The sequence below is a fragment of the Miniopterus natalensis genome, chromosome 2 (assembly GCF_054644295.1).
Source record: "Miniopterus natalensis isolate mMinNat1 chromosome 2, mMinNat1.hap1, whole genome shotgun sequence".
Taxonomy (NCBI): Eukaryota; Metazoa; Chordata; class Mammalia; order Chiroptera; family Miniopteridae; genus Miniopterus; species Miniopterus natalensis.
In genome coordinates, this window is record NC_142082.1 from 186,880,020 (window position 1) to 187,107,291 (window position 227,272).

General features: G+C 57.0%; 11 protein-coding genes across 26 annotated transcripts; 4 read left to right on the forward strand and 7 right to left on the reverse strand.

Moving 5' to 3' along the window:
- The first annotated feature begins 3,778 nt into the window (after positions 1–3,778).
- SELENOO (selenoprotein O) lies at positions 3,779–18,765 on the forward strand. Its single transcript, XM_087814992.1, has 9 exons — positions 3,779–4,347; positions 10,858–11,061; positions 12,230–12,410; positions 13,271–13,401; positions 13,845–14,125; positions 16,603–16,753; positions 17,610–17,795; positions 17,902–18,058; positions 18,144–18,765. The coding sequence occupies exons 1-9, from the start codon at positions 3,779–3,781 to the stop codon at positions 18,315–18,317; spliced, it is 2,034 nt and encodes a 677-aa protein (XP_087671118.1). The 3' UTR covers positions 18,318–18,765.
- On the reverse strand, positions 5,506–38,591 carry TUBGCP6 (tubulin gamma complex component 6). The gene is made up of 26 exons (XM_016211695.2): positions 37,781–38,591; positions 36,486–36,649; positions 33,347–33,557; positions 28,390–28,563; positions 27,775–27,896; positions 26,968–27,031; positions 26,746–26,855; positions 26,430–26,521; positions 26,192–26,331; positions 24,977–25,126; positions 24,429–24,510; positions 24,252–24,340; positions 24,047–24,162; positions 22,945–23,083; positions 22,562–22,633; positions 20,997–22,368; positions 20,779–20,837; positions 20,482–20,632; positions 20,222–20,402; positions 20,005–20,146; positions 19,729–19,923; positions 19,516–19,648; positions 19,228–19,441; positions 18,944–19,143; positions 14,340–18,853; positions 5,506–6,141 (listed from the first exon to the last, which is right to left on the reverse strand). The coding sequence occupies exons 1-25, from the start codon at positions 38,519–38,521 to the stop codon at positions 18,762–18,764; spliced, it is 5,205 nt and encodes a 1,734-aa protein (XP_016067181.2). The 5' UTR covers positions 38,522–38,591; the 3' UTR covers positions 5,506–6,141; positions 14,340–18,761.
- A 321-nt stretch (positions 38,592–38,912) lies between these two features.
- On the reverse strand, positions 38,913–44,353 carry HDAC10 (histone deacetylase 10). Of its 3 annotated transcripts, XM_016211668.2 has the most exons (19): positions 44,237–44,353; positions 44,034–44,168; positions 43,709–43,805; positions 43,366–43,463; positions 43,176–43,280; positions 42,943–43,011; positions 42,637–42,763; positions 42,400–42,465; positions 42,208–42,267; positions 42,042–42,131; positions 41,834–41,940; positions 41,694–41,761; positions 41,351–41,615; positions 41,146–41,230; positions 40,665–40,756; positions 40,467–40,523; positions 40,157–40,235; positions 39,768–39,950; positions 38,913–39,682 (listed from the first exon to the last, which is right to left on the reverse strand). In XM_016211668.2, the coding sequence occupies exons 1-19, from the start codon at positions 44,293–44,295 to the stop codon at positions 39,296–39,298; spliced, it is 2,229 nt and encodes a 742-aa protein (XP_016067154.2). In that variant the 5' UTR covers positions 44,296–44,353; the 3' UTR covers positions 38,913–39,295. The 3 variants fall into 3 exon arrangements, with proteins under 3 accessions (XP_016067154.2, XP_087671119.1, XP_016067153.2); XM_087814993.1 differs by lacking the exons at positions 38,913–39,682; positions 40,157–40,235 and having other exon boundaries at positions 39,848–39,950; XM_016211667.2 differs by lacking the exons at positions 38,913–39,682; positions 39,768–39,950 and having other exon boundaries at positions 39,959–40,523; positions 41,182–41,230.
- Positions 44,354–47,056: 2,703 nt separating this feature from the next.
- MAPK12 (mitogen-activated protein kinase 12) lies at positions 47,057–55,387 on the reverse strand. The gene is made up of 12 exons (XM_087814994.1): positions 55,263–55,387; positions 55,059–55,188; positions 52,203–52,261; positions 51,331–51,442; positions 51,210–51,239; positions 50,912–50,959; positions 50,237–50,351; positions 49,949–50,020; positions 49,764–49,843; positions 49,603–49,681; positions 49,332–49,505; positions 47,057–47,212 (listed from the first exon to the last, which is right to left on the reverse strand). The coding sequence occupies exons 1-12, from the start codon at positions 55,385–55,387 to the stop codon at positions 47,133–47,135; spliced, it is 1,104 nt and encodes a 367-aa protein (XP_087671120.1). The 3' UTR covers positions 47,057–47,132.
- Positions 55,388–57,430: 2,043 nt separating this feature from the next.
- On the reverse strand, positions 57,431–64,394 carry MAPK11 (mitogen-activated protein kinase 11). Of its 6 annotated transcripts, none has more exons than XM_087814996.1 (12): positions 64,279–64,394; positions 61,597–61,726; positions 61,461–61,519; positions 61,283–61,394; positions 61,180–61,209; positions 60,697–60,744; positions 60,490–60,604; positions 60,102–60,173; positions 59,781–59,860; positions 59,314–59,392; positions 59,076–59,218; positions 57,431–58,679 (listed from the first exon to the last, which is right to left on the reverse strand). In XM_087814996.1, exons 1-12 carry the CDS (start codon positions 64,392–64,394, stop codon positions 58,509–58,511), a joined length of 1,155 nt encoding a protein of 384 aa, XP_087671122.1. In that variant the 3' UTR covers positions 57,431–58,508. The 6 variants fall into 6 exon arrangements, with proteins under 6 accessions (XP_087671122.1, XP_087671121.1, XP_087671123.1 ...); XM_087814995.1 differs by having other exon boundaries at positions 60,102–60,176; XM_087814999.1 differs by having other exon boundaries at positions 58,511–58,679; positions 59,045–59,218.
- A 3,875-nt stretch (positions 64,395–68,269) lies between these two features.
- PLXNB2 (plexin B2) lies at positions 68,270–98,477 on the reverse strand. 2 transcript variants are annotated; one of them, XM_087815001.1, is made up of 37 exons: positions 98,378–98,477; positions 86,408–86,458; positions 81,908–82,994; positions 81,370–81,552; positions 81,157–81,285; positions 80,370–80,470; positions 80,153–80,279; positions 79,688–79,841; positions 78,730–78,844; positions 78,532–78,640; positions 78,350–78,451; positions 77,726–77,818; positions 77,410–77,491; positions 77,164–77,324; positions 76,900–77,048; positions 76,605–76,713; positions 76,312–76,448; positions 75,927–76,097; positions 75,301–75,433; positions 74,964–75,191; positions 74,657–74,833; positions 74,396–74,535; positions 74,205–74,305; positions 73,877–74,106; positions 73,610–73,791; positions 73,191–73,257; positions 72,930–73,076; positions 71,715–71,871; positions 71,488–71,588; positions 71,320–71,404; positions 70,856–71,010; positions 70,614–70,774; positions 70,380–70,527; positions 69,830–69,894; positions 69,650–69,725; positions 69,220–69,294; positions 68,270–69,135 (listed from the first exon to the last, which is right to left on the reverse strand). In XM_087815001.1, the coding sequence occupies exons 3-37, from the start codon at positions 82,979–82,981 to the stop codon at positions 69,031–69,033; spliced, it is 5,529 nt and encodes a 1,842-aa protein (XP_087671127.1). In that variant the 5' UTR covers positions 82,982–82,994; positions 86,408–86,458; positions 98,378–98,477; the 3' UTR covers positions 68,270–69,030. The 2 variants fall into 2 exon arrangements, with proteins under 2 accessions (XP_087671127.1, XP_087671128.1); XM_087815002.1 differs by lacking the exon at positions 86,408–86,458 and having other exon boundaries at positions 98,378–98,475.
- Positions 98,478–101,607: 3,130 nt separating this feature from the next.
- Positions 101,608–110,204, reverse strand: DENND6B (DENN domain containing 6B). The gene is made up of 19 exons (XM_087815003.1): positions 109,995–110,204; positions 107,205–107,243; positions 107,077–107,119; positions 106,417–106,529; positions 105,921–106,001; positions 105,227–105,332; positions 105,032–105,111; positions 104,883–104,945; positions 104,527–104,582; positions 103,865–103,987; positions 103,673–103,768; positions 103,215–103,378; positions 103,088–103,153; positions 102,835–102,986; positions 102,712–102,765; positions 102,276–102,385; positions 102,056–102,158; positions 101,898–101,972; positions 101,608–101,817 (listed from the first exon to the last, which is right to left on the reverse strand). The coding sequence occupies exons 1-19, from the start codon at positions 110,154–110,156 to the stop codon at positions 101,695–101,697; spliced, it is 1,809 nt and encodes a 602-aa protein (XP_087671129.1). The 5' UTR covers positions 110,157–110,204; the 3' UTR covers positions 101,608–101,694.
- Positions 110,205–119,277: 9,073 nt separating this feature from the next.
- Positions 119,278–179,144, forward strand: PPP6R2 (protein phosphatase 6 regulatory subunit 2). 6 transcript variants are annotated; one of them, XM_087815008.1, is made up of 25 exons: positions 119,278–119,424; positions 139,213–139,339; positions 145,231–145,320; positions 151,216–151,458; positions 155,489–155,675; positions 158,282–158,419; positions 159,974–160,039; positions 161,603–161,715; positions 162,076–162,189; positions 163,959–164,085; positions 165,023–165,175; positions 169,218–169,421; positions 169,838–169,902; positions 171,479–171,594; positions 172,819–172,922; positions 173,211–173,291; positions 173,609–173,706; positions 174,256–174,313; positions 174,484–174,605; positions 174,722–174,876; positions 175,234–175,396; positions 175,491–175,579; positions 176,007–176,169; positions 178,006–178,257; positions 178,346–179,144. In XM_087815008.1, the coding sequence occupies exons 4-25, from the start codon at positions 151,232–151,234 to the stop codon at positions 178,392–178,394; spliced, it is 2,844 nt and encodes a 947-aa protein (XP_087671134.1). In that variant the 5' UTR covers positions 119,278–119,424; positions 139,213–139,339; positions 145,231–145,320; positions 151,216–151,231; the 3' UTR covers positions 178,395–179,144. The 6 variants fall into 6 exon arrangements, with proteins under 6 accessions (XP_087671134.1, XP_087671133.1, XP_087671135.1 ...); XM_087815007.1 differs by lacking the exon at positions 145,231–145,320; XM_087815009.1 differs by lacking the exon at positions 145,231–145,320 and having other exon boundaries at positions 172,837–172,922.
- A 1,224-nt stretch (positions 179,145–180,368) lies between these two features.
- SBF1 (SET binding factor 1) lies at positions 180,369–206,002 on the reverse strand. 3 transcript variants are annotated; one of them, XM_087815004.1, is made up of 41 exons: positions 205,900–206,002; positions 199,809–199,894; positions 199,249–199,386; positions 198,865–199,023; positions 198,676–198,786; positions 197,979–198,084; positions 197,718–197,850; positions 197,523–197,631; positions 197,321–197,434; positions 197,152–197,229; positions 196,703–196,816; positions 196,499–196,627; positions 196,321–196,419; positions 196,003–196,207; positions 195,811–195,923; positions 194,701–194,850; positions 194,376–194,444; positions 194,140–194,298; positions 193,806–194,068; positions 193,551–193,723; positions 193,400–193,473; positions 193,128–193,323; positions 192,782–192,909; positions 192,129–192,307; positions 191,893–192,029; positions 191,582–191,789; positions 191,247–191,443; positions 191,029–191,166; positions 188,302–188,379; positions 187,811–187,992; positions 187,558–187,737; positions 186,985–187,086; positions 186,726–186,911; positions 186,519–186,645; positions 186,315–186,445; positions 186,011–186,241; positions 182,176–182,283; positions 181,869–182,080; positions 181,088–181,175; positions 180,883–181,014; positions 180,369–180,800 (listed from the first exon to the last, which is right to left on the reverse strand). In XM_087815004.1, the coding sequence occupies exons 1-41, from the start codon at positions 205,952–205,954 to the stop codon at positions 180,702–180,704; spliced, it is 5,676 nt and encodes a 1,891-aa protein (XP_087671130.1). In that variant the 5' UTR covers positions 205,955–206,002; the 3' UTR covers positions 180,369–180,701. The 3 variants fall into 3 exon arrangements, with proteins under 3 accessions (XP_087671130.1, XP_087671131.1, XP_087671132.1); XM_087815005.1 differs by lacking the exon at positions 188,302–188,379; XM_087815006.1 differs by lacking the exon at positions 205,900–206,002 and having other exon boundaries at positions 198,676–198,781; positions 199,249–199,899.
- Positions 206,003–209,842: 3,840 nt separating this feature from the next.
- Positions 209,843–210,812, forward strand: ADM2 (adrenomedullin 2). Its single transcript, XM_016211674.2, has 2 exons — positions 209,843–209,952; positions 210,494–210,812. Exons 1-2 carry the CDS (start codon positions 209,843–209,845, stop codon positions 210,810–210,812), a joined length of 429 nt encoding a protein of 142 aa, XP_016067160.2.
- A 10,479-nt stretch (positions 210,813–221,291) lies between these two features.
- MIOX (myo-inositol oxygenase) lies at positions 221,292–223,506 on the forward strand. Its single transcript, XM_016211670.2, has 10 exons — positions 221,292–221,306; positions 221,724–221,804; positions 222,031–222,111; positions 222,240–222,402; positions 222,556–222,623; positions 222,735–222,844; positions 222,921–222,988; positions 223,069–223,118; positions 223,200–223,312; positions 223,398–223,506. The coding sequence occupies exons 1-10, from the start codon at positions 221,292–221,294 to the stop codon at positions 223,504–223,506; spliced, it is 858 nt and encodes a 285-aa protein (XP_016067156.1).
- Positions 223,507–227,272: the final 3,766 nt, after the last annotated feature.

The following is a 227,272-nucleotide window of genomic DNA, read 5'->3' on the forward strand; positions in this document are numbered from 1 at the left end:
CCAGCCAAGGGGAAGTGTGTTTGGAGAACACTCACCCCTGGTCTATGTCCTTGGCTCCTCCACCCTGCTCAGTGCCCCCACCCTGGCTCTGGGGAGGGGAGGAGGTGGGTGAGCCCAGCGCCCAGAACAAAAGGCTCGTAGGGGCCCAGCAGCTCAGATCTGCTTAGAAAGACCACAGTGAGCACTGAGGGTGGCTCGGCTGTCCACGGGCAGGCATGGAGGGAGCTGGGGGCATAGAGAGGGTGGCTGGTGGGGATGTGGGGGAGGCTCTCCCCCCATGATATCTGTTCCCCAGGAAGCATGGCTGTGGGTCTTGGGCTGGGTCTTGCTGCTCACCTCTGCCTCTGCCCTGGGCCAGCTCCCTGGTGCAACACCACAGGCCGGGAAGAGGGGCCCACGGGCCCATGGGCCTCACGGGCCTCACTAACCTAGATAGGCTGGGAGTCCTCTCCACAGGTTCACGTGGTATGGCTGGAACCCTGAGCTCTGGTGGGCAGAGTGATGCATGCTGGGCAGCCTCTGACCCATCACCCGGGGGCTGCACCCTGTAGGCCTCTCAGCTCCCACAAGGACCTGCCTGGGGGAAGGGCAGACAAGGACAAGGTCCTGCTGCATCTGTGTTAGGAGGGGCCGGCTGGGCTTGGGGCAGCACCTACTGCCAGGCCAGGAGGAGGAAGGCAGGGAGACAAAGGCTGACCCTCCTAGGGCAGCGGGGGGGGGGGGGGGGGGGGGGGGGGGGCGGTCCACAATGGACACACTGGGGGAGGTGGTGTCTAAGGACAGTGGGAGGCACTGAGAGTCTGGCGGAGGGCCAGGGGCTAGCAAACCCATGGATCCTAAGGGACAGCCGCTTCCAAGAGAGAAGGTGCCTGAGGCAGGTGTCCCGAGCTGAGGGGACAGTGGCTACCCATCTGCCAGAAGCAAGGTTATGTCATCTGTTGTATCATCGTGGGGGCTCTGGTCCAGTCACCCAGAGAGCACCGCCCCTTCTCAGACCCTGGCCCCTCCTGACCCTTATCTCCCATGGCAAAGAACCGTTCTCAGAGCCGGGTGAACCGTGGGCTCTAGGCAGAGGAGCCGGCGCCCCCTTCCGGGTGAGCAGCCTGTGGCATAGGGGGCAAGGAGGTACTGAGAATGCATCATTTGTAAAAGCAAGAGTGGTTTCTGGGCAAGGTGGGCAGGGAAGGGCCGAGCCCAGCAGCTTGCCTTCTGAGGTCCATCTCAGACCTCACACCCAGGCACAGGCAATCGCTGAGCGTTGCTCATGGTCAGGAAAGGCTGGGAGAGACCTAAACATCCACCTCTGAGAGAATGAACGAAGACAGACACCTGGGATGCAACGTTAGTGAACAAAGGACGCCGCAAAGGGGGGTGTAAAATAACACACCTTGTGGGCACCGGCTGTGAATTTTCACTCTCTTTCTGAGCATTTGAAATCGTTACAATGCATGTTTGTGGTACATTTAGGAGACAAACAGTAAGATTTCACTTTTTCCAATGAAGAGAAAGTGCTTAGGGGAGCGTGACATCCTCTCGGGCAGGAGGGCAGGCCTGCGTGGTCCGTCCCGGCACAGTGGGCCTGCCTGCCTGTGCTCCCAGGTCCTCTGCGACGTGCGTGCAGATGGGGGCGGGGAGAGGCCTCTGGACCCGGAGAGCTGCTGGCAAGAGTACAAACAGGGCTTGCCAGACGCAGGAGGTAGGAGGGCGGTGCTGCCCATGGGCACAGGGGTGTTGCCAGTTGCCTCAGGTACTTGTCCCTGAGATCACAGCTTTGTTTTGTTTTTTTTAATTTATTTTTTTAAATCCTCACCCGAGGATATTGACTTCAGAGAGAGTGGGAGAGACAGAGAAACATCGATTGGTTGCCTCCCACACACCCCCCGACCCAGGCTGGGGATCAGGCCTGCAACAGAGGTACGTGCCCTTGACCTCCGGGAATGGAACCCGTGACCCTTCGGTCCGACCCTCTAACTACTGAGCCAAACCAGCCAGAGCCCTGAGGCCACAGCTTTGATGCCCACCAGGAACACAGGGCGGACGCTGGGGCTGGGGGTGGCTGCCGGCTGGCAGCTGCCATCACTCCAGCCCTGGCTGGTGGTACAGTGACTGCGTCCAGGCTGCTCTCAACAGGCCACGGGCGGTGGCTGGAGTACACAGGGGCCTTAGGCGTGCCCTGGTTTGGGGGTAACTACACGGGGGCCCTGCACTCCAGCATGTCCCGCAAGGCCTAGGCCCGCACCACGTGGCAGGGAGCCTCATTAAGTGTTCAACCCGCTGTCCCCATCCTTGCATTTCCTCCTTGTGGGTAAGGACGGGGGGGACCCGGTCAGCTCCTGCCAGCAGCACCTGCCCAGAAGGACAAACCTGGGGGAGCCCAGGAGGCCGTGTAGCCCAACAGTGAGGCCAGAGGCAATGATGAGAGCTGGGAGGCCTGTGCTGACCTGCTGGAACCCTTGGCACCCACCAGGTGTGCCCTGCCACTGTGAGCTTGGTGAGGGCAGCCGGTGGGGCACAGAGCCTGGCACTGGCCCTCAGTAACCCGTCCCTCCAGATTCAGAGCCTGGGTAAGACAGTGGGGTGAGGGAGAGGAGGTAAGTCAGGAGGGCGGGGCCTGGGGTTCAGGCCGGGTCTCCGGGCAGTGAGGGAAGAGGCTGGGAACAGGGCACCCTGCCTGCAGGCAGGTGGAAGGGAAGCTGGGCTGCAGGGCGCCAAACACCTACAGGGACCTCACCACGTGGTCCCCCTCATCTGGGTGACCCCCCCACCCCACACAGAAGGTAGTGTCACTGACCATCTCGTGGAGAACCCTGAGATGGTGAGGGGTTCCCCGAGGTCACGCAGCCTGCAGGGCGGAGCCGGTGCACAGAGGTCAGGGGGCGCACGCTGGGGCCCCGGGGCGGCCCCTTGGAGCTCAGCGCAGGATCCTGCCAGGCGGGACTTGGGAGTTTGCGGGGAGTCTCCGGCCCAGCTCCTGGTCTCGGGTTTTACTTTGGAGCCGGAGCGGGGGGTGGGGGGAGTGGGGGGCATGACTAGGAAACCCCTCCAAGGACCAGGCGCGCTCCCCGCCCACAAATAAGCGGGGTCAGCTCATTGGGGCTCCTCTGGCCCTAACCCCCGAGTGATTCTGCCGCCTGACCCCCCTCCTTACCTGGGGGCGGGCTTGGAGACCAGGCGTGGCCGGCGTGCCCCCCCCCGCATCCGCGGGGGGCTCTCTGGGCCGCGAGCTGCCCCCGCACCTCGAGACACAGGCAACCGGGGGCGCTCGTCCCACGGAGCAGCGCGGTGCGCGGAGACTCGGGGTGACTCGGGGCGCGACAGGCGGGCGCACGCACGTGGGGCGCCCCGCTCCGCGCGGAGGGGGAGCGCGAGCCAAGCCCCGCTCCCGGGGGCCCCGCCCTGGGGCTGCCCCCGGCCCGGCCCGCCCACCGCCCTCGGCCGGAGCTGCGGAGACGCCGTCCGTCCGTCCCCGCTGCCCGCGCAGCAGCCGACAGCCGGGGCCGCCGGGGTCTCCGGGCGGGGCCTCCGGGGCCTGCGGCCGAGGCGCGGGCGGCGCCCTCCGCTCCGGGAGACCCGACGCGCCCCGAGCCCCGGGGCAGCGCCGCGGAGCAGACCCGCCGGGCGGACGGACGGCCGGCAGAGCCAATCAGGATCAAGCTCCCGTGGGCGCGGCCCGCGCAGGCGCAGCGGCGGGCACCGCCTCCCCGGAGATTGGTTGGCGAGCGCGCGGGGCGGGGCTTCCTGTCGGGGCGGAGGCGCTTCCGCCGCCGCGGCGCCGCTTATGGCCTCGCTCAGAGCCGTGCTCGGGGCCTCGCTGCCCGCGGCCCGCGCCCTGTCGCCGCCGCTCGCGTGCCTCCCGCCGCCCGCGCCCTGCTCGGCCTCGGCCGCCGCCATGGACCCGGCGCCCCGCTGGCTGGCGGGGCTGCGCTTCGACAACCGCGCCCTGCGCGCGCTGCCCGTGGAGACGCCGCCGCCCGAGCCCGAGGGCGCCGCGCCCGCCCCCCGGCTGGTGCCCGGGGCCTGCTTCAGCCGCGTGCGGCCCGCGCCCCTGCGGCAGCCGCGCCTCGTGGCGCTGTCGGAGCCCGCGCTGGCGCTGCTGGGCCTGGGCGCGCCGCCCGCCGACCCCGCCGCCCGCGAGGCGCGCGCCGCCGAGGCCGCGCTGTTCTTCAGCGGCAACGCGCTGCTGCCGGGCGCCGAGCCGGCCGCGCACTGCTACTGCGGCCACCAGTTCGGCCAGTTCGCGGGGCAGCTGGGCGACGGCGCCGCCATGTACCTGGGCGAGGTGTGCACGGCGGCCGGCGAGCGCTGGGAGCTGCAGCTCAAGGGCTCCGGCCCCACGCCCTTCTCCAGGTGGGCGCCCCCTCCAGGTGTACGCGGGGCGCGGGTGGGGGTGGGGGGGACTCCGACCCACGGGGCCCCCCTCCTTGGGGAGAGATGTCACTCCAGAAAGTTCGAGCTGGGGTGGAGGGCCTGTGGGTAAAGGTGTCCCGGAGGAGGGAACAGCTCGTGGGGGGGCCCTGGAGCCAGGAAGGAGGTGCTGGGGCGCGGCCTCCTGCCCTGCAGCTTGCCCAGTGCCCCTGACCCCGCAGCACTGGCAGCTGCCCATGCTCTGTCCTCACCAGCCGTCCAAGGACTTTGTGCGCGGGGCACCCTGTTTACCGCGTGCCCGGGGGCATCTGGATGACGACAGATAAACCCACAACACAGGCTTCCTCTAAAGGCTGGCGGTGCCGTCCGCTTCCCTCCGCCGCGCTGAGCTCCTGCCTGTGTGCTCACAAGTGCCTGCTGTGCCCCTGCCATAGGGACAAGGCGTCTCATGTCGGCCCTCCCAGGGCACAGTCTCCCAGGCACAGGCGAAAGCACAGCGGGCCGGCCCTGTTCCGACCCGCGGCGAGGGGGGCAGTCAGGTCCCCGCAGCCCGACGGCAGGGGGCTCTGCCCATCGCTGTCTTGCCCCTTCATGTACGCAGGGCTGAGTCTGTAGACAGTTCATGTATTTAGCGCACGTTCATGAAATACTTACTGAGTGGCTAAGAAAATTATACTTAAGTTGGCATTTTATGTTCAAAGAAAAACTAGGGCGTGTGTTTCTTCTGGCCGCTCTGCTCTCCCTCCGAACATGTCACTCACCCCACCCCCACCAGCTTTATCTCAGATCCTCAAAATAGCTGGTTCTTCCTCACTCAGCCTCCAAACCGACTGTCTCTGAAGTTTCTTGTGTTCGCTGGCACCCTCCTGCCTTGGCCACACTGCTCAGAGCTGTCTGCACCAGTGGCTGAAAGAATTGTTTTTGCCTTTAAAGGATATGTAAATGCTTCTCACCCTAGGGCCTGCTCCTCTGTGTGCATCTTTAAACTTTGTACTTTTTTTTTTTTTTTAAATATGTTTTTATTGATTTCAGGGAGAGGGAGAGGGAGAGAGAGATAGAAACATCAGTGATGAGTCATTGATCACTGCCTCCTGCACACCCCCTACTGGGGATCAACCGCACAACCCGGGCATGTGCCCTGGCTGGGAATCGAACCATGACCTGGTTCATAGGTCGACACAACCACTGAGCAACACCGGCCGGGCTGTGTGTACTTTTTAATAATTTAATTTACCAGGTATAAAGACAAACCCTTGTGTGAGAGTAATCAGCTGTTGGAAGTCATTTTTTATACTTGAACACTTGAGTGTTAAGTCAGTGTTTGCAGACCTGAGGTCCTGCTGGAATACTTTTTCCTTTAAAAGAAAGGGGTCGTTTGACCCTTACTTAGGTTTGCACCCACCACCCCGACATGTCCTAGGGTCCCCAGCCTCAATAACACTTGAGGCTAAAGTCCAGAGTGGCTGTGGATGGCTTAAGGCCAGCTGCTTTGGGAGTCCTCGGGTGTGGGTTTTGGGAGGTGGCCAGGTAGCGTATTGCTTCTGCCTCCTGCTTGCTGTGGGGGTCAGGATTTCTAGACCAGCCTCTCCTGGCAGGTGCAGGGTTTGTCCTCAGCTGGGTCCATCCCAGCAGCTAAGCTGAGCACAGACATGGGCATGCAGGATAAGAGACTTTTCATGTGTCCTGTCAGCTGTGTGGGGCAGGGTGGGTGCCCTCTGAGGCTCTTCACCCTGCTGTGTGACGATCACTCAGTTCTGGTGTCTGCCTTGAGAACTTCTACCTGGGCAAGAAGACAGGCTTGTTTTCAGATTATTTGTACCAGATTTGAGATGAGCATGGGGCTGTGCCGGCTCCTTTGGGATAACGTGAGATCTAGCTGGGCTGAGAGGTAATTCCCAGGTCAGGGAGGGGGTGCAGTGACATTTGAGGATGGATTACCCTGGCACAGTTCCTTGCACAGACCAGAAGGTGAATGGAGTACAGCTGTGGACAGAGGGTCATGCAGGCCAGGGACAGGCACAGCCACCCTACAGAGAGCCCTAGGGTGACTGCCAGGCCTGGTTTCCGGAGGTGTCACTCACACCTGGGATGAGCCACACTCAGGCTCCCAGGGGAATACAAGGCAGGAGGTATAGGTGTATCCCAGTACCATGGAAGCCTCCAGGGCCCTTAGCGCTGATCTGGGCCTAACATCTACTTACCCTTGGCCTCCCTGGCCCCACTCTGCAGGCCTGGGTCCCAGCACCCCCAGCGTCATGCTGGGCCCAGGTCTGGCCCCTTCCCAGCAGAGGATATGGGCAGCAGGTCCACCCCAGGAGCCTTCACTCAGCCTTGGTGTTCTGCCAGGTGAGATGGAAGGTGTGCTTATCTTCCCACATATATTTGTTCTTTCTTAGAGAAATTTCTAAGTCATTGCAGGTGTCTTTCCTGCCTGGGAGTGTCCTCGGCCAGGTCTGACTCCCAAGTACAAAGATCCAAACTCACTTTGTTAGTGTGTTCACTGGATGGGGGCTCTGGGAAGTCAGTGTCCAGCCCCTTCATCCTACAAGGAGGGCTGAGGACGTAGCTGTTGGTCAGCCTCCACTTTCCTTCTTTAATTTTAAGAAATGATAGTTTCCCGTCCAGCACGTAAGAAGCCTAGAAGTTGCCAGTTTGTTCTAACAAAAGCTAAACAAATAGAAAAATCAACAACTCTTAGCTCCACAAGAGAAGAGGGATCACGGGGTGCACTGCCGAGACCCCAGATTGGAGAGGCTGACGGGCAGGCAGAGAATCACAGCTCGCAGAGCAGGAACCTCCACAGGACCCTTGCTCTGTAAGTGACGGAGCTCAGTGTAGACAGCTCATTTAAAAACTCCAGGGAGGCCCAGTCCTAAAGGGGCCCCACACTTCTTTGAGTTTTATTTCCTGTTGTCCTGTTAGGTTCTTACAGTAAATTTCAGAGAACAATCCCCGGTGGTGGGTGCGAGGAACCATTTGAAACAGCAGCACTGTGTTCAACTGGATGCTTATACTTACAAGTACTTACGTAGAAGTGAAACTAATGATATAAAGGATGGGAGGGAGGCATTGGGATTATTTTGTTATAAGGCACTCACACTACCCTAGTGTTATTCAAAAGTGAACTTGCATTAGTTGTAAATGTATATTACAAAACCTAGGCAACCACTTAAACCAAGTAAACTTAAACCAGTATAACTGATACGCTAGGAGAAACTGATGAAAAGAGAAAAATTGAGTCACAAAATGCTCGTTGAGACCACAGAAGGCAGAAAAGGAATGGGAGACAAAAATAGAACACAAAAAGCAATGAAGAGAAAATAGTCACAAATATGGTGGAATTTAATGCTACTATGTCAGTATCAACTTGAATGTCAGTGGTCTAAATGCAGTAATTAAAACACGAGATTGTAAGAGTGGATCAAAAAATATGACCCAACTATATGTTGTCTATGAGAAACCCACTTTATATATAAAGACATGTAAGGATTAAAAGTAAATGGATGGCCTGGCTGGCGTGGCTCAGTGGTTGAGCATCGACCTAGGATCCAGGAGATTGCGGTTTGATTCCCAGTCAGGGCACATGCCCAGGTTGTAGGCTCTGTCCCCAGTAGGGGGTGTGCAGGAGGCAGCCGATCAATGACTTTCTCATCATTGATGTTTCTACCTCTTCCTCTCTCTGAAATCAATTTTTTTTTTTAAATTTTCTTCTATAAGTAAATGGATGGAGGAAAATACACCATGCTGACACTAATCAGGAGAAAGCGGAAGTAGCTAAGTTAATTCCAGACAGAGAAGACTTCAGAGCCAGGAGAGTTACCAGTGATAAAGGGGCATTGCATGAAGATAAAGGGGTCAGTACTCCAAGAAGACATAAGGATCCTTAGTGTATATGCACCTAACCAAAGAGCGTCAAAAGGTAACATGCGATAAAAACAATAATGGCAAGAAGAAATAGATGAATCTAATATTATTTTGAGACTTCAAAACCTGTCTATCAGAAACGATCAGATCCAGCAGCCAGAAAGTCAGTGGAAACATAACCAAACTCCACAGCACCATCGATTGGCTGGGTGGAATGGACATCTACAGACTCCACCCAACAACAGCGGGACCACATCCTTCTCATGTAAAGGGACAGAACTCATACAGTGTTTGCTCTCAGACAACAATGGAATTAAACTAGAAATCCATAAGAGAAAGAAGGTGGAAAATCCCCAAATATTTGGAGATTAAAATACATCTAAATAAAACATGGGTCAAAGGAGAAATATCAAGAGAAATTTTAAAATCTTTTGAACTAAGTGAAAATGAAAATGCAACTTAAAATTTGTCGGATGCAGCAAAAGCAGTGCTTTGAGGGGAATATGTAGCATTGAATGCAAATGTTAGTAAGAAAGATCTAAAACCAGTCATCTAAGCTTCCACCTTAGGTGAATAAAAAAAGCAAAGCAAATCCAAAGTAAGCAGAAGAAAAAGAAAGAAGAAAAACTAAAGCAGAAATCAATACAGTTGAAATAGGAAAGAGAGAAAAGTCAATTAAACCAAAAGCTGATCCCTTGAAAAGATCAGTAAAATCAATAATCCTCTAGCCAGGTTACCTAAGAAAAAAGAAAGGACACAGATGACTAGCATCAGGGATGGAAGAGGGGACATCACTCCGGACCCTATGGACACTAACCGGAAAATAAGGGAATATTATGAACACCTCTGTGCCCACAAATTTGATGACCAAGGCGAAATGAACTGAATCCTTGAAAGACGCAATTTGCCCAAACTCAAAATGAAATCGACAAAGCGACTAGGCCTGTATCTATTAAACTGAATCAACAGTGAATAACCTTCCAAAGCAGAAAGGACCAGGCCCATGTGGGTTCCCTGGTGAATTCTACCAAATATTTTAGGAGAAATGTGCCAGTTCTCTTCAATCTCCTTCAGAAGGTAGAAGCAAAGGGAACACTTCCTAACTTACCCTGTGAGGCCAGCATCACCCAGATACCAGAACCAGACAATACAAGAGAAGAAAACTACACACCAATATTTTTGTGAACGTTGATGCAAAAATTTTCAACGAAATAAGTCAAGTCAGACAACATATGGAAAGAATTACACACCGTGACCAAGTGGGATTTGTCTCAGGCATGCAAGGCTGGTTCAACCTTCCAAAGTCAATAATGTAATGATAATGTCATCCGTCACACCGACAGGGCACAGAAGAAAGACCACATGATCGTCTCAGTAGAGGCAGGGAAAGCATTTGACAAAATCCAACTCTAGGACGAGAGGGCACATCCTCAGCTTGGTAAAGAACATCTATAAAAACCTACAGCTCACGTCACACTCAGGCCTGAGACACTTGATTTCTCTTTGATATCAGGATGTCTGTCACCCCTGCTCTCCAGCACTGTACTGGAAGGCCTAGTTAAAACAATAAAAAAAAGGAAACCAAAGGTATACAGACTGACATGGAAGAAATAAAACTGTCTTTGCAGATGATTATCTTTGTAGAAAATCTCAAAGAGCTGACCAAAAAAATGAGCTGGTCAGCAATTAGAGTGAGGTTAAGGAGAGAGTTACTATACAAAAGCCAATTACTATTTACCAGCTTCAACAATTGAAACTGGAAATAAAAATACTAACACAAGAACCTGCACGTCAATGTTTACAGCAGCTTAACTGCCAAATCTTGGAAGCAATAAGACATCCTTCAGCGGATGACGGGTAACGAAACTGGTCCATCTGGACAGTGGAATATTATTCAGCACTAAAAAGAAATGAGCTGTGAAGCCATGAGAAGACGTGTAGGAATCTTAAGCGCCTATGACTGAGTGAAGGAAGCCATCTGAACAGTCCACACACTTTGATTCCAACTCTGACGTTCTGGAGAAGAAACTGGAGGCCCTAGAAAGACCGGGCCCCCGGGGAGGGATGAGCAGGGGGCGCACAGGGGCGTCAGGGCAGCGAAGCTCCCCCGTGCGACACTGTGATGATGGACACGTGTCGTTTTACGTTCGTCCAAACCCACAGATTGTAGGAACCGATGTAAGCTCTGGGCTCGGGGCGGACGGCCTGCCCGTGTAGGTTCACCGACGGCAACAAACGTCTCAGCTGGTGGGGAGACTGTGCGTGGGGGCGCAGGGGGTGTAGGGGCACCTGCAGCTTCCACTCAGTTTTGCTGTAACCCTAAAACTGCTCTGAAAAGTAGTCTGTTAACAACAGAGGCGGCCGAGGCATCCTGAGCCCCCCCCCCGAACAGCGCTGCCGGGTGCGTGGTAAATGCGCCTGCAGAATACACGGGAACGGACCCGCAGGCCCACGCGTGAGCGTGAGCATGAGCGTGAGCGCGCACGACGCGCGGGCCGGGCCCGAGCGCCTTCACGGCCTCCCTGCGGCGTCGGGGCTGCCCGGGCACTGCCCGTGCCCCTGTCCCGCTGCCGTGGCCCCGAGCCCGGGCGCGCCCGGCCCGCGCGGTGACCGCTGCGTCCCTCGCAGGCAGGCGGACGGCCGCAAGGTGCTGCGCTCCAGCATCCGCGAGTTCCTGTGCAGCGAGGCCATGTTCCACCTGGGCGTGCCCACCACGCGCGCCGGCGCCTGCGTCACGTCGCAGTCCACGGTCGTGCGCGACGTGTTCTACGACGGCAACCCCAAGCACGAGCCGTGCGCCGTGGTGCTGCGCATCGCGTCCACCTTCCTCAGGTAGGGCGGCCCGCGGGCCTCGCGCGGTGACGGTCCCGGGGCGGTGACGTGTCCAGAGCCCGGCCCCCGCACAGGAGCGGCCTGTCCTGGAGACTCTGACCCAGGAGGGCCTCGCGGTCGGAGGGCACTGGGCGTTTCCTGGGTCAGGAGCCCCATCCTGTGCGTGGACAGTGCCCAGCCTGCCCACGCGCCCTTGTCCGGGCCCTTGTCGCTGATAGCAGAGATGGGGTGACAGCCCGGCAGCGAGTACACCCCGAGGCACCAGTGTGGGTGCAGGGCCCCAGGGGAGGGGCTGTTCACGCTGGTCTGGGAAAGCGCAGGGACAGAGCTGCGTTAAACCATGACAGTGGCCCCACTCGGTGTCATTGTGAATAAGGGGCTGTGACCCGCCCAACGTGCCTGTGACCCTCACACCCGCTCATTAACCAGTCTCCCCTCTGGTTCCATCTCCTATGTGAGCCTGTTTGTCTGGATGTCACCAAGCTGCCTGGCATCAAACCCAGGAGATGGCTGTGGGGTCAAGCTACCCTGTGCATGTATGTCTGGTCACCCAAGGTGGCTCAGCTGTCACCAGGCCAGTCCCCAGTGTTCCCTTTTGTCCTCTGGGGATGGCAGGAGACAGGCAGGGGTCAGCCTCATCCTGGGAGACCCAGGGTTTCTCCCTACAGTGACATCACTGGCATTTCGACCCATTGCTTTGCTGTGGCGCTGTCCTGAGCCTTGTGGGGTGCTGGGCAGCAGCTCTGGCTTCCACCCATTAGTTGTGGGTGGTAACCTGTCACAACAAACAAAAATGTCTCCAGGCATCGCTCATGTCCCCCAGGGGACACAGTGACTCCGGTGGAGAACCCACCGCAGGACGCTGGTGACCAATATGTCCCTGGGTGTGGGTAGATGGGCACAGAGCCTATCTTGTGCTAGTGGAGTCGGGAGCAGAGTCGGCCGTGGCATTCTTGGGCCTCCCCCACGCGCACCCAGGCCGTGTGAAACGACCAGACATGAACGTGTTGTATTCATGTCCCTGATGGTTCTCTGGTGGTTGGTTTTGTTTGGATCAAGGTCTTGCTCCCACCATCGGCCACAGGTCCAGTGGCCAGACTTCTCCCTCCCTTTTTCCCCAGGGGCAGGGGTCACAGTAAACCTGTTGAAAGCCCAGGTCTCCCTGCAGGTTCGGGTCCTTTGAGATCTTTAAGCCTGAGGATGAGCACACGGGCCGTGCAGGCCCCAGCGTGGGGAGAAATGACATCCGAGTACAAATGCTGGACTATGTGATCAGCACCTTCTACCCTGAAATCCAAGCCTCTCACGCCAGCGACACTGTGCAGAGGAATGCCGCCTTCTTCCGCGAGGTGGGTCCCACAGAGTGCCAGGTCTGCCTGCCTGGGGCTGGGTCAGCGCTCTTTCCACCTGAAGTCAGCACTGGCCAAGCAGGTGTTTGGGAGCCCACCTGCACTGGTCACTCCCGAGCCCACCTGCTGCTGTGCTCTGTTCCTTCCCATCTTTGCCCAGGGTGAGCTCAGGCCACACCTGCCATGGGTGGTCTGGGCAGGTCACTCTGCCTTCCTGAGTGTCTAGCTCTCTGTCAGTGAAGCGGAGGATAGTGCTGCCCAGTGGCTGGACTGCCCTCAGACTCACACAAGGCATGGCACGTGCCTCCCAGTGTTTGGACGCTGGGCAGTGGAGATTGTCTTGTGGGGCCCCTGCTCTCCCTGCTGGCACGTCCTCGCAGCTGCATGGGGCACTGGGCAGTGTGCCCCGGGAGATGAGCAGCAGGGCTGGAGGCAGGACCCTGGCCAGGCCGGGTGGGCCATTTGAACTTCCTTCCCGGACAGCCCGTGGGGCAAGGCAGAACCTGGCACAGGGGCCTGCATCCAGCACAGGTTTTGCCTGGCGATGTGGTAACTTCCTTGTTTGCATGTGGTTGTCCCACTGGGCCTGAGTCATGGGAATATCAGGTTCCATGATTTTTCTGGTAGAAGTCCAAGTCAGCGAGTACATGAAGGAGGTGGATGGTGTGGGGTTCAGAGCCCTCCCGTGTCAACTCCTCCAGATACTTCCTCAAGTATCCCAGCCGTCTCCTGCAGGGCCGCGCGCTGGTCGGGATGGCAGGACCTGGGACAGGCCCCTTAAAGAAGCACAGCTCACCCAGGGAGGGGAAGACAGGTGGGGAGGGGAGCTGGAGGCAGCAACCAGGCCCGTCCTGCCTCAGGTGACACGTCGCACGGCCCGGATGGTGGCTGAGTGGCAGTGTGTCGGCTTCTGCCACGGCGTGCTCAACACGGACAACATGAGCATTGTGGGGCTCACCATCGACTACGGGCCCTTTGGCTTCCTGGACAGGTGGGCACCCCCCACACACATAGCGCCCATGTTGCTGGGCGGGGGCGGGGCCTGCAGGCACGTGCTGGTTGGTGTTTTCAGCAGTGGAGTCCCCTAGAGGGTTCCGAACAGGGAAGCACTTTGAAAGGGTGCTCCACTTGGGGTTAGAAATGGACTGAAGGGGCAGGGACAGGAGCAGGTGGTAAACAGGAAGAAGGCAGTGCCTGCCAGGGGCAGGGCACCCAGGGCACCCCAAGGACATCTGCTTCCCTGCTCCTGAGGTGGACCTGGCAGGGCTGGTGGCTGGCTGAGGGGGCAGGAGAGAGTCAACAGCTGTAGGGCCAGAACCCCTGGGGGACAAGGCAGGAGAGCAGCACCCACATGGGCACTTGGAGCACCCCCCGGGGGCCCAAACAGTCCCCTCAGCAGGTCCCCTTGGCAGCACCTTCTCCCCTGTGTGGCAGGTACGACCCCGACCACGTGTGCAATGCCTCTGACAACGCCGGGCGCTACTCGTTCAGCAAGCAGCCTGAGGTATGCAAGTGGAACCTGCAGAAGCTGGCCGAGGCCCTGGTGCCCGAGCTGCCCCTCGAGCTGGGCGAGGCCATCCTGGCCGAGGAGTACGACGCCGAGTTCCACAGGCACTACCTGCACAAGATGCGCAGGAAGCTGGGGCTTGTGCAGGCCGAGCGGGAGGGCGACGCAGCACTGGTAGCCAAGCTCCTAGAGACCATGCAGCTGACCGGTGAGTGTGGGCAGGCGCACTCGCCACAGTGGGGCTCTGTGTGCCCTGGTAAGTTACCCACAAGGTGAAACTTACCTTTTCACCGTGTCTCAGTGTACGTTCCACAGCACTGGGTGCATTCACACTGAAGTGCAGCCATCCCCACCACCCACGTCCAGAACTTTCCACCCTTCCCACTGAGTCCATCCCCATTAAACACATAACCCGCCAGCACCTACCTTCCTACTTGCTGTCCCTGTGAATCTGACTCCTCGGGCCCTTGTAGACATGAAATCCCGCAGCAGTTGTCCCTTTGTGTCTAGCTGATGTCACTGAGCATCAGGTCCTCCAGGCCACTGTTTTAAGGCTGAGAACTGCTGCGTTGTGTGAACAGACCTGCTGTGCTCGGCCACCGCCCATGGAGGCCGTGGGGCTCACCTCTCCCTTAGCTGCTGTTAACAGACAAATACCAAGTGCACTTCATCCCCCTGCATCCTGCACTTAGCAGTGGGGCCCTGGGCGTGCTGACCGGCCTGGAGCTGTGGCTGTAACAGGAAGGGAGTATCCTGTCCTGCACTGCAGAGCACAGTGTTACTGTGGGGCTCTCACAGGTGACTCTCATCAGGTTTCTAGTGTGAGTGTTTTTACCATTTTGCATCAAGTCAACATGACCACGTGGTTTTACTCCGTTCATATCCTTAGTCCGTTTAAGCTGCTATAATTAATTGCCACAGGCGCAGCCTCAAACACTAGACCTTACCTCTCCATTCTGGAGGCTGAAGTCCAAGATCAAGGTGCCAGTGTGCCGGGTTACTGGTGAGGCCTCCTCACTGACCGATGGCTGTCTCCCCGCTAGGTCCTCCCTGGGCCGTGTAGGGAGGAGCAGATCTCTGTGTCTTCTCACAAGGACACGAGTCCCATCGGGAGGCCCCACCCTCACAACCTGACTGCCCCCCACAGACCAGCCTCCTCACATTGTCACACTGGAGGTGGAGGTTTCGTGTGTGTTTGGGAAACACAAACATCCAGTCCCGGGACAGACCCTGCCTGGTGGTGGTGTCGGTCCTTTCCGTAGACTGACTTGACTAGCATCCTGCTGAGGATTTTTGCATCTCTGTTCACCGGGCATGTTGGCCGGTAGTTTTCTTTCCTGTAGCGTCTGTGGCTTTGGCAGTGCCCGTCTCAGAATAAACTAGGAAGTGTTCCATTTTTCAGAAGAGGTTGAGCAGGATCAGTGGTAATTCTTTAGGTGTTTGATTGAATTCACCAGCGAAGCTGTCAGGTCTGGGCCTTTCTTTTTTAGGAGGTTTTGGATCAGGAACTTGGCATTCTTAGTACAGAACTGAGTAGATCTTCTGTTTCTTCTCAAGTCAGTTTGGTAATCTGCATGTTTCTGGGCATTTGCCCATCTCACCTAAGTTATCTAATTCATTGGCACGTAGCTGTTCACTGTAGTCTCATAGTCTTTTATTTCTGTATGACCAGTAATGACGTCCCCACTTGGGTTTCTATTTTAGGGGTTTGTCAGTGTAGCTGTTTGTCAATTTTGTTGATTTTTGTCAACGAACCATTTGTTGCATTGATTTTTCTGGTTTTCTGTTTCACTTGTCTCTGCTGTAATCTTGTATTTTCTTCCCTTCTGCTGACGTTGGTCTTGTTTTTTTTTCTGTAATTGACTTGAGATCTTTTCTTAATCGACATGATAACGTATATTCACTTCAGGTGTACAGCACGATGACTTGGTATTTGTGTGCGCTGCCAAGTGATCACCATGGTAACGCGAGTAAACCGCCACGCAGTTGCAGACCACTTTGACGAGAGACCAGCTTTTCTAGGTTATTTGCACAGGACATATTTTCCATCCTTTCGCTCAACTTGAGTCTGACATGAGTCTGAGACTGTGTAGTTAGATCTCTTTTTAAATCCATTCTGCTGATCTCTTTGGAGTGTAATTCCCTTCCTTTTTAAGTGATTACTGAAGAAGAAACACTTCTGCCATTTTACTGTTTTCTGAGTCTTACACCATTTGCCTCTCATTTTCTCCATTACTGCTTCATATTCAGTTGATTTTTGGTGGCACACGGTATTGATTCCCTTCTCGTCTCCTTTGTTAGGGGTTATGGTGACAGTGTGTTCTGACAGGTCAGGCTGAGGACTCGCAGCGTCTGTCGTGCAGAGCCCTCTGCTGGATGTTTCAGTGGCTTATGGACATTGCAGCTCCTGAGGGCTAGGTGCCAACCCCAGTGCATTTGCTGTTGTACCCATTTTACAGATGAAGAAACGGGCTGGAGGCTTTGAGGACTTGCCAGGTCCAGCATGGTGGCTGAGCTGGGTGGCAGATGGGTAGGGGCTAAGGAGACCCTGGACCTAAGCCAAAGTGGGGCTCCCACCCAACAGGTAGACAAGTGTGGGTCAGTTTGTGAGTAGATAGTGCTGCAGGAGGGACGTGCAGGGCCTGGCCTCCACCTCCCAGCACCCTGAGCAGCTGCACATTCCAGGTGCCGACTTCACAAACACCTTCTACCTGCTGAGCTCCTTCCCAGTGGAGCCGGAGTCTCCGGGCCTGGCCGAGTTCCTGACCGCACTGACTGAACAGTGTGCCTCCCTGGAGGAGCTGAGGCTTGCCTTCCGACCCCAGATGGATCCCCGGTGCGTATTTCCTTGGAATTCATTTCCACAAAGGGAAAAATATTTAGAACACGGGGGTGCACATCGGGGGTGCTGGACACATGGGGGCCCAGGCGGCTGCTCCACTCCCAGGAATGAGGGTCAGAGGGACAGTGATGCTGACACTGGTATGGGGCGGCCAAGTGGTAGAGGCTGGGGGATGGTGGTCTCTGCTCCAGGGAGGTTTCCCAGACCAGTTCTCTGGTCCGCCCAGGAAGAGCCTGTGGGCCCTTAGGTTTCCACTGGGACATGCTTTCTGCACCGTCTCCCATCGGGAAAAGCACACATGTCCCCAGGGTGCAGCCCACTCAGGACAGGATGCAGGAGGTATGGTTGTGGGTTTTGTCAAACAAGCCAACAGACTGTGGACAGAGAGGGATTTAATGCAGCACTGTGGGGTGTGGGCTGAGGGCTTGTCCAACAGCAGTGACCTCCCAGGGGAAGTCAGTGCTGGGTTGGGACAGAGATGGGTGCCAAGCAACAGAGAGATGGTGCCCTACCCCTGGTCTTTCTGGGACCCGGGTGGTCCCACACCCTCCCTGCCTACCCCAGGGGTCCGCCTGAGTCAGTCTGTGGCATCTGCTCCTCGGGTGCAGCTGAGTCTCGTCACGTGGAGGGGCTGCTAGACAAGGGTGGATAGCTGGTAGGTGCCCCTGCCCCTGCCTCCTCTGTCAGGCCTGGGGTCCCCTTCCAGTCGGGCTGTAGGTGGGGGTGCAGCTGAGGCCATTTCCTCCTCCTCTAGGACAGTTGTCATCAAGGTGTCCAGGGGTCCCAGACTGCAGCCATAACCAGTGGTGGGAACACTGCAGCCTCTGGACACCCTGTGCCACCCTCACAGGCAGCTCTCCATGATGCTGGTGCTGGCACAGTCAAACCCACAGCTCTTCGCACTCATTGGCACCCGGGCGAGCATCACAAAGGAGCTGGAGCGCGTGGAGCAGCAGTCGCGGCTGGAGCAGCTGAGCCCGGCCGAGCTGCTAAGCAGGAACAGGGGTCACTGGACAGACTGGCTCCAGGAGTACAGGTGAGGCCAACCCTGCCGTCCAGGGCCAGTGAGGTGCTGCCTGCCTGTGGCACCATCTCCCTGGGAGCTGCAGCTGCTGCAAAGGTGGGCTTGGCTGTGATTCTAGGACCAGGCTGGAGGAGGACAGGAAGGGTGCCGCTGACGACAGCGCCTGGCAGGCTGAGCGCACACGGGTCATGCAGGCCAACAACCCTAAATATGTCCTGCGGAACTACATCGCACAGAACGCCATTGAGGCTGCTGAGAATGGAGACTTCTCAGAGGCAAGGGCTTGCCTGTCCCTCCTCTATCCCTGGGTCCCGCAGCAGGGAGGGACATCCCCAACAACCTCCCCTTGCTCCTCTCCAGGTGCAGCGCGTGCTGAAGCTGCTGGAGGCTCCATACCACAGGGAAGGGGAGGCCACCGAGGTCCCGGAGGCCACTGAGCCTGAGGGGGCCAGCAGGGCAGCAGACAGGCGACACTCCTACAGCAGCAAGCCCCCGCTCTGGGCAGCGGAACTGTGTGTGACGTGATCCTCGTAACCGCCTTGGAGGCTTCCACACTGGGAGGCCCCCAAGGCTCCAAGTCATGCTGAGTCCACGAGGCGGTGCCCAGCCAGCAAGCAACCCCATCACCGTCTCTCCATGACGGCAGGGACGTCCAGTCAGGACCTGACCCGTCTCTGTCTGACACTGACTCAGCAGCCCAGCAGTCCCACAACCAACATGCACCCCATAAAAAGCGGCCTCATGCAAGGACAGCTCAGCAGAGGGGACCAGGCCCAGGGCAAAGGAGCCACAGACCACCGTGGCAGCCTGGGAGGGGCAGCACTGCATGGCTCCTGCTTGTAGGGAGCCAGCCCCTAAATAAACCAGCAGCTTCTAAGGTCCATCTCTGTGTGATCATTCTGCCCCCAGCCTGGGCCAGGGACCCAACCAAGGGAGGCATCCCTAAGTGGCATGCCCCTGGGTGCCACAGAGCAGGCCTCAGGCATCCTGGTAGTAGTTGTTGAAGTTAATGCGCAGCAGGAAGTCCTCCAGGTGGGGCTGGTAGCCTCGGTTCACTAGCTTGGTCACCACTGTGGAAGGGGCAGTGAATAGATGGGTGGGGTCCAGGGAGGGCCCCACCCTTCTGCCAGGAAGCCCACTGGCCAGTGGGGGTGGCTCACCTTTGAAAAGGAAGTGGGAGTAGTACTTGAAGGTGTTGTAGGACTGCTGCATGAGGGCAAAGTTGGGGTGCTCGGCGCCACGGGGGCCACCGGCTGGGCCCCAGGGCTGGGAGATAAGCTGGCTGCGGAACTTGAGGACCAAGCTGAAGACACTGTGGATGATGTTCATGACCGGCGCTGCCTTCTCGGTCAGCAGGCCCCTGGGGAGCAAGGGCCAACACTGCTGGTGGGTGGCTGGCCTCAGGGCAACCCACGCCCTCGCCGCCCCTGCCCCCGAGCCTCACCTGAAGACGGCCTTGTGCAGGTACTCAGCGTGGGCGCGCTGGATCTCCTCGAGGTCGCCCACAGTGGCCAGCCTGGCCCGGAACTCACACCAGGTGACGTGCAGGATCTGGTTGGCGATGTAGCCCTGGATGACCTTCACGAAGTGCTGCATCTCATGCTTGAACAGCTGCAGCTGGCGGAACTGCACAGAGCCCGCGGCTGGGCTCACCAGGGCTGCACAGAAAGGGGATGAGCAACTGCCACCATGGCCACCAGAAAATGAGGGGCCGGCCTTGGGCAGGCCTCACCTGTGCGCTTGAGGTGGAAACAGACGTCCTTGAGCGTCCACATCATGAGCTTCAGCTGCAGCAGGAAGGAGAAGATGCCGCTGTACCTGCTCAGGCAGCTCTCAGTGATGACGATGTTGAGGGGCCAGTCAACCTGCGGGGAGTGGTTCAGCGCACCTGGCCCCACGGCCCTGACCACCAGCCCGCCCCGCCCACACCGCAGGCTCTGCTGACCTTGTACCTGAGCTCCAGGCAGCTCAGCACATCCGGGGCGTTGGGGACGAAGGCCTCCGGCAGGAACTTGAGGGCGAAGGAGAGGTTGGCAGCAAGCGGGGAGTCGCCGTGCAGGCTGAACTGCAGCGCCTTGCGCAGCACCGCGTTGAGCACCAGTGGGTTGAGGAGCTCCCCGGGCGTCTGCCCCGCGCCCAGCTGCGGGAGAGGACGCAGGGTCCAGGGCAGTCCCGCAGCCGCCCCTGCCCCCCGCCCCACACGCCGGCGCCCCGGGCTCACCTTCTCAAAGAGCAGGTCGCTCAGGGACTGCGCAAACTCGCCGTCCTCCATCAGCAGGAAGTGCCGCAGGGCCTCGAAGTGCGCCTGCAGCTGCAGCTCCACGAAGAAGTAGTCCACGGCGGCCCTGTTCACCAGGGAGACGCTGCGGGGGGCGGGGGTCAGCGTGGCCGAGGCTGGGGGCGGGGCCCAGCAGAGGGGGCGGGGCGGGGGCACTCACTGGGCGGCCAGCGGCGCGGTGACCGAGTGCTTCATGAGCACCGGCAGCGGCAGCAGCTCGCTCAGCTGCACTGCGGTCTCGTCCATGGTCTCATCTGTGTCCGACGGGCCCTGGGTGTCCTCGGGGAGGGCGAAGGCCCGAGGAAGCCCGTGGTGTAGGAGGCGTGCGACAGGAGGCTCTGCTGCAGGGGCGACACAGCCTGATGTCCACCCCTGAGCGTACCCCGGGTGCCCGCCGCCCGCCCCAGCCTGCCCACTCACACATGGCCTCGTAGCTGTCGGGGTACTGCTCCAGGCGGTACTGCTCCGCCAGGCCTGCCAGGTAAGCCTGCTCCCTGCCCTGGTTCCTGGCCACTGCCCCGTCGTCCACCTGCTCCCCGAGGCCTGGGCTGCTCTGGGCGGCTGCACCTTCCTAAGACAACCCAGCATCAAGGCACCTGCCCTGTCCCTTGTCCGAAAGAGGAAGGGCAGGTGGCCCACAGCCCATGCAAGGCCAGGCAGGGGGTGGCCAGCGGAGTGTGCTCCCCCACCCGACCCCCCAACCTCATCTGCCCTGACCTGTGAGCTTGAAGGCCGGCTTGGAGAGCAGTCCTCGATGTCCCCACTCTTCCCTGGGCCTGAGTGGCATAAATGGGTCGGCAGGGGGTATAAGGGACGAGTGCCTGCTGTGGGGCAGTACCTCCTAAGTCCCCAGGACAGCAGATTTCTCACCCTTCCTCCCGCTCCCTCCTGGACCCAGACACCAGCAGTGACAGGATAGCTGAGGTCCCACTGACCTGGCTCCTCAGAAATGCTGTCTCCCAGAGCACTGGGCTCAGCCTCAGCAGATGGCATGGCCTGGAGGCCACCTTCCCCAGAGCCAGAGCCAGCCACCCGAGTGCAGGAGCTGTCTGGGGCTGGGGCTGCCAGCACCTGTGAATCATGTTCCCTAGGAGGGCTCTGTGCTTCCAGGCTGAGGCCTGACTGGGACACGTGGTCAGGGGGACTCTGAAGGGGTCTGGGCGTATCAGGCTGGGCTTCCTCTGGGAGCACCCCCAGCATCACCTGGGACTGAGACACATGTCCATGGATGTTCCACCGTGGCCGGGAGGATGCCACATCCCACACATTCTCTCCCACCTTGATGCTGGCATCAGATACGTGTCCGTGGACGTTCCACCGTGGCCGGGAGGATGCCACGTCCCACACATTCTCCCCCACCTTGATGCTGGCATCAGACACGTGTCCGTGGACGTTCCACCGTGGCCGGGAGGATGCCACGTCCCACACATTCTCCCCCACCTTGATGCTGGCATCAGACACATGTCCATGGACATTCCACCGTGGCCGGGAGGATGCCACATCCCACACATTCTCTCCCACCTTGATGCTGGCATCAGACACATGTCCGTGGACATTCCACCGTGGCCGGGAGGGTGCCACATCCCACACATTCTCTCCCACCTTGATGCTGGCATCAGACACATGTCCATGGACGTTCCACCGTGGCCGGGAGGGGGCCGTTCCGGAAGCATAACCCCCTGTGAGAATACCATCCTCTGACACATGCCCAGGGGGCTGCCCCATGGCCTGGCTACTCCTCTCCTGGGGGAAGTTGTTCCTGGGCGGGTGTGGGTAAGGCAGAGTCACCTGTCCATCCGGAACACACGTGTCGAGCTGCACGTGACTGTCCCCCCACAGCTGCAGCCCCTCAAAGCCCAAGCTACCTCCTACAGTCTGGAGAGACCCTGGGGCCATGACTACAGCTGGCCTCAGGACGGTTCTGAAATCGTACTCCTGTGGCCCAGAGCACCCTGTGCCTGCTGTTGCTGATGAAGCCGAGGGGGGAAGGTCTGAGCCAATGGTCTGCAGTGCTTCCTCCAAGACAGGGGCCACATCAGTGTCCACAAGCTGCTCAGCACCCTGGCCCATGGGCAGGAAATCTTGGATGCTCAGGCCTGCAGAGAATGGTCCCAGCACCTCTGCCTGCTCTGGCTGTGGGCCTGCTCCCAGCTCTGAGCCGCCGCAGGCCGTTGCTAGAGGCTCAAGGGGCTGTGGCGTCAGCTCACTTGGTCTGCTTGGGCCATCCCAGGCAGTCATGTGCTGCTCTGCACACCCAGAATCACAGCTGCCACCTCCATCGGGGTGCTCAGGGCATGGAGACAAGGCCTAAAACACAAGAGCACATTGGTCCCTCTAGTTGTCTGGCTCTATCACCAAATTCAGTCCTGTAACCAGCACCAAAACCCATCAAATAGGGGGCTGGGGACACATGACAGGCACCCACTGTGCTCCCTAGGCAGCACAGGCCTGGGCACCCAGAGTCCCCACTACACACTCTGGGTCCTGCCCAGCCCCTCACCTGGGAGCATGCACTCAGGAGGACAGTCGGCGGCTCTGGGGGTTTCCCCTTGGACGCATCTTTCAGCATGGCCTGAAATTCAGTTAGCAAGATATGAGGCAGCAGCTGCTCAAAGTGGAGCAGACCTGACACTCAGGCCTGAACCACCTGGCCCAGAGCCTCCATGCCCACCGGTCACAACTGCAGTGGCACTGAGACAAGGCAAGGCCTGTGCAGCACCCTGCTCCCAGCCTGAAGGCAGCACTCACAGCCTCTTCCCAACCACATCTCCAAACAACTGAAGAATCACCAACCCTCCCCTAAAAGGGTGCACAGGTGTGCATGGAGTTTCAGGGGCTTCTGAGTCCCCCAGACCCCGGGGAAGAGCTGCCCCTAACACACACCTGAATATGTTCCTGGTCTTCTAAGAGAAAGCGAGCCCGTACACCCGCCAGTCTGTGCCTCTGGATTTTCCACAGTGCCTTCTGCTCTCGACGAGCTGCCTCTGCAGACAACTTGCTATAATGGTCAACCAGCGCCTGCCTGAAGCCACATCCAGAGAGGACTGGTCACCAGTCACCCCACACTGTCCAGCTGGCTCCCCACGCGGGTGGTTCTCTATGACAGAGGCCCTGGTGTGTGGTCCGCACAGCCTGGCACTTTCCCCAGACCACCAGCTGGTTCCTCTGCACCCCCACAGCTCCTGCAAGGGCCTCATCAGGCTGGTCATCCCACCCACCAGGGGCCAGCACCCAGCCAGGGCTTGGCAGACATCTGCTGAATGAGCACCAGCATGAGCCCCTACACAGCCTGGGGGCAGCCTCCCTTCCTCAGCTGCACAGAAGGAAAGAGAATCACATCTACCCACAAGTGCGCACACACACATGCACACACGCGTGCATATACTCACAGACGTGCACGTACATACACATGCAAATATGTTCACACAGACACAGACATATGTGTACATAACTCTGGCTCCAGGTCACTGCTCTACAAACAGCATCTGAGCTCGGGACCACCAAGGCCAAGAGCAGGAAGGGACAGCCCCCCAAACAAAGGCACCCCGGAGAGGCCAGCACTGCTCCCAGCTTAGGGGAAACACAGGGGAGGGTGGGACAAGCCTGACACCATAAGAGACGGACTGTCTGATGCTGTGCTGGACAGATGCCCCTCTCTGCCAGGCTGATAACAGGTTAAAGTTAAATGAACAGGAGTTATTTACCATAAACAGAGACAAGGAGCAGGGACATGCCTGGACTCCACCCACACAAACCAACCAAGAGAGACATTCGGAGGGCAGCTCAGGATACCTAAGCATGCCAACGCCCACGTCCAGGAGTACTGAGGCCAAGTGGATGCCCAGAGTTGAGGTAACTACTTGAAAATTTTCCAAATAAAAAGTAAAACGACCATCACTAAGATCAAACCAGTTATGGGGGCCCTGCGTGCCCTTACCCGAGGAGGGTCAGCCCGGAGTGACCGCTCTGCCCTCGGCCACCCTACCTCGCCTTCCTCTCCAGCTGCTCCTCCAGGGCCTTCAGCCTCCTCTCCCGGTCCCGGAGTTCACGGGCGTAGCTGAAGTCGTCGTCCAGCTCCTCCTGCCTGGCTGCCCGGCGTCGCTGCACAACACGTACACATGTAGCCTCACTGGTTAAACCGGACCCTACGAGCTGACCCCACCCCCACCCAGGACCCTCAACCCACCCACCTCCTGGTCCTTCACAAACTGCTCTTTCAGCCTCTGAAACTGCTCTCGCTTCCGGGCATCCAAGGCCATCCGTTCGGACATCTGCCGATCTGCATGGAGACAGAGAAAGCACCGTTGTGAGGAGCCCCCAGCTGGTGGCCCCCAGAATTACAGAGGGGGGACCCAAGCCACACGTACCGCTCAGTGCACTAAGGACCCTGGACGCTGCTTCTCGGGCTTGGACGATTAACTCTTGTTTAGCAATTTCCATTCGTAACTCCTGGAAAAGACCATGAGTGAATACATCCCACTGTCTGCCCTTCCCCTGGGCTGGATGGTGGCAATGGGGCTGCTCAAATCCCAGGCAGACCACCCCCCCAGGGACAAGGCCAAGCTGTAAGGGCAAGGACGAGGTGCCCCATCCCAAACAGTGACAAGCTGGCTCCCAGGCTGCTGGCAGGGTCTTGCACGGCAACGGGAGGCTGAGACCCCAGGCCTGAGTGTGCTCCCACTGGAGGGGGCCAAGGAGCTCAGGAGTGACTTCCCTGTGGGGATGAAGGGCTAGCTCCCTCTCTAGCGCCCGCCAGCTCCAGGAGAAAAGGGGACAGAGCCTCTGCCTGGGCATTCCCCACCCAGACACACCCCCAGGACAGAGAACGCCAGGGGCAGCACCGTCTTACAGGCCCCACACCAGCACCCCTTGGAGGGAGGGTGTGAGGGAAGCCCCAGGGCTGCGGTCATCGCACCTTCTCCTCCTTGCTGATGGAGCTGTGGCGGGCCACCCTCTCCATCCGCCCCACGTAGATGGCACAGTCCTTCTCAATCTCCTTCAGCTCCTCAGGGGAGAAAATCACAGAGATCCGGGGGACAGGGACGTCGGACCAGCAGAGATAATGCTGCCACGGAGGGAGACCCACTGTGAGCCCAGTGACGTGGCCCCACACCCAGATGTTTCTCTGCTTTGGTCCCCCAAATGGGACAGTTCATTCCTCAACTAAGGGGAACAACACCCTCCACAGCCCCGAGCACACCAGACATGCTGCTTGGGACCTCCACCCAGGCCCAGGCTCCCTGCAGCAGAGGCAGGTCTGACCCCACAGATGACCTTCAGAAGCAGCTGTGGGGACCTGGAGGTCCTGAGCCTCCTGACCAGAGAGCCAGGCACTGAGGTCAGCCCACACAGGACAGACTGGGCCCTGCTCCACACCAGCCCTGGAGCCCCACCCTCCCCCAGCCAATCTCCAGGCAGCTCCTGGGAGCTCCCCACTCCTAGCTCACCTGAACAGCCTCTGCACCTGTCCTGGCTGTTCTAGTCAGTTCTCAGCCCAGAAGGGACCCATTAAACAAAGGCTGAACCTGGCCTCTCGTCTGCTCTGCCCCTGCCCAGCCCGGCACTGGCCCCCTGGTCCAGCCTCCACCCTCTCTGTTCTGCTGCTTGGAAGCCCCAAGTCCACATGGCCAGCTTGCCTGCCTCTCTGCTCAGACATCAGACAGCACCTCTCAAAGGATGTCATCCATCCACACCCACCACCGGCCCCCTGGGCCTTGGCCTCATGGATGCTGGCACAGGCCTCTGTCCAAGCCTCTGCTCCAGACACAACTCCCTGAACCTGCCTGGTGCCTCTTCCTGCAGCCGCAGCCCATTCCTACCCAATGGGCCTTCTCCCACGTGGAGGTTGGAGGGAGGGAAGGGGCCCACTGCTCCTGGCCTCAGAAATGCCTGAGCTTTTTTCCCATCTCTGAGCACGTGCCCAGAGACAGGAGCCATTCGTGGAACTCAGGGGACCCCAAGGGGACCACAGTGCCAGCTCCAAAGCGCTGATCCAGAGATGAGAACAGACAGCCAGGTCTCGGGGGACAGGGACTGACGGATCAGAATCTCAGCTACCAGGGGCTAGAGGGACAAGGGGCAGGGTGAGGGGAGAGCTCGAGCGGGGCGTGGGGGGACCATCCTCACTCACCCGGGGGCAGCAGAGCTTCAGCAAGTTGATGGTCTTCCCGCAGACATACACGTCGTGAGCAATGTGCTTCAAGAACGCAGGCACACAGTCCTCCGCCTCCTTGGAGATGAGCACATAGCCGTGGGTCCAGTAGGACTTATCTGAATGCGGGACAGAACACATGGCTGTCCTGTATCCAGGACCACTATGGCCCACCTGACAGCGTGGAGGCCCAGCCCAGTAGCCAGCCACCACCTACCTCTGAAGCCCAGGTACTCATGGTTCACCTGGATCATGAACTCGCCATAAACATCTCTGAAGACCCCACTGTACACCCAGTCATAGATGAACCTGCCAGGGTGGGTGGGCCAGCAGTGAGGTGGGCGTGGGGGGCACCAGGGTGGGCATGGCAACCATGGGGTGTAGTAATCTTCCCAGGGAGCCCTATCCAAGCTCCCCCACTCTACCCTCCCAATCTACATCCCTATAATCAGCAGGTATCTGACAAGGGAATGCAGCTCAAATATCTGCTAAGACAGAATGTGGCCCTGCCCTGCCCCGGCCCCACCTCCCACCGAGTATAGGGCTCGCAGCTGGTCTTGAGAAGGGACAGCAACACCGGGTAGTGCTCGTTGCTGCAGTTATCCAGGGCCTCCTGGTAGAGGTAGGAGAGCAGCTTCACCCCCTGCAGACAGCAAGGAAAGGGGGCTCAACACATGCACACGGCAGAGGAGACCCTGCAACTCTACCCAGGTGGTCACAGCCACACCCCCTTTCCTGGAGCAGGCAGAACTCACAGTGGGGAAAGAAGCCCTGGACTCTCCTCCGCAGGTACCTACACCACAGAGCTCAGCCAAGTACCTAGACAGAGAGGCCAGGTGAGAGCAGGTGAGCAGAATGTGTCCAGGCCCTTCTCTACCCATCTTCATGCTCTGGCTTTAAAACCAGCTGCACCTCAAGGATCTCAGATTTCAGCTTCCTACTGGATCCCTCCATGGGCACCCCATGCATCTCCACCTCCTTCCCAGCTTGGCCAGGGCTCCAATTTCTCTTGAATACTGACCCCTCCCCTGCACCTGGGCTCTACCCTGAGCCCCCACCTGTACCCCCACCACCTCACCCAGGTTGCCACCTCCTCTGGCCTAGATGACTGCTAAACCCTCTCTCAGGCCCTCACCCTCTCCACCCACTATAGTCCACACAGCAGCACAGCACCCCCCTAGGCCCCCACTTCCCTTACTATACCCATATCTAGCCCTTGGGGCTCCCATACTCCTCCCCTCTGCCTAGAAGGCCTCCTCTCCCACTGAACTCACCTCCCCCGAGCCCCCAGCCCCTCGCTCTCTCTTCTCCAGACAGCACCTGCTGACAGACACTCGCCTGGGTTAACTAACTGGTTCCTGAGTGCCAGGGGCCAGGTCTGTGGGGACCCTGTGTGCCCTTCAGGTGGGAGCCCCCACCATAGTAGACCACCAACAGATACATGCCCAGCATCCAGCACCTGATAAACTCAGCTGGGGCAAGGGCTGTCCACACAGCTAGCAGGAGGGCTGTCCTCCAGGCTCCCACCCGCCCCCCATGCTCGGCACTGTGCTGTGGCTCACCTGAGCTGCCGGCCCAGCTTCTTGAAGAGAAAGCGAATGGTAAGGAGGCTCAGGGTGGGCGGGGTGGCAAGGACACAAGCCCGGTAATACTGCAGGTACCTCCTCAGGCCGCTGGTGAAGGCCTATTGGGCAAGGAGACTGAGAGGAGAGCACTGGACACACAAACACCCCTATTGAGCTCAAAGCTTGAAAGGGTACACTGGTGCTGGGGAGAGGGCTTGGCTGCCATCCCCTAACTCTGGGCTTCATTTCCCTAGGAATGGGCATCTGTGGTTCAGCACCAGCTCCTGGAACTCAACTCGCCAAATAAGGAAGCTCTACTGTCAGTCTCATGCAACGCACTGGGGATCCAGTGGGGTAGAGCATACCACCTGGTCTTTGCCCCAGGTTCCCCAAATGTGGGCCACACCTGCCTCCCACTATCCCAGGTTTCTAGTGAAGCGGCGACGGTGAGACATCCTGTTCCTGAAGGGTAACCATTAGGCTTCAGGCATTACCAGGAAACAGGCTTCAGTGGTGCTAGGTGAGACCCCTGAGGCTCTTCCCGAACCTCATTGTGCAGTGTGCACAGTGCTCGGGAAGGGCTGTAACAGCCCCCATGAGGCCAGGGCCTACCTGGAACACGAGGCCCTTGCTGCACGAGGCGTCCAGCACAGGCTGCAGAGAGAAGTGGCTCAGGCGTGCATAGTGGGTCCCGCACTCAGCCACCTCTGAGAGGAGGCTGCTGATGCTCTCAGGGGACGTTCCCGACACGTGGATCCCCCGCTTCACCATGAAGGCCTGAGTTGGCTGGAGAGGGCAGAGGAGAGGTCCCTAGGGCCATATGTCCAAGACCCCTTCCACCCATGTACCAACCACAGCTCTGCCCAGAGAGCCCAAGACTAAGAGTCCTACCCAAGACACATGAACAGGAAGTTCCAAAGGCAAAGAGCAGATGGCCACAGAGCATACCCAGCTGTCCCACCCCAGTAATGAAACACACAGAAACAGGGTGTCATTTCCACTGACCACACTGAAGACACATTTAAATGCCAAGCTGTCCGTGGAAAGGGTGCAGGGAGACAGGGTGCCCTCCACACTACACAAAAAGACCACATGGAACAACCTTCTTGGGGGCGGGAGCTTTAGAAAATGGCCATTGGAGCTGATAACCTGGCTCCTGGGGACATGTCAGAGGAAGCAATGGACAACACACACAGTATCTGCCACAGCACATTCCCACTCCACTGCCTGCCCCTGAGAACAGACAGCCTGAGGGATGGCCAACACAGCACAAGGGGATCCAATGACAGCGGTGTAAAAGGAAAATGCATAGCCCATGTGCCTATGTTAGAAGGAAGAAAGGTCTCAGGTCAGCAGCTGCACTGCACACTTTAAGGAACTAAAAAAGCAGCAAACTAAACCCAAAGCAGAAAGAGGGAAATAACAAAGATGAGACCAGAGGTACGTAAAATAGACTAGAAACAGTAAAAAGAATCATGAAACCAAACGTTGGTTCTTTGAAAAGATCAACAAAATTGACAAACCTTTAGCAGGACTGACTAAGAAAAAAGATGACAGAGAAAAGGAGAGGAGACGAAAGTGCCAGAATCAGAAGTGACAGTGGGACATCACCACCGGTCCTTCAGAAATACAAAGGGCAGTAAGATAACACCACCAAATCAGATGACCCAGGTGAAACGGACAATCTCCCAGGAACATACAAAATTGCAAAACTGATGCAAGAAGAAATGGAAACTCTACACAGACCTCTAACGAAGACACAGATTCCTAGCCAAAGCCTCCTGTATGTGAGGGCCTGACCCCCGTCTTGAGCACCCATTCACCCTGCAGACGCAGCTGCCAGTGAAGCATGAGAATGGGACAGGCAGCCCCACCGGCGAAGTTCCCCTTTTAGAAACTCCAGGCGGCCTAGATAACTGACCACGTGAGTGACCACAATTCTCGCTCCCTGCACCCTAATTCCCACCCTTGTGTTGTAAATTCACCAATAAAGAGTAAACCTACAAAACCCTACGCAACCCCACCCTTCACCCCAATGGAGGCAGAGCCCCAGATCCCCTCCCTCCTCTCTCTCTCCCTAAGACCTCGCTGTGTGGTCCCGTAGGTGCTGTGCACCCTCCGAGACCTGTGAGGAGTAAATTTTATTCTTCAGAGTTCCCTAATGGTTTCTTGCTGAGGTGCATCCTGAAATCCAAGGTATCACAAGGGCCGGTCCATCCACAACACAGCCGGGTGCGGGGGGAATGTATGTGGGGGCTGCCACACATCAGTGCAGGCGGAGTGAGTGTCTCAGGCATCCTAAACAAGGTCATTATCCACAGGCTAAGACCAACACACCTCCCAACACTAAAATGATAAATGTTATGTGTATTTTGCTGTACTTTAATGGCTTCACTGGTGACTTCTACCAAACAAAGAACTATGCCCTGGCTGTTCTGGCTCAGTGGTTAGAGCATCAGCCCACAGACTGAAGGGTCCTGGGTTCGATCCCAGCCAAGGGCACGTACTTGGTTGCAGGCTCCATCCCCCACTTGGTTGGGGCGAGTGTAGGAGGCAACCAATCATTGTGTCTCTCTCACACTGATCTCTCTCTCTCTCTCCCTCCCACCCTTTCTGAAAAAGCAATGGAAAAATAACCTCAGGTGAGGGTGAAAAAGAGCTACCACCACCGACCAGCGTGGCTGCGGCTGAGCAGCGACCTGTGATCCCGATCACGGTGTGATTCCTAGTCGGGGCACATGCCCGGGATGCGGGCTCGATCCCTGTAGGAGGCATGCAGGAGGCAGCCGATCAATGACTCTCATCATTGATGTTTCTCTCTCTCACTCTCTCCCTCCTTCTGACATCAATAAAAATATTAAAAAAAAAAAAAAAAAAAAAGAACACACACCAATTGTTCTCAAACTCTTCCAAAACTTGAAGAAGAGGGAGTGGTCCCTAATGCTATGAGGTCAGTATTGTCCCAAATCAAAGCTGGATAAATACGTCACAAGGAAGGAAACTATGGACCAATATCCCTGTGAACACGGATGCAAAATCCCCAGTCAAGTCCTACAGTCCGAATCCCACACACAGCCACGACGGGGTGGTTTCATCTCAGGAACGCAAGGGCAGTTCCCTCCAAGATCAATCACTGTGATACAGGTCACAGAACCTCAACTGACGCCCCAAACACGCATGTGACAAAATCCAACACACTTTCATGACAAAACACTCGCTAAGTTAGGAAGAGAGCGTCCTCACTATGATAAAGGCATGTACACAACACCCAGAACCGACGTCACAGGCAGTGGTGGAGACGGAAAGCTTTCCCCTGGGATCGGAAACAAGACCAGGACGCCTGCTTCTACTTTTGTCCAAATGGTGCCAAAAGTCCCAGCCAGAGCCATCAGGCAAGAAACAATAAATAAAAGGTATCCAAATTGGAAAAGACGTGAAATGATCTATTAGTAGATGACTTGATCATACGTATAGAAAACCCTAAAGAAGCCACACAAAGACTACCAGAATAAGCAAATTCTGCAAAGGTGCAGCTACAAAATCAACACACAAAAATCAGTTGTACTTTTATATACAGGCACTAAGAAAGCTGACAGGGAAATTAAGAAAACAATTATGTTTACAATAGCAATATGAGAATAAAGTTACTTAAGAGATAAATTTAACCAGGAGGCAAAAGGCTTGCATAAAGCGTTGCTGAAACAAATCAAAACCTAAGTAAATGGAAAGACAACCCATGGTCATGGACTGGAATATTTAATACTGTTAAGATGACAGTACTGCCCAGCCGGGCATGGCTCAGCGGTTGAGCATCGACCTAGGATCCAGGCAATCAGGGTTCGATTCCCAGTCAGGGCACATGCCCCAGTTGAGGGCTCGATCAATGACTCTCTCATCATTGATGTTTCTATCTCTCTCTCTCCCTCTCCTTTCCTCTCTCTGAAATCAATAAAGATATATTAAAAAAAAAAAGATGACAGTACTATCCAAAGCCATCTATAAGTTCAATGCAATCCCCATCAATATCCCAATGGTGTTTTTGCAGAAGCAGAAACAGAAAAGCCTTTTCTAAAATGTATGTGGAACTGCAAGGGGCCCTTAATAACCAAAGCAATTTTGAAAAAGAAAAGAGTTCGAGGACTCACACTTCCCAAGTTCAAAACTTACCACAAAGCTACAGTAATCAAACACCGTGGTCCTGGCATGAGGACAGAAAGACAGACTGATGGAACAAAACAGAGAGCCCAGACATAAACCCTCACATACATAGTCAGTTAATTTTCAACAAGGGCACAAAACCATTCAATGGGAGAATAGTCTTTTCAACGCATGGTGCTGGGAACACGGGACGTCCACATATACACAAAGGATGTGAAAGCAGGACCCACACGGAGATCTGCACACCCATGCTCACAGCAGCCAAGAGGTGAAAGGAGCCCAAGTGTCCATCGACAGGTGAAGGATAAGCATGGTCCACACATACATGGAATGTTGCTCAGCCTTAAAAAGGAAGGAAATTCCGACACATGCAACCACACAGGTGAAGCCTGAGGACACCGCACTCAGTGACATAAGCCAGACACAGAAGGACACACACTGTAGAGTCCACTGACATGAGGCACCTGGAGTCACATTCATAGAGATAGGAAGTAGATGGAGGTTGCCAGGGGCTGGGGAAAGGAGAGGGGATTAGTGTTTAATGGGGACAGAGTTTCTGTTGGGAAGATGGAAAGTTCTGGGGATCGATGGGGGGAAAAGGGACATCTGTAATACTTTCAACAATAAAGACAAAATTTGAAGAAAAAAAAGAAAGTTCTGGAGAGGATGGTGATGGCTGCACAACACTGTGAATGTACCTAATGCCACTGAGCTGTGCACTTAAGTGGTGAAGATGGTACATTTTAAGTTATGTGACAAAACACTATGAGGTCATGAAAATGGGGTGCTAGAACCGTGTCCAGAGGGAAGCCCTCAGCAGCAGCAGCACCACCCAAATGTGCCCATGCAGCCGCTGTGATTGAGCATGTGAGACATGGAAAGGCCAGGAACTTCCGTGACAGGAGGCGGCACTGGGAGAACCTGTACAAAAGGCTTCATTTTCATCAATACATTCACATATGAGGCCCAACAAGAGCAAGGGCTGGGTAAACTGCAGTCCTGGTCAGGAGAAGCAAGGCCCCAGCCAAGTAAGTGGCCAGAAGAGATGTCCATGAAGTGAGAAAAGCCAGAGACAGTTGCCTTTCTGCGTGGCCCTTCCTGAAGGCCGCCTGTGCTGTGTGCAGGACGCTCGAAGGGCAAGGGCAAGGAAACAGCAGATCCATTTCTCCTGTTTCACTGATAGCGATGAATATCTCACTCTTGTTCAGTTTGTAAAAAGGTGCTAATAAATGAATAGTTTTTAGAACTGAAATGAGAAGCTTGTTGCTGCAGTCGTCACTGAGCAGCTTGCAGGTCCACCCAGCCCATCTACTTGCCGCACTGGCCTCCTCCTGCTCTCTGGCGTGCTCCGACAGTGCCGGCCACAAACCCTGCACCCGTGTAGTGACCACATGCTGTCGGCACCCCTTACCTGGCAGAGGGGAAATGTGGTAGACACAACCCCAATCAAGACGTTCAGCACATCCTTCACCAGCTCGCACTCCTGCACCAACACGGGCTGCGTTGCCTGCAGGAGGCTCCCGCCCAGCACCTGCAGCTCCCCTTGGCACAGCCTGCAGAAACTGTCGAAGGCATCCCTTCCCGCCTCTGTGAGGTAGGGCTCCTCTCTGTGGCCAGGGGGGCTGTGGAGACAAAGCCACAGGCACCTCAACTAGATAAACACAAGGCAGGAGAAAATGACTGAAAATGTATAGGAAATACGGAGCAGGTATGTATCTAACCAGCCACCAGACTCTCAGTCATCTCTGTGGGTTTACTGCCAGCTGCGCTGGATCCTAACCAGGCAATTCACACAGAGTCCCACCCGCCAGCACCCACAGAGCACACGCTGTGGTCCTCAGGATGACCCCTCACTCACAATGTATCTTTAGGTTAAAAACAAGCATAAGGTTTGCACACCCACGTGCACAGCAGCATATTCACAACAGTCCAAAGGTAGAAGCAGGCCGAGTGTCCAGCGACGGATACATGGATTAAAAAAAATGTGATCCAGCCCTGCCTGGTGTGGCTCAGTTGGTTGGGTGTTGACCCATGCACCAGAAGGTCACTGGTTCGATTCCCATTCAGGACATAAGCCCAGGCTGTGGGCTCGATCTCCAATAGGTGCTGTGTAGGAAGCAGCCAATAGACGCTTCTCTCTCACTTCGATGTTTCTCTCTGTCTCTCTTCTCTTACCCTCTCCCTTCCTCTTTCTCTAAAATCAATAGAACAATATTTTTTTAAACATTTTTTAATTTTAAAAATTAAATTTTTTTTAAAAAACATGATCCATCCACACAAAGGAATATGATTCAGCCTTCAAAAAGAGGGACATTCTGGCACCTGCTACAACAGAGATGAAGCTTGAGGACATTATGCTCAGTGAAATAACCCAGACACAGAAGGACGAATACTGTAGATTCCACTTATAGGAGGTCCCTGCGATAGGCAGATTCAGAAAGTAGGATGGTGGTGCCAGGGGCTGCGGGGAGGATGGGGAGTTAGTGTTTAACGAGGACAGAGTTTCATTTGGGAAGATGGAAAGCTGTGGAGATGATAGTGACAGCTGCACAGCACTGTGAATGTAGTTAATGCCACTGAGCTGTGCACTTAAAAATGGTTAGTGTTCAATTTTGTGTTATGTGTACATTATACAAAGGATGGACAGAGCAAAGTCTCATGAATGTTCTTCTTTTTGTTTGTTTTTTTATTGATTTCAGAGAGTGGAAGGGAGAGGGAGGGAGAGAAACACCAATGATGAGTCATTGATTGGCAGCCTCCTGAGTGCCCCCTACTGGGGATCGAGCTTGCAACCCAGACATGTGGCCTGACGAGGAATCAAACCCTGACCTCCAAGCTCATAAGTCGATGCTCAACCACTGAGCCACACTGGCTGGGCTCATGAATGTTTTAGCACAAAGCAGGCACACTGGGCCTTGTGAGTGCGGTTCTGGACACAGGGCACCTCTACTGAAAAGTATGAAAAAACTGTCTTTCAAAAATCCACTGGAAAAGTAATTTCTCAATAAACAGAGCATGGGAACACAGGCCTTTCTGAAACTTTTCTTCTTGTTTTCAACACCTGACCAGCTCTCTTCTCCTCCTCCCAAAAACCCTTGATTTTAGGTCTAGCAAATCAAAAAATATCGTTTATTTTATTTTATTTTAAACATATCTTTATTGATTTCAGAGAGAGGAAAGGAGAGGGAGAGAGAGAGCTAGAAACATCAATGATGAGAGAGTCATTGATCGGCTGCAGCCCGCAACCCGGGCATGTGCCCTGACCGGGAATCGAACCGTGATCGCCTGGATCCTAGGTCGACGCTTAACCGCTGAGCCACACCCGGCCGGGCTTGTTTATTTTTTCAAAGACAAAAGTCATTTTCCGAGGAGTGGGTAACGGGCTCCAAGCTGCAAGGACATCCTAACATGGACAGGTGTCAGACCCCCAGCATGTCTCACCTCCATGTCAGGATGGTACACAAGGTGCAAGGACAATATATCTCAGAACCCGTTAAAGTCATGGTGCTTTTTAACTGAAAATGCACCACACTGCGCTCTTCCCTCACTCACAACTATCTGAATGCAGGAGGAGCACACAGCTCCTGCCCTATTCCTGCAGGGTCACCCCAGCACCACCATGCCTCCCAGGACTCAGAGCCAAGGGAGAAAAGCCCATGAAGGAAACCAGCAATTCCCACTCATCTCCACAGAGAGCTCAGCCCCTGACAGAAGGAAACGGCTTCCCCAGAATGGGTGGCATCCTGTAGACCAACCGGCTCTCAGAGTGAGCCTTGGGGAAGGAGGGGTCCTCCAGAGGACTGAGGTAGGGACAGAGCTCACAGTCTTGGGGCTGTGCATGGACATGGCGCTCTGCTTCTGGCAAGAACACAGCTTTTTTAACTGCCCACGGCAGGAACCAAGCAAGTGGCTGGGGTCTAAATGGAAACAGGTTCTAAAGAGAGGCCTGCATCCCCCCCCATTCCAGGAGATTTCAAGACACAAGCATGTCGTGGACTCAGAGAACCCCAGACTCGGATGAGCAGCAATCAACGAAACACTGCTACAACCACAATGACCAGCGGGAGAGCAGCACTCTCATCCTTCTAGATGTGGACAACAGTGGGCACGAAGAAAGTTCCCTCATCAGCACCCCGGCCCGGGAGCATTTCTTCCCAGCCCTGACCACACTGTCTGCCAGGCCTCACTCAGACACCTCAGATTGGAACCCTTGTGGTGGTAAGGATGTTAACTCAAATGCAAGTGGCTGTTCCACTAAGAAGTGTGATCTGTGGAGCTGCTGGCACAGTGGGAACTTCTGTAAAGCCTGAAGGCCTTCCCCCCCAGCATTTCTCTAAACTCCCAGAACAAAGACAGTTTTGTGCACCAGCCTGACTGAAACTTCCTGGTCCCCAATCTTGTCATAGCAGCTTCTACCAGAGCCACCTGGGCTCTCTAGGTAAAGGCACGATCAGATGCCAGAGGAGATCATTGTCTGCTGGGCTCTCTGGGTAAAGGTGTGAGCAGGTGCCAGAGGAGGTCAGTGTCTGTAAAGGCAAAGGTGCACGTACCAGCCGATTTGTTCCCAACACCTCCGCTTGCTGGCCTCATAGGTGAGCACGGCATCCCAGGGGTCGATCTCTGGGGTTGTGCCCTGCTCAGACTGGGAGTCGGGAGTCAAGTTGGATGCTGACTGGAACCCTTCATCTTCGGATGGGTCCACACTCTGAGGCACCTGGAAACAAGGGGGAAGGAGGAAACACCACGTCTGCCTTTGGGTCTGAGTTTCACTGTGTGATGGAAATTCTGGAACTTCTCCACACATTTACTCACACAGTAAAGACCTGGCAGAATGTTTCCTGTTTCTCTTGAGCACATATGTACCACACAGTGTTTTGCCTCCATTAAATCACTTAAGGAACTAAGTTAATTTACTAAAGTTACCAACTTCCAATTTCACACAACACATAAGTCTCAATATAACTCACAATGAAATGCATCCAGTCTGGAAATTCCATTTTGGGGAACCCAGCATAAAAGTCACACTAGATAACGAAAAATTTATGTAGACCAAGATGTTTGTGCCAGCATTGTTTGCTTGCAAATAACTTGAATGTCTCATAGTGAGGGAATGAGTGAGCAACGACAGTGCATCCTTTCGGCAACATTCATAAAACCACAAAATACAAAGTCCAATGATGACTGACTTAATAATGTAGGAAAAATCCCACCTTACAGGTGGGAAAAAAATATGTATTAAAACTTCATGTAGGGTATAAACAAACATTTTTTGCCACATGTGGTTACTGAGCCCTTGAAATGTGGCTTATATGACTGAGGAACTGAACTTTTTTTTATTGTGGTTAAGTTTTACCACTTTTTTTTTTTTTTGATATGTTTTTATTGATTTTAGAGAGGGAGAGGGAGAGCTAGAAACATCAGTAAGAGAAACATCAATTGGCTGCCTCCTGCACGCCCCCTACTGGGGATCAAGCCCACAACTCCAGCATGTGCCCACCGGGAATAGAACTGGTGACCTCTTGGTTCAGGGGTCAACGCTGGCAGGGTGGAACTGAACTTTTTATTTTAATTAACTTCAGTTTAAGTAGCACCTCTAGAGGCAGAATAAGTGACTTAACAACACGCCCTGTTGGGTAAACAAGAGAAGCAGCATGTTGCTTGGGCCTACAGGTGGGCAGCAGTGTGCTATCCCAGGAAGGTGGGGAGCGGAAGCCTGGGCTCACCACAGCTCAGCCACCAAGTGGCCTGGACTCTAGCGCTGTCCTACCATTCCCGTGACAAAAGGAAGGTCAAAGGAGACATTTCCAGAGGCCCCAGGAGCCGGAGGCAAGAAAGCAGCACTTACCTTGATGGCCAGTCCAAAGAGGTCCGCGCTGTCAGGCACCGGGGGCAAGTCCAGCCGGACATCCATGTCGTAGGTGCGACTGTGCACAAGGGCTCCGAAGAGCGAGACCCGGGTGTCTCTCTCAAACCTGTCACCGTAAGGGTCACCGTAAGAGAAGAGCCGGGCAGTGGGCAGGCCAGTGCCCGGCGTCGCCTCCATCACCTGAAGCGCTTTCTGGATCATGTCCTGACATAAATACTCCTCTCTGGAGATCAGAGACTGAACATCCATCTCAAACACACTCAGGTCGTAGCAGTCGTAGCCGCTGTAGGGCACGTTTCTCCCGACATGCTTGTTGTTTAAGAAGTAGTCCCGTTTTCGGGGCAGAACTTGAGGGGGCCCAGTGCCCGCCAGCTGAACCAGCAGGTCCAGAGCCGACCCCACCTCCACCAGCGGACAGCAAGGGGCTGCTTCGAGTTGCCCCACAAGCTCCTCCAGACGGTCAGCCTCGGGGCCCAGGCCCCCCACTCTCAAGTCAAAGGACAGCATGAGGATCTTGTTTTTCACCGGGAGTCTTGAGAGGTCAGGCTGCAGCTTGGGAGTCTCGTCTTGGAAAAGGTTTGTGAAGAGGGCATTGTAGGCCACCCTCTTGAGGCTCTGCTTCGCCCGCCTGCGGCTCAGGCTGCGCTGGCCCAGGAGAGCCTTGGCAGGGGGCAGGAGGGCCTCGCACAGGTCGTCGAACAGCTGGGTGATGCTGGCCATGCCCGCGCCGCTCGGCTCCCTCGGGCCCGACGGCCGGGGGCGGGTCCCACGGGGCTGACGGGCAGGCGGCCTCCTTCACTCCGGCCGGAGCCCGCGGCTTTAACTGCACCGGCGTCTGCGGCGGCCCTGCCCCCCCCCGGCCGGCCTGCAGCGGCCTGCGGGGCGCCAGCGCAGCACCGGTCAGCCCGCAGCCCGCAGCCCGCAGGGCCGTGACGACCGAAGGAGACGCGAGCGGGCAGCGCACCGCGGACGCGCCGGCCTCGCACGCTCCCTCGGGGCCCAAGAAGGGGCGGCCGGGGGAGGCGCCGCCCGCGGAGGGGCGTGGGGCCGGGAGCGCCGCCCGTCCGCCGAGCCTGAGGCGGGAAAGAGCGCGCCCGGCAGCTCCCGCCGCCTCGCGTCACTGCCGCGCGACCCGCAAACCCGCGGGCGCCGGCGCGCCGGAAGTGCGTCACAGGGAGCCCGGGGGCGGGCCCTGGTGGCCGCGGGCCGAAGCGCACTTCCGGCTTGCAGCCGCGGTCCGGCGGGTGGGGAAGGAGACGCGACGGAGCGGGCGCAAGGACGGAGGCGGAGTCAGACTTTCGCTAAACCGTTTACTGACGGGAGCGGCGGGAGCCTGGGCGGGGCCTTCCTTGCGGACGCGGGTGCCGAGGGCGTTCCAGGTCCGGGCAGTGGGCACAGTGCCCGAGCCAGTGCCCCAGGCGCCCCGTGGCCGGGACATCACTCAGGACGGAGGCCGCAGGCAGCGGTGTGCTCTTGGGGGGCTGGTTTGTAGTGTCATTTCTGGGGTGTAAATACTCCCACCCTGGCCGATTTCAAGCCACCGGGTCCTGGCAGTGAAGTGGGAGCTGGGAAGAAGCGCACAATCCGCGTGGCTCGGCTGTGCACTGGTTCAGGGCAGCACCCCAGTCCCAAGACGTGAGCCCCTCTCCCCTCGGAGCTCTGAAGCAGGGCTGTCCCCCAGGGCCCCAAGCAGTCAGCCGGAGCCTTGTTCCCAGTCTCACCGGCCACCTGCAGTAGCTTCCACTGTGGCTCTAGCTGCCCTCGAAGGTGCATCAAGGCCTGCATGTCCTCTGGGGAGGCCACGCAGAAGGGGCCCAGGCAGGGGGGTGCCTCTCCATGCAGCACCTGGGCCAGGACTCCTGCAAGCTGGGGTGTGGATTCCTGGGCCAGGGCAGAGATGAAAGCAGTGAGTCACTGGTCTCTCCCCACCTGCCATCCCACAGCATACCTGTTCTGCTCAACTCACTTCATCCACAAGAGCCAAGACTCGGCACCCTGCAGGTGCCCGCAACAGTGCAGCCAGGAGTGCAGCTTGGGGGTCCCGTAGGCCATGGGCAGGCCCCAGTGCCAACAGCACCAGGTCAGGCTGGAAGCCATAGGCCAGGGGCAGCACCAGGGCTAGGAGGTAGTTCAGGAACCCGCCAGTAGTCTGCAGAGGGACAGCAGCATAGCCCCATCCCCTCACCCAGGGGACACTCCTGCCAGCTCAGCCCGCCCCACTTCCAAGTATGGGGTGGGCAGCCACACCAAAAGTCCCATCAGGAAGCCAGGAAGGGTGGGTGAAGGCCAGGGGCCTGGCCCTTATGGTGATGCCAGTGAGCAGCCACTGCCTGGTCCTGTGACACCACCACTCACCCCTGGCAATGGCATGGAGATGTGGAACATGGATAGGGCAGCAGCTTCCTTGCCCCTGATGTTCAGCCACAGAGTCCTCCTTTTAAGGGAGAGTGGGCCCATGGAAACGTGCGTGTGAGTGACAGCCCACTCACCCTCCAGAGTTGGGAGGTGCGGGAGAGTTTGGGGGTAGGGGTGCTGGAAGTGCTGACCCTCTGTGCTGGAGACCCTCCTGGCATTGTTCCCTGGGCCCCTCTGGCCCACCCAGCCATTTCTCCTAGGGACCCACAGTGATGCAGGACTGGATGGACACATGACGCAAGGGGCATACCCATCATCAGTAAGGTCCGGTGGCCGATCCAGCTGTCCCACGGCCACACAGAGAAGCCTAGAAGAAGAGTTGGTCCCAGGACAGGCTCTACTCATCCCACTAGGAGTCCATTCCCAAAGCCCTCCCCCTGTGGTAGCCAGGGCAGAGTTGCCCATGAGCCATGCCCTCAGAGACTCAGGCCAGCCTGCTGATGCTCACCTCTGGGCTCCCCGGGAAAGGCTGCACCGAATGGCCATGTCCAGGGTGGCAGCTGCAGCAGGGGCCCGGGTGGCTGCGACACTGCTGCTCTCCTGTGGGGTAAATAACAGCAGTGGAGGGCAACCTCAAAACCAGGAAAACAGACCCATCAGTCCCTTCTCTTGGTCCCTGTCTCCGTGGATGTCATCTATACACGCTGAGGCCAAACTGCTGCACTTCTGAAAATAAGATGCTTAAAACTACACTTGAAATCACCATCTTCCCCCTCTGCCAAAGAGCATTTAGTTGAGGGGACTGAGGGAGTGCTTGTGAACCTGTCCCTAGGGGCTCTTCTGGGAAGGGTCCTGGGCACAAGGCCACACTCATGTCCACATGGTTCTGCACCCCCACAGCCCTCCCCCGACAGGCTACCCATCATGGGCAGGTCCTGGGCCCTGCCCCCAGCTCCACAGCCACCCCTAGCCCCTCCAGGTGCCCCCACCTGCCCATCCAAGATCCTATCCAAAAGGTACAGGACCTTCCCAAGTGCACTGACAGGCTCGTCCTTGGCCAGGGCCTCATGTAGCCTGTGGTGGGAAAACCAGAGGAACACACAGACATGGGGTGACATACAGATCACAGGTGAGTCACACAAGGGCGCTTGGCTGGCACAGCCCCACCCCTCTGCCCAGGCCCACTCTGCCCACCTGGCCCAGGCTTGTGTCTCCTCCTTCAGGGCTGACCCCTCCTGATGGAGGATGTCAGAGGGCAGGGCCAGAGCAGCATCCAGCCCAGTCAGAGAAACAGCTGTGCGGACAGGGGGTGTGCGGCGGAGGTGCATCTGGTCCAGAAGGGCGCTCAGTGCTGCTGTGGCCTGGGCGGCTGCAACCTTGAATTCGGGTCCCCCAGACAGCAGAGGCGAGGGCCTCCCCTCTGGGGTGCAGGTGCTGGGACTCAGGACAGGGGTCAAGTCTAGAGGGTGGTTCAGAGTCACAGCCACTTCGTGGAAACCCCAGGCCCAGTCCCACTACCTGGCCAGGCCACACTGACCTTGTTGCTGGAGGCTTGTCCAGTGAGGGACCTGGGCTGCCCGAACACTCTGGATGGACTCCAGGGCGCTGCAGGGAGAGACAAGAGTGGTGAGACCTGGCTTTGTAGCCCCAGCCTTCCCAGCTGCCTACCCCTCGTACCTGCAATGTGGTACCATGGGCCCTGACAGGGGTGGGGCAGGGTCACCCAGTAAGGCCTGCACTGTCATGCACACAGACTCAGAGAGCGACTCCAGGTTGTAGCCACCCTGGGAGGAGAGAGGAGGGCAGAGGTGTCACTGGGGCAGAAGGCCCCTTTGGTTGCACCTCAGCCTCTGGCCCCTGGACCCTCCCAGCTCCCCATAATCACCTCCAGCATGGCACAGACCCGGCCGCTGGCTAGCACCTGCAGCAGCTGTGTGAGGTGGGCAAAGCACTCTGGCGTAGCCTGCATCTGCCCCTGGAACCAGAGCCAGATATGATGGGGGCCTGGCCACTAGACCCTAGAATTCCTCCAGGTCAGGCCAGGCCCTCACCTCGGGATCCCCGATCGCTGAGTCAAATCCTGCTGAGACCAGCACCAGCTCAGGATCAAACTGCAGATGGGACCAGGTGGGGAGGGAGAGACAGTAGGCCCATCAGAGACCCTCCTCCCCCAGGACTTGTTCTCCTCTGGGCATTGAGTCCCCCACCGCTCCTGCCATCGAGATGGCCCCCCACGCAGTCACCTCAAAAGCCAGGGGGAGCAACACGTGCAGGAAGGCGGCCATGTAGTCAGCATTTCCCATCCCGACCTGCAGCGATGGGCATCAGTGTTGGGCCCGGCCAGGGTGGGCTTTGGGGTCTTCACCCCTCGGGCATGGGCTCTGGGGGTAACCCTGAAAGGACGCCCTGAACTATACTTAGGAGGCCCGGAGCTGTAGGATGGGAGACCTGGGCTAGGGGCCAAGGGTGAAGGGTGGCACCTGGTTCCAGGGCAGGTTGACAGTGAAGCCTCGGCCCTGCCCCTGCCCAACAGCTACTGCATCGGATTCTTGCAGGTAGGGCCAGAAGCGCCCATGCTCGTAACGGTGCCAAGAGAAGTAAAGGACACTGCAGATAACCGGCCAGGGTCAAAGGTCAGAGGACCCAGCCCCAGAGCTCTTCACAGAACTCTGACCCTTGAGCACACAGCTATGTCATCAGGCTAGGACTTTCCCAGGCCAGGCTGTGTGCCCCACCTCCGAAGAGTGGGGTCGTGAGAAAGGGTTGCATCCCCACCCCCAGCTCACCTGGGGTCATCTTCAAAGATATACTGGGTGCCCTGGCCATGGTGAATATCCCAGTCAACGATGAGGATCCTGGGGACAGACAGCACTGGGCTCACTGGGAGGCAGGGCCTCCCATCTCCAGGCCAGGAGCCCAGCCCAGGATGGGAAGGGGCTGGGTGAGGGTCTCTCAGTAGCCTACTCCACTCCATCCTTCCGTTTGGCCCGGCCCCAGCTACAGCCAGCCCAGCACACACCTGTGCAGCCCGTGTTTCTGCTGGGCATGTTTGGCCGCTATGGCCACATTATTGAACACGCAGAATCCATTGGCGGCAGCCCTCTGGCTGTGGTGCCCAGGAGGCCTGAGGGTGACAGTGGGGCGTGGGGCATGTCAGAGTCATCCTCTGCCCACATGTGGGGCAGCCAGGGGAGAGGGACAGCTCTCACCTCACCAGGGCAAGCCCATTGTGCACAGCTCCAGTCAGCACTGCATCTACCAGCTGCAGCCCAGCCCCCACAGCCAGCCGTGCAGAGTGGAAGGTACTCTGTGGGGGCAGGGGTGCAGATGAGCCCCCCACCGGCAACCCCTCACAGACTCTGCCCACGTCTGTGCCAGGCTGCAGTGCACCAAGTACTGAATGGAATGTGCCAGGACAGTCCCAGGTGCCAGCAGCAGCAGGTATGCAAGGCATGGGCACGTCCACGAACACAGGGACACTGGCCACGTTGGCAACCTTGGCCATGAACAGGCACGGGGATGGGTGGGTGGGTGGGTACCCAGGGCACGCACCGGATGGAAATAGACGGCATCATACTGTCCAGACAGTGCCTGGAGCTCTTCCGTGCCCAGGGCCTGAGTCCCCCGCAGCAGGGCCACGTACTCTGGGCTGCAGAGGGGCAGGCAGGCAAGGCAGTCACCAGGAGGAACGGGGAGGGGAGGAGAGAAAGGGGCTGGGCCCCAGTGGGACTGCCCAGCTCATGCTCCCTCACCCGCCCACCCAGTGGTGAAACTGAGGCACATGGGGGAGAGGTACTGTTTGTGAGGTACCGGCCACCAGGTGTGGGCTGGGGTCCTAGGCTTCATCCTGGAGGATGCATGGCAGCAGGGGTCTCACCTGTGCACCAGGCCCAGCTCTGCCTCCGAGGCCTCTCGGGCTGCCAACCGTAGGCACCTCTGCTCCAGGCCACGCTGCTGCAGGAGTCCCATGGCGGTGGTCAGGCGCTCCGGACACTCGATCTCACACTCGGGGCTGAGTGGACAGAGGGCTCAGACTCCAGAGTCTCCTCCCCACCCCCTACCTCCGCCGGGCACACTTACTCCTCCCAGAGCAGCCTGGGGGCAGTCATGTCCTCGTGGTACACCAGCGCGGTCCTCATGGCCCCGAGCTGGGCGGGGGACCCGGCGCCCCGCTCGCAGTGACTGCACTGCCGCCCCCTCCTGGCAGCCCCGGAGCAGCGCAGCGCCTGGGGCCGGCGGGCAGCGGCCTGGGCGGGAGGGGGCCCGCGGGGCGGCACCGGGGCCCGGCTTCCGGCTTCCTCCGCTCGGCGGGCACCGTCCCGCCCCCTCGCGGCTGCAGCCCCGCTCCCGCTCCTCCTCCCGAGCCGGTCGCCAGCCTCCGTCCCCTCTGGAGACGGGAGGGGGCGCGCGAGAGGGCCGAGGGCCAGGGTGGCCGACCCCGCGGGTGTCTCGGGGACCCCACCACCACCAAGCCCACCCTCTCCCCGCAGCCCGGGCTCCGGGAGGGGCGCGAGGGAAGGAGGGCGGAGCCAGGGGCTTCGGGAGCCAGGCCCGGGCAGGAGAGCGCCCCGTCGGGTCGGGGGTCGGGGGTCGGGGGTCGGGGGTCGGGGGTCGGGGGTCGGGGGTCGGGGGTCGGGGCTGGGCACGGCCTAGGCTGCCCCGTTGCCCAGCGCTGCCCGGGGTTTAAAAAGGGAGAGACAGCCCCGCGGGCGTGGCTCGGCGGTTGAGCATCCACCCGCGAAGGGATCACGGTTCGATTCCCGGTCAGGGCACGTGCCCGGGTTGCGGGTTTGATCCCCAGTCGGGGTGCGTGCGGGAGGCAACCGCTCTGTTTCTCTCTGCTCCTCTCCCTTCCTCTCTCTCTCTCTAAAATCACTTAAAACGTTTCTTTTTAAAGAAGGGAAAGACAGGGTCAAATTTAAGCTCCAGGAAGGTCCCTGGCCAGAGAGCGGACCAGTGGGAGGTCAGGGTGGTGGCAGGAAAGCTGGGAGGAGCCGCCGCAGCGTGGGGCCGGGGAAGGGCGGAGGGAGGCAGGGCCTGGGCCAGGGGCGACCGACGGAGTGACGAGCGCGGGCAGCAGAAGACCCGGCGCGGGCACAGGGCAGAGCCAGCTGCCCAGAGCGCGCCCACCCCGAGCCCCGGCCCGAAACCCACGGGCTCTGGGGCTGGGCCCTGGGGGCGGGTCTCTGGGCGGGGTGTGGGCGGGGCCTGGATGGGCCCTGGGGGCGGGTCTCTAGGGTGCACGGGGGGCCGGGGGGGGCCTGGGGGCGGGTCTCTAGGCGGGGCCTGGATGGGCCCTGGGGGCAGGGCTGGGGCGGGGCTGGGAGCGGGTCTCTAGGCGGGTGTGGGCGTGGGCCTAGGCCGGGACCTGGGAGGCTGGACCCTGTGCGGGATTGCCCCTGGTCCTGCTTCTTGGTCACCCTGGCTTTGCAAGGGCTCTGGGGAGACTCCAATTGGGTCTTTGGGGGTCAGCCAATTGCGGTGGCCAGGGAATGGCGTGCTCTGATTGGCCATCCCAGGGCACGCGGCCACGAAGGGCAGGGCCGGCGGTGGAGGACCCCGTTTAGATTCCGGGGAGCGGAGGGTCCCGGCCGGAGTCGGTCCCAAAGGCACAGAAGACCTCTGGTCAGAGAAGGACGGTGTCCACTGTGGCAACTCGTCCGACCGTATTTGGCCCAGCCCAACCCCAGGCGGGGAGAACGGCCCGGCCCCGCTTTGGGGGCACCTAGTACTGGGGGGACAGGTGGGAGGAGCCAGGCCCGGGAGCGGCTCTCGCGGCCAGCGCGCCTAGACGTCGAGTGGCCAGCAGGGGGCGCCACGGGCTCGCGGACGGCGCTGGGACGTGGCCGGGGGAGGGGCAGGCGGGGGCGGGAGAGAAGAGCCCACCTCTCCTGAGACCCCGGGGCGGAGGCCTGAGCGGTGCCCGCGGAGCCTAGCGCGCCCCCTCCTGCCCGGGCCCGGGGGAGCGCAGGGAGCTCAGGCAGTGGGACTGAGTCCCAGCGGGACCCTAACCACAGCCCCCGCCCCCGTCAGGCCCTGCCCCAAGGTCGGGCTCCAGAGCCCCAGCCGTTAGAGAAAGGTCACCCCAAAAGGAGAAACAAACCCGTTGCGGCTCAGTGGTTAGAGCGTGCGCCCGCCCGCGCACCGGGGAGTCGGGAGTTCCATCCCCCACCCCACGCCCCCACCCCGTTGGGATCATGGATGTGTCTCTTCCATCTATGTCTCTCCTTCCCTTCCTAAAAAAAAAGGGGGGGGAACAAGCCCTAATGGGGGGGCTCCGGGCTCCGGGCTCACTGGCACAGAACAGGGGAAGTGGGCGCGGCTCTTCGTGCCCTGGGAAGGAGGGGCTGAGCTCCCCCCCCCCCCCCCCCCCCCCCCCCCCCCCCGGCTGGCCTCCTTCCTCTGTGCAGGGCTGCGGCGCAGAGGCCCAGAGGTGGAGTCCAGCCAGAGAATCGGGAAGTGAAGCCAGAGTGGGAGCTCTACAAAAGGGTTTATTTCCTCCCAGCCCTGTGGGCACACCACAAGGGCAAGTTGCATTCCAGGCTGGGGTGCCAGGAGTCGTCCCTGAGTCAGCGCCTGCGCCCTTCCTGTCCTTCCTTCTCAGCCATGAGCTGGGCTTCAGCGCGGTCCCAGCAGGCAGGCCCGGGAGCCAGGCCTCCATCCCGGGCCCCAGCCCATCCCGCCCGAAGGCCTTGACGCTTCTCGCTGCACCCCGCTCAGGGGACCACAGCTCAAGAGGCCAGCCCCAGGCCGGGTGGGTGTCCTGTCCAGAAAGTCCAAAGGCTCCTCCAAGGTTAGGCTGAGGTGGAGGCCTGAGAGCAGGGCCACAGGCTTGGGGGATGGTGTCCATGGAATGAGGAGTCTCCTGGGATGCAAGCCCCAGCTGAGGTCACAGGAACAATCCCCCCCTTCTAGGTGGAAGTGCCAGCCAGGGTCCCCAAGGCCTCCCCACCACCCCCTCAGGGCCCAGGGGTCTTCACAGGGATGTCTCCTTGGAGGCCTTGGCCCCCAGCTGCCGGGGAGGCCTGAAGCTGAGCACCTCTTTATATGTGTCACCTGGAGTGGGGTGAGAGAGATGGAGAGTCATGGGAGAAGGGGTCCAATTGCCCATCAGAATCAACAACCCCCCCAAGAAAAATAATAAATAAAAATAACCCCTAAAGTTCACACCTCTTCAGACACCAATGACCTGAGATAAGCGCTGCACCCAGCTTACCAGTGCTCACTGACCAGTAATAAGTCCCATGAGAGTCCAGTGAGGGTGGGGGTGGGGAGAGCTCCTAGGCCCAGACCACTGACCTAGGGGCCCACCACCCCCAAAACATCAGGGTCAGAGGCAATTGCTGGGGTGTAGGCATCAGGTGGGTTTCTTTGTCCCATACGTGTGACTTCGTCCCAGGCCACAGTGACTGTCAGCCCACCCACATTTGTCCAGTGACTGTCCACCCTGAAAGGGCTCCTGGAACTCAAAACCACTGTCCCTGAAGCAGCCGGCAGGCCTTGGCCCGCACAGCCTGCCCTTGTGAGCAAAGGTGTCCTAGGGATGTAAACCAATGTGCTCACTCAAGTAGCGGCTCAGAGTCCCGCCAAGGCACACCCCAGTCTCTGGATCCAGAATATCTACTTACAATTAATGAGAGGGATTCCCACCCACCTTCCTCACCAGGTGGTCATGTTCCCTGAACTATGTGCCTGGAGTGAGCCAACCAAAGGTGGGCCCAGGGGCCTGCTCTACTCCCCTCTGACCAGTCTGCAAATGGACTGGTTCTGCTCAGCCAACCCAGCCTTTCACGCTCACCTGGCTGGTGAGGTGCCAGCTTGGGGGAACACAGGTACTCCACAGGCCCAGCTCAGGACACACTGTGACCTTAGAGCAGGTGGTCTGAGAGTGTATCCCCTCTAATCCTAAGGCAGGGGCCATCCACACAGGGAAGGTTTGTGTGAAGAGGCCACTGCTGCAGAGCTGGCTTTTTTCCCAGGGAGACAGGAGGTGATGAGTGTTTGCACCCTAACCCGGAGCTCAGTCACAAAAAGGCCACGTGTCCACCATGGTCTGTAGTCAAAGCAAAGCTCTCAGCATGGTTTGTGTGGGCGGGGACCACAGAGAGGATCCTGTGGGCCATGTGGTTTTCATGAGATCTTTTTTTAGCAACAAAAAACTTCCATCAAACCAATCTTAAAAGCACAAAACACAGCACAGATAAGGACTGAGCCCTGCTGGAGGCACCAAGGAACCCAGAGGATCTAAGGAACACAGTTTGGGACCCACAACCCAGCCAGCCCCACCCCTGCCCCCTTGTGCAGGACTAAGGCCCTAGGTCTGAGGCAGAGCCAGGATGGGGCCTAGCACACAGTGGCAGCCATGTACCATGGTGCCGGCGGTGCTCACTGCTGCTCTCAGGCATGTCTGCACCCCCAGGCTGGTCCTGCAGCCACCAAAAGACCAAACCCAGCCCTCATGGCCAGCCATTCTGGAATGCAGATGGACAAGGCCAGTTCCAGCATAGGGGCGTTAGGGCCACAGCAGAGGGAGGCCTGGGGACTGACCAGGCAGGCATCCTTGAACCCAGCTTGAAGCTGAGCAGGTGTAGTTTGACCCTCAGAAATGAGGAGAGGGGCCCGGTGTTAGGGCATGGCCAGTGCAAAGTCTGAAGGTACAGAGCAGCTATAGGGGGGTCTGAACTGCTTACAGAGGCTATAGGGGACAGGGCTGGGGACTGGCTGGGGTGGCCCTCATCCGCTAGCAGGAAGTGAAGGGTATGTAGTTGTTCAGGTGCAAAGGTCATGAAAGGGGCAAGGAGAGACAAGGGCAAGTGTAGGCGGTGTGAGCAGAGGCCTGGGGACAAGCCGGCCGGGTCTGTGGCCTGGACAGGAAGAGGTAGGCACTGGAGAGGGGAAGTGCTCACAACTGCCCTGAGCTTGGAGCTGCCCCCTGTGATTTCCAGAACTCATCCTGTGCTCCTGTGTGTGCCGAGCCCCTGCAGGCGTCCACACTCTCATCTTTCAGCTTCAGCCAGAGGTCACCTTGGCCAGGACGCACTGCTGTCAGAGGTCACACTGCCCTCTGACCTCCTGTTGCATCCCTTACCTGGCGAACCCAGGACTCTGAGCCCTGGCAACCTGCGTGGGGTTCACGGGGTCCAGCCAAAGGCCCCTCCCAGAGACCCCCACTTACGCTTCCACTCTTCCAATGTGCGGTCCACATCATCAAAGGATTCGTCATACTTCTGGGCCTTGGGCTCATCCTCTGTGTCCTGCAGTGACTCGAAGTACGGGTGGGTCAGAGCCTCGGCGGCTGTCACCCGCCGCTCCGCATCCAGCACCAGCATTTTCTCCAGGAGGTTCACAGCTGTGGGGAGGGCAGGTCAGGCTGGGCAGCCCAGAGGGCCCCGCACCCGCCCTAGCACCTGGTCACTGACCCTACACTCCCCCAAGTCCAGCCCTACCCAGGGGGCTTGCATTGGTCAGGATGGAGGCAAAATCCTTCTTTTCCAACTCGGGGAGGCCCTTCATGTAGTCCTTAGCCTGTGCGGGAAGAAAGGGTGAGGGGCCAGCTCCCAGGCCGGCCCAGGCCCCCCCCCCCGCCCCCACCCAGCTCCCCACTGACATCTGCACTCTTCAGCCTCTGTACAAATTCATCGGGAGGTGTGCCTGTCACCTTCAAGATCTCCTTCAGCTGGTCCAGGTCTCGGCCGAGCTCAGGAGCACAGGGTGGGCCAGAGAGCAGGGTTCACCCACCCACCCAGCCTGGACAGTGTGTCCCGCCCACCTGACCCCACAGGTGTAGGATACGGTCGTTGCCCTTGAACAGCGTCTTCCCTGTGATCATCTCAGCCATGATGCAGCCCGCAGACCAGATGTCCACTGAGACAGAAGGCCCTTCATCAGGGCTCTGTGGGCCGAGGGTGGGGGAGGGACGCACAGGGGGGACATGGACACAGGGGCCATCTGGTCTGCCACACCTTCCTGGCTCCAACCCAGCTCAGCAGCCTCCAGAGGAGCAGCCATGGGTGTGGGGAGGGAGGGTCCAGCCTGGGAGGCTCAGGCAGGTGGTGGCCCCATCTCTGGGCAGTCTCTCACCTGTCTGTGTGTAGTGCATCCAATTCAAGATGACCTCAGGTGCCCGGTACCACCGAGTCACCACATATCCAGTCATCTCGCTGTCTGCCTGCCTGGCCAGGCCAAAGTCCAGGATCTGCAGCCAGAATCAGGAAGGTGGGGCAGAGGGGCTCCGGGGGAATGAGTGGGCCAGCCTGCGGCCCAGGGAGCCCCAAGGGGACTGGGTACACTGGGTCTCCTGCCAACCCTCCAGGGCCTGAGGTCACAGCCATGGACCCTCAAGCCCTCCCATGGGTTCCTCCCCATGGCCACTGCACCTAGCCCAACAGAACTTGCCTCCGCCCACCCTTAGGACCAGGCACCCAAGGGGTCTCCTCTCCCTGTTTCTCCGCTCCACGTCCCCTAGGTCCTGACAGGCACCTCTGGGGAGGCCTTTTGGGTCCTGCCCTGGCTCAGGCATGAGGCACTGGGGGACGCCTCCCACCCCTCACCTCAAGCAGGGATGGGAGTGTGCCCGATGCCACCCCCCATCAAGTGCCTCCCCAGGGTGCACCTGGCCATCAGCTGCTCAGCCAGTGCCTCACCGCTGGCCCTTCTGCCTGGGCCTAGGCCAGCCCTCCTGCAGGTCTGAAGACAGGGCTTGGCAGGCAGATGGCCAGGTGGGGAGGGAGCCCAAGTCCCCCACCCAACACACACCTTCAGCTCACAGTCCTCATTCACTGCCAGGTTACCGGGCTTCAGGTCCTAGGGGCAGAGGAGAGGTGGCTGTGTAGCCTGGCAGCAGGGGTGCAAGTGCGGGCACCGGGGCGGCAGCTGAGCCTGGGAGCACACAGGCTGGGCAGGGTGGAGGCGCCTGGGCCCCAGGTGTGTGAGGCACTGTGTGACACCCCACTGGACCCCACTGTGCCCTTACAGGTGAGAAACGGAGGCCCCTAGGAGCTGAGCCCCTCAGACGCCCACACAGCCAGAAGCTCCCACCAGCACCAGGACTCACCCTGTGAATGATGCCAGCAGCGTGGATATACTGTGGGGACAGAGAAAGGGTCAGCCGTGTCATCGCACTGGGACCTCACAGCCACGGCTCAGCAGGGGGCCGCCCCTCCTTCAGGCCTCACCTTCAGTCCTTTCAGCATCTGGTAGACGAGGAACTGGATTCGGTCCTCACTCAGCTTCTCATGCTTCATGAGCTTGCCCAGGTCGGTGCCCATGAACGGCATGACCAGGTAACTGCGGGGGGGGGGGGAGGCTCAGGCCCAGGAAGACCCCCAGTCCTCCACCTCCCAAGAACATGCCCCACCCCAGAATGCCAGGTGGGCAGGGACTGTGCCAGGCAAGGGGCTGGGAAAGAAGTGCCTATGGGCAAGGTGGGATAACAGGGCGCTGGGGTCTGAGGGGCAGGCTGGGTGGGTGGAGGGAGATGAAGCGAGAGACATTCAGCACCTGGCCAGGACACTGAGGCCAGCATGGGTCCTTGACCTCTGCAAGGTCAAGCAGTGGGGGACCGGTCCTCCCAGCCCGTCCCAGGCCAGGTCCCTGGCTCTTGGCCAACAGCAGTGTGAGCCGAAGGGTTGCTGCCCAGGCAGCCACAGGGCCGGCACCATGCCTCTCCTCCCCACCCCTCCTGCAAAGGTCAGCAGCTCCAGTTATGGCCACACACTTATTGCCAGGGCCCACAGCCCAGGACGTGCCAGTTCACAAATGCTTGGGTCCAAGGCTCGCACCTCCAGCACTGGAGACAGCCTGGTGCCAAGCGTGACGGGAAGAGGAGGCCCAGGTTCCACCTGTCTGTGCCAGTGCTGTGGGTCCCAGGGGCACGTGGCAGGGAGGTGGACTGTGGTGTGACGATGGGTGGGCAGTGTGCATCCCGACCCCCAGGGAGAAGCCTACCTTCAGCAGGCCCCCATGCCAACCCAGAACCCAAGGTTGGCACCCAGGAGTGACCCAACACGCCTCCACCTTGCCCGGCCAGCCCCAAACCAGTACTCACAAGTCTGTGAAATCATCCAGGGTCTCATCCGGAGTGAACACGTCCAGCAGCCCGATCACCTGGGGAGGAGGCAGGAGCACCAGGTGGGACGGAGGCACACCCCCCAGGCTGGCACTGGGCTCCAGGCAGGAAAGGCTCCTGCAGCTGTCCCCATCTCCCCCCGCTGTCTACAGGGCCAGCTCTGCCCACTGGCAGCACCACCCAGCCCTGGCACACCTGCCCACAGACGCGGGCTATTTTTGGAGGGTGACAGCTGGGATCCTCTGGGGGAGGGGCAGCTCCGAGTCTGGATCAGCTCCCAGCCATCCAAGGAGCTCTAGTTCCTTAGCCCTTCCTCCCCCTTCCTGTCCCCATTGAAAACCTGGGAACAGGATGGGGACAGCCACCCAGGGGAGAACCGACATCCGGCAGGTACTTTCCAGAGCTGGGCTTCTGCTAGAGAGGCCCAAATAGGCAGCGGTGTGACCAAACCAACAGTCAGACCTGGCCCTGCAGACCCCCGATCAGGGGTGATGGATAGCAGACAGGTAATGGGACAACTGGCACCCAGGGCTGAGGGTGACAGGGTCTCCAGGGACCCAGGGAAGCCTGCACGTTGGAGCAGCAGAGGAGCAGGCGGATGTGCCTGGGGGAGAGGAGACACCTGGCAGAGGACATGCGAAGGGTGGTGGAGGCAGAAGAGAGAACGCCACTTCGAGCACTTGAGGAACATGGGGAGGGAGGCCAGGTGGCCGAGGCCCAGGCCAGGGAGTAGCCAGGCAGAGGCCGGAGGGAGCCTGAGCAGGCCCTCGTGTGCCAGGTGAAGGTCTGGCTCTGATGCAGAGCCGACAAGGAAGGGTTTAAGCAGGCGTGACACCGAATGCGGGGACAGACCGGAGGGAGGCGAGAAGGACACGAGGTGAAGGGGCAGCTAAATGGCCACTGCAGCCACCAGGACCAGAGTCAGGGGCGGGGGGAGGCACCAGCGGGATGTCCAGAGAGGGGCTGGAGGCAGGTGAGGCCCGGGGGAGTCTGAGCAGGAAGAGGGCAGCCGGAGACTGGAGGCCCATCAGGACGAAGGAGACCTGTGCCTCTGAGGTGCAGAAGCCCAGTTGGGGGCAGGACAGGGGGAGACTGAAGTGGGGGCCTAGGGGCAGAGCGGGGTATAGGGCAGCTCCTCCACCTGCTGCTGGACGTGGCCTCTCAGAGCTGGTTTCCTCCCAGGAAAGAGGCTCCACAATAGGCCAAGTCTACTGCGTGCAAGGTGCCCTGCCGGTGGGTCAGCTCGAGGGGCAATGGTAGGACCCGCTGACACTGTGGGGAGGCCCCGGCACAGGCCCAGGGGGAGCAGACCTGAGGAGGGGAGCCTGGCAGGGCAGGGGTGGGACGGGCAGGATGGGGGTGGAGGGGGAGGGTGAGGGAGGGGGCAGGTGAAACCTTGGGTAGAAGAGTCTGCCCTCCCGGGACAAGGCCCGGGCGTGACCAGGCGTGATGGGGAGACAGCGAGGCCCAGGCTGGGCTGGTGGCCGCCACGAATGGATTTCACCAGGGACGAGGGGACTACGTTCCTGGGGGACTCCTTTTCCTGAGGGGAGGCTGGTGACTCCGATGACCCAGGAGGGGCCAGACCATGTGTCAGGAACACGATTAGCCAGTGTCTGGGTGCCCAGACCACAAACCCTCGGACTGGACCCAGATGGGGGTGAGGCCGGAGCGGCTGAGGACTGAGGGTTGGGGAGGGGCAGAGTTCTTGGCGGCAGGGGATCTGCGTGGAGAAGCTCCCCTGGCTGAGCAGCTAGCAATGGCCACCTGAGGGGCCCACGGCAGCCACCTGTGGTGTTCCGTGGGCAGGTCTGACAACAAGGGAGGCCTTTCCCCGGTGGGAGCCCAGGTCCTCCACTCCCCCACTGTCCACGAGCCCCGGCCGGAGACGTGAAGGAAGCCTCCGTGTGTTGGCCACTGTGCCCAGCGCCCTCCACACACCAGCTCCCCAAACCCTTCCATCACTGGAGACCCTCAGTCTCTGAGGTGACAGGGCCGGGATGTGAACTCCCACTCCATGCCTAGCTCTGCGTTCCCAGGGCTCCCAGGCCCAGGCCACTCAGGAGGTGGAATGGAGCGGAGCGGGCTCAAGAAGGGGGCCGGGTGGGCTGGAGAGGGCGCCTGGGCTGGGGCTGGGAGACACGCCTGGAAACGAGGAAGGGGCTAAGTGTGCCTTCCAGGAAAAGAGCTCCACAGAGTTTCAGGTGAGACCTGGACCAGCCTCACCTCCGCCAGGGCAAGTGGCCATCCCCTGACCAGAGCCGGGGCTGCAGGGCCAGATGTGGCCCAGGAAGAAGCCACCGTGAGCTACGTCCTGTCCAGGCACTGGCCTGGGAGGAGAGGACTCCAGCCAGGGAAGCAGTCTGTCTGTCTCTCTGGCCCTCCACCTCCGCCCACCACCTGGGGGACGCCTAAGCGGCGGGGCTGGAGGGACTGGTCCTCTGGGGCGGGATCTGGATGTGAGCGCCTGGCGGGCGCTGTTGGGGCGCTGTCGGGGAGGCGGGACACTGTCGGGGAGCTGTCGGGGCGCTGTCGGGGCGGCGGGGCGCTGTCGGGGCGCGGTCGGGGCGCGGTCGGGGCGCTGTCGGGGCGGCGGGGCGCTGTCGGGGAGGCGGGGCGCTGTCGGGGCGCTGTCGGGGCGGCGGGGCGCTGTCGGGGCGCTGTCGGGGCGCGGTCGGGGCGCTGTCGGGGCGCGGTCGGGGCGCTGTCGGGGCGGCGGGGCGCTGTCGGGGCGCTGTCGGGGCGCGGTCGGGGCGCTGTCGGGGCGCTGTCGGGGCGCGGTCGGGGCGCTGTCGGGGCGGCCGGGCGCTGTGGGGCGGCGCGCGGCGCACTCACGTTCTCGTGGCGCATGTGTTTCAGGAGGCGCAGCTCCCGGTAGGCGCGCTTGGCGTACAGCTCCGACTGGAAGGGCCGGTACAGCTTCTTGATGGCCACTTTGGCGCCTGTGCGGCTGTCCACGGCCGAGCTGCGGGGCGCGCGGCTTAGCGGGCGGATGGGACCCCGGCCCGCCCCCCCCGGACCCGCCCGGCCTGCGCTCACCACACCGCGCCATAGGCGCCCGAGCCCACGGGCTGCAGGTCCTGGTACACGGCGCGCACCTCCCAGGTCGTCTTGGTCACCTCCTGGCGGTAGAAGCCCCTGCGGGCGGGCGGCGGCGAGCTCATGGGTCGGCGGGACTCCCGGGGCCCCCGCGTGGAACTCGGCTCCCGGCTCTCCCCTGCGGTTCTCGGGAGCCGCCGACCCGACGCCGGCCCGTGTGGCGCGCGCGGCCCCTCCCCGGTCGGCGGACCAACGGGCCCCCGGGCCGCGCGCACGTGACGCCCCCGCCCGCCCGCCGGCCCCTCCGGAAACCCGAGGCGGCGGCCGCGGGGGCAGGACCGAGGCGGAGCGGCGCCCGCGGGGGAGGGGAGCCGCCGCAGCCGCGCGCGGCCTGGAACCGACGCGGCGCGGACCCCGCGCGTCCCCCGCTCGGGCTGAGCGCGGCCCCGGCCCGGGCCCGGGGGTGTCTGAGCCGGGAACCCGCGGGGCGCCTGGCTCCTCCTTACTAACCGCGCCCCCAGGGCGCGGGCCCGGCCCCTAGCCTCGGGTCACTGTCCGCCGGCTCCGCCAACGTCCACGCCCCCCGCCGGGTCCCCCACCCGAGGCCCCCGAGCTGAGCAGAGTTCCAACGCCCTTCGTTCAACTCCCCACCCACCCACCCAGCATGCCCCTGCCCCTGGGGCTGAGCCGTCCATCCACCTGCTGTGTGGCTCCCCAGCGCCTGCCCTGCCTGCACCCCCTTTTCCAGATGGGGAGGCGGTGCTGCCTCCCAGACAGGCTGCATCCCCAACACCCCCCCCTAGGACCCCTGACCCCAGGCCTCCCAAGCCCAGGAGCCAGAGAGGTGGTCCTGAAGGTCCCCTTGGTCCCTGTGCACCACCAGCTCCCTCCCCCCGCACTTGGGGAGCCTGCTCCAAGCATCTGCAAGTCCTGCCTGTCCACCCGGCCAGCTTACTCCCTCCGGTTTGCCTTTCGAAGCCCTGCCTGAGCCTCTCCGCCCTCTCCAGGGCGGTGTTCCTGACCCCAGGGGTGACGGAGGGCCCTGCCCTACTCCAGCTTCAGTGCCCCCTTGCTTCTAAGTGGGGGGATCATCCTTTCACCAGTCAGACCCCATGCTGGACCAGACAGGTTTTGAAGGGCAGAGCCCCGGGCCCCTCGCACAGGCTCCCCCTGCCCGGCGACCAGGCCTGAGAGGGAGTGGGGTAACAGGATCCAGGGCCCCTGCCCCGCCTGCGCTGTGCCCTGCCACCATGAATCAGCAGCTCGGGCCCAGCCAGAGCAGCTTTACACCTGGGCTGCCTGCTGGTGATGCTGAGCTCTCGGGAGCTGGAGACTAGTCGGTGGGGCGGCCGGGGGTTGCTGGAGCCAGCACCACCTGTACCCCATGCCCTTCATGTCCTGGGCTGCCTGTGGCACTCCACCTGTCTCCTCCAGGAAGCCCCTAGCTGGCCCCCTTACTCCCTGCAGTGGGGCCCAGGGGTCCAGCAGGGTTCCCATTCCAACCAGACCCCCAGGTGGGGCATGCCCCATTTCCACTACCATCCCCCCCCCCCCACACACACACAGAGGACCTGGTGCAGCTTGGTCTCCAGGGGTTCCCTAGGACTAGAAGCCCAGTAGCCACACTGCCCAGACCCCTGGAGGTCCAACTCCCAGATGGTCTCCACCCCCAAGGCCCGGGGCAAGGGCGCAGAATGTCCCTGTCCTGGAGACACCCTGCCTGACCCCCGTTGGGGACCAGCTCCCCCCCCCCACCAGAGCTGCAGTAGCTCAGTGTGTCCAGAGAGCTGAAGTAGCCCTTTTCCCTTATCCAGGAAGGAAAGCTATTTCTCCCACCCCACCCAGCCCCAGGCAAGGACAGGCCTTTGCTCCCAGAGACCCCTCAACTATCCCCCAGCAGCCTCCTTGACCACTGAGTGAAGGGGCAGGTCTGGATCTGGACCAGATGCAGGGTTAATTTGTGGGAGGCAATCATGCCCCCCCCCCCCCAGACCTCCTGATCCCATTGGCCTGGGTGGAGCAAGGAGGGTGCTGAAGACGGCTGCTTGTCTGACTGGGGACCCAAGGGATCTGGTCAGTGCAGTGGTCTGGTGCAGCCAGGCCAGCTGGGGGTGTGATGCAGGGAGACAGAGCAGCAGGACAGAGGGACAGCACCTGAGGCCTGGGACTCGAGATGAGCAAGAGGAAACCTCTTTTATTGAGACACCCTGGTGCAGGCACATGACACTTAGACCTCCCTGGGTCCTGCAAGGTAGGAGGTCACCAGCTGACACCTGCCACCACCATGGGACAGAGAAGACTCACACCTCCAACACATGTGGAGCAGGGGCCTGTTCCAGAGGCTACTGGCCAGCTCCGTTCTGGAAGGAGGGAGAACCAGGGCCGACTCACAGACCAGAGCACCCCGGCTCTCAGCCACAGGTCCAGGGTCCAAGTCCAAGTCCTCCTCGATGTGTGCCAGCCCCCCTGGCGTCCCCCCACTCCCATGCTCGCCAGCTCCCAGCTGGCACTGTGCCCTCATGCTTTGGAAACCCAAGGAGAATGCCCTGGCTTTTGCTCACATGGTTGTCCCTTGCCCACCTGAGCCCCCTGCATGCTGCACAGCACGATCTCAGCTATGCCCCCATGACATCAGACACTGGGGGAAGAGAGGCAAGTATGGCCACCCCAACTTGGGCCTCTTGCTGGTCAGAGCCACTGGCCCTTGGGTGTCCAGAGATTCACACGTGCTTTCACATGTAAATACCAGGAACACACATCTGGGCACACATGCCACATAACACAGGAACACATGGCTCTAGGAAGAGTCTGATGTGGCACTCCGTGGCTGTCCCTGCTCTGGCTTCCCCTAGGGAAGACCCTGCCCATCTCTCAGGCCTTTGGGTCTCAGCATTTCTCAGGGTAGCCCCCTACTTCCAGGCTGAGCAGCTTAGACCACTGAGACCCCTCCCTTTGAATCTTCAGGGGGCCCTGGCCCCAGTGCACCACCCCCAAGAGACAGCCCACTGGGACTGAGATCTGGAGACAGACACGCTCCCCAGGGGACCTCCTAGGCATCCGTGTCCCCCACAGTGAGATCCCAAGGGAGACCCTGGTTGTTGGGATGTGGTAGAAGGACCAAGGAAGTCCAGGACACTCTGTCCAGACTCCTACACCCACGGCTTGCACAGGTGCACACAATCATGCATTCATACGTGTGCTCAGACTCCCACAGGGGGCAGCATGCCAGGGGTCCCAGGCGAGGGGTCAAGTGGTGGGAGGCGACCCTCGTGGGAATTGGGCAGGCCGAGGAACCGGGGTGGGCGGGCTCAGGCCCCTCCTTGAGTTCCAGCGTGGCTCACTGCTCAATGTCCAGGCTGCCTGGAGGCTGAGGTGGCTCTGGGGGCTTGAAGCTGAGGACTTCCTGGTAGGTGAGTTCTGGGGGGTGAGGGGAAAGGTGAGCTTGTGCTGCCACCAGCCCAGTGCTCCCCGCATGCTTGTCTGGCGCTGGCCACCCAGCCCAGGCCCACCACCATCTGAGGGCAGCCACAGCCCTTGGTCCTTCCAGAGCCTGCCCTGGGTTGCCCCCATGCTCTGCTGGACATACCAACCCTATCTCTGCTTGGCCCACCCTGGAGTTGGCAGGAGGTGGTGGTGTAAGTTGTCCCCCTCCCACACCACCCTGAGGATGAGCCGAGGCACTTCCTACAACAAACAGGCAGTGCCCGGCCTCCATGGGAAGGCAGCCCTCAGGCCCCTGGGCTCCACCTCCCACCATTTCCTTCCGGCCTCCCCAGGCCCACCCTTCCACTCCTCCAGAGTGCGTTCCTTTGCCTCAACGCTTTCGTCATAAGGCTCGGCCTCGGGCTCATCGTCGGGGTCGTGGTACTGGCTGAAGTAGGCATGAGCCAGGGCTTCAGCTGCACTGACCCTCTGGTCACTGTCCAGCACCAACATCCTTCCCAGGAGGTCCACAGCTGCAGAGTGGCCAGGAAAGAAGGGGGGAGTGGAGGTCAGCTCTGCATCCAGGGCCAGGCATGGAGCCCAGCAGAGACCCAGGGCCCCTCCTCACCCAGGGGGTTGGCTCCACGGAAGATGCTCCTGAGATCCTTCTGGGGCATGGGGGGCAGGGACTGGATGTATGTCCGAGCCTGGGGGCACAAGGGGAGGGCCTGAGGGGGCTGCTCACCCCCTACCTCCCCTGGCCCTAAGGCAAGCAGGGGCTTACCAAGAGAAGCCCCCACACTCATTCACTCCAACAGGCCTGGGCAAGGGGATGCGCAGACCAGACCTGGACCTGGTGCTGCCCTTCTGTCCTTGGCCAGGGCACTGTTGCAGGTGCTGTGATTTTACCCTCACTGTCCCTCATGACAGGAATGTCTTCCCCTGTTCGCCTGCTTCCCACTGAAGGGGCCAGGCACCTGCCTTGGGCTCTTTTCCACTGTGGTCTGTGCTACGCCTCGTCCAGTCCCACACTGCCCTTCCTCCAGAGGGCCAGGGAGCCTGGTCAGCCGAGGAAGCTGGTGGCCGGTGACTCACGTGTTCCGAGGATATCTTTTCCAGAACCTCAGGGCTGGGTGTGCCCACCACCTCCATGATGCGCTTCAGCTGGTCGATGTCTGCCTGGCTCAGGAAATGCCCACTGGCCAGGCATGAACCCTTCTCAGTCCCCCGGACCCCAGATCTTGGGGCGCTGCCCAGAACCTGCTCTCCGACAGCTGGGGACAGTAAGCCCAGGTGGCACGGCATGGGGGGTAGAGGAGGCAAGACTGGTCAGAAAGGGCGAATACCACCCCTCGACCCCCATCAGAAGGAAGGGGCCCTGGCTCAACCCTCCTCCCCAATCTGGGCCAAGGATACAGTCACTGCCCGGGAAGAGGGCCTTTCCTTGGAGCAGCTCAGCCATGATGCAGCCCACGGACCAGATGTCCACTGCTGGGGGAGGAGTCTCCGTCAGTCTGTCCACCCCAAGTCCCTCCTCAGAGAACTGGGGGGCTGCCTGCACTGTGCCAGCCCAGTGTCCCCAGCTGTACCCAGGTCCCCTCCTCCTCTAGACACAACCCTGGGCAGGAGGAGGGGTGAGCCCAAGACCCATCATGCTCTACCCTTCTGAAGGTCTATTTCCCAACGCTGGCCCCAGGCCTTGGGTCCCTCAAGACTGGAACTCCCCAGGTCCTTGGCTTTGCTCTCCACTGGCCCTGGCGTGAACTCTGCCTGGCCACTCTGGCCCCGCAGGGGCTGACATCACCTGTCTGGTTGTAGTGCATCCAGTTGAGCATGATCTCAGGGGCCCGGTACCAGCGCGTGGCCACGTAGCCCGTCATCTCCTCGTCTGCCTGGCGTGCCAGTCCAAAGTCCAGGATCTAGAGCAGGCACCCAGGTGGTCAGTGCCCCCCCAGAAAGGCCTGCTCAGTGCCCTGCCACCCCCCACCCCACCCCCACCCCCAGCACTCACCCTGAGCTCACAGTCCTCATTCACAGCCACGTTGCTGGGCTTCAGGTCCTGCATGCAGGATCAGGGTCAGGGTCAGGGTCATGGTCAGGGTCAGGGTCAGGGTTAGGGTCAGAGTCAGGGTCAGGGTCAGGGTTAGAGTCAGGGTTGGGGTCGGGGTCGGGGTTGGGGTCAGGGTCAGGATTAGGGTCAGGGTCAAGGTCGGGGTCAGGATCAGGATTAGGGTCAGGGTCGGGGTTGGGGTTGGGGTCAGGGTCAGGATTAGGGTCAGGGTCAGGGCCGGGGTCGGGGTCAGGGTTGCGGTAGGGGTCAGGGTCAGGGTCAGGGTCAGGGTTGGGGTCAGGGTCAGGATTAGGGTCAGGGTCAGGATTAGGGTCAGGGTCGGGGTCAGGGTTGGGGTCAGGGTCAGGATTAGGGTCAGGGTCACGGTCAGGGTCAGAGTTAGCCGGCCCCCCAGCGCCAAGCCTCACCCTCAACCGCACCTACCCGGTGGATGATCCCCGCCGAGTGGATGTACTGCGAGGGGAACACGGAGGTCAGGTGCCCGCCCCCAGCACCGGGCGCCCGCCCAGCCGCCCGCGGCGCCCACCTTCAGCCCGCGCAGCAGCTGGTACACGAGGAACTGAACGTGCTCGTCGCTCAGCGCCTGGCACTTGACAATGTTGTTCAGGTCGGCGCCCATCAGGGTGGTCACCAGGTACCTGGGCGGGGGCACCATCAGGACCGAGCCCTGCCGGGCCCTCCCCGCCGCGCCCGGCGACACTCACACTTGGCTGAAGTCCTCGATGGAGGTGGCCGGGGTGAAGACGTCCAGCAGCCCGATGACCTGGCGGGAGGGTCAGGATGGCGGCCCGCTGCCCGCCCCGCAGGGAGCCCCGCAGCCCCGCAGGGAGCCCCGCTCACGTTCTCGTGCTTCAGGTGCTGCAGCAGCCGCAGCTCCCGGTAGGTCCGTCGCGCGTGGATCACCGACTGGAAGGGGCGCGACAGCTTCTTCACCGCCACCTTCTGGCGGAGCCGCGCGTCGTAGGCCGAGCTGCAAGGCGCGGGGGGCGGGGACGCGCTGGGCCGGGGTCTGCGCCGACGCCTGGGGACCGGCGCCTTCCGCCGCCCTGCGCGCCCACCCAGGGGCGCTGGCTCCGGCGAACCCCGTGGGCGCGGGGCCGCAGGGCCCCAGTGACGAGAACGCGACCCGCGCGTCCTCTCTGCCCGTCCGCGTCCTGCTCCGTCCTGGCCCTCGAGGGGCAGCGCGCCCTCCACCCCACCCCCTCCAACAACACACAGGCTCCCCAGGGCGCCCCAGGGCGGAGCCTGGACCTTTTGTTCCCTCACCCCAAAGACTCTCACCCTCCACCCAGAGCCAGGCTGGGGAGAGTCTCCACCGGCCAGGATGGAAATAACACCAGGTAAAGAGCACAGGCTGTTCACGCTGCAAAGGGTCCCCCCACCCCCAGAGCCGCCTTCAAAGCCTCTGGGTATGGCAGGAAAAACTGGCATCATTATTTGTAACAGTGCGACAGGAGCCCACAGGAACCGTGCGGGGGTGGGGGTGGTGGGGTGGGTGGGTTCTGCATCCACACATCTCCCCTGGCCCAACCCCAACCTGCAGAGGTCCAGGCCCTCCACCCACCCCACACCCCACGCTTCACAGGGGGCTGGACAGTCACTAGCATCATCCTCAAAGGCACATGGTCCAGTCACCCCCCTCCCCACCCTCCGCAGGTCCCACTGCACTCAGGATGGGGCCCTGCTGGACCCACCCCCTTTGTTCAGGCTGCTGCTCTGCTCCCGGCCCTCCCCTCCACCTCGCCTCCCCTCTCTGGGACCTTGCCTTCCCCAAGAGTGAGCCGAGTCCACACGGTGCAAGGCCAGGGGTGCTCATGCGCCCAGGTGGTGGCAGAGAAAAGCCAAGTAGGTGCCTGGGGCGTCTGTGCCCCTTCCCCCAGCCTATCACCTGCTGGGGAAGGTCCCAGTCGCTCCTTCAGGTCCCCAAGTAGGGGAGTGGCCCCTCAGCTGGGACAGCAGGGTTTTTTTGACTAATTGTGTCTATGCAGCCAAGTGACAGGGATCTGGCCCTGAGCCGACAGCTTCATTAGAAGAACATGGGAGCCCTGGCCAGTTTGGCTCAGTGGTCAGAGCATGGGCCTGCAGACTGAAGGGTCCCAGATTCGATTCCAAGGACATGGATCTCGGTTGCAGGCTCAATCCCCGGCCCCAGTTGGGGCTTATGCGGGAGGCAACCCATCGATGTCTCTCTCTCTCTCTCTCTCTCTCTCCCTCCCCCCCCCTGAGAAGCAATGGAAAAAATATCCTCCTGTGAGAATTAAAAAACAAACAAAATGGGAGCCCAGGAGGGGGCCATCACCTGCACTGGGCCACAGCAAGCTAAGCACAGTGGAGAGAGACCTGGGCCGCCCCTGGAACTCCCAGAAGGCAATTCTGAGCCAGATGCAGTTCCAGCAAGGGCTCTATCAGATCCCCCCGGAGCCACTCACAGGCGGCCCTGACCCTCTTCTTGCCCTTGGTGTCTTAGAGATGGAGATAGAGGCCTGTGGCTGGCTGGAATGCCTGAGATGGCCAGCCTGAGGTTCCTGACTGCCCGCCAGGGACAGGGTGAGATCAGAGGCCACAGGGACCTCAACCCCTGCTCCAGGCTCCAACGCTGGGTCTCAGGGCTGGCTCAGGGAAGTCCCGTTGGTAACCTTCTGACAGAGCCTGGAGCAGTGTCATCCCCCCCCCCAGGGCCGCTGCAGTGGACAGCAGCCACCTGGCACTGGCCTTGGGAGGAACCCACTGGGTGCTGCGGGGGGGGGGGGGGCACCTATTAACATCCACACCCACAATCAGCCTCACTGTCAGTATTGCAGCGGACCCCAGGCCTTCCTGCAGCCACCTCGCCCTCAGCCCCTCCAGCTTCCACACCCTCAGGGTAACAGGCCTCAGCCAAACCTTCCAGACTCTGTCTTCTGCCTGGGTCCCAGGGCCTGACTGCAGGACTGTGGTCTGAGCTCTCTTGTTTGGTGCAAAAATGGGGTGGGGGTAGAACCCCCTAAGGATTGCAGGGGATGGCAGGCGTCTTTGCTTAGGTCCAAGCCCCATCAGAAGTCAGACCCCTTGCACAACGGGAGGAGGGGGCAGGGCCCCCGGGAAGCCGGAGGCATCCTACGGGGAGGGCCTCGCCCCTGCCCAGCTGGCTTTTCCTTTTCAAACCAAAGTACCCACCCTGGGGCTGGGCCCTCCGCCCGACCTGGGGGCTGCCTGACCCTAGACCAGGCGCACCCCAAATGCATGCTCGGACATTTTGGGGCCCGGGAGACCCGCCCTTTTTGCCGGCTGTGACGCCACCGGATCCGGGCCTGGTGGGGGACAGTCCGGGTCGACGAGGCCGGAAGACGACCCTTGTCCCCGCCCGGGGCAGCGGCGGGCAGGAAAGTTTCCTTCACGCCCCCCAACCCGCCCGCATCCCACCGCATCCCACCGCCCCGCGCAGGGCCGGGGGCGGTTCAGGGCGAGGCCCCACCCCGCGCCCGGGACCCGCGCGGGGGCGGGGGCGCGCGTCCGGTCCCGCCCCGCCCCCCGCGCCCCTACCAGACGGAGCCGTAGGCGCCCGAGCCCACCGGGCGCAGCCCCTGCAGCCGCTGCGGCACCTCCCACACCGTCTTGTTCAGCTCCTGCCGGTAGAAGCCGGCGCGCGGCCCGGACATGTCCACCCGCGCCCCCCGCCGCGCCCGAGCGCCAGCCGGGCGCACGGAGGGCGGCGCGCGGGGCGGGGCGGGGCTCCGGGGCGGGGCCGAGGCCAGGCCCGGCGCCCAGCCCCTCCCGCTTCTACCTCCGGGGCCCACGCACCTCCCCAAACACCCCCCGCGCGCCGTCCCTGCCCGGGCGCCGCGGGTCCAGGGCGCCGCCGCCTCCCCCGGGACCCGGCCCCGCACCCTTCCCGCCGGCGCCTCCCCTCGCCCCGCCTCCCGCCCGCCCGCCGCACCCCTCCCCCAGCGGCTCGCTCAGAGTCAGACGCCAGGCGAGCCGTCGTCGGCCCAGGAAAAGTCACCTAAGGCGACGGGACGCCGCGTCGGGTAGGGCCCCGCGGCGCGCAGATGGCGCCCTGGGTCCTGGCCAGCAGTCCCCCCGGAGGCCTCCTGGCGGACCCCCGCCGCCCAGCGCCTCTCGGGGGAGCTGACCTCCCGGCCGGGCCTTGGGACCCGCCCTGTCAGGACCAGGGACAGCGGCGGCACCAGGGGGCCTTTGGTATGTTGAACCCATTAGGAAACTTCCCCCAAACGAGTCGTCTTCCGCGCCTGGTACCGTTCCTCCTTCCGCAACAAGTGCCCCTCCGCCGCCACCTCTTCCAGGAAGCCCGCCCTGCCTTGCGCAGGTGCCCGGGCTGCTCCCGAGCCGCACTTCGCCCTCGCGGCCGAGTTCCCACGGGTGCTCCGCCAGGCGTTCCCCGCACCTGCCCGGCGCCCGCGCCCCCGCACCCAGGTCCGCAGCGGCGAGGGAGGCGCCTCGGACAGCGGCTGGGCTGCCCTCCCGGGGGCGCGAAGCCGGGCTCTTGGGTCGCCCAACGCTCTGTTTTTCTCGAAACAAACGAACGCCGGAGTTTTTACGGAAATCGCCTGATTTTTAAATATTGGCAATAAAACACGTGAACGCGATGCCGGGCAAACGGACACACCTGCCCGGACGGCCCGGGCCCGGGGCAGCGGGCTCTGCGTCCCGGCCGCCCCGGCCACCCGCGCACGACCGAGGCCGAGGCCGGGCCCCGAGCCGCAGCCCCCCGCCCGCTCTGGGCCCCCCGAGGGCCCCCCGGGGCGCCTTCCTCGAGCAGCCGAGGTTTTGTGCGGAGTTAACGAGGCTGCGGGGCGCGCCGGGGGCCCGGGAGGCCGGCTTTGTCCGCACCGGCCCGCGGGCCGAGCGCGTTCCCCTGGCGACCGGCCCCGCCCCGGCGCGGGGGTCGGGCCACCGGGCGCTCCCCCCGGGGGTGGGGTCGCCCAACCAACGGAGCCCTCTCGGGCCTCCCCTGGGCATCTCTCTGCTGAGTGGCCGGAGCTGACCAGAGTGGAGTAGCCTTCAGGCCGGACGGCGCGAGTGGACACCCTCCCCATTGAGACCTGCCCCGGACACCCGGACACCCAGACACACCGCCCGGCCCGGCCCGCTGGCCCCAGGCGGCCAGGCGCCCACGCTGCCTTCTGGGGAGGGCCCCGCGTGTAACAGCGCAGGGGAGCGGCCGGGGAGTTTCGGCAGGGGTGGGGCAGAGCCCCCTGGAGAGGTGACGCCAGGCAGTCCTGCCCCTGGAGGACCGAGCTTGACAAGGAACAGAAAGGAGGGTGGTGGCCACGGCGGGGGGCTGGGGCAGGTGGGGGGGCGCATGGTCAGATTTCAGACTTTTGCTCTTGGGGAGCTCTGCTGGACATTGTCAGTGTCCTCCAGGCCACCAGGTCAAGGTTGCCATGTCCGGGTGGGTCGACTGAGCCTGGAGGGGTGGGCGCTGTGGGCGGGGGCAGCAGCCAGGACTGGTAGGAGTGGGGCTGACAGAAGAGCCCCCCACCCAGGCCTGAGCCCTGGTCTCCCTCCACCCTCTACTGTGACTCACTGTCACCCCTGAATGTCCAGAGCCCAGCCCTTCTCTCCAGATCCACTGCCCCCTCCACTGGTCTGGGTCACACCCTTTCAGCCCCGGGCCAGTCTGTTGGCACTTCTCGCTGAGGTCACCATGAACTTCTAAAATGCTCTTCAGGCTGTGTGCAGGGTGGGGTTCATGCTTTGAATCAGCAAGCAGAGCGTGGCCTGCAACTTGGAAAGGTTGAGGTTGCAGGTGGACCCCACCTGGAAAACATCCTGACCACCAAGGCCGGCCTGCCCATCCTGTGCACCCCAACATCTGCACGGTGTCTTTACCCTTCACTGGCCCCCTGAAAGGGCAGCCCCTGGATTCCATCACACTCCTCCCTCCAGGAGGCCCCACCTGCTGGACCTGCAGCCCTTCCCCCACCTCCAACCTTCAGAGTAGAAGGGCAGGTTCTCACTCACTTCCCCATCTGCCCAGGGGGCAGGGGGCAACGTGGCCTGTAGGGGTCCAATCTGCAAGCCAGGCCTCCAGTCCCTGCTTCAGGCTAAACACTCCCAGACAGCCCTGCTTCCGCTTAGCGGGATCTTTCAGATTCCCTGACTAGCTGGGTCTCTGGGAAGGGGGGGAACTTGTGTGAACCACAGCACTGTCATGTCAGGGGTCCCTAGGCAAGGATGTCAGTTGTTTACCTAGTAGCCCTTCCTTGTGGGAGACACCCACCCTTGTTCCAAGTGGGTTGAGTGGGGCTGCCCTCAGGGAGAGCAGCTTATGACCAAGGCCTCACCATCAGAGACTCCCCAGCCACAGGGATGTGCCCCATGTGGAGGAGACACAGGCTGGGGCTGCCTGCCACTAGCATCCCTGCTGCTGGAGGAAAAACCAGCATGTATTGGAAGTTCAGACGGGGGGGATCCAGACATGTGAACACCTGGATCCAGCCACATCTGAAGCTGGATCACCTCTACTTCCTTGTCATGGAGCCACCAAATCCCTTTTCTGCTTGGGTGGTACCCTTGGAGCACAGGGGCTCCCCCAGAGCAGGCCCTGTCTGTCTTGCTCACTGCCGAGCCCCTAGTGCCCAGCACAGTGCGTATGGAACAAGGGGCCCAACACACTGATGCTGTGTGCGCACACACGTGCGCCTGATGGGTGCAGGGTGACACGTCTCAGCTCCTGCGCTGCGCAGGACACAGGGACTGGGAAGAACCCCCCTTCCCCCATCACCAGATTCCCAGACAATCCCCTCCCTCCAGCATTAGCAAAGGTGCCACTTGCTCCCAGGTACAGGGCCCTTGAGCCCTACTTATCTCCTGAGTCATCCTGGGGCGGTTCATGGAACAGAGGAGCCCACGCAATGGCCCCACAGCCCTGAGCAGGACGCAGGGCCCTCTATGCCAGAGCCACCCCAGTGCCCAGTGGGGTCTGCATACAGTAGGGGCCTACTAAATGTGCACTGGGTGGGCCCTGCCTGGGAGGTACCCCCACCTCAGAAAGGAGGAAACAGGTCCCTGCGAGCTCAGGGTCCAGACAGCAGGCTGCCCACACCCACCCCCTGCTCCCATGGCTCCCGGCAGCTCAGCCCAAGATGGGGTTCAGGGGGATGTCATGGCCACCAGGGGCTGCCCCACTTCCCCACATGTGAGGCTGCCTCCGTGCACCCCTATGGACCCATAATCCACTCCAGGATCACTTTTAGGCCTGAGCTGCCCCAGCCCCGCTGCATGCCTGAGGCCTCACCTCCCAGCCCCTGACCATCCTATTCGGGGGGTGGACTCAGCTCAGCCAATGGCTGTGGGTGAGCTGTAGCCTCTACACAGGACACCGCAGGCCTGGCCCAGAGGAACCAGGGAGGTGGGGCACCTGAGGCCACCCAAGGCTCTCCTGAGGGTGAGATCCTAGGGCCAGTGTCTGGGGAGGTAGGCGGTGAGCAGGACCAGGACAGGCCCTGGGACAGGGGCAAGTGAGCAGGGACAGGAGACCTGCAGCCCTGTTAGGAACCCAGCCAGCCAGCAGAGTGAAAAAGACACTTGTATTTGATTTACAATAAACAAGATTTACAAAAGGGGTGGGGGTGTCCTGGCCGAGCTCCTCCTGGCCCCCCAGACCGGACAGAGCCTCCAGGACAGCCTGTCTGACAGGCCGAGGCCAGGACCCCCGGTCTGCTGGGTCTCCTCTGGCCTCCTGGGCCTCGACGTCTGACATCCAGCGTGACCTTTGAGGTGAGGCCCGGAGCGCAGTCTGCCCAATGTGCTGGTGCCCCGCGGAGCGGGCCAGGTGAGGTCAGGAAGGCATCGTACCACTATTCTCCTCTGTCAGGCAGGCAGTCTGGGCCCGAGGCCCTGGGGGCTGCAGGCACTCAGACCCCACCCAAAGAGGCCAAACCCACACCGGGCGGCTGCTGGTGCTCAGGAAGGGGGGGCTGAGGCCCGACTGCCCCTAGCGACACCGGGTGGCGCCGGGGGCGAAAGGCACGTTTACAAATAGCTCAGGGGACTCCACTCGGAGACAATGCCCGATGCTGGTTCTTCAGGAGGGGCTGGTGCTGGAGGGCGCCAGGCACTATTGCTCAGGAGAAAGACACTATGTGGCTACCAACACTGAGGTGGGGTCCCCGCTGCACCCACACTCGCACTCCCCGGAGGGCTCTTCCTCTGCCGGCGGGAGAGAAGGGCTGTGCCCACCACCTCGGACTCCTTACCCAGGGGCTGCCCAATGCCGGCACTGGGCGTCACACACCTGTGCCACCAGACTATGGTGGCGGAGACCGGAGGTCAGAGGTCTGTGACCTTGTTCTCGAGTGCAGCGGCAATCTGCTGTAGGCGGAAAGCCAGCTGCATCTTCTGGGCAGCAGGGTCCTCCTCCAGGGCGTTGATGATCTGAGTGGGGGCGGGTCACGTCAGACCACAGGCGAGGAGGGGGCTGCCCAGGCGCTGCCACCCCGGGAGGGCGGGGCCTCCTACCTCGTCATAGTATTTCTGTGTGTACTGGTAGAGCTGGTGCAGGGCCACAAGGGTGTTCAGGGAGTCCGTGTGCGCCTGGGGAAGGAGGGCTGTGTGACCCAGGGCAGGGGAGGGCAGGAAGCTGTCCCCCCGCGGAGCAGGCAGTGGACTGTGACGTGGGCACAGGCAGACACTAAGGGTCACAGCCTCACAGCCCTCAGGTACACGGGGCAGCCACCAACAGGCTCCCCCGTCCATGCAGACGTGGCAGACGTGGCGGGCTCAGAGCTGACACAACCCCCAGCGCACGCGTGGATGGTCGCACACAGGAGCCAAACCAACTGGCCTCACCCTCGGCCTCTGTCCTGGGTGCGCAACACACCTCACCCTGCACTGCAGTCTGCAGCCCCAGGGAGGAAGGGTCCTTGGGTGCATGTCTGAGACCCCTTACCCGGGAAATCTCTGCCAAGTGTGTGTTCATGTCCTGGTCGCTGACTTGCACCATCTGTCTGATCCCCTTATAGTAACTGTGGGAAAGGGAGGGGCGCAGTCAGTGGATCCCGAAGCTGCCCACCAGGGTGCTCCTTCCAAGGGCCCCGCCGGGTAGGGGTGGAGGGTGGGGGTCACTCACTCCTCCACCATCTTCTTGTAGGTAGAGATCTCCTTGGCATAGAGCAGCTTGTTGCTGGGAGAGTCCTGTGGGGTCAGAGCAAAGTGATGCCCAGGCCAAGGTGGGCTGGCCGGTGTCCCCGCCCGCAGGCCCCGAGGCAGCCAGGCTCCGTCTGCTCAGGAAAAGGAGGGGCAGTACCCCTGCCCAGCTAGACCTGACCGTGCTGACATCGGTTTGTAATTTGTAGTAAAACTTACTTTCCCTGCCCGCGTAAGGAAAGGGTCCCCGGGGGGAGGGGAGGACAGGGGTGCCAGGCCGTCACGAAAGACGTCACCCGGGGACCTTCCAGGCTCTGCCCCCCACACCCCGTTACCCTGCACCAGTCTTCTCCTGAGCTCCAAGTTCCAAATGTGCAAATCCGCACCCCAGACGGACCCCCTGGCAGGTCCTGCCACGGCCACGGCCACGGCCACGGCTTCCCCGTGGACACCGCCCTGTCCGGGACCTTCAGGCCTCCCGGGTGAGGCCCCGACTCCCCTGCCCCCGCCAGAGCCGCCGCGGGGCCACTCACGCGGCTCAGCTTGTGCTCCGTGCGCGTGCAGGCATCCATGAAGGTCTGCGCGATGACCGACAGCGAGGCGTCCACCACCTCGTGGACGTGCACGTCGAAGATGAAGTGAGGGTTCTTGAGGATGTTCACCCAGAACCGGAGGGGTAAGCTGAGGCAGAGTGACGGGGGTGAGGGGCCGCGGGGATGTGCGGGGCGCGGGGGACGCGGGGGGCGCGGGCGGGCGGGGAGCCCCACCTGTTGGTCTTCCAGATGTGGATGGTGTCTTCGTCTTTGATGTCGTGCTTCTCCGCCTGCTCATCCAGGAAGTCGAAGAAGTACTTGACGGCCGGGGGCACGGAAAGGCCGGGCGCCAGCACGCTCTGGAAGAAGTTGTCCACGAACTGCTGCAGCGTGCCCTGCGGGGCGAGGGGGGCTCAGCGCTCCGCCCGCCGCCCGCCGCCCGGCCCGCGCCCGCCGCCCGCCCGCCCGGCGCCCACCTTGACGGACAGCAGGCGGGTCAGGTAGATCTCGGTGATGGCCTTGGTGCGCTCCTTCTCCTTCACGCTGCCCCGCTTGGACTTGCCCTCCTCCACCTCGTCCGCCGGCCGCACCAGGTGCCACACGCGGTTCTCATCCTCCAGGAGGGCATGGCCTGGGGGGCGGGCGCACAGAGGGGTGACGCCGGAGCACGGGGCCAGGTATCCCTCTGGGCTCGGCAGCCCCCGATGCCGCCACGGAGTGGACACGGGTCCACGCTGACCTCCAGGGGCCAGAACGGGGCAGGCAAGCGGGCCCAGCCGGTGTGGCTCGGCGGCGGAGCACCGGCCCGTGAACCAGGAGGTCGTGGTGTGATTCCCGGTCAGGGCACACGGCCCAGGTTCCAGGCTCGATCCCCAGTTAAAACAAAAACCACAAAACAAGACCAAAAAAACAAACAAACAGGCCAGGGGAAGGAACTCACGCTCCCCGGGCAGGTCCTGCTGGCTGTCCTCGGGCTGCTGGGAGACGCCCACCTTGGACAGGATGAGAGTGGCTCCGTCCCGGACCTGGGGAAGGTGGTCGTGAGGAGAGGCCTCTCTCGCTGAGCCCCCCGCCTGCGGGAAGGTGACCCCGAGCCGCCCGCACTCACGTTGTAGTGCATGAGGGTGTTGATGCGTTTCCACCGGCCCTCCCGCTGGGACGTCAGGTCCAGGTCCGACAGGATCTGGGCTGTGGACCCCGGACGCCACTCTGGGGGACGACACAGCCCGGCTCCTGAGACCCAGACGTGGGCCACCCCGCAGGGCTCCCTCTGCTGCCCCCCCACCCGCCTGTCCAACCGGGGCCGGAGAGCGGGCACACGGGGCCCACACTCACCGAGGACCACGCTGTCCACCTTGGGCCAGCGGGAGCAAGGCTGTGTGCGGTACACCTGGTCGATGATCTTTTCCTTGACCTGGGAGATCGTGTCACAGTTGAGGACCTTGACGGGGACAGCGTCAATCCCTTCGTCCTGGACGATCACGCTCACTGTCTGCGGGGGGGACGGGGGGGACACGGACACATGAGATGAAGGGCCAGTGAGCCGGTCTGCAGCCCCGGCCACACCCAGGCCCGGCCTCGCCTCCCCTGGCTCAGCAGGACAGAGCAGAGGAGCAGAGGGAGCCCACGCCCCGCGGGCACAGTGGGAGTGCACACAAGCTTGCCACCAGAGACTCGGGGTGCTCAGGCCCCATACACGCTGACAGCAGGCCTGGGGTCACTGCTCTTAGAGCGTCTCTCCAGCCCTGGCCGGTGTTGCTCGGTGGTTAGAGCGTCGGCCCTCGCACCGAAAGGCCATGGGTTTGATTCCCAGTCAAGGGCACGTGCCTGTGCTGTAGGTTTGATCCCCAGCCCTGGTTGGGCACGTGGGGGAGACACCCCATCAATGTCTCTCTCTCACATCATCTGTGCTTCCTCCCTCCCTCCCTTCCACATTTCCATTCTCTCTAAAAATCAGTGTGGACGCCCGGCCGGGCGTGGCTCAGCAGTTGAGCGTCGACCTAGGATCCAGGAGACTGGGGATCGATTCCCGGTCAGGGCACAGGCCCGGGTTGCGGGCTAGGCAGCCGATCAGTGACTCTCATCACTGATGTTTCTCTCTCTCTCTCTCCTTTCCTCTCTCTGAAATCAATAAAGATATATTTAAAAAAAAAATGAAATAAATAAATATAAATAAATAAAAATCAGTGTGGAAGAGAGGAAAGGATTACAAAACCAAAAGAAAACAACAACAACAAAAAAAATCATGTCTCTACAGCACAGGGAGGAGAACAGCTCCCAGCACCCAGCTCCCAGCACCTAGCACCCAGCTCCCAGCACCCAGCACCCAGCACCCAGCTCCCAGCACCCAGCACCCAGCTCCCAGCACCTAGCACCTAGCTCCCAGCACCCAGCTCCCAGCACCCAGCACCCAGCTCCCAGCACCCAGCACCCAGCTCCCAGCACCCAGCTCCCAGCACCCAGCTCCCAGCACCCAGCTCCCAGCTCCCAGCTGCGGTCCTGGGACCGGCCCGGGGCCCCTCCCCCAGCACGAAGCAGGCCAGGGCTCACCAGGGGCGCGTATTCCACGTCGTCCCCCAGCAGCCCCGTGTCGTTGAGGGTGTACTTGGCCTTCTTCTGCACGGCGTCCACCGGGCCCTTCTCCACTTGGTGCTTGATGGCCTTGAAGAGCTTGTAGAGCGGCTCGCCGGCGCTGTCCTGCAGGGGCCAGGGCAGGCTCAGCCTTGGCTCGGGAGGGCTGCCGCCGGGGCAGGCGCGTGTTTGGGGCCCAGCCCCACCTCGCCCCACCCCCGGCCGCCGCGTGCAGCCCACCTTCAGGTACTGGTACAGGCAGATAGACATCCAGTTGGACAGCATCCTCTCCACCACCGTCTCGGACCTGGGGGTGCAGGCAGGCCTTGTACCAAGGGACCCCAAGGTGGCCCCACACCCAGCTGGCTCTCCAGGTACCCAGGACGGCCTCCCCAGCCATCCCCGTCAGGATGCCCATGTCCAGCCTGCAGCGAGCAAGTGTCCGGCCCCCTCGAGGGTGGATGGATAACCCCATCCTACGGAGGACCGACGCTGGGGGGAGCAGCGAGGTGACCAGCAGGCACCAATGCTGCCAGGGATGCCACCCCACCGTCCCTCCTCCCTACTCCTGCGGCTGCTCCTGCCGGCCAACCAAGTGCCTGGGTGACCCCGCGAGGCCAGCACCTCTGCCCCCATGCCCCGCCCCGGCCCCCACACACCTGCGCAGCATCAGCTTGGGGTTCTTGGCTACCACGTACTGCTCCATGAGCTCCAGGAAGAGCGTGCGCATGATGTCGGTGTAATATTCCAGCTTCCCGTGCAGGGCCACCGTCAGCAGAGACGCGAAGTAGACCTTGGCGCGGGCCGAGAACTCCCGCTGGTTCTCCAGGGTGTGGATGAACTGTGGGGGCGGCCGGTCAGAGCCTGCCGGCCGGCCCCCCGCGCCCAGCGCCCCCGCCCGCGGCCCTGCCCGCCCGCCGGCTCACGTTGATGAGGAAGGACTTGCTGTTGAGCAGGTTGGAGAACTGGTAGAGCGCCTGCTCCACCACGGGCCGCCGGGACTCGGGGATGTCCAGCTTGCCCGTGATCATCACGTCCTTGTCGCCGTCCTTGGAGGGCAGGAAGAAGACGCGGTCGGTGTACGTCTTGTAGTCCAGCACGGGGATGCCGGTCTCGTTCACATCGTTCGTCTGGTCCTCCATCTCGATCATCAGGTCTGGGGGGACAGCACCGCTGGCACCCGCCCTCTCCCGCCGCGTGCAAGGCCCTCCCTCGGCCGCCCCCCTCCCCGCGGGACCCCCAGCCGCCGCGCACCCGTGAACTCCTTCTTGCACCGGTCACGCACGCTCTCCTCCAGGCCCTCCAGCTGCAGCTTGATCTTCTCATACTCGCGCTCGGCCTGCTGGCTCTTCTTCCTGCGCACGGAGAGGCTGCTGGGTGCCGGCCTGCGCGCCCGCTGCAGGCCGCCCAGCGGGCGTGGAATGGGCTGCGGGCGGGGGGCTCACCAGTAGCAGTAGACGGACAGGGCGATGGCGCCCACCATGGGCAGGATGACCAGCGGGAGGATGAGGCTGAGCGGCACCTCGCTCGCTCGGCTATCGTACTCCACACGGCCCAGCACCCACTCCCGGGAGCCGAACTTCACCTGTGCGGGGGGCAGGGCACAGCGGGGACCAGCCGGGCTAAGAGGGGTGCCCGGGTCACACGGCGCGGCTTGGAGCTCCGCCCCGCCGCCCGGCCCTGCCCCGCACGCCCGAGGAACTCACAATGAACTCGGGCAGGTTGAGGGTGGTGTCTCGCTTCTGCCGCCGCTTGGGGGGCGGCTGCACCTCCGGGGGCTCGCAGTACAGGTCAGTCTCGGTCAGCGTCTTCATGACGCAGCGCTCGGCGCCCACGAAGGCCTCAGCCTCGTGCAGTGTCATCGCCTTGTTCAGGTTGGTGCCCTGGGGGGGGGGCGGGGTGGCCGTGACCAGGGAGGAGGCAGGGACGCCTGGAGCAGCTCCCCCCGGGCCTGGAGCGGCCTGCCGCCCACACCCCCCGGTCAGGGCCCCGGCCCCCCACGGACGTCCTCACCTGGGCGTGAATAAGTTTGTTGACCTGCTTCCTGACGCCCCCTGTGAAGTTCTCGAAGGTGGGATCGGCCACATACTCGAAGGCCCCAGCCTCGGTCCTGAGCAGGGCCCGATGCCCATCCATCTGAATGAGCGCCGTGAGGTTGTAGGCCTCGGGCTCCTCGGGGACAGCCGGGGACAAGAACACGATCCTGGAGTCGTTGTAGCGCACGTACTCCGTGCCCACGACCTGCGGGGCGAGGCCAGGCCGTCAGGCCCCTCGGCACAGGCCCCGTCCTTCCCCGCCTGGTCTCCAGCGGCCGGGGCTGGATCTGGGCCCGGCGGGTGGCAGGACTGACCGTCTGGGCCTGCAGGGGTCCAGCCTCCCGCCGCCGGCGCTGCCAGGACTGTAGGGGCTCGGCGATGACCACCATGGAGAAGTTCTGGATCATGCTGAAGCCCTGCCCGGTCACGTTGATGCTGCGGCCGCCACTGGGGGTGGGGGGTGCCTGAGTGGGCACAACTGGGCAAGGGAGGTACCCAGCCAGCTCCAGAGCAGGTGCCCTGCGGAGCTGGATCCCCCGCCCCCGTGCTGGCCACGTGGTGGGCTTGGGGAGGGCGGGGTGGAAGTCCCTGACCAAGCTGGTTTTGGGTGCACACACAGGTCTCTGTGAGCACCTGCCTGCCGTAGGGGGGGGCATGCTCAAAGCACGTGTGGCACTGAGCACTGCCATCCTGGAGGGTCACTGGGCTAGGGGGCCGTGGGGCTGGCCTGTCAGGCTTTCTAGGGGGAAGCTGATCTGGGGGTACAGTGGGGTTTAACAGAAGCTTCCTCCTGCCACCCAAACCAGCCCTGCCACATCCTCACCAACCAGTGGACATGGGGTGCTTGGGAAGTAGCTAGGGGTGGGGGTGGCATGGGGTGCCTGGGTGGGCAGTGGGTGGGGCAGGTGGGGCACCAACCAGGAAGGCAGAGAGGCCACACCTGGCAAAGCTCCGCAGGGGCTCGAAGGACCGCAGCACTGGATTCTCACAATAAGTGAAGGTGATTCCGGGGCTGGACACTCGGGAGCCCCCATAGTAGATCTCCAAGGGCAGCTCCCCCACAGACTCCTGGGGGCCAGTGACACACTGGAGCTGCGCTCCAAACTGCGTCCTGGATGTGAGGGTTGCCGGTCAGTGTCCATCCCAGCCCTGGGACCGACCTCTGCCCTGGGCTACGGGTCAGTGGGTCAGGTTGATGGCACTGCTCCCTCCAGGACACACTCAGGGTCAGGGCCGGAACACCCCCACCCCCACCCCCACCCCCACCCAGCCGTTTCAAGGACCAGGGCAGACCAGAGCTTCAGTGGCCTGCAGGTGACACCCACACATTGCAAGGGACGCCATTGATGGTCACACGCACGTCTTCCTTAGAACCCGTGTCCAGGTGGGTGCCATTGATGGTCAGCGTGGTGCCACCTGCCTGTGGCCCCTGCCTCGGCTCTACACTGAGGGGCTGGGGCTCCTAGGGGAGAGATGGGTGCATTCGGGCCAAGGCTGCCACCCCCAAACCTTGACTATTATCAGAAGGCAAAAGGGGCTGAGCCCCCAACAGTCCAGGCCCACCCATGTCCATCTCTACTTGCAAGCCCCACCTGGTCCTGGAGAGGCAGGTGCTCACCTGGTAGGTGAACTGGACATCGGGTGGGGAATGGCCAAGCTTCCCATTGATGTCCACTTCCACACCCCCCGTGAAGGGTGCCTCAGAGGCCTCAATGGCACACACGATCCTGGGTGGGCAACAGGCAGGGCGGGGACACTCTCAGGCCCACCCTAGGCCCCACCCGACTGGCTCGCCCATGGGGAGTCTGGGCACTCACGCCCCCACATCCTTCCTCTCCATCTGGCCCATCACCCGGCCCCCAGGGTAGGGACTGACCCACCAGTGGAGCCCAGGCCATGGGCTGTCCACTCACCGGGTGGACACGGAGTACTGCTCTGGATCGAAGGCACAGTTCTGGCCGGCTACAGTGATGCTCCTGACGTCGTCCGCTCTGATCCCCAAATTTGACCCGAGGATGGTGACTCGGATGCCCCCACCCAGGGGACCTGTCTCCGGCTGGATCTGAAATCGGCGGAGCCCGGCTGACCCGGCAGCTTGGGCAGGCCGGGGTCTGGGGCGGGCCGGCTGCGGGCCGGCACCCCTCCCCTTCCCACTGAGGAGGCCCCGGGAGACTCACCTTGGTGATGATGGGCGGCGGGCACTCGGCGGTGACGTTGCTGCACAGGGCCGCGTACACGCACCTGCTCTGCCCGCCGCACCACACGCACCCGTAGGCGGGGTCGGCGGCCAGGCACAGGCTGCAGTCGCTGCGGCCGAAGGAGCAGTTGTAGAGGGTCACTGCAGAGGGCGAGGCCAGCGGTCAGCAGGGCCAGCCTGCCCCCCACCCGGCACCCCCGCCCGCCCGCCCGCCGCCCCCACCCACCTTGGAGCTTGCTGTCGATGTTCTTGCCGTAGGACTTGACGTACAGGTGCAGGGGCAACGTCTCGTTCTCGTCGTGGGACAGCTGGGGGGGGACACACAGGGACACACTGCACTCTGCCCCCCCCGGCCCTAGAGAGGGCCCGCTGTGCCCACAAAGGCCTACGCGGCCTCCCCGCGGCAGAGCGGCTGGACTCTCAGAGCCACTGCTGATCACTCCGCCTGGCCCACCGCCCCTGCTTCATCGGGGGGACCAGGCTGCCCCTGGGGCCTGCCCTCGAGGCCCGGCCACCCCACCTGCCCATCCCGGGAGCTATACCTTCGGGGTCCGAAAGAAGAAGGTTCCTGGCTCCCGCATGCTCACTGGCACTTCAAACTTGGGCAGGTCACTGCCCACGTGCAAAGAGGAGCCCTGCAAGACCGTGCAGTCAGGATGTCAGGACACCTGGACAGGTCGGTCCTTCCCACCCCGCCGCCCCGAACCCCACTGCTCCCAGCGCTGGTAGCCCTGTCCGTGTGCCCTACACCCCCCAGGGCCAGCTTAGGCACGCCCATCCCAACAGACCATTCGGACACTCCTGGACACACCCCCACCGGGGTCCAAGCCCGAGCAAATGACCCCACTCCCTCGCTAAGGGGCGCCCCACTGCCCAGCCCCTCAACAATCCTCCTGCCTCCTTTTCTCTGCCCCAGCTGTCAAGGCCTGTCAGAAAGCCCCTCACACACACCCCACCTTTGTCTCCTTCTGTCCCCAACACTGTGTTTATTGAGCCTCACGATCTCCTGTACTGAGCCCTGTGCCCAAGAGGCCTGCAGGAGGCCCAGGCACTCCAACTTGCAGTCTGCAGGGTGGCTCTGGACAAGCCCCATGGACACTGCCAGCCACCAGGCCTCTCTGCACTAGTCTGCCCAGTCCCCAGGGCAGCCCTTCATAAGCCCTCACCTTCACTGTGTCCAGATTCTCGCCCTGGAAGGTCACGTCCGTCTCGTAGTTCATGGGGATGACTAGCGGGCTGGGGTTCAGGAACTGGGGGCAGCTGTCCTCCTGCAGAGTAAGGCCGGTCAGGTGCCGCCTGGCTGTGGCCGAGCAGCCACACCCCCTTGGGGCCCCCAACAGCCCCTCACCATGTGGGCGGGGACAATGCCATCCTCGGGGTTGGGCGAGGCCTCCCGGCACTCGTGGTAGCGCAGGTCCCACTGGCAGGTCCAGCGGTTGCTGGCACAGGAGATGCACCTGGAGGAGAGGGTGGCGAGGCATGTGGGGACAGGGGCATGCAGGGGCAGGGCGGGAGGGGCCGGGGGCCGGGCAGGCGTGACACTCACGGCAGGTTCTTCTCCAGCCTCATGGCCTCCCGGCAGTCGTAGAAGGGGTACTGGTGGGACACGAGGAAGACATCGCTGTGTCTGAATTTGAGCTGGATCTCCACGGCCACGTGGTCTGCAGATGGCAGACGGGGATGATGTCAGGTGGGGGCCTCAGGGCACAGGGCATCGCTGGCGTGGCAGAGGCGGGGGACAGGAAGGCCTGACACCAGGACTCTGCCAGCCCCACGTCCTTGCCCCATCACGGCTCCCAGCAGACCGTCAAGCACAGGCTCCGAGCCTGAACCTGAGAGCCCTAGCTTGGGTAGGGCCCGGCAGGGGCGCCCCCTGATGTGCACTCAGGCTCAGCAGGCCTGCCACCCGCCATCAGATCTCGGCTCGGGTGTCAGCCCCCAGGGCTCTGTGCCGCCAGGCTCTCTGTCCCCACAGGGTTCCTTGGTGTCTGGGGCAGAGCGCCTGCCAGGTCCCTGCACGTCACTATGTGGTCCCGCCTGCACCAGCGAGCTGCCCTCCACTGGCCCTGAACACTCAGGGGACAAAGGCTTGGCACCTGCCCCGGCCCACTTTCAGAGCCCGGCCACTGGGGACAGCTCCACCAGTCACAAGCTGGATGGGGCGGGGGGGCTGTGGGGTTCTGCACAGACACCAGAACCCAGGGCCTGAACCCAGGGCCTGGCACCCAGGTGGTGCTGAGATGTCACAAAGCAGCACATGGAAGGGCTCAGGAGTCCCTCTCGCTCGCTCACGGCCATGGGGTGGGGCGGGTGCTGACGGTGCACAGCCTGCATGGCTCTGGGCGCCCAGAACCCCAGCCACCCGTGGGCCTCGGCCATGCTCCACCCTGGCAGGTGCCATCTGTCCCCTCCTTTCAGCCCACACCCCTGGGACTGGGTCATAGGAGGGGCTCCGGGTAGGGCAAGGGACCCCACGGTGTGGAGGAGGGAGGGCGGGGCCTCACCCTGGCCAGATGGCGTGCTGGGAATGCTGCTCGGGGAGTTGCAGACGACGATGTCGCCCTCCACGCGGGCCGGGTGTGCCGGGGAGTCGCCGAAGAGGCACAGCAGCTCGTCCTCCTCGCCCAGGGCCGGGAGGGGACTGATGGTCAGCTGTACCTGGGGGAGGCCACACAGCTCACACCGGACCCCTCTGCCCAGCCTTGAGGGGCGGGGGACCCGTGCTGGGCTGTCAATGAGGAGAACCGCCCCCCGGAACCAGAGCACCTGTTGTGTGATTCCCTCTCCATTGGGCCCCCACTTGTGTGCAGACTGGCCCCCTGGACCCTAGAACTTGACTCCATCACCCCCACCATCCTGGGACGGCTCTGCCCTGGATACACGGGAGCCCACCCTGTCACAGGGGCCGGGAACGACAGGCTGTGAGGGTCTCCTGCTCGGCCCTGCGTCCGTCCTTCCGGGCTACGCACCTCCCCCTGGGCCCGCCGGCTCATGTTCTGTGGTTCGGCCCCTGTGATGGTCACGCAGGACTCCTCGAGGCTCCACAGCCAGTGTCCGCTCTCCTCGGCTCGTGGGCACTCGGCCCTCCTGGTGCATCTGCAGAGATGGGGGGCAGCCTCAGCCCTGGCACTTGTCAGCCCCAGGACCCCCAGGGTGAGCCGAGACACCCAGGCCCCAGGCGCTCACCGGCCCTTGACGATGCACCAGCCGCAGTAGGGGTCCCGGGAGCCGAGGCACTGGGTGCAGTTTAGGTAGGTCGGACACTCCTGCACGGGAAGCCGGAATGCCTGGGGGCAGCAGGGAGGTGAGCAGGACTGCGGCCACCAGGGGGGACAGGCCAACAGACACAAGGACCACCCTGCTCGGGCCCCAGAGTTTCCTGGGGCCACCAGCTTGACCCCACCTGTATCTGAGCCTTACTAGCCTCAGATGCCAATTCAAGGCATGCAACAAAGGCTCCAGGCAGCCGCGGCACATGGGGCTCCCTATGGCCCTGGCCCTGTGGCTATACCTGCCCAGGTACAAGGTCCCAGGAACCATGGTGTCCGGGGTTCTGCCTCCCCTATGCCAGTCCAGGCCCTCTGACCCCACTCCCTGGGAGAGGCCCTTGGATGCTCCAGTGCTCGAGGCCAGCATGAGGGGCTCCTACACTCACCCCCTGATAAGTCAGGGGGTCCATCCTGTGCCCCCACTGTCCAAGCTCACAGAGGCTGCACAGGGTCCCTTGCTGCCCTGTCCACCCTTGGGGGAAGCCCACTCAGAGCACTGCCCTGTCCCTCCCATCAGGATGGATCTGAAACGGGACCAGACACACAGGACAGACAGGAGCAGAGCTGCCGAGATGGGGGAGGTGCTAGAGACCGGGATGGAGATGCTGCCAGGGACACAAGGAGAGGGTTGCCCTCCTGGTCCTTGTCTGCACCCCTCTAGGCCTGTCACAGTGCCCGGGCGCGAGGCCCCACCCCAGGCCTACCTTGTCCTGGGTCATGGCGTACACACTGGCCCCATCTGCAGACAGCACCAGGTCCCGCTTGACCCTCTTGTTGATCTCCACGAGGATGGAACCATACTCCACAGAGCTGCCGTTGGGAGCCAGGTACACCTTGGGGACGAAGGCAGGTGTGTGAGAGGGGTGTTCTTGTGGAGACGCCCTCCTGCCCTGCCCTGCCCCTGCCTGAGGCTTCACCTTGAGGACCTGGCCATCTGAGGTGCCCAGGAAGGCGATGGTGTGATTGTTCTCGGTGGTCACGGTCACGGCCGTCAGGTTCAGGCCTCCACGCTGCAGCACAGCCGTGGCTCTGAGTCCGTCCCGGCTGCCCAGGGGGTAGGGCAGGTGCTCCGAGCCACACAGAAAGCTCTCGCCAGCACCCTGTGGACCAGGTTGTCAAAAGTGGGCACAGACACCCCCGGCCTGCCAAGGAGGCCCCTCCCTGCTAGGGCTCCCAGCGCTGTAACCCCCACACACGTCCCCAAGAACAAGAGCCATGCAGGCAGGGACCCTGCCTGTGTGCTCATTGCTGTATGGAGCACAGGCCTGGCCCCGAAGGCCCCACCCCACATGTGGCGGCACACCTGCCGGCCCTGCCAGAGACACCACACACATGCACACTCTCACGGGGTCCTCACAAGCAGGCGAGGACACGCCAGCAAGCAGCAGCAACCCGCAAGGCCCACGCGGACGCGCATGGTCCAAGCCCGTGGGGGAACCTGCTGAGGCCACGTACCACACCGTGGCCGCCACACTGGATCTCGCCATGGAAGGGCTTGTAGAAGTTATCGGGGTCGCCGGTCCAGGTGCCCATGTAGCAAGTACTGCGGATGTTCTGCATTTTCTCGTGGATCTGGTCCAGCGGGAAGAGGCAGAGGCCTGCACGGGGCCCCCCGCCTTTCCGGTCGTCCCTGGTGAAGACCGCGTAGAGCACCTTGCCGGCGTCAGATGTGGCCATGAAGGCGGCTAAGCAGGTGCTAAAGGGGGGGGTCTGAGGGTCCTCAGGGTCCAGGCACCGCAGATCCATCTCCAGGTAGGAGTAATAGAAGGGGTCATGCTTGCACATCCGACCCAGCAGCGTGCGGTTCTGGGGTGGGAGCTTGTCCTGCTGGTTGAAGACGAAGAAGACGTAGAGGCTGTCCTCGAAGGCAGCCACGAACTCCTGTGTGTTGGTGGAGAGGTACCCGGCCTTGTAGGTGGCATGGTCCGTGCAGGCCTCGAAGGCCTCCCTGCCCTCGACCCGGTCCAGCAGGCGGGTGCTCACGATGACGCCGTTGTCATATGGCCCGTTGCCTTTGCCCACGAACAGCATACGCTCGCCGCCGGGCTGGGTGGCGCTCACCAGCCCCACTGTGGCCACGCTCTCATCATTGCTGGCCACGAAGGACCGCTCCCCGCTGCTGTCCTCGTAGTAAAGGCGCGTGGAGATGTTGCTGAGGGCACGCAGGGCACAGATGCCCTTAAAGAGGCTGCCACACTCGACGAGGCGCTTCCCCGGCGGGTCCAGCAGCAGCAGCTGGTTGACATTGTTGGTCAGCACTGCCTCGTGGCACTGGCTGATCTCGATGGGCGGTGTGCACTTCTTGTGGTCCAGGGCTGGGCCCGTGGACACCTGCTGCTCCAGCTGCAGGTCGGCGCTCAGCTGGTAGAGCGCGTTCACTGCGCCCAGGTACACCATGCCAGACGCCTCATCCACGACCAGGTGGTTCAGCTCAGTCTTGCTGTGGAAGAAGTCTAGCTTCCGGGGCCGCAGGCCTGCACTTGTGCCCACCAGGCCCAGGAGGGTCAGGGCCCAGAGCTGCAGTGCCATCACCCCCGGCACCCTGTGAGAAGAGGGGAGGGTCAGGGCGGCCCCAGCCTAGAATATCCACCCATACACAGGAAGCCCCCTCCATCAAAGGTCAATCCAGACCCCCTCCATTCTGGACCCTACCTGAAAGGACCACACCACAGTCCAGGGAGGGGCACGGCTACCCAGTGTGCTCTGGGTGCCCTGCCCCTGCCCTACCTTGCCCTGTGAGGCCAGGCACACCCACTCTCATCTCCAAGGAGACCATTGCTCAGCTCTTCAGGAGGTGTTCATTTGGTAGTCTAACCTATGGCCAGGGCCTGGTCACCACAGTGGCATGCTACAGGCATGGGCGTGGCTGCCCCAGAGGACTCCACCTGGGCCTCCACCTCCAGGTTCTCAAAGGACCTGCAGGCCCACCTCCAAAGGAAACAGAGCACCTCCTCCAGACGTCTCCTAGGCACTCAAGCGTGTGCCCACCCCGTGCCCTGTGACCCCAAGAGCTCTAGGTGATCTGAGGGGCACTGTCCCTAGAGCATAAGCCCTATCAGAGGGCCAGGCTGACCAACAGCCCTGGACATGAAAACAGGTGAACCACACACCTGTCCCACACCTGACTCTCAGCACACAGTGCAATCTCACAGGAAACACAGAGGAAACCAAAACTGTAGTTAAAAGGAAGCTGGGCTCACGCTGTTTTATGGGCCCACCAGAGCTGTTCGACCTGCAGCCTGGCCCTGCCTGCCTGACCGCCTCCAGACACCCTCCCCCTGGAGAACCAGCAGAGGAGCCAGCAAGAGTCCACGGGGCGCTGCCCAAATCTACCAGGTCTGAGGCGGGAGACCCCAGGGTCTGTGGCGGGGCCGCCACCTGCAGGGCTGGGGCAGGTTGCCTGTGTGTGCAGGCGCCCACATGTGCTCACGTCCCTGAGTGTACTCAGGTCCACACATGTGTCCGTGTGCATGTGGGATGAACTGCTGAGGCCGCAGCTGGGCTAAGGGTGTCCAAATTAGAGGATGGGTCCCAGGCCCCTCAAGTGGCCCAAAAACATAAATGGTTCTCTCCCCAACTCAGGCAGGGCCATCCTGCCTCCAGGCCTCTCCCACCTTGGGGTAGTCCCATGCCCCCTCACCCTTGGGACCCCACTCTGTCCTGGTCAGAACCCACTGCCACCCCCACAGGCTACCCTCTCCTGATGTGTGCATGAGCCCCCTCCCTGGACTGGCTATAATCTTCCCCGAGGGCACCTGTGCCAGGCCGGACATCTAGGGCAGCCCTGCCCACACCACACGCCTGAGTGGGGCTAGACCCCCACAGATGGTCATGAGGGCCCCGGGCCCCGGTCTCTCAGGCTCCCAGCACGGCCCACCCTGTACCTCCAGAGCAGCCAGGGCACCCTTTGCGGCCACCTCAGACATCACCTCCCTGAATGCTCGCTTATTCCCTTGAGAAATGACTTTTCTCCTCCCCCTTGCCCGCCGTCCTGCACCCATCTCCTCCAGGAAGGGGTCTGCTCTGCTCCATGGTCAGGGGAGAGGCTTCTCTGGGGCACTGGCTTTGGGCAAAGCTGTGTGTACTGGGACGGGCTGGCTCTTTCTCGCGGACCCTGCGATGCTCACATGAAGCCAGCTTCCTTCTTTGCTCAGACCACTAGGAAGCCCCCTCAGCTGGGCAGCTCCTGCCTCTGCACAGAACCCCCACTGTGCACTGGAGAGCTCAGTTCTTGCCCAGCCACTGGGAGAGGAGATGCACCCAGGCTAGCGGGAGAGTGTCCAGGAGGGGACAGAGCAGGGAGAGGTGAAAGGGGGCCAAAGGAGGGCCGTTAGGGGAGGAGCCCAGGTGGGGAGAACATGCTGGCTTTGATCAGAGTCAGGAAGATTTCACAAGCCCCTCGGGACTGTAGCAGGATGGCCAGTCCTGGGGGGGGGTCCCTACCACCCCAGACTGCTCTCTGGGCTTGGCTGCCTGTCCAGGAGAGAGGGTGCAGCTGGGGAGACGCCTAGACTTGGAGCAGGGATGCCCATGGCTCCAACTCTGCGCAGAAGTGGGCACACCAGGAGTGGCCCTGGACCCTGGGGCACCAGCTGGTAGCCACTCCCGTGGGCCCTGCAGGGAAGGAAAGGGCCTGGGCAGGAGGGAGCACAAGGCCCTGCCTCCCCCCCCCCCAGTCCAAAGTCCACTCTGTGTGCCATCCCAGCCCCTTGGCCTTAAGACTAGGCTGGCCCTCCCTGCCCAGCCAGGCCCCACTCACCCGAGTGCCTCAGTCCCTGCCTGCTTGGCTGCTGGCTGGGCCGGGAATGAATGGAATGTAACCCAGCCTGGGAGGGAACTCAGGCCAGGGGCGGGGCAGGGGCGGAGCCAGAGTGGCTGAAACCCAGGCCACCCGGAGCAGTCCGGATAAACCCAAGCCCGGGCCCTTCTGTTGGTCTGAAGCCCCCGTCAGGATCTGAACCCAGAGCCAACCAAGTGGGTAAATGCCTGGGGCACCCCCCCCCCCTTCTGAAACAGCTCTCAGCTCTGACCTTGGCACTCCCTCAACCATGCTAGCTCAGGTCTTTTCGGTCACAGCGCATGAAAAGGATGCTGTGGGCTTTCTCTGGTTAATGTCCACTTGACTGAGTCCCCTAGGGCTCAGCTAGGGTGGGAGCCCAGCCTGGTCCTCTACCGCAGGGCCCCCAGGCTGGCTAAGCCTAAGTGCTCAATGAATACCTTGTAAGCGGTCAAGTTGCTGGCTCAGACACCAAAGTCACTGCCCAGCCCACCCTGGGAGAGCAGGCCAGGGCCAAACCCGGGCTCCCTGGCCCAGATCCCTTCTGGGTTCCAGGCAGGAAGGCAGAGTGAGGCTCAGCGGCTCCACCCCCCACCCCCTCCGCTGAGCCCAGGCCGGTCAGGCTGGCAGGAGGGACTGGGGTGTCATGCTCCACAAGCAGCAGCTCCCCTTCACTTCCTGAACAAACAAAGCCTCAGGTGACCTGCCTGGCCAAGCTTCCTGCCTCGGGAGTTCCTGGAATGGGCGCTTCCTATTTTGAAGGTGGCACAGACCCTTGCTTACCGGGAAGCAGTCAGTGGGGATTTCCTCAGGGGCATCAGATGGCCTTGCTGGCTGAGGTCCGGAGGTGCACTTCCAAGAAGTTACACAAACTCCAGCCTGCTGCTGGCCCGGAAAGCGTCAGGCAGGCGCCCCTTCCCACCAAGCCCAAACCCAGGGCTCCAGTGCCCAAGACACTGCCCAGTCTCACTGCAAATCCCCACCCCCAAGAAAAACCTGGCTCAGGGAAGTGGGGACCTGGCAGCAGCCCCCACGGGAAAGGCAGTTGAGTTTGAGCAGGCATGTACACACAGGCCCCAGCACGACCAGCGCCTCACCACAGGGCAAAGCACCCCCAGCCTCCCTGCTCCGCTGTAGCCCCCACTGCCTTCCCCAAGTGGGGCTCAGCCCCCACTCACCGAGGCTCCAGTGGTCCAGCTCAGTCTCTGCTCCCGGCTGGCATCAAAATCCTCTAGGAAGCAAAGGAGAGACAGTGGTCTCACCACAAGCCTGGCCTGCTTCCACCTGTCTCTTCTGCTCCATGTCTGGGGGTGGGGAGCAGTCTAGGGGACCCCATTGGCCTCTGCCACCCTGGAGCAGGAGACCCCCACCTCCTCTACCTCCTCCATGCCCTTAGCCCAGCACCCCACTGGGGTGCACACACACCCACTTGGTCCTTCCAGAATACAAGCCCGACACTCCCCTCTCTCCTCTGCTCAAAAAAGGCAGAAGAAAAAAGGGGAAGGAACCGCTTGGGATCATGACAAGGCTATCAGCACTGTCCGCCTTTCAAAACTAGGTACATGTATCACTGTGATTAAAATAAAAACTGTGCCCTGGCGGGTGGCGCAGTTGGTTGGAGCTTCGTCCTGTACACTGAGAGGCTGCAGGTTCCATTACCCGTCAGGGCACATGCCTCGGTGGCGGTTTCGATCCCCGGTCTGGGTGTGTACCGGGAGGCAATCAATGTTTCTCTTTCCCTCCCTTTCTCTCTCCCTTCCTTTCTTTAAAAAAGAAAAAAGAAAAATATCCTCAGATGAAGATTAAAATAAATAATTTTTTTTTAAATGTGCATACCCATGACCCCTGCAATTCTACTTACTAGCTGTGTGACCTCGAGCAAATTATTTAACTTCTCTGTGCCTCATTTCCCCATCTGTGAAATGGAGACAGTCATAGTGAGCTCCCCCAGGGGTTTTAAGGATTAAAGGATTCATTCAGGAAAAGCCTCAGGAGAGCTTGTTACACTGTAGCACTGGGCAATGCTTGCTATTGTATCCTCTCGGATAAACACCCAAGTGTACCCACAGGGAGGACCTGTCCAAGGATACTTCTCAGCATGGTTTATTATAGTGAAAATCTGGCAACCACCCGGCATCCAACCACAGAACCGACGCAGGTGGGTGGCTGTGGCTCAGGATTCTAGGTATCTCCACCGGTGTCTATGTGGGCACACAAGGCTTTAATTGCTGAGCCGGTTGGTCTAGAAGCCTTCCACCAAATTGAAAACAGTGGTGAAGCCATGGGGCAGGGAGGCGGGGACTGGGACAGCGAGTAACTTCATTTGCCACTTTGTGAAAATTTTTATAATATATTCTGCCCTGGCGGGGTGGCTCAGTTGGTTGGAGCGTTGTCCCATGCACCAAAAGGTCACAGGTTGGATGCCCAGTCGGGGCATACAGGGGGCAATCAACCAATGTTTCCCTCCCTCCCTCTAAAAGTCAATAAAAACATATCCTCAGGTGAGAATTTAAAAAAAAAAGAATATATTCACGGATTACTTGACTAAAGAGGTACACAGTAATAATGATTGCACTCCCCCATCCCCTCCAGCTCCACTCAGCCTCAGCAATTCCACCTTCCAGGCCCTCAGGACTCCCCCTCCCCAATGTCTCCTGGCCTATCCCAGCCCCCCACATCCAGGCTCAGCCACTGCACCTAGCATGGTGCCTCCAACAAGTCCTCCATGGTCACCCTCCATGCACATTCTGGAGAGCAGGACCCAGGGCTGGACCTATGGCAGTCCAAGGGGGACCAGAGGGGCAAGGCGGGCAGGGGGCAGGCACTTGTGCCCAGGGACAGCAGCATTTCCCTTCGGTGTTCTCAGCCCCTGGCTGAGCAGGAAAGGGTTAACCTGGAAGGAGGGACCACAGGAGTGGGGGCCCTAGAGGTGTCCTACTCAAGGGAGCCTTTGTGAAAGGAGCAAAGGCCCTCAGGGGCCAAACCACAGGGTGTCAGGACAGGTAGCCTCATGAGAAAGCTAGGACCAGCCCAGCCTCAAAGCTGCTGCAGGTACAGGTGCAGGTGCAGGTGCAGGTGCAGGCTACACTCGGGTCCACAGCACACACATGGCACAGGGGATGCACACCTGCCGCCTCAAAGGGTCAGTCATGCCGGCCTCCGCCTCCCTGTGCCCCATGCCTGCTCCCAAGACCTCAGCCCCCCACAAGCCCATGCCCCTGTGGTGTGTCTGCTGCAGGCAAGGCCAAGGGAGGCTGGCTTCTTCCAAAGGACATCTTCCTGAGCCCCCACGTGCCCACCAGTCCATCCCCCACAACCACCCCTACCAGGGGCCCCACATGCCCACCAGTCCATCCCCCACAACCACCCCTACCAGGGTCCTGACCAGGCTGAGCCCCCATTTCAGACCCTCCCAGAAGCAGCCCATGGATTTCTCCTCCCAACACTTCCTACAGAATGAAACCAGGGCCTTTCCTAATTTAAGGGTGCCTCTGCTCTCAGTCACCCAGTCCTGGCCCCCAGCTTCTCTCACCTTCTCCAGCCCACCTCCAATAGCTAGCCTCTGTGTCCAGCTCTCAGAAGGGTCACTCTCAGTATCCTCAGAAGACTGCTCTCATGAGTGCCCACTAGCCCCTGAGGCCACAGCTGGCCCCTTAATACCCAGCCACATACATACCTGCTGCAGCTGCACAGAGGGGCCTCAAAGAGCAGAACTCTGGAGCCAGTCTATTGGGTTCAAACCCCAGCTCTGTCATTTTCTACCTGGGTTCATGGGCTATTTAGGAAGCTACACTGTGCCTCAGTTTCCCCACATATAACATGGGGGTAGTAACACCGTGGACCCCAGTGAGCTGCCATGCAGTGTGTGGAAATCCTTATGGCTGTGCCTGCAGTGAAGGAGGTACTCAGGATGTCACCATGTCTCTGTACCTCCCCTAGAAAACTCCTATCCATCCCTCAGAGCCCTGAGACACTCATCCTGCCTGGCCCTGCAGATCAGCACTTATCCTCTATGGTCTATAACCTTCACAGATGGACCCTCCGTGAGCAAGGTGTAAACACAAGATCTGGCAGGGTGGACAGTTGTGGGTCTGAGCCCAATGAACCAGGCAGGGGGTAATGCCCAGTGGAGGGAGCCAAAAGCACATGTATCCCCTACAGCTGGTCCCCAAACCTCACACACACAGTAGTGTCTCCTCTCCCAGCCAGAGCACTAGAGGGACAGGGACTGCCCAGGGAGTCAAGGCCTCTCCTCCACACACAGACTGCTGGGAAGCCGCTTGCCAATCGGGTCCCTGGGGCACCCTCCCCAGGGTCCAACTTCCTCTAACCAGCAGCTGCCAGGCCCCTTGTACAGGTGGGATCCGCCCCCACCCCAACAGGCAAAGGTAAACAGGGGGTGCCTAAGGAGGAAGGGCAGAGTCCTCCTCACTCCGGACCAGACCCAGGGCTGGGGGCTGCATGCGGCCCTTCCCCGGGTCTCCGTCCCACCTGCAGGAGGGCTCTGAGGTGTGGGCCACAGTCGGGGGTTCTTCCCACTATTTCAGGCAAACACAGATGGAGCAATTTCTTACGATTAAAAGCGAAACGCTGGAAAGCAGCAGGCCAGAGAGCAGAGGTCCAGCAAAGGCACCTGATGGGGACTCGGGCATGAGCAGGCGGGTGAAGGCTCGGCCAGGTAGGGACAGGCCCAGGTGAGGACAGCTGCAGCCCAGACCCTAGGCACGTGGGGGGCCTAACACTGTGGAGGGCACCGGGGACCCCAAAGTGGGGGGGCGGGGCTGAGCGAGCCAGCCCGACAGCGAGGCTGGGGCCAGGCCTGGCCGAGGGGCTCGCAGGGCGAGGGGCTGGCGCGCCCCCAGCCGCCGGGCGCGCCGCAGGGGGGCCGCCCCTCCCCCGCCGGCAGCTGGCAGCCCGGGCCCGGGGCCTCCGCGCTCCGCTCGGGCGACGAAAATGCAAATCGGCAATTAGCCGGGAGCGCCGAACAAATCGGAGGAGACAAAACCGCGCGGCAGCCGGCGGCCCGCACCCCGGGCCTCGGCCGTTTTCCAGACGCGCGCGAGGGAGGGGTGCGAGGGGGTGTCTGCCGGGCGGGGTCAAAGTTCGGCGCCGGGAGCCGCTCCCCACCCCAAACGGCTCACCCGGGGCGGCGCGGCGGGTGCTGCGCGTCCCTCCGGGCAGGCCCAGGGCCGGGCAGGGCGCTGCGGGCGCCGGCGCCACCAGACTCCCCGGGGAGCCACCGTGGGGCGCGGCCCCCGCCGCAGCCGCACACTCGGAGGGGAGCACGCGGGCCCCACGCGAGCCCCCCCGCGCCCCGGGCCGCGCCGGGCCGCCAGTTACGACGGCGGCGGCCACGTGGGCACCGGGCACCGTCCCCGCGGAGCGCGCACCTGCAGCCGGGCACTGCCAGGCTCCCCTCCAGCCATTACCTGCCTTAGGCCTCTTGGCTCCGTCCCCGGCCCCAGGGTCGGCCCCAGGGTCGGCCCCCCTCCGCTGCCGGCCAATCCGGCACTTCAGCCCCAGCAGCCGCCCGCCGGACCCGGGAGCCGGGCAGGGCCTGCGCGCCCAGACTCACCCCGCAGGAAGGCCAAGGTCTCCCGCGCAACCACCTGGGAGCCGGGTGGGGCTGGGCGGGGCCCTGGGGACACTCTGACGTGGTGGCCGAGTCTTGCGTCAGCGCCACCAGAGCCTCCCACAGGACCCCTCCCAGGTATAGGGTGTCACCACCCCCTCCCACGGCCTTGGCTTCTGGGGCCGGTTCCTCCCTCCGGCAGCCTGGACCCTGGGCCAGGTTGTCCAACCCCGGCCTGAGCTGGAGAGGGCTAGTCAGTCTCCCCTGCAGTCTGGGCTCTGGGTCCCAGTATGAAGTCACTCCAGGTGGATGGCAGTGAGGGGGTCACAGGCCCAAGACCCAAGGCCAAGGGGAGCGTGCCCAGAGATCCGGGATCCCATCCCCAGTTCAGCCTGGGCCACCTCTCCAGCTTCCGATGCCGAGGCCGCTTCCTGGAGTGTATCCAGGCCCCTCTCAGCCCCTCTGGGGCCTGAAGTCACTGTCACCAGGATATCAGCATCTAGCTCCTGTCCTCAGGTGTCTCAAGAGCTCCTTGGCAAAGCCCCTGCCCCTCCCTCCATAACGACGGCAGCCGTGTAATTGTGGGTGCAGGCCCAGCCTGGGACCCCATGCTGCTGGTCATCAGGCCACTTTCCTGTCTCCATTGCTCCATCACTGCCTAACAGTGTCAATGTGGCTTAGAAAAACCTGAGAACAGTGTCAGTAAATTATTCTGTTACTCAAATAACCACCTGAGCCGGGCCCACAGCCCTCTCCTCCTCAGGACAGGGCGGATTCAACAGGTTCTGATGCCATGCCCCCTAGAGATCCACCCCTCCCCTAACTGCCCCTTGGGAGTCCCAGCCACCACTGTGTTCCAGTTGGAAACTGTGTGGGCCCCCTCCTTGGTCTCCCCACTCCAGCCTCCTGCGGATGCCCCCCGATCCCATCAGAACATTTTTCAGCTCAGTGTCCTCCATTGACTTCCCCATGCTTATGGGGGACACCCAGACTGGGGCCTGGTGACCTGTGCCATCTGCTCAGCCCAAAGCTCCTGAGAACTTCCTGGGTGCCACTAAAGGTGCTGTGTGCTGCACATGGAAACGAGTCCCCAGCCTCCAGTGTCCAGGAGCCCCTGTGGGGCCCCCAGCAGCTCAAGCCGCCCTGGCACACAGCAACCTCAGTCCGCACTTGAAGAATATACAGAAAAGAAGGGGCTGGGACTCAGGCAGGTGTGGACACTCTCCAGAGATAACCTCACCAGTGATTGGCCGTTGTCAGATTGAGAGGGACAGGAAGAGGGGTGAGAGGTAGAAGGGGCCAGATTTGGGCTGGGCGGGGCAGGCACTGGAGGGTGCCCTCTGGCCACCATGGGGAAGAAGCAGTCCAGACAGCTACCCAACCGCAGAAGGGGCTCCTGGGTGCCCAGCTGAGCGCCCTACCCCACATCCAAGCAAGGAGAGGCGGGGGGCAGTCCTGTGGATATTCAGGGCTCAATGACAAGCACTGGGGTCTGACTCCCTGCCTACCAGCACCCACCCCACCTCTGAGCTGCCCACACTCATCTCTTTTGCAGGCTCACCTCCCACAGCTGGCTGGATGTTGTTGGCCATGGCAGCCTCAGGCTTTGGGTGGCTGCAGCTGACCCAGGACCACCTCCACCCAAAGCCCCCTTTCTGGGCCTTGTGTAAGAGGTGGGGTTGGGGAGTGGGGTGGGCGTGAGGGGCTGACGGGTAAGGGCGAAAGCAAGTGAGGAGTAAGCGAGGCCTATAATCTCCCCGTCAGTCTGTCAGTGCCTCGGCGGTCACCCTAGCCCTGCCTCCTCCATCACAAGCGGAACCCCACAATTAGCCTGGGGCACTGTGCCAAACAGGCATGCCAGCCCCCACTCATATCCATGTGACCACACATGGGCAGGCACACATGTCTGTGATGGCAATGGGGGCCCTGTCAACAGGGGTCCTACCTACCACCACCACCGAGAGGGACCCCAGGACAGAGAGCCCAAGAGAGGTACCCCAGACCCGGACACTTGGGCTGTGAGAGGCTGTGGGTGGGAAGAGTCTGTCCAGTCCCAGCACTGGGTCAGCCCAGAATGCCCAGAGGGGCAGAGAGGCCTGGCAAAGCTGGTCAGGCCTAGAGCTGGCCTGGATGGAGGGACCATGTAGAGCTGGCCTGGAGGGAGGGAGGGACCACATTGGGAAAAGCACAGGGAACAAACAGTGCAAATATCCTGTCCACATGAGGCTGGGGGCCTGGTGAGGTGTACAGTGCTCGGGGTGCTGGACAGGGTCTGGAGGCCAGGCCAGTAGGACAGTGGGCAGGAACACACACAACAAACACTAGGGGCTTTGGGAGGTCAGACTGGGAGTTCCAAGTGAGGAAATGCCCCGGCCTCCCTGGGATGCACCCAGGAGGAGCCCCAGCTCCCTGGGATCAGGCCCACTTCCTTCCACATCAGTGGGTTACTCAGTTGAGCAAGGAGCTGCCACACACAGGGATGGAGCCAGAGGCCATCCCCAGGAAGCACAGCTGGGCCTGGGGGACAGACCTATGTGGGCCTTCCCCTTCCCCTCCTTCTCCTTGGGTTTCCATTCTCCATCCTGACATCTTTTCCTAGGGCCTGAGGTACCCGAGGGTAGCCCCCTAAATCAGGCTGGGGTTGGGTCCCCTGGCTAGTCTGAGGAGCCTCTGCAAGGCTGGAAGGGAGCAAGGAGACCAAGCTGGAGCCCTCCTCCCACAGCCTGGCCCCACCCCTGCCCCCACCCCTACCCTCACTCCTGCCAAATCTCAGGCTGGACTGAAAATGGCCCTGTTCCCCTTCCCTGCAGAGGCCACTAGCCTCCCCTCGGCAGTGTCCTGGGCCCTGGTACTCCTCCAAAGCAGGCCCCCAATTATTTTTTTAAAAATATATCTTTATTGATTTCAGAGAGAGGAAGAGAGAGGGAGAGAGAGAGAGAAATATCAATGATGAGAGAGTCATTGATCGACTGCCTCCTGCACGCCCCGACCTGGGATCGAGCCCGCAACCTGGGCATGTGCCCTGACAGGGAATCGAACCCTCAATCTCTTGGATTCAGGTCGATGCTCAACCACTGAGCCATGCCTGTCCGGGCAAGGCCCCCAATTCTGAAAACACCCTTGGGTGGAGGTGGGGAACTAGAATTCACAAAGGCCCAGAACCCCACCTCTAACGGGATCTCAAACCCTCACTTCTCCATAGCTGGGCCTCCACATTGTCCAGGTCACCCCACAGCCTCTGCACCACACACGCCACAGGCCCCCTTGCACCCCAAGACAGAACCACCCTCCCTGGCCTCTCAGGGCTGTTCCCAGCCTCTGCCCAGCACCCCTCCCCCAGCACTCAAAGACCCAGGTGAGGACAGCACCAGCCCCCAGTGGGCACCAAGCCAATCATCTCTTCCCACTGTTACCCAAGCTGCCCAAAGCACTCCTGCTGTGGCCTCTGGAACAGCCTCAGCCTTCAGTAGCCAAGCAGGGTGCCTGGAGGGAAGCCAATGGCGTCCCCCAGCAAGGCCCCGATCCAACCCGAAGCCCACACCCTGCACAGGTGGTGTGCTGGCTCAGTGGCCTCAGACCAGAGCCGAGAGCCAGCTTAGAGAGCCCAGGCCCTACACAGGACCAGTGGCCGGAACTGTCCCCGCCTGGGGCGCAGACGCCCCTGCCTGGCTTCCATGTTGACACAGGTGCCTCCTGTAAGGCTGACACGAAACCCTTTTCCTTTCTTGTCTTCCTGAGAAGGGAGCCCAGCTGCGGCCCAGAGATCTGAGCTCACCACCTCACCTCTCAGCCCAGAGCCCAAGTGGGAACTGCGGACCACACTGGGGGGGGGGGCACCCCAGGAATCCGGTCTCCACACCCAGAAGTGAAATGCCCAGGGCAGGGCTGATGGCAGAGTTGGGGTCAGGACCCAGGCTGCACCCAAAAGGCCTCCCTCCCTGTCCCCTCTCCAAGGCCCTTGCCCCCACCAAGCCAGGACTCATCTGGCACCCAGATGGGGAACTGCCAGATTTCAGAAGTCACACAACCCCAGGGTATGAGGAGAGGTGTGGGCACTGAGCTGGGCCCTGCTGCCCCTGGTCCCAGCCCAGCGCCACAGGATACCAGGCACTGAGGCGGGTGGTAGTCATGTGGGGGGAAGTGGGGTGAAGACCCTCTCTGTGTGGAAAGAGTGGCTGAGAGGGCGACAAGGTGGGGAAACAGAAACCCCAGCTCCAGGTCCAGGCCAGCCCAGGCTTCTCCCTTTATACAGACATTGAGGTGGGGTTGCACTGGGTGGGGCAGGGCAGACTTGCAGGTGTCCCCATGAGCAGTGTGGCCGCCATCCCTGGCCACCTGGGCTGGTGAACAGCAGAGCAGAGTAATGCAGACGACTGAATTTGGTTGGGCCCTGGGGTGGGCCCTGGGGAAGAGCCTCAGAGCCCTTCAGGTACCACTGTGGTGTGCAGAGGTGTGGGAGAGCCAGAGGGCAGCTGCACCTGTAGGGGGAACCTAGACAGGGATGGGTTCTTGCCTCATGCCCTGGGTCAGACAGAAGCGGGAGCCAGCAAGGGGATGTGAAACCACTGAGGGGAAGAACTGGAGAGAACAGGGAAGAGGAGGTGCCAGTGCCCCCTGTGCCCCTCACCCACCAATGACAGGCCAGGCCAAAGGCATTTAGCTGGAGGCCCCACCCCAAACACAAATAGTCATTAGCTTCAGGGAAAGGGACTTGGCCCAGCCCCCCAACACCAACCAGTGACTTGAGGAGCCTACTGTACCTGCCCCCAGGCCCTGAATCTGCCTCTGCCTTACCAAGGGAGTTGAGGGTGGGGGAACGCCCCCCCTTTTGATGGAACAGGCCTAGGACAGCTCCCCTCCCCCATCACTGGCACCCAGTTTTCCTGGCACTAGTCCAAGGCAGCTCCTCAACAGGGTAGAAAGGCTCATTCCCCACCCAGAAGACCAGGGACCTGTTGCTGCAGCAAGAAAAACTGAGGCAGGACATGAGTAAGGACTTCCTGCTCCCAAGGAGACAGCCTTGGTGGCAGAGGGCCTTGGCACCACCTACCACACCCACAACCCTGGCCCGGGCCCCAGGATGGGGCAGGGAACAGAATACCATGATGTCTTCAGAATGGCCTAGGTCCATGGGATGGCTCCTGGGGGGAGAGGGGCCAATGGCATATGGACCCTCCCCAGGCTGCCAGCCCACCCCTGTGCCTTCCAATCCCATCTCTTCTGCTCCACTTGCCTGGGCTGGGGCCAGGCCCCTGGCCTTCCTGTACTTTCCCCAGCTGCTGGCTCTCCTCTTCAGTGAGGTCCCTACAAGGGCTGCCGAGAACATGGCTTCAGGCACACACAGCACGAACCCAGACCCATCAATGGCCTCAGTCTCCTCACCTGTGGGGCCCCTCACCTGTGGGATGGGCTGATAGGCACCACATCCAAGTGGGGCCATACATGGAGGGTGAGAACTCGGCTTTCGGAGGGGCTTGGAGGGAGGCTGTGCAGGTCAGCTGCTCCTCAATGGGTTAGTCAGGGGGTAGTGGGTGGCCTGAGCTTCAGCCCACGGGAGATCCCAGTGCCCCACCCTAAGCAGTCTCAGTCACACCCATACCTGCTCCCAGTCATCTCTGGGAAGCACAGGGTGTGAATAACCCACCCAAGGTGTGTCCCTGAGCCTAGCTCAAGGCCAAATGCATGGCTCAAGGGCCTCTGGAGATGAAGGGGGTCCTCCAGCTGAGCCCCTTGGACAGGGCTCAGGGCTCCTCCTGCCCCACAGACTCCCCAAGGCTGGCGGGGCAGGGCCTGCTGGGGCCAACCCTGGGCGTTCTCCAACCAAGGGTGACGCATCCCCTCCCACCCCTCCCATCCCGAGGACCGACGACCGGTCTGAGCGGCCTCTGAACAGCCTGGGGGGGGGGGATGGGGGAACTGCCCAGACTCGCCCATGGATTCTTCCTCCTGGGGCTCTCAACCCACAGCCCCGGAAGTGGATCCCTCTTCCAGGCTGCAGCCTCCCCCCTTGGGTGGCTGGACATGGCTGGATAATCCAAAATAATTCCTTCTTGGCAGGCGGCCGGCGGGGGAGGGGGACTCGAATTCCAAACCCAGCTTTTCTCAGCAACTTCCCTCCCCTCCTGGGGTGAGGAACTCCTGGCCAGACCTCAGGCTTCCTGCCACCCTCAGACTGGGCCCCCACTAGGTATGGTGGGAGGAGGTGGGGGGCTTAGATCTGCTGAGCCCACCTGCTCCTGCTCAGTCTTCTCTGGGAATTCCAAAAAGCTGTCACACCACAAAAATACCCAGCAGGCTGGGCCCAGCCCCTGCTGGTCCTACCCTCCTGGGGACCCTCAGGGCAGAAAAGGCAAAGCCCCTCCCGCCCTCTGTCCACCTCTCAGGCCCTCCAATGGCTCTCCTCTCCAAGCTAGGGTAACATCAGAGCATGGGGTGGGCTGAGAACCCCCCCACCTCTTGGCTGCGGAGCTCTCCCACTCTCCACAGGACATAGCTCTGGGAGGGGGGGTGGAGCCCAGAGGCTGAAGTTAGACATGAAAGGGGAGCTCCCTAGAGAGCCCCTCAAGCCCCAGAACATTCCACCAGCTTTGAGGCCCAGCCTCACCACCCAGTCCTGACCCCCACCACAAGCCACGGTGGACACAGGGACCCCTTCACTCCTTTTCCAAGTTGCTGGGAAGAGAAGCCTGTGAGATGGCAGGAAGCTCTGGGGCTCTTGAGCTCAGGGGCCCCTCAAGTCGGCCAAGCAGCCTGAGCACAGAGCGGTGGGAAAGGCCTATCCGAGACGGCTTCCTGAAGGAGGAAGCATATAGAGGTGAAGGGCCAGAGGGTGAGGGCCCAAGCGCTGAGCACACCCCCACCCCTGCCCAGCTCCGAGACTTCCTGGGCCCCTGGGTGTCCACCCAAGCGCCACACCAACAAACCACAACAGGAACTGTCCAACCAGGCCCAGGGCCACCAGGACTTCCAGATGCCAGGCTGGACCGCCCCCGGCCCAACTCAGGACCCCCGCACCGCCTTCCAGCCTGGTCAGGCCTAGCCCAGACCCTCCTGGCACAGAGCCCCAGGAAGTGTGTGGGGGACGGGGGGCCAAGGCCTGAAGACAGGTCCAGCCCCGTGGGAAAAGCCCGGCTTGGCCACCCTAAAACCATGGCTGGGTGGGTGGGCCCGGGAGCTCTGGCACAACTCGGGCGATCTCTGCCCTGGGCACGAACCTCAGTGGCTGAAGAGACGGGGGCACGGGCGGGGAGAGGCTCGGGAAGCAGAGCCCGAGCGAGAGGCTCCCGGGGACGGGCGGCGGGAGGGGCCGCGGAGCCCCGCTGGGGACCTCGGCTGAGCCAGGCCCGCGCCCCCGCGCCGCGACCCCTCCCGCCCCCGAGACCCTGGGTCGGGAGCGGCCCGTCCCAGCCGGCTGGACACACGGACGGCGGCCAAGGCCCGAGGCGCCCTGCACGGAGCGCGGCCGCCCGGTCCCCTCGCCCCGCGCGCCGCAGGCCGGGGCGCAGCAGCGCTAATGGCGAAGCGCCCCCCCCGACCAGCGCGGTCGCCCGCGGGCCCTGTACCCCGATCTCAGTACCTGCACGTCCGCCGCCAAGACTCGATGGCGCCCGGGCCGCGATCGGCGGTGCGCTCCGGCCCGCGCCGCTGCCATGGAGACGGGCCTTTGTGTGGCCGAGGAGGGGCCGGAGCGCGGGAGCCGCGGCCCCGCCCCCGGCAGGGGAGGGGAGGGGAGGGGAGGGGGAGGGGAGGGGAGGGGGAGGAGGGGAGGGGAGGGGAGGGGGAGGAGGGGAGGGGAGGGGAGGGGGAGGAGGGGAGGGGAGGGGAGGGGGAGGAGGGGAGGGGAGGGGAGGGGGAGGGAGGGGAGGGGGAAGGGGAGGGGGAGGGAGGGGCTGGAGGAGGGCGGGGGAGGGGAGAGGGAAGGGAGAGGGAAGGGAGGGGGAGGCGGGGGAGGCGGGGGGAAGGGGAGGGGAGGGAGGGGGGCGGGGGGGGCGGGGAGAGGTCCCGGGGGGGAGGGGCGGCCGCGCTGCGCCCCCGCGCCCCTAGCGCCCCGTGCGTCCGGGCGTGGGGCAGGGCCGGCCCTTCCTGGCCCGGTTCTCCTCGGGCAGCGAGCGCCCCGCGGCCTGGCCACCGCCCCGGGAGCGCGGGTCCCACGGGAGCCCCGGCCCCGGCACTAAGGGAGCGCGCCCGGCCAGAGGGAGGACCCCGGTGCCCTCGCGGTTCTCTCGAGCACCCCGAGCCCTAGACTGGGGACAGGCCGGCCATACCCCTGCCTTTTCCAGGGGTGGAGGCTGCTGGTCCCTAACCCGGTCCTAGGAGCCTCTGCACCCCTCGACCTCGTAGGGAAAAAGGCCCTGGGGGTCACCTTACAAACTAATCTGTGGCTCCCAGCTGCCCTCCCCCACCCCAGGCGGGGCCCCTGGGGACGGGACCCAGGACCCACCAGCGGGTCTTTCAGTGCTTGGAGGTGGGTGGTGAGCCAGAGCCTTTCCCGGGCTCCCAGCTCTGTGCTTGAGCTTGCCCCACTTATGGCCTGGGGCCTTCTGGATTCCAGAGGTGGGGACCCTGTGTGCTCCTGCCGGCCCCTCCTGGGCCGTCTGCAGGACGGGACAGGGGGTGGTGAGCAGCTGTTGGGGACCCAGGGAAGATTAGCACCAAACCTAACCCACACCCTCACACTGGGATGTCCCCTCCTTGCAGTCAGTCTGCTTCCTTCTGTGGCCTCCCCACCCTCAGGCATCTCCTCCCATGCTCCCCACCCCTGGGACCTGACCCCCAGATGAAGCATTTAGGATAGGAGGGTGTCACTCCTTTCAGCATCTCAGCTGCCCTCCCACCCCAACCAGCCAGGCCAGACTTTCACCCTTTCAGCCCTGAAGCACATCTATACCATGCCCACCCAGCCCCCACCACAGGGGACCCCAAAATTACCAGTGTCTGACAGAGATGCCGATTTTTTATCAAAAAGGGAAGTTAAAACGCACAGTGTGGTCACAGGACATTTTAATACCATAAACATGGGAAGGCCACTATGCCAAGACTAAAGGAATCTTTAAATAGAGTGCAGGAAGCTCGGGGGTGAAGTGTCCTTCCTGTCCTGGAGCAGCCGCTGCATCTCTGCCCCACTGCACCCAGGCCACTACCCCAGGCCCTCCAACCGCAAGACGCTGAATAAGCCAAGCACAGCACCCTCTCCCACGCAGTGGCCCCTGCTTATCCAGGCCTTTCTGCCCTCAGGGCTCTGCTGGGGCACAGGACACAGGACGTCTGCTTTTGACCCATCTACCCCTTCCTCCCCCCTCAGTATCCCCCCATTGGGTTATAGTGAGGGGCCCCAGGCCTGGCACTGTCTCCTGACAGTGGAGTTAGGGGTTAGGGGTTAGAGGTTAGGATTAGGCTTGCAAGAGGACCGAGCGAGGGCAGCTGATGGTAGGGCCTTTCTTGGAGAGGCCAGAGAGCCAGCCAGTCACAAGGAAGGTACTAGTGCCCTTGCAGACCCCCTTGGAGACTAGGCCCTTAGTGGGAAGGCCACCCCTCCAGACCAGACAGCCAGGAGCAGGCTGCTAAGAGTGGCGTTTGGGGCCGATGCAGAACCTTTCTCACTCCAGGGCCTCCAGCTTGTTCCTTCTGAAAAAATGGATTTACTGCCTCTGCCTGCCTCTGCTGTGTTCTGGTCTCAACTGTCCTGTAGACTGGGGACAATGACAGGGTGTCCTGGGCTGTGGTCAGGGCCAGACAAGCTGACACAAGAAGCTCTGAGACTAGCACGGCTGCCACCAGGCCCCAGTGGGGGCTCCATCCAGGGGCACAGACTGAGTGGGGGCTTCAGGAGGGACAGAAACCTCCACCCCACCTGTGCCCACTCATTCTGCCAGGACTGGCTCAAGGAGATGGCAGAGCCCTGTGCAGGCCTGGCCCAGCCCCTCAGGTGAGGGGTCTGAGGGTGGGAGGTGGGGAGACTTACCCGCAGGTTCACAGCTCTGGGTCCATGCCTCACACCCACCCTTCCACTGGCTTACACTGCTGTCACCCTGTGCTGAGTTGTGACAGCGCTGGAAGCAGCGCTGGGCCTGGCTGGGGAGTGCACCACCTCTGAGAGCTTGGTGCCCAGAGGTTGCTGTGGCTGCAGAGGGCTCTGGCTGGGGTGAGCAAGTCCAGCTGAGTCCAGAGCCACTCAGGCTACACACGGAGGTGGACGGACACAGGGTAACTCAAGTGCCTGTCAGTGGAGTAATCTCATGGGGCAGAGGGAAGAGACGTTCCTGGGATGGAACCTGGGACAATGTCCTGGAGGGTGGGGGCCAATGACTAGGCCCCACACTTCCCCCTAGTGGCCTCCCAAGGAACAAAGAACCAGGCAGCCAAGCTCCTCACCCCTCCCAAGCCCCTAGCCCCAGGCAAGATGGTGGGTGGGCTGTGTCAGGAGGGGTTCTGCTTGTCAGCTGCCTTTTTCTGTCCTTCAGTCCCGGGCTGGGCAGCCTGGTGAGGCTAGACACATCAAATGCAATGCCTGGGACCCCACAGGACTCAGGCAGATGGGTACCTGGAGGGGGCAGTGGCCCCAGGCCCAGAGCAGCAAGGCTCACAGCAAGCTCCCCACCCCCCCCCAGCTTGTAGCCCTGCAGAGGGCAGGTGGGGCCCAGGGGGAGGTGAGGCTCTGGCCAACACATGATCCATCAACAGTCGGGGCCTAGGCTGAGGTTCCAAATGCCACCTTTACTGCTGCGACAATAATGGTGCTGGGCAGGGGCAGGAGCCAAGGCCAGGGAACAGCAGGAAGCCTGGGTTGGAGCTCATGCTTGGCTGGGGCTGCCCCTCACTGGAGAGAAGGAAGCTTGGCCACATCCAGGCCCTCAGGAGTACTAAGGCCCCTGGACCATACCCTGTAGCCCTGTCCTAAAGAGGGCACAGGATCGCCTGCAGGTCCTTTGGCAGGGAGCCCATGATGGTCTCGATATACAGCCGGGCCTGCTGCAGTGTCGCCTCCTTCACAGGGAGCTGGTGGCCCTGTGCCCGCACCTGCAGGGACAATGCTGGTCAGGGGCAAGCAGCTTCCCTGTTGAGCTGGACCAGGCTGGGCAGGGCAGGAGGCATCTCACCAGCTTCTCCTGAAGTTTCAGGACCAGGTCCACGACCTCTACCTCGGACTTGCCCTTCATCCAGGTCTCGATGTTCTGCCATGAAAGCATGGGGCACCCATCACCAAGGCCCTCCTCCAACCCCAGCCCTCCCCACCCCAGCCCCAGCCCCCCCTTACAGCCTCACAAATGGCCTCCAGGTGCAGGGCCTCCAGTTTATGGGCCATCTCTTTGCGCCGCTGCCGGTACCAGCCATCAAAGTGGGGGGACTTGAAAAACCGCCTGTGGGTAATGAAAGGCAGTGGCTGTGGGGCTGGCCCTGTGTGCCATGGGTTGGGCACAGGCACCCTGTACCCACCAGTAGCAGGAGACTCAGGTTCCCCATTGGCATCTACCCACCTATAGAGGCCCAACCAGTCGCCCTTGAGGATGCAGGTGAGCTGGGGCGCAGCATGTTCCAGGCTGCACAGGAAGTCATCCTGGTGGAAGGGACGGATCTGGGGAGGGGTCTGAGACAGGGGCCAGGAGAGCCTTGGTGCCTGAGCAGGGACAGCCCCACAGGCCCTCCTCCTGGACACATCCCAGGCACATTCCTGGGTCCCCATCCTGCCTGGGACAGATCCCAGATAGGAGGGTCTTGAGCCCCTCTGTGTGGCCCCATTTCTCTGTCCTATAAGGGGCATCTGGTAGATGTGGGGGTGGCCTGCAGCCCCGGGGACTCCAGCACACCCACCTCCTCCCCACCTCCGTTCCCAGACCTTCCCCCCTCCAGAGCCAGGGCAGGAGCGCGCCCCCCCCCGCCCCTCCCGGGACTGCGGCGGGGCCCGACCCCCACCTTCCAGGGCGTGATGCTCTTCCGCAGGGGCATGAGGCTGGCCATGTAGCGCTCCTGCGGGGCAGCGGAGTGAGCCCGGGCGCAGCCCGCCCCTCCCCGCCCCGCCCCCGCCCCGGGCCTCACCAGCGGCAGGAGGAAGCCCTGCGTGAGCTCCAGCAGGTGCCGCCGCAGCAGCGCCGCCAGCGCCCCCGGCCGCCGCCTCTGCAGGCCCCGGAGCAGCCGCCGGAGCAGCGCCTTGTCGCGGCGGAGGTGCGCCCTGTACGCCGTGTAGAGGCCTGGCGGGAGCGGGGCGTCCGGGCCTGTCCCGAGCCCCCCCCCAGGGCGCAGAGCCCGGCGCGGGCGGGGCGGGCGGGGCGGGGCTCCCGGGGTCACACACCTGGTTTGGTGTCCAGGGTCTTCAGCCTCGAGGGCTTTTTCAGCTTGACCTGCTTGGGGAGGCCCCCTAGGGAACAGCGGACACTGGCGGCGGGCCTCGCGCCCCGGGCTCGGACCCAGGCTCAGACCCGGCCCGCTGGGCGCCGCTGGGCCCCCGCCCCGCCCCCAGCCCCCGGCGCGGGCCAGGCCGGCTTCACCTGGCGTCTTGGGCTCCCCCACGCGGAGGATGTGGGGCCAGTGCTGGAGGGTTTTGATGAAGAAAGGGTTCGTGACTCCCAGGACCACGTTAGGGCTAGAGGAGAGGGGAGAGGCGGCGGGCGGTGGGCGCGGGGCGGAGGGGAGGGGAGGGGGAAGGGGAGGGGAGGGGAGGGGGGACGGGGGAGGGGAGGGGAGGGGAGGGGAGAGAGGGGAGGAAGGGGGAGGGGAGGGGAGGGGGGACGGGGGAGGGGAGGGGGGACGGGGGAGGGGAGGGGCGGGGAAGGGGAGGGGAGGGGCGGGGAAGGGGAGGGGCGGGGAAGGGGAGGGGGAGGGGGAAGGGAGGGGAGGGGTGGGGAAGGGAAGGGGAGGGGAGAGGAGGGGCGCTTACGGGGCCTGCGTGCGGGTGGTGAACTCCTTGAACTCGCTGTCGTGGACGGTGAAGTAGGGGCGATAGTCGCAGCAGAACTTGAGGGGCTGCAGGCAGCTGGGGGTGGGGGGTGGGGGGTGGAGTGGGCAGCAGGCCCATGAGCGCAGCAGGGCAGGCCCAGGGCCCCGACGCCCGCGCACTGCTCCGGCCTACCTGGTCAAGGCCAGCACCATCTCCGAGGACACGGTGGGCGAGGGCGCCAGCACCACCAGGGGCTCCCCCAGGAGCATGAGCTCCCACAGTGTCTGCACGTGGGTCAGCACGGGCTGCAAGCAGCTGGGCAGGAGAGGTCAGGGAGGTCGGGGAGGCTGCGCAAAGCCCGAGGCTCCCCCCAGGGCCCAGGAGGGCTCTCTGGGTGAATGCACCTCTCCCCAGTGGTAAGATGGTTTGGAGATGCCGAGGGTATGCAAGGCCTACCGATGCTCTGACGGTCCACCCACGTTGTCCTGGTCCTGCACCCCCATGCCTGAGCTGGCAGCCCTAGATCCTTCAGGGCCCAGCCAGGGCAGGACGATCTCCAAAGCCTGGCTCGCTCAAAGACTCGCCCAGAGAGAGGCAGCCTCAGGCAGCCACTGCCTCCCAACACAGCCCTCCCTCCTTGCACCTGCCTTCTGGAACCTTCCTGCCCACTGTGACCATTTCCTCTTGGGTGCAGACAGCAGGCACTGGGTTCCTCTTCTGTACAATTTTCCCTCACAGAACTGGCCAAGGGTTCATTCCAGCAGCCCCAACGGCCCCCACCCTGCCCAGGCCTGAGCTTTGTGGGCTCGCTCATGGTCTACCCAGGCAGTGAGCAGCTGGCCTACAGGGCTCACCTGAACAGGTCCAGCTCATGGACACTACTGAGGACCATCGGGGCTGGCAGCAGGTTCTGAAAGGAGAAGTGTGTGGCATCAGGCTGAGGGCGAGACCACCACCCTATGAGCCCCAAGCAGCACCTCTTACCCCAGGAGAGCCCTGGGGACTGCAGCCCTGGCCCACACACCTCCCCATCCTCACCCCCCACAGCACAGAAGGGGGGCGTACCCAGCCCTGCACCTAGACGCAAGTCCTTGGCTTTGCCTGGTGTCTGGCCACCCCACAGGGCTCCCAGCATTTGGGGTGGGGAGGCCCAGGCAGGTGGGAGGGTTGATGCAGGTACAGTGCCCCTAGCCCAGGAGGGGACTCCCACCTCTTGGTCGCACTGCTTCAGAGGACTGGATTCAGGCTTGTCTGCCCTGGATGGGACGTGCACCTGGGGGATGGAAGGAGCAGCTGCCAGCCAGCAGTGGGTACCTCCATGCACTTGTTGCGTTCCCGCCCCAGCCAGCCAACCCTCACCTGGAGGACGACTCCCACGACAGGCAGGTTCAGGGTCTGCCCAGGCACCGGGGCTGGCCACTGGTCAATCTCATTGCACACTGTGGACATATGGGGTCTGTCAGGAGCCTGCCCCACGTGGAAGCTGCCTGCCAAAGCCACTGGGTGTTACAGCTGGACAGCGAGACCTCTCTGGCTGGCCTAATGGCCGCTCACCTGCTTCTAGGCAGGGTGCTAGCTTGTCAAAGTACTCGGGGGCGATCAGGCTCAGCAGGGTTTGGAACAGCCGGATGAAGGGCAGGCGGGACACCAGCACCAGAGACTGCAGGGCCCGTGGGGTCGGTGAGATGTCATCCGGCCACTCAAGAGTCTGCAGGGACCCCTGAGGCCTGGCTCATCCAGAGTGTACCCAGGGCCATGCGCTCCACCAACTCCACAAGACAGCTGTCCCCAGGATGGCCCAGCTCAGACCTCAGGGCTATTAGATGAGAAAACTAAAGCCTTCCCCAGACAGGGAGGGAAACCCTAATGACATTGGGACGGGGCTGGGCCCCAGGCCTTCAGAAGGAAATGCATGTGGCCAAGGTTTCTCTAGGTGTCTGCGTTCAAGGCTGAAGTTGTCCTAATCCTGGAAGTGTGACCAGCCCCCACTCTAGCCAGCAGCAAGAAGCAGGGGTGTCTGAGGCCCAGGGTGCTCTGCTGGGCAAGGAAGGGGCAGCAGGACCTGCTCCCCGGAGGGGCTGCAGCAAGAGCTGGGCACTCCCACCCCCTGCCTGCTGCCCAGGTGCCAAGTAGCTGCAGAAGGGGCACTCCTGGAAGCTCAGGACCCCTGGCCCCGCAGCCCCTCCCATGGCCACTGGCCCCTGCCTCTCAGCAGTGCCACCTCAGAGAGGCCGCGTGGGTGGCTCACCTTCTGGAAATAGCCCCTCTTCACGGAGCTGTCCTTCACCTGCCTGAAGTACACATAGCCAAAGTAGTGTGCCGACTCCCTCTGGAAGAAGCAGTCAGCCAGGCTGCACCCACTCACCATGCTCCTTCTAACCACCCAGGCCACCCTGCAGAGGCTGCTCCATGCTCTGCTCTCCCCAGTCCTGGGGTCAGGGCTGGGCAGCCTCAACTCAGAAGGTGGGCAACACCTCTAGAGGGAGCATCTCCGCAGACACAGTGGGGAGCAGCCCAGGAGCCTCTGCACACCAAGCCACTCCCTGCTGTACCTATGGTGGACAGGAAGAGCTCCAGGGACCCTGGGAAGTCCCCAGAAGAGCTGGCCCACCCCTATCAAGGCTGGGGCTGGCCAGGCCTCTCCTGCCTCACAGGCCCAGGCACTTGAAGGGACTGACATACCAGCTTGACCCTGGCCTGTGGGCCAAGGAGGCCGGAGCAGGCTGGAGAGAAGCCTTACTCACCTGCAGTGACAGGGGGGCCTCGCTGTTGTAGTGCCTGTCATCAGAGGGCCAGGGGCTCCTCTGCCCTCCACACTGACGAATACGGAAGCTGAACTGCGTGTCCCCAAGGCAGCCTGGGGAAGGAGGCAGCCCCCACCACTTCATGTCAGGACTGGAGCCGCTCCTGCCACCATGTGTGGGGTGGGGACAGCCAGGATGGCATGGGGGTTGACTTCTGATGGGCTATGAAGGCCCCAGAGAGAAAACCCCATTTGCTGGGCCTGGTTCTCCCAACAGAAGCTCCTGTGTCCTAACTCCTGCACCTGAGAGTTTCAGAGTCAAGTCTGAACACAGACGCATCGGTAGCACCCACTGTCCAAACATGGGGCAGGGTGGGGGGCAGTCTGGAGGCCGCAGTGTGAGGGCTCAGCCTGCCTAGCACCTGAGAGCCAGGGAGGAGCAGAGCCAGATCCTGATGGTCATCCTTCCACACAAATAAGGGGAGCCTGGCTGCCTCTGCTGCATCGTGGGGCTCTGGGTGTCTCCACAGAGCAAGGAGGGGGCTGGCAGTTACAGGCAGTGACATGGCTGACCTGGGCCACGGGGGCTCCTAGACAGCCTCAGCTCCCCATCTTCTTCTCACCCCCCAGCCCCAGAGCCAGGAGAGTTGGAGTCACCTACCTGAGTGGGAGTCAGGAAAGGACAGGTAGCAGATGCTGCTTTTCTGAAACACATGAAACCCAGTGAGGGCTGGCTTGCTCCTGGGCTACGGCTGCTCCCCCCGGGGGGGGGGGGGGGGCTGGACCCACCTCCTTGTCCGTGAGCCGGAAGTCACTGGGATACACCAGCTGCGGGGTGTGGGGGGGAGACAGGACACAGAACACTCAATGAGGGCTGGGCAGGTGGGGTGCTGGCTGCAGGCGTGCCCCTTTCCGCCCCTCCCAGAGCACATCTTCACTGGCTCAGACCCTCCTGCCCTCTTCTACCTCTGGCTCCCCCAGGCTCTCCCAGGCTCTCCCAACCTCCCCGGTTCCTCTTAGCAGGAGAACACTCCGGACTCCCCTTGCCTTGGCCAGCGCATACCTGCGTGACTTCCCAGACTCTCTTTCTGCACTCCTGCCCTTGAGGCCACTCACCCAGATTGTGAGTGGGTCTCCCTGTCTCCACCATCCTGAGGCCTGCCCGTGGCCTCCTCTCTCACCTGGAGTGGTTACAGGGCCCTGGGTGCTGGCCCTGACTTCCCTGCCCTTCCCATCTCCTGAGCCCCATGCTACTCAGCCAGAAGGTCTTGGGCTGTGCCATTCCCCCAGGATGCTCTCTCAGATTGGGCCAGCCAGTCCCCTCATCTTGTCTTTGTGCAGATGTCACCTGACACAGTGGCATCACTGCCTCTCCACAACACCTGAGTGTCTTTACCCCAACCCCCACTAGTCAGGGGTCTGGGAACTTCTGGCCTGTGTCCCACCCAGAGTGTGAGCTCCAGGAGCATGCCCTGGGCTCCACAGTGTCTAGTGAATTTGACCAGCTAGACAAACCACACACCCCTTGGGAGTGAACAGTCAGTGAAAACCCAGACACTAAGTGACCGGCTCTGAGTGACTTAGGAGACAGGCTGCACCCTGGGGGAGGCAGCACTGCCCAATGGATCCATGGCAGGGTCGCTGCACAGACCTGATGATTCCCAGGGGCCCTGTGTTCCCAGCACCCCCTCCCTGAGCTGTGCAGCTGCATCAACCATTCAGAAGCTCAAGTGCACAGAGCTGTTAAGACCACTTGCTTAGAATTAGCTTTCCAAATGGTGGCATTCTAGAGAATTATACATGAGAATGCCTTAAGGAAAAAAAAGAATCTCTTCTCGTGATTTAAAAAAAAATTTATTGATTTTAGGGAGAGAAGAAGGGAGAGAGAAAAAATATGGATTTGTTGCTCCACTTATTAATGCTTTGTTGGTGGATTCTCATGTGTGCCCTGACCAGGGGTGGAACCTGCAACCACGGTGTATCTGGGCGATACTCTAACCAACTGAGCTACCCGGCCACGGCTGTTCTTGTGATTTTTTCCCGTATTTTCTTTTGTTATATATCTTTATTAATTTCACAGAGAGGAAGAGAGAGGGAGAGAGAGAGAGAGAAACATCAATGATGAGAGTCATTGATTGGCTGCCTCCTGCATGCCCCCGACTGGGGATGGAGCCCACAACCGGGGCCTGTGCCCTGACCGGGAATCGAACCACTACCTCCTGGATCCTAGGTCGATGCTCAACTGCTGAGCCATGCTGGCCAGGCATCTTGAGATTTTATTATTATTTTTTTAATCCTTACCTGAGGACATGCTTTTATTGATTTTATAAAGAAAGGAAAGGAGAGGGATGGGGAGAGAGAGAGAGAGAAACATCGATGTGAGAGTGAAACCTCTATTGGTTGCCTCCCACACTATTGAACCCACAAGCTGGGTATGTGCCCTGACCCGAGATCGAACCTGCAACCTTGGTGTATCTGGACAACACTCTAACCAACTGAGCTACCTGGCCAGGGCTTCTCTTGTGATTTTATGGGGAACAATTTGGGCAACAGTAAGAATGTGGGCTCTGTGGAACTGGGCACATCACCTCACCTCTCGGTGCTCAGGCCCCTCCATCAGTGGGGCTGCCACAATAATGCACGCCTGGTGGGGATGGGCGTGGTGGCCACAGAGCTGGGCACAGTGCCAGGACCCAAGAGTCCTCACTAAGAGCCAGTCCTTTCCGCCTCAAAGATTCAGGCTTTCCACAGCCTTGCAGAGCTCAACAAGGCCTCAAATCAAAACATTCCTCACCCTCATGGGCTTCCCAGGATGGCTGTGCAGCCTCATCTTGGCCAACTGCAGTCTCAGGGTGCACTGCCTGCCTGCTCCCAGGAAGTCCTGACAGTGTGGCTAAGTCTACGTCCAGCCTCCCCCGCATGGGTCAGCCGCCTGGCCTCCTGGGTCGTGGCCTTTAGGGTGCAGAGACCATCCTGTCAGCCCTGTGGAAAGCCTGCCACGTTTTCATCTACACCTGGAGGAAGAGAAGCTGCTGGTGGGGGTAGGCAGGAGCGCTGCAGACACTGGGACACCCCAGCCCCGAGCTGGTGCAGCTGGAGAGGAGAAAGATGGCCAGTGCGGCTGAAGTGGGGCCCGTGGGGTCTGGATCTGATTCTAAGTGAAGGAAGAGGTCCTGAACGATTTAGGCCGAACAGCCACCAAGGAGGCAATGATCTGAGATCCTCGCTGCCGCCGGTGGGATGTGGAGTAGGGGTATGGGAGGAGCCCAGGGTGACCCCTGGGATTCTGGCTGGAGTCACGGAGGGGACAAGGTGCGGCAGCTAGTGTGGGGAAGGGGGAAAACGAGACAGATTTTGCTTGAGGAAAAGTCACGGGTATCGCTTAGGTGATCCAAAGTGCAGGGCCCCTATCTCCTCTGTCCCAGGGGGAAGTCTGCCTTTCGTTCCTTTGCTGGCGAGCGCCCCTGAGAGGAGGTGACCGGCACAGAGTTTCGGAGGTCGGACAGGCCACCCGACGGCACCCCACGCGCAGAGGGCACCCCGCGCGACGACCCCGCCCCGCCCCCACTCCTCGCTCACCTCCAGGGCCTGGCCCAGCTCCAGGTCGAAGGTGACCACGCACACGCACTCCAGCCAGGCCGAGAAGCGCGCCCAGGGCGTCGCCGGAGCCTGCACCCCGGAGGACGGCTCATCGACGCGGTCGTGAGCCCGGCGGGACCCAGCACGGGACCGCGCATCCATAGCGGAGGCTGCGGCTGCCGGCCGCGCGTTGCCGGGGGAACGGCCTGGAGGCGTTGCCGGGGGAACGGCCCGGAGGCTGCGGCCTCGGCGTACGACGGGACCACGCCCCAGAGCAGTCGAGCAGCCGTCGCGGACCACAGCGGCTCTTCCATGGCCCTTGCTGTCCCCTGGCTGCCGGAGGAGCGCAGTGCAGTGGAGAGACGCCGAGCCCACCAACGAGATGGGTCCGCGCGGGCCAGAGCGGCCCGAAGCTCGAAGGCGGGACTTCCGGGGGGGCTGGCGGGACTTCCGAGGAGTCGGGTCAGGTGGGCGTAGGAAGGCTGCCGGTGGTCCTCGAATGCGGAGCTTGCCCGGCCGCTTTCACGTCTTTCCTGACCCCGTCTTTCCACACACGAAGCCTGCGCTTTCAGGTCTCCGCCGCGTTTGCTCCCTGGGGTCGCCCAGAGGCGTGGGTCCTGCAGAGCCCACCAGGCCTGGGTCCGCGCCTGCCCGGGCCGCCTTCTCCCTCTGCCGGGTCCTCGGTGCCTGCGACCCCGCCCACGCCCACACCCACGCCCAGGGCTGTCCTCTGGCCTCCTGCTCCGCGCCCCCGAGGATTCGTGGGTCGCGGCGGGCTGCCCGGCTCGCGGTCCCAGGCGCACGGCCGAAACCAGCCGGGACGCGTCCCGCAGACACGCTGCACACAGCCAGGCGAAGGAGGGCGAGTTTGAAGCTGAGACAATGACGTAACTGACAGGCAATGCATTTTAGTTTTTAGGTTTTGGGAGGTTTTTAAAATGTGTTTTTATTGATTTCAAAGCGAGGAAGGGAGAGGGAGAGAGAAACAGCAATGATGAGTCATCGACGGGCTGCCTCCTGCGCGCCCCCTGCTGGGGATGAGCCCGCACCCCGGGCGTGCGCCCTGGGCAGGAGTCGACCTGGGGGCCTCGTGGGTCATAGATCCAGCTCAACCACGGAGTCACGACGGAGGGGCGGGGTTGTTTTTTTTAAATGAGACCCCCCTCCCTCCCCAAGGTTAGTTAGCGGTCTTCATGGCTATTGGGGAGCCAGGTGTCCCTGCTGCCTTAGCACAGCGCCCCCGCCGTCACCCGCCCTGGGAAAGATCAATGAGGCTCCTAGCTGTTAACTGCCTTGGCCTACAGGTGACGTCTCCGTCACGTCTGCTTACAGGCCGTGGGCCAAAGCTGGTCACGTGGTCCCGACCTAACTGCAAGGGAGCCTGGGAAATGAGGGACATGGATAGTTGGAGCGCCCTGAAATTATTACCCTTTATAATGACCCTACGTCATTTAACGTATGATGATACCATTATTTTATACGTCACCAGGTAGAGAAACTGCTACCAATTACACAGTGATGAACATCCAAACGTTTTTAAAGATTCTATTATGAGAGGTTTGAACATTCAGAAAAGATGAATGAACTGCACAATGACCATCCACTTACCTACTAGAATCCACATCAACAATTAGTATTTTGTTAAATCTATTTTATCCCTTATCTCTACATCTGTCTTTTTTCTATCCATTCACCAATTCGTCTGATTTTTTAATTAACTTCAAAGACAGTTGCAGATATCAATGCTCTCAAATACTTCAGTATGGATACCATTAACTGGTACTTTTTTTTTCCTTTTTTGGGGGATAGAACTTACATATAATGAAATGCATGAAATTTTTTAAAAACTGATTTTATTCATTTTATTTATTTATTTTTAAATATATCTTTATTGATTTCAGAGAAAGGAAAGGAGAGGGAGAGAGAGAGACAGAAACATCAATGATGAGAGAGTCATTGATCAAGCCCGCAACCCAGGCATGTGCCGTGACCGGGAATCGAACCCTGATCTCCTGGATCCCAGGTCGACGCTCAGCTGCTGAGCCACGCCCGGCTGGGCTCTGATTTTACTGATTTTAGAGAGAGGGGAAGAGAGAGAGAAACATTAGTTGGCTGCCTCCCTCCCCCAGGGATGGAGCCCTGACTGTACTTGAACCTGCAAAGTCTTGGTCCAGGGGAGGGTGTTCAACCAACTGAGCCACACTAGCGTGGGCAAAGTACATGCATCTTAAATGGACACGATTGTCAACCCAAAGCACCATCACCCCCCCCCCAGAGAGTTCCCTTGTGCCTTCGTCCAGTCACTCTCCACACCCACACCCCACTATTCTGATTCTTGGCACCACAGATTACCCGTTTTAAAGAAACTGCCAGACTTTCTTAAAGCAACCATTCAGTTTTTTATCCCCATCAACAGCAATGTATTTGTTTGCTTCACATCCCTGCCAACATTTGGTGCTGTCAACCTTCTTAATTTTAGCCAGTCCAGTGGGTAGGTAGTGATACCTAGTTGTGGTTTTCATTTAAATCTCCCAGATAATGATGTTGAGCATATTTTCATGAGCATGTTGCATACCATCAATTGTAACATGTATTCTGACTTCAGGAGTTAAATCGTCGGAAAAGTGTGCATCTTAAAATCAGTGAATTATAGTACCTTCCCCCACCCCCCAGTTCCTCTGTGCTGCTTTACAGTCAGTCCCTGCTCACACGGGCAGTCCTGGCATCTACTGACCTACAATCTGTTCCTAGTTTGCCTCTTCTCAGAATGTCTATATAATTGAAATGTACAATGTAGTAGGCTGAACAATTACCCCCAAAGAAGTTCACATCCTAAACCCTAGAACCCATGAATATATGTTACCTTACATGAGGTAAAAGGGACTTTGCACATATGATTAAGGACCTAGCAATAGGGAGATTATCCTGGTTTATCCCAGTGGGCCCAATATAAGAGACCTTTCAAGAGCAAGGCAGAGAAAGACATGGGATGATAGTATCACAGAGAAATTGGAAGATGCCACACTGCTGGCTTTGAAGGTAGAGGCAGGGGTCATGAGCCAAGGAATGCAGGAGCCTCCAGAGCTGAACCCCACACACACAAAAAAACAGATTGTCCCCAGGAGCCTCCAGAGGAAACAGCTCTCCTAACACCTTGACTTTAGCCACCTAAGACTCATTACAGGTCTCTGACTTCTACAAGTGTAAGAGAATAAATGTGTGTTGTTTTAAGCCACTAAGTTTGTGGTAATTTGTTACAGTAACAGTAGGTAATGAATACAATGTGTCTTTTTTCTTGCACTTAGCATAATATTGTTGAGGTATATCCATGTTGCTGCCTGTATCAGTAATTGGTTCCTTTTTATGGATAGTAGTCCATTGTCTGGATATCTGACGTTTTCTCGATCCATCCACCAATTGATAGACGTTTGGATTGCTCCTATTTTTTGCCTATTATGAATAATGCTGCTACATACATTTGTATGCAAGCCTTTATACGGACACATTTCTTGGGTATTCTCTTGGGTAAATACCTAAGAATGAAAGTGTAGGCGTATGTTTAACTTTTTAAGAAACTGTTGAACTGTTTTCCATAATGACTATACCATTTTACATTGCCACCAGCATAATGAAGTTTCCAGTTTCTCCACATCCTCACCAGAACTTGGTGGTGTCCGTCCTTTTAATTTTAGGGGTGTATAGTGGTATCTCCTGTGGGTTAATTTAGCGTTTCCCTAATGATTAGTGTTGGTGACGATCTTTCATGTGCTCATAAGTCATTTGTAGTATCTTTTTTTTTTTTTTTAAATATATCTTTATTGATTTCAGAGAGAGGAAAGGAGAGGGAGAGAGAGAGAGAGAGAGAAACATCAATGATGAGAGAGTCATTGATCGAGCCCACAACCCGGGCATGTGCCCTGACCAAGAATCGAACCCCGATCGCCTGGATCCTAGGTCGATGCTCAACTGCTGAGCCACGCCTGGCCGGGCTGTAGTATCTTCTTTGGTGAAATGTTTAAGTAACTCTTTTGCCTATTTTAATTGGATTGTTTGTCTTTTTTATCACAGAGTTGTAAGAGTTTTAAAAAATATATTTTCCAGCCCTGTCCAGGTGTAGCTCTGTCGGCTGAGCATTGTCCCATGCACAGAAAGGTCACCAGTTCGATTCTTGGTCAGGGCACATACCCAGATTTCGGATCCGATCCCAGGTCGGGGTGCATACAGGAGGCAACTGATCAATGTTTCTCTGTCCCTCTCCCTCTCTCTCTAGAAAACAATTAATAAAAACATTTTATGTATGTATTTTTTCCTAAAATCAACTCCTTTATTATATATATGATTTGAAATTATTTTTCTAGCCTGTGGCTTGTCTTTTTTTTCTTAATGGCATCCTTTGAAGAGCAAAAGTTTTTAATATTGATGAAGTCTAACTTGTCAATTTTTTTTCTTGTGCTTAGCATAAGTAGAATGCTTTTGGTGGCATATATAGGATACCTTTTTTTAACCCAAGGTCCTAACCCAAATAATTTCTGCTATATGTCTTCTAGGAGTGTTTCAGCTCTCATATGTAAGTCTATTCATTTTGAATTCATTTTTGTGTGTGGTATGAAGTAAAGGTTTAAATTATTTTGTTTTGCATACAGATAACTAATTTTTCCAAGTATCATTTGTTAAAAACATATTGATTCCCTATTGAATTGACTTAGCACCTTAATAAAAAATCAATTGATCATATTTGCGAGGGTTTGTTTTCTCAGTTCTGTTCCATTGGCCTTTATGCCTGACTTTATGCGATTTCTATACTGTCTTGATTGTTTTAGCTTTGTAGAAATCAAGTGTAAGTCCTCCAACTTTGTTCTTTTTAAAATTGTTTTGGCTGCCTTGCTCCTTTGCATTTCTGTATAAATTTTAGTATTAGTTTGTCAATTTCTACCCAAACAAGACCACCTGCTGAAATTTTCCCAGGTATTGCATTCAGTGTATTTGAGGGAGAATTGTCATCTTAACAATTCTGAGTCTTCTAATTCATAACCATGGCATGTTTCTCCATTTATTTAAGTTTTCTCTAATTTTCCTTAGCAATGTCTTGTAGTTTTTACTGGATGGAAATTGCAAGACCATCCCCAAGTTTGCTAGGAGGGCGTAGGAGGAGGCAGATAGTCATTCCCATGGCCATGATTTATTACAATAAAAGGCTACAAAGTAAAATCAACAAAGGGAAAAAGCTCATGGGGCAGAGTTTGGGGGAGACCAGGCATCACCTTCCAGGATCCCCTCTCAGTGGAGTCACACAGGAGCCGCTTAATTGTCCTAGGGAGTTGTGACAAGGATGTGAAATGTTGCCAAACAGGAAAGTTCACTGGAGGCTCAGCACCCGGCTTTTATCGGGAGCTTATGTTTCTTTCCTAAGGCCGCTGTAACAAACTGATACAAAGTAGGTGGCTTAGAACAACAGACATTTATTCTCTCACAGTTCAGGAGCCAGAAGACCGAAATCACAGTGTCAACAGGTTCCTTCCCAGGGCTCCGAGGGAGGCTCCTTTGCAGGCCTCTCCGCTAACTTGCGGTTGTGCCCACCGGCGTGAGCAGTCCGTGGCTGGTGACTGCACCACTCCAATCTCTGCCTCTGTCTTCACATCACCTCCTCCTGTGCGTCTTCTTTTCTTAGAAGGGCACTCGTCATTGGATTTAGGACCCCCCCTGACCCAGCACATTCTATCTCAAGGTCCTTAATTTAATACACCTGCAAAGACCTGTTTCCCAAAGAACACGTTCCCAGGTTTTGGGTAGATGTATATTTTGAGGGAACTGCCATTCAACCCCTTACAGTGCCGGTCAGATAGTCTGCCTGGTGCCTGCCAAAATTCCAGACACCCAGAGAGAAAGCAGATGTAGAGTGTAAGTCATACTGTTTGTGCAAATAATGTGGACATAAAGCTCCACTTTGGTCCCTCCTGGTACCGGTGGCAACTGCCCTGACATCAGGTCCCCAGATGCCAGCCAAGGCAATTGATGCAATTGTAAATGGAATTTTTTTTCTTAATTCCATTTTCAGATTGTTTGTTTTTTGTATATACAAATATAACTGTTTGTATATTAATATTATATCCTGTGACCTTATTAAAACTAGCTCATTCTTTCTAGTTTTTTTTGTTTGTTTTTTTTGTGTGAATTTCATAGTATTTTCTAAATAATCATGTCATTTGTGAACAAAGACAATTTTGCTTCTTTCTAATCTGTGTGACTTTATTTTCGTGCCTCATCGCACAGGCTAGAACCTTCATTCAGTACTATGTAGAGTCATTTCAAACATTTCTTGCCCCTGCAGATGTGGCTCAGTTGGTTGAGTGTGACCTCGTGCACTGAAAGGTCGCCGGTTTGGTTCCATCCCTGGTCGAGGTACACGCAGGAGGCAGCCGATAGGTGTTTCTCTCTCTCCCTCTCCCTCTCCCTTTCTCTCTCTCTCTCTCTCTCTCCCTCTCTCTCTCTCTCAGAATATATATTAAGATGCACAGCATTCCTTCTGTTTATCTTTCTTCTCTCTGTTTTTCCCCCCCAATATTTGCTCTCCTTTGCTTTTTTTTTTTTTAAACTCTCACCCTTGGATATTTTTTCCATTGCTTTTCAGAGAGAGTGGGAGGGAGAAAGAGACACATCAATGTGAGAGAGACACATTGATTGGTTGCCTCCAGCACCCACCCTGACTGGGCTGGGGATGGAGCCTGCAGCCGAGGTACGAGCCCTTGGTGGGGAACTGAACCCACGACAGATCTTCCTTTTACTTCAGCACTTTACATTATGCCATTTTACTGTCTTATGGCCTCAGTTGTCTCTGGCAAGAAGTCAGCTATTGGTTGTATCACCATCGTTCCCCTTCATGCGATGGCTCATGTTTCTCTGGCTGCTTTCATGGTTTTCTTTCCAAAGAACACAGGCGTGGCTCGCCCTGTGTTTGCCACACTGGGGTTTACGGAGCAGAGAGGTCTTCCGGTGCACTGGCCTGCATCCTGCTGCACTGTGGGGGCTATAGAGAGAAGAACAGTTCCCTCTGCCCTGATGGCACTCCAGAGGCAGTCCTCATTTTACCTCGGGTTTACTTTTTCCAATTTATTGGTGCATAATTTTACATTTGGTTTTCTTAGCAGTAGCATTAATTTCATTTGGTCTCCTGTATCAGAAATCCTGAATTTGGCTTGGCTTTGTTTTAGCTGTTCTGTTGTTGGCTGAAAAATAATATTGACTAGGTGTTTCATCACCAAAAAGAATTTATTTGGGAAAAAGAAAGGGTTGCAACCCAGTGCATATAGACATTGCAAGCCACGTGCACACCCTGGCCTGTGAGCCAGGATGGAGGTGTGTTTACAGAAGGGAAAAGGAAGTTAAGGGGAGGGGAATTTAGAACCATGGAGCTTTATTATAAACACAGAATTCTTCCTCGAGGGTTCTCACCATTACGCTTAGAGAGTAAGAACTTCCATGAGCCCTAGCTCCTCCTACAGATCCTCCCGGCTGATTGTTTGTTTCAGGTTGCAGGTAGTCTTTATCAGTGTACACTACAAGGTAATTTAGAAGGGAAATCTGTTAAAGAGCCCCTATCTTGTCACCAGTTACAGAAACAAGCTTTGTAGCAGCTTTGCATGTAATAATGTGTTTATTTGTACATAGTAACCATTTTCTTCTCTAAAATATGCAAGTTGTCAGAAGTTAACTTTACTCTTTACTTTTAACAGAAGAACACGAGAATATTCAGTGAGACAGTGACAGAATTTGAGGAGTAATTAATGTACCAGTGATAGATACTATGACTGTTGGGACTGTGCATATGCTCATTTGGGGAAAGAGTGGAACTTTCTTCCATTGCAATAAGGGCGGCTGTATCTTGTTAAGTGAAAATATAAGTTGTTTGGAAGTTAAAGTGTTTCAAAGGACGCATACCCACTTCGACTATCCAGAGGGCTGGACTCCGCCCCTTGTGCACTTACTGCCTCAGCCCCAAATCCATTTCTTTTTGCCTGCCCTGCGATAACGGAGCCGGAGCGTTTCTCTTTCGCAGGTGGCACGATGCTAAGCTTTGTCGGTACAGAGTGCTGGGGGGTCACTGCCAGAGGAAGGCACCTCCTGGCCCCGAGCCCCCGTTCTGCAGCTGAACCCACAGCACCCCCAGCTTCTGCAGGGGTTTCTCTTTGTCAGTTGTAAAGCTGATGACTTTTTTACCCCCGCTTCCTGGAAGTTCACCCCAAGGAACTTGCCGGAGATCTGCCCCGCAGGACACTGGGGAAAGGAATTCAGGGGTAGACGCTCTGCTATCAAGCCGCCCGAGGGGTGCCAGGGAGCGCGGGCTGCAGGCCCCGGAAGCTGGGAAGTCAGGCCACCCGAGCCGGCGCCTGCAGGCCGCGGAGCCAGGCCCGGAGCAAGCCCTCTCGCGCCCCCTGGCGACCAAGCTCCGCAGAGGCGAGTGCAGGTCGGCCGCCGCTGGGAGGGCCGCGGCGGAGCGGGGCCGGGCGCTGCCGGGAGCGGTCTGTGCCGTAGGTGTTTAGTTTCATTTCCCCACCATTTTCCCACGGCTCGCGCGGTCTCGAAATAATCATTCTAATTTTGGAGATTAGTTTAATTGAATGACACAGTTCCAGCAAATGTTAAATGGGCACCTATTTTAATGTGCAAAACCACCTGTGGGGCCCCTGGAAAGAACAGAAGTCTGGGCGGCTGCTCAGGCGCGCCCAGTCCAGTGAGAAGCACGGGCAGGCCGGGCCTCCGCACGGCACACGCGGGCGGCGCGCTCGCTCCTGCTCTGGCCAAGTCCAGGCTACGTTACCGCGCAGTTCAGAGGACACCCCAGCCGGAGCGGAAGGCCCCCCAGAGAACAGGGAGACAGCAGCCCCAGACGTGTGACCCGCTCTCTGGAGGGGTCCTGTTGCTGACTCTGCATTAGAAAACTTATTACCGCCAGCGCGTTGTCCCGTAACTACGCTTGGATAGAAATTCAGCAGCACCGCAGAGATAAAAAGAGGAGAAAGCTGCGCCCCCGCCCGGCACCAGGGCCGTCCGCACGCTCGCGCTGCAGCCTCTGGTCTCAGAGCAGGGACGTCGCCGACACGAGCCACGTGAGCGAGCGGCCCCGCCCACCCAGCGGGCCCGCCCCGCCCCCAGCGCGAGCGTGCGCGCCCGCGAGGCCCCGCCCCCGGCGTGCGCGCGCCCGGCCCGCAGCCGCCATTTTGGAGTGACCCGAGCGCCGCCCGCGGCCCCAGCCGGTCCCGAGCCGCCCGCCGGCCCGCGCAGTGTCCGTGGGCGCCGAGTCCGTAGGCGCCGCGCCGGGCCGGGCCCATGTGCGTGCGGCCCGCCCCAGGTCGCCCGGGCTTCGCCTCCGCCAACGCCCTGGCCTCCACCCGGGCCTCCGAGGAGCCGCCGCGACGCCCGGCCCGCGGGGCAGGTGAGTGCGGCCGCCCGCAGGTTCCTCAGCGCCCGCGGCCGTCGGTGCCCCGGGCGTGTCCACCTGTGCCAGTGCCCCGGTGCCAGTGCCCCTCCCCCGCCAGTGACCTCCCTGCAGTGACCTGCCCTGTGTGTCCCCCCCGTTATGTCCGCCCGTCAGTGCCCCCCTCCTCCCTTCACCTCAGTGTCCGCAGGTCCGCGCCCGCCCTGCCTGTCTGCGGGGACACCCGCCCCGGTGCCCACTGTCCTCAGCCCCGTACCCGCTCAGCGACCCCGCGTCCGCCCGCGTGCGGCCCCGGTGTCCCCAGGCACCTGCCCGCGCCCCGTCACCCCCTTGCCCTCGCCGCCACCCCGCCGTCTCCTCTTCACACCGGCGCCTTCCCCCGTGCGCCCGCCGGCCCCTGGAGTGCCCCGTCCGTCCCGCTGGGTCTCCGCTCTCCGCGCCCGCCCCTTGGCGTCCTAGCTTCCTGACCGCCCGCCCTCCGGCTCCCGAGCCTCCCGGTTGGCTCCCGGCGCCCGTCCCAGCAGCGGCCCAGCCGCCGGCCTCGTCTCCCCCGGCCGTGCCCGCCGTCGCCGCGCCTCCCCCACGTCGGACCGGCCCGCGCGTCCCGCCCGCGGCTTCTCCAGCTGCCCCCCCCCCGTCACCTCCCCCACGGCCTCTTCTGCCATGCCCTTGGCCTCCAGCTCCCGGGCCTTCGCCGCCTCGCTCAGCTGTTCCCGTCCTCACGCCCCTTCCCTTTCTTTCCCCGTTCGGCGTCCCTGACTCACCTGAGCCAAGTCTGGAAGGTGAGAAGCAGCTAGCGGAGCGGGGCACGGCGGGGACCCCGAGGTGCCCCCTCCAGGACCCGGCTAGGACGCGTGTGGCCAGGAGCCCGGGTCAGAGCCCTGGCCTGCTCGCCACGCTGCTCCCTGCACGTCCTGCTCCCGAGTCCTGCGGGGACCTGGCCACAGATGGAGCAGGGAGGTGGGACATGGGACGTGCGGAAGACCAGAGGGAGCGGTGCTGGGAGTGGGCGTGGTGAGGCTCAGACCTGGGTGGTGGGCGTGGGGAGGTTTTGCAGGTAGAGCTGTTGGGACTTGCCCATCCGAGGGACAGAGGGCTCAGGGTGATGGAACAGGTGGGTGGACGCGGCCGCTGCTCACGGTGGGTGGTGGCCCTCGTGGGGAGTTACTGTAGGTTGGCCGACAGTAATGGGTGTCTCCCAGAAGACCTGGAGCCAGAGGGACGCCAGGCTGCGGGGGAACCCCAGCAGGGGGTGGTTAAAGCCTTGGGAATGGCCACCTATTCACACACACGGAGCACAGGAGTTGGCGTTCATTGTGTGCGGCTGTGACCCATTTCATTTAGTCCTCAAGACCCCTGGGGCATAGGAACCTTACCCCTGTGAAGAAACTGAGCGGTACAGCAAGTAGGACTTGTGCCCTGGCAGGCTGACTAAAGCCTTCCCTCTCCCCCCCTTATTTTGGTTAAGGAAGAGGTTAACTTTAAAAATACTGTTTTAAATTTTTAAATGATGATAGGTGATTATATACCAACCACTTTTGTGTGTGCCTGTGCGTGTGTGTTCTTGTTTAGAAAAACAAGCCCAGGTGCTTTTTATTTTATTTTTTGTTAATCCTCACCCGAGGATGTTTTCTCTATTGATTTTTAGAGAGTGGAAGGGATGTGAGAAAGAGACATGGATTGGTTGCCTCCCACATGCATCCCAACCAGGGCCAGGGATCGAATCTGCAACTCAGGTACGCGTCCTTGACCAAGAATTATACAGACCAGTGCTCTAACCACTGAACCACCTGCCAGGGCAAGCCCAGGTACTTTTTAAAGTGTATTACCTATACCATCTTATTTAATTCTTCTTCTTTTTCTTTTTTTTTTTTTTTTCAAATAAAGTGCTTTACCTTTTATTATTCTTGTATCCTTGTGAGATATAACATTTTGACATAAAGTGAGTATGTGACTTGCACAGAATTTACTGTACACCAAAGTGAAAACCAGGGCTAAATTCTACATTTTTAACCTGGGAACTGTTTAATTCTGAAAACAACCTAATGATGTAGTTACTCTTAATATTCCTGTTAATACTCATAAGAACACCGAGGCACAAAACAATTAGGTGACATACCCAAGGACACAGCAAGCAAACGAGTGGGTTGTGCCCATGGTGGTCTGAGTGCAGAATGCAATTCAAAGGATCCAGAGACAGTCACATTCTCACCCTGCCCCCAGCCATCTGGGAATTCGTGTCATGTCCATGTAGAGCAGCCAGCCCTCTTCTTTTTAGCATCAAATAGGCAATTGTACAATCTTATAGTTCTCTAAAAAATTCCACCGTTTAAAAATTATTGAAAATTTTACATCCATTGTAATGTACAGATCTTAAATATATAAAGTTGATGAATTTTAACAAATGTATACACCATTGTGTCCATCACTCATGCAAAGATCTAGAACATTTCTGTCACTTCTAAAAGTTTGTGTCTCTTTACAGTTATTAGCTCTCAAAATCCCAAGGCAACCATGTTTCTAATTTCTATCATTATAGATTAATTTTGCAGGTTCATGAACTTCATGTAAATGGAGTCATAAAGCATGTGGTCTTTTATTTCTGTCTTCTTTTGCTCAGTGTAATGATTTTGTGATTTATTGATTTTGATGCCTGTATCTGTAGTTTGTCTCTTTATTTGAGTAATATTCATTTTTATGAAGGTATCATCATTTGTTTATCTCTTTTCCTATTGGTGGTCATTTGGGTTGCTTTTATTTTTTGACTATTATGACTAAAGTCATTGAAGATTCTTATTCATGGCTTTTGTTGACATATATTATTTTGGGGGGAGGGGATTGATGGGTCATAGTACTGAGTTGTGTTTAACTTTTTTGGAAACTGCCAAACAGTTTTCCAAACTGGTACCAAACGGGAATTGAACCCCTGACCCTTCTGTGCTCTGGCTGGTGCTCTAACACCTGAGCCACACCAGCCAGGGCCCTACTTGTTTCTTAATGGTGTCTTGTGATGAACAGAAAATTTTAGTTTGGATGAAGTAAAAATATGTCAATATTTTTCTTTTTTTTTTTTTTTACTCCCGTCAGTAATACATGAGAGTCCCAGTTTCTCCACATCCATGTCAGCACTTGGTATTGCCAGTCTTTAATGTTAGCCATTCAGGTGGTAGTGGTATCTCACTGTGGTTTTAATTCGTATTTCTCTGATGAATAACAATGGCAAGCAGCTTAACATGTGCTTATTGGCTACCTGTATATCTCTTGTGAAGTTTCAGGCCTTTTGCCCACTTTTTACTAGATTGTTTGTCTTTTATTTATTTTTAGGAGTTTAAAAAAATAAATTCTGGCCCTGGCCTCTGTGGCTTAGTTGGCTGGGCATTGTCCCGTGCACCAAAAGTTTGCTGGTTCGATTCCTGGTCAGGGCACATGCCTGGGTTTGGGGCTCTATCCCTGATGGGGGGTATGCAGGAGGCAGCAGATCAGTGTTTCATTTTCGCATTGATGTTTCTTTCTCTCTTCCTCTCCCTCTTCTCTCTCTCTAAAAACCAATAAAAATATCTTTAAAAAATATGTTCTGGTTATGAGTCCTTTATGATGTGTGTATGGACATACAATATAGTGAGGGAGCGGGAGGAGGAGAGGAAGTGAGGAGTGAATATTTTTTCCTATTTATGGTTTGCCTATTTGTTTCTTTTTTTTTTTTCTTTTTCTTTTTTATCCTCGTCTGAGGATATTTTTTCCATTGCTTTTCAGAGAGAGTGGAAGGGAGGGAGGGGGAGAAAGAGAAATATCAGTGTGAGAGAGAGACATGGACTGGTTGCCTCCCACACATTCCCCTGACTGGGGGTGGAGAATGAACCCGCAGCCCAGGTATGTGCCCTTGACTGGGAATCGAACCCCTGACCCTTCTGTGCTCTGGATGGTGCTCTAACAACTTAGCCACACCAGCCAGCACCCTATTTGTTTCTTAATGGTGTCTTGTGATGAACAGAAAATTTTAGTTCGGATGAATTAAAACTATGTCAATATTTTTCTTTTTTTTGGTGGAAACTTTATAGCGGTGACATTTGTATTTAGGTTTATGATTCATCTTTTTCTTTTTAACAGCTTTGTTGAAATTTTGGTACATGTGTACACATGTAAAGTCATCACAGTCAAAATAGTGTACATATCCATCACCCCCAAGTTTCATCATGCCCCTTTGTGATCCCTCACTCCCACCCTTCCCTGCCCCTCCATCTCCAAGCAAATATTGATCTACTTTCTTTTTTTTCCCTTTTTTTTTTCCAATTCTCATCCGAGGATATGTTAATTGATTTTAGAGAAAGGAAGGGAGGGGGAGAGAGAGAGAGAGAAGCATTGATTGTTCGCCTCTCATATGCACCTCAACCGGGGACCGAACCGACCACCTCGGTATGTGCTCTGACCGGGAATCAAACCCTGGACCTTTTGGTGTATTGGACGACACTTCAACCAACTGAGCCTCACTGGCCAGGGCTGATCTACATTCTGACCGACCCATCTTGCATTATTTTTTGGGTGAGGTGGAATCAGGAAACTTTTTTTTTCCATGTGGGTTATATAATCATTTTAGCATAATTCATTGAAAAGACTATCTTTTTGCATTAAATTGCATTGGAGCCTCTTGTTATAAATTACTTGAAGGTGTATGTGTAGGCTTATTTCTGGGCTTTCTGTTACGGTCCATTGGTCAATTTTTCTATCCTGTGCCCAACACCACACTGTCTGAATTACTGTCACTTAATGATAAGTCTTGAAATCAGGTAGTGTAACCTTCACTTTTACTTCTCTACAAAATTTTCTGCCAGTTTTAGAATATGCTTTTCAGTTTGTACAAAAAGTTTTGCTGGGAGTTTGTTTGGAATTACATTGAATCCATAGATTAATTTTAGAATTGAATTAACGTTGAATCTTCTGATCTGTGCACATGGTGCCTCTTTCCATTTATTTAAATCTTTAATTTTTCTCAGCAGTTTTTTGTAGTTTTCAGTATGGTGGTACACTTTTACATTCAATCCATTTGTAGATATATGATACTTTCGATGTTATTTAAAATATTTTTATAGTTTTTCAATTATTTGTTAATGTACAAAAACATAATTGGTATGTACTGATCGTGTATCCTGCAACTTTGCTCAATTCCCTTAGTTCTTAAAGTGTTTGTGTATTCCTTTGACTTTCTAGCTACATAATCATTATCTACAAATAAAGACAGTTTTACTTTTCCCAATTGTTATGCCTCTTATTTCTTTTTTTTTGCACCGTTGTACTGGCTGCTGCCTCTAATCCAGTGTTGAATAGGAATGGAGATAGTAGGCCTTCAGTTGTTGAGGAAGTTGTGTTCTAGTCCTATTGTGTGGAATGTTTTTACCATGAAAGGTGTTGGATTTTGTCCGTTGCTTCTTATGCATCTTTTGAGATGATCATTTGTTTTTGTTTTGTTTCTTTAAATATATCTTTATTGATTTCAAAGAGGGGGAGAGAGAGAGAGAGAGAGTAACATCAATATGAGAGAGTCGTCATTGATCGGCTGCCTTCTGCACGCCCCTGACTGGGGATCGAGCCCCCAACCTGGGCATGTGCCCTGACCAGGAATTGAACCCCAATCTCCTGGATCATAGGTTGATGTTCAACAACTGAGCCACACTCGGCTGGGCAATCATATGGTTTCTGCCCTTTATGCTCTCAATACATGGTGTGTTGAATTTATTGATTTTCAGATGTTAAAGCAACCTTGCATTCTTAGGATAAATCCCCTTGATGTAGTGTATAACCCTTTTTATGTGTGTCTGGACTTGGTTTGCTCATGTTTTGTTGAGGATTTCTGCATCTGTGTTCATAAGAGATATTTGCTTGCATATTTTATTTTCAGGTGATATCATTGATTTTGGTATCAGGGGTAACTGGCCTTTATAATGAGTTGGGAAGTTCTTGTTTTTGCAGATCACATTTCTAGATGGGATCATTGTCCTCAGCCTGAGCTCTTCCTTCAGTATTTCTTATATTGTGGGTGTGCCAGGGACAGATTCCCTCAGCTGTTGTTTGTCCGAAAAGGTCTCTGTTTACCCTTCAGTGTTGAAAGATTTTTTTGCTGGTTATAGAATTCTAGGTTGACAGGTTTTTCTTTCAGCCCTTTAAAGAAGTTACTCCATTATCTTTCAGAGTCTGATGTTTCTGGTGAAAAGTCAGTTGTCATTCTCATTTTCACCTGATGTCTTTGCTGTGTTCTAAGATATTTTATTTGTTTATTTATTATTTATTTATTTTTGGATACTGTGCTTTTTATATTTATTTATTTACTTATTTATTTATTTATTTATCTTTATTGTTGAGAGCATTACAGGTGTCCCATTTCCCCCCCCCCAATTGACCCCCTCCACTTTGCTCCCACCCCCTCCCCAGGCCTTTACCCCATTATTGACTGTGTCCATGGGTTATGCACATATGCATATCACTTTGGTTAATCTCTTCCCCCCTCCACCCCCCTTCCCTCTTTCCTCTGAAATATGATCATCTGTTGCATGCGTCAATGTCTCTGGATATATTTAGTTCATCAGATTCTTTTGTTCATTAGCTTCTTCGTAAAGAAGACCCTTCAACTTTTCCTGTAGTGCTGGTCTGGTGGTGATGAACTCCTTTTGCTTTTTCTTATCTGTGAAGCTCTTTATCTGACCTTCAATTCTAAATGATAGCTTTGCTGGGTAGAACAGTCTTGGTTGTCTTTCCATGTTTTTCATCACTTTGAATATTTCTTGCCACTCCCTTCTAGCCTGCAAGGTTTCTGTTTAGAAATCAGCTGACAGTCGTATGGGTGCTCCCTTGTAGGTAACTAATTGCTTTTCTCTTGCTGCTTTTAAGATTCTCTCTTTGTCTTTAACCTTTGGCATTTTAATTATGATGTGCCTTGCTGTGGACCTGTTTGGGTTCCTCTTGTTTGGGACCCTCTGTGCTTCCTGGACTTGTAAGTCTATTTCTTTCCTCAGGTAGGGGAAGTTTTCTGTAATTATTTTTTCAAATAGGTTTTCAATTTCTTGCTCTCTTTCTTCCCCTTCTGGCATCCCAATAATATGAATATTGGGCCTCTTGAAGTTGTCCCAGAGACTGCTTATACTATCTTCATATTTCTGGATTCTTTTTTCATTTTTAAATATATCTTTATTGATTTCAGAGAGAGGAAAGGAGAGGAAGGGAGGGATAGAAACATCAATGATGAGAGAGTCATTGATCGGCTGCCTCTGGCATGCCCCTGACTAAGGATCGAGCCTGCAACCTGGGCATGTGCCCTGACCGGGAATCGAACCCCAATCGCCTGGATCCTAGGTCAATGCTCAATCGCTGAGCCACGCCTGGCTGGGCTGGATTTTTTTTTCTTTTTTCTCTTCTGGTTGGGTGTTTTTGTTTCCTCATGTTCCAAATTGCTGATTTGATTCTCAGTGTCCTCTACTCTGCTCTTGATTCCCTGTAAATTATTCTTCACTTCAGTTCTTGTAGCCTTCATTTCAAATTGGTACTTTATTATGTTATCAATTTTCTCAGTTATTTCTCTAATAATATGCTTAAACAACTTTATAAATAAAGTTCTGAATTCTGTATCTGTTAGCTTGCTTGGATCTATTTCATTTTGTTCCTCTTCTAGAGATTTCTCCTGTTCTTTCCTTTGTGGCATGTTTCTTTGCCTCCACATTTTTGCTGCTTCCAGGTGTTTGTTTCTAAGTATTAGGTAGAGCTGCTATGTCTCCTGGAATTTGTAGAGTGGCTTTGTGTAGTCAGTGTCCTGTAGGGTCCAGTGGCTCAGCCTCTCCAGTCACCTGAGCTGGGTCTTCTAGGTGCTCCCCTGTGTGGGCTGTGTGCACTGTCCTGTTGTAGTTGAGCCTTGGTTGCTGTTGGCGTCACTGGGAGGAATTGACCCCCGGCCAGTCAGCTGTGAGGACCAGCTGCAACTACAGCCAAAGAGCTGCTGTGCTGGGGACACCCCTGTGGATCAGGATTTACTTCAGTGGGGCTTTGGTGTTCACCAAGTGTGCCCCTTGAGTGTGTCACTTGTGGATGTGGTAGGGTTGTAATCCAGCGTGGTCGAGTCTGACCACCAGGTGCACTGTCTCTGGGATCTCCTGGGAGGTGCAAAGTCAGCCTGTGCCAGTGCCTTGCCCAGGGCCACCCAGCATGGGCTACACTGCAAACCGTAGTTGGCTGCTACTTGTGCTCGGCTTGGAGGTGTCCAGGAGAGGCCAAGCTATGAACCAATGCAGGCTGCCGTTAGTGCCAGGCCTGGAACCACTTATCAAGCCGTATGGGACACGCTGCTGCTTGTTTGAGAGATTTTAGGAAAGTCCTAAGCATGAGGCTTGAGAGGCCACTTGCACAGAAAAGCCCCTGGAAATGGCCTGGATGAGCTTGCAGGTAGGGAGGAGCGGGGCCAAGGGTGTGAGTGAGGTGCTGGTGATTCAAATATGGTGCCTGCCTACTGACTGTGTGCGGGAGGGCTTGCCAAAGGAGCAGTGGCCTCTGCCAGCCCTTCTGCCTGGGAGAAAGCTGCCCCTCCACCTCTCGCCCGGATTTCAGGCAGGTTAGTTTCTCCCCAAATGTCCCAGGTTCCTTTCAAGCTGCTGCCCGGCACTGGGGCTCAGAGGGAGCATGTCTGAGTCCCTGCGTGGGCCCTTTAAGAGGAGGGCCCCTCACCCTCCGTGACCCTCAGCCTGGGACTCCCACACCCTCTGTGACCCTCAGCCACAGTCCCCGCTGGTTTTCACAGCCCCAAGTTGTGGGAACTTTTCTTCCCGGCCCTGGAGCCCTGGGCTGGGGCCCTGCTGTGAGGCTGGGACTCCTCCCCTCTCCGGGAAACCTCCTCCGCTGAGATGTCCCTCCCTGGTTTAAACCACAGCACCAGGTGTGGGCCCCCTGCCGCATCTCCCCGATTCAGCCCCCATCTGCCCGTGCCTCCACCTCTCCAGCGGTCTCAATGCTGCTTTAGTTCCCTGGTTGCAGGGCTTCTGCTCAGCCAGATTTCAGGAGGTTCTGAGCGATGGTGGTTCTGTATTTTAGTTGTAATTTTGATGTGGTTGCGGGTGCAGCTGTTACCTACACCGCCATCTTGTTTCTCTCCTTTTTATTTATTTTTATTAAATAAATAAGTACTCTATTTCTATTACATTTTTTCTCATTCAGTTTGATGGTAATTTTCTGAGTTTGGTGTTTTTATATTTATCCTTCCTGGATTTTCTTCAACCCGTGGCTTTCTGGGTTGACATATTTAATTAACTTAGGAAACCTTTTCGCTCTTGTTTCATTCTCCTTTCCTCTTGGCACTCCAGTAACATCTATTTTAGATTGTTTGATATTATCCCACAGTTGCTGAGCTTGGCTCTATTTTATTTATTTTTTTAAATATATCTTTATTGATTTCAGAGAGAGGAAAGGAGAGGGAGAGAGAGAGAAACGTCAATGATGAGAGAGTCATTGATCAGCTGCCTCCTGCTCGCCCCCAACTGGGGACCGAGCCCGCAACCCGGGCATGTGCCCTGACCGGGAATTGAACCCTGATCGCTTGGATCCTAGGTCGATGCTCAACCGCTGAGCCACGCCCAGCTGGGCTGGCTGTATTTTAAAAATTATTTTCTCTCATTGTTTACATGAGTATATTTTGTAAATCCATTGCTTTTCCTTGTTCACTCTATTCAATCATTTTTATCCAGTGACATTTAATTCCAGGTACTGGAATTCCAGGTATTTTTAATTTTATGATTTCCTTTTGGTTCTTCTTTCAAGTTTGCAAGTCTCTGCTAATTTCCCACCTGTTCATCCCTTCTGCCCTCTTTTCCCAAAATCTTGTAACATATTTATAATTGCTGTTTTGAAGTTCTCGTCTGCCAGCTGCAACATATGGTCATTTGTGGGTTCTGCAGATGGTTTTTTCTCTTGATCAGGGGTTACATTTTTCTGCTTTGCATGTCTAGTAACTGTTGTATAATGGACACTGTGGACAGTACATTCTAGAGACTGTTTTAGGTTATCTTCCCTTAAAGAGTGTTAAGTTTTGTTAGGGCTAGCTATTAAATTACTGGGAGATCATCTTGATCCTGTAGAAGCTTTTCAAGGGTGGATCTGTTTTGTTTTTGTCCTAAGTTTTAGGGCACAGCCCTTAGTTCAGCATGTTTTTTACTCTTAAGATATGGCCCGTCTGGAGTTTTAATGGAAAACCCTTCTAATTTGGCAGAACGAACACTCCAAATTGTATCTTCCAGTGTTAGACAACTGTTGAAATCTTTGCTTATCTCTTTCACCTCACAATAGCTGCTTTCTGCTTGGTCGGTTGCTATGTCTGTCTCTGTCTCTCTGTCTCTCTCTGAGCTTTATTGCGGTATAAATCACCTATAAAATGGTAAGGTATTTAAAGTACATGATAATTTTACATATGTGTATATACCTTGTGTGACAGGGTTCTTCCCATCTAGTTAATTAGCATATCCATCACCTCCCATATATATATGTGTATGTGTGTGTGTGAGAGAGAGAGAGAACATTTAACTTGTGCCCCCTTAGCAAATTTCAATTTTACAACATGGTGCCGTCAGCTACAGTCCCCACGTTTCACATTTGGTCCTCCGACCACATTCATCTCATAGCTGAGTGTTTGCACCTTTTACCAGCTTCTTCTACCCCTTCCCCCCACCCTGGCAGTCACTTCCTACTCTGTTTCTATGAGTTTGACTTTTTTTCGTGTTTGGTTTCTTGGCATCTATCTCATCCCACTGTGTGCAGCTCAGGAGTGAGCCAAGGATTTGGGAGGAATTTTAATGCAGATTTTTGAGGATTTTCCCTTCTTTGTTGGATTTCCCCTTCAGTTTTCATCTTTTCAGCTTTTCTGTAGCCCTGATCTCTGACCTCTGAACTCTTTTTTCCTCCAGTAGTATGACTCTGTAAGCACTATCTGACCTACGCACTGCTGTTCAGCTCTCTGAGCATTGGGGGTACCCTCAGTGTTGAGCTCCAATTTCTGTTCTCTTCTTTTTTAAAATTTATTTTATTTATTTTTAAATATGTCTTTATTGATTTCAGAGGAAAGGGGGGAGAGAGAGAAACATCAGTGATGAGAGTCATTGATTGGCTGCCTTTTGTGTGCCCCCCACTGGGGATCAAGCCCGAAACCTCGGCATGTGCTCTGACCGAGAATCTAACTGTGATCTCCTGGATCCTAGGTCAATGCTTAACCACTGAGCCACAAGGGCTGGGCCCCTTCTTTTTTTTTAAAAAAAGTATATCTTTATTGATTTCAGAGAGAGGAATGGAGAGGGAGAGAGAGAGAAACATCAATGATGAGAGAGTTGGCATTGATCAGCTGCCTCCTGCACGCCCCCAACTGGGGATTGAGCCTGTAACCTGGGCATGTGCCCTGACCGGGAGTCAAACCGGATCTCCTGGATCCCAAGTTGATGCTCAAGTGCTGAGCCACGCCCAGCCAGGCTTCTGTTCTCTTCTTCCCACGATTCTGTTTCCTCCAATTTCTGCATGCCTTCAGTTGGTCTCCAGCACCTTCAAATAGCTGTTTTAATATTTTGTCTAGAGTTTGTAATTATTATCATCAAGCTGCTTCACCACTTCTGGAACCAGAACTCTCAGGCTGGACTTTTAAGTCCTGCATTATATGTGCCAAAGGGAGGGAAGAGAGACCAGGACTAGATGTTGGGGCACTCTTGCTTGTAGAGGAAGTGGAAGCTGACAAGGGGTAGCTACAGGAGTGAGGAAATTAGGAGGGTGTGGTGCCAAGGAGCCTACAAGAGGCTGCTCCTTCCACGTCAGACCATGAGGTGTTGAATGAGGTGTTGAATGAACGGAGGGGTAGTTCTTGGTCGTCACTGGCTTCCTAGACAGAAACAGTCTGGTGGTACGATGGGTAGCGAGGCCTGATAGGAGGAGAGGGATGGGGGCAGAAAGAGCAGACAGTTCCTTGAGGAAGCTTTGCTGTGAACAGGGATTGGAGAAATGTCTGGGGCAGGGTGTTTGCCGGTGCACATGTTGTGCAGGCATGTGCACACAGACCAGAAGGCACTGGAGATTCCAGAGGGAGATGCACAGAGGAGCAGCTTTGGGAAAGTGTGAGGGGTGCGGACTAGAAAATGGGGGAGGGCTGGCCTTTGGGAGCAAGGACCCATTTCCATCATAGCAGGAGGAAGGCAGGGAATGGGAGAGGTCCCAGGTGAGACCTTTTGCTTTTTCTGTGAATTCAGGGCATATGGGTGCTGGAGGGTGGAGGAAAGAATAGAAGGAATAAAAAGTATTAGTTATCTGTTGCATCCGACCATCCCAGTAATGTGTGGATTAAAACAAACATCTTTGTTTCTGGTCAGGAGTCTGTGGGTTCAGCCCAGTTTGGGTTGAGTTCAGCCGGATGGCTCCTCTCCACTTCTGTATATAACTGGGGCCTTGGCTCAATGCTCAGGCCTCATCACCCTAGGGAGGCCTAATGGGTCCTTACACACTGGTCACAGGATTCCAAGAGGCTGAGGGTAGAAGCTGTAAAGCCTCTTGAAGCTGAGGCTCCGAGCTGCACCTGTTCCTCTCCCCATCGTGCCACCTTCTGCAGCAGGTTACAGGAGTCACGGGATGGCAGGTAGACTTCACTTCTTGATATAAGGAGCTACACAGAATTTGTGCTCATCTGAAATTTGTCACAGTTGTCTTAAGAGAGGGAAACTAGCTCCCACTTGAGATTTGTGGCCATGAATTTAAAATGAGTGAAACTTGCCTGGCGGACATGGCTTGGTGGTTGAGCATTGACCTATGATCCAGGAGATCAAGGTTCAGTTCTGGTTGGGGCACTTGCTGGGGTTGTGGGCTTGATCCCCAGTAGGGGGCGTGCAGGAGGCAGCTGATCAGTGATTCTCTCTCATCATTGATGTTTCTATCTCTCCCTCTCCCTTCCTCTCTCTCTGAAATCAATAAAAAAAACCACATAAAAATAAATAAAAATGTAAAAAAATAAAATGAATGAAACTCAGGCCAGGGAGGTCTTCTCTGACCAACAGCCTCTTGCTCCTGAATGATAACAGTTGTTTATACTTACTGGACGCTTACTGTTTGCCAGGCATGTGTTGGGCATTTTATATAGATTATCTTGTTTCATTTTCGCATTGACCCTTTGAGGTATATACTAACATCATCTATGTTTTACAGTTGGGGAGACTGAGATGCCGAGAGTTTAAGAAACTTAGGTCAGTAAGTGGTGGGGCTGAGCTTCTGGCTAGGCAGTTGCATCTGAAGTTGAGGTTCAGCCACCAGGCATACCACCTTTGTGGAAGACACGTCTTCCACTCCATGAACACTGTGAGAGCTAATTACACCAGGCACTCCCGGGGCAGGCCTGGCTCCAAGCACTGGACTTGCCCCAGCCAGCCCTTATACCCACTCTAGGAGGTCAGTGTTTCTATCCCAGTCTACAGGGATGCCCCAAGGCACAGGAAACTGGGTGGTTCTGTCCTCAAGGCTGGAAGATAGGATGCTCTGGGCCTGTGCCTGCCTGGCCATCTCCCTCACAGTAGGCCCTGCCAGAGTCCTTTGGGACCTGTCTTCTCTGCTAGAGCTCAGGCTCTTTGGGGTGGAGTTCTCTTTGTCTCATTCTCTCTCTTTGTGCCTGGTCCCCTCTGTCTGGGCTGCTGTTGGCAGTCAAACCTTTGGAGCTTCTCGTCAGGAATTTGACTGCCACCTGTCAGCCTGCTGATGTTTCACTTTCTCATTTAGGTATAATTCACATACCCTGAAATCCACCGTCTTAAAGTGTACAATTCAGTGACTTTTAGTATATTTACAAGTTTGTGCAGCCATCACGACTAACTCCAGAGCGTTTTGTCACCCCATAAAGAAACCATTGCTCCATTTTAAAGACCTGCACCTCTCTCTCCCCAGGATCTCATTTCCCCTTGAGACTATGAGACCTAGCTCTGTCCCTTTCTTGGCTCTGCCCATGGCCCTCCCTGGACCATGCAGCCCTGGGTAGTACCTTCATGTTATCTCTCTCCACCTTCATCACTCCTCCTTCACCTGTTTGGATACCTTTTCTCTTCATCGACTGGGCCAGAATCTGGTGTCATGTGGAGACGGAGAATGTGGACTTTTCTGTTAGCCAGCTGGGTTCAAGTTCTGGAACTGACATTTATTAACCTTGTGGCCTGGGCCTGTTCTGGGACTTTGCCCTGTGAACTGGGGCTGTGGTGAGCTGCCTGCACATTGAGCTGATTGGGCAGTGCACGGATGTAGTAGAGCTCTGGAGGCAGTTGACTGTGTCTGCTAAACCGAGAGGTGTTTGTCTTGTGGCCTAGCAGTTCCATGTCCAAGATAATAGAAGCTGGGAAATACTCACTGCACAAGAGGGTGCGTGTCCAGAATGTCCAGGCACCTCGTTTGTGGTAGTGATAAATCAGGAACAGCCTGGGAATGCTTCAATAGGGATCTGACAAAAACTCCTTTTTATATAGAGGAATAGTGCCTACCATATTCAAAGTGAAAGAATTAGAACTACCTGTAGCAGTATAGATACTTTTCTGAAATACAAAGTTGGTCTTAAAACAATTGGAGAGCCCCGCCCGCATGGCTGAGTGGTTGAGCATCGACCTATGATCCAGGAGATCCCAGTTTGATACCCAGTCAGGGCACATGCCTAGGTTGTGGGCTGGATCCCCAGTGGGGGGCGCGTGTTGGAGGCAGCCGATCAATAACTCTCTCATTATTGATGTTTCTATCTCTCTCTCCTTCTCCCTTCCTCTCTCTGAAATCAATAAATATATATTTTTAAAAAACCAAAACCAATTGGAGAGCCCTGGCTGGTTTGACTCAGTGGTTAGGGTGTCAGCCCGCGGACTGAAGGGTCCCAGGTTCGATTTTGATCAAGGGCATGTACCTCGGTTGCAAGCTTGATCCCTAGCCCTGGTCAGGGTGCATGCTGGAAGAAACCAATTGATGTGCTTCTCTCACATCAATGTTTCTCTCTCTCTCTCTCTCTTTCTCTCCCTCCCTCCCTTCCACTTTCTCTGAAAAGCAATGGAAAAATATCCTTAGGTGAGGATTTAAAAAAACCCACAAACAATTGGAGAGCACATGTGTATGTTATAAAGTATTTCAGTATATTCTTAAAATAGTGCATTACTCATAGACACATGAACAGTGAAAGAATGCAGTTATGATGCTGCAAGTTAACGATTATCTTTCAGGAGGAAGGGAGTGGAACGGGTTGTGGGTTCCTCGATGTATTAGAAAGTGTGGTTTTTTTAAGTAGCAGGCATATGTGAACAGTTCTTAACATTTATTAAATCTCAGTATATGGGTATTTGTCATGCTCTTCTGTGGACCTTTTTATATTTTGAAATATTTTCATAATTTAAAATAAATAAAAATACTTAAAATCAGATGGTTATAATGTGATACTGTAAAAGAGGTGTAAACAGACTCCCATGTGAATTCTGAGGAAGGGCTCGGGAAAGCTTGATGTGAGGTGCTGGGGATGAACTTTGGATTGAAGAGCAGGCAGGACTTTGCCAAGTAGGGAGGGAGGGCGGGAGGAGGTGGGGCCCTGTGCAGAGTGTTGGTTGTGAGAGACCCTCTGCCTGTTTAGGAAGTGGTGAGTATTGGTTAGGGAGTGGGGGGGGTGGGGGGGTGGAGGAAGCAGAACCCCAGCTGTGGTTCCACCTAAGGTACCCTCCGGTAGAGGCTAACAGGAAAAGTACAGTGTGTGCTTTGTTCTCTTTTCCTCTTCTGCCTTTTTTTGGATTGAGTATTTTTATGATTCTATTTGGGTCTTTGTGTGTCTTTCATGTCTCCATTTAACATGTCTAGTTTTTCCTCTGGGTTTTTGAAGACTGGGACTGCAGTTGTAACAGTGTGCAAATGTCTGTCTGCTGACTCTGTCACCTGTCATTTCAGGTTGGTTCTAATTGATTTTTCTCCTCATTACAGTTTGTGTTTTCTTGCTTCCTTGCATGCCTGGTAATTTCTGATTGGATGCCAAGACACTGAATTTTTCTTATTGGATGCTGGATATTTTTGTATTTCTATAAATATTCTTGACCTTTTTTCTGGGATGTGGTTAAGTTACTTAGAAACAGTTTGATTCTGGTGGGTCTTTCTTTTAAGTTTTGTTGGTGGGGCCAGAGGAATGTTTAGACTAGGGCTGATTTTGCCCCAGACTGAGGCAAAAGTCTCCTGAGTACTTTGTCCAGTGCCCTGAGAATTAGGAAGTTTTCCACTGTGACTGGGAGGAGGAGTGACTGTCCCCGGTTCCCTGTGAACTCGAGGGTTGCTCCTGTTAACCCTTTATAGAGTGCTGCTTTGCCTGGCGTGGATGTCTGCCTGCACATCTCTGTGCCACTCTGTCCCCTCCAGGGGTCTGTCTGTGCATGCCAGTGCCTTGGCCTCAGGAGTTGCTGGACTCCACCTGGCTCCTCTGCTGTGGCCCAGAACTATGTGCTTTCCAGACAGAAAGCTGGGCCGTGAAAGGGCTCCTCTCATTTCCCTTCTGTTGGGGACCACTGTTCTTCATTGCCTGGTGGCCGTTGTCTTGAAAACCTTTCCACATATTTTACCCTTTAATTTTTTTTAGTTGTTCCAGGTGGGAAGGTAAATTTCCCTGTAGCAAAAGCATCAAGAACAGAGGTTTTAGAATGAAGGTACAAGGTGGCCTTTAAAATAGCCATGGGACCTAGGAGAATGTTGACCCCCTTTCTGGTTGGGATGCCTGGGAAAGAGGGCAGAGGTGGCCTTTTCTTGGGTGGTAATCAAGGGAATTCATGGGTTTAAGGAAGGAGATGGGGGAGGGGAGGGCTTGGGAGAAGGGTTCCATAGGAAAACCCAGGGCTATAGAATGAGATCCTGAGGGCATGGTAAGAAGACAGACCCACCATGATGATAGAGTCTGGGCTGGAGGACACAGGTGACAGAAGGCTTGTGCTCTGCAGTGGGAGGGTGTGGGAGAGCGTGATGACCCTCAGGATATGTGCCTGTTATGGAGAAGGTGCACACGTTCCCTGGCTGTATGTCCCTCCTGGTGTCCCAGCTGTTTGGGGCTACAGGTGCCCATTCTTCCAGCTCCTGTTACGTAGAATCTACCAAGAAGATGTATGTGTAGCCCTGGCTGGTGTGCTCAGTGGTGAGAGTCTTGGCCCACACACGAAGGGTCACAAGCGGGTTCGAGTCCCAGTCAAGGGCACATACCTGGGTTGCAGGTTTAATCCCTGGCCCCAGTTGGGGTGTGTGTGGGGGGCAACCAATCAATGTGTCTCTTTCACATCGATGTTTCTCTCTCCCCCCTTTCTCCCCCCCTTCCACTCTCTCTAAAATTCGATGGAAAAAATATCCTTAGGTGAGGATTAACCAAAAAAGATGTATGTGTAAAAGCATTGGTTCCAAGGTAGACAAAACAGGCCTAAGGTCAGCCTTATAGAAATAATTCATTATTTTGAAAGTCAATGTTGTTGAATTATGTAGCTTAATAATTTGAATTATGAAATGTTAGATGTAAGAAGATTTATCTGTTTCAGAAGATGATAGTGTGGACTTATTCCTGGCTTACTAGCACAGCTTTGACTGTCTTTTTTAGTTTAATTTTTTTTTTTTAATATATCTTTATTGATTTCAGAGAGAGGAAAGGAGAGGGAGAGAGAAAGATAGAAACATCAGTGATGAGAGAATCATTGATCGACTGCAGCCCGCAACCCGGGCATGTGCCCTGACTGGGAATCGAACCCTGATCAGCTGGATCCTAGGTCGACGCTCAAACACTGAGCCACGCCCAGCCGGGCTTTCGTTTGATTTTTATATGACATTTAAAAACACACAGATACACACCTGAAACCTAATAATTTTGTTAACCAATGTCACCCCAATAAATTCAATAAAATTGAAACAAAACAAAAGCAGAAAACACAAATGTAGAGAACACGCAGTGAACCTGTGTACTCATGGCCCACGTCAGCAGTGATCAACATTTCGCCAGCTCTTTTTTCATCTGTCCCTTTTTCTCTTACATTTCCTTTTTTTTTGTTAATCCTCACTTGAGGATGTTTTTTCCCATTGATTTTTAGAGAGTTCCGGGTGCGGGGGACACCAATGTGAGAGAGACACACTGATTGGTTGCTTTCCGAGTGCACCCTGACCTGGGCAGGAGTGGGGGGGGGTGTCGAACCTGCAACCCAGGTATGTGTCCCTGACCAGGAATCAAACCTTCGATCCTTCTGCAGGCAGGCTGGCATTCTAACCACTGAGCCACACCAGCCAGGGCAGTTCCTGATTTTTTGCAGAATATTTTAAAAGCAAATCCGAGAAATAATATCAATTCACCCTGAGTACTTCACTTTTTCTAGTAAGGGAACTTTTTATTTTTAAAAACATAGCTACATGTCATTATTACAACTAAGGGAATTGACGGTAGTTCCTTAATATCTAATGCCAGTCTGTACTCAGATTTCCCTAATAGCTTCAAAAATATCTGTTTCCACTTGATTTGTTCTAATTGGATCCAAAAAAGGTCTAAATATTACTTTGATAATTGTCTTATATTCTAGATTAGTACCCCTCTCTGTTGATAAAATCTGGTTTTCAAAAGGTAAAATCGTGACTTTATTTTTTAATATATATCTTTATTGATTTCAGAGAGAGGAAGGGAGAGGGGGAGAGAGAGATAGAAACATCAGTGATGAGAGAGTCATTGATCGGCTGCCTAGCCCGCAACCCGGGCATGTGCCCTGACCAGGAATCGAACCCCGATCGCCTGGATCCTAGGTCTATGCTCAACTGTTGAGCCATGTCCGGCCGGGCTAAAATCATGACTTTAAAGCAAATACAAAGTGAGTAGCCTCAGGCTCCATGTGTCCATGCTTTTGCTGTAGACTTGGAGTCAGTCATTTCACCAGGCAGTGGTGGTCACCTGACTTGGAAATGGTATTTAGAGTCACTGTTGGAGCACTCTTAGGTGCTTTTCTTTTAGACACTGTAATGGATTATCAGTCACCTTGTGACCAGGAATATGCTTTTTTTTTTTTGAGACAGAGAGAGAGGAAGGGAGAGAGAGAGAAACAGATTTGTCCTTCCACTTATTTTATGCATTCATTGGTTAATTCTTGTACGTGTCCTGATTGGGGATTGAACCTTCCACCTTGGTGTATTGGGATGATGGTCTGACCATCTGAGTACCCAGCCAGGGCAGGAACATGCATTTCTTTTCTTTTTTAATCCTCACCTGAGGATATTTTTTTCCATTGCTTTTCAGAGAGAGTGGAAGGGAGAGAGAGAGAAAAAAACATTGATGTGAGAGAGACACGTCAGTTGGTTGCCTTCTGCAAGTGCCCCAGCTGGGGCCTGGGATCCAGCCTGCAACCGAGGTATGTGCCCTTGACCAGAATCGAACTGGAGATCCTTCAGTCCGCAGCCCACACTCTAACAACACTGCCAAACTGGCTAGGGCAGGAACATGCATTTCTTGAGGTGATAGTGTAAAGTTATGAAACGGGACAACTCCATAAAGATCCTTCCCACATCCTTGAAGTCTGTGTGTGACATTCCAACCACTGGGCTTGTTAACCAGACACGGGGTTGCGCATATGGCATCAGTACCAAGCTCTCTAAAACGATACAAGGGAGGCGTTAGTCCCTTCATCGTGAAATGTCCTGATGAGTGAATGCTAAGTAAAAATGCTGATATTTGCTTGCCTTCTCCTTACCACTTTGGTAATTTATTTTATAAAAGCAGAACTTAAAATACGTTTTTTCCTTTTTATTTTTCAGGTGAAGTGATTATAAATCTTCTACTGAATGAAAGAAATTTTCTTAAAGTTGCATATACTCCAAGAAAAACCCCCAAATGTTTTTATATTTTGCTTGAATACAAAATTTAAACAAGTTTCCAGAGAAGGTAAGATGGTTTTCCTCTTGTATTCTGCTTCACTGTGATTTGTGCAAATATACTGTATGCGTATGGATGACAGCAGAGTTTAGTTTTGAAGGATGTGAGGTCTGTGGTCTTTCGGTTGTGTCTTGACCCTCCTGAGTCTGGTTTTGAGAAGCTGTGTTGTGGAAAAGTTACTTGTTCTCTCCAGATAAAATGGGGGCAGCCATGCATGTGTAGTGAGGTGCACGTGAGCTAGAGCCTTTACACTGTCATGGGTGCCACCCGGAACACACTGCCCACCTCGGGGATGGAAGAGGGAGGGAGGGACATGTGTGTAGCAGGGTTGGAGCTCCTGAAAGCTCTTGCATTGCACCCCAGTTAGGTGCCCTGAAGCCACAGATATTGAATAGTCAGATGCAGTGTGTATGTAATTATGAAATATTTGAAGAAATACATATAGAATAAAAATTAGTAATCAAAGCAAAGTACCAAAATGATCCAGGTAGGACTTTCAGAAATGAAAAAAGAGGTTGAAATTAAAAACTCAATATATGTAGATTAGACAGATTAAATGGCTGAAGGCAGAACTGTGAACTGGAATATATATCTGAAGAAGTCACACAGGGTGCGGCCCTGAGAGGTGGGAGATGGAAAGTGCGATTAAGAACATGGAGGACAGAATAAAAATGCGCAAAAAATGTATGGTTGGAGCCCTGGAGTAGCAGCGCACTGTCCCAAGCAGCATAAATGAAAGAAACATGTACCGTACGTTGGAACCATGTTAGCACGAAAGACGAAAGGATCTCTGCTAGCAGTGAGAGGTAACTGCCTGCAGCCTACGGTCGTTAGGTTGTCAGCACATCTCCTGAGCATGCGTAGCAGCCAACTGAAAGTGGAATAATTCTCCAAAGTGACGAGAGTATAAATTTCAGTATATAGAATTGTGTATCAGGTACATTTTGCAAGAAAAATAGCAACATCTTATGTTTTTGATAAATGTTAGGCTGGGTTATTTGGACTGCCCTCTATCCTTCAGCCCTACCCTAGAAAAGCAGCTGAAATTGTTGGATTCCCAAAAGAAAAAGAAATCAAAGAACTAGCAATATAGGAAGGAAGTTCTAGACCTAAGTATAATGAAAGAATCCAGAAATGTAATTTAAGCACAATGGGATGGAATCTGCCTTTGCTCTGAGGGCATTTGACCATCTGAACAAAGTGGTACTGTCTTTAGTGTTTTTGTAAGGGATGGACAGTAGTTAAGATCTACAGTCCTCTCAAGGTGAGAGCCTGAAGGAAACTATTCCCATACTGAACAGTATACAACTTCCAGAGTAGTGAGAAAAGCAGTGGAACTTTCTTTATTCGGATGGACAAAAGAAACATTTAGCAACCCTTCTGCTTGGTGATATATTGAAAGCTTTCCCTGTGAGAGTGCGAGGAAGACAGGGCTGTTTGCTCCAACCGCTCCTGCTGAGGACCACCATGGGGGTTTAGCCAGACCAGTAAATCAGAAAAATAGGGAAAAAGATGAAACAATTTGAATGGAAGAAACAAAATTGTTGTTCTTCATGGATAATTTGATTGTATATGTAAAAAGCCCCAAATAATCTACAGATAACTTATTCAAATCAATCACTTAGGAAGTTGCTGGATACAAAATCAGCTTATAAAAATAGTCATCTGTACCATCAGTGAACACATTGCAGTTAAAAAGTCATGTATATCGTAGCAGTGCAAATAAAATACCTAAGAATAAACCTAATGAAAGATGTGGACTTCTGTGGAAAACACTGTAAGTTTTTAGAGAAATTAAAGAAGACGTGAGTAAATGGACAGATATGCCTTGGTTTTGGATTGGAAAACTCAACATTGTAAATGTGCCAGTTCTCCCAAAACTGGTCTAGAAGTTCATAATAATTTCAGTCAAAAAACCCCAGAGGTGTGTGTGGGGCGGGGCTTGGGAGAGTGGACTTTACAAGCTGACTTTAAAATATGTGAAAATGAAGGGGCCATAAAAGCTCAAGAAATTTTTTAAAAAAATAAAAAGTTTTTTATTGATTTCAGAGAGAGGAAGGGAGAGGGGGAGAGAGCGAGAGACAGAGAGAAGCATCGATGATGAGAGAGAATCATTGATTGGCTGCCTCCTGCCCACCCCCTACTGGGGATTGGGCCCACAACCTGGGCATGTGCTCCAACCATGACCTCCAGGTTCATGGGTGAACACTCAGCCACTGAGCCATACTGGCTGGGCTCAAGACATTTTTGAAAAATTCTAATTCATTCTGTGGGTAAAAGATCTTGTTGAGACACTGTGGGAAAGCCTGGAATGCTGGTGGTCTTGGTTTTGGTGAGGTGCCCATCAGTCCTGGTTTGCCCAGGTCAGTCCTGGGTTTTATCTGTGGTCCTGGTCTCATTATGAACAGCATTCTCTTTTGTCAAGAGTTCCTTTGGAAGTCTCATTCTGCTGTTTCTGGGAAGGATTGACTACTCTTGTTCAGCTTTTGTTTTATTTGAGTTGCTCATGTTTTCCCAAATATGTGGCTCCAAACCAAAGAATAGCATTTACTGATGGTAGGTACATGGTGGTCAGAGGAAGTGCAGGGCAGCACCAAGCTCAGGCCTGCCTGGAGTGGGGGCTCCTCATGCAGGGGAGTCACAGCATGCAGCCTTCTTAGCCTCCTCACCTCTCGCTGTGCTTAAGATGAGCAGCAACACCTATTAAAACTCATGTTAAAAGGGGAGGGCGAGCCCTGGCCCGTGTGGCTTAGTGGTTAGAGCACTGGCCCACACACCGCAGGGTTGCGGGTTGGATCCCCGGCCCCTGTCAGGGCACGTACAGGAGGCAACCAATCGATGCATCTCTCTCACATCAATGTTTCTCTCTCTCTCCCTCTTCCTCCCCCTCCCTCCTTCCCTCTCTTCCACTCTTTCTAAAAATCAGTGGAGAAAGTGTCCTCTGGTGAGGCTTAACAAAAATAATAACAATAAGGGGGAGGGAATTAGCCCTGGCCAGTGTGGCTCGGTTGGTTGGAACATCATTCTGTGCACTGTGCACTGAAAGGTTGCTGGTTCGATTCCCAGTCAGGAGACATACCTAGGTTGCGGGTTCAGGGAGCGTACAGGAGGCAGCCAATCAATGTTTCTTTCATACATCGATGTTTCTCTCCCTCCCACCCCCGTTCCCCTCTCTCTAAAATCATCAAAAAACATAAAAAAAGGGGGAGGGAATGAATACTCATTGAACCTATAGTACGTGCCAGTGACATCTCGTCCCTTCCTTCCTTCAGTAATGTCAGGTATTGGCTCAGCACTTACCACATGCCAGGTGTTCACTCCTCTGCAACCTTTTGAAGAAAATGTGAGCATTTTACAGATGAAAAAGCTAAAGCTCAGGGAGGTTAAAAAACTTGCTCAGGTTATATAAAGGTACAGACTGAGCTGTGCAACAAAGAGGTCACCCCAAAGAGCAGTGTGTAGTGAGGGGCTGCGTTTCTCTCCGCAGCCTGACCTGGCAGCACCTGCCTCACTGCTTCACTGTGGACTCAGAAGAGCTGCTCTGCTTCTCGCCATCTCCCAGGAGGCAGAAGGGCCAGAAGGACCCAGGAGCTCACACCCAGGAATGCCCTGAGGTTCCAAGGCCACTTTACGCCCAGCCCTGTGCCCAGAGCTTAATCATCTGACTAGCTGGCTGCAAGGGGAGGCTGGAAAAGTTAGGTTTAAGATGTGGCTCAGTACCCTCCTAGCCTCTGCCACTGTGGAAGGAGACAAGGAAAACGGGCCACAGCCAGAGTCTCCCTCACCTGCTGAGTCACACAGTAGAAGCTGTGGATCCTGGCTCTGGGCTCCCACCTGCTCGGCCCCTTGTCTGGCTTGCCTACTGCACCCGCTCCTGCCTCAGAAGAGTCAGCCTTGAAGAACTTGGATCAAGTTTGTTTACTGGTGAAGTTTGTTGATTGGCGAACCCACAGAGGAGGCTGCTGCATGTCCAGCCTTAAGCTGTGACCCAGGGATGTGTGAGGGGCTGTGAGAAACAGCTCTGTTAGGAGCTTACATCTGTGCTGGGACACCAGGTGGAGCCCTCAGCGTGGCTGCCTGTGGAGCCAGGCCTGTTCCGGAGGCTGCTTCTGCCTCTGCCCAGGGCTTGGACGGTGTTCCCAGTAGTCTAGATGGTTTAGACTTCCTTCAAGTATGTGAACGTAGACTTGTGTAGATTATTGTTTCATGATCCTTTTAATTTACCTCCGCGTTTGTGGTTATTACTTCTTTTCACTTCCATTTTTTTGCCCCCCCCCCCCCCATTTAGACATGGTCTCGTTTGTTAATCATGTGTGTTGGTAAAAGTTTGACCACTGGCTCTTTGGGAGAGTAAGAAAGCCTCCTGTTTATATCATTTGTTAATTTCCAGTGCAGACACTTCCTTCTTGTTCTATTTAAGCTACCAGTGTGATGCCACTGAAGGTGGGCTTAGGAGAGGCACACACTCGCCCCTTGTGAGCAGTGCCTGCTGGGCCCCCCTCATCCACAGAGCTGTTCTTCGCAGCAAGGTGACCTTGCCCCCCTCTCCTCTCTGTTGCAGCCTGGATCTTTGAGGACAACACACAGGGGCCACTGTTCTAGGCTCTTTTTTTTTTTTTTAAATATAGGAGAGAGGAAAGGAGAGGGAGAGAGAGAGAGAGAGAAACATCAATGATGAGAGCGTCGTTGATCGGCTGCAGCCCACAACCCGGGCACGTGCCCTCACCGGGAATCGAACCCTGACCGCCTGGATCTTAGGTTGATGCTTAACCCCTGAGCCATGCCCAGCTGGGCTGTTCTAGGCTCTTTAAGTGCGTACTAGTCCTCACAGCAGATACGAGATAGGGATGCTGACTGTTCAAGGTTACGGGGGGGGGACAAAGTACAAGGGGTCATGGAACTAGCCTCAGGCCACACAGCAGATCCAGGACTTTGTAAATCTTTTAGATTCTAATTTCTCTTAGCAACAGTCTGAACCTCAGTGTTCTTTTGTGAAGGGCTCCGTTTGGAACTAAATGGTCATATGGGAGCATTTCTCTTTGGAACTCACCTTCTGTCTGATGGTCGTGCTAACTGGAAAAAGTAAATAGACAACGTGGAACTTCAAGTTCCTTTCCATGGTGGTTGAATAAGCATCTGGAAGATGTTGGTGATACTTTGCTTGGCATTCCAAAGAGCCTGGAGGGCGGAGGGCTTGTCAGGGTGTGGCAGGAGTCCCAACATCTCAAGTGTCAGTTCTGGGCCTGCAGTCTCATGACAGGACTTGAATGTGTCACCTAGGGAAGGAGAGCAACAGCCCTTCTGTAGGTGAGGCCAGCTAAGGAGATGCTGGCACTTCTGTGGGCAGCATGTGGTTGCTGGGATATGAGGAGCGGTTGGAAAAGGAGTATGCAGTATCTTCTGAGAGCAGTTCCTTTGAATTGAAATTAACTACAGCTAAAGCAGTGCCACTGATGAACTTTTAAAGGGTGCCACAGATGCCATCAGTGTTTCTTAAAATGCAGAGAGAGCCGATGGAAACAGGAGCGTCGTTATCTAGAGATTGTGACTTAGCGGCAGAGCAGAATGTGCTGATGTGAGCGCTGAGCTAGTGGGCTCAGTGGTTTAAGAGTAACCTCGTTTTATTTCCTGTGTTGGTGGTGGTGAAATAAATAGTTTCTCAAATGCGGGTCAGTAATTGGCGATGTGAACAAAATAAGTGCAATAAGGTGAGTTTTTCTTAAAACTGTTTTTTCAAAGTGAGGCATTATCCTTGGTCCTGAAGTTACGGCTTTCCTTTTTTTTTTTTGATATTTAAAGTCTTAGTTTTCTGAAATTAAGATAATTGTAGAGGACAGTTTATTCTTTCCCTTCTTTTCCTTTTCTCTCATTTCTCTTTCTCTCTCTCTCTTCCCTTGCAGCCAGTCCTCAGGCCCTGCCCCTGCTCTGCCAGCCAAGTTTGTGACACTCTAAGTCCTTTGTTGTCGCTTCTTCACAGCATCCTCACCAGAGTGAGTCCATCCCTACAAACCCCCACCCTTCTCTGCCCATCCACAAGCACCTCCCCTCCACAAATCCGGTCAGGAGTTGGCAGCAGTTCAGTCCCATCCTCAGGCCCCGCCACCAACTCCAGTTCTCTCGCTGTCTCCACCACATGCAGTCACTTCCTCACTGACGTCGTGAGCCCTCCAAGGCAGCCGTGAGGGCTGGAACTCTCGTCTTCCAGACTCCTGTGAATGTTGCTCTGTCGACCTCTTCCCAGGAATCACTAATGTTCTTAGTGGTGTCTGGAATGGTGAAGTCCTTTCAATTTATTTTATTTTTTATTTTTTAATCCTCACCCAAGGATACTTTTTCTATTGCTTTTCGGGGGGGGGAGTAGAATTATCGATTGGTTGCCTCCTGCACATACGCCAACCAGGGCTGGGGATCAAGCCTGCAACTGAGGTATGTGCCCTTGACTGGAATCAAAACTGAGACCCTCCAGTCTGAGGGCCGATGCTCTAACCACTGAGCAGAATGGGTCAGGGCCTTTTCAATTTACTTTGCCCCGATCCGTTGGAGGAATCACCACGGCAGCTCTAGCTTCCAAAATGTAGTATTTCTTTAGTAATAAGACTTGAATGTCTAAATTAGTGTTTGACCCAAGACCTACAGAAAGGCATGAAAACAACATTCATCTCATCATCCATCTCCATCTGTGCTCTTGGGTGACCAGATGCATTGTCAGTGAGCAGTAAAATTTGGAAAGAATCCCTTTTTCTGAGCGGTAGGTCTCAACAGTCGGCTTAAATTACTCAGCGAGCTGTGTTGCACACAGGTGTGCTGTCACCAGGCTTTGTTGTCCATTCACAGATCCAGGCAGAGCAGATTCAGCATCATTCTTAAGGGCCCAGGATTTTCTAAGTGGTCGGTGAGCACTGGCTTCAACTTAGAGTCACAGCTGCATGAGCCCCTAGCAAGAGCCTGTCTGTCCTGTGGGGCCAGGCCCTGACTTCTCCTCTCAGCTGTGGAAGTCCTGGATGGCGTCTTCTCCCAGCAGGAGGCTGGTTCGTCTCTACTGAGGCTGTTGAAGAGCCTGCTGTCGAGTGTAGCCTCCTTCAGGAACCATCTTAGTGGATCTTCTGGGTAACCTGCTGCAGCTTCTGGCTCAGCACTTGCTGCCTCACCTGCCCTTCTCTGTCATGGAGATGGCGTCTCTCCTTCAGCTTCATGAACCGAGCTCCACCAGCTTCAGGCTTTTCTTCTGCAGCCTCCTCACCTCTCAGCTTTCACAGAGCTGAAGAGTGAGGGCCTTGCTCTGGATGAGGCTTTGGCTTCAGGGAGTGTTGTGGCTGGTGTGATCTTCCATCCAGACCAATAAAACTCTCCACATCAGCAAGAAGGCCGTTTCTCTCTCTCATCACTTGTGTGCTCACTGGAGCAGCACTTTCAATTTCCTTCAGGAACGTTTCCTTGGCATCACAGTTGGGCTGTTTGGTGCAAGAGACCTGGCTTTCAGCTTATCTTGGCTTTGGACATGCCTTCCTCACCACGCTAATCATGTGTAGCTTTTGATTGAAAGTGAGGGACGAGCAACCCTTCCTTTCCCTTCAACACTTGGAGGCCATTATAGGATATTAGTTGTTCTCATTTCAGCCTTGTTGTGTCTCAGGGAGTAGGGAGGCCCAAGGAGAGGGAGAGAGACGGGGGACGGTTGGTGGAGCAGTGAGAACACGCAGCATTTGTTTGTTAAGTTCGCCGTCTTATATGAGTGCAGTTTATGGGGCCCCAGATAATTACAGTAGTGACGTTAAAAGTCACTGATCACAGATCACCATGACGACGTGATGACAGTGATGAGCACAGGCTGGTGGGAAATGGTGCTGATAGGCTTGCTGGATGCTGGTTTGCACGGACCTGCAGTTTGTGGGGAGATGCATTATCTGCAAAGCACAGGGAAGTGAGGCTGCCTATGTCACCAGAGACAATACGGGGCATTTCAAAATGACCAGTGAGGCAGCTCATCAAGAAGACATAACAGTCCTAAGTATATACCCACACAATAAAATAAATTCAAAATACATGAAGCAAAAACTGATAAAATCCAAAGGAGACGTAAGTAAATCCACAGTTATAGTTGAAGATTGCCATCCTCCTCTCATTATTTGATATAAGTAGTCACAAAATCAGTTGTCAGCTGATTTTATCAGTTATCATTATATTATTATCCACTAACTTGACAAACTGACTCACAGCGGCAGCAGGACCCTGTTTTCCCATGCACATGCCACATTCACCAGGCTGGGCCATGTCCCGTGTCGTAGGCAAGGCTATTGGGGAGCACACTGCAGCCTGCACGCATGTCCAGCCCACTGCTTGGCTCTACAGCTCACAGACTGAGTAGTTCTTTTTCTTTTTTTAAGATTTTTAATTGATTTTTAGAGAGAGGAAGGAAGAGGGGAGGGAGAGAGTGACTTTTAACGTCACTACTGTAATTATCGATCATTGCCTCCTATACATGCCCCAAGTGAGGATCCAACCCACAACCCAGGCATGTGCCCTGACAGGGAATCGAACCAGCCACTTTTTAGTGCACAGATGGCGCCCAACCCACTGTGCCACACCGGCCGGGGCTGAGAGCGGTTTTTATGTTTTTAAAGGATTGTTGAGAAGAAGGAAAGGAACATGCAACAGAGACCCTGTGCGACCTACAAAGAGAATCATTGCTGTTCAGCTCTTTACAGGAGTTTGCTGACCCCTCGGCTAGGCCGTAAACCAAATACCAGTACAGTTAGAGCAATGAAGTCACGTAACCCTGCTCTCTGAGAACAAGGAAAATAGTATCAGTAACAAGGAGCTGTTTGGGGGGTCCCCGAATCACTAGGACTTTAGGGTTTATCCACCAAGTCACCTGTGAACTGGGAAATCACAAGGAGAACGAATGTCAGAGCCTGTGGGTGCAGCCGGAGTCATGCTTGAGGGGCCTATGGCGCAGTGGGAGTTGTGCTTGAGGGGCCTGTGGGTGCAGCGGGAGTCAGGCTCGAGGGCCCTATGGGTGCAGCAGGAGTTGTGCTTGAGGGGCCTGTGGCGCTTAACAGTTATGATAGTTAAAGATCAGCGGTCTGAGCTCCTACCTTAAGAAGCTGGAAAGGTGCCCTGGCTGGCTGGCCCGGTTGGTTGGATCGTTGTCCTGGGCACCGAAAGGTGGTGGATTTGGTTCCTGGTCAGGGCACGTGCAGAAGGCAGCAATTGCTATTTGTCTCTCACATCAGCATCTCTATCTCTCTCTGTCTCCCTCCTTCTCTCCCTCTCAAATCAATTAAAAATAAAGTGAGCTGTCTGTACTCAGCACACACAGGGCGTCAGCAAACATGCACACATTAACAGCAGATAGCTCCCTTAATGCTCACTCCTTTTCAGGGTTAACGGATTTGAAATCATGGGGGAAGCCGGACTAAGCTTTGAACAAAGAAAACTTATCCACTAGACTTTATTTTGGGATACATAAAAGATAAAGTTTAGGGTACAAAACCAGCAATGGATGCATTGAGAGTGCAAAATACTGAAGGAAATGATTCTCGATGTTAGCGATTCCATTGCTTCCCATTATCAGTGACGCCTGGACCAGAATGGTCATCTGATTGAAGACAGGCGTTGACAAAAAAATTATTCATTTCTGTAGGTTCTTTTAAATGTTGAAAATAAACTGTATGTTAATAAATACTGAGTTTATAATTTGAAGTGTGCGTACAATTTTGGGGGACACTCTGTTGTTCTTGCTTTTTTAAGTCTAGTCTGACCGTTTCTGTCTTTAATTGAAACTATTCATCCATTAATTCACTTTCTGATATGGTTGAGCTTATGTCTATTATTTTGCTGTTTTTTTCCAAAACCACTTGTCCCCTCTGTTTTTGTTGCTTATTTCTTCTTTTTTCATTTTATTTTATTTTATTTTTGGTCTTCTTTTGGTTGATGGGATGTTGTGGTCCGCTTTGGCTGAAAGCTGGACACACAGAAGCCAGCTTGGGAAGAAGCGTTGGCAGGGTGGGGGTCTCCCTGTGCTGCCCTCTTTCCCTGGGTTGTATGTTATCCAAGAGCTTGAGTTGCTCAGTATAGAGGGCCGCCTGAAGGTGGAGGTGCCATCTCTTTCTGAAGGTGCTTTGAGGAATCGTGATCTCTGGTCCTGCAGTCTGTTGCTGCCACCCAGTGTCCACCCCCACTCCTCACAGGAGAAATCAGGAGGACTGTGGGCCCAGAGGACCCCGAGTGCAGGGCAAGTCCAAGCGCCCAACCTCTGAGTGCGGATGCACTGTCTCAGTCTATCTGGGCAAGTGGGATTTTGTCAGAGGAGGGGCTGTCTGAGCACAGGAGTAGGGGCAGAACGATACAGGTGGGAGAGGGCAGCTGGTGCTGGAGAAAAAACAGTGTCCTTGTGGCCAAGGTGAGCATGGGGTGTCTGGGGCCCTGGGGGTTTGAAGCAAGATGAGAGGAATGTGAAGATGTCTGTGGTTTGGAAAAGGGAATCTGCAACAGGGATAAGAGGCTGCTAGGGGGACGGCTGGACAGTGAGAAGCCTGTCAGACGGACACACAGGGTTCACATCATGTGGGCAGCCTTTACTCTTTTAAATTAACTGTAGAGAAGTCCATCTATCCATCTACTATTACTGTAATTTTGCAAATAACGATTCTTATAACATTGCAAAGATTTATAATCTCAAAATACAGGTTTACTTTGTTAAAGATCCAAGCTTTATGTTTTTCATTTTGTGTCAAACAGATACCTAGGCCCACAGACTAACATGTGAGGCTCACTCAGTGGGACAAACCTCATATTGTCTAGGCAAAGACAGCCAGACCTGGAGAGGACTGTGGGATGCAGAGGACAGGCTGGGGCAGGAGCAGTGTCTCAGGGCCAGCGGTGTGAAGGATATGGGGACTTTAAGGGTAACTCTATTCAGCAAGATGGGGACTGTGAAAAGAGGGGTGGGGGTGGCAGAGGAGCAGAGGGTCCAACAGAACAAGCTGTCTTGCTGAGGTTGCGTCCATGAGATGTTTTGTATTCTTTTATGAGATGGTCAGTTAAGCATGGCCATGAGAGGAGACGCAAGAGAGACTCAGGAAAACAAAGTTGTTATACTCATGGGTCCTGGAGACAGGAGGCCCAATCCTCATGCAGGGCCACGTGGGGAAGCCCCAGGGGTGTTCCAGGGGCAGAAGACAGGTGTTGGAGTTCTTAGGCACAGCCCTTGTGGGTTTCTCCACAGGAAAGGAGAGGCAGGGCCCGTGAACAGGGTAGTGTGGGCTAGTTTGAATAATTTCACCGGGCCCTAAGCCACAGGGGTGGTTCCTAGTTGCCTGGGCCTTGGCCCGGGAGGGGTTGGGGGGGCCTGGGATAGCAGAGGAGCCACTCCGGATGGAAGTGTGCAGAGAGATCATAGGCCTGTTCCTGCTGCGCCCTTTCCTGTCTCTGAGAATTGACCAGCCCCTAGAGGGGCTATCTCTTCCCAGCCAGGAAGGTGTTCTAAGATACGAAAACATCATATACAGAAAATTTTAAGTATATACGATACAGAGACATCTGGGGAGAGATGTCCAGTGTTCACTTGGAGGAGCCAGATACTGGGGCAGGGCTTATGAGTCATGAACTTTCTTGGGGTGGAGGGGCATCCCCGTCTGACACAGGAGACACACCTAAAGGAGCCAGGGAGTGAGTGAGAGCGAAAGGAGAGTAAGGAAGGCGGGTCAGCCAGCAGGGAACCAAGTGCTGGGATGTCCCTGCTGACCTGGGAGCCTGACCCAGAGAGAGGTGGTCAGAGTGGGCATTGGGAAGAGGGCCCTCTTCAGCGCAGGCCGTGTGGGGTGGACTTCTTGGACTCTGGTGTCGAGTGGCTGGGAGAAGTGACCCTCTTATTTTGGCTGCAGGTCTGTGGCCGTCACCATGTTCTGGAAGTTTGACTTGAACACCACGTCCCATGTCGACAAGCTGCTGGATAAGGAGGGTGTGACACTGCGGGAGTTAATGGACGAAGATGACATCCTGCAGGAGTGCAGGGCTCAGAACCGGAAGCTGCTGGACTTCCTGTGTCGGCCACAGTGCATGGAAGAGCTGGTGAGCCTCATCACACAGGACCCGCCCCTGGACATGGAAGAGAAGGTCCGCTTCAAGTATGTACCGGGCAGGGCTGCAGGGAGGCAGCGGGCAGGGCTTTCTGACGGATAAGTGACAAGGCCTCTCCTGTGGGTGCCCTTTCATTCTGAGTGTAGTAAGTTATATGGTGTGCTGGAGTCTTCTGAGGGAAGATGTGCTGAAGGACAGACCCCATGGCTGAGGTGCAGTTGGGGTGCAGCGTGAGGCCTGACTGACAGGGCTGCACCTCCAGTAGGAGGCGGGTCCCCGCCTGGTAAAATGGCCGCTCAGGAGACCGTGGAAACTGCTTTACTCTGGGGTCCCGGGCTCAGCAGAAATATGTCATTAGTGACCATTCTCAGTGTTTCCTAAAATGTCCTGTTCAACAGTTGACCAGGATGTCAGGAGATGACAGAAGGGGAGGGGTGGTGTGGCAGGGGCTTGCGGTGAGGACACAGAAATTTGAGGACAGGGGACCTTAGGTGACAGGAAGGACAGCGGATGCAGCCTCCAGCTTTGAAGGTGCCCAGTGGGGCCTGAGCAGCTTGTCAGGACAAATGGGCAGCTGGACAGTGAGTGGTGGGAGGTCTTAGAACAGGGTCAGCAAACCATGGCCGGCAGGTCACGTCCTGTTTCCGTATGACTCGTAAGCTAAGAGTGGTCTATGTTTTTAAATGGCTGTTGCACATGAAAATGATTCCAAATTGGCATTTCACTGCACACAAATAAAGCCTTGAACAAGCACACGCACACGGAATCCGTGTGTGATTACGCTGGCAGACGGGCTAGCTGCACCAGAGACCATCTAGTCGTCCCTCTGCCTGGACTGGAGCTGTGCTGGGGAAGCCTCTGGGTGGCAGGAAGTGCCTGAGGCGGAAATGTCAATACTTCGAGAGGCAGGGGCTGGTTCGTGAAGGAGCCAGGGGCTTAGGCCATGGTGACCCTCTGTGGAAGGTCGGATAGAGACCATTGTGCGTGGGATGCTTCTGGTCAACACATGTGGTCTCGGCATCACCATTCACAGCCCCATCCCTTTTACCCTTTCACTCCCAATGTGTCCTGTGTGGTGACAGGTTCTGGGGCCTCCCTGTGTAGAGGGCATCGGTGACAGGTCTGATGGGAGGAGAGCAGGGTCTGGCAGAGGGATCCCGAAGCGACATTGGTGAGCCAGGAGGTTTTCTCTCTGAGAGTCTGGGAGAAATTAGTAATAGATAGGTGCGAAGCTAAGCAGGTAGAACAAGGAGGGACTGTTAGCTCCAGGGGAAGGAAACAGTAGGTAAGCAGGCAGACAGAGTGACAGGTGAGCCCAGCTGTAGACACTCCATGTTCATATCCAGGCAAACTCTGGGCCTGGGTTTTCTTACCCATTGTGCTGGGTACCCCAGGGGCCTTTCAGTCTGCAAATTCATGGCCTTCAGCACAGGGAACTTCTTGTATTTTTTCTTTGATAATTTTCTCCCCTCCAGTTTTTCCTCTGTTCTCGCTCGGACACCTAATTGGTGTAAGATCACCCCAATTAATACTTTCTTCTTATTTTTTCTCATAATGTCTCATCTTTGCCTCTTTATTCTACATGTAAGAAGTTTCTTCAAAGTTTATCTTTCTGTTTTTTTGTTGATTGTTAAGTTTTCTACTGTCATTTTAAATTTCTAAGTACAAGCGTCCAGTTCTTGTCTATCTTAATGCATAGTTTCCTGGGCAGTTTCCTCCTCTTCTCCGGTTGTTGTTTGCTTGATCAGCATTGTGTTTCTTCCGAGAGAGGCACTAAAGCTGCACAGAGTTTGGCGTCTTACTGGGGCTTGCTCACCGTGCTTTCCTGTGGGCGGCGGGTGCGCACCACTTGGTGAGATGACAGGTAGTTGACTTTTCTCTCTGTCCCATCAGTTTCTCCAGGAAAGAATCCTTCCAGCTCCTACCTGTGGGTTGTCAACTTGTCAGTACCCTGAGTCAGGAAGAGGGCTGGGGCACCCCAGTGTTGTTTGTACCAGTCCGTTTGTGGACAGTGTCCCATCCCTCCCCCAGCTGTGCCTGACGGTCCTGCACCGGGAGCTGCTCGGGTCCACTTTTTCCAGGGAATAAATCTCCAAGGAGTCCTGTGTGAGGACAGCAAGGGAGGGGCTGAGAGTTTCCCTGCTCTTGAAAGTTTCCAGGCAGCCACTCTACCCTGCCCACAGCCTGGTTGTCACTCCTTCTGTGAGCAGCTGAGGCTCCAGATTCCTTGGACGTCAGGCTGTCTTCACTGGGCCACCACTTCCTGTCCTCCAGGCATCACTCAGCGTCATGTCCACTTCTCGTCTTTTTTCCTTTTGCATCGTGTGAGTTGACAGAATGGTTACAGACCTGTGTGTGTGATCTGCTGTGCTTAACTGGAATTCCTCTTCCTTGTGTACATTTTATAAACGACTGAAGCTGTTCTTTTTTTGAAAGAACATATAAAATACTGTTAAAATCGCAGTCCCTCCACCTAGCTCTAACCTGGGCGGGTCAGGGCACTGTAGTTCAGCTTGCCCCCTGTGTGCACACGGTGGCCTGTGCATGCAGACTGGAATGGGGCCTTCCTGTCGGCTGAAGGAGCTTCATGGAGGGAGAAGTCTGCTAATCTCAGGAATCAGTTCAGTCCTGCGCTCGGTGCATCTTTTTGTTTGGAGGCCAGTGGTCACCTCTCTGCCTGCGTGACATGGACTTTGCTCTGGCCTTCAGTGCCGCTGCCCTTGCCCTCCTGCCCTGCACTCTGAGCACACTCTCTCTGGCCTCCTGCTCCTAGCGACTGTGTACTCTGCCATGCTGGCTATCACAGCACATGCCTGCAGTGCTGAGCCACCTCCTCTGATTCTGGTCACAGTCCCCCAAGGTGGTCACTGGCCACCCCTCCCTGGGATGACCGCACCTGTCTGGGCCCCCTCTCAAGCCAGGGCCTGCTTGTTAACTGCCCAGTGCTGGGCCTCCTGCAAACCCGTAGGTACCTCATGCCCACTATGCATTTGGCACTGTTTCTCTGAGCTCTAGGAGGCACTGTCTGGGCTGTCGAGGAACACCGCTCCACAGACAGACTGAAGTCTCTCCCTGATCCCCTTCCACGCTTCACCAACTGTTTCCTCTGGAGCCTCAAACCCAGTCCCCTCTAGCTGGTCCACAGTGAACACCTGAGTTAGGCCTCGGCTGGGGCCTGTGCTAGTGGCTCCCAGGAACAGGAGAGTCACAGTGGCTGACATTGACACTGCTTCGTGTATAAATGAGGAAGCCCAGGCACAGAGGGATCAGCTCATGTGCCTCAGGCTGCACAGATTGTTCCATGTAGTGTCAGGTGTGTGCCAGTTAGCCCACAGCACAGAGTGCTCCCACCAGGTCCTTGTCTTCTCTGTGCCTGGCACCCTCACCTGGGTTCCCAGATATGTACCCAGATACACCACTGGGCGTTTATTGGCGCTGTGATCACAGGCTCTATCCTGGATATGGCAGGTGGTTGGGTAGGTGTACCTGTCTCAGGGCGGTGGCCGTGAGCACATGTGTGTTGCATGGGAAGGCAGGGCCCTCACTGATGTCATGGGATCATGCTTAATGGGGTGAGGATTATTTTGTGTCTGGTCATTTTTATCAAATGAATAGCACATCAATTACATATATTGATATTCTTTAGTAATAATTTGCCTGCATAACACCTTATAACTAGTACTGCATTGTGAGCTTCTGTCTAGGGACAGACCGACCTGTGCTTGTTGATACATAGGGACAGGAAAGGCATGAAGAGGGGAAGGGAGGACAAGCATGATGAGAACCTAGACTCAGTGACTGTGATGGTGACGGGAGGTGAGAGACCTTGCAGGTGAGCATGAGAGCAGAGGCCTGGAGAGAGTGCAGGGCACGAGGATGGTGGGTTAAAAACGTTGACCTAATAGTCAGAAGTGCCAGTTTGTCTCAGACTTAGCACATTTTTGTTCTATTCCACAGTCTGTCAGTGTTTTGCTCTTGCCCATGGGTCTGTTTCCTAAGGGGCAGATTATTTAAGCAGTTTCCCGACAGTTGGAGAAGTCTAATTTCACCTCCAGTTGCTGACATTGTGCCCTTTAGGTACCCAAACACGGCCTGTGAGCTGCTGACGTGTGATGTGCCGCAGATCAATGACAGGCTTGGTGGGGACGAGACTCTGCTGAACCTTCTCTACGACTTCCTGGACCACGAGCCACCTCTTAATCCTCTGCTTGCCAGTTTTTTCAGCAAGACCATTGGGAATCTCATTGCAAGAAAGACGGAACAGGTAAAAAGTCTGCCAAGCCCCTGTGGTTCGGGGTTTCCCCCCGATCATTGGTAGGGGCGTGCAGGAGGCAGCCGATCCATGTTTCTCACATTGATGTTTCTCTCTCTCTCCCCCTCACTTCCTCTCTCTCAAATCAATAAAAGCATGTCTAAGGGTGAGGATTAAACAAAAAAAGTTCAAAAAAAAGAGTTATATGTTTTATTACCTGTGTAGGTTGGTGTCTCCATCATCGCGGTCAAGACACCAAACAGTTCCAAACCACAGGGGTCCTTTGTGTTGCCCTTTTCAACTGCTCCCACCTTTCTCCTGTCCCTACCCTTCACTCATCCCCAACCACTCATCTGTTTCTGTTTCTAAAATTTTGTTATTTCAAAATGCTACTTAAGTTAAATTATATAATACGTAGCCTTTGGGGATTAGCTTTCTTTCTTTTTCAGCATAATTCCCTGTAGAGCCCTTCAGGTTGTTGGGTGTATCAGTAGTACATTAGTGTATTCCTTTTATTGCAGGCTGGTATTCTGTGGCATATGGGTCCCGTAGTTTGTTTATCTGGGCTGATTTCAGTTTTTGGTGATGACCAATAAAGCTGCTGTTCTTATAATTTATTGCTATAGTCTTTTGTTTTATCTACATACAAGATCATGTTATCTTTGGTTAATGACAATTCTATTTTGCCCTTTACAATTCTTAGACCTTTTATCTCTTTTTCTTGCCTTATTGCATTGGCTGGAACCTTTAGTACAATGTTGGATTGAAGTGGTGATAATGGGCCTTCTTGTTTTATTTATTACCTTGGAGGAAAAATTTACATTATTTTATGGTTCAGTATGATGTTTGTTGTGGGGTTTTTGCAGATTTTTTTTTTTTAAGAGTTTATTTATTTATTTTAATATATCTTTATTGATTTCAGAAAGAGGAAAAGAGAGGGAGAGAGAGAGCTAGAAACATCAATGATGAGAGAGTCATTGATCGGCTGCATGTGCCCTGACCGGGAATGGAACCCTGATCGCCTGGATCCTAGGTCGATGCTTAACCACTGAGCCACGCCCGGCTGGGCACAGATTTTTTTTTTTTTTTAATCAGAGTAAAGGAATTTTCTTTATTCCTAGTCTTTTTAGTTTATAACATGAATGGTTGTTGAAATTTATTAAATTTTTTTACCGTATTGAGTTGCTGATAAGATTTTTCTTCTCTGTTTTGTTAATAGGTAAATTTTACTGAGTAGTTTTCTAATGTTAAATCAGCCTTGATTTCTTGGAATACACCCAACTTGGTTGTGACATGCTTTTTTTCATATTGCTGAATTTTTGCATCTAGGGTCATTAGTGAGGTTGGCTTATAATTTCCTGTTCTTATAATGTTCTAATCAGGTTTTTAGAATGACGTTTTTATGTCTATCTACAATGACATGGGGCATAATCTCACATTTTATGTTTCCTGAAAGACTGTATGTAAGATTGGGCTCATTTCTCTTTAAATGTTTGGTAGAGCCTGGAGTTTTCTCACAGAAAACAGATTTTGCATCTTTTGATGCTCTAGAGCTATTCAGACTGTTTATTTCTTCTTGTCAGTTTAGGTAAGTATGTTTTGTAAAGAAACTTTTACATTTCTAAATTCATATAAATTGGTATAAAATTGTCCCTGATAAGCTCTCATAGCTTTTATATGTGTAGGATCTGCAGTGATGTCCCTCGTTTCATTTCTAATAATCTTTCTCTCTAGGAGCTTAATCATTCATTTCAAAGAACCCTCCTCCCTCCACTTTTTCCTCTCCTCCCCTTCCTCCCAGCCCTGTGAGTGTGGCTGATACCCCCCAGCTGGATGGCTCTTCTCTTTGTCCCCATTGTTCCCAGTGGAGTCCTGGGTCTGCCCAGCACAGTGACCTGGACATGTAGGCACTTTTCCTCTGGCTGAGCTAAACGTGCAGACACATAGCCCGGAAGGACTCCGCCCAGGCTGCCTCCTCCACCTGCACACTCAACCTGCAGCCACCCCTGAGTAGTCCACCCCACGGTGCTGGCTGCCGTGTCCCCCTCCCCCTGGTGGCTTCATACTTCATACTTAGCTGTTCTCATCTTGTTGGCACTGATCACCAGCCAACCACACATCACTGCCTCCTCTTTTTTAAAACCTCAGTCCTTGTTCCCTGGGCCATGGGTGACTGGCTGTCTTGTGTGTTCTGTGCTCTTTAGGTTGGTGTCCCAGGTTCAGGGACTGTCAGCAGTGACCATCATCTCCTGGCTCAGCTTTGTCCGTGCTGGTTATTTCTGTTGAAAAAACTTGAGTCAGTGTGTCCCGAGTGGTTGCTGTGCACAGCAGCCTGTGTGGTCTCTTGGGCTGTTTGTGTCACGTTCTCACAGAGGGTCCCTGGCAAGCAAACCTCTGTCGGCCCAGGATCCTCATCCTCCCCACCCCCTGCCACTGCCTCTAGGACTCCTGTGTTCAGGCCTCTGCCTGGCCTTGCAGAGGCCTTTCTTATAGCTTTTTTAGGTCTTGCCATTATTTCTGCTCAAGATAATTGAAAATTAATCTTAGTGTTCTTCAGGGAGCATCTTATGGTGCAAGTAGGGTTGGACCTACTTGCTTACCAGGGTGTTTGACTTCAGGTGATTGTGTTCCTGAAGAAGAAAGACAAGTTCATCAGCCTGGTCCTAAAGCACATTGGCACCTCGGCCCTCATGGACCTGCTGCTTCGCTTGGTCAGCTGCGTGGAGCCAGCCGGGCTCCGACAGGAAGTCCTGAGGGTGAGTGTGTGGGCCTTGTTCTTGGAGCCCCATCCCTCTTTGGTGTGTCTGCAGATTCTCGAGTGTGTGTTGATGGCTGCATAGGAGGCCGGACTTGAGCGAAGGAGCTCGGAGCACTGCATGCTTGGCGCTCCCAGTTTCCCATCCCACACGGGTTCCTCCCTCTGGGGTCATCAGGGCTCTTGTCAGGCTTATACTTGAGGCTGGGTCTAGACTCCGCACCTTTTCCCTTGTCCTGTCTCAGTCCATTTAAAAGCAAAGAGCAGAGCAGTTCCTTCTATCCCCTCTGTGAAGAAGCAGAACCAAGCTTTCCTGACCACCCCTCTAGCCCCAGCCCCATGGCCTCAGGCAGGAGCTCAGGTGGGCTGGCTCTGTGTCCTGCACAAACCTGCGAGGAAAGCACGAGCCAACAAGGATTCCATGCAGGGAAATGGCAAAGACCAAGGTTACCTGTTATTTGTCCTGGAGTGTGTGCACGTTTCTGCCCTCATGGGTGTTCACAGTACCAGAAGCTGACCGTAGCTCCCTGAGGGCTTTCCCAGAAAAAAGGGGGTTCTTTACCCAGAGAAGCCCAGGAGATCAGTGCTGGGCAGCTTGTCCACTGGTGTTTGGAGAGTTTTGTTTGCCATGCAATTTAAAGTAAAATGTACCATTGTTCCTTCTTGCCCATTTTCCAGCTCCTGGAATCAGGTGAGTTTTCATCAAGGTGGCGGTGCTCAGTCTTAGGCTAGTAACTTGTATTACTCTGGAGAGCCTCCCACTAAAAGCCAGTCATATAGCCACAGCCCACAGCGAGCGCAGCATGAACGCCAGCTGTTCTTCAGAGTTCTTGGGAAGCCTGCACTGACCTGTGCTGTGCAGTCCTGGGTGCAGGTCATCCCGTTTCTGGATGAGGAGGTGCACAGGGGGAGCTGGGTGTGACCCAGGTCAACCGGGCCACCTCACCCTTGGACCTCCAATAGTGTCTAGCACATCCTCCTCCTGGTGCTCCTGCATCCTCACCAGGGTCCCTTTGCTCCTGATCTTGAAAAGGCCAGACACTGCAAGAGCAGAGGCCAAGCCCTGGCCAGTGTGGCTCCATTGGTTGGAGGGTTGTCCCATACACCAAAGGGTCGCGGGTTTGATTCCTAGTCAGGGCACATACCCAGGCTGCGGGCTCAGTCCCCTGCCTATGGGAAGCAGCAGATTGATGTTCCACTCTTTCCCTCCCCCTTCCTCTCTCTAGAAAATAAAAATAAAAACACCTTTGGGTGGGGATTAAGAAAAAGCCGCGGCTGAGCTGGGCCAGCATGGGGAGGGCTGGTGCTCGGCTCCTCAGACACACTGGTCTGCGTTTCACTCTGCGCCATTAGGACTTGCGGACGGCGGTTCCCTCCTCAGCAAACTTTGGGTCACTCCCAAACCTGGTCACTGCCCATTCTTTGTGGTCCTGGGCGGGCGCCTTGTAGGGCAGCGAATCCCTGGTGGAACCCGGTGAGTGGATACCTTCCACACCCAGGACTTCCCGTCGTCAGATGTGAGCAGAGTCATCAGCAGGCATCTTTTTCCTTTCAGTGGCTTAATGAAGAGAGGACCATTCAGAGACTCGTGGAATTGATCCACCCGAGTGAGCATGAAGACGTGAGTACTCGCCCACAGGCCCGCCTGCCGCAGGGCTCCTCACTCAGGTGTCGGGCAGCACCCTCTGCTGCTGTCTGGGGCCAGTCAGTCCCTTCCTCAGAGGAGGACCAGTGACGTACTTTTCTCTCTTCCTTTACCAAACACTGACTTCTAGACTTTTTTTTTACTAAAAAATAATGCATACATATCATAAAAAACAGTTTGAACAGATTGTATTAGCTGTCTGTACTTGAGTAATAGATTACCCTGAAACTTACTTGCCCAACAAGTACTTTTTTTCTTCGTTTCTGTGGATCAGGGATCTAGACACAGCCGAGCAGGTCCTCTGCCCAGGATCACTTATAGGGCATCTCAGGATCCACCTGGGGCAAGAGGGTTTGCTTCCCTCGTCGCTGGACCCTCGGCAGGACTCAGTTTCTTGAAGGCTGTTGACTGGGGCCACCCTCAGCCCCATGCCCCAGGGGCCTCTTCACAGAGCAGCTCACAGTGTAGCTGCTGGCTTCCTTCAGAGAGCAGGACGAAAGTCAGTCTCTTGTAGACTCATCTTAGGAGTGAGAATCCTCACTGGTGTGTTCTGCTCCTTAGAAGGGAGTGGCTGGTTCCAGCCGTGCTCAAGGACATGGTTACAGGGTGAGAGCTCTGGCAGGAAGCCCCCACTGCCAGTGAGAAGTACGTAGGGTGGTGATGGGCTTCCTCTGCCGACCCTTCCTTCCGTGGTAACCACGGGGGAGTGTGTGGGGTATTCCGACAGGCCTTTTCTCCATGCGACCAAGGAAATGCACTATCCTCAGCAATTTTGAGAGCAGTGGTGCTCACTTGTGTCGACCCTTAGCTGCCTCCAGGCCCTTCTGTTCTTTGTCCTGTCATGCTCTGGAGGGTGTCTGTGCCCCCGATCCCCCCATGAGTTTGAGCGTTGGGGGCTCACTGCTGTCACAGGTCCATAGGCAGGTTTGAAGCCACAGAGCCAACCTGGCTGCTCCCATTTTTTTGTGAGGTGGTGGTGGGTGCCCTTCCTTTAGCCCTGTGTCCCTGAAGTGTATATGTCAACACTACATGTCCTGACACCCCTGCAAGGGGCTAGGGCTGAATCTGTGTTTACCTGCCCCGTGGAAAACCCCCACGTGATGGGCAAGTGCACTGAATTAGGTTCCACATTTTCACGAGGTTCACGTTTCCCTGAAAAGTTGCATCCTTTGTTTTCCCTGTAGCAACTTTGGTATTTTCATGAACTTGCAGGACTTGTTCTGATTATTAGTAGCTCCTTGTTAATTTAAAATACAGTATCAGTAATGTGGTCACATATGCGTGTACCTTAACATGGTCCAAGGGGTGGAGCTGTACCTGCGAACCACAGGTGACTGTTGAGACTCAGGAAGTTCAGTGCAGCCAGGAGTCTGAGCAGACCTGCATCCTGACTGTGGAAAAGCAGACCTTGCATCTTGGAAATGAACTGGTTTAGAGAGTCCTGCAGCTTCTGGAAAATGAGTGGCAGGACTCTGATCGTCCGGCAGGCTGCTCTGCTGATGTTTCTCCTGGCCCTAACGGCCGTTTCCCTCTTTCCAGAGGCAGTCCAATGCTTCACAGACCCTCTGCGACATTGTCCGGCTGGGCAGGGAGCAGGGCAGCCAGCTGCCAGAGGGTCTGGAGCCGGACCCCCTTCTCGCAGTGCTGGAGTCGTGAGTGCTGGCCATGGGGCTGGTGGGCCTGGCCGATGGGTGGGTGCTGGGGTCCTTCTGAGTTGTGAGAACGTCTCCAAGCCCTATCTGAACACTTACACACACTGCTACTTCCTCTGATTTGGATTCCAATGAGCTGTTTGTGAAATGCTCACCCCGATCCAGTTGCATTGATGGGCCTACTTCCCACAGGAGGGTCTCTAGGCAGGTCCAGCGAGCCCAGGCCAGCAGGGGCAGGAACATCCTGAGAACCCTAGGCACCTGGCCTGAAACCTGAGCGTGTTGCACCTCCACGGGGAGGGGAGACGTCCTTTCTGTCTGCATCTGCTCCGCAGGCAGTGATCCATGTGTGTCTGACAGGCAGGACTGTGTGGAGCAGCTCCTGAGGAACATGTTTGACGGAGAACAGACTGAGAGCTGCCTCGTCAGTGGGACTCAGGTGTTGCTGACCTTGCTGGAAACAAGGCGGGCTGGGTGAGTGCCTCTTGTGAGGGAGGAGGTTGCAGGACACTGTGTGTGACACCTCAGTTGCAGGAGGCTTGAGTGCACAGTCTGATTTTCAGTTGTGCAGCTAGTCACATGGGTAGACTCTCTTTGTTGGAAAGGTAAATCCATGGCTATGGCCAAGCCCAAGCCCTCAATCCACTGCCCCCCTTTTATCCTTACCAGAGGACATGTTTCTGTTGATTTGAGGGAGGAAGGGAGAGAGAGACATTGATCGGTTTCTCCCTGTATGCACCCCAGCTGGGGATCAAACCCACAACCTGGGTATGTGCCCTGACCAGGAATCGAACCCATGACCCTTTAGTGTATGGGGTGACGCTTCTACCAACTGAGCCACGCGGCCAGGGAAGCCAAGTCCCCCTTGACCATCACCATCAGTCATGGTGCTCACTGTCACTTGTTTGCAGAGTGTTTATAGACCTGTCTGCGGAGTAGGTATGGCTGGTGGTTTTCCCAAGGACTGTCCCAACGAGTCCCCACAGCACGTGTGGGTTGTGTCTGTATGTGCGCATGGGGGGATGTGCATGGGGGTGTGCCCATGGGAGGTATATGCGTGGGGCGTATCTGTGTACATGGGTGTGTGTGCGTGGGGGGCGGGTGTTCATGGGGTATGTGCATTGCTGTCAGCTCTGTTCCGTCAGGAGCGGTGGTAATGGTCTCACTCTCCCAAGGAGACTGTAGTTCCCTCATTTCCTTATGCTGAAGGGAACTTCACTGTAGCCCCAGCACAGATAGCCTGTACATTTTTTTAATCTTTATTGATTTCAGAGAGAGGAAGGGGGAGGGGGAGAGAGATGGAAACATCAATGATGAGAAACATCAGCATCAATCAGCTGCTTCCCACAGGCCCCCCACTGGGGATCGATCCCACAACCCGGGCATGTACCCTGACTGTGAATCAAACCGATCTCCTGGGTCCTAGGTCGATGTTCAACGCCTGAGCCATGCTGGCCAGGCAGCCTGTACTTTTTAAAAAGAAAGAACAAGAAATGTCAGATTGGCTTAATCTCGGTAGTGAGGTTATTAGCAGTTTCTCTGTCTCTTTGTCTCTCTCTGTCTCTCTGTCTCTCTCTGTTTCTTTGTCTCTCTCTGTCTCTTTCTGGTACCCAATACATATTAACTTTTTACCTAAAAAGAGAATTACAATGTTATCATTTTCTCTAGTTAAGCAGCTGGAATATTGGATCTTTCACCTTCACGAATGCAGGAAGCCCAGGCTGTTCTGTAGCAGGTCAGGCTGCTCCAGTCCTGGTTCAGGCTCCATGTGATGAAGGGGCAGCATAGACATGAGGGAGACAGATGAGCCAGCTGATTCTTTTTGCTGTTTATCTTTTTACGTATTTAAAATTCTCCTATAATGATCATGTATTACTTTTATGATTGGAAAAAGTGTTTAAATAAAGATCTCAGAGATATCAGCTTGACAAAGCCAGAGGGACAGTGTGGGCTGGTCCTGTTTCCTGTTTCTCAGCCGAGAGGTGAGGATAACTGGATATTTTCAAAGCAAGAGGGGAGCAGAAATGGTTCCTGAGTGCGACGTCCCCAGCTTGTCGGGGGCTAGGCTGAGCCGTGGTACTCTGGGCCGTCACCTGGGAAAGCTTTCTAATGGCCTTGGGCATCTCTCTTCTCTCTGTATCAGTCACCATACCACCCTTGAGATGATTAGGGACATTGGGCAGGGGAGTGAGATGCCACAGAGGCCAGGGCGTTCCCGTCTCCATATGCTTCCTCATCCACAGGACAGAGGGCTTGGTGGACTCCTTTTCTCAGGGACTGGAGAGGCTGTGCACTGTCAGCGGCAGTGTCCTGCACAGCATTGAGCCGCGGCTGAAGGACTTCCACCAGCTCCTACTCCACCCGCCAAAGGTACAGGACTTGGGACAAGCAAAGTACCCACGGTTTACCCAGGATGAGTGAACACACTCACACTGCTATTCCCTGACTCTAACTTGAGAACCACCAGGCAGATGCCAGGGGCTTGATTTCAGACCCCCATCCCCTTAATGTCTGTCCTCTTAGGGGGAGCCTGGGGCTTGGACATTTTGCAGCCCCCCAGATGACTCTTGCATTCTTAAATAGGGGTCATCTGAGAGCCTACATTCCTCGTCAGCCTGGCCTCTGAGTCAGGGGCACCCACAGCCAAGGGTCAGGGGTCCCAGAGGAGGCTCTTGCTCAGTTCAGCAGCTCTGGGAGGCGCTTGGGGTCATGTTGAGGAAGTCCACTCTCTCATGGCCACCCCAGTCTGCCTCGCCCCTGCTGAGCTCAACTTAGCCCCTCCCCCAACTCAGCCCTTTGCTCCTGGTGCTTCTCCTGTGCGCCCACATTGGTTGACCACACTGCTTTATTTATCAGCTTGCTTAGTGTCTGCCTCCCCCCCAGGAAGGAAGCTTCACAAAGGCAGGGGTTCTGGAGCTTTCTGTTCATGGAAAGGTGGATGCGTTACACTGCTCGTGCAGGATCAGGAAAAACCTGAGTGCAGTCTGACAGGGCAGCTCTGCTCTCAGTCTCTCCCAAGAGTGTTCACAGCTGCCCCCTGAGGGCACTGGTCCTGTCTTGTTCACCAGGGTGCTCAGCCCTGTGGCTGGCAGGCTGGGACCAGAGTGCCGGGGCTTCTAGGTGCGGTGGCCCCCCTCACTCACTCTGTTATTCCTTCTTTTCCTCTTGCTGGCAGTGCTGCCTTGAGGAAGCCCCCACTCCCCCACTCCTCTGGCTGTGCCACATCACGGAGCAACAGCCCTGGCCCTTTGAGCAGTGGCCATGCTGGGCTGCAAGGTTCCAGTGGGTGGTGCTTCTGTGTTTGCAGAGAGCAGCAATCCTGACCACCATCGGCGTGCTAGAAGAGCCCCTAGGAAATGCCCGTCTGCATGGCGCCCGCCTCATGGCTGCACTGCTGCACACAAATACACCCAGCATCAACCAGGAACTCTGCCGGCTCAACACCATGGGCTTACTGCTGGTGAGTGGGCACCGCTGCCAGCCGCCCTCCGCCACGTGTCTGTCCACATATCTTGCAGGGCCAGGGTCCTCGGCAGTGGGCAGACCAGGCAAATGCCACAGGGCAGGGTCCATCGAGCAGGCAGCTGGACCCCAGCACCTTTGGGAGGGCCTGCCCAGCAGGGGGCTCTGGTTTGGTCCTGAAACAGGCACAGTCTGCAGAGAAACCATTTTCTGGACCCACCCCAGGCCTGACCACACCCTGAGCGGCAGTGGGATGTGCCTCTGTGTAGGCTCACAGAGAATCGCTCTGAAAGCAGAGGGCAGGTTTCCAGTCTGTTTGAGGGTGTGGGGTAATATGGTCCATGTCCTTCCAGACATTCTGCCTTCCGGTAGAACTTTGATTTTAGCTCTTTGACATAAAACATCCTAAAGGAACAGCTGCTCACTCCACAACAAGGCCCCTCTGCACTTCTTGTCAAAGCCAGTGGGAACACCCCTCATTCAGCAGGCACCCTGGAGGGCACCTGGGTGTCTGAGGAGAGGGTTAGGCAGGCAGAAGGGGGTGCTGATGGAGGGAGGCATCGCTCTGAGTGTGCACCAGGGCCAGATGCAGTCCCCAGGCTGCTCTTTGGCCTTGCCCTTGTCCCTTTGTCCCAGGAAGCTGAAATCTCTTTCAATTTAAATCATAATCCCAGAAGGAGCCAGCCTTGGAACTGGGCCTGAAGTACTGGCCTCATAAGCTGTTGCAGCCTTTGGAAATACCAGCAGGATTATGACCAACCTCCCTCCCTGTCCTCTTAAAATTTTGCTCTTTTCCACTCCCCTTTTGACTTTTATTGTGGTAGTAAATATGTAACATAAAATTTATAGCTGAATAATTTTTAAGTGCACAGTTAATTCAGTGGCATTAAACACACTCACAGCTTATGTAACCATCAGAGCTGCTTATCTCAAACAGAAACACCGACCACTGAGCCATCGATCCCTGTGCCCTCCCCCAGCCCCTTCACCCACCACCTGACTTTTTGTCTCTTGAGTTTAGCTACTCTAGGGACCTCCTATAAGTGGAATCACACAGTATTTGGCCTTGTGTGTCTTGCTTGTGTCGCTGAGCATGTCTTCAAGGTTTGTCCCTGTTACAGCAGGTGTCAGAATTTCCTTCCTTTTCTTGGCTGAATGATCTTCCACTGTGTAGATGGACCACGCTTGCTCATCCATTCATTAGTTGGGGATGCGTGGGTTGCTTTCACCGTTGGGCTGTTTTGAATATGCTGCTCTAAACACAGAGGCACAAACACCTGTTCGAGTCCAGCTTTCACTTCTTTTGAGCATATGCCCGGGAGGGGAGTAGCTGGGTCACATAGCAATTCTGTGTTCAACTTTCTGAGGAACTGACTGTTTTCCACAGCGGGTGCACCATTTTACATTCCCGCCAGCAGTGTGTGAAGGTTCTGATTTCTCCATGTCCTCGCCAAAACTTGTTTTTTGTTTTTTTTTAATAATAGCCATTATAACGGTTGTGAAGTAGTTGGTATCTCGTGGTGGTTTTGATTTGCATTTCCCTAGTGATGTTGAGCATCTTTTCATCTGCTTATTTTGGCCACATGTACGTTTTCGTTGGATGGCTGTCCAAGCCCTTTGCCCATTCTTGAATCAGGTTGTGTGGTTTTGGTTGTTGTTGAGTTATAGGAGTTCTTTATACATTCTGGATTAAGTTATTTTTTGACTTTCAATTCTGTGGGTTCTTTTCACTCTGTGGATGGTTTCCTTTGACACACAAAAGTCGTATCCAAGAAAGCATTGCGAAATCCACTATCATGCAGCTCACCCCCTATGTTTTCTAGGAGTTTTATATTGTTGCCTCTATCGCATCTTCGATCTGTTTTGAGTTGGTCTGTGTATGTACATAAGGTGAGGGTACAGCTTCATTCCACTGCCTGTGGGCGTCCAGTTCACCCAGCACCACCTGTTGAAAGACTGTCCTTTCCCCGTTGAATGGTTTTGGCACCTTTGTTGAAAATCAATTGACCATAAATGGGAAGGTTTAATTCTTGACTCTCAACTCTCTTCCATTGGTCTTCATGTCTGTCCTCATGCTAGGGCCACACTCTGCTGAAAACTGTAGCTTTGTAGTACGTTTTGAACTGAAGAATTATGAGTCCAACTTTGTTGGGGGTTTTTTTTGGTCAAGATTGTTTTGTCTTTTGAGGATCCCTTGTGATTTCATAAGAATTTTTGGATGGTTTTTTCTGTTTCTACAAAAAAAATGCCATTGGGTGGGATTTTGATAGAGATTGTGTCGAATCTGTAGACCATTTTGGGTGGTGGTGTCCATTAACAGAATTGTCCTCCATGGACAGTGCTGGGTGCACTTCCGTTTACTCAGGTCGTCTTCAGCTTCTTTCAGCATGTGTATGGTTCTCAGTGTACAAGTCCTTCCCTCCTGGTTTAATTCACTCATGAGTATTTTTTTCTTTTGGATGCTGTTGTAAATTGAATAATTTTTTTTTTTAATTTTTGGATTGTTGATTGTTAGTGTATAGAAATGCAACTGGTTTTTGTGTGTTGATTTTGTGTCTTGAAACTTGTTTATTAGATCTAACGGTTTATGTGAAATTTGTAGTTTTCTTCATATAAGATGTGTCATCTGTGAAAAGATAGTTTTACTTCCCCCACCCAGTTTGGACCCTCTTTCTTTCTCCTCCCTGACTGCCCTGTGAGCGCTTGCCACGCCCCGCCTCCCCTGTCCCGAGGAGACGCGCGCAGTCTATTGCACTGTGTGCTGTGGGCTGTCGCGGGTGCTCTTACACTGAGGGAGTTTCCTTCTCTTCCTAGTTTATTAAGTGTTTTGGGGTGGTTTTTTTTGGTTATTTTGTTTTAAAAAAATATGTATTTTTTATTGATTTCAGAGAGGAAGAGGGAGGGAAAGAGAGAGAAACATCAATGATGAGTCATTGATAGCTGCCTCCTGCACGCCACCCAACTGGGGATGGAGCCCGCAACCCGGGCATGTGCCCTGACCGGGAATCTAACCTCGATCTCCTGGATCATAGGTCGATGCTCAGCCACTGAGCCACACTGGCTGGGCTAAGTGTTTTTATAAAAAGAACCTATTGTTGAATTTTGTCCAGGGCTCTTCAGTGTCAGCGAGATAATTAGACAATTTTTGTCCTCTGATCAATAAACTGACCAAGTGGATGGTTGATTTTCACATTGACCCATCCTTACATCCAGGAATATCCCACTTAGCCATGGTGTGTAACCCGTTTAATATGCAGCTGAGTTCATTTTGCTAGTATTCTGTTGAGGATTTTTGCACACCCTCCCGCCCTTTCCCCCCACCCAGCCCCATTGCACCCTCCCTCCAAGTAGGCAGCAGTCTAGGATAGGCTGCTGTGGCCTCTGCTCTGTGTGAGGTGGCCCTGGGGGTGCAGATAGGTGTGCCTTCTCCACCTCTCCCCTCCAGTGCCTCCTTACCCACTTAAGGGGTCAGAGACTCAGGGACAGGCTGTGGTTGCTCTCCTCACCCCTGCCCCCATCTGGAGAGGCTGTGAGAGGAGGTGCTGCCTCCTCACTTGGCCTCCTCTGGGCTTCAGCTGGTGCAGCTCAGGTTTGGGTCCCTCTGGGTTCCTGTGGGCAGTGTCCACATGTGTGCCATCTGATTTCACATCCCTCCTGGGTGTTTGCAAATTTAGTACACTTCTACTGACTCATGGGTCAAGATACAATAATAAATGAAGAATATTAATTCTACATTGTGGAATGTGTAGAGTGTAGCTAATGTGGATTGTACTAGGAGATACACAGCCTTTTAAAAACACGGGATGAAAGAGGCTAGAAATGAGTGGCTCTTCTAATTTGGAGGCGAAAGGATTGATCCTCAGACATGTTCAGATGAGAGCAGAGCAGGCTCTTTCAGAAATTTCTCACAGAGGGATGATTTTAAGCAGATGCCTCAGCACCTGCCCGGCCGCCCACAGCCTGTGAGAATGGAGTGCTGCCCCCCTGGGTCCCATCAGGAGCAAACAGCCCAGGAACTTTCCTCTGTCCTGTTTCCCCAGGACCTGTTTTTCAAGTACACCTGGAACAACTTTTTGCACTTCCAAGTGGAACTATGCATAGCCGCAATTCTCTCCCATGCCTCCCGGGAGGACAGGGCAGAAGCCAGTGGACCCGAGAGCAGGGCAGAGCCTCCACCTGGGAACGGGGACTCAGGGACCCCCCAGCCTGTTGCCAGCAACCCCGAGAACACAATGGTGACCCATGTAAGTCCAGCCAGTGTCCAGTGTGTCATTGTGTGTTGCTGTGTGTTGCTGTGTGTCACTGTGTGCTGAGCCCCATGTGGACATTCACGTTGATGTGGGCCCTCTGAGCCAGCAGTGCCCCCCCCCATCCCCCGCGTTTTCTTTTCTTATCCTCACGTGACACGGTGAGCTGCCCTCCTTTAACCAGGAGAGGGAATCACAAGGAAAGGGCATGAGAACAGTTTCTGGGATTTGGGCCTTTTGAATACATGCGCGTGCACCCTTGACGTGGCACATCTTTCCTGCTCACCCGTGAGCGCTTCGCATGATGCTCACCTCCAGGCCACTGGCTTGCTTCCTGCTAAGCCCACTTGGTCCACGGAGGGTGGAGGGGAAGATGCAGCCCCTCATACCCTGACTGTCAGCCTGTCCCCCAGCTGTTCCAGAAGTGCTGCCTGGTCCAGAGGATCCTGGAGGCCTGGGAGGCCAATGACCACACACAGTAAGAACCTCTGGGTGTCTGAGGGAGTGTGCCTGAGGGGTCAGTGGGCCCCCGGGGCCCCATGGAAGGTTTGGTTTCCAGAAAGGGCTTCTGCTACTGAAGGAAACAGTTGCTGGGCTGCCTGGGAGGCCAGGGCACAGAGCTGACAAGCAGAGCCAGGCAGTCCCCGGGCCTGGGCTGTGTTCCTGTTCCCCCCTCCTACTCACCCCAACCCTCGCTCCCTAGGCCTCCTTCACCTTCCTCCCTCGCCTGTCCTGTGCCCACACTGTGTCCCGAATCCCCCGTCTGCCCACCCCCGCACCAGCCACTTCTGTCACTGAGCCCTTGAACCCTCAAAAGTGTCCACGCCACTTCCTGCTTCCTCCCTGCCCTGCGTGGCCTCTTGTTGCATGAGCATTTGGGCTCTTTCTGAAACACAGATGAGATGGTGTCACTTCTGCCTGAAGGTCTTGACCACCCAGGTCCCCAGGGTGCCCTGCAGGGTCCAGTGTAGGCAGCCCCTCCTTACTGCCCTGCCCTCTCTCTGCTGACTGCTGCTCCTCGGTGGGGCTGCCTCACTTCCCCGGGTTTATCCCTCATATCCTGCTCTCACTGAACCCACCAAGTTTGTCTGTTCTCGAGTGTCAGTGCACTGACGGGTCTGGCTGCCTTCCCCGGCCCCCTGCATGCAGTGCCCCACAAGACCCTGTGCCGAGCGTGCTCTCGTACAGTTTGCTTGTTTGTGTGGGTGGATTGAGGGAGGGCTCACAGCTGTCACTGAAGGTCTAAGGTGCACGGCAGGCCTCCACCCTGTCCGAGCTTCCCCTGTGGCCAGTGCTCCCCCTTCCCGCTCTCTCACCCCTTCTTCTGCCTGACCCAGCTCTCCAGCTCAGGTGCTTACTCGCTCACCTTGGCTCCTTTCTGGGTGTCATCAGGCTCTTAGGAGAGAGTGGTCAACAGCAGGCTCTGTCCACCCTATTTCACAGCAGAAGCTCCTGATTGGGTCTTGTATGTGGTGGTTAAGAAGTTGAATGCAGAGCCATGTGTTCATGGCAGCGTGGGGTGGACAGGTGGATACATGCCAGGACGAGCGCCCCCACACCTCAAGCTCAGGGAGGGGGCGACTTGCAGATCTAGAGAGCCTGTGATAGGCCCACTCTGGGTCCTGTGACTGTTCTTATTTCCCTAGAGCTCAGGCGTGCCCTGTCAGCACTTGCCGCAGGGGTGCGTTTATATTTTAACTTTCCATGTCTTCTGCTGCTGAACTGGGCTTCCCCTAGGCAGTGGGCTCCAGGCTGTGTAGGAGGGGCTCTGGGAGTCAGGAAAGTGGAGGTGCCTGAGTGCTGGTGAGGGGTGTAGCATGGATGGCCGGGTAGGAGAGTCTGAGCAGGCCTGCTGGTGTGGAGGGCTGCATGTTATATGTGGGGAGCATAAGCTTTGAGCCCCACTGTTACCTGTTTTCTGGTCTGCATAGTGGGGGTGGGAGCAGCGTCTCCCAACACCAGCGTCCCGCAGGCGAGGCTGTGAGGAGGGACTTGCGGGCGGTGAGGAAAAGCCCTGGCCTGGCAGCCACCCTCATACTGCCCTTCACTCTCAGGGCAGCAGGTGGCATGAGGCGTGGGAACATGGGTCACCTCACCCGGATTGCCAATGCAGTGGTGCAGAACCTGGAGGGGGGCCCCACACAGACCCCTGTCAGCGAAGTCATCCGAGGTGAGCCCTGTGCCAGGTCTGGGTGCCCTACCCACCCCCACCCTCGCAGGTGGTAGCTGCTTGGGTACCAAGACGGTTGACTTGCCTTCCCATGGGGGGTGGGCTCCCCTTGGGGTGGGTCTGGGCCCTGGCACCCACCCTGTTGGGCAGGCATCTATTCACAGCTCAGGGCTGGCTCTCACGAGCGGCCACACTGCTGCTCACACCCGCCCAGGTCCTGCCCAAACACTGCCCTGCACAGCCCAGCTCTTCTCTGAATTCAGGTAGCCCCTCTCCTGGCCAGGCCTCACCTCTGCCCTGGACACACACCCCCCCGCCCTGGGCTTCCTCCTGCATCACTCTGCAGGGGCACTCCACCTGGAGGCTTGTGCCCTTGCCTTTTCCCATCTCTCACATTCTGGGCACAGTCCTCAGCTCTGGGCTTCGTGGGCTGAGCTGGGAAGGGCCCATGTGGCTTCACTGGCGAGGAGGTACCAGGCCAGTACGAGCAGGGTGTGCCCAGGGTGCCAAGAGGCAGACAGGCAGGTGGACTGGAAGATGGCCAGGAGGTGGAGTGTGCTGAGTGAGTCAAGGAGAGCCTGGGGGTGACAGGCAGTGATGGGGGGATGGATGGTGACGACCCCCAGAGTTCAGTAAGGACAGTCTGTTCCCAGCCATGTTGGCCTTGCGACAGAGCTGGCTAAGGGTGAGCTGAGTGCTGTGCTCAGGGAGCGGTGTGGCACGAAACAGTGCTATCTGGAAGGGCCCCACAGAGGGTAGTCTCAGCTGTGGCAGTGCGCCCTGTGGCCGCAGGCAGGCATGAGCCCAGGAAGTCCCGGTAGAGGCAGGGGTGTTCTCAGTCAGTGGCCTTCAGGCTGGGGTCAGGTCTCCTGGTCCATTGGTCCCCATGATGAGGGTGGGGGCCCAGGGAAGTCTCCCCAGGAAGGCCCAGATTGGGAGGCGACGGGCAAGTGTGATCTTCCCTCACCGTTTCAGGGCATGAACCTTTTTGAGGCTCTGACCTCTCCAGAGAAACAGACATAGGCCTGCGGGTTGTGCTGAGGCAGGCCATCAAAAAAACTAACTGCAGCGTGTCTGTGTCTGGGGGCCCCTGTGTGCCAAGTAAACTCAGGGCTTTGATACCTGCTGAGGTTGGACTTGGTGCCTGCACAACCCCTTGAGGCCCTGTAGCACTCCCAGCAGCTCTCAGAGGTCACCCCCGGGCCCTCTGGGACTCTCCACCAGGCAGCACTTCCCTTGCAGGGCTCCCTGCGGATTGCCGAGGGCGCTGGGAGAGATTTGTGGAGGAGACGCTGACGGAGACCAACCGCAGGAACGCCGTGGACCTGGTGAGCTCCTCTGGTGTGTGTGTGCGGGAGGGGCTGGATTGTATGCTGCCACCTCTGCTCTGTGTCCAGACACAGACCCTTCTGCCTCAGGGTGGGCTGGTCCGAGTGAGAGCCTGAGGCCCCGAGCAGAGCTGCTGCAGCCCCTCGTCCCTGTCCCTGTCATGTCAGGAGCCCCAGTGTGGTCTTGGAGGCCTCCTCATGCCCAGATCCAGTGTGGGCTGCACCGAAGGAGCCCCCTGGGCACCAGCCCCGGGGTGCAAGCTCACACCCACCTCTGTGCTGTCGCAGGTGAGCACACACCACCTCCACCCCTCGAGTGAAGATGAGGACATGGAAGGCGCTTTCCCTAGCGAGCTGTCCCTTCAGCAGGTGTGTGTGGCCCGCTCTTCTCCGCAGTCAGGGCAGCCCTTAGGCCTGTGTGGTGTCCTGGGTGGCATCTCACCAACCTGCCCTGGGAGATGGCCAAGGGCTTTCCTCCTGTGTACCTGGCCTGCCCATTCACGCTGAGATGAGGGGGACACCCCCCCAGAGCCACTTACATAGATGGGACCCTTGGGGGATATGGTGGGTGAATTAAGAGTTAAATAGGCTGTTCAGATGCGACTACACGGCACACGCCCGAGTGGTCATGAGGGGCAGAGGCTGAGTCTGAGGCCTGTCCTGCGATACTTGCCTGTCTCTCCCAGGCTTTTTCCGAGTACCAGGTCCAGCAGATGACGGCCACCTTCGTGGACCAGTTTGGCTTCAATGACGAGGAGTTTGCAGATCAGGACGACAGCGTCAAGTGAGCCTATCTGAACGTGCCTGGGACTGCGGCTGCCTCCCTTACGCACCATGACCGTGATTCTCACCATCACCGCCTCCCACCCCGTCAACCCCCGTCCCTTTTGGAAGGACAGAGTTGGGCTCTGCTCAGTGTGACCAGGTCCCAAGCCTGTGGCTTGGCCCTGCCTGGCCCTAGAGGCCATCCCCTACTTCCTCAGCTGAGAGCCAGCTGTGACCGTGTGTGGGAGGGGCTGGGCTGAGTGCCTCCAGACATCCTTAGGGAAGGCAGATTGTCACTTGTGCAGACCAGACACAGCAGCCACCCAGGTTGCTCCCTCAGAGCTGGAGAGAAAGCAAGTGAGCACAGGAAATGGTTCCCAACCTGGGTGATGGACACACTCCTGGACTGGCTGCAGAGCCCTAGCCTTCCGCTCTCAGCCCCCACCTGGTCTGCTACAGACTCCCCCAGGCCCCCAGCCCAGCCCCTCGCCTGTCTCAGCACACTGCGGCCCTGAGGTGGTCACCCAGATGCCCTGGTGCTGAGAGTCACATTACTCTTTTCTCTCAGTGCTCCATTCGACAGGATCGCAGAGATAAACTTCCACATTGACGCCGATGAGGACAGCGTGAGTCCCCAGTTGGTGTTTGTCCGAGGTGGACAGAGACAGGGCAGTGGGTGGGCAGCAGGGAGAGGGGCTGCTCCATGGGAGCCCTGTCCCTCCCCAGCTGGGCACCTGTCCTGTGGGGCTGTGGACTGGGCCTTTGGGAGCCGTGTGGAACACATGGGTTCTCTCAGCCCAGCGCGGCTCTGTTTGAGGCCTGCTGCGGGGACCACATCCAGCCCTTTGATGACGACGAGGACGACATCTGGGAGGACAAGGAGACTCACTGTGCTGCCCGGGGGGTGGCCAGAGCCAGGTGTGTGGCCACCCATCCTTCCTGAGCTTCCCCGAGGAATAGGCCCCTGGACACTTGTGTACCCCAGCCCTGCCCCAGTTGTGACGCTCCACTGTGCTGAATGTGCTTTCACCCAGGTTTGGGGGCCCTCCTGCCTCAGAGAGCTGCCCAGAGAATGGCCTGGCTCGTGGAGACCAGGATGGGAAGGAAGCTGACAGGGATGTGGCTCTGGCAGGGGCTCCTCAAGCCACTGCTCAGAAGGGTGGTCCCCACGTGGAAGATGGCTCAGAAGGTAGGTGCTTGCAGTGCAGAGTTCAGATTGAGTAGGGGACACGGGTGATGGAAGATTGGTGCCCTGGCAGGTGCTCCAAAGGGTCTGACACCTGCTGACCTGCCTGTACACACTCTGGAGCACATGGTCCTGAAGGCAGTGGCTTCCATGTGCCCCCGAGTACGAGGACACGGAGTTGATGGCAGATGCTGTGGCTCATTCCTCGGCAGCTCCTCTCAGCCACATCGTCCACCAGTGCCATTGGGAGGACACCACTTCTCGTGTGTCCTGCTGTGTCTGGGCTGAGGGCTCTGAGGTCAGGTGGGGCCGACTCCCTGGTGCAGGGGCCTGGACCATTCACTGTGCCTCCCCCTGTAGGTGCCACATGGACTGTGTTTGATGAGCCTGTGAACCCAACTGCTTCAGCCCCGGGAGTGGCGATGGACGTGGGCTCCAGCGTATGGGCAGCCAGTGTCCCAAGCACCTCAGCTCCGGAGGAGAAAGGCTGGGCGAAGTTCACTGACTTCCAGCCTTTCTGCTGGTAAGGAAGGCGGGCAGGCTGGAGTGACCCTGTCAGCCTCGGAGGCAGCGTCTCCCCAGCACAGCCTCAGCCTCAGCCTCGACTTCGTCCACAGCTCCGATTCGGGGCCCAGGTGCAGCTCCCCAGTGGACACAGGACATGGCGATGCCCAGGGTGGCCTGAGTCAGGGCCCAGAGAGAACCCGTGAGTCGGAGCAGCTCCCATGGCAGGGCAACGGGAGGAGGCGGCCCAGGCCCAGGATGGGTGGCAAGGCCTTTGCGCCACCATTGGAGGGAGGGTCTGCCCCTGCACCCGTCTGTGCTCCTGGGAACCCTGGCTGCCTTCCTAGTGCCATTGCACACACACTGTGCCACCTCTGTGGCAGTCATGGGGCCTGTCCAGAACCTCTGGCCCTGGGCTCATCAGTCTTGGAAGCCCCCAGGGTGTCAGGGCCACAGAGGGAGGGGTGGGACTTAGAAGCCACAGGGGAGGACAGTTCCTTCATGGGCAGACACTCCCCGCAGCAGGCAATGTGTGGACAGTTTCCATTTTTCGGGGTGAAGCTCTTGCATGCCCACGAGTTTGGGGGCCCCTCCACCCTCACCATTGTCACCTGGCCCCTGTTTTGCAGTTGGCCCTGCCTCCCCGTGTGCCTGGAATGTGTGTGTATCCAGGGACACTCCTCTGGTAGCCTCCGACAGTGACGAGGACCAGCAGAAGGTGGCTGTCGCCTCAGAGGCTGTCAGTATGGGTCCCGGCCGGGAGGCCCCCCCACTGCCCACGTCGGTCCCCAGGTGTGCAGGGTGGGGTGGGTGCAGGCCCCAAGCCACAGGGATCTGGTTGTCCACAGCACTCTGCTTGCCCAGGAGCAGGTGGACCCTGCTGCCCTGACGGTCCTGTGACCCTTGGAGGTGTGCTCTGTGGGGAGGGATGACCAGGGGTGAGGGGTACTGAGACAGAACAGAGGACCTGAATGTTCCACCCCAAGGACCAGGGAATGGGGCTTCCCCACCCATAGGCCCACTTTGGAGAGCAGGGTCAGACCTGTGGAGTTCCAGCCGTGGTGAGCTACCACCCCAGGCTCTGGGGTTGCCTTGGTGGGGAGGAGGGGTTGGCTTTCATCCTTTCTGGGGCGTGCTGAGTCCCAGACATGTGCCCACCTAAACCGGGCACCTTGGAAATGCCGGTCACACTCAGTATGGGTGGGGATGTGTCAGGACTTTGCAACTGAACCCTGATGTGGGGGTGTCCTCCGTGCAAGCTGAGCCCCCATCCCTCATCCCTACACTCAGAAAGTCCAGGCCTGTGGGATCCATTGATGGACAGACCTCTTCTGGCTGGACTGGGGAGGGGAGGATGGTATAAGGAGTTGTGTTTTGGAAACTAGGGAGAGTGGCAGGCAGCCTGGGGGGATGTTGGAGGAGGTGCTGCTGGCACTAGGCTTCCTGGGCTGGACCCCCCAGGAGGGCACAGGGAGCAGATGCAGATCGGGCACTCACAGGAGGTGGGTGCTCTGGGTGAGATGGTGCCTTCCGTTGGTTTCCCCCCACAGGTGGGGCATGTCGGTACCTGGCAAGGCCCCACCCACTCCCGGTTTCCACGTGATGGTGGGGGTCCAGCTCTGGCTCATAGCATGCTCATTCCCGGGACCCCGGACGACATGGCCTGTCCCCTTGGGCCCCTCCCTGGGGTTTGCAGCAGGGCAGGGCCCTGAGGAAGTGGGGCCAGGAGAGGTAGCAAGCGGGCGCCAGGGATTCCTGAAGGGGTTTAGTTCATTCTTGAAGAATCATCATAGCCCTGGCCGGTGTGGCTCAGTGGTTAGAGTATCAGCCGTGGACTGAAGGGTCCCGGGTTCAATTTTGGCCAAGGGCATGTACCTGGGTTGCAGGCTCAATCCCCGGCCACGGTCAGGGCTCGTGTGGGAGGCAACTCATCCATGTGTCTCACATCGATGTTTTTCTCGCCCTCCCTTCCACTCTCTCTGAAAAGCAATAGAAAAAATATCCTTGGGGGAGGATTAAAAAAAAAGAATCATTACAATTCCTAAACTTTTTCAGTCTCTCCCCTCCTAAAAACCAACTGTGCTCTGGAAAGCGGGCTATGTCATTCCAAAAGCAAGCTGTTTCCACGGGGCTGTCTGTGTGGGTCTTGCTGTCTGCCCGCCCTGGCCCACGTGGGCTTGCGTGTCCAGTGTGGTCTGTTTCACATGCTGCCGACCGCACCCAGCACAGCCCCCACAAGGACCCTGAGGACCCTCTCCTGACTGCTCTTGCAGGCAGGCTCCCAGGGGGCCTCATAAGGGTGGAGTTGACATCACGCAGTGGAAGTGAGCGCTGGGCAGGTGTGGGCCAGGCCAGGGAGCCCGGGGCTCACCTTCCTGGGCTGCAGCAAGAGGGGTCAGGTTGTCCCTAGGTCACCATCATTCCCTGGGCCTTTCCAGGTGTGGGAGGGCGAGTTCTGGGGAGACATGGCCTGTGGGCTGTTAGGGAAGTGGCTGGGCCAGGTGTGGTCCACAGTAATGAGGGTCCCGGGGAGCAGGTCTGGAACAGGGTAGGGGGCTGCCTAGGAGAGTGGACTGGCAGGTTGCCTCTGGGGCAGCCCAGGTAACTGAGTCCATGCCTGCCACACAGGGCCACCAGCACGCTGCCAGGTCCCACCTCCCCTGCACCTGTAGAAGCCACCTCCACTCTGGCTGGGGCTGTGCCCCCCGAGACAGCCACCACAGCACTGAGCAAGACCAGTCCTGCCCCAGCCACCCCAGGAGTCTCTTCTGTATTGACCGTGGCAGTCCCCCCAGGGCCCATGGTGACTATCACCACTGCAACCACAGCCAGCCCAGCCGTCTCCACAGTGGCCGTTCTGGGGACAGTGACAAAGGACAGGTGAGCAGGCCGGGCCAGGGAGAGGGGACTGGACAGGGACCCTTGGACCCTTGGACCCTTGGGTTCCAACCCCCCACTCTTCCTGCAGGAAGACGAATGCACCGCCTGCAGGAGCCACCTCCAATGGCCCCGTGTGATGCTGCCGCCCAGCCATGGCACACCCTTAATCAGAAAACTACCTGGTGATGCAACTTGTCTTTTTTAATTTTATTTAATTTTAAAATAAATGCTGCATTGGTAAAGCTGGCAGTTGGACCCAGTCGGACGGCCCAGCTCGCGTCGCTCCTGCCTGACCCCACGCACAGCAATAAGGCTTCAGACGTGCGCTCTGCCTGCCAGAGCCGGGGCCTTGACCCTGAGGTGCCACGAGGACTGAGGGCGTGATGGGCGCGGATGCCACAGACTGCCAGCCTGTTTTTACCGATTTTTTTAACAAACGCAGAGAGCCGTGTTTGCACTTTGTATCTAGCTGCAGTGAAGGGTCTCCCTGACTCGGGACGAATGCGCGTCCAGAGCTGGGCTGGCCACACACAGGGTCTTAGCTGCCCAGTGGCCCTGGGAGCTGGCCTTTGAGCCAGAATGCAAAATATGACTGCCTTAAAAATACCAAGACCCTCGTGGCCTGGCAGGGGTATCCTGGCCCTGGCACTCCGGTGCATTTGGGCACCTGGCAGGAGCTGGCCATGAGCTTGCAGAAGGGGGCAGGGGGCAGAGACTGGCCCCAGCAGTGCTGGGTGGGTGGGGTCTGCACCTGTTGGGCGCAGGGCCATCGTCCCGGAAGGCCTGCAGGATTGTGTGATGCTGAGTCCATTTTTAATGTTCTGATGATCTGACAGGGCACCCAAAACCCCAACTCCCAATAAAGTTGTGTTGTTCTTACTGACAAACCGGAGTATTGTTAAGCTGCATGCCCTGGAGCCCCAACCTGGCCAGCGGAGGGTGGGGGTGGGGGCAGGGGCGGGGTGTCTGCTGCCCCAGCTCAAACACCTGAGCAACAATGAGCAGAACACTCTGAACAAATACTGAGCTTTTCCTCCTTGTGAGCAAACTGCCTGGCGCGCGCTTGCTCAGAGGGAGGGCCACCCTGTCTTCCCTGGCCAGGTGGGAGGGGCAGCTAGAGGGCAGAGTAAGGTGACACTCACCCCGGGGTCTGTCCCTGGCTGCTCAGGGCCAGGAGGATGGTCTCCAAGGCAGCCCTGGTGCTGCACTGACCTTGCCCCAAGGCCCCTGCTTTGGTGATTTCTGGCCTCTTGCCCCCCGGCCTCAGGGAATAGCCCCATGGCCTCCACATGAAATCCAGGCACAGGACCCAGACCTTTGGGTTTCCTGAGTGTTGGAAACCTTGGTCCCACAGCCGTCCACGTGGCGTAGGGAAGACCAGAGGGTCATTCCACCCCCCATGCCGGCAAAAGTCCCACCTGCACCTGTGTCCACACTTCTGCTTACCTTCTACTTGACAGGTGCCGCCTCTAGCTAGGCCCTCACACCACTAGCCCCTCTCTAACCAGGAACCAGTGGGCACCTCCCAGACCACTCTGGAATGGTCTCTCAGCCTCTGTGACACCCATCCTCCACCTGCTGCCCACCCCACAGGTGAGGCCCTAGGCCTGGTGGGACTCATGTATGGATAGGAAAGGAGCCCATTACCCCCAAGACATGCTGGGGGAGGAGGGTTCAGGCATGTGGAGCAGAGTCCCCAGAACCAAGGCCATCAGGTTACAGCCACCACACCTGCCACAGGGCCGCGCCCACTCCACGCGTAAAGCCTCTTCCCCACATCCTCAGGCATCCTCGCTTCCAGCCCGCCCTTGGCATCTCTGTTCCATTTGACCAGAGGCCACGTCTCCACAACCCCATCCCCAGGCCCTCCGCCCAGCCTGTCCTCTGGACAGTCTCCTTAGAGCCACACGAGTGACCGACTCCGCCTCCCCTTATGGAAACTACTCCCTCTTCACAACAGCAGGGAGATCTTCCCCTCAGGCTGTGCCGGCTCCAGGGCTGAGGACAACCTGGCACCAGCACTGGGCCCCCACACAGCAGACCCCGGTACTGGACTGAGTGGGTGGTGGGAGGGGCCCCTAGGCGAGCTGAGGAGACGCAGGCGCGTGGCACATAGTTAGTTCTCTTTATAGACTCTGGTTGTAGGAACAGGTTGCCTGCGGGCCGGCCGGGGCCACCACGCGGACGGGGCTGGGCTATTTACAGGCCCACCATGAGGGCTGTACCATGGCGCCTCCCGGCCGGCGCTCAGCCAAGACTCCGAAATAAGTTAGAGCTGGCCGGGCGGGCGGGGTGGGCAGGGTGGGGCGGGCAGGGGCTGTACACACAAGTTTGGGGGCTGGGCCTCAATACTGTCAAGGGTGGGGGCTGTAAACATGGCCGGGGGGCCCTGCCCACCCCTAGTGGTCTGTAACTGGACGCAGAGCAGCCAAGCAGGGCTGGGCTCAGGCGTCTGACAGGCAGCTCTGGATCTGGTCCACCCACTGCTGGGCCGACAGCACGTCCTGGGCACAGAAGTTGTAAACACGACGAGTCGTCTTCACCTGGGGAGGATGGGTAGCTGACTCCACGGCCCCACCCCGTGGAGCCCGCCCGCCCCTCTCCTACACACTAGCCAAAGCTCACGTCAAAGAAGGCCTTCTCATCCACGGTCTTAGGAGCGCCCATGGTGGGAGTGCCAGGTGCCACAGCCTCCACCTCCGCCAGGTCAATGATGCCCTTGCACTCCGTATCCACGCGGTGGTCATAGTAGCGCAGCTGAGGGGGGGGACAGGAAGTCAGGGCAGGGTCCCCCAGCCTCCTCCCCACCCTTTGCCCACTGATCACTCACCTGGTGCTTGGTCTTGTCCAGCACAAACCAGCGGGCCTTCCAGGGTTTCATGAAGGCCCCCTTCTTGTAGAGGGTGCCCTCATAAGACCTGCATTTGTGGTGGAACCGGGGCCAGGACAGCCATCAGGGCCCAGCCAGGCCCAGTCCACAGCACCTGCCCCCCCCCCCCGCCCCCTGTGGCGCAGTCCTGGCAGCAAGACCAAGGCCCTTGCTCCCAAACTAACCCAAGGCTGGAGCATTGGCCAGTGGCCCCCAAAGAAGCCGTGGGGTTGTGCCCAGAAAGGTGGAGAAGGGTCCCCAACAGCTGTCACGTGACAGACACATGGTCCCATATAGAGCCTCGGGGGTATGAAGCAGCACCACATGCAGGGCAGGAGGAACATGCAGCAGGCAAGTCTGGGGAGGTGGCTGTGGCAACATGGCTCCCCCAGGCCCTGGAGGGAGGGTGGGATGCAGCCTGCCAGGCCCTGGCCTCACCTGGAATCTACTTCAACTTCACCTGGCACCTTGCCTGCACTCATGGTACCCACAGCCCCATCCCTCTGCTCTGCAGCCACCTTGGCTGGGCTATGGTCACAGGTTCTACATCCCAAACCCTTTCCGAGCCCACCTGCTTCTCCCCAGCAACTGTGAGCTGAGGCTCAGGCCACCATCATGTCCCCACAAATCCTTCCACCTGAGAACTAGAAGCTCCCCAAAGGAACCTGCCCCCTGATCTGAGAGCCACCCAGAACCCCCCAGCTCAGAAGTACCCACACTGCAGCAGGTGGTGCCCTCACACCTGTTCTCACTCTCAGATGTCTGGAACTGGCTGTACAGGGTGCTGGTGCTGCGGCGGGCGGCCTGGCGGGAGCCGGAGGTGGTCGAGCCGCTGCTCTGGTCACTGTCCAGGCTGAGGCTCAGGGTGGAGCCCACAGGTCCCTCCTGCAGGTACACACCCAGCGAGCGGCGGTGGTGGGGTACACTGGACACCAGCAGGGAACTGGGGGTGCCCTGGGATCAGGAGATGGGGCCTGTGTCAGTGCCGGGCGCCTCCACCTCCTCCTGGCAGGAAGCCCACCCAGCCCCCCACACCCACCCCCGCTCACACGTCCGTCTGGCCGGCCTTCGAGGCGCTGCGAGGCCTTCACCCGATCCCAGGCGTCCTTCCAGCGCTCAGGGGGTCGGCCCAACTCTGTCTCCAGCCGCTGCAGTTCCTGGGAAGAATTAGTGAACTAACATTACTCAGAAGAAAGGACACAGCCTGGAACATGAAAAGACAAAAGGAAAGAAAACACAGAAAAGCGAGACAGTAAGACCTTTCTGACACATGCATACCTGAGGACAGAAGGCAGGATGGGAGAATGCACAATATCAGCATTTAGAGACAGCACTGGATGCTTTACCAAACTAGCAAGAGGCACCACACAACACAATCAAGAGCACGACAAGCCCCAAACAGGGTATTACAGAAAAACGGCTGAAATACAAAGGGAAAAAATCCCACAAGCTATCAGAAAAAGGACATGTTCTCTTCAAAAATGCCACAGTGAAACTGCCAGCTTACTTCAACACAGAAATGGCTGGACCTCCACCTCCAGCCACGACAAGGATCAGTCCCTGACTAGCCCACCATAAACAACCATGGGCTGGACAAGAAGTGGGGCACGGAGGCCCTGAGACAGGGTGACACCAGGGGCCATGGCCACCCTGTGGGGAGACAGAGTCCGAGCCAAGCACTGAGTCTTGCTGAGCTGAGGAGGCAGCAATGGGAGGCTGGGGAGGCTGATGTCCCTGGGTCTGCAGGGTGGCAAGGGAGAGGAGGGACTAGCACAGAAGAGCTCTAGAAACACACTGAGGTCTCCTGAGTGGCCAAATTAAACTGCCCTGTGCCAGGCAAGATGTCACAAGGCCTCGGCAGCTACTAAGAAGCTGTGAGCTAAATCCAAATTCTGGAGGTTCCACACTGCAGGGAGACGGAGGAATGCCAAACAGCCAGAGTGGAGGCTCCCTGATGAACATACTAAACCTTCGACGGAAACCCGGGAGAGGCCATGTCTTCGGAGCAGGGCTCCTTGGAACCTAGAGTGAAGGTGTCTCTACAGCTGCCCTAACAAAGCTTGAAACAACCCCAGGAAAGACCTAGCTGACACACGAACTCATTAACTGCAAGAATAAAATTCAAGACTACAGAACAGCACAGTACCAATGGCTCCACAACGCGGAGCCCACGGTGCCTAGCTTATGGAATAATTATCAGACAAGCAAAAAGGCAGGAAAGTGAGATCTGTCCTTAGGGGAAAAGTCAAAAGAAACAGACCCAGAAATGACATCGGTATTGTAATTACCATGCAAGAAATGGAAAAGTTATCAATATGTTTAAGATTTAAAGAAAACGATGACATAATGGTTGAAAAGATGGGGACCCTGCAGAGAATAAAACTTTTTTTTTATAAAAGGAAATTCTAGAGCTGAAAAATATCTAAAACAAAAAACTCATTATATAGGCTTAAGAGCACATAAATATAAGAAAGAAAAGTGAAATGAACTTGACGACACGGTAGTAGAAATCACCAAAATGAAATGCAGAGAGGAAAGACTGGAGAGAAACAAAAGCCTCCGTGACCTATGGGATAATAAAGACCCAGAGGGTAGAAGGGAGACTGTGCAGAAAAAAAAACACTTTTAAAAGAAATAATAGCCTAAAATGTATTAAACGTGATGAAAACTATCATCCATAGATCTAAGATGCTTAAAGAGCTCCAAACAGAAAGCACACGGAGAGAAGCCACAGGATGGTCAAACTGTTGAAACTAAAGGTGAAGAGAAAAATCTTACAGATTGTAAGAGAAGGAAAGGGGACATCATGTGCAGTTTACAAGCGTAAGAAAGCACCCAGGAAACATCTGGGGTGACATAGTTAAACCATTGTGTGTGAAAAGCTGTCGACCTAGAATTCTCTATCCAAAGAAAACGCCCTATAATAAACGAAGGCATGACACAGGCATTTCCAGGTAAAAAGCTGAGGAAACTCGCTGGCAGACCCGCACAACACTGAAAACGGCAAACACAGGCTTTCTCCCCCTTTCCTAATCTCTTTAAAACCAGGCGACTACGTCAACACCATCCATACTGTGTATTCGTATCACAGGTGATAGTCAACTGTATGCCGACAACTGCACAACACACAGAAAGGGGCGAGTCGGGGGACACTGCTGAACGGCTCCGTGCGCAGGCGCCACAACAGAATCCAAGACAGACTGTTCAGCGACCCCCTTCCCCACGGGACACGTGCTGGGACCCCAGTGGGTGCCTGAACCATGAACAGAGCAAACTATCACTGTCTCCTCCTGTACACAGGTACCTGCGGTAAATTCTAACTTATAACTTAGGCAAAGAGATTACCAACAATAATAAAATGTAACAATTATAACAGTATTGTAATAGAAGTTACATGAATGGCTTTGGGGCAAGTATTTAATAACAAGGGTGACTTTGGCACAAGCACTGATACTGCCACAGCCACCCTGACCACCAAGACGGCTCCCATGGTAACGGGCGGGCGCATCTACCACGGGGAGCTGCTGGACTGGGAGGATTCTTGTGCTGGGTGGGACGGAGCAGGATGGTGCGAGACTTCATCATGCAACTCAGAATGCGCAATTTAAAGCTTATGAATTGTTTCTGGAATCTTTCACTTAATATTCCTGGGCGATGGCTGATCACAGGTAACTGAAACCATGGGTGGATAAGGGACTGAGGTCCCTCACAACCACTAAAAATAACACAGAGGTGTAGCTCAAAAGCCTAATAAAGCAGGTAACATGGAATACTAAAAATAACTGTTAGGGAGGACGACAAGGAGCAAAAAAATAAAAGATAAATAGAAAAGAGCAAGAAGCTCGACTTCAGCCAAACCACACGAATAATTAAGTATAAATGGACTAAAAATTCCAATGAAAGACAGAAACCATCAGAATAAATGAAAAGACCCAACCACATTTTAGAAACTCCTGTTAACTGTAAAGACAGACCAGTCGAGGTCAAAGTATTGACAAAAACAGCCACACAGCGATGTTGGTTTTAAGGAAGTCAGTGGCACAATCCATTCCAGACTCCAAGTCTATTAGTATCACCAGGGATAGAGACTCTCTTCTGTTCTCTGTGCTTGTGGGTCACCTTCATCCACAAAGCTGGGACCCTGTGCCCCTCCAGCCCCTGGGGGAGGTGCCTCCAGGCCAGGCCCAGGGCGGCACTGCTGAAGCCTATCACCTATTGGCTTGTACCACCTCCCTGCATTAGCATCTCTACTCTCCCCACGAGGAAACAGAAGCCCCACGATGCTTAGATATTCCCCCAAAGCCACTCACGTCCATGGTGGGGAGTGCCAACCTCCCCATGCCCCACGGCCTCCTGACTGCTTGGCCACTGTGAGTTCTAGCTGCTGCAAGGTGGCCCCCGTATCACTCCAGCCTCCACACCCACACCCCCTAGCAGAGGGCTCTTTCCCTGTCCCAAGGCCTCAGCCCCAATGGATCCTGATTCCTGAGACAGAGCAGACATGACCTCCGAGGAGAGAAGGCCCAAATATCAACCCCAAGCTGCAGGCCCAAAGGCATGGTTCTCTCTGAAGCAGGTGAACCAGAAGAGCCATTGTTCACATCAGTTGCTGGAGCCACCAATGGGCTGGGAAAACCTTGTCTTCCCTCAGGGCCTACCCCACAGGCAACCAGGGAAAGTGCACAGGCCTGGAGCACCCTGGGGTTCATGACAAAAGCCCCCAGTCACTACTGCTGCGTGCAGGGCAGGGCCCCAGGTCGCCATGGTCACTGCAGGCTTGCAGGCAGTTTGTAGGTAGGTGAAGGGCAGGGCCGCTGGACTGACACACACACACACGCACGCCCTGTGTCTGAGGGCATGTGTGTGGGTGGGGGTCATACGCACCTCCAACAGGCGTGAGATAGCATCGGGCTGGGTCCGCGGATGGCTGTCATAGCAGGGCCACACCACTCGGCGCCTGCTCTGGGGAGCACCCCCGTCCGGCCGCTCTTCCTCCGGGGGCTCCGGGGGGCCCTGGGCCAGCTCCCAGTCATAGGGGGGGCCCTGAGCCAGCGTCTCCTCAGTGTAGAAGTCCCACACTTTCAGGTTGGACACGTTGCTGTAGGGCCGCAGGACCTGGGAGCAGGCATGGCATGAGGAGCTGGGCCAGGAGGAGCCCACCTGCCCAACCACGCCCTGCCCAGCTCACCTCCGCATCCTCGGGCGCGTACATGTAGTTGTAGAACACAGGTGTCCTCTTGCTCAGCCGGTCCACATACTCCCACACAGACCTGCAGGCCTGTGGGCCTCTGCGCTCCCCTTTCTCCTCGTACAGCAGCCCTGCAGGGGGCAGCACTGAGCCCCGCCAGCCAGTCCCCCGCACCCCTGCCCCCAACCAGCACCTGTGCCCTACCCAGCTCTATGCGCTCATAGTCCGAGTCCAGCAGGAAGGTCCGGAAGCGGCGGGACATGTGGTGGTAGCCAAGAAACTTGAGGTAGAAGGGGCTGAACTCGAACTCCATGGGGAACTGCAGGTGGACCTGTGTGGGGTGCGGGTCAGGAGTCAGGAGCCAGGGACCAGGACCCGGGACTCATCCTTCCACCATGGCCACCTGCTCACCTGGTGCACACAGTCCAGGAACTGCAGGAAGATGGGTGTGAAGCCACTGCTCTGCCCGGCCAGGGTGTGGGCCCCACGGTGGCTGAAGCGGTGGCCGAAGGACAGCCATTCCTTCTCCACCAACAGGCGGAAGCCCTCCAGCGAGCGGTAGAAGGGGTCCGAGAGCAGCTGCACCAGGGACACCACCTGCCAGCACCATCAGCACTCAGGAGGCTGCCCAGGGCACCCAGGTACCCCCGCCCTGTGGGCCACTGCATACCTGGGTGGTGATGTCCCAGCCGTCCTCCAGGCTCACCAGAACGGAGGAGCCCGAGTCTAGGAGCTCCACCACCAGCACTGACACCTGCAGCAGCTTGTGGATCTGCAGGGACCAGGAGCCCTCAGACACCAGCCCCCAACCAGGTCGGAGACCCACATGTTGTAGGAGTGGTGGCCACGCGGACACTGCACCTGGGGCAGCCCGCAAGGTGGGCATGGTGATGAACATGGTCTGCTCTGGACAGCTAACCTTTGCTACCTCCACCCTCCCAAGCCCCCCAGAACTGAAGAGGCTGCCCATCCTTGGGATGCCCAGCCACCCCTGCCCCCAAAGGAGAGCAGTGACCCTGATACAAAAGGCCTGGCCTCTCTCCACCACCCAGGTAGAAGTAGCCATCACCCTCTCCCAGGGCCCAGTACTGTTGGGTAAGTGAGCTAAGAGTCCTCGTCTACCCTTGGCAACAGGTGAGTGAAGGGCCCAGCACCTGAGGGGACCCAATAGCCCCTCCCCATCTCCTCACCCCCAGGCGGCCCTCGGCCGCAGTGGGGGCAGGGGCAGTGGCAGTGCAGAGACCTGGGTCAGCCACTCCGAGTCCTCCAGTGAGCGCAGGAAGGAGGCTGGGCCCGGCTCGAAGACAGAGCAGCCGGGGACGCAGGCCTTCAGCAGCTTCTTGAAGCTGGCCTTCACCTGCCGTGCCTCGAACACCTCAATGGGCACCAGCTCCCACTGCTGCAGGGGGTCTGGCCGCACACCCTGGAGGAGGCCAGGCAGGTGAGAAGTGCCCAGGTCCAGGTCCCCACCGGGCCCCATACCCCACCTCAGTCACCTTGAGCTGAGCCTTGTCCCCGATGATATAGAGGGCTGCACGCTGGGGCCGCAGAAAGCCTGGGTCCGGGGGAGCCCCGTTGGCCTGGGGGGGGCTCAGCGTGTCTCTGCCTGCTAGCCGGGAGCCCACATCACCACCGAGCCCACCACTGCGCCCGCTGGCCCGAACACTGCCCCATTTACCTGCACAGAGAAACCAGGTGAGCACTCGAGCTGGGACAGGGCACCACTTACCTGGAGCTGAGCTCCCAAGGGGCACGGGGAGGTCAGCAGGACCCTGCGGGGCTGTGCCTGCACTGGTGTTGGGGTGGGGGCAGGACTTGGGTGCTAGGATGTTAGTGCCGAGGGCTGTGGGAGGGCTGGGTTATGCTGGTCTGTTGCATAGGGCCGTTAGTGGCAGGCGTGGGGGACGTTAGTGCCCACGACGACTCAGTCACACGTGGGCATCTGTGCCAGGTGTGGGGGAGCCAGCCTGAAAGGATGGTACGGTACCTCGGGGCGTAGTCCGTCTGGAGGCCGAGGCCGCCATGGGGTTGGACAACGTGGTGACCCTGGCTCTGGGGCTGGGCACTGGGGGCACAGCAGAGAGAAGGCTCAGGCCTGGCCCAGGTCCGCGTGTATGCCCAGTGTGGGGATCTTGTGGCCCAAAGGGGCCCAGTACAGGGCTGGGTTCCCACCAAGCCCCTCAGGGGCCCCCCAGACAGCAGGAGTCAGCACCAAGGCCCTCTGGGCCCCTGAGAGACAAGCCAAGAAGCAGAGGGCTGGAGGCAGACAGGGTCAGAGGAGACAGGAACCCTGGACTCTTTCAAATACATCCTCTATGACCCATCCCTGGACCCTCGGACCCCACAGGCACAGCCCCAAGCAGCTCACAGTACATCCCACCAAGTGGCCTCTGCCCAGCACACAGCAGCAATGGGAAAGCCCAGACCCCTGGAGCTCCCAGCCCTCAAGCAGAAAGAACTGTTCAGTTGAGGTCAGAGGCTGGCCCAGCCCCAGCCCCAGGCTGAGTGGTGCTGCCTGCAAAGGAGGGCAAGGCCTAAGGCTCATGGGCTGGGTTGGCCCAACTAGAGGTACAGGGAACCTCGAGAGGCAGCGGCTCCAGAGCCTGTGTCCAGCCCTGCTCACCTGCCTCTGCAGAGAAGGCAGCAGGGACATGGTCCCCTGCCCACCACAGCAGTCTCCACAGACAAGCCCCAAACCAGCCCCTCCACACTGGGGGCAGGAGGCACAGTCACTCACAGTGAGGACACAGTGTGTCCTTGTGACGTGGACAGAGCCTGGACTGGAACCCACGTATAGCTGAGGTGAGCAATGAGGGGGACAGCCCACACCCTGAACTTGGGGGAAACCAGGAGGCAGCACTAGTGGGCTTTGTGGTCAGAAATGCCCAGGTGACAGCAGGGGAGGTGCAGGCACCAGGGGAGGAAAGATCCTGTGGGGAGGACGCCATTCAGAAGCTCTGGAGCTGTGGGTGGCAGCGCAACAGTGTAGCCACAAGACGTACTTAAAGACAGACTCTGATGTTTGGGAAACCAAAGGCCACTGGAACTAGAGAGCGACACTCCTGGCAGAGGAGCGAGAGGGGGCAAGATCTGTGCCCCCAGAGGGGTGGACATCAGTTTGGCTGTCCCTAGGACATCCCACGAGCAATCACGAGTGCCCAGCAAGTGATGATAGGTGGGGCATGGAGCCCAGTGAAGTGTGAGCTGGGTCAGATTGGTAGGGAGGCTGCTGAGACAGCAGAGGGAGTGCCATGGGGGCAGGTGTGGGGTGTGTGGGGACCCTCAGGTCTCACTGGGGAGGGCAAGGCCCTCAGGTGCTCTAGAGCCCCTCCTCCATAGGAAGCAGTGGTGGGGTCTGGGCCAGGTGAGGACGGGGCAGCAGGGAGGACAGCAGACTTAGGTGGTCAGTTCAGAGGACTCAGGGTGAGCAGAGTGGAAAAATCAAGGATGACACCCGGACTTCTGGAAGGCTTGGCCCGTGGGTGGTGCCACTAGTCCCCCAAACCCACCTGTCAATGCAGCGCATTAACTGCAGAGAAAAATGCAGATAAGCACAAAGGGAGGGATGAAGGGAACCAGGAAGGCCTGACCAGTACATGACCACCACGTAACATCTGCACCAGTGGGGGTGGGGCTCATGGAGAAGTGGCCCTTCATGTGATACCTACCCACTCTGAGCCATGACAGCAGGGGGAGAAGAGATCAGATGGGGAGACAGGTCAGATGGAGACGGGGTCAGATAGGGAGGGGGTCAGATGGAGGAAATGGAGGCAGATGGGGGAGAAAGGGAGACAGGGTTAGACAAGGTAGGAGGACATGGGGGGGCCAGGGTCAGGCAGAAGCGTATGAGACCAGGTGGGGTTCAGAAGTAATGCCTTGGAGTGAGGCCCCCAAGAAGGACTCTCTGCCCTCATTACAGAATGAGGCCCTTGTGGGTGGTTCTCCTGCCTGAGCCTTTCCCTGTGCCCAGCACCCACCTGCCTTACCTCAACTGATTCCCCGCCTGTTGCCCCAGGAGGGCAGGCTACCCCTCTATAGGGGCCACCCACCTTCATGGACCGCAGCACATGCTCTAGAATCACCCAGCTCCTCTGGGGGCCACCATGCACCAGTGTCCCTGCAGCAAGGGGCAGGGTCCACTGATGGCCCCTAGGCCCTTATCCCACCTTTAGGGCCTGGTGCCTTTTCTGCAAACTAGGGTGATAGGACTCCACCATGCAGGACAGGGGCCATCAGGAGAGGTGCAGGCTCACGGGCAGAGCTGGGTGTGGACACAGGCAGGGAGAGTCCTGCTGGCATGGATTCACCTGGGACAGCGGGTCCAGTGTGCACTGAGGGGCCCATGGTGGGGACAGGGACAGGCAAACGAGTGCAGACAAGGCCCCAGGGACCAGGACAGATAACAAGAAAGGCCAAGAGTTAAGATGGTCTGGACGGAGAGTGGGCCATGGAGACACAGGGGGAAGATGGAGGAGGGTCAGGGACCAGACAGGGGTTTTGAGAGCTGTCTCCAGAGATGGCCAGGAAGTCAAGGAGCTCAGCAGGGTGGGAGAGAGGAATGGTCGGAGCAAGGGCTCAGCCAGGGCACTTACCTGGTCCTATGCTGAGCCTGCTCCCTCATCTTATAGCCCAAACATTCCGCCCCTCACTGGCATACCCTCCACACATGTCACCACGGCCCCCAAATGCCCTCCCACCCTCAAGCACCCCTCACCATGGCTGCCCATGTGGGCCGAGGAGAAGCCACTGAGGGTGTTGCGTCCCGATGCATCAGCATAGCGGGGCATGGAGCTGACCACAGCCTGCAGGTACTTCTCCTGCTCCAAGCTGCTGGAGTCCGCCTGGGACTGGCCTGGGGGAGGAGGGGGAGCTGCAGCAGGCACAGGCACAGGGCACGGGACACAGGGCATGTGTGAGAATGAGGGAGGGTACCTGGAGAAGGCGTGTTCTGGGTCTTGAAGAGCCCGACAACACCCTTGCCGTGCAGGCCCCCGGAGCGCAGGAGCACGGCCTTGGAGCGCCCGCTGCGCCAGCACACCACAGGGAAGCGGTTCTGGCGGTAGCAGCGGGAGACGCGCTGTAGGGCGTTGTCTTGGACGCTCTGGGGCACAATCAGCAGCCCCGGGTAGCTGTGAAAAGGTGAGTGTGAGATGAGGCGGCATGCAGGTAACTGGCCATGCAGAGGTGACAGGCCAAGGGCAGTCCCCAGCCCTGTGGCTTCCTGAGGCCACCCAACTGGATGTGGTAGCCCCATGCCAGCCACTCACCTGCGGCAAATGGCGTACATGCGGTTCACCGGAGAGATGCGGAAGGGCTCGGACTTGGCACGGCTCAGGCTGCTGCTCAGTGTACCCAGACCCAAGCGCTGGTAGTCCCTGCAGCACGCCCGCTCCACCAGGCTGCTCATGGTCATGCGGTCAGAGGGCTTCAAGGCCGAGGACGGGGTCAACGTGCTGGGCTCCAGTTCCTCTGACACTAGGGGAGGCCAGGCACTCAGTAGTCACCCCCCAAATGCCAGCCCCCGCACTACACACAGGGTCTTCACACCCCAAACACCAGGGCTGCCCATGCCCCCCACCTGAGATCTCGTCCTCCTGGTCCTCAGGGGGCAGCTGGCCCCGGTGCTCCCAGCTGGGGGGGTTGTATTTCTTCCGAGTGACATACTGCCGCCCGATGGTCTTCTTGGCATTCTTCACGAGGTTCCGGGACAGGGTCCTAGGGTGTGCAAGGTCCCCAGTGAGCAGACAGGCACTGAACACACACACAACAGTTCTGGGAGGGGTGGGTTCCCTGGCACTGGGGCCCGCTCCACACCTGAGAGAGGCACCCTTGTCCTTGGTGGTTCGGGGCGGCCGGCTGGGGGTGTGAGCAGAGCCCAAGGTGAATGCAAAGGTGCCCCTGACGTCAAGCGGGTACCGCAGCTTGTGCAGCTGCTTGCGGAAGAGTTCGGCACTGTCGGACCCCACCTCCTCGTCAAAGGCCATCTTCAGCAGCTGTATCAGACACAAGGCCTCAAAGGTCTGGGCAGCTGTGAGCCTGGCCTTGACCACAGAGGCAGATGAGCCTATAGGGAGCCCCTGTGCCTTCCTAATAAGATGGATGGTCAAGACCTTATGACCAGACAGGCCCCAGGGGTGGGAGATGGGCCCAGCGCACAGCTTCGAAGGGCAACCTTGCCTCTCCATCACGCTGTGGACGCACTGGGGCCTGAGGGGCTGCGTCCTTCCAAGGGAGCACCGCCAGAGCAGAAGGCATGAGGGGCCACTTTCCAAGCTGCCAATGTGGCCATAGGCTGAGGAACATGGTTTTTAATTGCCTTCCTCCTAATCTGTGTAAATTTTGGTTGTGCTGAGATTGTGCAGCACACTCCAGACTGGACTCAAAGATCAGAGCCCATAGAGGAAACAGGAGCACCCCAAAGGCTGGCAGATCACCCCACCTCACCACGCCCCCTCACGTGGGCCCACCTGGAATGTGCAGGAGCGCAGCTGCAGCCCGTCCTGCACGAACTGGTCCATAGGGGTCTGGACAGTGATGCGCTTCTCCTTGGTCAGCGCGGCCACCGGAAAGGAGCGGACCACCACCTGTTCCCCCACTTACAACAGGCCAGGCACAGAGTCAGGGGGACAGGAGGGGACAGATCACAGCCTTAGGGTCCCAGAGCTAAGGTGGCCGGGCAGGTGGAGGAGAGCAGTGACCTATGTCCCACAGAGACCCTGCACCCTGAGAGGGGGAAGGAGAAGCAGGAAAAGTCCTACTCATTCCAAAGACCAGGGTGTGGCTCAGGGGCAGAAGCCGGGTCCAAAGGCTTACCCAGGGGGTCAGTGGGCATCCCCGTGAAGATGACCCGGTAGGTGGTGAGGAAGACGGCACCCTCAGCTGGGAGTAGTGCGGGTCCACCCCCACTACCCCCTGAGCCCTCCTCACGCCCGTCAGGGAGCAGGTAGACACGCAGGCCGTCCAGTACACACTCCTCGCCGGGCAGCAGGCGTGGCCGCAGCAGTTTCGGCTGCTCAGACACAGAAGTGGCACCTCAGAACACAGCCCAGGCCCTGGTGCCACAGCCCCACTAGGCCCCCACGCACCTTCTGGATAGGGGGCAGCCTCTTGCTCTCCCGGTACACAGCCTCCAGGGTCTCGATGTGCATCTGGACAATGTCTGGGAGACAGCAGTCCTCACCCCTGGGCCACGCCCACTGCCCAAGGGGAATGTTTCCATACCCAGACCCCCCATACCTGGCACCATGACATGCAGCCCCTTGAGGTGGTCGCTGGTGACCCCACTCTCTGTGCAGACCTTGTCCACGAAGCGGTTGATGAAGCGGACCACAGCCCCGGCCACGTCACAGGTCTCTGCATCCTCAAAGCCACTCTCTGTGTCATAGCTCTCTGCCACGCTGCCCGCCATGCTGGGCCAGGAGGGGCACGGTGGGCACAGGCCTCACCCACCCGAGCCCCACCCCTACCCAGGCCCACGGAAGCCCGGCCCACCTGCTGGTGACTAGGCTGTTGCTGGCGCTCTCCAGGTCCCCCAGCCCCGCACGCTCGCGTAGCAGGCGGCTCTTGCTGGAGTCCAGGGGCAGCAGTAGGTAGCTCATGCGGTTGGCATAGTGGATGGCCTGACTGAACACCGTGCTCTCCTCCTTCTGTACCAGCTCCTGCTGCTTCTCTCGGCTTAGCATTGGCCACAGACGCCGCTGCTCGGACGCCACATCCAGGGCTGAGCGTTCCTCCTGGGCAGGCACCTCCCAGACCTGCCACAGCACCAAGGGTGAGCCTGGGACAGGCGAGCCCCTCCATCCCAGTCCAGGGGATCTCCACACACCTGGGAGGGGTCTCGATCCTCAGCAGGCTCAAGGTAGAGGGCTCGGATGTGGGTCTGCACATCCCCATAGAACATGGCCTCCCAGAACTGGGGCGTGCTCCACACTACGTGCTCCTGCACGCAGCTGTATGCAAACTGCGTCACCCCTGGACTCAGCTTCTACAGAGACCAGGTGGGTGTCAGCAGGGGCAGTGGGAAGGGATGGGGTGGGGACACACCAGCCACCTAGCACTCACCCGGCAGAAGGCTGTGACCAGAGGCAGCAGAGATGCTGCGATGCCGTGCTCATCCAGGGAGGTGCAGTCCTTCAGCAGAGCCGAGCTATTAGAGCCTGCACCCATGCCCTCACCTCCCAAGGCATCACTGCCCACCAGTCCCTGAACTTTCCCCAAGGGCTGCCTGCGGCTCTTCAGAGGTTCAGGGCAGGATACCCCAGCACCCACCCGCCTTCAACAAGGGTTCTCCCCCTGCCTCCCCACTGGATCCCCACCTGCAGACCAGGGCCTCCCCCACCCACTGGCAGTGCCAGGCTCCCTGTGGGCCCCACACCCGCCGCCTCACCTGCAGGCAGCAGTTCATCATGCGGACGACAAAGTCAAACTGCTGGTGGTCCAGGACGGCCCGGTTCTGCTGCACGTGCAGATGCAGCTCCTGAGTGAGGCAGCGGCGGGCGGCACGCCCCTTCAGGGCCCTCAGCACTGCCGGGAGTAGCTGGGGATAGCGGAACACAGGGATGAGGGCACGAGCCTACACAGGGCCATCAACTGTGCCCTGGAGGGGCAGGAGGAAGGCACAGAGCCAAGGAGGGCAGAGGGCACTGGGGCTGGAGCTCAGTCTCTAAACACAGGACACCCAGAAGCTGTCCAGGCCAGGTATGCCCAGACACTGGAGCTTCAGGGCTCCATACATGAAAGCCCACGTAGGCAGAGACAGGAGGACGCAGCACTGCACGCTCACCAGCCAGTGCTAGACCAGCTCTGCTGGGAGGCCCCATGGCCCTGAGCACCAGCATTCACCGAGCCCAGCCAGGGCCTCAGTGTCCAAGCATAAGCCTATTGTTCATTGTAAAACAATCAGGAGCCCCACTGCCCCTGGGGAAGGGGCAAGTTCGCGAGCAGGGTGCCTCCCGGGGGGACCATGCAGCTATGAGACAGGAGGGGCTCTGACTGGCTGTCATGAGACACCCCAGGCTGTCATGAACACCGCAAGGACAGAGCAGTAAGAGGGTTCCCTTTTCTGTTAACTTTTTAAAAAATGACATGTGTGGGTCAACACTTTCTTTGAGTGAAGGATGAAGAAACCTAACAGTAGAAACCTTTGGGGGGTGGAGGTAGTAAAGGGTAAAGAGGGCCAAGTATATGGCGATGGAAGATGATTCGAACTTGGGTGGTGGGCACACAATGCAATATACAGATCAATATACAGTCATAGAAACGTACACTTGAAACCTCTATGATCTTATTAACCGTCATCCCAATGAACTTAATTTTTTAAAAGTTGAAGGAAACTGCTCTCGTTGAACCTCCTCAGGCCTTGTCCAGTCACACTCGGATGGAAGGGACCTGAGAGCTGGCACCCACCACCCTTCCTGCCAGTCCAACTCCCTGCAGCTGCCAAAGGTGAATGAAACCCCAGCTTGGAGCCCAGTGTTCCAGCACCCAGTGCCCTCACCTTCTTGGCCTCGAGCATCTTCCCCTCGAACACATATGAGATACAATTTCGAACCACCTCCAGCCGGCGAGCACTGTTGCCATGGAACCCGCTGTTCCGCTCCAGGATGGCAGCTGGAGAGCAGAGAACACACTCACCTCTGACCTCATGCCTACCCTGGGCCACACTCAGGGCCTCCACCCTGTTACGCACTCATGGGGGGCCCTGAGGGAACGGTGGTCCTCCTCTCGGCCTTCACGGCTGGGGGTGCTCCCTGCATCTTGGCTGTGGCCTGGTCCATGATCCACTGTACCATGCCCTCATCCAGCCGGGGGAACGGCCGGGATGCCCGCCGCAGGTGGCTGGCCTCCCCCGGCCTCTGGACCTTGTGCATAGCCACGGCAGGGTATGGGTTCTCCTAGGGGGACATAGGCAGGCATGGGTGAGCAGCCCAGGACTCCCAAGGCTCCCAGGGCTAGGGCAGCACAGTGACCTCTCTGGGCCAGCCCACCCCTGTGCTGCCTGCCCTACGTTTTTGTAGAGCTGTTCTGCCAGCTCCTTGATGTGACGCAGGACCCGCTGGGGGTGGCTCTCATCCGCCCGCATCCGTGCCACCTCATGGGCCACCAGCTGTGGGAAGAGGCAGTGTCAGACCCTGGCCAGGAAGAGGAGAGGGTGGGGGTTCCTCCCAGCTGGGGCTGGGACGCACCTCATCAAACAGGTCCGTAGAACGGTAGGGGACCCCGCGCTCCGACACGAAGCCAGCAAAGGCCATGCCCTCTAGCACCTTCATCAGGAAATCATCCTCCACCAGCCCACGCTGGCCCAGGAAGGCTGCCTGGGGTACACGAGGAGGTCAGCCATCAGGCATTTACTGCTGCCTGTCCCGCTGTGCCCCCATCCCAACACCTACCTTGTGAAAGCGGATGACAGGCTCTGGGTGGATACGGACCATGTGCAGACACCAGCGGTAGCCCTGCAGGAGCTGAGCAAAGAGCCGCAGAAAAACAGCACGCAGCTCCTTGTCCTGGGTCACAGGTGAGTGCAGGTGAGTGCTAGGCCTCTGCACAGAGGCCCCTCACTCTCTACCCACCCCAGGCTCCACCTCCTTGAACCCAAACCCTGTGTGTGCCTGCCCTTCCCAGGCCTCCCTAGGTACCTCTGACCCTCCTCTCCCTCCACCCAGAGCACAGGGGTGCCCTGACATAGTGCTGATCACCACTCCTGCACAGTACCCTGACAGCGAAATGCCCCACATGGCCATTGCCAGCTGAAGGGGTGGGCACACTGGGCTTGTGCTGCCAGCCAACTATCAGTGGCAGCAGACCTGAGGAGAGGGCACAAGGAGGGCATGACCCCTACCTGCATCTTCAGGGAGGCCGTGGACACCGTGGGGGGTGGGAAGGCAAGATCTGCCAACTCCAGCTCTGGATCCAGGACCTACAGCAGCAGAGAAGGTCCAGTCAGCCACACATCAGCCCTGGGCTCTGAGCACCCTTCTGGCCAGGTGGCCCTGCCCTGCCCTGCTCACCATGCTCAGCACACTGTGTGTCTGACTCTGCAGTGGCTCCGGCAGGGGTGGAATGTGCACACACTCAGGGACAGTCACCGTCCCTCCATCCAGATCAGCCACAATCACATCCAGCTGTGGACCAAAGACAGCGAGTGGTCAGGGACCCACAGGCTGCTCAGCAGGGCCTGGAGCGTGAGGTGGATACAAGCATGACCCTCACCAGCTCCTGGGTCTCTGCCTGGAAGGCTGCATTGACGCCGATGATGAAGGGCGTGGGCGTGCTGAGGACCTCCAGGAGCTGCGCCGGCAGGATGGGCACATAGGTGAAGCTGTAACAGGCCAGGGCTCAGTGTGGTGGGCCCACAGAGGATGAGGTGGGCGGAGGGGCAGTGGGTAGGGGGCATGGGGTGGGCACCTGTATCGGAGGGGGAATAGCAGGGCCAGGAGTCCCCGGCAGGCATCAGAGAGGCGCTGGTAGCTCCGGGACAGGAAGAGCACCTTGTGCTCAGTGAGGGCAGCACAGAACAAAGACAGCACGTTGGTGATGCCTAAAGGGAAAGGACAGGCATGCAGGCCCCACCCCACCCCACCCCACGCACAGCGAGAGTCTCCACCTCTGACCGCCAGGCCAGGGGAGGAAAGGGAGGGTTTGCAGCGTGGGGACGGCCAGGCTCACCTAGCTGGCGGAAGAGCAGGGCCACACTGCAGCGGCTGATGGGCAGTGAGTCAGTGAGGGGGGTCTGGATGACCTGCCGGTCACCAACCCCCAAAGAGATGGTTCTCTGTTGAAAGAGAGAAACCGGTGCTCAGTGGCTCTGACCAGACCTGTGTCAGCCCAGAACTCCATGGCCTTAGGAGGCCTGGCGGACTGACAGAGCCCAAGGTGGGACTGGCCAGGACAGTGGTATGGCAGGGGGGAAAGGCCACACCAGCCTCTGCTGGCCCGAGCAGTGCTGCAGAGAACACGGGCCTCTGACCTGGGGCAGGGATGGGCCAGGGTGGGCAGAAGAAACAAAGAGTCCATACCACTCCATCCTCAACAGAGTCCAGCTGCACAGGACAGACGGGCAGAGAGACACAGTTAGACACACCCGCACACAGAGCACGGACAGAGAGGCTGACACCAACATCCAGAGACAGGCACACCCAAGGAACAAGAGGACAGAAGGTGCCAGGTAGAGAGCCAGGAGAGACATGGACATGCAGGCGAACAGGTAGGGCCAAAAAGGTGACAGCTGATGGCAGCACCAAGATGTACGCGTGTCCAAGGCCTGGGGCTGTGCTTGGCCCAGGCTAGACTCGGAGTGCCTATGAGGCCCACCCCCGCAGCCACGGGTGCGAGGAGGGTCCCAGCAGCTGCCCCCAAGACCCACCTGTGAGCCCCCGGCCAGGGGGATGACACAGGTGAGCAGGTTGCCAACCACGTTCTCTAGGCCCACGTCCTGGCCCTCCACATGAATGGTATAGATGAGACCCAGGCTGTTCTGCAAGAGCCACAGGCGAGAATGGCAGCAGCTGGGAGACACCCATGTCCTGCCCCATGCCCTGGCTGCCCGCCTCACCCTGAACACCTCCACGTGGTCAAGCCGAGACACCAGCACCAGAGTCTTGGGAGCGAACAGCTGGCCTGGTGGGCTGTGCTCTCCAGGTAACAGTTGCCCTGAGCCTCCCTCATTGACTTCCTCCTCTCTCACGGCAGCGTCCTCAGTGCACACAGCTTCCTGTGGACAGAAGCCTGTTTGCCCAGCTGGCTCTTACCCCACAGGGATGTCCTGAGACAGCGCAGGGTCCCATGAACCCAGAGGGAGGACACAGATGACTCCTCCGGGAACTCCAGACTCCATAGGGTTGGGCACCAGGACCAGCCACAGACAGGGAGACATACCCAGGGGAAGGGGCAGGGGCTCGACCCCATTCAGGCTGCACCCCAGAGCCCTCAAGCTGACCTGTGTGGGCTCTGCCGGCTCCCAAAAGGTCAGGCAGGCACAGTAGTGCCGCTCGGAGTTGATGTCAGTGAGGACAGCAACAAAGAAGGTCGGTGGGTTCCTCTCAGGACACAGCTGCCACCCGCTGGGCTGGCAAAACTGCGAGGGGAGAGGGGTCAGGGGTCAGGAGTCAGCTCCCTCTGTGTCCTGCCATGGAGCATGTGCACAACCAGGGCCTGGACACCAGGCTCCAGTGCAGCAAGCAGCACCTCCCTCGGCCACCCGGGTGCACCTTGCCTCCTGACCTAGCCCACCCCGCTATAAAAGGGAGTAACAGCCTGTGTGGGGTGAGGACCCTGTGATGCAGGAAGGACATGGTCCCTATACTGAGGAGGGAGGAATGACATGATGTGGGCACCAAGCACCCTACCAGCCAAGCCAGTGCCCCTGCCCTCCACCCTCCAAAGCAGCTCAGACATCTTGTCCCCTGCGGGGGCCCAGCTCCATGGAGGCTCCTCACAGTCCTGCAGGGATGGTGGCAGGATGCTGGCCTGGCCCCCAGCAGCCGGCACCCCACTCACCAGCTCGATGCCCTGGGGGAAGGGGTTATCCTCCCAGTCCTTCTCCGGGAAGCGCTGCAGGATCTGGCCCTGGCCTTCCCCACTCCCTGAGGACAGGAGCAGGTGGTCAGAGCACCTGCCACTTCCCACACCCCACCCAAGCAGGAGCCTCAAGGATCTCACACGATGACCTCAAAGCCCTGGGTGGAAACGTCCCCCACTGCCGTCCTCATCTGGCACCAGACCAGCCTCAGCTCCCAGACCTATAATTTCCCTAAAAATAGTCCTGTGAGAGGTCACTAAGCAGCCACAGACCCCAGGGCAACCAGAGAGCAGAGAGAAGCCCTTGCTGTGGGACAAGGGTCCCTCCCTGCTCCTGCCCCCATTCGCAGGCCTGGCCCCACAGTGTCAACACCCCCAGCCAGAACCCCCCTCCAGCCTGCCACACGCCAGGCTGATGCACAGCCCCCCCCACCCCCCCACTCAGCAACAGGACAATACTTCCAGGCTGTTCCACAGTTAACCCCAGCTTAGGTGCTAGGCCCCATGACGCCCCTGGCCTGACAGGCGGTAGGCACCTGGAGAGTGGGCACCCAGCAGCTCAGTGCCCAGCCCTGCTCCGGGCTCGGCCTCCCTTGAAAGGCACATAGGTCTCCCATGCACTGTTTGTGGCAGGGAAAGGAAAGACCACCTGTGCCCACTGCCTAAGAGACAGGACATCCACAGGAGTGCCTGCCCGAGCGCTAGGGGTCCAGCAGCTCTGAGGAGCGCTGAAGGGGGTGGCGCAGGCTGCTGAGCACACAGCCATAGATACGGCCAGGGAGGAGGCCCACGTTCCTGCTGTGCCCATGGGCACACTGTCTCCCAGACTGCTAGCTCCCAATGCATTCCCCAGAGACCCCTTCCAACTCCTTGGAACCACAGGGCCCCCACTAAGCCGCTTCTCGTTTACTTCCCGCACTCAGTCTACTTCCCGCACTCCACTCTGTGCCCAGGGACCCACTCTCAGGTCAACATCACACCAACAGCCCCCATCTCTTGCTCATCCCCTACAGAGCCAAACCAGGAGGTGTGACTAGGCTGTGGGGACCACTTGCCTCACCTGGCTCTTGGGGAAGGAACACCAGTCTGTTCCTCCTCCAGCTCCCACCCAGTGCAGCAGCAGTGAACTGGGAAAAACAAAAGCCTCCCCTCTTCACCTCTCACTCAGGATCCCCAGATCCCTCCCTCTGCTCGGCTCAGCTTCAACACTGCCCACAGCAGCAGAGAGCAGGGAAGACAGGTAAGGGGAGGGCACTCAGCATGAAGGCTGGACAAGACAGGCCTGAGGTCCAGAAAGATCACTCTCAGGAGACCACCCTCCAGGATCCTGGAGGCAACACCACCAAGATCAGCAGCAGGCAGGTTCCTGCTGGGCTGGAGGTGGCGGATGAGGAGCCATGACTCTGACTCACAAAACCTCAGCTTCCTGCTCCCCTCCCCCTCCTACCACAGACACCCTGAGATGAGGTGGCAGACAAGTGAGGTGGAGGAGAGGGACAGGTGTCTGCTGGTGCCACACCTACCTACATACATGCCCACAGCCTACCAAGAAAAAGGCCCCTAGGGTCCCCAGTCCACCTCCAAGGACCACCCTTGACAGGCCCAGGTTGGCATGCTCTGAGGTATAGCTCCATCCCCCATGCTCTCCCCAGAGGGCTGACTTGTGTCCAGCCCCAAACCACCATCTGGGCCCAGGTCTGGCTGGCACCCAGGGCTCACCCAGTTCTTGCCACGAGGCAGCAGGCGGAGGAAGGAAGAGGGGTGTGTACAAATGGGGACAACTTCTGCCCTACAGCCTCCCTCCCAAGGCCAGGCAGGCAGGTGGCCTGGGAGGGCTGCTCTCGGCAGCCTCTTTCCCCAGGGAAGTGGAGAGAGTAGCTGGCCATCGTCTACTGCCCACCCTCCCCACCCCATTCATCGTCTGAATCGTCAACCCCCACTTGCAGGGCTCCACTCTGCAAAGAAACAACTGGAGTCCCGACGGGCGTGGCTCAGTGGCTGAGCATCGACCTAGGATCCAGGAGATCTCAGTTTGATTCCTGGTCAGGGCACATGCCTGGGTTGTGGGCTCGATAACCAGCAGGGGGCATGTAGGAGGCAGCTGATCAATGACTCTCTCATCATTGATGTTTCTATCTTTCTCCCTCTTCCTTCCTCTCTCTGAAATCAATCAAGATATATTTAAAAAAAAAAAAAAAAAAAAGAACCAACTGCAGACTATCCTTGAACTGTCCCAACTACCTATGGGGGGCCAGTGGTTGGGCAGGGCAAGTAGGCACCCCCCTACCAGCACCTTCTCTGGGCCATGATGACCCCAAACTTGACCTTCAGGTCTCAACCCAAAGAGCGTCTTCCTCTAAGCAGCTGTCTGCACCCTGCCCAAGCCTGGGGCCTGCAGTGAAATCCCCAGGACCTGCCTCCCTACACCACACCTCTCTGTGATTCCTGGTGCACCTGTTGGCCGGCTAGGCCAGAAGGGAGCTCCATGAGCAAGAAGATACATCTGTGTGTCCATTGCATACCTGAGCCTGGCACAGCCCACAGCCTAATTAGGGCTTGCTGAGTGCCTACCACTGGCTACACCATCCTCCCACAGCCCGCTCCACTCACACCCCACAAGCAAACAGGTTCCTCGGTCAAAAGTGCAGGGCAGTTTCCGGAGCCCCAAGTGCTCCAGGCCATGGTAGGTGTTCCCTGGAATGGCACATGATAGAGAGGCCCTGGCTCCCAGTCTCTTCTGACCCCTCTCTTAGACCCCAACCCACACCTCAGCTCTGTGCTAGCAGGGGCCAGGCTTCAGGTTGGCTGTGGGCCTCCATCCTGGGCAGGGGGTGGGTTCTGCCATGTCTCCCAGTACCCCCCACCCGAGGGAGCCCTTGTGGTCATGGAGGTAACCTGCTGCTGCTCCTTGCCCCACCAGAGCTGCCCCTACCCCACAGTGACCAACATAGCCGTATGTCACAGGGAGGGACTCTTTCAGGGGCCTCAGGAGGTAAGGGCACTAGGTCCCCTGAGACACAGACAGAGACAAGAGCTTCCTCTCGCAGCCACATTCCCGCTGTCACAGGGAGGGACTCTTTCGGGGGCCTCAGGAGGTAAGGGCACTAGGTCCCCTGAGACACAGACAGAGACAAGAGCTTCCTCTCGCAGCCACATTCCCGCAGCCAGTCCCGTGTGGGCTGAAGGCCTGGACAAGGGGCAGGGGAACACAGGGCAGGCCTTCTGTCATCTGCTGGCAGCGCCCTTCACCAGAGCCAGGCTTGGTGCCTGGAGGACCACCTGGGCCAGCACACACTGTGGGCAGAGGCAAGGGAGGTACACATGCCCTAGGACCAGCCCAGCCACAGGAAGAGAGAAAAGAAACGCGAGGAGCTATGTCTCATCAGGGGTACTCCCCAACCTCCCTCAGTCAGACCAGGTGGGCTCTGACCCAAGGCCTAGGACCCTTTGACTCCCAGAGTGGGGGGGGGGGCTGGGAGCCAACTGAGGCCACCCCAAACAGCCTCAACCTGTTCCAGAGGGAAAGCAAGTACATGGGTGGGGAGAGTGGATGGGGCACAGCAATGTGGCCAGCTCACCACAGTCAGGACTGAAGAGGCCAGGCCATGGGATGGAAGGTAGGTCTTCTCAGATGCTGGGGCAAAGGGAGGGTGTGCCCCCAGGACCCAAAGACATACCCCAGCACTGGCCAGTGTTGTTAAATCAGCTGACATTGCCAGGGCCCTCCCAGGCCAGGAGCCAGACAGAGGTGGTCTGCCTGGCACCTGAGATGTTTCCAGACCAGGCCCAGGGCACCCATATTCTTGTGGAGAAGGTGTCCCCGCTCACCAGGGAGGGGCCTGCACCCTCTTCGGTGAAAGAAGGGGTCCCGTCCCGCCCAACTCCCTCCCTCCCTCCTGCCTGGAGAAGTCTGTCAGGTGGTAACCATGAAACTAGGATGCTCCCTCTGGCAAGACTCTGGGGCTCAGCACCCAGCAGCTCCGGACAGGATGTCCAGGTCCAGGCCAAGGACAAGACATCCACCACTCTCTCAACCCCCTGCCCTGATGTCCCTAGGCCTGCCAGCACGCAGGGGTCCTCCATCTTCCACAGAGGTGCCCATTCTGTCTGGCCTAGGGGTGTCCGCACACCTGCTGCTTGCCAGTAATAAGACACCCACCACTTCCTGGAGCCTCCCGTGTGAACAGCTTCACCAGTGTGTCCATCTCGTGCTCATGGCAGCCTAGGAGGTCTGTGTGATTCATCTCATCTCCAGATGAGTAAACTGAGGGTGCAGAGAGCCTAAAGACTGGTCACAGAGCTATCAAGTGGCAAAGCAGGGACCACTGACCCCCACACGGCTGGTTCTGCCCTTGGCTCCACAGCCAGCATCCCAGCTTGTGGGCTTGTCCCTCACAGGGATGGATGAGTCCTGCCAAGGGAGGCCCTGAGGCTGGGTGGCTGGCCAGCAGCTGCAAGCAGTGGTTATGGGGCTCCAGAGCCCCCCACCCCTAAGGCAGTGGAGAGCCTGGGAATCCCTTCTTCCCACCGCTCATGGTAAATGGGCACTGTGGGCTCCAGCCTTCCCCATCCTGGTCAGAGTGCACACACAGGGTGTGCACCGGGTGAGCACACACGTCTCAGCCAGCTTGTCATGGAGCCCACCCATGCCTCCACTCGCCTCCCTCACGTTCACCCTCAACTCCACACCCTGCTGCCACCACTGTCAACATGGTCTTTGCCTCCTCAAACCCTCCCCACACCACCCTCAGCATCATCAGCCTCCAAGCCTGCTCTGCACATGGAGTCCCTGCCCGGCACCCAGCCCAGTCCCCTCAGATGGGGGCGGCCCCTTGGCCCCCCTGGACCCCGTGCACCCCTCTGGCCTGCAGAACACTGACGGTGAGCCCACCATGAGCAGAACGGCTCTTGCCCATATGAACTTCATCTCTGGAGGAGAAGACATGCTCATGATTGACTGTGTCAGGGATGCATTCAGACAGATGGAAACAGAGCAGAGGAGCGAGTACTGAGGGGGAGGGCACCCAGGAGGGTCTGCAGTGTGCAGGATCCAGCAGGCTAAGGGAAGACAAAGTCTAGGTCTTGGATGGTGACACTGACAGCAGGCTGACAAGGAGCTGGTTAGACTATAGGTTGGGGTTCAGCCCAGCCTGACCACACAGCCATCCCCTCCCCAGCCCTGGAGAACACGCACTGCCCACCGTGGCTCCGGGTTAGCCTGGGTGCGGTCCGGCCCCTTGTGGGGCTCAGACCAGGCGCTCAGCCTCTGCCCTGAGCCTGCGCTGTGGACGGGGCAACAGCAAAGAGACGCAGGTGGGCTGCGGGGAAGGAGTGAGGTCAGGCACACAAAGGGCTGCGCAGGGCCTGGCACACGGAGCTCGCTCCCGGGCGCTGTCTCCGCGGATGTCGCTGATGTCATTGTCAGGCTGTTTTCTCCTGCCCCCGGGACTGAAGGGCTCTCAGACGCGGGCGCTGACCCTAGCTAGACACGGGCCTCCCGGACGCGGACACCAGTCGCCCCGCTGGTCCCCCACCCGGGGCTTGGCTTGCGGGCGCGAGGACGGCAGGCCCTCTGCCAGGAATGCTCCTCTCTCTCCCCATTTCCTCCTGAAACCCTCCAGCCGCAGCTCAAACACCGCCTCTCCGCGAAGTCGTCCCTGAGCCCCTCGCCCTCTTCTGCACCCCGCCGAACCTCCGCGACCTGAGACACCCCGCGCGGGCCTGGCTTCGGGCCGGAGGCGCCGGGCGTCAGAAGAGGGGCTCGCCGGCGGACGACCGCGGCCCCGGGGGCAGAGCCACCCGGCAGGCGGCCAAGGCGGAGAGCCCGGCCCCCCAGCTGGGAGTCAGGAGGCCGACCGCCCCGGGCCCTCCCATCTTCCGGGCGACGCCGGGGCGCTGCCCGACCCGGTTCTGCCCTCAGTGCGGCGGCAGGCCCGGCCCGCCTCGGACCCGGGCTCCCCAGACCCGGACCCGGCGCGGCAGGTGCCCCGGACGACCGTGGCGCTGGCCCGGCGGCCTCGGCCCGCCCGCCCCGGCCGATCCTCCCCGGTCCCCGGCCCCCGGCACTCACCGCGCGGGTGCGGCCCGAACGCCACCAGCACGAAGTAGTCCGCGAGCCGCGCCATGGCGAGGGGCGCGGGCGGGCTCCGCGGCTCGGGGACGCGAGGGCGGCGTGCTCATGGCCCGGCCCCGGGCCCGGCCCCGGCCCGCGCACTCCGGACGCCCCAGGCCCGCGCCGCGGCGGCCGCCAGGGGTCCCGCCGCCATCTTCCCAGCCAGCGGGCCCGCCCCGGCGCGCCGTGCGCCTGCGCCGCCTCGCTCCGCCCCCTGGGCGGGGCCCGAGGGGACGCGCTCCCATAGGTCCAGCCCCGCGGCGGAGCCCCGCCCCTCTCCGCGAGCTCGCAGTCTGGGCCCCGCCCCCCGGGCGGTGACAGCGACGGCGGCCCCCGCGGGTCAGCGGCAGGCGCGGCCCGATCGCGAGGCTCCGTCCCCGGCGCTGTCCGCAGGGAGGGAAGCAGCGCGGCCCGGCCCTGCCCACGGGGCTCCCCGAGCGGGGCAGAGGGGCGCCGGGGGCATCCCCCCCGGACCCGCCAGCCCTGCGCCCCGCCCTTGGGGTTCCCCGCCTGCGGCGGGCACGAGCCCCGCTCCGGGCCCCACGCAAGTGCGCGGACGTTCACCACGCGTCCTCCGGCGCCGCACGTCCCGCTGCAGAGAGCCCGGCGGGGCTGGGGGAGGCTGCACCCGGCACCCCGGCCTGCCCAGCACCCCCGGCCGGGGACAGCGAAGGGCCCGGCCCAGAGGCGAGAGCTGAGCCGCGGGCTCCCCCGCCCGGTGCGCCCGCCCCGCCTCCACTGTCGCCGAGCACCGGGGCCTGAGCCGGACGGCCCCCTACCCTCCTGCCCCCTCAGCGGCACCTTAGGGTCACGGGGAGGTTTGGGCCCATTCTGGACAGTGATGCCCCACCCGAGTTTCCTGCACCCTGCACCGCCCAGGTCACCCAGGGGTGCCCCCTCCCCTTGAAGGGACTGCGCCTTCCCTGCTCCCCCCAGGCCTTCCCGCAGGGAGGGACCCTTCCTGACCCATCGGCCCCTTGGCTTCCTCCTTCGCCCTCCTACCCCGCCCGGCGTGGCTCCGTCACCTGCATCTGCCATTGTCCCCAGCGCCCACCCCTCTGACTGGGTTTTCAGTGTCCCCGCCTGGCAAACCCAGGCACACACAGCCCTGCCCATCCGTCCCCTGCAGCCCTGCGCCATGGGCAGTGCCGATGGCCGCGGCGACACCACCGCCGCCCAGCCTGCTGGCTGTGCCCAGCCCTCTTCCCCTCCGCAGGCTCTTCAGGCCCCCGCCCCACTCCCATGCCCTCCTTCACAGGGAACACAGAGGCCAAGTGTTGCACAACCCAACCCCAAGCCCACTCGGGTACCCCCGCCCCGTCCACAGCTGCCAGAGGCTGGGCCCCTCCTGCCGCCTCCCTGCCTCTTGCCCTGGCTCCCCATGCCTCCATTCCCAATCTTTTCCTCTCTAGCGGTCCTTGCCGTCAGGGCTACGCTCACTTTCTCTCACCTTAAGACACTCTACAAAACTGCCCTGGAAGATGTTAGCCCAGCCAGTTGCCACCCTGGCTTTTCTTGCCTCACAGGAGTTTCTCTAACGCACCACCTGCCTGCCGTGGCCGGGTTCTGGCTCTCCAGGGGACCCCCCGTAGGTGAGCGGCTCCCAGCACCCAGCCCACCCACCACTCTCCAGAGGAAGCTCCTCCAGCGGAGGATGAATGAAGGAACCCCTGGGTCCCCTCAGAGGGCACACGACATTATAGACAAGTGCCATGAGATAGACATGCTTGCTGTGCAGGGGGAGGCGAGGTCGCAGAGGGGGGCCTCTAATCCAGTTGGCAAAATAAGCAGCCCGAGGCCAGAGGACACCCCCGGTGGGTTTTCGGGGAGATGAGACCTTGGGCCCATGATGGCAGCAGGTGTCCCGAAGGGAAGAATGCAGTGAGCCCTGGGCCCACAACCTCACTGAGACACACCTGCATCTCCCAGGTTGAAAACTCGTGGAGCCCTGGCAGGTGTGGCCCGGTTGGTTGGGCGTCTCCCGCTGAGTCCCTGCGGATTCCTTGTTGGGGCATGCCTGGGCTGTGGGGGCCGTAGGGGGTGTGTAGGAAGCAGCCTATCGACTCATCAATGTTTCTCTCTCCCTCTCTCTGTGACATTAATGAAAACACTTAAAAAACAAAGCACATCGTGGAGACCGAATTTCCTTCACCGGTGGGGTGAGTAACGTGATCACATTTTGTTTTGGAAGGACGGCTCTGGCAGGAGTGTGGAAGAGAGATTGAGGCGAGGAGTGGGGAGGCTGGTGAGAGAAGCTGCAGAAGGGTGCTCCCGGGTGCTCTGCCCCCCTTCTCTGCCTGTTCCTTCACAGTTGTGCTCCCCAGGTCCTCCGAGGTCCCTTCCCTACCTCTCCTGTCCTCTCTGCACTCTCCTTAGGCAATGCTCACACACCCCTGGCCTCCTTGGGTTTCCCTGTCTGCCCCCTCTTCAGCCCCAGGCCTGTGAGGCTGGAGGTCAGCCAGACACACCTCCGCAGGGATGGCCCCAGGCAGCTAACCTTCCTTTCTCTCCAGAGACTCCCTTCCCCACCCAGTTTCTCTCTGACCCGGTCCACTCTGTTCCCACTTCCCCCTGCCCCCAGACCCCCAGCATCCACCAACCTGCAACCCAGGTACATGCCCTTGACCAGGAATTGAACCTGTGACCCTTTGATCTGCAGGCCAGCGCTCTTAACTACTGAGCCATGTGGAACAGGGCTCCACTTGTGGGTTCCTTCATCCAGCAAATGCTTGCTGAGCTCCCACGGTGTGCGCAGCAGGAGGGATAGAGAGTGAGCAGGGCATTCATGATGGGCCTGACCTATGGAAGACTGGACAAGGACTGACTCCGAGATGCTCAGTCATCCGAGGAAGGGGTGACGGATCACTGTCCCCTCAGAGTGGCTAACAAAGAACCGCCAACACCAAGTCCATTGTGGGTGGACAGTGGGTTGGAGGATAGTTTGGCACTGACTGTTTACACAAACACAGGCTCACCCTCAGCCAGAATTTCCACTTCTAGGAGCATGTCCTACGGAGACACATCTGTAAGCTCACAGCATAAGGGTGCTCCTGGAGATTGCCTAAATTACTCCATAATAAGGATCGATTAAGTCAGTCACAGAAGGCCTACACATTGGCGCAGGGCCAACAGTGAGAGAGTCGGGAGGGATCTATGCTTACGTGCATTCTTAGCTACAAGCACATATGTGGGTATGTGACACACACATAAGCCTGGTGTACAAGAGAAAGTCAGGAATGGGGGGGCATCCATCCAGACGTAGTACAGAAGCCCACAGTGGGTGGCAGTGGGGGGGTCTCACTCCTGTTTAAATTTCTTACAAAAACCACTTAGTACTTCAGTAATGAGGGGAAAGGTGCAAACTTTTAGGAGTACAGCTGCTAGGGGATCTTGAGGGGTCTTGAAACTGGCTCTGCGAGGAACTGAATACCCGCCTGCTGTGTTCTCTGGTAGACGCTGGCCAGCACCACCCCCCCCCCCCCCAGAGGTGGTGGGTGGGAACCAGCCCTGCTGACTGCACTCCTCTAGCACTCGCTCTTTCTGCCCAGCAGGCTCTGGAAAAGTGTCCCCCACCAGAGGGATGGGGCCCCTCCACCAGCACCTTCGGATTCAGTCTGTTAGGCCACCCCTTCCCTGCTTCCACAGGCGGGCTGGGCAGGACTGGGGAGCTGGCAGAAAGGCTGAATGGGGGGCTTGGGGGAGGGCGCCCCGCCCCGCTGGGCGTCCGGCTCCGCCTCCTCCTGGAAAGACTATTTAGCTCTGGAGGTGCCTGGGCTCCGTCCTAAGAAGGACTCTGGAAACTGCTCTCTCCTGCTAGGGGGGCTCCCCAGGGAAGGGTGGCTCCAAGCCAGCCCCCCACACACACACACCTGCCAGCTGACTGCCCTTCAGCCCTGGCACCATGGCCTGGCTCCTGCCCGTCACCCTCGGTTGCATCAGCCTCCTCTACCTGCAGCTCCCGGGCACGCTGACCCACTGCCAGGGCGGGAGCCGGCAGCCCACCCGGCCCAGGTGAGTGGGGCTCAGACCAACCTGTCCTCTGGCCAAAGCTGCAGAAACCAGAATGCCTGGGGAGGCCCCCTCCACCACCCCCTTCTCACCCCCGCCCCCCATGGGGAAGACGGCCCTGCTGCTAGGGCTTACCACCTAAATCCAGAGCTAGCCCCCTATGCCTTCAGCAACCCCTGAATAGTGTAAGAGTCCCTTCTTTCTTTGCCTCCCCTCCCAGGGCTCTCCCCCTCCTCAATAGAGAGGAGGGGGAACCAAAGGCTGGAGGGGTCCTCAGGCCTGCCCACCTCCCCCCACTCCAAGGGTCGAGGGGGAGTCACTCGGCCCTGAGCATAATGACCCACAGAAGCCAGGGGTGCCCTTTTCCCATGAAGCACAAGGGAATGGGACATGTGACCTGGGCTACTGAGATGGCTGAGTAGCCAGGACCCCAACCCTGAGCTCCAAAAGGGCCTGGGGCTTCCCCTGGCAGCGCTCCAGGTGGAACGTGGGGGTCCCTGAAAGGCTGGTTCACAGAGTTTACTTCCTCCATCTCCCCCTGCAGGGAGCATCCAGCTGGGACCCTTTCCAATGGCCTGCAGCCCAGGTACCCTGCACCGGGACCTGTGATCTGCAAGCAACCCCAGGCCCTGCAGCCACAGAGGAGCGCCAGCCTGCCCCCTGCTATGGGTCAGCCTCTCCGGAATGGTCCTCGTCGACGCTTGCGCCCCCCAAGGCCTAGAGCCCAGCTCCTGCGGGTGGGCTGTGTGCTGGGAACCTGCCAGATGCAGAACCTCAGCCACCGCCTATGGCAGCTCGTGGCATCGGCCGGCCCACGGGACTCAGTTCCCATTGACCCCAGCAGCCCCCACAGCTATGGCTGAGATGAGGCAGGCCATACCCAACCAGGTGGTGCACCCCAATTCCAGAGCTGCAATTGAGCCCCAGCCCCAGCCCAGCCCCCAAGGGCTCCTAGAGACAACAGTTACTCCAACAGTGGTGGGGGCCCCCGAGGAGACCCCCACACCCACTCACTAGGTGCTGCAGCAAGCAGCCTTGAATGGCTTTGGACACCTAAACCATGAACTTGTGTAGCCCCAGGCAGGTCCACAGGCAGAGCCCATACACCCAGGGGGTCTGTACACACCAGGAGTGCGCAGGCTCAGGGGACAGGTGCAAAGCAGAGGGCTTCAGAGGGAAGAGGTCTGTTTGAGGACATGGAGCAGAAGTCAGTCCTAAACATGCAGTGCCACCTCCAGGCAACAGGAGACAGGGGCCGAGTGGGCCTGGTGTGGCCCTTTCCCTGATGGGCCCGTTGTCAGAGTAAACCCGGTTTTAAGCATGCACAGTTGGCCAGCTCCAGGTCCTGCTCCCAGCGCCCTTGAGACCCCCACTGTGCTCCCCAGGACCGGGGGAGGGGGGACAGGTTATGCTGGGAAACGTGCTGCCCCAGCTGTCAACTCTGGAGCCTGGGCCTATGGTCGAAGTACAAGCCCCTGCCTGGATGCCCTGTGGGCAGCTCAGAAGAAGGGGTAGGAGTTCAAGAGCCACACGGGGTGCTCTGGGCAGAGCAGGGCCAGGCAGGCTGGCTTGCAGGCAAGATCTCCCAGTTCAAATAGCTCCATGAAATCACAACCAACCACCACCTCCAGTGGGGAAGGGATTGGCGAAACAAGGGTGGGGGCTCCACAGGCTCCACAGGCTCCCTAACCTCTGCCCTGCCTAGCGTGGGGACTGGGTAGGACCAAGTGTGGGGACAGCAGGAGGCTGGAGCAAGCTTGTCAGAAACCTGGGAGGGGGGACTGGCGCACAGCCAACATGCATAGAGCTCTTGTGTGTGTCCCCCAGGTGGGGCCTTTACACATTATGACCCCATAGCCCCTCAACCCAAAGTCCCTGACACCCCACACCACATGGGCATGACCAGGGGTTCAGAAAGGTGGTTTCTTTCATTTAGCAAACACTCATATAGCACTTAATTTCTCAATATTTGCCCGTGTCACCCTTTCAGTCACCCAGTGAGGGGAGCACAATCATTACCCCAACTTTAGGGACAGACACTGCAGCCACTGAGGTCAGGGACAAAACCACGGTCAGTGCAGAGGTCGCCGAAAAGCAGCTATGTGAGGCGGGAACTCATGGGCGAACCTCAGAGCCTTGTGCCTGTGGTCACTGAGGGGTGTCAGCAGAGGCAGGCAGGCAGGCAGGGAAGGCCGTGAGGAGAGGCAACTGGGAAATAAGGACAACAGGTCCAGGGGGCCAAGTTGGGGCAAAGTCCTGGCCTGCCCATGGTCTGGTCCTGCACACGGGACGTTCCCCGTCAGCGACATCCCCCCGCGTGCACCCTCCTCACCTTAACACAGGTTTCCGGGCCCCCGGGATTGGACCTTGGTGTCCTAGCCAAGACACTCCCCGAGCCTTGAGCCTTGGGCTGCTTTTCCTTGAGGCCCGATGGACTGTTGCCCTTAACGCATCGCTGTGCTGTGTCACGAGGTCACCTGCCATGAGGTCACCTGCCGTGGTCAAAGCATCACACCTCGTGTCTGCTGACCCCTGAGCTCCAGGCCATTCCCTGGCCTCCTACCTGACGCCCCCCTTGGAGATCTTGGGGCAGCACCCAATCTCCCCCAGTCTCCCTATCCACTGCCTTCTCGCAGCTCCTGCTTTAGCCAAACCTGTTGTTAACCTAGAAAATAAAAGGCCTTTCAAAGTGAGAGACAACAAGCGCTTATTTGAGATTTTTAAAAAGTAGCTATTCCCAAATCACTGATTCAAGCAGAAACCCGAATAATGTTCCAATCAGGAGACAAAGGCAATGGGTGTTTATGAGAAGGGGAGGGGACAGTGACATCCATGGAAGGAAGGCGTTGTTATTGGTGCAGATAACGTAATATAGTGATGCTGGTTCTCAGTGATGTTTTAAATTTTCAGCCCTATAGTCATTCGTCCAGTAGTCATATCTGCTTTCTAGTCATCTTTGCAAACAGTTCTTTGGGACACAAGGTTGCTTTTGGCCCCATGCAAAAGTTATTTTGCCCTGTTTTAACATCCAGAGATTTGAGGCATAAGATGTGCAAGGCAGTTCCTCTGAGTCGGCAGCTCCGGCTCCATTTATGTTTTTGCTTACATTTCCCCCCTTTTAATCAAGGTCTTTCTTTCAGAGCTCTGCTGCTCAGTTATCCGAAAGCAGCATTAATAAGTTGCTAAAGCATCGTTGCTTCTCCATCGTCAGGTGGCTCGTTTTGGGTACGTCACGCCTGTGTCTGTCCTTCATCTCCAGGAAGGCTCGTTCCCAGTATATCTTGTCCCACGGAAGGGGGAAGTGGTTTTTTAGGAGCCTTAGGCCACATTTGAGGAACCAGAGGGCCAGAACAGGGGAAGGTTCTACAGTAGTGTTGGCTTAAGGGCAAACATCTGTAGTTCCCGGAGTTTTCTCATGTGAAGTCTCAGAGGCCTCCGTGATTGTCTCAAAATGCCAAGTGACGACTTTCTACACAGAAACAAAGACTTATAACACCAAACATGTCTGTAATAATAAATGAAATGCTAAGTTCAACTTGAAGAACAGATCTGAGCCAGGAGGCCATACCTGAGGGCAGTCAGCCAAGATCCGAGAGAACTGGAAGCTGTCAATGGGACCCGTAGTTAATCATTTGGCCTGTGCCCAGATTTTATCTAGTTTTATCTCTATTTTACCAGAGGTGTTTTATCAAGAGCAACAGGAATTATTAACAACAGAGCAACCGCACCTTGTTCAGCTAGGATATGGTCAAGAGCAAATCTATTCTCTAATGTACGTTGTGCTGCAGAACTTAAAAGATTTTTCCTGACTGGCTATTGCTGTGGCGGTCTTTGCAATACTTGCCCAAGGAAAAGTAGTTTTGCACATCTGGTCCTTCACTGGGACTGACGTCGCCAGGCATTGAACATCCTTGACCATGTGTGTAATCAGCTGCATGTTTTTAAACCTCACTGGAGGATATCTTTTCCGTTGATCTTTAGAGAGAGTGGAAGGGAGGGAGAAGGGTGGGGAGAGAGAGGAACATGGATGGGAGAGAGACACATCTACTGGGTGCCTCCCACACGCGCTCCACAGGCCCCTGACAGGGGCGGGGAGCCAACCGGCAACCGAGGTTTGTGCCCTTGACCAAGAATTGAACCCTCGACCCTTCAGTCCGCGGGCCAGTGCTCTAACCACCGAGCAAAACCGGCCAGGGCACCAGTTGTATGTTTTGACCTGCGAGGTAGGTTTAGAGATGATGCCCCATGTTGTCTTCCCAGACAGAAATTAAGGGGGAAAAGAAAACAATAACTATTAGAGTGAATGCTTGGTGAGATAGGAAGGAATTAAAGTAAGGAAAAAAGAGCCCTGCTGGTGTGCACAGTGGTTAGAGCGTTGGCCTGTGCACCGGTCAAGGGCACGTACCTGGGTTGCAGGTTCATCCCAGCCCGGGTCGGTCGGAGTGTATGCAGGAGGCAACCGATAGATGTGTGTCTCTCACATTGATGTTTCTCTCCCTCTCTTTCTCTGCCCCCCTCGGGAATGGGAAAGCAATGGGAAAAAAATATCCTCGGGTGAAGATTCACAAAAAATAAGAAAGGAAAAGGGAAGGAAAGGCAGGTGTAGCTTACACAGGCCTGGTCTGGGGTCTTGGGTTAGCTCCACAACAGGTTTCATCTGCTTCACTTCGTAGCAATTTTAAATTTCACATCCTCTGTTGGTTGAAGAGCCCAGTTAGCTGCCAGAGCTCTCTTTACGTTAGAAACGTGGATCCAAGAATCAACACCTTTAATCTGGCCACACGTAGGTCAGCGAAGAGCAGCTGAAATTCTGGAGGGATCAGGTAGGAAGGTAAAGGAAATGTTTTAATTTTTTTACAAAGGTATAATTTACCAAATTGCCGTAGGTCATAGGTAGTGTAGGAGAAAAAAAATCTTATATCTGGAAAATCTTATATCTGGAAAAGGATCAGAAACCAGTAATGTTTCAGGTAAAGACTCACAAAATTATAATCATCTTTATTAGTTCATTTAGTCCATGTTATTACTTCTTGCCGACCTTGATCTTTTTGTTAACAGTTTTTAAATTTTAATTTAATTTTTATTTCTTATTTTTAATGCTTACACTTTTGTTTTATTTTGTTTTTTTAATATATCTTTATTGATTTCCGTGAGAGGAAGGGAGAGGGAGAGAGAGAGAGAAACATCAATGATGAGAGTCATGGGTCGGCTGCCTCCTGCACAGCCCCCGACTGGGGATCCAGCCCGCAGCCCGGGCACGTGCCCTGACCCGGAATCGAACTGCGATCTCCTGGATTATAGGTCGATGCTCAACCGCTGAGCCACACCCGGCTGGGCAGTTTTTAAAAATTTTTTAAATTGTTTTGAGAGAGAGAGGAAGGGAGCGGGAGAGAGAGAAACATCGATGAGAGAGAACCATCGGCCGGCTGCGGCCTGCATGCCCCCTACTGAGGATCGAGCCCGAAACCCAGGCTTGTGCCCTGATCTATAACCTTTCGGTGAACGAGATGACCAACCGAGAGCCAAACCAGCCAGGGCTGGTAACAGTTTTATGATCCAGCTTTTCCTTAGAATTCTCTAAATCTTTACTCAGTTCAGTTTTATGCTTTTAAATTTAACCTGTGTTGTCGGGATTTGTTTTTATGAATTTCTGAAGATGAGACACGCTGGTAGGAACATTTTTGTCAGAGCATCCGAGTGAAGCAGTGACTGCCTGCGAATGACAAATGACTCAAAAACGGCCGCAGCTGGAGACCTGTGGGAGTGCTCAGACGCACACGCGAGGAACTGGCCTAGCCCTGCTTCCCAGCCTTTGCGTCACCATGCATAATTCTTCCCCCTCAAAAAAAAGCCCTCCACGAACCATCTGCATTTCCCCTAAACCTCCTGCAACATACGTACACCTTTCAGGTTTTGTTCTATTATTTTATTTCTTATTTTGAAACATTTTTGGGGGAAGGACAAAAATTTCCCTTTTTGCTTTTTTTTTTTTTTTTAACCAAAAAACACCCCATGCCCTTTATATTTTTCCTTATGCAAAAAACACGTTCTGTTTTCTGTTCCCTCAACAAAACTGCATCTCCACGCTTCGTAGCTTCTACTGAAAACACACACCCTACTTTTCATACACATTTTGTTTCACTCTTCTTAGTTTTTAGTAGCTGTGCAAAAACCTTAGCTCTTTTACAAATTAATTTTGGCCCTGCCAGTGTGGCTCAGTCGTCGCCGGTTCGATTCCCTGTCAGGGCTCATGCCGGGGTTTGTGGGCTCGACCCCCAGGAGGGGGCCGATTGGTGGTTCACTCTCACCCATGTCTCTCTCTCTCCCTCTCTCTCTCAAATTAATAAAAACATATTAAAAAGACTAATTTTGGCAAGGGAACTTACACAGAGTCTGCATTTTTAAAAGGTCTCTTTTTTTCAGTCTCTGTGGGCAGTATTTTGGTTAGTTCCTGGCTGTTTACATTTTAAAGGCCTGATTAAGAGTCACGATTTTCAGAGACAAAGACTAAGTTTTTTTGTATTATACCAGGACATGTTAGAATCATTTTATATAACTTTTAGAATAATTATATTAATAGCATATCTACATAAATATAATCAAAGGGTTAGTATCATTTATTTGACAATGTCTCCCATGTAATTTAACATATCGAGTAAGCCTAATTAATTTAATACTTTTCTCTATTATAAAGAGAGAACATAAATATTTTGTGGTGTTTCAGGGGCCCTCAGGAATATCACAAAGTTATTTTTAGGTCAGTAAGACTTAACTTAGAATCTGATTTTGGGAAGTTTCTTAAACATATAAAATTTTAAAAAATATTTGCTCAAATAGACATAATTCACTGTGGAACAATACTCCATGAAATAATATTTAATTATCCATTTAACAAAAGTGAGAATTAAAAATTTCAGCCCTGGCCACTTTTTCCCAGTGGTTAGAGCATTGACCTGCAGACCGAAGGGTCTTGGGTTCGATTCCAGTCAAGGGCACGTACCTCAGTTGCAGGTTTGAGCCCTGGCCCAATCAGGGTGCCTGCAGGAGGCCACCAATCGATGTGTCCCTCTCACATCAATGTTTCTCTCTCTCTGTCCCCATCCTGCCTCCCTTCCACTCTCTCTCTAAAAAATCAATGGAAAAGATATCCTCGGGTGAGGATTAAAAGAATTTCTTTTCAAAGACAAATACAAAGGTTACATAGTTGTAAGCAAAATTTCAAGTAAGAAGGTTCAGGTTACTTAATCAGTTAAAGACCTGGTGATGAAGAACACGGGAAATCATTTTAATAAAACATTAAATCTTTGCTTTCCCTTCATAATTTCTTACTAAGAGCATATCAATAGTACTGGAAAATGTTGTTCTTTTAGTAGAGAAAATAACAGTTTTAGCTTTACATAAGCACAAGCTTGATATTAACGCTTAAATTTTTTTTAACCATTATAATAACAATTTAATTTTAGCCAGCTAAATTCTGAAATAACCAGGACAAAGTTATTTTTATTTCCCTTAATGAAGACATATCTTTGTATATTATCTTTTGTTGAAAGCATATATCAATCCTTTCCATAATAATTAGAATACTTAAGCCTTAGAAACCTTAATTTTTAGTGACAACTTAAAGTAAGCAATTAGTATTCTTTAGGCAAATTTAGGAATGTGTTTTATAACCTCTAGAAATATAGTCTCTTTGCTTGGAAAATATATTTTCTAATTTATAGGAATACATGTTTTCTTAACAGAGCATAAAACGTTTTTATTGACCGCCAGATTACTTTAGTTTTTCTGTACTAAGAAGCCAAAAGTAGGTACACTTAGATTTATTTAGTAATTAATATTTCAGCATCTTATCTTATTTGAAAATTACCTAGATAGTCAATCATTTTTATTTTTTTAATTTTACTTAGCAAAACTCTAAAGTTTCAAGTTACCAAAAGATTTTGGGAAACTATTTTAAGTACACATACAATAAAACAATTATTGCTGAAAGTTTTCATCAAAAAAACCTCTTCTTTTATTTAATTTATTAATTCTTTTTTAAATTGATTTTTAAAGAGAGAGAGGAAAGGAGAGAGAGAGAAACATCAACTTGTTTTTCCATTTATTCATGTGTCATTGGTTGATTCTTGTATGTGTCCTGACCCAGGATCGAACCCTAAACCTTGGTGTACTGGGATGACACTCTAACCAACTGAGCTACTGGGCCAGAGCTAATTTATTCATTCTTAATAATTATACTTAGATTACTCATGAAAATTTTATGAGGCATTAGATAAAGTCAATTATTATTCCAGGTTATATTCCTGCTGACAAGCCCTACAACAAAGATAACACGAACTTATTTTTTGTAAACCCAGATAAAATAAAAATGTTACATTAAATGTTAATATCGCTGAGGTCATATCCGTTTTTTTAAACCAAATTTAAACCAGGTTTAATATTAAATATTTTCCCAGATCATGGTATCCTGAAAAACATTTGTATTAGTTTCTGTTATAGTTCTTAATTTATATTAGCATTAATTCCTTTAAGCCAATTAATCAGAGCTCTTTATAAACCATTTTATTAATTCTCAGGGATAGATATACATACATATATAGACAGACAGAACCAGAGACCTGATAGTTTTTTGTTTTGTTTTTTTAATTTTTAGCCATGAGACCGTCAAGGAGACAGTAGTAGATGGAAGCAGTGAGCACAATAGAGGCTCTGTAGCAACCATACCTGGTTCCAGGGGACACTGGTCTATGAAGGTGAGGTCACTTTAGATCCCACTCCTGACACCAGATGTGTTAACCTAAAAATAAAAGGCCGTTCTAAGTGAGAGACAACAAGCATTTATTTGAGATTGAAGAATAGCTATTTGAGAATCACTGATTCAGACAGAAACCCAAATGATGTTCCAGTTAGGAGACAAAGGCGATGGGTATTTATGAGAAAGGGAAGGGGAACAATGACATCAGTAAAAGGAAGGCGATGCTATTGGTGCAGATAACGTGACGTGGTGATGCTAATTCTAAACAATGTTTTTAATTTTCAGTCTGGCACTCATCAGCCCAGTAGTCATAGTATTTGCTTTCTGGTTATCCCTGCAAGCAGTTCTTTGAGAAACAAGGTTGCTCAGGCCCAGTGCCAAGGTTATTTTGCCCAGTTTTAACATCCCAAAGATTTGTGGCATAAGACATGTCAGGCAGTTCCTCTGGGACAGCAGTTCCAGCTCCATTTTATTTTATTATTTTATTTTATTTTTTAAATGTATTTTTCACTGATATTTTAGAGAGAGAAGAAGGGAGAGGGAGAGAGACAGAAACATCGATATGAGAGAGAAACATCAATCAGCGGCCTCCTGAACGCCCCCTACTGGGGATGGAGCCTGATACCTGGGCTTGTGCCCTGACCGGGAATTGAACCGGCGACCTCTTGGTTCACGGGATGATTCCCAACCCATTGAACCACACTGGCCAGGCCTCCAGCTCCATTTTAAAGTGGCTTTGTTTATATTATTGTTTACACTCCTCACTCCCTCTCTTTATCCCACCTCCACAGTCCAAATCCCATAGGCCAGCCATTAGCTCCTTCCCCTGGTCTAAGCCACCACCTGCTTTTGGGGTGATGGCTCCAGCCTCCTCCCTGGGTCCCCCGCTCCACCTCTCTAGCAAATGCAAGAAACATTATGGAATAAAACATGACCTTCTCCCCTCTGTGGGGCGGACATTCTAGTGGAAGGGGGCAGAGGGAAACAAACCTCAAAGGTAAAGTAATCAAATGAGGCCACATGTGGGACGTTCAAGGTGCTACGGACATGACAGTGCCCCCCAGATCTTTTCCACGTGGGCTGGAGGGGCCCAGGGTAGTAAGAGTAGCTGCCCACAGGCCTCTTTCCTTGCGATGAAGCTTGGCGAGGGTGCTCTGACCCACACGCCCACCTGCCCACAAGGTGTGGCCTCAGCGGGCATGATACAGTGACTCGTTTTGCCTCTTCAGAGAATGTCAGTGCCAGGCAGGTGTGTTTGTCCGTTTGGACCCTGCTGTGTCTGCAGTACCCAGACCTGGCCCATACACGACCAGTGCTGTTCGAATTCATCTCTGCCCAGGCTCAAAATGGAGCCTCTCACCCTAAGAGCCAGACAAGACCCACTTTCCACTTTGATGGAACTTCAGCCAGGCTCCTCTCAGCCCTCTGCTCCCTGTGGCCTCGCCCAGTACTCGCAGAGTCCCCACCCTTGGGATCTCGTCACCCTGCCCTGCCTTCAGCAAGAATCCTGTCCAGTTGGTTTAGCAAGAACCCCCCAACTCTTGATGTCTCCTCTTGGCAGTCTTCCTTCCACTGACCCCCTCCCCCCAAGAGAGACTGTTCCAGGACATGACTGCTGCCCGACTGGCGATGGGACCCGGGCCAGAGGGGGAGATGGCTTACTGCACACCCCACAGGGACTGCTCATAGCTGGCGTTTGCTCTGACATAAGTTGGCACCCCTCCCCTGCCTCCCGCTGTGTGCCGCCGGCTCCTGGAACAGGCCCTTGTCCAGACCTGGTCAAGCATGTAGAGTAATTTCTGAACCTGGGAGCATTCCTGTACTAGTATCCGTGACTACCTTCCCCCTTCCCCTATACAATTCTTTGGCCCCTGCCCAACGGTGTAGGGATCCGTTTGGTCTTGCAGCGCCCACGCCTTGCCTCCTACGTAAATTTCCCTTAATAAGCTCTTTTAATTACCAGGCTGGAGTGGCAGCCTCTTTCCCTGGTCTTTCCCTGCCCTTGGTGTGCAGGGGTAGATTTCCAGTCTGGGGTCTTTCCCTGGCTCTGTGTGTAGGAATACCCTGCTCCTGCCCACCCCCCACCCCCCGCTCCTGGCTGTCCTGGCTGTATTCTGATGGAGCCCAATCTTTCCTCTACTACAACCGTCTTCAGTAAAGTCTTCCTTCCCGTTTTAACAAGTGTCAGAGTACATGTTTTCTGAAACGAGGCCGTGCCCAGAATCCCAGGTGCCTGAGGTGATGGGGGTGGCATCTGGGTTCCACCACCTGTCACCTGTCGGGAGGGGCCTATGGTGGGTGCCGCAGCGTTTGAAGCCTATGAGACAAAGCTGCAGGGCATCCTAAGCAGGCCAGCTTTCCAGGAGGGAGTCTGAGCTCGGGGGAAAAGGGGCTGGGGCCACTCCTGTGCTGACACATCAACTCCCTGTGGCCAGGAGGAGGGTGGATGGTCACTCATTACCAAGGGTCCAGGTCAAGGGCCCTTATGTAACCCTTGTGTCTGGTCACTTATGTAACCCATAGGCATATATAAGGGCACATGGCCTGTGGGACTCGTGCCCACCTGCCAGCTTGGCTCCCTCTCAGGATGAAGGTGGCTGTGGTGAGTTCCCCAGGCCTTCTGTGCACACTGGCCCTACTGACCACTCACCGATGGCCCCTTCCCAGCTGGTTCTCTTCCAGCCCGCTCCTCCTCTTGTGGTCCAGCTGGGCTCCCAGTACACCCAGGTCTTGGAAAGGAGATGCGATGTGTGTGGGGTCTGTGCTCCCACACAGTGTCACCCTGGAAGCAGGCACCAGGCTGACATCCACTCTGCAGAGTAGGACTTCCCAAGGCCGCCGGCTGGTGCAGGGGCCAGAGATGGGTGTACTGCGGAGGGGCTGTGCTCTGGGGTGACCACTGGCCTGGGCTGCTGACCCCTGCTGACTCAGTCAGTCTTCTGCCCTAGGGGTAGGCAGGTGCCCATTTCCTAATAGAGCTGGCATCATGGTGAAATGGGTTCAATTCCCACCCAACCAGGGCCCAGACCCTTCCCTGGTCTACAGGCCTGAGGTGGACCCAGAGGCGGCCAAGGACAAGGGCAGCTTCCGGAACTACACTGTGAGGACCCCGCCCCGCCCCAACCCACGGGTCCTGGACCCCTCTCGCCCCCAGTGCAGCCTTACCGCCCAAGCCCCATCTCCCTGCTCCCCCCAGTCCCAGCCCTATCCTTGGCACATGTCCAGGGCCTGCCCTTGGGGAAGCCCCCGTTTGCACGTGTGAGGCCAGCCCTGGGAGAGGGGAGGCAGTGGCCCCCCTGGGCCCTGGCTGACCCTCTGGCCTGCAGTCTGGCCCACTCCTGGACCGTGTCTTCGCCACCTACAAGCTCATGCACACGCACCAGACGGTGGACTTCGTCAGGGGGAAGGTACCCGGCTGACTCCTCTGCAGCAGCTCCGGGGGTGGGGCTGCCCCTCCACAGTGTGGAGTGGATGGAAAGGGCCTGGGCCCTGGTCCGTCCCTGTGGGCCTGCTGACTTTGCTCTTCCTCGTCAAGCATGCCCAGTTCAGGAGCTTCTCCTACAAGAAAATGACTGTCTTGGAGGCTGTGGACATGCTAGACGAGCTGGTGGATGAATCGGACCCAGACGTGGACTTCCCCAACTCCTTCCATGCCTTCCAGACCGCCGAGGGCATACGGAAGGCCCACCCTGACAAGGGTGCGCCCCCACCCTGCCCCCTCCCTGGCTGCCGTGGGGGAGGCGCTGCCTCCAAGGCTTGGCGGGGGTAGCGCAGACAGGGTGCCCTTTCCCAGCAGGCCCTGCCCTGCACCCAGCACCCCCAATAGCCTGACCGGTTCCTTTCCCTCCCAGACTGGTTCCACCTCGTAGGGCTCCTGCACGACCTGGGGAAGGTCCTGGCTCTGGCGGGGGAGCCCCAGGTGAGGGAAGGATGGAGGGGGTGTTGGCAGGGCAGTGCCAGGACAGCCTCAGCTCTGGGCTCAGGTGGCCAAGCCAGTCAGGCTTACTCATGGCTGCCTGTCCCTCCCCAGTGGGCAGTCGTTGGAGACACCTTCCCGGTGGGATGCCGTCCCCAGGCCTCTGTGGTTTTCCGTGACTCCACCTTCCAGGACAACCCTGACCTCCAGGATCCTCGATACAGGTACCCCTCCACCCCTGCTGGTCCTCCCGGTCCCCAGAGTGATTCTGAGCCCCTCACCCTCCACCTCTCCCTGCAGCACAGAGCTCGGCATGTACCAGCCTCACTGTGGGCTTGAGAACGTCCTCATGTCCTGGGGCCATGATGGTGAGGCTGCTGAGAGGCTGGCCCATGGTGGGGGCTACCCCTCTGGGCGCCTGGTGGTGGTGACCCCCTCTCTCCCACAGAGTACATGTACCAGATGATGAAATTCAACAAATTCTCCCTGCCGCCGGAGGTAGGTGGGGGGGAGGGGCCACCCTGAGAGCCCCGCCCACCCTGCGCACCCATGCTGGGTGTGACTTCTTCCTGTCCCCAGGCCTTCTACATGATCCGGTTCCATTCTTTCTACCCGTGGCACACTGGTGGCGACTACAGTCAGCTGTGCAGCGAGCAGGACCTGGCCATGCTGCCCTGGGTGCAGGAATTCAAGTACAGCCATTCCCATGGAGACTGGGAGGGGTGGGGAAGGGGACTGGGGACTTCCCCAGGAGTCACTGTCCCTTCCTTGCTGCAGCAAGTTTGACCTGTACACCAAGTGTCCCGACCTGCCAGACGTGGACAAGCTGCGACCCTACTACCAGGGGCTCATTGACAAGTACTGCCCCGGGGTCCTGAGCTGGTGACTGGCCTGCCCACCCTGCTCAGGCCTGGCCGGGTGGCCCAAGGGGACAGCTGCTGTCAGGCACAGGGACAGCTCACCCCAGCCTCTCTGAGGGACTCCAAACACCCAGCTGCAGGCTGTGCTCCCCACCCTAGTGGCCTCTCGCTCCGTGGTAATAAAGACCTGGAAGCAGCTGGAGTCTGACCCTTACTGAGCCTTGCATGTTGTGGATGCGGGGCAGTCTGCGTGCAGAGAGGCAAGACCATGGCCTCCTGGACACGTGTCCTGCTGTGCCTGTCACCATAAACATCTTGCTCACCCTCCCAGCTCCTGTGTCAGAACCTGGGGTCACCCAGTCACCCCCCTTTCTCAAAACAGTCACCAAGTCCTCGGAGCTCAGTCTCCTTAAAAAAAAGAAACACCTCGCCATGGCCAGTGTGACTCAGTTAGCTGAGCATCACCTCGTGCACCAAGAGGTCGCCGGTTCGATTCCCCGTCAGGGCACATACCTGGGCTGAGGGCTTCATCCCCAGTAGGGGGCGTGCAGGAGGCAGCCCATCAATGTTTCTCTCTCCCTCTCCCTTCCTTTCTCTCAAATCAATAAAAAAATATTTTTAAAAAAGAAACACCTCATAGCTAAAAGAATGCACTATAGAAACATATAACAAGAGCACAGGGTAACTGCTGTGAACTTGATGCACGAATACACACCCCAGGCCCTTCTCTGGCCCCAGGTGCAGCCCCCATCTTGACCCGGCCCATCGACTCCTTCCATGTGGTTTCATCCCCAGCTGTGCCCCAGAGACCGCAGCTTAGCTGGCTTCCCCTGTACCTCCTAGCAGTTCATTTCTTTGAAGAAAGTGGCTCATTTTTCTCAAGAAACTTCCTTCTGTCAGGATTTGCTGATTGCAGCCGCCCCAGGGTGTCTATTAATAATTTCTTGATATTTCCTGCTAATTGGTAAATAACTTTAGAGGCCTAATCAGATTCGGGTGTGGCTTGTTGGGGGTAAGAGTGCTTCAGAGGTGGTGGTGTGTTCTTTACAGGAGGCAGAAGCTGGGTTCAGTTTCATTTAAGAATATCCTTAGTCCATTAGAAGGCCCGACAGCCAGATCTGGCTGCATCCTGCTCTCACCCTTCCCACGGGACCCTGCAGTACGCAGAAGCTCTTCCAACTGCTGATGGGTCACTGTTTGTGTAGGAAAGGCAAGTACGCGCTCAGCTTTCCCTTCATTTACCAGTGTGCAACATCCTTCAACACAGATCAGGTCGTCTGTTTTTGTGTTAAGACCGTACAGATTTCAGCACATTTATGCTTCAGTTCATTAAATTATTATCCTTACTGGTGCCCAGATGTCCCTTCCTCGAAGGTCCCATGACACGAATGGCCTTGGGGGGTGTCTTGCTGTCTGTCTGCTGTAGCAAGACACCCAGAAGTTTAGTTTTCTGTGTCTGACATAACAAGTTATCACCAATCCGTTGGCCTGAAACAACAGATTTATTCTCTCAAGTTCTGGAAGCCAGAACTCTGAGATCAAGGTGTCAGCCGATGAAAAGCCACGATACCTCCAACTCCAAGTTTCATCCAACAGACTCCCTGTTTACAACAGCCCGGAACAAGCCCCTTTCCTCTATAAGAGACGGTTCTTCTCCTTTGGCCGAGGGACTTGCTTGTGGGTGGCAGTGAGGTTGCATTCCAGTGGTGCAGTCCTTTGTCTTTCCTGAATAAACCCATTTTGCTGAAGAAATGTCAACAAAGACCAGGCTGTGGGGACTATGAGCAGGCCCTAGAGGAACAGTGGCTGCCTCTAAAGGTACAAATGAACCAAGAAAACACAATGACACGTTAGAGATCCCTAAATTTCATGCCCAAGGCTGTGCTAAAACAGCCATTCTTAGAGTGGGGTCTGAAGCTGCCTAGGTGTCCCAGAAACCCCTTCAGGGGTCTGGAGAGTCAATGCTGTTTTACTACAATGAGACATTATTTACCCTTTTCAAGGAGCTGCCATTCACGATGATGACGTAAAGGCAGGTAAAACGGCTGCCAACCTGCACAAATCCAGACGGTGCCCCCAAAGTGCTAGTCCTGTGTCCTTCAGGCCACACACTCCCAGTTTAAAAAAAGATCAGTTCCTTAAGAATGTCTTCCACGAAGTAGTAAAAGTTATTATTCTTTTTTTTTTTAAATATATCTTTATTGATTTCAGAGAGAGGAAAGGAGAGGGAGAGAGAGACAGAAACATCAATGATGAGAGAGTCATTGATCAAGCCCTCAACCCGGGCATGTGCCCTGACCGGGAACCGAACCCCGATCGCCTGGATCCCAGGTCGATGCTCAACTGCTGAGCCACGCCCGGCCGGGCAAAAGTTATTATTCTTAATTCTCCATCCTTGAGTATGGGACTTTTTAATCTTGAGTATGGGACGAGAAGAGTGCTTCTGTTGAGTACTACACGCGACAGTTGCCTCAATTTTCCGCTCTTGGGTGACTGAGTTTTCAGTGCAACCAGTCAGTTTTACTTGGAAGGACTGATAGGAAAACTATAGCCATTTGGTATTGGGTATTTAGCAGGCATTGTCCTTTCCTTTTTAAAATTTTATTATTTTTTTTTATTTAATTGATTTTATTAGCAATAATCTGAGAAGGCTTCTAAAATACACTTCCTTTTTCCAACTGCATGTTGGTGTGAGGCCAGATTGTCTTCATATATTTCGACCAAGAAGACACTGGAACAGATTGGCCAGAAGCAGATACGAGAAGTCAGGCGTTACAGGTGATTCTGTACAAGCGTAAAACGATGCCACTCCTCTCACTTAATATTCTGGGGAATACAGCTAATTTTCATTTAAAAATTTGTTACTATTGGAACATGTTATGAATTTATTTTTATGTTTAAATAATAAGTAAGTATGTATTGAAAGAATTTCTCAGTTTAATTTCCAGGGTGGTAAATACTGATAGATATAACCCTCATAAACAAAAGGTCTTTGGAGCCCTCCATAATATTTAAGAATATAAGGTGTCCTGGAACAGATGACTGGGTCCACGGATGCCAGCCAACTTCTTTTTGCAGGGTGCTGACCGTCAGTCCACGGGCTCCATGAGGGCAAAGGAGGAGGGAGGTCACGTTTGAGGTGTCGCCCAACTCAAGGGCCACCAGCAAGGCCACCCCAGAGCCCACAACATGCACCTCTCCCAAGGGAAGCAGTCACCCCCGCCCCTTCGTGTGTATTGGGACTTGCTCTCCTGCCCCTGGGCTTCCTCCAGCACGGTCGTCCGCTGACTCTCGGAATGCCCATCGCCAGGCAGCCTGCACAATGCTGCCTCTGCCCAACGGCCTCCTGCGCAGCGAACGACCTTCTGACGCCCGAATCTACGCCCTGGTGGACGGCGGCTTGGCCGGCGGAAGACTCAGTCCCGGTGCCAGCCTGGAGGCAACGCCCTGGCGCATCGGGAGGCGGACGCCCGCGCCCAGCCCGCGGGAGCGCGTCTCGCGCCTGCCCCCAGCGGCCCCCGGGGGAACTGTCCTGGAGCGCGGTCCCCGGGGCGCGGGGCGTCCCCCGGGCGCACGGCCTCGGATCTGCCCGCGGGGCCGGCGCGCGTGGAGGAGGCGGCGCCTGCAGACAGCCCGCGGGCTCCCACGCGCGGCCCCTCGTGTCCTCGCTGCCCCGCAGACGCGAGCCGAGGCTGGGTTTCTCTGCTGCGGGCTCGTTTCACTGGTCAGCGTGTGAAACACAGGATTTCAGAGATGGACTGTGCTGAGCTCAAAGGGGTGGGTCAGAGTTGG

Coding starts and splice junctions, on each gene's coding strand:
- TUBGCP6 (XM_016211695.2), bottom strand. CDS start 38,521: ATGGCCAGCATCACCCAGCTGTTCGACGACCTGTGCGAGGCCCTCCTG. Junction 26,856..26,967: donor CCAGGGCTTCTTTCCCCACT/GTGAGTTCTGCC, acceptor TGCTGTCTGCAG/GGGGTGAAGCTGCTCTCCTA. Junction 26,522..26,745: donor AGCTGCGAGCCCTATACTCG/GTGGGAGGTGGG, acceptor CCACCCTGGCAG/GTTCATCTATGACTGGGTGT.
- HDAC10 (XM_016211668.2), bottom strand. CDS start 44,295: ATGAGGACCGCGCTGGTGTACCACGAGGACATGACTGCCCCCAGGCTG. Junction 44,169..44,236: donor CCCAGGCTGCTCTGGGAGGA/GTAAGTGTGCCC, acceptor CTGTCCACTCAG/CCCCGAGTGTGAGATCGAGT. Junction 42,466..42,636: donor TCAACCTGCCCTGGAACCAG/GTGCCACCCTTC, acceptor CCATCGCTGCAG/GTCGGGATGGGAAATGCTGA.
- MAPK12 (XM_087814994.1), bottom strand. CDS start 55,387: ATGAGCTCGCCGCCGCCCGCCCGCAGGGGCTTCTACCGCCAGGAGGTG. Junction 55,189..55,262: donor GGCGCCTATGGCGCGGTGTG/GTGAGCGCAGGC, acceptor CGCGCCCCGCAG/CTCGGCCGTGGACAGCCGCA. Junction 47,213..49,331: donor CACATTGGAAGAGTGGAAGC/GTAAGTGGGGGT, acceptor ACCCCACTCCAG/GTGACACATATAAAGAGGTG.
- MAPK11 (XM_087814995.1), bottom strand. CDS start 64,394: ATGTCCGGGCCGCGCGCCGGCTTCTACCGGCAGGAGCTGAACAAGACG. Junction 60,605..60,696: donor ATGAGGACTGTGAGCTCAGG/GTGAGTGCTGGG, acceptor TGCCTGCTCTAG/ATCCTGGACTTTGGACTGGC. Junction 58,680..59,075: donor CTTATGACGAAAGCGTTGAG/GCAAAGGAACGC, acceptor CTCACCCCCCAG/AACTCACCTACCAGGAAGTC.
- PLXNB2 (XM_087815001.1), bottom strand. CDS start 82,981: ATGGCACTGCAGCTCTGGGCCCTGACCCTCCTGGGCCTGGTGGGCACA. Junction 73,792..73,876: donor GCAAGTCCTTCCTCATCAAC/GTGAGCCGGCGG, acceptor CCGCCCCCACAG/TTCATCCACACCCTGGAGAA. Junction 73,077..73,190: donor GCCTGTACCAGTACCTGAAG/GTGGGCTGCACG, acceptor TGGCCCCTGCAG/GACAGCGCCGGCGAGCCGCT.
- DENND6B (XM_087815003.1), bottom strand. CDS start 110,156: ATGGATGCGCGGTCCCGTGCTGGGTCCCGCCGGGCTCACGACCGCGTC. Junction 105,333..105,920: donor AGAGGGGCTATTTCCAGAAG/GTGAGCCACCCA, acceptor CGGGCCCTGCAG/TCTCTGGTGCTGGTGTCCCG. Junction 101,818..101,897: donor TGAAACTTCAGGAGAAGCTG/GTGAGATGCCTC, acceptor TTGTCCCTGCAG/GTGCGGGCACAGGGCCACCA.
- PPP6R2 (XM_087815008.1), top strand. CDS start 151,232: ATGTTCTGGAAGTTTGACTTGAACACCACGTCCCATGTCGACAAGCTG. Junction 171,595..172,818: donor TGTCAGCGAAGTCATCCGAG/GTGAGCCCTGTG, acceptor ACTCTCCACCAG/GCAGCACTTCCCTTGCAGGG. Junction 174,606..174,721: donor CGGGGGGTGGCCAGAGCCAG/GTGTGTGGCCAC, acceptor GCTTTCACCCAG/GTTTGGGGGCCCTCCTGCCT.
- SBF1 (XM_087815004.1), bottom strand. CDS start 205,954: ATGGCGCGGCTCGCGGACTACTTCGTGCTGGTGGCGTTCGGGCCGCAC. Junction 194,299..194,375: donor TGGTCACAGCCTTCTGCCGG/GTGAGTGCTAGG, acceptor TGGTCTCTGTAG/AAGCTGAGTCCAGGGGTGAC. Junction 181,176..181,868: donor ACATCTGAGAGTGAGAACAG/GTGTGAGGGCAC, acceptor CCACAAATGCAG/GTCTTATGAGGGCACCCTCT.
- ADM2 (XM_016211674.2), top strand. CDS start 209,843: ATGGCCTGGCTCCTGCCCGTCACCCTCGGTTGCATCAGCCTCCTCTAC. Junction 209,953..210,493: donor CGGCAGCCCACCCGGCCCAG/GTGAGTGGGGCT, acceptor CTCCCCCTGCAG/GGAGCATCCAGCTGGGACCC.
- MIOX (XM_016211670.2), top strand. Junction 222,112..222,239: donor TGGACTTCGTCAGGGGGAAG/GTACCCGGCTGA, acceptor TTCCTCGTCAAG/CATGCCCAGTTCAGGAGCTT. Junction 222,845..222,920: donor CTCCAGGATCCTCGATACAG/GTACCCCTCCAC, acceptor CTCTCCCTGCAG/CACAGAGCTCGGCATGTACC.